At 41.2% G+C, this 245,911-nt stretch overlaps 11 protein-coding genes across 17 annotated transcripts; 4 read left to right on the top strand and 7 right to left on the bottom strand.

The window, feature by feature from the left end:
- The first annotated feature begins 6,210 nt into the window (after positions 1-6,210).
- fam89a (family with sequence similarity 89 member A) lies at positions 6,211-15,275 on the top strand. The gene is made up of 2 exons (XM_040125418.1): positions 6,211-6,629; positions 9,015-15,275. Exons 1-2 carry the CDS (start codon positions 6,381-6,383, stop codon positions 9,306-9,308), a joined length of 543 nt encoding a protein of 180 aa, XP_039981352.1. The 5' UTR covers positions 6,211-6,380; the 3' UTR covers positions 9,309-15,275.
- Positions 15,276-19,276: 4,001 nt separating this feature from the next.
- arv1 (ARV1 homolog, fatty acid homeostasis modulator) lies at positions 19,277-25,199 on the bottom strand. The gene is made up of 5 exons (XM_040126072.1): positions 25,039-25,199; positions 24,545-24,664; positions 23,953-24,106; positions 22,834-23,058; positions 19,277-21,402 (listed from the first exon to the last, which is right to left on the bottom strand). The coding sequence occupies exons 1-5, from the start codon at positions 25,132-25,134 to the stop codon at positions 21,275-21,277; spliced, it is 723 nt and encodes a 240-aa protein (XP_039982006.1). The 5' UTR covers positions 25,135-25,199; the 3' UTR covers positions 19,277-21,274.
- A 1,626-nt stretch (positions 25,200-26,825) lies between these two features.
- ttc13 (tetratricopeptide repeat domain 13) lies at positions 26,826-47,544 on the top strand. 2 transcript variants are annotated; one of them, XM_040125795.1, is made up of 23 exons: positions 26,826-27,072; positions 28,440-28,534; positions 29,308-29,383; positions 29,491-29,561; positions 29,748-29,813; positions 30,808-30,900; positions 32,471-32,587; positions 32,686-32,796; positions 34,847-34,929; positions 35,115-35,256; positions 35,469-35,643; positions 36,244-36,400; positions 37,030-37,160; positions 37,243-37,375; positions 38,155-38,247; positions 38,476-38,559; positions 38,964-39,048; positions 39,279-39,385; positions 39,747-39,882; positions 40,684-40,763; positions 41,819-41,897; positions 43,859-43,938; positions 44,025-47,544. In XM_040125795.1, exons 1-23 carry the CDS (start codon positions 26,904-26,906, stop codon positions 44,137-44,139), a joined length of 2,478 nt encoding a protein of 825 aa, XP_039981729.1. In that variant the 5' UTR covers positions 26,826-26,903; the 3' UTR covers positions 44,140-47,544. The 2 variants fall into 2 exon arrangements, with proteins under 2 accessions (XP_039981729.1, XP_039981728.1); XM_040125794.1 differs by having other exon boundaries at positions 39,276-39,385.
- Positions 47,545-49,029: 1,485 nt separating this feature from the next.
- Positions 49,030-55,884, top strand: selenol (selenoprotein L). Its single transcript, XM_040124486.1, has 9 exons — positions 49,030-49,237; positions 50,171-50,249; positions 50,345-50,398; positions 51,071-51,116; positions 51,476-51,603; positions 51,887-52,001; positions 52,789-52,911; positions 53,557-53,694; positions 55,032-55,884. The coding sequence occupies exons 1-9, from the start codon at positions 49,132-49,134 to the stop codon at positions 55,167-55,169; spliced, it is 927 nt and encodes a 308-aa protein (XP_039980420.1). The 5' UTR covers positions 49,030-49,131; the 3' UTR covers positions 55,170-55,884.
- Positions 55,885-56,302: 418 nt separating this feature from the next.
- Positions 56,303-61,285, bottom strand: clec11a (C-type lectin domain containing 11A). Its single transcript, XM_040126208.1, has 5 exons — positions 61,091-61,285; positions 59,825-59,939; positions 59,455-59,562; positions 58,880-58,963; positions 56,303-57,668 (listed from the first exon to the last, which is right to left on the bottom strand). Exons 1-5 carry the CDS (start codon positions 61,181-61,183, stop codon positions 57,256-57,258), a joined length of 813 nt encoding a protein of 270 aa, XP_039982142.1. The 5' UTR covers positions 61,184-61,285; the 3' UTR covers positions 56,303-57,255.
- A 6,411-nt stretch (positions 61,286-67,696) lies between these two features.
- Positions 67,697-74,456, bottom strand: c4h1orf198 (chromosome 4 C1orf198 homolog). Its single transcript, XM_040125447.1, has 6 exons — positions 74,085-74,456; positions 73,283-73,333; positions 72,976-73,086; positions 71,977-72,144; positions 70,997-71,362; positions 67,697-70,030 (listed from the first exon to the last, which is right to left on the bottom strand). Exons 1-6 carry the CDS (start codon positions 74,388-74,390, stop codon positions 69,974-69,976), a joined length of 1,059 nt encoding a protein of 352 aa, XP_039981381.1. The 5' UTR covers positions 74,391-74,456; the 3' UTR covers positions 67,697-69,973.
- An 878-nt stretch (positions 74,457-75,334) lies between these two features.
- LOC120789032 (gap junction Cx32.2 protein-like) lies at positions 75,335-79,016 on the bottom strand. Its single transcript, XM_040125451.1, has 3 exons — positions 78,947-79,016; positions 77,554-77,692; positions 75,335-76,910 (listed from the first exon to the last, which is right to left on the bottom strand). Exons 2-3 carry the CDS (start codon positions 77,680-77,682, stop codon positions 76,257-76,259), a joined length of 783 nt encoding a protein of 260 aa, XP_039981385.1. The 5' UTR covers positions 77,683-77,692; positions 78,947-79,016; the 3' UTR covers positions 75,335-76,256.
- A 1,807-nt stretch (positions 79,017-80,823) lies between these two features.
- On the bottom strand, positions 80,824-83,413 carry gja13.2 (gap junction protein alpha 13.2). The gene is made up of 2 exons (XM_040125450.1): positions 82,445-83,413; positions 80,824-81,727 (listed from the first exon to the last, which is right to left on the bottom strand). Exon 2 carries the CDS (start codon positions 81,698-81,700, stop codon positions 80,840-80,842), a length of 861 nt encoding a protein of 286 aa, XP_039981384.1. The 5' UTR covers positions 81,701-81,727; positions 82,445-83,413; the 3' UTR covers positions 80,824-80,839.
- A 251-nt stretch (positions 83,414-83,664) lies between these two features.
- gja11 (gap junction protein, alpha 11) lies at positions 83,665-87,423 on the bottom strand. 2 transcript variants are annotated; one of them, XM_040125449.1, is made up of 5 exons: positions 87,291-87,423; positions 86,147-86,299; positions 85,725-85,910; positions 84,505-84,688; positions 84,255-84,413 (listed from the first exon to the last, which is right to left on the bottom strand). In XM_040125449.1, exons 2-5 carry the CDS (start codon positions 86,273-86,275, stop codon positions 84,373-84,375), a joined length of 540 nt encoding a protein of 179 aa, XP_039981383.1. In that variant the 5' UTR covers positions 86,276-86,299; positions 87,291-87,423; the 3' UTR covers positions 84,255-84,372. The 2 variants fall into 2 exon arrangements, with proteins under 2 accessions (XP_039981382.1, XP_039981383.1); XM_040125448.1 differs by having other exon boundaries at positions 83,665-84,688.
- A 1,242-nt stretch (positions 87,424-88,665) lies between these two features.
- Positions 88,666-93,025, bottom strand: hsdl1 (hydroxysteroid dehydrogenase like 1). The gene is made up of 5 exons (XM_040124966.1): positions 92,508-93,025; positions 91,136-91,581; positions 90,720-90,803; positions 90,438-90,590; positions 88,666-90,252 (listed from the first exon to the last, which is right to left on the bottom strand). Exons 1-5 carry the CDS (start codon positions 92,725-92,727, stop codon positions 90,181-90,183), a joined length of 975 nt encoding a protein of 324 aa, XP_039980900.1. The 5' UTR covers positions 92,728-93,025; the 3' UTR covers positions 88,666-90,180.
- On the top strand, positions 92,982-171,601 carry tbc1d32 (TBC1 domain family, member 32). Of its 5 annotated transcripts, none has more exons than XM_040124962.1 (34): positions 92,982-93,797; positions 94,370-94,538; positions 94,696-94,860; positions 95,569-95,746; positions 95,929-96,000; positions 96,834-96,959; positions 97,378-97,456; positions 97,972-98,075; positions 98,159-98,220; positions 98,407-98,557; positions 98,753-98,812; positions 99,642-99,741; positions 101,131-101,262; positions 102,489-102,578; positions 103,536-103,678; positions 105,094-105,221; positions 106,036-106,237; positions 107,698-107,777; positions 108,845-108,983; positions 110,522-110,609; positions 111,381-111,499; positions 113,157-113,276; positions 113,525-113,613; positions 124,644-124,766; positions 126,494-126,602; positions 129,431-129,524; positions 129,608-129,733; positions 133,603-133,686; positions 144,937-145,006; positions 147,807-147,922; positions 152,118-152,272; positions 154,595-154,735; positions 160,301-160,489; positions 164,549-164,790. In XM_040124962.1, the coding sequence occupies exons 2-34, from the start codon at positions 94,384-94,386 to the stop codon at positions 164,759-164,761; spliced, it is 4,002 nt and encodes a 1,333-aa protein (XP_039980896.1). In that variant the 5' UTR covers positions 92,982-93,797; positions 94,370-94,383; the 3' UTR covers positions 164,762-164,790. The 5 variants fall into 5 exon arrangements, with proteins under 5 accessions (XP_039980896.1, XP_039980895.1, XP_039980894.1 ...); XM_040124961.1 differs by lacking the exon at positions 92,982-93,797 and adding an exon at positions 93,858-94,016; XM_040124960.1 differs by lacking the exon at positions 92,982-93,797 and adding an exon at positions 94,158-94,260.
- Positions 171,602-245,911: the final 74,310 nt, after the last annotated feature.

Genomic DNA, 245,911 nt, shown 5'->3' with positions numbered 1-245,911 from the left:
GTGGAGCAAGGCCAGGGGCAGTGACAAAGCATGTCAAGGCACACCCGTCCCATTTCAATTACCGCAGTCCGCCGCTCGTGATGCTGCTGCACATCTTGAATTACCATCTGGCTGCACACGTATCCCCCCGTGAAGCGATAAATAGGTCGGGGACAGAAAGCGTGGATTTCCTCTGGGGCTTGAGGTACTGAGATGTGAGGTTTAGAGAATCAGAAAAGGATCAAACTTTTCTTACAGGTGGTGTTTTGTTTCGCAAAAGCAAAAGGAAAAATAAAGAGATGAAAATTGTTAATTGCCACTATAAAAATAATTACAAATTTATATGCAAAAAATATACATTATAAATAGATATATATATATATATATTTAAAAATATATGCAGAAGTAAATGTGAAAATAAATGAAAATTCTTATTATTCTTTTGTATTTTGCTATTTGCTTTTATATTCCCACATTCACTTATTCTTTCATTAAACTTCTTCGAGTCAAGCCCACGAACCAAAGGTTGCTTGTGAGCGCAAGTGACCGACGGTGCGCAGGATTTTCTGCTTCCCTCTCGGTCAAGAGTTTTGGGTCCTACGCACACGTTCATATAACTTGATGGAGTGGAAGAATTATGCATTTACTTACACAAAAGTACCAACACAACAATGTGAGAATACTCCATTACGAGTCAAATCCTTACATTGTTACAGATTGTTAGTACTGATGCATCGGTGTGAAGAGGAATTTCACTGTTGCAGGCTGGATGAGGTGGAGCTAGTTCTAACTACTGTAGATACAGTCAGGTAGAGCTTAGTCCGGCGGTTCGCAATCTAGGGGTCGGGCCCCACCAACGGGTCTCAAGATAAATCTGAGGGTTCATGAGAGTTACCTCTTTGGGCCTGGGATATATATTTAAATGAAACCAACCTAAAAAGTTTAAAAGGGAAATCAGTCAGTTGCGGATCTGCCAACAAGTCATACGTGTCGGAAACATGACAAGAGGCCCCGAGGGCAAAAAATGTTGCAAGCCACTGGTTTAATCTTAAACTGAAAAGTATCTAGTAACTGCAACTGTCAAATAAATGTTGTGCAGTAAAAAGTACAAAATTCCCCCCTGAAATGAAGTGGAGGGGAAGTATAAAGTAACTTAAAATGTAAAGGCTCAAGTAAAGTAAAAGTACCCTAAAAATTGTACTGAAGTGCAGTAAATGAGTAAATGTACTTTTTTACTTTACACCACCGACTTCCACGCTCGGAAGTAGCTGTTTACAAGGAGCCATTGAAAGCAGCGTGCTGACTCTTGCACAAAATAGTCACATACCAGTGACAAACTACTCGTTGTTTCCTGTCCTCAACACAGGGAAGAAGCTGTTTTGTGCATCTAGTGGTGCGAGAGCAGGAGAATCTAAGCTAAATCTGGGTCACAATCGAGCCCGGACGCACCACTGACGCGTTGCTGTTGCATTTTTATCGTAGTCAAGGCTTCCACATATTTTTGGGGGGATTTTATACTCTGTAACATATCAGTAAACATCCGTTGCCCCGCCACAACTACCATAACCCATTCCCGTTTGACTCAGGGAGGAAGCCGTCATCCTCATCCCCTCCGGAGGCCCCTGGAGCAGCTGTTCTCGCTGGCCACCCCGCTTCCCTGACCTGGTGTACACTGACGCACTATAGGAAGCTGACCTCCTCCAAACGTCCGCATACACACAACCTCCCTCCTTCCTTTGAGACCTATTGTCCCTCTTTGACAAGGTATACGTCCGGGACAAGCTCCAGGTTCATTTGCAATGACGCTCTATCGGTTGTCGCAGCAGTTAGAAGCAAACTTTTGGGTCATTATTTCAGGTGACAGTTCTTTCCCTGCAAATATCATGTTTCAACGAATACCTTTTTTTTAAATACATATTTTAGTCTGCGTGATGTAAAATTTGTAAGGTCACTCAACCTCTAAATTAAAGGGAGTTCATGTCATTGCATTTCAATTCACCTGAGCATATAACACATTAAAAATGGCAGTACACGTTCATGTTTTTACGTATACTGTGTGTGTGTGTGTGTGTGTGTGTGTGTGTGTGTGTGTGTGTGGCCCTCAAATGGAGAAAACATATAGGATACAACACATTTGCATTAAAAATACAGTAAGAAGGAAATTTGAAAATAAATATACTAAAATAAAATGAAGACGGACAAATTAAAAGACAAAGAATGAGAGCATGTGTAATGGGAGAAGCGGCCTTTTTGCCTATACATGTATTTACTGTAATGTTTTTGGTCTTTAGAAAAGATATATCACATTTCATCAGCAGAGACATAAGCGGATATATCTTTGGGCAGTTATTGGCCAGCCTTCGCTAAGTGATGTAAACCCACTGTGCTTTTTAGCAAGGCAGATTAACACCACCCTGCCACATTTACATGCCTCCCCGGGGGTGGGGTGTGCCACCATACACCTAATCCTTTGATCGCAAGCGGCAGCGATGATGAGGATAATATCGGTGGTGATGAAAAAGCTCAGAGGGGCCCTTCTGCTCCGAAAACCCCCGGACAAAACAGCTTGTCCTTGATCGGTCTCTGTAAACCGCGCAGATGTGGCCTGTCAGCTGATGGCTAATTGTTGAGGCGCGGGAGGAGGGTGCACAGAGGGGATGCGATTGTTCTTCGGGGGCAAATATAACGTGATACTCTGTTGACATACAGCATGGGGTTAAAACAGTCGGAAGCAGTTAACAGGTTGAGACACGTAAAATGACAATGTTGGTTGATTATCCATCCTGGAAAAAAACCTAGATTTAGCAGCAAAAGGAGGTGTTTTATCTTGAAAGTCAACACTGAGCGTTCACTGGTTAATTTACGAAGGTGGATTCTAATACAGATTTGAACCTATGATAACTATGGAGCCTCGCAATTGATAAAATGTAGTAAAAGATGTGGAGGTGTAAGAAAAAAAGTGTGTTTCACATCAGCGGATGAAACGAGAGGATTGTGTGGCACTGAAACACAGCCTTTTCCGCTAGCTACCCAGTTGAACCTGACTTTCGTCATACGACTACATCAAAATCATCCAAAATCATGCGTTGACTGCACTGCTTACCGCCGTGGCATCGCCGTACAGGCTCTTAGCGGTAGCCAAAGCGCTCTAGCCAGCAGGCTAATGCTAACAAAATCAAACGCCGCCTGATAGTCCGGAAGACGCTGTGTTTGTATCTTCAAGTTCACGTCTCTCATCGTCATTGAAGACCACAGTGAAAATAAATCTTGGAATTTATTCTGTTGTACTTGACATTTTGATCTAATTTGTGTTTTCTCATAATGTCAAACAAACGTCTCTGCGTTCGCGACTAAGTAGCATTAGCGAGCTATCTTTTTTTTAAGCTAACATTGTAATAATTTAACTAGGATCCTGTTTGTTGATTCATTCAGTTATATTTCTGAGGGCTCCATAATTGACTGTATAAGAAGCTATGATTATTTTCATTATTTATTAAACTGCTACTTTTTTTTGGATTAATCGTTTGGTCGATAAAATGTCGGAAAACCGTAAAAAAATAAATTAAAAGATACTTTGCAGAATTCAAGTCAAATGTCTTGCTGTTGTGTGACCAAAAGTCCAAAACCAAAATTATTATTCCCTTGGACCATTAAGAAGCAAAGGGCAATCAAAATAATAATAAAATAATAATAATAATAATAATAATAATAACAAGGATTTTTATAAGAAGCCCAAGAATAACTAGTGTTTATATCTTAACTGTGAATATGAGTCAGATTTTATTCATTTAAGCAGAGCGATTAGGAATAGCAGGCTTCAGGCTTCATCCATCTGCCTGACTCTGTGTGTGTGAGTGTGTGTGTGTGTGTGTGTGTGTGTGTGTGTGTGTGTGTGTGTGTGTGTGTTTGTGCATGTGTGCGTGTGTGCTGTACAGCACATGCTCCTCTCTTTCTAAAGAGCGTGTGTGATGCTTTTGTGTGTCCATTTCAAGGTTATTGTTGTGTTATTGTTGTGCCGGGGCTGCAGGCTGGGGGGTGGGGGGGTGGGAAGTGAAGCCCACCATCTGTCCTTTATGCTCAAACTATTGTCACATACACACACTCCTGTCATGACCCGAAACCCTCTGACTACACTCTGGTGTCGTGGGGGGGGGGGAAATCTATCAATTTGTTTCAGTGTAGGGGCTCAGATGAACACAATCTTCCATTAAACCAACAGGCAGACAGTTCGTTTAATGCTAGAACGCGTCAGCTGCTCACGTTAGCGGGCAAGTATCAAGAGGAGCTGACTTGAGTTTCATTGTAAGGGCCAGATCAGGTCATCTGGGAACAAAGATTAATACGCTGAAAGGATCAGAAATTGAAATTCCCTTGCTCCTTCAACTAACTTTAAGGCGTTCTTATTAACAGCAACTCTTCATTCTTTGTATTGATGATATTTGTACAGTTTGTATTTATGAACACACTCATTTTCCATTTACGGTTTATTTTGAAGTGTAAAGAAGTAATTTTGATCTGGACTTAAATATGTCAAGTTTTTTTTTTTTTTTCAATTATTATGAATTTAATTCAAGACTGATTGTGTATCAATGATCAATTATCAAGTCCTATGTGTTTTATTCCAAATGGAATTTAAGTATCTTATTTCTCATTATAAACATTTGAAGTGATCTCGTCTCATCGTCTCTTGTCTCTGTTTAAAATCGATTACATTTCTTTGATATTATACATATATATGTATATGTGTGTGTGTGTGTGTGTAAGTGTAAAGGACAGTTTTCCTGCCTCTAAGTGTCGGCTGGGAGACGCCCAGCGTTAAAAGGACAGGAAGCGGATTTCACTGTTCAGCCTCGATCCAGAAGCGTCAGATGTGCAACAATCAATCCCAACAAGACAAAAGTTAAGCTTCAAAATAAAGGCTTTTTTTCTCCAGGTATTAGAGGCTGAACTGTAGGCTACACCGCAGACGGAGATTACTTAGGTTTGATCTGTACTGGTCTCGAAAGGCTAATGTCATCGGGGCCCACGTCGGGATCCATTGATTTTGTAATGTTTGAATAATAGGTGTGAAATAGTTAAGTAGTATTTTTTTGGCAGTAGCAGTAGCGGTGGCAGTACGTGGTCTGCCTGGACGTTGTCCACCGTGTAAAAGAACCCAGTTGAGTCACGTATTAACTGTAATCGTTTCGGTGTCCTGGTGCCCATACGATCCGCATCAGCACTATACAGGGTCCCAAAAATGATGTTATTTTTATCTTTTTGTTTTAATTTTTTATCATCATTGCCTGTATTCTTTTTATTTGATCGTTTCAGCCACTTTTCAAGCAAAATTGTCAAACATTTTCCGGTTTTAGCTTCTCAATTGTGAGAATTTGCTGCTTTTCTTTGTCATATATGATAGTTTATCTTTGAGTTTTGGACCGACAAACAAATCAAGCAATTTTAAGATATCAGTTTTGTGCTGTGGGAGGTTTGAATGGGGGTTTTCCACTTCTTGTTGACATTTCGTAGGTTAAACGAATAATCGATCAATCGAGAAAGTACTAGGGAGATTAATTGATAAGGAAAATAATTGTTTGTCGCAGCCGTAATAATCTTACTGCATAAACTGGGTTTTAATGGCTCGGAATATCTATTACGGTGAAAGGTGTGAATATCTTGTTTTCTTTTTTTTTATTATTGAGTTACAAGTTATATACAAAAGAAGTATCCCAACATACACACACGTGCATGGAAAAAACCTCATTATAGTGCAAATAATACATTCAAAATGTAAAATAATAAAAAATAGCAAATACAATTTTTACAAGACCTTAAATACCTGCACAAAAGTTGTCTGCTTGTGGTAAGTTTGACCTAATATCTTGTTTTCTCGAATGCATGTGTGGGAAATGCATGGCCCATATTAAACCAGTTAATTTGAATAAGTGTAATAGTCAGAAACAAATATGAAATGAGTCGAATGCACCGTACCATACTATGGGTGCAGACGGTCATTTCTCTGGGACAAGCCGATGCTGGGAGGTCACACAGCACACTGGCAGGCCAGTAACCTCACCGGGACTCAAACATCAAACATTCAGCCTTGCATCCAGATGTAGTCGTTGTGAAATGATAAGTCAAATAAACGTTTATTTTACCATCCGGGCAAAAGACACACACCACTTTCACCTCAGCTGCTTTTATTTTGGTTCTGGCACCGGAAGTCTAATGACATCACAAAGGGCTAGCTTGACGTGGCGTCGCTGGCCGCCCTGGGCACTGAAACCCGCGGCTGTTGCTCGGTTCGTCTGCTGCGGGAGACGCTTGTACGTCCACAGTGTCCCCGGTATCTTTGCGGACTAAACGGTCGCCCTCGGTGAAAAACACTAACCTCTCCTCGTCCGCCAACGCGCAAGACGATGAACGGTAAGTCGACGAACGGTACGGCGGGAGGGATGGCCTGCATCGAGGGTCTCCCCCCGCTGCCGAAGAGCCTGAGCGGCTTGCTGAACTCAAGCGGCGGCTCCTGGCGAGAAATGGAGAGGATGTACGTGAAGAAAACCATGATCCAGGACGACCTGAGCCGAGGCAGGAACAACGCCGACAACCTGCTGGCGAACAAGCCGGCAAACCTCGACGCTGCCCTGGCTCTCCTGCGGAAAGAGATGGTAACGTTTTAGGGAGTGTTCATGTCATTTGTCGACAAGAAAGTGCTCCGTTTTTCAAACCCCGGTGTCGTCGAGAGCCGTTTAATCTTGCGGCGCGCTGTATATTCGTATCCAGCCGGATTCGCTGCAGAAATTCTGGTAGTTTGATGTTGCCTGGCTCGTGGGCCAACCTGACCGCCTCTTAGTACACAACTTACGGCTTTTCGCAAATTATTAGAGTCCCCTGGTAGATTCGGCATACATACCGTTTAGCATGCAGCACGTTATATAAATAAAATATCAACTTTCAAACATGGATCTGGTCTTTTTTTTGCAAAAGACCACTAGAGTTTTTAATGGAAGGGGTTCATGCAATCGAACAAGCCCAAAAGTAAGAGTATTTTTGTGCAGTGTTATCAGTTCTGTTTAATGAATTGTATGTTTACCGAGGTTAAAGAAAAAAAAAAAAAGGCCCTTATCAGACTGTAACACTTTATATGCTACCCAGTAGAGAGAGTGGTTTGTAAGCATGGGAAGATAAAACGCGATTTTAAAAAATGGAGTCTGGCATGAAGAACACCCTATACAAGAGAAAAGAGGATCAGGCACAGCTTTGCATTTGATGAGGCAAATTAAGTCATTAGGCTTGTGCTGATTTATTTTTTATTATTTTAAGCTCTCAATTTAATACCTTTTTAACTTAAGTCTAAGTTTTTTTTTTCCCCCCCTTGACACATGAGCCAGCGTAAAATCCTGTAGTGAACTAATACATGTTATTACATTAATTGAGGTGTAACCGGAGTGAGACACTTGCATTCTCTCTCACACTCCTTTGCCAGCAGCAGGGATTTTTTTCTGTCAGAGGCAGAGCAGACTTCAGTATCTCGCTGGACTCCTTGATGGCTCGTAGTCAAAACATGACAAAAGCCTCTTTCCTCATATCCAGTAATTTAGTTGAAAAAGGTCAAACTGTTGCTGAAACCCAACCCCACTGCCATTTGGATTTTTTGTGACGGGCTTTGCTAAATCCTGTTTCTGCCTCATTTACTCTCCTTGCGGCGAGTCCTGAACTCGAGGCTTTTCGCTTTGTTGCCGTTGAGGTATTACTATTGAGTTTGTAGTTCACATCGTCACCTCCACCAAGGAGGTTATGTTTTCACCCGCGTCTGTCTTGTCGGTTTGTTTGTGTCTTTGTCGGGAGGACTGGAAGAAAAAAAAGAAAAAAGTACTGAACCGATTTGCCATGAACTTGTTGGTGGGATGTTGCATGGGCCAGGGAAGAAGACATCGGATTTTGGGGCAGATCCGGATCATTTACTAGGAAAATGTGTTCTTTTTTTCTGTCTGGTGTATGTTGTTTGACACTGGCCTCGGCGGGGTCGCCCTTCTAGTTTAATAAGTTGTCATTGTCCTATATTTTAGAAGCTCTGAGCTGCTCCCCAGTTTACACAGTCTCAGCTGTTCGAACCGACTCTGACTTGCATATCTGCCAACTGTAACTTGTTTGGAAGACAATGCAGTGACCCTTAGTTCGTACTGCATTATCAGCAGAGAGGTATGCAGCAGAAATGCCCTATTCAACCCCGCTTACCGTCATGTTAGAGGCTCAAGTTCGTCACTTTGTTAACGTCATAATGTCACCTAAGGCTACAACTGAAGATTATTTTCATTATTAATTTAATGGAAAGCTGGTTAAGTCTGTAGAATTTCAGAAAATAGTGAGGAATGCCCATCAAGCCCAACTTGTTTTGTCCAGTCAACTCAAAGATAATCACTTTACAAGGATTTTTTTTTAAAAAGGAGAAATGCATTAAATCCTCACATTTGAGAAGTTTGAACAATGACATCATTCTTTGGCATTTTCACTTGTTAATGTACTTAACAATTAATAATTATTGAAACTTAAGTTTTTTATTTTTCATATTTTTCTTAATTTTGGAATTGTTTATAGCACTGATGTTTGGTTATTATTTGCCTTGTTGTGGTCTGTAGAGCTGAAACGATTAGTTTATTAACGAATTGGTTTTTGTTGGGCAGAAAAATGAACCCCCAGTTATTTCGATAGTCCATGAATCGTTTAGTTATCTGTCAAGCAAAAATTCCAGCTTCTTCTGAGGATTTCCTGCATTTCTTTGTCTTATGCGATAATAAACAGAATGTCTGTGGGTCACTTTGGGAAATGGTGACGGACATTTTCACTATTTTCCGACAATTTATAGACCAAACAATTAATCAGTTAATGGACAGGTCAGTGTTTTTCCTCGGGGGACTTAATAGTAGCAGCAGTTTAGAACCAGCATACGCTTTTTATTCTAAAATCAACAAAGAAAAGGCTTTGAAAATGCTGAATGACTCCATCAGTAATGTATCATGCATTAATCAGCATCTTGCTTCTGCCCCCTCCAGGTGGGCTTGCGTCAGCAGGACATGTCCCTGCTGTGCCAGCTGTGGTCGCTCCACGAGTCGATCCAGGAGTACAAAGGCAGCTGCCAGGACCTGAGCGCCGCCTCCAGCCTCAGCATGATGGAGAACGGCTACTTCGACGAGGACGACGAGTATTACCCGGAGCCTGGCGCCACTCCCACCGGGGAACAGCCGGACGGGGAGGTCGGAGACGGGAGGGCCACGATGGCAGCGGCCAAGAACGGGGGCAGCAGCGGCAAAGACGACAGCTGGGACTCCTTTCACGTCACCATCTGAGCCCTCATTCTCGGCAGCTCTCTGCAGATGGAAAGACAATTTTGGGGGTAACAGACTGAGCTAAGCTGGAGCAAAAGTTGAGCGGCTCTGGAAACCTTCTGGCCTTCGAGAGGGAAGTGGATGGTTCATGGCGTCTCTTTTTTAGCACCAGCTCCAGCTTCACTTGTGCTCTTCCTCAGGTGAAACATATACCTGCTTGTGCTGCAGAATGTTTTTTTTTTTTTTTGCAGCGTGACCAGGACCTTCATCAGACTGTGGAGCTGAGCGGCCGGGTGTCCTGACAAGTTGCTTGCTAACACCCTCTGAAACACTCAGGAGTTGAGCTGGATTGTATTCAAAGACTCCGTATACTCAAAATTAGGCAATATATTCGATGAATTTCTTTTTATAATCAGCTCCGCTGCTGCTTCTGTATCAAGTGGTTTTGCTAGCCAGTCACCCTTTTTTGTCAGAACGTTTTTTTACATATTCAATATATATGAACAAAGTTTTATTATTTATTATATAATATAAATAACAAGATATTTGCTTTCCTGTTGTTCTCAACGGAAGTTTTGTACTGCAGCTCTACCCAGGTACAAGGGTACAGCTTTTACAGGCTGGAAATCCCAGAAAAACCGGGACTTGACACGTGAACACGGAGGATGGGATTTCTGAACTATGCGATCGATGATGGTGCAAGAGGGGATCGACTTCCTGGACATGTTGATGGAGACTGCGTGTGTTACTTTTAAGCGGTGAAATCATTCATTTATGATGTTTTATGTACAGGGGTGCGGTCTACGGTTTTTGGCCTTTCGGAAGGAGCATGTGTTTCTTCTGAAAATGTGAAATGTTCAGAATGCTGGAAACAGTTTTTAAACTGTTTGCACAGGTGAGAACCACGGAAGCCCAGTGCCCTGGGCTGCAGATACAGCAGTTCGCTTCTCCGAGCTTCAAAACTGTTGCTCGAACACATTATGGGCGACTGTGATGTGTTTCTGTTTCTGACTTGGTGATGTGGAAGGTCCAGATTGCATCCATGTAATAGAACGAAACAGTAGGACTTTGGATCTTGTAAATTATGATAATTCTCATACGTCAGAACTTTGGTCTTTTTTCATAGTTATGGCCATTGTTCCTATAATAACAACATTGTACTCACTGAGTTAATTGCCGAGAGCCGGGGACTTGGCAACAAAAAACAAGCATCTGTTCCCGGATCTCGGCAATTAGTATGTTGAGTGCAGTATTATCATAATCGATAGAAGTGACAGTAAAAACTATGAAAATAACACCTAATGTGTGCTAAACTATAATTATCCTTCAACATAGCCAGGTAGCAGGTGCTAACTAGTTAGCGACAATTGAAAACATTCAGGAAAAAAAAAAAACGGGATAAAATCCGTTTGGCTATGATCAACCTCACAAGCTTTGCACTTGCTAATTGTTACGTATTTTCATTAATAGCAGCGACACTGATGCGGAATCAGAAGTGCATGAATCTGGCCCTTTGGTGGTCAGTGAATCTGAAAAGTTCTGTTTCGGTCAAATTGTAAGTTGCTGTCGACCGGCCAGGTTTTTCTGTGGTCCCTCTGTGGCCTTCAAATATGGCCGCCGGCGCCAACACAGAGCTGTAGCTCCAAACCTGGTAGCAAATGTCTGGGCGCTTTGTAATACTTTGTACCCTAACATAAAGACCTTAAGCAGCCTCATCTTAGCAACACATGCTCCGCTGCCTCCGGCGGAAACGCCTGGAGCAGCTCCGTACGGGCTCAAGGTCAGGCTGGACATTATTTAAGACATGTCAGAGGGGATGTAATGCAAACCACCCAGTTTCTGTTCAACTATCTGAGCCTCGTCCTGAAACCGTGGTGGCGGGGAGTTTTCATTTCTACTCAATACTGGTCACTAACAAGTCAAGTTTTTCTTTTTATTTTGTGTCTATTTTGTAAAATGTATGCATGTGAACAAAATAGACAAAAACCTTCCAGTACATTGAGGTGATGCTCTCCCGACGGACTTCTGCTTGCATTCGGAGGAGTGTTTCAGTTTCGACATTTTGAACAAAAATACTCCACTAACGCAGCCTTACTTTAAACTATAAAAAGGTTTTTTTTTTTTTATGGTGTTGTCCTGCACCACGTATCCTACGACAGGCAAAGACGTAATTCTCACTTCTAATATGGCGCAGTTGTCTGCGCGGTCTTCCTTAACGTCTACACCTCCACAGCGAAGGACTCAGCCGAACCTGGAGCGCGAAACGCAACCTGCAATACTGTCAGTACCCACCATCACTATGAGACGCTGTAGGAAGTTAATATTTCCATTAATGCGTTGCTACCGTGTCTGTGTAGATCACACGGCGCCATCTGTTTGTAGACCGGCCCGCCCTCTGTGTGCTGATGGACCACGAAACCAAAGACAGTACAGCACTCAACGTGAGATGCATTTGGTTCGAGGTGCTGAAGAAGACCACCTGCTTTTCACGAATGGTTACAGTTTACTTAAAAAGGTACAGAACGTCTAGACGTCTGATGTCTTGAAGAATGTCTTTACGAGTCGTTTTCGCAGCTGATGAACGGAGTGCGACGCTTAACTCTAAACAGGTTGTCACGGTCCCTTGGGGCGTTCGTTGGTGGGGCGACAACTACGCCTTGAACCCGCTCAATGCAGCGCTAATGTTTTCAGTTGGATAAGACAAAGCGTTTGATTTCTAATTGCGTAGTTGGTGTGAAATTGATGTCGCCGACCGACATATGAAAGTCTAACAGATTCGTTCATCGTTGAACGCCGTCGCACCCACACGCGTTTTGGGTAAAGAGCTCAAAAGTCAAAGGTGTGGTAACGGTAACCGTACAAAACGGACAGTAGTTATCGTACATACATTACAGCAGTGTGATGTTAAAGGAATAGTTTGACATTTTGGGAAATGTACTTATTTGCTTCGTATGTCAGATTAGAATCAGAGTTCCCTAAGAAGATCGATCCCACCGTCCTGTCTCTGCGGTAAATATGAAGGTACGCTAGCAGCCGGTAGGCTTAGCTTAGCACAGTGACTGGAAACGTGGGGGGGGGGCAGTTAGCCTGGCTCTGTCTGACGGTGACAACACCCACCAGCAACTCTAAAGCTCACTAACATGTTACATCTCAGTGTTTTAATCTGCGCACAAACCACCGTTTCAAAGACGGCACATGGTTTATGCGCTGAACTAGAAGAAGGCAAGATGACAGGACAGCAAATCAGCATATTTCGCAAAAATGTCGAACCGTTCCCTCATCAGTTGGATCTTTTCAGTCAAAACTCTGAGGTTAAATGAATATCTCTCGAGGGTATTTGTCGTTTTCCTATGATCTGAGTTCGGGTTAACTGAGGTTTTTCTGCTTCTCACATATTTACCTACTCACCCTTAAACTTTACCTGTTCATATCCACAATGCATCTGCAAGTTTTTCTGAATACAACCGCAGAACTAATTACAGGCCTTTCATAGAATACAGGGGTTTAATTGTCTAATAAGTCGGATTGAATGTCTGTCCTCTGCGTTATTTGTTACGGATCTTTCCAGTCCGTGTAGGGCCACGGTTTCTGAAACGTAACATTTTGTCTGTACAGTAAACCTGGATCTGAATGCTACTAATACTTCCTGTCGAATTAACCATTCAGGGTCGGTTTAAATCACCTGTTTTATCGCTGAAACCTGTTGCTAATCTGAAGCTCAAAGCACCTTTTATCAAACAATCTAACCGATGCCATTTAAAACATTTCGGAAAAAAATCTCGACCCAGGCCTTTTATTGGATGTTGACACAATTAGTGCCTTTGGAAAACCTTCAGGACCCAGACCCTGTGGCTTGCTGTTCAAGGTTGAGATGCGAATTTACCACAAACTGTTTATTGTTTGACCTGCTTGACATGCACTTGGTTTTTTAAAGCTGCTATCTGTAGTATTTCAGATTTGATGACTCAAGCAGCCCCCTAAATCCTTCAGCGGTGATGTTGTACGTCACTGTTACAGAGATGACTCAGTGTCTGGGTGACCAAATGTTACCAATCTATGTATTATGCTCCAACTACAAATCCAGAAAATCCCAGAAAGAGCGGATTAAAAGGTGCGCTAGGAGATTTGGATGAATGTGTTTGTTCAGTAAAAAGAGTCAACTTGATCCCGAGGTTCACTCTGGTCTTTTCCAGGCTCTGCTGTTATTTTTGGTTTTTTTTCTTTACTCCTCCATCAACGGTTGCTTTCCAATTCTATTGATGAGGATGCAGCTGTTGGGAACGGCGTATTTTTGATGCTTCTTCCCTCTGAAGTCCGAGTTGCCTCGCACTCTTCGTTCAGAGCGAGGCAGTTCCCTTCCTGTCGGGGGGTTGACGCGTTGCCACATATTGTACACGTCAGACATGTGCCGTAACATGTACACAGGATAAGAGGTGATGGCATCAGCTTCCTACAACATTCATCCTGTAACAGCCTTAAAATCTGTCCCCTCATTTGCAAAATAAGCTACGTGGTTTCCCTCCTTCACTCGTTCAAACGTTTCAAGTGTTCAACTATGGCTTTGCACTTGTTTTGTTTGTGGCTGTTATGGGCTCAATCCCCCAAAACTACAACTACCTGATGCCCTTAGTCGGTCTTCAATACACAGGTGTGCGGTGCTCCCTGTACAGGAACACTACGGTAGCAGAGGAGAGTTTGAAAGGAGCTTCTAACACCAGCAAGTCGTACCCAGTATCGTACCTATAGCAAATGAATGGTGTTTGTTTTTCTACTTTTACGACCTCCCCTTTTCACGAGATTATTGGATGTGTCATGTGGTGTTGCCTTCTCAGGGTAAACTTCTGGCAAAATGTTGTTCGTGTTGTGGGCTCCTCAAGAGAAATGATCAAACATGTCTTCACCTTGGAGGGACAAAAAAAATTCTTATCGTAATGTGACACTTTGTTATTCGGTTGTTTTGTTTTTTTCTCATTCAGGATTAACAGGATCATTTTTACAGAATGTGGTGTCCCACCTCTATACCTAGAGCAACTACGATGGATTTATTCCTATGGAAATTGTAAATGTCATTTCATTCCCCCTCTAAATCAAAAAGCCAGGGCTTCTTTCTGGAGCCACCATTTTGCACCGAATTCGTACAATCACGTGGAGAATTTTTCTACTTAAAGTGGCCTCAATAGACCAGAATGCAATGCAACCGCCAAGACGTGAGGGGGCGGGCGCTGTGGTAGTCAGACATGCCTCCGTTTTGACACCCCTGCTTTGGCGGTTGTTAGGAAGGATTATGGGAAATAAGGGAAGGATGTGGAGGTGGAAATGCACCAAAAGGAGCAAACTGAGACTCTTCGACACAGAATAACTCGATCAAAGATGACGATATTCACTGAGTGGGTGTTGGAGGGGACATTTGTTCCTCTGACGTGTTGGTCTATAGTCAGAGGGGCCAGCTTTCAGCCGCCTGAAAACTTCTTCGCCTCCCCGAAAAAGCCTCAAAATGTATGAAAACACAAGTTCATGGAAACAGGCTTCTTCCACAGCTGACTACAGCTGACTTGTGTCGAGACACCACTTTAACTACAGCTCATAAATCAGCCAATAAAAAACCCAAGACACTCCAGCAGATCATTTTTGCAGCCAATCGTTAGCGTCGACGTACTGAATATACAGATTATAATCCACTTTTTGTATGTACCAGCTGTAGCCGTTGAACTGGTTTGAATCTGTCCTTGGTAACTTAATGAGAGACCAGAAACATGAAATGTCTGACTTCGTATTTATACCGTATATCATAATCCTTCATTAAATAACTATAGGGAAAAAAGGTTTTTATGTATTTTGTGTTGCATAGCGCTGTTACCATCCATCATTACTCCTGTTTTTTAATCCATGAATGACCATACTACTGTTTCTTTGGACAATAGTCTTAATGCTTTCCTCTCATAGTTATTATACTGATATTAATTTAATAAAGTGATTCCATACTTTTCAGGTTTGGAGTTTGCTTTTTTTTTTTTTTTTTAAATGCTTCTACATGAAACAGAGTACAAAACTAAACCAGTGTCGGTAGAACTGACATATAAATAAATATGTGTTATTGGGCTTTGAAAACCCTGGAACCGTTTTTAAAAAAAGAAATGTGACAAATGGACAAAATTTAAAGAATGTCAATGCTAAATTTCATGGGAATCCATCAGAAGCTTGTTGACATTTTTCAGTCTTGAAGTGGTGGAATGATTGAAAAAAAAAAAATGAACAAAAAAACAAGATCGACCATCATCAACCGCATTAAACGCTACAAGACACATCTCTCTCAGTCGTCTTCTCCCTCTCTCTGCTGCCCTACTTCTTTCTCTTTCCTGAATGCATCTCGCTCTGACCTGCATTTAAATTTCCAAGATCTGCATTTTGGCCCTGGGTAGCTGCCACTCTGCTGCAGCTCTGGTTGAGCCGACCCTCTCTGCGGCACGATGTGACGGGCTCTTTGATGCAGCAGCTCCTCGTGCTGTGGGGTTCAGATGAATTACTGATGATGGTAACACTGTTTGTATCTTTCACACTCGAGAGACTCTTATTTAAATTCTCACAAAACCTCCCTGAGAGACTGAGGAAATGGGCCACGCAACCATCGTTTCAGAGCCGCATGTGCGGCTCGTCCTCTGGTTTTGTTTTGTTTTTTTGGTCCACTGGGGCAATCAGCTTTGAAAACATCAGAGAGTCTGGCAGCGCAAAAGTCAGAAAGTTGTTTCTTAAAACGTGATAAACCAGTTCGGCAGCGAGCAGATGGCTGACGGCGACGGTGGACTCAGCCGTTCGCCCAGCAGAGGTGTGCACTGAGCGTCTTCACAGCCCGTTCTAATTAACCAGTGGTGTAAGTCCTTAAGTGCGGCACATTTACTCAAGTTAATGTGCTTACAGGTAACTTCATTGAATCCCTCACCGGGCCTATAAAAAGGCTGGAATCAGCTCCACCTCGGCCCATTCTGCCTGCACGATGTTCACTTCACTTCACATTTTGCTGTTAATACATCTTTATGTTTACTTAACCAAACTTTTAAACGAATGGCTTTTCACTTGTAATGGAGTATTTTCCCAGACTTTTACTTAGGTAAAGGGACCTGGATACTTCTTCCCACCACCAAAATAATACCATCCACCAGAGCAGCCCCTACAGATAATGCCGTATGTGGCAGTTGCACATTTGCGTAATGGCAATGGAGGAAATCCCATCATTAAGGATTGATAATGACGATGAAAATTCAATGAGTCAATCGAAAGGTCCAATTTTTTTTCCTTTTTTTCCCCCACTAGGTTGCCGTTGGGTTTCTTCTTTCTGGCCCTGTATCGCCAACCAGTCTGTTTTTGGGTTCAAGTTGTCTCCAGCCATTTCCCGCCCCCAACGCTACATTCATTCATGTTGAAATGTAAGCGTTGTAATGCCAAAAAAATGGCAAGTATTCACTGTTGTTGTCCCACCGTTTTGTTTTTAGGAGAGCAACAACACAGCACTGAGACCTTTAAATGGACATTAAAGCTTTCCATTCAAATTCAGGACACTAAAACTAGAACTGGAAGGCAAATCAGTGAAAGTGCCCCTGAGCTGGACCTACAGCTTGAAATTCAAGGACGGAATCAGCCCTATCCTGTAGATCGGAAAACAAGCACGGTTTTGATGTTCTCTTTGTACACAGGCCTTCTGCATACACGGCTCTTCGGTGTGCATCATTTGAAGCCCACGTTGTCTCTCTCTCTCTCTGCCCCTTGCTCTGGTCTCCTGCTGCCTGTCTGAGCGTCTGTTGGGAGATTAGAGCAGATTAACATAATCTTGACTGAGCGAGCAAATCCAAGGTGCGCATCACTCTCTCCGCGGGGCACAGATTTCCCCATCGGTGCTGGGCTGTGAAGACCGGCGGAAGGCTCGTCAGGCACAATAACATGTAAATGCACGAAAGCTGTTCTTTTTTTTTTTTTTAAAAACGAAAATGTCAACGGCCGGTGCATTTGGCGTTGTGCGGTGTCAGTTTAGTTTTTCTCTGTAACTCCGAGGCCCATGAGTTCCATCCTGTTTGCTTGCGCCCCTCTGTTTCCTTTCTGCTGCTCTTTTCATTCCATTGATACCAGTGAGGCCAGGTCATGACATGAAATACCTGTTTGTGTTTTCAGGCTCTGTGTGGCCGTTTTTAAATGACGGCAGCGTCGGCATTGTCATTGCCAGAAGATGGCCTCCTCTTAAAACGTGCTTTTATATTGGACTAAAACTGTTTCACTGTTCAGTTCCTATTGGTCAACTTTGTTTTTATTTGGGAATGGACAATGATGGTTTATTAGATGAAGAGTTACATCAACTGTGACGCCCAGTCAGTCCTTTTGGGGTCAAATGGCCATAAGTATAAACAAAAGTCGGATACATTTTTTAGCAAAGGCGGATTGTTTTATATCAGCCTAAGGTGCAGGGAGGACAAACTGACTTTGGTTGGTCTTATCCTCCACATTTAGTCCTTGGCTTGCACACTGATCCAGACCAGGTAAATGGCTGTGAGGTGATTGCCGTGTCAGTAATCTGATTAGTCAGACTCAGATTAAACCGCTGAACGCCAGAGTGATTGACCAACACTTTCCCGACTCCACATTTAGAAACTCTCTCAGACGCTTGTCCAGGAGAATCAAACACTGTGGGACCAAGCTCCACCGATCAAGGTAAATTGATGTCTACGTTCATTTACACTTTTGTGCATCAAATTACGGAATCTAAATATTGAAATAGACCCCCCACCACATCCACCACCACCACCACCACCACCACCGGCGTCTTTTCCACCATCATTCTGCTGTGGATCAATGAAAATACCAGTTTCTCTCTCGTGGAACGAGATGGAGATATGTTTATTGTGAGGTTTTTGCATGAGAAAACATTCCACAGAGACTGTGTAACAGGGTGAGGACACCTATCGAACATTCCACATTCGTGTGGAACTACTCCGAGACCTGTACTAACATGCGGCCCTGTGCAGAGGCGGCAGACACACATACATACGTGCACAAAATCAAATAATCACGTCCACATCTGAGCAACTACCTTAAAGTTCACACATTTTATTTTCTCTTTTTATACCTTTGTGTAAAAGACAGTTTTCTACAATAGGTTTCTCTGCAGCTTGTGGCAACGCGCTCTGGTTTGTTTTACATAATTCACCACAGAGGCATATTTTCCAAATGTTAAGGGCTGGTCTGTGACAAAGGCACAGCCATTTCGACATTATATCACCCTCAACATTTGGGAAAAAGAAAAGTAGAAAAATCATAAAATACTAGTGTTCTCTGTGATGAAACTTCATTTTTTTTAAAAAGGTGTAACATAAATATTATATTTTTGAGAAACCCATCAGCAAAGGTGCTCTTGACACCATCATCAAGAAGAAGACTGGCAGCCTAAACTGGTTTTTAAAGCGTATTTGTTGTAATTACGGTACAGTTTGCAAGTGCTACTCTATTAAAAAAAACACAAAAAAAAATACCCCAACAACAAGAGGGCGCTATTCCGCCAGCACAGAGTTCTGACTTTATGGTGATGGCAGACGGTGCAAGGAGTGAAACTCCTGTCTCTTCTTATAGCTTTAAGAAAAACAAAAGACACCACAGAAGGGACAGGAAGGGCAAGACTCGACTTTCAAACATAAACTTACAAACATCAGCAGCGACGGAACAGATCATTTGTTTACGGTAATGATACCAAGGTGACAGCATTAATTTGATATGTTGATGATAACATGCAGTAAACTTGAAACCGAGGCCCTGGAAGCACTGAACGGCCATTGCGTTTATCTCTGATAGTGTGAGGGAGAAAAATCCCCACATCTCGCAGGGTGGGTCCTCTGTCAGCAGCCACAGATGGTTTTGCTCAGAGAGAAATCTGCCTCACGCCTCGTGTCACATGCCTGGCTTTGCACCAGTTCATGGCAACACCACCATTCCTGCAAAGATTGCTTTTTGGGGGGGGGGGGGGCTGTCACTTTATACTGTCGGCGAGTGCAACGAATAAATTCCCCTCATTCCACGGACACTTGGTCTGCCCTGGATGTTTGTTTTACTGACTGAGCGTTGTTCTGTATACAGACACATAATCCACATTCCAGGGGCAGTAGCCCGGGGTTCTGTTAAGTTGACTCACTTGCAGCTAGTCGACATGTGTCATAATGATTACTGTAAATCAGATGACTGGTAAGATACTCGCTGCAGTTTAGGGTTCCATGATTTTACTCAACTAAATGCCTCTCAGCAACCTCAAACACTGTCCCCGGTTTCAAGGACGATGTTTTGGTGCCGTGCGATGGTGAAATGTTACTTTCAGTGGCTTCACCCCAACTTGGATATAGGAAGACAACATGGCAATAATTTGGGCTTTTTTTTTTTTTTTTTTTTTTTTTACTGGCTTGTCGTGAGAACAGTCAAATTTAATAATGTCTGGAGCTCAAACGATTAGTGGATCAATTGATTCCCTTTTCAATGCAAAATAAATCAGCAACAGTTTTGATAATCGAATAATCCTTTAACTCAATTGGTCTCATGTCATGTCATGTCATAATTACATGTTGTGGGGTTTTGGACAGTTGGTCAGACAAAACACCAATTTTGAAGATAGTCACCTTGGACTTTTTTGTGAGAAGCATTTAAAAAAAAAATATTTTCTCACATTTTATAGATTAAACGATTACCTGACTAAGTTAAGCAGAGTTAACTGGTAGTTCCGGCCCTAATAATGTTGAATATCCAAACTCAATCAAACTGGAACTCAGCTGCCCCCTCTCCTATTCCGCTGGCACACGTATGAACGTTTAGTATAACAACTCTGACGGCCCCTGCTCAGTCTGCCGGTGTGCGTGTGTACTAGTATGTGTGTGTGTGTGTTTTTTCCTACGCCGTCTTGACGGTGCCCGTTTGCAGTGGCCAACCTGATCTGCAGCACCTGGGCCCCGTGCTCCTGCAGACTATAAAAAAGCCCCGGCATTCGGCATGGCTCCCTGTCTTCCCTGGCTGCCTCCCTTTTTGCTTAATCTTAATTTCCTGGCATTTGCGTGTCCATTCCTGTTTTTGTCGTGGCCAACCGGCCGGGTTTCAACAGAAAAAAGTCGAAAGCCAATAATGTCTGCCTTACTGATCCTGTGTGTCAACATTTATCTAGTGTGTGTGTGTGTGAATAAAGGTATGCATTTCACCAATGAGCTAAAGAATATGAAGAGTCTTGGGTGCGTCCTGACCAAACAGAGAAGTGGTCATTGTCAAATTACAACCTGAGGGTCAGTGTTTGTGTCACTTCCAGAGAAAGGCCCTGGAACTAGAGCATGTTTTTACAGTAGTTGAGCTCACGGGATGTTCCCAGGTCGGAGCTCCTCTCCGAGGCTTCTTAAGAAAGCAATAAATAAAATAAAAATCTCACTGGAATCTTGACTATGAGCTCCTTGCCCACTTTGAAACCAAAAGGAAAAACAAGACTGCGCCACTACCACCTCTTCAGTATAAATCTGCAGACTGTTTGTACTGTATTGTTTTTTTTTTTCTTTGTGAAAGAATACAACCACTTCGTCTCTCCTTCCGTTTCATGTGCCTTGCGAGTTAAGCCGTCAACATTTTCTAAGTAATAAATCTCCCTTCCACTGAGCTCTGTCTCCGAATGAGCAGCACGGACACTGTCGCCAGTTCTGTAAGACACTCGCATTGGCTGTCTCTGCCACACAGGAGGCGACGCCTCTCATGTTTCTAGTTGGTTTGAAATGAGCTGATCCGGCTGGTTGGCATGAGCAGCAAACCAAACAACCCAAAACAATATAAAAAAAAAAAAAAAAAAGGGAACCTGAAGAACACCACTTCTTCTCCATCCCCGTGTGCAGAAGTTTCATTAAGAACTGCCTCACTCTGGCACGGGTTGGCATCCACGACCACTTGTCCGTCCCCTGAGATAAGCGACTCTTGTCTCAGTCCGACAGAGCAGACGTTCATTCGAAGGTCAACATGTCCTGGATGCTCCACGGAAGCTTTTTGCAGGCCTGAGCCACGCAGGTCTCTGACAGCAGGCCCAGACACACAGCCATCAGCGACAGGCGTCGACTGCTGTTCAGGATCACTGCGGAAAAGACGGAGGGGGGAGAGACGGAGAAGACCATTATAAATACACACGCGTTCTGAAAACGTAAGGAGAATGATGGAACCAAAAAAGTGCCGGCAACGCTTGTGAGAGGTTCCGTTGTGAATCTACAACTCTGTTAACAAAGCATCACCAAGCACCTTCCTGCCAACTGGTACGTACAGTGGGGAAAAAAACAAATGCAACAAAACATAACGTGGCAATATGGTATTAGAGACACACTTTTTATATAAAATTTAGAGGACTCAAACTAAAGCAGTCAAAAGGCTGAATTTGCTCCTTCATTGCACTCGGCCTCACTAATACTCTAACTTGTTCTTTATTAATATGCTGTACAGAGACACCTCATCAGAGCAGCAGACCATGAAATCACTCAACAACATCTCATTGTTTGTTGCTCACAGGCTGGCGGCCGAACAACAACGAGCGGATTTATGTTTCCAGAGCCGCTTCTGCCCAAGAAATAATTATAGAACGCGAGAGACACTGACAAATACCGCTCGGTTATGTAACACCTTTATCTTCAACGTCCGGGCCTGTGTGCAGTCAGGAGCACGGGGGCAGGGGGATTTTCAAACAAAGGGAGAGTGAGTTGCCACCTGCTGGTGCTTTAAAGCATGGTCTGAAGAGTGGAGTAGCGCGAGGTACAAGCTGTTCTGCGTCGGGACTCGCTAACTCATCAAATTAAAAAGTTACTCCTAATTTCTCCTGAAACGCGTTCCCCTCCCGTCGTTTGTGAAAATGTCTTGATTCTAAAAATAAAGACGACACCGAGGCTGACATAACAGCCGCGTGAACAGCGATGTGTCCGAACGACCACTGGTCACTCAGTATTGTCCATTATTACTTCGAAGCATTGCACTTTGGCGTTGGAGGATTATAATCAGCCGTGTGTAAAATAACACTACCTAAAATCTCATGTGCCTATTCTTCATTAGAGAGTTTAATTGAGCTGTAAAGGCTTCTCCATAATAATAAACAGTTTTGGAAAAGGACTAATATACAGTATCTTTAATATACTGAGTATTGGTACAACATATCTACTCTTTATCCAAAATTATTACTCGTATCCTTTTTGCAGGTACTTGCTCATAAACCGAAGTATCAGATAAACATCGATTTGACCTGACGATGGCACTAGAGGGATCAAGGTTTTCGCAATTCATCCTGTGGGATCCATAAAATGTGTCTACAAAACTTCCTGGCAATCCATCTCACAGTTTTCGAAATATTTCAGTCTGGACCAAAGGGGTGGACGGACCGACAGACTGACAAGTGTCATCCCTAGAGACATGAAATCTCAAACCTTGGACACATGAAACCAAAACTAAGTCGGAGGCAATGGTTTGTTTTGTTTTGTTTTTTTCTAAAATGTGTGAATCAGCCCTTGAAAGAGACGTGTTCTCCTACCTTTGATAGCCTGTGAGTTTGAAGTGAGCACAAACAGTTTGATGAGGCCCAGACAGAGCGGGGAGTAGTCATGCTCCCAGATGACAGCAGGGATGAGGAGGACCTTGCCGTAGCAGGAGAGCAGCAGGGCCCTGACGAGCAGGCGCAGCTCGAGGCTCCCGCCCTGCAGGTAACCCACCACCGCCCAGAGGAACCACAGCACGCTGCCGCAAAACGCCGACAGCTCTGCAGGACCGACGTAGAGAGATGTCAGGGACTCAGAAACCATATGAAACAGTAGAGACGGGCACATTTAATGGTAGATGTAAATGGTTTTACGGTACAAAAAAATAAAAGCATCAAACAATCATCAAACTGTCACCTCCTGTATGAATGTGTATCAACAAGATTCAGTCTGTGTCAGTGTGTTGGCCCTGTAGTTCCAACAAAAGCAACATGCAAGGGATTTATCGTTCCTATTCTCTAGCCTGAAGGCCACTTGACGTACTTGATGATTACTCAAATGAATTGATGAATCACCACAACTTGATAGTTGTTTCAGCCATTTATCTTGCAAACTTATCAAACATTCTCAGATTTCAGCTTTAAAAAACGTGAGAGACCCCTGCTTTTGTAAAAGTGAACGTCTCTTGTTTTTGGTCTGTTGGGCTTGAAAAACCAAGCAATCTGAAAATGTCAACCACCGGCTCTGCATAAATGCCATGGGCATTTTTCTTTGACCTGTGACATTTTACACACTGAACGAATGACCGGTTCATTTAAACATTAAAAAAAAAAAAGAATCAGCAGGATAATCGATAATGAGGAAATTGTTTTAGTTGCAACCCTACTGCAGGTTGAACAGAAGAGTATGGTAGTTTCAAAGAGACTATTGCTTCAAGGGCACTGTTTAAAAATGGGTCTTCTAAGAGACAATACCGGTGAAAATAAAGGACTACACAGATGTTTTCATTGCACAGTGACACCACAACCATTCGAGCTTTCCCAGTTGACTGGTGGCTCTGGTGGTCTATGCAAACACTCTAGAATAAACTACGGCTGCGATTCCGCATTGACACGAACGGCATCTATTGAACGGATACACGGCGGAGCTCGGGCTGCATTGGCATATTATCTTACCCAGGGCGGCCAATCCAAACATGCCGTAAAACTCCCACTCCTTGGTGTACCTGATAATGTCAGCGGGGTCGCTGCTCGGCTCAGAGCCGTGGAGCAGAGACCACCTGAGGTAGGCCTCGCACAGCAGGCAGAACACACACAACTTCCAGTGGATCTAGGGGGGGAGAAGATGCACAAACGCTGCCTGAGGACACGCATTCATGACAGCACACGGATGACAGCGCTGGACATGAGCCCAGTGAGCTGAACGTGATGAGATAGCTGACAGAACAAGACATTATATACATTTGGCAAGATGTTCTGTCAACCGAAATCCCTCCCACACAAACAACCAAGAGTTTGTTCAGTGTCGGTAGTTGCTGGCATGGGTGTCAAGGTGGGGTTTTTTTTCCCAGATGTCAGAGGGGTGCAATGGTTGCACCAAAGAATGGGGTTTGACTGTGGCTTGGAGCTAAGATGTTTGCTAATTTAAAAAAAAAAAAGGGACCAGCTATGCAGGCGCTTTTGACAACTCAAGACATGCACACATCCATGTACTACCACTGTCAGACAGGTACATTATCACAAGTGTAAAATAGTTCAGGTTACTTACATTCAAGCTTGTGTTGAACAAAATGTGCCTGAAAGCCTGCGTCTTGCACAAAATGGCATCAATCAAGATGATAACAGGGTCATATTCTATGTACTTGTCCACTGGCTTCTGGCAGGACTCCTGGAGAAAAACAAACACACGGGCAATGCCAGCCCCCTTTAATAACTTAATTCACCGAAAGCCGTTTGTTCGCAACGTTACATCCGTTCACAGGTAGTTTAAGTCTGTCGCTAGGTTCGACCAGATACAACCGGTGCACAGGTGCACCTGCGAGGAATGTCGCCGACACATGACACAATGCGGGAAAAAAAAAAACATATAGACGCTGACCTCCATTTATAGCTACCGCAATAATTTACTTTTAGAAAGGAGCAGTAAGACATCTTGAGAGGTCAACGTTACATCTCCGAGGCAAACCTCGTTAGCTAGCATCCTCCCGCAACGTCAAACACTCAAAAACTGCACCAAATCTAAGACGTTGATGGTTAACTTACACATATAGTTATCTTCAGGATCCCGTTGCTGTAATCCCGATGCAGCTCCGTTGCCCTTTCGTTACATTCAATACACCTAAAGACACTTTTGTCCATGTTTCCTCTGTAAACGGCTACGAAAACCCGCTAGCATGTGAGTCGACGCAACCGGAACTAATATGTCTCCATGCAGCCCCCCCCTTCAAAATAAAAGGGCAGATTTGTCGGCATCTGAAGGGTTGAAAAGAGCTTGTATGTTCTGTGATTGACATTGAAAAAAGTATTCCCTCTTGCTATGCAATTTATTTTAATAGTGGAACTTTATTATACTAGATGTTATACTATACCTCACTCGGTGGTGTAATGTGAATAAGTACATTTACTCAAACGCAGTACTTATGTACAATTTTGAGATACACCATTTATAACTTTATACATCTATTCCACTTTACTTCAAACATTTTAGCCTTTTTTTAAAACTCAATTACATTTATCTAACTGTTTCTTTGTAGATTCTTTTTAATACATAAATGGTGATCTTAAAATACAGTGCTTTGCTACAGATTACACAACCCAACAACATACTGTACTATTTAAAGTTAGTTCTCAGCAGGCTGCAACAGTAAAAGATTCTAGCACATCCATTCTGGAAGTGCTCAGCGAAGGCCACTGGACTTGCTTGAAATTTTTGAGGACGTTTCGCCTCATGAGGCGTCTTCAGTTCTAACGGACTAGTGGGGAGTTCCAGGTAAATATCCTCGGGGGAGATCAGCGCCACTTGTGAGTCGTTGAGGTCACACGAGGCGTTGACCCACCCCTGCCATCACGTGAGTGGTCACACGAGTCCTGGTGTGGATGGGTGTTCGGCCGTCTGGGGGAGTGAACCGCTTTTGTAGGTGGCTGACAGGTGGTGTCTCCGACCACCTCCTCCTGTGTAGTGATGGTCGTTCCAGATTGACAAAGATGGCTTCTTTCACTCCTCTTCCAAAATGCGTACACCCCGACTCACAAGTGTCGCCGATCTCCCCAGGGGATATTTACCTGGAACTCCCCACTAGTCCCTTAGAACTGAAAAAGCCTTTCGGATGAGAGGAGAAACGTCCTCAAGAACTTCAAGCAGGTCCAGTTGCCTTCGCTTAGCACTTACAGGATACCGTGACCTGGACGACTCAGAATCTTCACAGACATCTAGCACATCAGTGCATCAGTAAAAATAATATATGTCTAATCAAGTCAAATTTTATTCATATAGCCCAATATTACAAATCAAAAATTTGCCTCGAGGGTCTTAATCTGTACAGTATCAGTATCAACACCCTCTGTCCTTTGGTCCCCAGAAATACCCTGATGGAAGAAACCTCCGCAAGAGCAACTGAAGAAGGATCCCTCTTCCAGGACGGTGAGAGATGCTGAAGAGGTTAGGTGTACAGAATAGAGCAACGTAGTAGAGTTACACTATAGACAATCGGGATGATAATGAGTACTTACTCCTTCAACCACTGATTATACTGTATTATACTATAATAATTATTTTAGTAATATAGTGGTAAATGAAAAGGTTGGTAAAGGATGGAGTCCAGTGTGTGATCATTTTAGCACCAGAGGCTAATTAGACAAAAATATATACAGTATTTTAATAAATTACAATTGTTAAAGCTGACAGTTGTGTAGTTTGGTTTTAATTTGAAAGGTATAACGGAAAATGTTTTCGTTTATTTTGTCTAACTCGGGAGTCGACTTGACGCTGGAGGGACCGGTTTGACAGCCGCAGAGCATGTCGGGACTTGTAGTGTAGCCTCGTTCAGCTGGCTCCCGCAGACTCACGAATTTCGGGGGCAGCTTCGGCACCTTCCGCTCGCTCGCTGGCGTCACGCGTGTAGCGCAACATGGCCCCTGCTAGCCGGGCCGTTGCTCTGGTAGCGCTCTCGCTGCTCTGCCTGTGTCGGGCGGTGCTCTCCACCGAGTATTTCTCCACTCTGACTCTGTTCAACAATGAGCTCCACAAGCAGGGATGCAGCTCGCTGTCCGAGTGGGAAGAGTACGCGGCTGACTGCGGTAAAGTCTCCCTTTTTCGCTGTTGCTCTGCCACGTCCTCCCCCGGTGCAGCTGTCACTGTGTAACCCGGCTAGCTTAAGCGTGCGCAAGCTAACGTTAATGGGCTAATAACAACAAGATGTGACAGCCCAGCAGTGATTACTAAAAGAAGCTCTTGCTCTCGCTGCCGCGGAGGTTGAATTTGATTTGAAATCAAAGATCGAAGAAGAGAGCATAGTGACAGTGTATGAATGTGTACATAGCAGTAAGAAAACTCGGAATGTACTCACTTCACAAACTGTATATTTTATTTTAGAGGTCTTCACCAGACTCCAGTCAGAAAACACCCACATTTGTTGTTGCCTTGCCCGACGGCAAAATTTCACGTTTATCAGATCAAACCTGAACATTTTTTCTGATGGTAACGAGCTTCTGGAGAATTCCGCATATACACTCAGTTGACATTTTATTGGGAAGAACCAGCTAAAACAGATGCAGCAGTTTTTATTGAAGTTGTTTTGGAGAGGTGTTGATTCAGCTGCATGGTCATTTTGGAGGATGTAGTGCGAGGTGCTGTTGAACTGTATTGCATTATACACAGAGGTGTTTCTGTTGTTTGGGCTAGCCTCATTGATATACATGAGATGGACAGTTAGTTCTGCTTGGTTTAATCAATGTGTGCTAAACCGAAGAGAGATTCTTTTTGATTTGTAAAATATTTTAGAGCACCATAGCAGTGTTCTTGCATGTTCAACCCAAGGGTAACAATAGTTTGATTGTCAGTTAATTATTTTAGTCATTTTTAAAGCAAAATGCCAAAAATGATCTGGTCGCAGCATCTCAACTGTGACTGTTTGCTGATTTTTTTTGTCATATCTGATATTAAACCGAATGCGTTTGGGTTTTGGGACAGGTGGTGGAATAAAATAAGCAATTTGGATATATTACCTTGGGCGGTGGAAAATTATAGCCAGTATTTCTCACTATTTTCTGAGATTCACAGACAACGATTAATCAAGAAATAGTTGACAAATTAATTGGTAATGAAAATAATTGTTAGTCAAAGCCTTAATTCAGTTGAATCCATCTCAGTGAACACTGAGTCAGCTTTTTATCACTATCAGAGTTGTCTTTCTGTGATAATGCAGTGGAGACGTTACAAATTAGTCCATGTCCACGGTTTTAACCATTTAACCACAGAAAAGAGACATAATGTCAGTGGTTGCCACAAAAACTTTGGTGTATTGGGATTATTATTTTGCAAAATGAATGTGCCTTGCTTTAAATTGACTAAACATTTTTCCCCTTCAAAGTTATCGTTTTTTTTTCAATGAAAATGCAATTGTGTTGCTTCCCAGGACTAATTCTTTGAATGTTTGTCTTTTCAGAGTCCTCAATTTTACAGTTGGAAGACCCAGACTGTGAGGAGGGAAGCAACCCGCCCTGCGAGTCAGTCTTTTCTCTTAATGCGGAGAAGATCCTGGTGAGATGTCTAACACACACACACACACACACACACACACACACACACATATACACTAGTCAGATCTGGAACAGCCACTGTCTGTAACGGTCGCCTTTAGAAAAAAAAAATAGTGTGGGTTCTAGTCGAGTCTAAACACAGACATTGTGGAGTTTTGTGGTGTTTTTATCTAAACAGCTCCACAATGTCTGTGTGAAAAGCCATCCACTAACTCATTTTCTGAATCAACCAATAATGTTTATTGGCTGTTTATTTTCTCTATTGTTGAATAATGTTTGAAAAACACTATGTTATATTGATGTAGCGTCATACTATAGCTCAGTGCTTGGTTCAGGGTTTGATATTCTGATTTCGTGAGCTATACCTGAAAAGAAAAAAAAATAAAGCATTAGTGCAAAGCATGAACAAAGTGACTTTAGTTATGTTAAAAATAAATAAGCGTAGCAATGTAAAACCAAAAAAACCAAAATGCCCTTGATAAATGTTTTAATTTGCGGTTGTTGTGTTTTTTCTGTTGGTGTCCCTAGATTCTAACCATTTCAAAGGGAAAGAAAACACAAGTTTTTTGCTTTTCCACCTTTGACACTCACAGTGTTAAATTCTGTTTTTATCCTCTGTTTATTCGATTTTTTTTTTTTGCACTGGCTTGACACAGGAAATCATTATTTTGTTGTTTCCTCAGCTTTGCATGTCTGTGCTGTCTCCTGATGTATGACTCTGTTTACATGTAGTTTTATTGTTTTTTTTGTTTTTTTTCTCTCCATCTCTCACAGAACCAGGCCAAGTTGTTTATTGAACAGAAAAAAATCCCCTTCCCTGTAGATAACCACAACATAAATGAAGAGCTTGGTAAGTTGTGAAGTTGTTCTAAATACAAACCATATTTGTGCTGAACTGAATTATATGATGTTGCCAAGTGTGACAGTTATTTATCATCATTTGTTCTCTCATTGCAGCTATAGGCTACGTTCTGATAGGCAACGGCCTTTATGACGAAGCCATCAAACATTTCTCGCTCTTATTACAGGTGTGTTTTGCATCCATTTAAGCTGCTAAACCTGCCTCCTGCAAACATTCACTCTTAATGCACCTTTCAGGAATGAGTCACGTTGCTATTTTTCCACTGTCTCTCACAGCTAGAATTAAAACCCACCTTAAAGCCTTTGGGTTCAAACCGAGAACATTTTCTTGACGTGTTTTGTCTTTGATACAGGGTGACCCAGAGCTGGTCAGTGCCATTTATGGGAGGGGGATAGCTTATGGAAAGAAAAGTCTACAGGTGAGTGATATTGGAGAATACAACTGCACTGTATGGCCATAATAAAACACAACAGCATTTAAACTAATGTTTTTTCCAATGGTTTTTATGTTTTTTCTTTTTATATTTTCTTTTATTTCTCTATGTTTGGTCATTCCTTGAAAACGAGCAATAGAGATAAAGTTTATTTACTCACTTACCAGGCATTAAAACACAATATAAATGTTCCGTATTACTAAATTAAGGAGCCTTTCTTGACAATTAGTAAAGTGTCTGCAGGTCCATAGGAGCATTTACAGTATCATAAACTGAATAATTAAGTTATAATTAGCTATAACTTTTATAATTTTAAAAGTTAAGTTGGCATTCTTGCCCTTGAAGTGCATTTCCTCATAAAGATATAAAGGGTTTCTTTCCGATATAATGTATTTGTTTAGGAGAAAATGCTACTGCTTGATAATTTATCAGTGTTTCAGAAACAAACAAACATATATTGAAGGTCTTCAGATTATTAATGGCAGATGACTCAAATTTTAAATTCCAAGTTACATAGTACTGTCTGTGTTTTTATATTGATGGACTGCCTTTTTTTTGCATTAAAAGTTGAGCCTCCTATTCAGGTTTAGCTTTGTGCCAAATGGTCATTCCAGAATGACATTTAAAACAATACTATACATTATCTGAAACCCACAACGTTATTATGCAGCATAGGGAGTTTTTGTCTAAATGCACTTTGGGTTGTTTTTTTTTCTCAAAATAGAAGGAATCTTGAATTTCGGTGGCAGCAGCAGTTTCAGGTAAAACCAGAATGACTCAGTGCGACATTCGATGAGTGCAAATTCAATTTGCCTGGACTCTGCAGTTATGGACTTGTGCCCCCTAGGAAAAAAAAATTGGATGGCAGTTTGTTTGTTTTTTTGCTGTTTGTGGCTGTGTTCCTAGTTTTGCTCACAATATATTGAGCTTCATGTCCATAAAATGTAAGTGCCTCCCCCCTTCCGTGTCTCCTTGCCAGGATATAAAGAACGCTGACTTGGCGTTGTATGAGCTCAACCGAGTCATCACCCTCGAGCCAAACTGGCCAGAAGTCTACGAACAGAGAGCGGAGGTAAGGCCCGACCCTGTACAGGAGTGAGGGCAAAAGAGGCAGTGACTCGGTGCCAGACCCATCGATTCAGTGTAGTTTGCCCTCTGAAGCTCCTCCAATATCATATCAAGTATTTTAAATGCTCCAATAGAGGAGCTTTGAATTAACAAACCACCCCTTATGGTCTCCAGCTCTTGGCATCAATGGATCTAATTTAGCTGATAAAATTCATCAATTTGCCACATAGTTTCCTCCATTAGCTTGAGTTTCCAATTTCTGTTTATGACCTGAAACACACCATCAATCACCAGTGTGTCTGGTCAGTCATATGTTTAGATGTCTAATCAGCTGAGCATCGCTGGCCTCTTGATAACGTGACTTGCACAGAGTCTAATATTACGTCTGATGCGATTATACGTTGTAATGCGGTAATGACTAGAAAATATGTTCCGTCTTGTTTCTGGTTCGTGGGCAGCTGGAAAAAGAGAAGAGGAGGAGACCCTCGAGGTCCAAGACAATGTGCGAGATGTTTAGACAATTACAGATTTGGCTAAACAGTGCAGTTTCAAAAGTCGCAAGGCATAAAAAATTTCAGCATCAACGTTAATTCAGTCATGAGAATGAAATTACAAAACAACCAAAAAAGAGCCTGCTTCAAGGGCAAAATATACCTAATGTTATTGTTCTGAATATTAAATTAAAGCTGTAAGAAGTCATGTGAGTTTGTGGTTCATCACAGTGTCCATTGTTGTAGCAACACTGAAGGCTCAAACAATCACCGTCAGTTTGACAAAAATATCCTCAGCCCCTGATTTCACTCTGAGGCTTTTTTTTTTTTATAGCCTCTTTACGCTTTGTGACCCTCAGGCCACCTGATTAAGTCACTGGTGTACTCAATCTCACATGCAAGCTGCAGAAAAAATATGAAAAAAAAAATGCACAATGCTGTAATTACCCCTCAAAGACCATTGTCTTTCGGAGAAAATGAATGTTACTTAGTGTAGTTACCGTTCTTGTTCTGAAATATGAATCAGACAAATGTGGCAATACCGTGCAACCCAATGGCCAAGATTATGATCAGATTAGATTTTGAGTCCTTCCTTAAAACCTATTCTACCACATCCTACCTGGTATTTTTAAAACAAAAAAGTTTAGGTTAATTTTAAAAATGCTTCCTCCACCTTTTCCTGTAGAAGATTAGTCACCCTCTCTAAAAAGGAATACTGTACAGTTATGAATCAACCAGGAAAAAAATAATTATAAACCTGAAAAAATGTCGTACATGCACCATCCTATTACCTTTCTCTGTCTTTTCTCTCGTCTTTCTCAGGAAAGAGGAACATGAGTATGAAATTCCCCTAAAGGGGCCTTAAAGTTATTGTCTAGCTATAGTGAGCAAACCAGCTTTTCTGACTGTAGGTGAAGCAGTTTGATAAGAGAGAAATTCACAAGTTGAACAGTGGGTCCATATTTGTGTAAGAGTAAATAAAGCTGTGTGATTTTCAGAAAGGGTTTCTTAATGTGCACTTTACGTACTTTACCATTCTGTGTACTGATGTGTGTGTGTGTGTGTGTGTGTATGCGTCTTCAGATCCTGTCTCCTCTGGGTCGTATCAGCGAGGCTCTGGGCGACCTGACCAAAGCCATCCAGCTGCAGCCCTCGGCTCGACTCTACAGACACAGAGGAACGCTGCTTTTCATTTCAGAGGTTTGATGATCAGATGTTATGCACATATGTGCGTGTGTACCGTACATAGGCGCCTGTATGCACCAGTGTGATGGCCCCGTGTTACACCTTCCCGCCAGGACTATGTGACGGCGATGGAAGACTTCCAGCGGTCTTTAGAGCTGAAGAAGAATCAGCCTATCGCCATGCTTTATAAAGGCCTCACCTTCTTCCACAGAGGCATGCTCAAGGTAAGTTGTTCACCGGCTCATTATTTTTTTTTAAAAATGTCCAACCCATTTAATGGTTATTTATTTATTTATTTTTATTTTTTTGTGGCTTACTTAGTGGCTTACTCTAGTGCAGGTTCTTGGCCCAGTGAGTGGCCCAATCAGCACCTCATTGGAGCTTTCTGTGTCCATTTGTCCTTTGTTGACTGTTGACTGCTGTAGCCAGTGTCCCCATGTCGCTGGAAACGTAACAGCTTTTGGGTGAATAGGGGCGTGACAAAAAGACATTGATATACGATATAAGTTAGGACATGGACTAAGCAGAAGCTCATTGTGCTGCATAAATACTGTATGTTTAAGCTTATCTACTATTTGTAATTTGTATAGATTTAAGTCATATATGAGCAGTTGCAAGGAATGGCCTGGTTTGGAGAAATTCTGCGACCGCGTTAGTTTGTAAGGTTGGACCAAGTTTTCAGACACGACCATGTCACACCCAGGGCTGTTTTTTGTGATCTGGCCTCTCCGAAGGAAGAGGTTGCTGTTTCCCACACCAGAGCTTCCCGTAGCCGTTTGCTGTGGAGGTGGTCTGCCTCCTCAAATTTCATGAGAAACAGTAACAAAATTTGTGAGCTAAAATCTCAGAGACCCTTCGGGTTGTTATTTCACACACGATAAGGCCATACTTTACGTGTCCTGGGATATTTTTCAGTAAATTGAGAGGAGGCTCCTTTTTGCACCGGGGCTGCCAGCTAGAGCGTTAACCTCTCACCTCTTTCTGTACAGTTTCTTCCTTTGATAAAATCACAGACATGATACAAATACTTGTAGAGCAGCAGTTAAAATAAAACTAAAGCTGTTGCCCCATGAATCATGAGGAAAGTTAAAATTATAGCTGTCTTCAGTTCTGCCTTTGAAAAAGACACATTGAGATAAAATATTGCTTAACTGTTAATTATATCGTCGTTTTGTGCTCAGTCCAAGCCTGGTTCCACAGCACATTCACGGCCTTTCTCACGCGTTGATAAATTGACGTCAGATTAAGTGTCTGCAGCTGTTTAATCGGCAGTTTTTCAGCTGCGTGTATGGAGGTTTTTTTGGTTGTGTTCAACACCTCTGCTAACCAGTTTCCTGGGGGAAATCCCTGTAGAGCACCCTCGGGCAGCTGTTACAAGCAACAACAACCCACATTATCCAAAAGTACAGTTGATACTCGTTGTTACTCTGATTGAATGGAGTTGTATGATGTATTACCGAGTGAAAGTTGCACTTAAGTGATGTCATGATAGTTGAATCTGCTGCAGCAAGTCCTGATGGAAACAGAGTCAACATTGCAAAATCGTTTTTTTTTTTTTTTTTATCAGCACAAGCTGTGACTGAGGCAGTCGCTTTTCTTCGAGGAAGGAAAATATTGCGAATATGCCCTTTGTCCTCTGATTCAGTAGGTGCCCCTTGTTCACTTCATGAACACAAGGATCACACAGTCATACGTTATTTCACTTACAATGAACATTCCTTGTCTCTGCTGCTTGGACAGAGTTTACAGTCTGTAAATAAGCAAATATTGTAGTTTTTTTTTTTTGTGGCAGGCGAAAGTGTGCCCTGATTTCAAGTTGACATTTTGGTAGGTTTTGATGTTTTTTGGCCACGACTCTTAAGGATGGCAATGTCAGTCAGTCAGTCCACCTCTTCGGTCCAGACTGAAATATCTCGGCGACCACTGGAAGAGTCTTGTGAAATTTTGTGCAGACGTTCATGGTGCCCAGAGACGAAATTGTACTTGCGTTAGTGCTCCCCCGGCTTTTTTTCCTCTAGTGCCACCATGAGGTTGACATTTGTGGTTTATTGTGAAATATGTGATGGATTGCCATGAAATTTGATACAGATATTCAAGGGCACTTGAGGATTAAAAAAATTTTTATCCTAGCATTTTCTCTGTGTAGCAGTAGCTACAGTTTCTGAATGATCTGCTGTGTCAGAAGTTTAGGTCTATCCGCATTCTCTGTTGCAATTTCCTATTAACTCTGCGTTTTGTCACTGAGTGAAAGCTTGCTGTGTTTTCTCTCATCAGGAAGCCATTGAGACATTCAAAGAAGCACTAAAGTTGAAGTCTGACTTTATAGATGCATATAAGAGCCTAGGACAGGCCTACAGGTAAAGCAACCCTGTGGTATTGTTTCTTCGAGCTGAATTCACTGTTTATTTCACATTTGTACATCTCCGTGGATGAATACAGTATGTCCTTTTTTATTTAGAGAATTGAGAGTCCTACTTTCCCCCGCTGCTTGGCTAACAGTATGTCAGCTGTTGCTCTTTTGATATCCTCTTCCTCCATCCAGAGAGCTGGGTGATTTTGAGTCAGCAATGGAGAGTTTCCAGAAAGCCCTCATGTTGAACCAAAACCACATACAGTCTCTCCAGCTCCGAGGCATGATGCTTTACCACCACGGCTCACTGCAGGAGGCCATAGGCAACTTCAAGGTAGAGGAATCCACATTTGAATAAAATAGCTTGGCACTCCACTCCTCTGCCAAGCTGTGATAATCTCAGACAGTCCTATCTACAACAGATTTAGGCTGCACTTTAAGCTTGGTTAGTTAGTTAGTAACACAAATGAGCTGTAGCATCTATCAGTTCAACGACAACTAGTCGCTGCACTCCTCACGTCTTCCTCTTGTTCTGTTGCCCTCCAGAGGTGTCTTCAGTTGGAGCCCTATAATGAGGTTTGTCAGTACATGAAGGGGTTAAGTCACGTGGCCATGGGACAGTTCTACGAGGGCATCAAGGCTCAGACTAAAGTCATGTTGAACGATCCCCTGCTGGGACAGAAGGCCAGCTCTGAATACCTCAAAGTGAAATACCTCAGAGGTCGGTGTGCCTCCACACACGCACAAATGAGCGAACACATAATATTCCATAATAAACTTGCATACACTTAAATTTTATTGAATGCCTTTCCCTAATGCACTTGAAATGTTCTATGTTTATTTTTGGTACTAAATCTTGTGCATATAAACTATCAACAGCCTCCTATTCTATTAAAATGCTGTTTTACCAACTATTCAAGTTTAATTCAGTAGCGCGTTTGACCAGAGTTTATACTCTGGCCACTGAATATTTTTGATCCTGATTGACTGGTAGGTGTGGTTTAATTTTTAATAACCGGACAGTGTAACCAGGCACCTATGATGCAGATATTTGTTTACAGTTCTAAATTAATGCTCCAATATTATACTGTAGTTAATGACAGCAAGCGTTAGGCTTGGCTAAAGATCTCAGAGTTTGTGTTATATGTAGAACCAAAATAAAAGATACATAGCTTGTTGAATGAGACACAAATTCAGGGTCAGTGGGGATTAAATTTCTAACGACTGAAAAACTTAAACTTCTAAAATAAATCCATTCTGGTCGTTTTAGATTGCGTCTCATATTCTCTCCCTGCTTTGCCCCACGTTGTTTTTCTACTAGAGTACTCTCGCTACCTGCACTCGCACCTGGACATCCCAGTAGCCGAGTACAACGTGGATCAGGATTTACCAGGGAACTTCAAGAATCACTGGGCCAAGAACCTGCCTTTTCTAATAGAAGACTATGAAGAGCAGCCTGGCCTGCAGCCACATATCAAGTAGGTTCGATAGGGTCTGTTACATTTGATTCACACCTGAAACAATAACTGTGACCATAACTGTAAACTGTAATGATACAGTTTTTTTTTTTTTGTGCTTGTCCCTCCAAACCTTGTTCTGAGATCAAACTAAAAGTGTAGTTATTGTTACAGATGTGAATGGGCTTTAATATAATGATATCCTTTATTTATAGAACATCTAACCAATCAAAGGAGCTGGTTTTATTAGACTTAATATTGGGTGTTCTACACTTCAACTCAAGTGTGTCATCGTTAGGAAATCTGCAAAATCGGGATCCATTGCCGCCGTAATTTCCTGAGCTGCAGTTGGTAGCAATTTTTATGAGCTCAGAGCTCTGGCAGACAGTGTTTTGTGGCTGAAAGCTAACACCTGCCATCTTTTCCATATGCCATGAAACATCTCTTCATGAAAGTTTTTTTTCTGGGAGATGTTTTTATGCCTCTGTCAGCGGACTGAAACTTGTTTCTTCTGTTTTATAAAGAGGTTTCAGAAGTTTGACAGGTAGCCAGGGTATGGTCCAGAGAAAAATAAAAAACATTTTTAAAAAAATGAATGAATAAAAGTTCATCCTCTATGTCTTTCTCTTCTCTCTCTCTGTGGTTCACAGGGACGTGCTGCCGCAGAACTTTGACAGCTACAGCAGTGAGGTTCAGAAGCTGATATGTACAGCCGACCATCTGGGGGCACTAATGCAGTACGACACTCCTGGATTCTTACCTAACAGGAGAATACACAGAGGTACCGCTGACAAATGCCGTAGCTCGTAAAGATCATTTAAGCATTAATAACAGTAGTAAAGTAGCGCTTGTGCTTTTTTCAGCCATGGGCTTAGCAACCCTGGAGGTCATGCAGGCCATGCATCGAACATGGAGCAACTCCAAGGTGCGAGTCAACGGCAAGACCAGGCAAATGCAGTGGAGAGACATGTTCGACATAGCTGTCAAATGGAGGAGGTGAGGGCTTTCTTTTTTTTAAAAAAAGCAACTTAACGTTCTTATTTAGCTTGAACACACCACAAATTTCCCACATTCGGAAAAGGCATTCAAACCCCAGATTTATATGTCGGGTTTTGGAGGTGAACATGATGTTGTATTCAAAGCTGTGGTGTACCAGGCAATGTTATAGATTTTTCACAGATTTCTGGGAGGTCAAGAGGACACAATTAGAGGAATTTCCCCTGGAAAAAGTTGAGTTACTTTCAAAGCCAAGTGGAACTTTGGTTTGGCTAGATGGGGACAATGACCAAAACACATAAAAATTTGTGTCTCCGTCATATTTCCACGAGAAATTGCAGTTCAGGAGCAACTGTGGAATCCTAATCATCTCCAGGAAATAACCCTAAAACTCAAGGGATTAAGGGAATAAAAAGAAGACAGATGTTGATACATGATAGTTACCAGTTCCTTATGTTTCAACATAACAAAACAAAGTCTAGACTGGAGCTCATATTCAGCTATTTTTATTTAGTTTTACTGTGTGAAAACCGGAAAAGTTAAATTTCAGCATAGTCAACTGAGTCTCAAAACTTTCATTTCAGTCATTTTTGTTAACACGTCACGGTTTGTTTCAAGTGTGAAATGAAACAGACCAAATCGAGAAATATAACAAAGTAAACTTTTCCTCTGTCCCTTTGACCGAATCAGACAAATCACATTCCAATAAAGAGTCTTTGGCCCTTGGCTGATTGGATTTCAGTGTTGACAGACCAAAGAGGCTTTTTCTGTGCTCCTAGGATCGCAGATCCAGACCAACCGGTTCTGTGGTTAGACCAGATGCCTGCCAGGAGTCTTAGTCGAGGCTTCAACAATCACATCAATCTCATCAGGTAACAAGTTGGCCCCGAAGATGGTGGCAGACGCTCTAATGAGTCCCCTCGAGTGACTTGAATTTCCAAGTGACTTCACTTAGGCTTTATTTCAACTTTGTAGTGCAGACACATTTTTTTAAAATTCCTTGCAATAGTTCACTGTAGCCTTGGTTCTGACAAGCTCACTGAAAGCCCTCAATGCTAATATGTTGAAATCCTTCCTTCTTTCTTTCTTTCTTTCTTCAGGGGACAGATTATAAACATCAGATACCTGGCGTACTTTGATAACATCCTCGACTTCATCAAAGACAGAATACTGGTGTACCACGGGTAAACTACACCACAGCGTCACTGAGTTTCTTTTGTGCCGCATGAGTCTTCAAGTCTTTCTCGTCTTTCCATCACTAACACTCTGCATTCACTGAAAAACTAATTTGATTTCGACGACATCCAGATCACCTCAAACGCTACCACAAATCAGCCTAGCCTGAACCCAGTGGTAGCTGCATAATCGTCAGCATGTCTCACCTGAATGATTTGACAGCCGTTAAGTAAATATGCTTCCTACAGAGCTGAATTATGTCATTTATTTTTGTATACTGTATTGATTTTGCATGAGAGTGTTGAGGAAGTATCCTATGCAAACATATATGAATATTTTTTTCCTATTTGATGTTTCCTCAGTCTTCAGCTTTCTCGCCTCTTCTTTAATATGCTCTCGTTTTCTGTCTCAGTGCCTACAACCCCAGAGGCTTACTAGAAGTCCGTCAGGCTCTCGAAAATGTCAACAAAGTAGAAGACCTTCTTCCTATAATGAAGGTAAAAAGGGGGAAAAGAGAGGGACAAAAGAGACAGAATCAGTTAAGACAGGTTAATAGTAGGAGCAAGTCATCAACTGAATATATAATAGATTTTGTGTCAAATTTGAATTGAATCTGTATTTACGTGTAAAAGTGTAAATGATGCTTGAAAAAGCAAAACACCACTCAGCAGCGAAAACCCAGGAAAGTTGTTTGTGTGTGTGTTTGTGTCTTTATTTCCTGAAGCAGTTCAACAGTAAAACCAGAGATGGCTTCACAGTCAACTCCAAGGTGCCGAGCATGAAGGATCCTGGGAAAGAGTACGATGGTTTTACCATCACCATCACTGGAGACAGGTACTATTCTTTTTTTTTAAATCTCACTGTGAAATTTTACAGTAACACTTTCTTTAACACTAAAAACCATATTTTAACATTATACATAAGAAAAGAAGTAAGCTAGGCGCATGGAGCTGCTCGAAGGTAGAGAAGGTACAGGGGAGGACAAGGACACTGAAATATGTGGGTACGCACTTTGTTTAGACATTTTAAACGTAATTATCACGACAAACGGTGACAGTTTGACACTTTTTCCCTGCAGCCTGGTGTCAGACGTCTTCCCTTGTACAGAAGCTTTCCAGACAGTTCTGGATCAAAATGACCAAGGAAGGCTGAGTGACTACTAATTTTTACCTCGGAACTGTTTTCTGTACTTTAGGGTGGGCAACATGTTATTCTCAGTAGAGACCCAGACGACGGAAGAGCGGACGCAGCAGTACCAGTCCGAGATAGAGTCCATCTACAAAGACCTTACCGCCAAAGGAAAGGCATTAATGTTGTCCACTGAACTGGGGGTAAGATTATCTCTGCGGTTAACTTGAAGCTTTTTCTTATTACATTGTATGAACAACAAATCAGGAAGTAGGGAAAATAAAAGTTAGTCACGGCCCATTTTTCAGACACCTAACTTCCCCTCAGCATCTGACAACAATCGACACATTTTGCAACTGAAATCCCGTCCTCTCATTTCCCCTCCATTCCTCACTCCCCCCTCTGCGGGAATACCACAGAAGTCAGTGTTCTCGACAGGCAGACTCGGGGAATTTAACGAATTCTCTGGAGAATATCACAATAATTTTACAAATGGATGACTTTACAGTATTTAGCCGAACGTATTTTCCAGCTGGTTTTGCGCATTCGTGTCTGGAGATGGCCATCAGTCCGGAACCGGGGTGAAAAACAGTCTTTTAGACTTTAGAGAAATATTATCATATTCTGACTGCAAGGGTCTGTGCTACTTCTCCTGGTGTTCACCTCTGTTTTTTCTTTCTTTCTTTTTTTTTTTTAAATTTACCTGATTTATAGTGATAACCCAACAATGTCCCTGTTTTTGTAACTACTAGGCAACGTTATTCAGTCTCCTCTAAAACTGATACCTGAAACAAAATGAACATCCCAGTTGTGTTTTGACTCTTGGTTCCTTTTATTATGTCTGCAGCCCTCTCTGCTTTCACCCTGTCCCGAGAAACTCTTAATGAAGACAATACACAGCTAAGACCGTTTAAAAAGGGACAACGTGTCCGTAGAAACACTTGCCCCGCGCCAGTGAATGACTTTACAGTTGACTCTGTTGACTCTTCATTTTGTTCTTTCAGGATGCAGACGCCTTGTGTAACCTGATCCTCTCCTTGGTTTATTACTTCTGCAACCTCATGCCCCTCTCCAGAGGATCCAGGTAATTTTTCACGTCAAAACCGCCTGCAGGCTTAACGTCAAACACTTCCACAGTTGAACAACCAATGACTTCGTAATAAACCAAAGTATTTTGACTAGAATTTTGATGAGTACCCATGGGTATTCGCCTATGAATCCTAACAAGTGGCATGGCTATCCCTACTTGTTTATTTCACACACATAAATACTAAATACATGAAGGAAATTTAAAAGTAGATGTGCGGGTGGGGCAGAAACCGGTAAAGGCTGTTATGAAAACCACGCCCAAAAGAAGGGCAGTGTTAGGTTTGTTGTTACACTTCCATCGGTCAGCACCTTGCCCTTCTCCCAGTTAATTAATGTCAGTTATATCAAGAGGGACATCTTTTCTGTGTGAGACTATACCCTCATATCCCCGATTGGTGAATTCTGTCATCCGGTCGTAGTGAGGCCCTTAAAGGTGTTTTGGCATCCGCGTGTCAGTCGGCATCTCAGGACTGCTGTGCGGGGCATCGAATGACGGTTTGCATTGTAGGGGCAACAGACAACGATCCATCCTGCAGCAGCGGGAAGAGTGCCGTCCGCACAGGGAGACAGGGAGATTAAGAGCATTTCTGGGCCTCTTTCTGCCTGCAGTCGATGGGGCGGCAAGATACTAAACAAAGGTATGGCCTTTGTCCCTGTCCCGACCGAAGATGCAGATAGACTCAGATCTCCTTTTGGCAGAGATGTCTGAAACTCAACAGTTGACATCAAAAGACTGGCAGACCAAACAACTAAATAACATTGCATTATAGTAGCATTATGATAAATTCAGCATGTGTATTGGAGGTCTCTGATCATCACACCTTGTGGATGTCATCTAATATATGTCAAGTATGTTTCATAGTTATTGAAAAAGCCTTTCCGTCCTCCATACTGTGTTTCTGGCAAGGCCAGGCCTGCCAGGCCCTAGCTTGATTTATGCCGGAGGACTAGCATGTTCTACCTCAACTTTGCAATAGAGCTGTCGAGGTTTTAACTTTAATTATGATACTAGTATGTAACAGGGGGTCTCCCTAATCTGTTTCTCCTCAGTGTGGTGGCCTACTCAGTCGTGATGGGGGCACTGATGGCCAGTGGGAAAGAGGTCATCGGTAGGATCCCGAAAGGAAAGGTAAAGATAAAGGCCCCTTCAGACATGCACCTCTTTACATACATGGGATTTTTACATTTTGGTTTGGTGTCACTATAACGTAAAAATCCCAAAGGAAATGTCACGAGGTCGGACCTAGTTAACGTTTCTGTAACACGACCCAGCACAAGTCTGAATGGAATGCTGTTGTATTAATGTAAAGACCGCAGCAGCATGAGGCTATACCCACAGAGACAGATTAAATGCACGTCCTGCACGCCTGAATAAGATCAATCTAGTTATCATCTCCTATGCTCAAAGAAAACCACGTCGCTTTTAATTAACTACAAAACATTTTGAATTAGTTGATTTCACAGTTTTCACTAGCAGACATTTCTCCCTTCGCAGCGCAAAGCAGAGGACTTAAAAACATAAAAACAAACAAACAAACAGCCGCAGTCATAATCAGACCTGTCTCCCTCCTTACGTCCTCAACACGCATCCATGCCAACGGCATCTGTGAATAAATGAAAGAAAAACACTCATCTCAGTCCATATCAACATACTTTCCATCTCAACGCTGTCTTTGGTCCTGTCGGTATGAATGAAGCCGCAAGGAACATTTATGCAAACGCACCTATGGCTAAATGACAAAAAGCCATCGCTTTTGTTTTTTTTTAACAGCTTGATGCATCCAGCAATGTCTTCCATGTCTGAAAAGGGATATATTGTTTATTATTATTATTATTAGAGGTCTTTTGTATGTGTGTGTCCAAATTAAACTAAACACCTCGGAGGAGGTGAGAAGCTTGTGTAACCCCTCAGCGGGGAAAACACTTTTTTTAAGCAAGAGCTGGTCGGATAGTGTTGAGCTGTAAGTGACAAACGTTAGGAGTCAGCGTGTAACTCCACTGATGGATGCAAATATTTCCCAAACATTTTTGCTAACACACATTTATTCCGGACATCCAGAAGAAGAACCGGTCTCAGCTCGGCTGAAGCTCTCGGCTTTTTTTGCAGACACATTGTTCCTGAAACAAAATCCCACTGCACCACAACAAGGCAGCGCAGAAACCTGATCAGGCGCTTAGTTGGAAAGCTGGGGTCTATGAAAGGTTCAGCTGAGGTCTTTTCTATAGTGGTGTGATTCTTTTCTCAGCCAGGAAGCTTGTTGACGGTCCCTGTGCAGTATTATCCCTTTCTGTTTGCTTGACTTAAGAATATCTTATTAATCTTTTTGAATGTATAAAACCCTTGGATGAATCAGAGAACTTTCACAAAGACAACACACGCATTTCTCACAACACCGGCTCCCAACAATTTTTGACTTGTGACATCTAAAATAAAGTATATGTGAGCCCTCGTCATCGGCTGTGACGTGAGTTATGAGCTGTTCAACCAAAGAGAGCGATTCGTCCTCTCTTCTTGAAAAAAATGTATTTTAATGTGCCTAATATACACACGTATGTACATATGCATATTAAGGCATCGTTTTTATCATGTTCTACATTAATATGTGTAAGTGTTTTTTATCCTGGGTTTCAGTGACTGTATCTCCCAGGTCCAGACGCTGATTTTTCACCTTGCCAAGAATAAAACTGGGAAACAAAAGGCTACCCTGAATTTCCGGCAAGCGTATTTTTACATGTATAGAAAATGGCTAAGATCAAACTGATTTGGAGCTTGCAGCAACAGAGAGTTGCCTTCTTAACAGTTTTACTACGTAGCATCTCACCATGTCCGCAAAGCTGTAAGTCATTGCTCTGAAAACAAGCCTGTACTCGTCTGCACTACAGAGCAAGAGCAGGATTCCTGGATTTATTTGTTCTGAGGAGTGGTCTCCAAAGCGACTGTGGTGAGACGTGCACAGTGAGGAGAAGATAAAGAAGGAAATGTGTTGGCAAATGTATCTTTATTTATGGGGACGTGGCCTCAGGGGGGCGGTGAAATGGATCGACTGCATGTGCCCTCTAAACTACGTCTGTGCTAACGCTGTATTTCAGCTGGTGGATTTTGAAGCCATGACCACACCCAGTCCAGACAGCTTCAGTAAGACGGCAAAGAGCTGGATGACTCTTAAGAGGTAGGGGGACAAAACGTGTTTCTTTTTGCCTGTGATTCCTCCACTTTACAGACCCCCCTCACCTGCGACTTCCCCCCTCTCCCCAGTCTACCAAGCTGGTACCAGAGTCTTCCATCTGTAGCAGAGACCTTCCCGTCTAGCAGAACGATGATCGAGGTTCTCAATACAGACTCGTCTTCACGCTGCCCAAAGAAGTCCTAACGCGGCTTCTACGCGGGAGAGACGTCTGTTCAATAAAGTCTTAATAATAGAGCTGCTACACCGGGCAGAACAAAAGGGACCGTCTTCTTCCGCAACCCATAACAAAACTGGACCAAGTTCTCCAGAATCATCCAAGCTTTAATGTTTATTGTTTAAATTTTAAGAAAGAAAATCATAGAGCTGCTGGACACATTTGTGAAGGAGGTAAAGTCTGTCTACCTACATCCCCAACGAAACTGAGGTGATAGTGAGACAAATTCAAAAGATTATTTCAAAGAGGCTTTTCCTCTGAAGTGATGACCACTATTAGGTTTTTCCCCCAAAACTACAATTTCTTTTGTTTTTGTATCAAAACACTTCTCCAGATCCTGCTTTGTTCTCTGTCATCTCTCCCTAAATCCTTCTCCACTCTTGGCTCCTAGCACCGCATCTGTAAAAGCCTGAGTTCTCGGGTCCAATGTTGAACTTGGACTTTGATAGTAGTCCTGTTATTGTTACCTAGAAATGTATTTTCGTCAGTACCGCAGTGACCAGCAAAAAGAGCAGCCGTCCGTGAGACAATCGTGCATAATTAAATATTTTCCCCGCTTTTGCTTGAAAAATGGCTGAATCGTTGCGGCGGCTCTGATGCTGTCCGGGCAGTCGCCTCGTCCGTTCTGATCGATACCAGTATTTGGCTCCTGGTGCCACTTCGTTCACCAGTCATGTGAACCGGGATCCGGTTCAAAACGCGGCGGCCTGTTGAAGGCTGTCAGACGCGCCACCCTTCAACTGCGACAGCTGCCAACATCCAGGCTGACGTTTTTATTTTCCGGTTCTTAATTATTTGATGTTAAAATAGAATTTCAGGTCACACAACACATTAGGCCAAAGTATAAAGTATAATGTATAATGCTTAAAGGTTCAATATCGAATCGGTCCAGTAGCAGCAGAACAAAGTATTGACAATTTCGTGGCTGTGACAGGCCGTACCTTGAATTATTCTCCGTATTTCCACGCTATTTCCACACTCCAGCTGTTTTGGAAAAAAAAAATGGCAGAGAGCACTAAATGCGGGATATTTCAGTTAGTTTGGGATGCAGAAGGGATTCTGTCCACCCTCTCGCTTTCTCCGCTCCGCAGGCCCCGCGCTGAAGCACCCGAAGCACAAAATGCATCTCGCGAACCATCAGCACGAACAATCCTTCGCTGCGTCGACATGCCTGAATCCCTAGTCTTAGATGAGTGTTTGACCGACACTGTTATGTTGAGAAAAGTTTTTATGTAACGTTGAAGATTGTAATTGGCACTTTAAACTCTTTTTTTGTTTAACCTCTGCTGTGCTCACGCACAGTCCAGCCTATCAGCAGAGAGGGAGTTCAGGGATTTTAAAAGAAAACGAAACTAAAACCTTCAGGGCTGTTGAATTCAACTTAGGATACTTGAAGCAGTCTCTTTTTGTTTTGTTTCCTCAACACTTGCAGTGAGCGTCACCTCTCTCCTCGGGTATGGAACCCCCCGATTTCCTTTTTTACGTGACCGACGATGGCGCGGTGCGAAGATGGGTTGGCTGCCGAACTAAAATGAGAGGAACAGTCAGAGATTTGAGAGAACGATCTGAGACCCCAATAATGTTGTTGTTGTTTTGTTTTTTTACTGAAAACGTTAGTCAGTTAATCAGTATGTTGATTGACAGAGAGTTAAACAAGTTAGAAAAACGAGATTTCTATCATTTAATCGAGCAAAAATAACAAAAAGATTTCTGGCTCAAGCTTCTCAGGCGTGAACCAATGTGAGGTATTTCTGCTTTTCTCACTTTTATGTTAGTGTAAAATGAATTTATTTATATTGTCTTCTGGATTTAATGATTTGACATGTCAGAACAGGAGAAGAAGACAACCGATTATTTATGGAGAATCAGCGTTAATAGCAGACCATTTTAAACAGTTAGCTTAAGCAGTAAATAAATATCCCCGTAGAACTCGTGACTCACGAGTTCATGAGGAGAGAAAATGCAGCAACAAAAACCCAGAAAGGGACCAAATAAAAAAAAAAATTTGGGCCATGTACCGTGATGGAGGGACCACAGTGGATGGAAAGCAAAAGCAACCTGGTTATTGTATAGTGGTGTGATCCCAAAAGCGGTGAAACTGTACATTTTCCATTTTTAAAGTTTTTCAACTCAATTTGACCTCACCTTTGAAATACTTGAGCAACTCAAGCAGCAGCTACAAAATCCAAGCCCCTGCATGTTCTCCGATATCTCTGACCGACTGTTGGAGATCTCGGTGAAGGATTTAGTCATAGACGAGGAGAAGCACACCACACACTGTTATTTCCTTTGCTATCATTCCTCAAGCGTGCGTTGAATGAAATCTGTGTCTCTCGAATTTCTTTTCTTTGGTTCCCCTTAATATTTCACGGATTACATTTGCCTGTACAGGCTGTTCTTTTTATGACACCTCAGAGCAGTAGTTTGGGAGAAAAGAGCTCATGCCCCCCCCCCCCCTTTTTTTTTTTTTGTTTTTTCCCTGATTCCTACATATGTGACCGAGTCTTGTCAAGCTCACGGGTATCTGGAGAAGAAAATCGGAGATCCCCGCAAAGACACTTAAACTGGCTGTAGAATTTGAAAACGATGGCGTTAGGAAATGTCACTCGTGTAGCTTTCTCCTGTAGTGAGAGTTAAACGTTGTTAGTGAATTCCTCCAGAACTTTTCGAGCTTGACAAGATCGAATTCTGGCTGCGGGAACAGAATGACTGAGTAGATTTTCGGGAGCATTTTCGTGCACAGATACAAATCACGACGCCGGGGGTGTTGTAGGTTTTCCAGAAGGCGGGATAACATTGTTTTAAATCCGGCAGAGGGGAAGTCATGATGTGATGTTTACATGCCGCAACCTCATAAAAACAAGATACTTGAGTGTCAGACGTTGAAGCTACATCATGCAGCTGCTGTCTGTTTTTTTTTCTTTGGTTTTTTTTTAATGACTCATCGATGGGAGTTTAAGCACAAGGAGAGAAAGGGGGTCAGCAGGTAATTCACCTGGAATGATCTGAAGGTTTTTCAGTCGTTTGAACAAAATTTTAACAACTTTCTTTTTTTTTTTTTTTTAATTGCATTTTTTATCATTTGGAGGCCTTTAAAATGTCATCGCTGACTGTCCGGTTTGCTCATTTTTTTTTTTTTGTCGTTCAATCACTTCATTTCCTGCATTACTGACAGTGGATGGCCTACACTGGTTTTGCTTCGTGTCACCTTTTTCTTTTTCATATCGATGATTGTGCTTGACTGGTTGTCCTTGTACCTATTTATTTTTATTCTTATTTTTTATTTTTTTTGCACAGGATGACCCAGTCATTAAGTGCTCACGGTGCGCTTCGGAGCGAGGAGTGCACAACCTATCTTAAAATTAAAACTTGAAGGAGGGAATTTTTTTTTTTTTTTAAATAAATGAGTGAATGAATGTTCAGCAGTCAATAAAACTGGTTGACAATTTGACAGGTTCTATTGTTTTTGTCTTGTTTTTGGAAACCTTTACCAATTTCACCAAGAACAGAAAAACCTACATCAGGTTCAAGTTAGTTGTGATAAAATAAAATAGAAAAACAAACTAATGGTTAAATTTCTGAGATACTAAGCCAGCATTTTGTTTCACGAAACTGTGAGATACAGGGTAAAACCTGACTTAGTGAATAAAAATGATGAGATGCCTGGTGTCTTCTAGTCACTGAGGCTCCATCTGTAGGAGACGGACTTTACCGGAGGATGTAAGGCGTCGAAACACCCACGGGGCCGAGTACTTGAGCTCACCGGTCTGGGCGACGTTTGAAACATCATGAGATGACAGGGTGTGGTCTTTAATAGACAAGGACGAGATTCTGCTCTTGCTTCTGGGCCCAGCGAGAGACGCAGTGCGGCCTGAGCCCGGATCAACGTCCGGGGCTCCCCTCGTGGGACAGCTGGGACGATCTCGCGGTCAAGTATTCAAAACCTGCGCGCCACAGCCTCGACTGCACTTCCGGGCCACGCTCGAGGCCGAGACCTCACCCACTTACAGGCGTCTCCGGTAACCCGCCAACTGTCGCATGAACCTCGAGAAGTGACGAGATCAACTGTCCAGGGTCTGACCTGACCCTGGACTGAACTTAAAACCACTTCCACTTTTCCACCTCACACGAGCCGATATCAGGGTCCTCCGTACCGCATAGCCGACCCTTCCCACCCGCAGCGCCAGGACCGCCACCGGTCCTCACACGAACCCGACCTCCAACCGGGGCAGATGGAAATCTGCTGAACAAGAGTCGTCGTTTTCGTGCGAGTACGCGCCGTAAAGATTTATCCCCTCGATAATTTATTCCAAAAAAAATTGTTTTTTTATTGGGCGATGAAACAAACCACAGGCCAGACACGACATGGCAGAAAAAAAGGAGAAGAAGAAAACTGGCGGCGGCTGCCAATCTCCAAATTAAAAAGAAAAAAAAAAGAGAACAATACACTGACAAGAAATACAAATAAAATGAAGTCAGATTGTGGTTAGATCTGCTTAAGAAATGAAGCGCGGTCCCAGATTTGGAAAAGACGACATGGGGGTGGCGGTGCCATAAACAAATGCTTCAAATCAAATCAAACCATCAAGACTGTCTGCCAACACCGGCCACCATGTTTGAACTCTGCTTGCGTGCTTTTCCATTACACGCACTCTTCTACATTTAAACACTGGACTTTCTGCTCCACTTCCGCGGTCACTGTGCACTTTGTTCGTGGGTTATCACATGGAAAAGTCACCAAATCTTTATTTATGAACCCCCCCTCCCCTTCTGGATTCGTTTCCCAACCGCGTCCAGACTCGAATCTCTCTCCGCGGCTCCAGGCGCCGCATTCAAAACTGAAAACCGCACGAGGGGGCCGTGGGCGCCACGTGGTGTTGTCGTCACGTGGTCAGGGCTGCGTCTTGGCTCGCGCGCTCGCTCGCGAACCCGCGGACCAGAGGCGACCGGAGCCGGCGACCATGGCCGAGGACGCGACCGCGTCCGACGGGACGCTCACCAGCGGTCTGACTCTGCTGGTCAACCTGGGCAAGGTTCTTCTCCAGAAGGCCGAGGAGGATGCAGAAGGTAAGGACGGACGGGGGGGGGCGACCCGACCCGTGCGTCAGGTAGGTTCTGGTCCGGGGGGGGGGGGCACAGGCAAAACGCCACGGAGGAGAGTACGGGTTTAGCACGGTACGCGTACTGTGGCGAGCTTCCCGGCTTTACTACTGCCAGCTAACGTTGTGTAGGTACGTTAGCGGTGGGCGTAGAAAAAGACGGCGCGCCAATAATAAAAGGCAAGATTTTGCTTTTGTTAGATCATATGTTCGCCGAACTGAAAGATGGACTCCATCTTTCTTTATTTTTAATCTGGTTCGGTTTCTAGGAGTAATTCGGCGCCCAGAAGATACAACCTAGCACTTGACTCTATGACACCTCAGCCTTTGGTATTGCTTGATCGTGCCGTGTACGTTACGGATCAGTCCACGTGAACTTCGCGTTCCGGAACAGATTTACATCGATGCCGAATCGGAGGAGACACCGGATTCCCTCAGAGTGAACGTGGTTCTGGTTCCCGATAATCACACGAGTATCAGAACTGAGGGAGTTAGAAAAAGGGGAGTCTGATGTTCCATTTTCACTCTGTACGATTAAACTTTAGATCCGGTCCAAAAGTGTCGAGGGTCATTCTACTGAGATGTAGCTGCATGTGTGCCCCCCCTCTCCCCTCCGGTCACCCGCCCCACCCGGCTCGGTTCTGGAGTGAACCGTGTTCCTGTTCATGCAGTGCGCATGTGGCTCACTCGGCCCCCCTGTTGAAACATTTCACAACCCGGCTACAAGAGGAACCCCGCCGTGCCTCGCTGCGGCAGATCAGTGCGATCAAGTCGCGGGGTTTTACAAGGCCCGCTGGCAAGAAAGTGGCGCAACGTAATCCCCCTCACGCCCTATTGCCAACCTAAATCACATTGCACAAATCCGCTTGACCAGTAAAATGGACCTTTTGTTCTCACACAGCCTCCATGGAGAACTTTGTCCCATATAAGATCACCACCTTATTCGGCCTGATGACTGCCGGAGCAGACTTCTACAAAAGGTGGGTTTTTTTTTTTCAGATTTCATTTAACTGTGTCTTTTGGATAAAGTGTCATTAGGCCAAATGTTCATATATCTTTTTATGTCGTTGAGCAGCCTTGGAGTGAAGAAGAGGAGTGAAGCAGAGGCCATTTGGCAGAAGTCTTACCAGTAAGTACGGGCACCAAACACAGTGATGGTGAAGTATTGTGTTTGTGATAATAACGTCAGAGGGCTGAGGTCCCGAGTTCACCGAGGAGGGGAGAGCGAGAGGAAACGCATGAAGGAGCCGTCTGCATCGCACCATCACAAGGGACGAGGACGCAGGCGCTATGACCCCCCCCTCCGCTCTCCCCAGAGACCACGAACTTGTGCTCAGTCCTGCCCCCGCCAGTGGCCGAAAATTCCCAAATCCGGGACAGAAAGACCCTCAGCTGCTACAAAAAGCGTTTGAGCCTTTTTAAGTGAACGACATAACAAGTAGCAGCACAGGAACATTTTTTTTTATGCCGGTTTGCTGCGGGGGTTGTATTCACTGATTTCACTTCAAAAAACCAATCAATCAATCAATCAATCCGTCGCTTAGCTCGCAGTTGATCCAAAGCGCTTCGCCGTATGAAGACACTGATGGACGTGATGCCGCCATCAGCGTCAAATAGCTTTAAGAACACGCAGCCTACTCTGGGTTGACCCCTCAGGGCGAAGCCTGGCGCTGGGCCTCGGGCGCGTCCTCCCTGCTGTGGGGGAGCTGGTTCTGGTTACTGTGGTTTATTGCTGCCTCACTGGGGAAAAATTAAAACTCGGTGCCGACACCTCTGTCTGTTTTGTTTTTGTTTTTTCCAGCCGCGCAGAAGTCAGAGAGCAAGTGGAGGAGCTTCTGCAGCTGGAGGTCTGTATGTGTGAGAGATTTTTTAAAAATTTGCCTCTTTTATAAATGTCTTAAATTATTTTTTTTAATTGCTAATCAAGACCTGAAATTCAGCTCTGGCCAGATCAAACACTACACACAGTAAAGATCCAAGTCCACCCCGGTCCATTCTGTTTTTAAATTGAATGTAATGCGACGCACTGGTAATGACCTACATACCGTGTGTAAAATTTTAAGATTCACATTCTCCACCGGTTGCTACAGTTCAGCAACAAACAATTCATTGATTCATTGAGAAAATAATCAACAGTTTAATGTATAAAAAGAAAGTGTGTTGAGCAAAGAAACCAGTGTGTGTGTGTGTGTGTGTGTGTGTGCAGGGTGAGTGGGACGCCTTCCTGGAGAGCGTGGACAGCGGTCTGCAGACCACGGACGGACAGCTCTCGGGAGTGAAGACCGCAGACAGTCTGAGCCCCGATACCCCATTTACTGATGGACGGACTGGGAGGTGAGTTTGCACCCTGCTGGTCACACCGCTGACGGCTTTGGTCCGCCCGAGACCAGCCCTCGTACGCGGCCAAAACAAAAACCGGCTCAGACCGCCAGCTAGTTTTACGTGGTGGTTGTTGTGATTTTTGTGTGTGTGTTTTATTGTCAATTAAAAACCACAGTTTGGGTGAGATCAAATTTTTTACCACATAACAGTTAAGTGCTTCATTGAGTCGGGTTTTTCTCGTGCCCTTGTTGTTTCTGAGGCCGTCGTTGTGCTGTGTGTTTGTTTTTTTTTAAAGGAATGTGACCCTGGGGGAGTACCTGGGCCAGGGTCAGAAGCCGCTGCTGGTTCTCATCAGACATTTTGGATGACTGCCGTGACGAGACCACGTGGCCGAGCTGGAGGCCAGTCAGGTCGGTTTTCCCCTCGATTCGCGCATCTGCATCTCGTGTCCATTCTCGACAGCAGTTTGGGAGCCTTTGTTGCCCGGGGACCGAGGTTGCACGGGGTCGCGAGATAAAACTGAGAGGCCACAAAGTGATGAATGAAATACTGAAATACAGGTTTTGGAGTTTTTCCACACGCGGTGGTGTTTTCCACATGGGCGGCGTTCTATTTCAGCCTCTCCAAAACAAGAAAACACACGAGCAGAACTTCAGGAACGGATTCAAGTGTGTTTGTCCGCTCCAGTGTGCGGTGTGATGCGGTCGTTAGCAGGGCACTTCAGTAGCGGTGTGTCCTGCTCCCTGTCGTATCTGGGGAAGCCCGTACTCCCGAGCTCTGCACCGCAGTACAAGAACGATGCTGCTCGTTCATGTCCGTGACGTCTACGTGTAGCTTTGGCCTCGGTCCCTTTCACGCACGATATCGCGCGCGTGGTCGCCAAGTGCACATTCAAGACCTCATTGAAAACGTGTCGGCCAGCCCGTGAAGCTCACGCTAGTTCGATCGGCCGGCTAGCTACAGCCGTGCAACCAGCCACCAACGGTTGTCTTTTTTCCGGGCCGCAGCTGTTTCAAAAGGTCATTACAGATTTTGAGCGGTTTGAGCGGATTCCAAATGGTTCGACTGTCTTCACTTAGCCTTCCAGCCACTGCCCAATTACTTTTATATAAATAATATACTGGCATTTAAACCGAAAAAATGTGGAAAAGTAATTAGTGGTTATATTTCATATTCTTTCATTTCGTTTCTCCGCAGGCTGAACTGGAGGCTCGGTCACTGCGGGTCCTGGTGGTCTCTTACGGCAGTTTGGAGGGAGCTCAGCTGTGGCTGGAACAGACCGGATGTACCTTCGAGATGCTGCTGGATCCACAGAGGAAGGTCAGGGTGTCATTTTTTTTTTTTTTTTTTTTTCACCCTAATCGACCTTTTAAAACCTGTTAAGTTTGAGTAACATATAAAGAAATGAAGGGAATCCAAAACAAACGAAGAAGAAAGAATTAAAATAAAAAGAATGTATATTATATTGTCTGTATGTTTATATTCAGTGCGGTTGGGCAGGTGCATGAAAGTTAAAGAGGCGGCTGTAATCTATGGACACTAAAGCACAAGATAAAGCAACGGCGGAGGGAGCCAGAGGATTTAGCAGCTGTTTGATGATGTGTCATGGAAGCCCAGCGAACTGAGCCTCCACACCCTTTTATTTGGAAAAGTCAACCACCAGATGTTAGCAGATGTGAGATGGAAACAAGGGCGATCAACCAAATATGGAGACAGAGAAGAATTTTTCCACATGGCACAGGAGCAATCGTCAGCCGTGATTTGTGTGTGTGTGTGTGTGCGTGCGTGTGGGCGTGTGGTGAACCTGATTAGGTAGTCCGCCAAATATTTTTCATGTTGCTAAATACCAAGTAGATGTTTTCTTTTTCTCAAATGCGTGTTTTTAGTCTATAAAACCTGCCAAGACGTGTTTTCTGCAGAAAACTGTGCATTATTCTAAAACGGCAGACGTCCTCTCCGCCACAGACCTACAGGAGTTTTGGCCTCGGCTCGTCCTACGCCAAGGTGATGAAGTTCGACTGCCTGCTGCGCTACTCGGAGTACCGAGTTGAGGACAGAGACTTCCCTGACGTCCCCCCTCGCCTGCTGGAGGACATCTACCAGGTACAAATGGACAAGACAGAAAGAAACGCGCTGAAATGCAGGGCTGCTTTTACCTGCGGAGGAAAAGAATCAGCCGCTGGTTTCCTGTCAAACCCCGATACCTCCCCCTTGTCTGCACATTGTGTACGTCATCCTTCGATTAAACATATTTTTTTGGATATATATTCACCGTTTAAGCTCAGCACCAACTGAAAGACTGTTTTTTTTTTTTAAACTGAGAGAGAGGACTGTGGAAATATTCAAATACATACAACCTACCTCCCCATAAATTACCTCGGAAGAATTTTCTATCAAGTCACATTTGCCGTGATGCTGCCGCAGGGATCTGCCTTATTCAAGACAGAACTTTGTAGAAAGTTTAACACTAAGTCTCAAAACAAACCATCGGTGGTGGAAAGTAACTAAGTACATTTACTCAAGTACTTTTAGTGGACTTTGAGTAATTTTTTTATTTTTTATTTTTTTTTATTTTATTTTTTAATGCTACTTCGTACTTCAACTCCGCTACATTTCAGGGGGAAATATTGTACTTACTTACTTTACTTACTTACTGTAACTTCATTATATTTACTTGACGGCCGCTGTCACTAGTTACTTTTCAGATGAAGATTCGACATCAAAAAGATATTACGCATTTGTCAAAGATTAAACCAGTCGTTCCCAAAGTTCTCATGTCCTCCGCGTGCCCGCGTGGGTGTCGGGCGTGAACGCGAGCGTGACTGGTTGTTTGTCCCGAAGTGTCGGCCCCTGTGTCAGACGGGCGACCTGTCAAGGCCCCGCCTCTCGCCCAGTGTTGGCTAGGAATCGGCTCCAGCCCCTGCTGCTAACGGATGGACGGAATTAATCGATGGCAGGACAGTACTACTTGTTGCTATGACTTGTCTGTATTACTGTCCAGTTAAACATGCATCTCGACTCTATGACGATAAAATTGTTAATCCCGACAAGGCAAATTTAAATTACTTGACTGAAGTCGGACGGTCTTAAGTGGTCGCAACTAGACAATCCTTACTCTCAAATCCAAAACATTTAAGTAGCCAAATCCCTGGGTCCTCAGCAATAGACTTGCGAAGTTTTTAGTCGATCGGACGAGCGGTTGTCGCGAAAATCGAACAGACAGACTGACAGAGACTCTTCCATTTATAGTTGGATGTACTTTTACTTTAGCAAATTTGTGGGCTGTAAAACAAAGCAATGAGCTAAAAGAGACAAAAAAGGGTATTTGGAGTTGCAGTTTCTTTTTTTTTCTTTTGTTTTTCCCCTGATTTGATTCAGTGGTAAGATAAACAAAAAAATATTGCTGAATGCATCTTTAGGAGTGTTTTCATTTTTTTCAGATGGGAGGGGACTTCTTGCTGGATGATGCAGGGAAGGTGCTTCTCTCTCACCCGTCTAAAAGCCCCCTGGACAGGCCGACCGTGACGGACATCCTCCAGGCCGCGGACGCCGCAGGCCGCTCTGCCGAGTCTGCGTAGAAACGGCGGCGCGTGGCCCAAGCGAAGACGCGGGAACATTCGGGGACACAGAGCCTGGGGTTGACCTGAAAGCATCATCGACACCACAGAGGAAGAGCGGCTCTTTGACTCGCGTTAGTGACGCCACGCCTCGCACTCATGACACCATGAAGAGGTGTGGCCGAGGAAAAAACTGTAAGGCAAAGACGACTGCTCTTCTTTGTTGTGTCAATGTTGTGAGGGCAGCCTTTTGAAATGACAAGTACTACTTGATTATAATGTAATTCAATACAAACGTAATTTTATAACGTATAATTGTCATTTAACTTTAAAAAAGACACTGATTTGCTCTAGCACTTACCCAATATTAGAGAGCAAAGGATTTCTTCAACGCTGCATTCACCTGTTTTGGATTTTGGCGGCTCCAAGTGGCAGTGAGAGGTAACATTTTTTTTTTTTCATTTTGAAAGATACAAATAACTACAGTACCCAGAAATCACGCAATGTAACGTTAGCATTGTCTGCTTCATGGAGTCAGGTGGCTGGTCAGGTTAGAGATGATGAGAAGAAAAATCTTTTTCCTGCTTTTTCCTGCCATTTCACGTTTCATCTTTGAATGCAGACGCACATTTTTAGAGGAAACCTTTGTCTACCGCACTTTGATATAGATATAATTGCTGCTGTGCTACAAATCTGATCTTTTCGTATCTAAAATAAAAATAATCGTGAACTGTGAGCGGTTTGATGTTTAAAAATCTCTCAGGCTGACAACTCAGGATTTCCGAGTAGGGCCGGGTATCCAACCTTAATTTGACAAGATGTGTCCCTGGCACTAAGTGTCGGAGAATGGCGGGTACCAAAAACTGCCGATTTATACCTGGTCAGAACTGAATTCTCGTTTGCCTATTATTTGATCATATTGTTCCTGGTTTATTTGAAAATGTGGGCAGTTTTATTTAGATGAACTTACCGTGCGGTTGCACGCATCTAGACAACATTCAACATTTTAGAACTTTGGCTTCTTTTGTTTAAATTAAAAAAGGTTCTGTAAAAAAAAAAAATCTATATTTCTCAGAGTAAATATTGTGGCATTGGCACCAAAACTCAGATGCTGTATCAAAACATTTCAAACAATACCCATCCTCACTGATGACGCAAATCCGTCTTTTTCCTATTTAACACGACTGATCAGAAAATTAGGCCGTAAACCATGTCAACCCTTGGTAAAGATTTATTCCAAATATTTACATTCAGACTTTTATGTACAAGACAACTTTATCATTTTTGTAGGACTCAGGACACATTGAGATACGGCAACGTGTCATCGTTGGGGGGGCGAAAGGGGACTCAGACGCGAGACTACAGCTCTAAAAATGTCGGCCTGTTCTTGCCGATGATGTTGGGAGAACGAGCAGTTTAACAGGGCAGTCACGCCCCGTGCCAGACTTTGTTAAAAAATCTTCAAAGGTATGAAGTCGCAGAGTTGCGTTGCCTGATCCCGGCTAAACCCAAAAACACACCGGTTTATATCGTCAAGAGGTTCAGTAAGTGCTAACTCTGAAGTAAGTGCCTCCAGCTTTTCGTATTTTCTCCCCTTTTTTTTTTTTTTTTTGGAAGCTTAGAACAAATATTTAGAACTCCATGCATGAAATCGCAGCAGAGTCCTGACTGGTTTACATTCATATCACTGCAGCTGTATGAATAATAGGATATCTATATTAGTAACATAATCTGATTACGTCCTATTCTGTACTTTCAGAAGTTAAATAGCAATACATACATTTGTGCGCATTTGAGACATGTTTCACCTTTTTAAAAACCTAAAATACTGCGAAATATTTTCGTGACTGACACTACTTAAACAATGCTACACAAATTGTATACCAAAATGAAATTATACGTGCTATTTATATTAAAACACAATGGAGAATTGGAAAAACTTCCTCACCTTTGCAAGCAACCAATCCGGGCATGTCTAAAGAGTCTTTTAAAGGGAAATAAGTTATTTGAAAATATACTGGAGTGTCATTTATATTGATCAAAAACCGGAAGTTTAAAGTAGTAGTAAGGTGGTGGGAAAGTAAAGCTAGTTTGAAAAATGTTAATTTTAAAGTGCCACCCTCTCATCAAACTCGCAGAGATAGTTCATGGTCCGATCGCAGTAGTGGTCCCACCAGTCGCCGTCGTCTGACGATATCGCCACGCAGTTCTCCCGCCTCCCCCCGTCCGGCTGGCTCGACAGAAAGTGCTTGCGCCACTGGAAGTAAGAGACTCGCGTCCCGTCGTCGAAAAGGTACATGCCCTCGGATCGCAGGTCATTGATGCCCAGCCAGACGGGCCAGTTCCCCGGGTGGAAGAAGGACTTGACGTAGTCGGCCAGGGCCTCCTGCTCCCTGCGGTCGCGGGGCATCGCCATGCGGCCGCCACGTTCCAGACACTTTTTGGACGCTCCAGCGTAATCCTCGTAGCTGTTGTACACCAGATAACACTTGTATCCAATCCTGCGTCCCTTCTGGCAACCTAAAGACGCAGAGGAAGACAGGACTGATGATTTATCACAGGTTTAGAACATTTTTGTCTTTATTGGCCCCCAGCGGTAGCACAAAAAAAGGATGGCAGACGCAGAGCTAAACCATAAAATGTGCTCAGTAGAGCCCAGACCTGAAGGCCAGTGTCGAACCATGTACGCCAGACTTCAGAGGAAAAAGTTCCAAGTTTATGGTCAGTGAACCGGATCTGCCCCAGAATTTAATGGGCTCTTCCCTGGCCCGCGCCCCATCCCTCCAGCGAGTTCAGTGCAAATCGGTTCAGTTGTTATTGCGTAACCCTGCCGAAATATAAACAAAGCAACCAACCAACCAACCGCCCAACCAACAAACACGGACCCGGACGATCACAAAACCTCCCTGGCAGAGGTAATTGGCATTCTTTTGGAGTCGTGTTTGTGTTCACCTGATGAATGCAAGTCCGATATTCACGCTCTTCGTAGCGCTGTTTTGAACTCTACCAACTCCTGAGGGACATACCAGTCTCTTTAGCTGCTAATTGCTCCGCTATGTTCCCCAGCTGGGTTGCTGACTTTGTTTGTAAACCGGAGATGAGTCACTTAACAAAAACGCCTTTTTTCATACGAACATAAACTGAGACCCAGACTTTGCCCGAAGGTTTTTGGCTCTTATACTGCAGTACAACCGTCGAGGGTGTTTGCATAATGCTGAACACTGATACTTCAACTCATGCATGTTGCATCATGTGCCTTGTTTGCAACTCACCCAGTCGATTTCTGTACATGGGTCTGACCTTGTCAGGTTTGCAACACAGCATTTGCAACCCCACTTCAATCAAATACAAAGTGGATAAATGACCGATGACAAATCGCATACTATTTGGTATCGGTCTGGTAAATTAGTAAATATTAAGTGACCAGACCTAAACGTGTTATTTGCTTGCTCTTTTTATTGATAAGCCTCATATATCAAAATCAGACTTGCTTAGACATACACCTGCTGAATGCCACACCTCACCATCCCCGATGCCCCCAGTCTCGGGGGACTTGCATGTTTTCAGTCTTGGACATTTCAGTTATCGTTCCATCCAAAAATATGATAACTAAGACAGAGGGGAAATCACAACGAATGCCTGAAATCTCCTTTCAACCGAGTGTCTCCGTCGTCATGTTTTCGCGTGAGGCGCAAGAAAAGACGCCCTGAGGGAAAACGACCCAGTCGTACCTTCCAGTCTTCCAATCTCTTTGCGGTTGTCCTTGCTGTGCTGATGGACCTCCCGGATGCTGTCCTCCAGCTCCCCGACCTTGGCTGCCGCGTTCAGTGACGGGGAACAACGGGAACAAGGAGCATAAATGTTATGACAGGGCATCATTCGTATGAGTCTTCTTCAAGTTGAAGATCTGCGGTGACAAATAAAACTCCTGTCTCAACTTGATTGCCTCATCAGAGGACATTAACTGGGATTAAATGATGATTTAGAGGATTTAGTTTTTGTTTTTCATTCATCTCTTTTTGATTCATGCTTAATTAATCCCATACAAATACCTGTGACGATGCGAATCACAGTTTGACAAAATTTGGAAAAATTCGATGCATCTCACAGCTGCCTTTTCACTCTAAGGCTCAAGGGGGCGCCACATTAATTCTTAATTTGTCCATTTGAAAAATCACAATGATTGATGCAAGTGTGAAGTAGAAATATAGCTTGAAAAAAGGGCGTTTGGTACGAGGGGGAAACGGTCCGCGAGGAGAAATGCGGATGCCGTCAGCAGATCTGCGGGAGAACGTGAGCATCTCACCGTCCATCCTGGACAGACGGTCCATCAGCTGACTGACTTTAACATCCAGCGTGTAGTGACCAACATTCAGCTTGTGGATCGCCTGGTCCATACTGGCCAGTCTGGATACTGTGGGATAGAATACAATAAAGTGTGAGAGAGGAGGAAATATTAAAAAAAAAAATTTTTTAAATGGGAAAGGCGACAACATAAAAGAATGCAGAGGTGTTTGAATAATAAGATGAAATATTACTGTGCTACTTACTAGATAAGGCTCATGGTTATAACGTTAATATATGTTTGAGATATTTGCCTCTTATGACTAAAACCACACAGTGTTTGGCCATGCAAGGATTTTAAACATGCTTTGTATGTGTACAAAATGACCTACAGACGTAGTTGTATGAGTTTTCAAAGTCTGACAGTGGGCTGGTTGGCTCTGGTTCGGGCTCTGGATGAATGTCAGGGACATCCCCTCTGGGCCTCTTCACCTCCTGAAGAGTAGCCTTGAAAACAAGACACCGACACACACACACACACACACACACAGTCACAGTTTGTATCACACTGTTAATCCAAAAACCCAGCTTCATTAGAACTCGTCAAAAACGAGCTTCAGATGCTCAAAACAAGCTCATTAGGGATGTATCCAAAACACTCATTTCTATAATTATTCGTTAGGTTACTCGGTTTGATCAAAGACTGCTATAATTACGCTGCAAGAGGGAGTTTAACTAATGGTAATCATCTTAAATTGAGGAGCGTCACTGGCAAAAGAAACAAAATGTTTTCTGATACAGCTGCAAACCTCTGGGGCAGTGCTCCAGGATCTTTGAAGCAGCAGCAAACAGCCTTACTAATGAGATGGTTGGTTTCGTAAATGTGCTTGTTGTTAATCTGTCTTGCCCGACTTAAAGAACCGTCTCCTTACTTTTTTTTCCTCCGAGAGGGAACACAAGAGGAGTGGGTGGGTGGAGGGGGGGGGCTTTTTGGTTTAACGTGTTTTCACCCTCAACGTACCCTCGTGTGTCAGAGCCAGGCATCTGCAGCCAGCACAAAATTTACCTTCAGTGCTGTCAAAAAGAGTCAGTTCATCTGTCTGTCTGATCGGGGTCAGCAGCGCCGTTAGAATCAAACGTGTCGCCGAGCTCACATTCGCTCAGTGTCTCACGATGAGAGGGCTGAAGCCCGACATACGCGGAGTCCTCGCAGAGGAACGAAAACCCGCCAGATGGACCTGCTCCTCTGGGTGTGTCATCCTTGACACTGGTCCCGCCGCTGCCGTTGCACCACTATTACCCCGTCGCCCGTCCATGACGTCATCACTTACAATAGATAAGCCAGCCACATTCACATGATCCCGCGTTTCCCCGAAGCGGCTTTTGTTTGTACTCCACCACTTCCAGCACGGATTCTAGCCAAAACTATTCTCAATCTTACTTTTTTTTTTTTGGGTTGTTTGATTTATCTAGACCTGAGAGCGTCCGACACACACGTGAAGCGCAAACAATCGAGAAAATGCGAGACACACCAGTGACAGGAACGTCCCCGATGGGGGGAAAAAAAAAATGTAAGAAATGCAGTTTCAAGTCAATTGAGTCCACGTTTTAGTAAGAGAAAAGAGAAAGAACGCGTACTGTACACACATAGTCCTGACCTGTGTCGGTGCAGCGTCGGCCGTCCCTGAAGGAACACACACACCCAGAGAACATAAACACAGTAGAGCGAGCGAGGTGGCAGCCGGTCCCATTTTCTGCCTCCTGAATAACTCTGGCTTTTCCCTCAGCAGCAAAAACTCCCTCTGCACCTCTGACTCTCTCTCTCTCTCTCTCCCTCTCTCTCTCTCTCTCTCTCCCTCTCTCCACTGTCTGTTTCTCTCTCTCTCTGTTCTCTCTCTTAACACTTTTTGTCCCCCCCCCCCCCCGACCCGCGTGCCGCTTTCAGAGATGGGATCCAGAGCGCAGTGGAGCAGCAGCAGGCAAGCGGCAGGAATCTCCCATTGGAAATGTGAATGGGAGCTGGTGTACACTCCCCTTTTCCAAAAAAAAAAAAAAAGAAAAAAGAAGGAAAGAAAGAAAGAAAGGGAAAGAGAGAAAGAAAAAGGAAACAAATGTAAATAGCAGGTATAAAACAACACAAATCACAATGACATCCTTGTTGTCTGCCTGCTGTCTCTCTCTTCTCCCTGCCTTGTTGAGGACGTCTCTCCTTTCTTGCCAAACAACAGGAAAGCTCTTTGTTTCTGCTCCCATTTCCACTCTTTGTATGAGCGCTGCAGATTTACACGGGGGGGGGGCGACATCACAGGTCTCTGGCCCGTGGACACCATCTATCTCCAGACTGTCAGCTGTTCACGGACAAAGGAAATGAGCCTGGTTTCGAGATTTAGTAGAGTTTTTTTTTTTGTTTTTTTTTTCCCCTCTCCACCTTAGACGTAGAGGGATTTTCTCAACCCATAACGGATCATTTCTCTGTCCAAAGAAAACCAGGGATCTCCAAAATTTCATAAGTTTAGAGAAACGGCCCTGTTCTCAGGTTTGTGACCATGCGTTTTTCAGGTAACCCAATGGTCTTTTTTTAATGATTTAATTTGCTCGAGAAGTAGGAGAGTGTCATCGACCCATAAAGGAACACTTCATCCTTCAGTTTACCAACTGTGGAGATGAGTGGTTGTCTTTGGACAGCATTTTGCACCTTTGAGGTTAACTGAAAAAAAAAAATAAAATTAATCCGGAGATACGGGTTTTTAGAGCAACCATGAGCTCTAGTTGATGAACCTCTTCAGTTTAACAGTTTGTGTAAACTGAAGTAAGTTGTAACGTCGGCACAGCAAATCGTCTTCAGAACCTGAATCAGTTTCATGCTCGTAAGAGGGATGTTTAGTTTCGCAAATCAGTCCCAACTCAAAGTCTACTTACCGTTTTTTTTTTCCAGAGCTTTCAGCTGCGTTTGACGGTCTGCCCCAGCAGACGGAAATGTATAGCGACACGCTACTGACACGCACGCTCAGTAGCCGTTATAATTTGAGCTATAGCACTTTTGGGGCTTCTTGTCCGTGTTGGCGTAAGGCAGCCACTGGGGCCACGAGTGACGACAAAACATTAAGTAAACATGTAAGTAGCACAGGTAGAGAAGAGCAAGCAAGCACAGTCCTGCCAGTGGCGCGGCAGTATCCATCTTAAGTTTGCTAACTTTAGCTGCTTTCGGCTACTGGTCATACTCTGGCACACTCTGGTTTTGTTGCTACGACTTTACATGGTCTGCCAAGTAAAGTTGTAGCGACAAAACCCTCAAGTGTGTTGAATAAACCAAGGGTGTGTTTCAGTGCTTATGAATGTAGAGTTTCCCTTGTTAAAGGAGGAATGTTTTATTTGCTCTTTAAAAAAGTTTAATGGTCTCCCATTAAATGTAAAGTCTTGTCAAATGACTGTTCCAGAGGTCCAGATTGAACCGTTATGCTTTATGTATAGATTGCTTTATTCATTTATTTATTTTTAAAATCCCTGGCTCAAATGATGAATTCAGCTCACACACACACACACACACAGTTCAAATTCATATAGTCCATAAGTATGTGGACACTGACACAATTTTCACAATTTTGCCTCTTTACACCAGCAGAGGCAAAATTGGAAAGGAATTGAAAGGGATTGGAAACAAAGCCATCAAGATGTGATTGAAGCATAGACCTCCAGCTTTAATTGAAGGGGTTTAACAAAAATATTTTATAAACCGTTTAGGAATTAAAGCCATTTTTATACATTGGCTCAAAAGTAATTGGACAACTGACTGACTGATAAGTTTCATGGCCAGGTTTGGCCTGTTCCCTCACTATGACCAATTAAGCAGATGAAAGGTCTGGAGTTGATTTCAAGTGTTGAATTTGCATTTGGTAGCTGTTCATGGGAACTCTCAATGTGCAGTTCAAATAGGTGTCGACAGAAGTGAAGGAGACCGTCATTTGGCTGAAAAAACAGAACAGTCCTATCAGACAGACGCCGGAAACCGTAGGAGTGGCCAAATCAACAATTTGGTACATTCTTAAAAAGAAGGAATGCACTGGTGAGCTCAGCAACACCGAAAGGTCTGGAAGATCACGGAAGACAATTAAAGAGGATTATCACAGAATTCTTTCCGTGGTGAAGAAAAACCCCTTCACAACATCTAGCCAGGTCTAGAACACTCCCGAGCAGGCAGGCGTATCATTGACAAAGTCTACAATCAAGAGACGCCTTCAAGTATGTAAATACTGAGGGTTTACCACAAGGTGCAAACAACTGGCAACACTGGAGAACAGAGGCCAGATTAGACTTTGCCAGAAACCCTCTAAAAAAGAGTGCCCAGTACTGCACCAAGATTTTTTGGACAGATAAAACCAAGATTAACTTGCGCCAGAATGATGGGAAGAGTAAAGTATGGAGAAGGAAAGGAACGGCTCTCGATCCAAAGCACCGCATCATCCGTCAAACATGGTGGAGGTCGTGTTACGGCATGGGCATGTATGGCTGCCAATGGAACCGTGTCACTGGTGTTTATTGATGATGTGACGGCTGATAGAAGTGGCAGGATGAATTCTGAAGTGCATAGTTCTATACTATCTGCTCAGATGCAGCCAAATGCTGCAAAATGAATAGGACGGTGCTTCACAGTAGAGATGGATAATGACCCAAAACATACTGGGAAGGCAACCCAAGAGCTTCCCAAGGCAAATAAATGGAATATCCTTCAATGGCCAAGTCACTCACCTGACCTCAACCCAACTGAGCATGTGTTCCACTTACTGAAGACAAAACTGAGCGAAGAAAGACCCACAAACGAGCAGCAACTGAAGGGCGCTACAGTAAAAGCCTGGCATGGCATCTGAAGGGCGGAAACATTTGGTGCGTTTGGTTCCATTGGTTCCAGACTTCAGGCAGTCATTGACTACAAAGGATTTTCATCCAAGTATTAAAAATAATCCTTATAGTTGTAATTATGTTGGTTTGTCCAATTACTTTTGATTTAATGCGTTATTTTGTTAAACTCCTTGAATTAAAGCTGGAGTCTAAAAAATTGCGAAAATTGTTTCACTGTAAATAAATGTGTGTTTGTGTGTGTGTGTGTGTGTGTGTGTATGTAGCCCTTTAATTAATTTGGTTAAATATCAGGTCTGCCTGCCAAACTTTTCTTGTATAATTAAATAAAACAGTGGTAAGAGAAATATGACCTTGTGAGGCTGTTCCAGGGAAATGACGACATAAAAAGAAAGACCTTATGTAAATGCCTGTGCATGCACGCATGTGTGTGCGTCCATGTGTGTCCATGCGTGGCTGTAACAGGAGGTACGCCAGTTAAAATGCCACAAGAATCCAGCAGAGTTTTCCAGGGAAAGCGACTGAGGCGAGGCTCGGGGATCTGGAGACTGGGAGGAGCTCCGGCAGCGACTGGTACTGCTTTCAGCAAAGAGGGACAGATGTGTTTGAGTCCGCGGGATGGCTGCACACATGTAGCTGCTCCAGGAGCCGATGGATTCCAAAGCTTCAAACCTTTTTCCAGACTTCAGTTATGATTCATAGAAGGGACGGGGAAAAAAAACTGTGACCCTCGAAAGTATCTTCCTAATTTTGACCCTTTCATGCCAGGAAATTACATTGAAAACAGTCCATTTAAAGCAAGTGCATTCAAATTAAACTGATTATCAAAAACTATTTTATCAAGGTCCAGCCTCTCTAATCTGACGATTTGCTGCTTTTCTTTGTCTTATTTTCCTATTAAATTCAATATTTATTGATTTTGGACTATTCATCAAACAATAAAAGCAATTTGAAGAGATCACCTTGGGCTTAAGGAAATCGCAACGGGAAGTGTTTCAGCATTTTCTCACATTTTATAAACCAATTGATTAATTGATTCATCAAGAGAGTAGGTGATAACGAAAATCCTAAATCAAACACCTTAAAAGCTAAATTATTAGAATAGTAGAACTGTTTATTCAGTGCATGAACATGACATTTTAAAGCACCCTCTTGAATTTACACCGTATTTGTTTAGTTACCCACAAGATTGAAATGAATCTAATGAATCTAATGTGTCTGTACTTGTACAGTCAAAGGTATAATAGAGCTGAACTGCAGATTTTTTTTCCCACACTTTGCTCACTTATCCCGGGGTATCCCATCAGTACATAGGCATCCGAATGACTCAACAGCTCTCAGACACGAAGATTTCTTCAGAAATAGGAAAAAAATGTCAGTCTGGCACAGAACCAGGCCAGTATCTCTCAGACCAGCTGTTTTTGCTTTGAAAAGGAGACCACTGGTTTTTATCATCAGATTAATAAAGTGTCATGTCCGAGGGGCAGGCTGCCTTTCTAGCTTGCTAGACAGAAACTAACACACAGTTACATAATAACAATCGTTCTTCTGTTCCGTTGTACGTTCAATACCGTGCAATGCTTTTCATTCACCCAAACATTTGTCGACAAAAAAAAATAAAAAAAAAATACTGCTGCGAGGCAACACAAAGCGGCTATTCAGCGTCTGGAAGTGTCGGGTGGTGCTGCAGGGAGGCGGCTGGCCTGGACAGAGGTGCCTCAGTTCAGCATGACGGATGATGAACACAAACATACAGTACGTTTAAGACCAACACTGACAGATAATATATGTAGATATAAGCTATTTATGGCCTGAGTCTGACCAGTTGAAAGTCCTCAAGTTATTAATATTTACTGCCGCGGCCACACTGCAAAATGTCGAAATGCAGTGGAACTCAGAGGGGATCTCTGCCTGTTTACAGGTCTTGTCTGGGAAGTACTACTGCATGCACGCATCTTGGTACACGTTGTATGAAGCTTTTTTTTTTTTTTTTCTCCAGTGGGAGCTGTAATCTGACCATTTGCCTCAAGTGATGTCACTCGAGTCAGCGTCAGCTGGCGCTGAGGACTACAACCTTGAGAGAGAAAAAAAAAATCTGGGGGTGTGGATTCGGAAAGAACTGAGCTTACCAGACCTCTGTAGCCAGGCTCATCTCTGCTTGAAGCTAGAGGCTAAATACAAGCGGATCTCTGAACGAACTGTCGGCGGTCGAGCTGCATTGTGGGTAATGTAGGCGCCAGGTTTTGACAAGGAAGACGATATCTCTGGTTCTGCTGCGCCAATTTCAACCCTTTTTTTTTTTTTCCAATTGTCGATCATGAACCAAGTTTTATAGGAGTACAATGCTATATCAGTGGAGTACTCTTCTCCTGCTGCCTATGATGTATGACCAACTAAATTAAGGGATGGTTCCACATTTTGGTAAATCCGCTTATTTGCTTTCTTGTTGAGACGATCGTACATTAAATACATAGCTACAGGCAGCAGCCAGTCAGCTTAGCATAAGGACAGGAGACAGCGGTAAACACCTAGCCTGGCTCAGTCCAAAGAACCCGCTACCTGTGCCTCTAACGTTCCAAATGTTTCTCTCAGTTTGAAGAGTCATCTCTGAATTCATTTATGACATTTTACAGCACAGAAGTTTGTTTTGGCATTGATAAGCATCTGAACTGGGAGTCAACACAATCACGGGACACTAAAACAATAAAACCCTCGGCGATCATTGTGTGAATCGTGTAACGTCAATCGTATCACAGTGGTACATCGGATAATACCTGGCTTTCAATAACACACTACCCTCCGCTTCATTTGTGAGTCTCACCCAGGTAGCCATGGCCTCCCCAGCCCTATGTTAGCCTAACAACATAAATTATCTATGTACCACAGTAATGCTCTTGCTTCCTTAAATACATAATGCAGGACGGCTGCCTTGCTCCCAGGGGAGACAGTGGAACGAGATCTGATGATTCTGAACTGGGCCAATGTGTTGTTTAACCGAACAGCACAGAGTTTCCTCTGAGCACTGGACATCCTTCCCTCCTCCTTTCCTAAACGGCATTTTGGATCTGGTAGATTTTACAGCTGGAGGAATTGATGTCATGGAGTTGAGAGGTAGCTCAAGAAGAATGCAAACAAGCGGGAAAACAATCTTGACGAATTAAAAAAAAAAAAAAAAATTAGACCACCCTAAAGCAAATATTTCGGGTTAAGGGCACAACTTTTGGCTTATTGAATCAAATCCACTATCGACTGATGCTGCAATTGCAACCCTAACAGAAACCCCTGCAGTGACCTCCTCTTGCCCTCCCATAAGGAATTCGACAGAAAAAGCTGGAAAACACCGCTCGCTATTGCACAGGAATGGGGTTCGTGTCCAAAAAACCTTTAAAAGAACAGACGAAGAAAAGAAGCAGGTTTGACTTTCATTTATTTACTTCCTTTCAAATCTGTGACTTCAAAATGCATGAGTGCAATATATATGTATAGCAGAAGATACAATCAGCGGATAAATATAAAATCCAGTAAAATAGTACTCTAGTAATGTAAACTCTGTGACACAAGTGTTACAAATCACTACATACCTGCCCATTTACCTAAAACACAATGTCTGAAAGTGTCTTACTTTCTTTATAAATGCACATTAGCTTTGCTCAGCACTAGTTTGAGGTCTAGGGTGAAAGCTGGGAGGATTGAGTTGGTGAGGAAGTGTTGTCAAGGAGCTAAATCCATACAGGACATCTGTAACAGGTTCCCACGGCAGCCCGGACATACAGTCCATGAGTTTTCCATGACTAAGTTTGAGCACTTCCATGGCTCCTCTTCCCTCCTGCTTCTATTGTCTTAATGTCAAAGAAAACAACAGTTTTGTTCCCACTTCAGTCAGGACGAAAACCACCATCTAATTCAATGAACGTGTTAAAGCTGGGAATGAATTCCACACTATTCCTGTACAGTGGTGTGATGGTAAAATTCCATGATTTTCTCCATCCAAACGGCATCTTTCAAGCTTCCATGATATTCCAGGAATTCCGTAACCAGTAGGGAACATTGTAGTAATTGCACTGTACGGGCCAGGACTGCAGCACTGAGCACTACTTTAACTCTAAACGTCTTAGGTTTCTAGGAATATATAGGTATAAATAAAAGCACATCAGAGAGCAACATCTTCATGACACAAAATAAAAACGTAAAAATGGATTGAGGGTTTTAGTGTTTGCCCAGATTAAAATTTTACATGCTTGTGGTATAAAAATGGTTCTTGCTTGCTAGATTAGCGCCTAAAAGTTCCAAGTGAAGGCAGCTAACTGACACCATTACTGTGCATTCACACTGCAAGCAACATGATGAGCAGTATACCAGAGTCCAAATCATATGTGGCCACTGTGTACAATGGTTAGTGTACTGTACGTATAAAAAAAATTGAGGCCGCAGCTCAACTGTTTGCTGGGATTAGCCAATTAAGGCCATTGGATTTCCATAGTATTTTACTCCCCCGACAGTTAGAATGTGTTTTTCATGTACCTAAGTTATTAATAGCAAGTGTAAAATGGGTTAGCGGTTTGTAACAGGCCTTTAAGCCTTCCCATTTCTTGACAAACTTTTAGAAAGACTGCAGTGTAACAAAGATGACAAACACTATCCTTTAGGAACAGTTGTAGCCATAGCCGGGATTGGTGGTTAGTTTTTAAAGTAATGTTATTTAGGGTTTCCTGTTTTTTTTTCCTCTAGTTCTTCATTATTGTGGATATGTTAATAAAACACTGTGCCATTATGAAAGGCAAAACATAAGCAGGGAAAAGTTAGACAGCAGCATAGACCCCGTTTACACTTGACTTCCCTGCTAATATCTCATATCCGGTATACAAATCTGGATACAAATGAATATACTTTAAACTCAGGTACATGTACTGTATGCTTCTGATTGCGTCTGTCTTGGTTATTCCAGGCTACATTCAAATTTGGGCCAGCCCCACTCCGGTCCAAAAAGACGGTTTAATGAACCTGAAGCTTTTTGGAAACCTCAAAAAATGCCAGAGGAAGAATACGTTCCGTACCTCAGCATTTTGGTTACAACTGTAACAGCTTAGCCCGCTACCCAACAGCTATCTAGCTAACACACGCATGGGTACATTTACACCTTTTCGAGATCTGGCTAGAATTTCAGACAAAGTTCAATCAGTCTCAAATGATTTTGCTTGCATTTACGCTTAGCTTTTTGGATATTTAACAGCTATCTGATGTACCCAACGTGCATTAAGTGCTAAGTGTAACTGGGATGATAGTTAATAAATCATTGTTCCCCAATCTGTCTGAACTGTGCAGCCCCTTGAACCAAGTTAATCGCAGTGTGAATGCACAGTGAGGAACAGTGTGCATATTCTGTGAGGTTCAGTCCCTGCTTACTCCATATTTAGTTGGCAGGCGTCATTTGGCAAAACATTTAAGATTATTCGACCTTAGAGAGGAGAGGGAGCTCTTCTAGTTGGGGAAAAAACACCAGCGCACAGGCGGTGAGATAATGTCTTAACAAGCAACTGAAGATAATTACAAGAACATAACGTGGTCATTTTAAAGACTAGTGTTTTTTAAATCTAGATGTGGATGTCTGTAGTCATGGCAGTGTGGTCCTTCTTTAGAGTGATGAAGACGATGATTCACTCAAAGCGGCGACTGGTCTCAGCTGTGGTTTACCAGTTGTCTAGGAAGTCGAATCCGGTCTTCAGGATGCTGCTGCTTGTGTTGAACTGAGAAGAAGGAACAAGTGGGCAGTTTGGGAGAGACAGAGAGACTTGTGTTAAACTCTGTCAGAAGGGTGAGGACACTGTACAGTGCACTATGACTGGCCATAGCCCCTTTCACACTGGACAAAAAAAAACCCAGTAACACCCACTAACATTTAGCTTTTGTCTTCAGTGGGAAATGGTACAATCGGCATTCATTCCCGGGTCAAATGGCTCTGCAGTAGTCAGGGTTATTTATCAGCTCTAGCTCCGATCGGCAGTGATTTACATTTAGCTTTTTGAAAGGTTGGTTCGGATCCAATCAGACTGTAGTGCGGTTGGTTTTTGGTATGAAAGCAAAACAGGCCAACCAAGGATTCAAAAGCTAAACTACTATTAAATCCGCCTTCTGATGGAGAAGAAATGCCAAACAATTAGTATTAGTCATCAATATAATGGTGTAAGATCATTTGTTAACTATGGTAATGTATGGCTTTAGAACATAGTTAAAATAGAATTGCCGCCTTGCGGTTGTATGCCTCCGCGAAATAGTCAAGTATCCCTTTAAATCCATGTCTGTCCAGACTCATAATAGATGTAGTGGAGACTTTTGGTGTTGAATAATGGCCAGAAGTGCTTTGTAAAACATTATAAAGGTCACAGTGAAGCTGTGAAATTGTGACATCATTAGCATATGAATTCTTGAGTTATGGCCAAATGTGGACTCAGTCACGAACCACTGATACTGTGGACCAGTAAACACTGGGCTAAACAAATACACTGGACTTTATTTTAAAGCATGTTGCATTTCTGGCCACATCCTGATCAGTAGTTTTGCAGCAGGTGTTTGCCTTAAATTTTTCCCTGCAGACATATCAAATGGGATTTTAACTTTGAGTATCCTATAACATTCAATCCACAATATCCAAAGTAAATGTTGTACTTAGAAACGGTGCTTGTTTCTGTTTCTGTTTCTGTTTCAGAACTCACCTGGGAAAAGGTGGGGTTGTTGTCAAAGTTGGCTGAACCTTCCTCCTCCTTCTCCTTCTCCTTCTCCACACTGGGGGAGATGTTGGAGGGCTTTGACATCATGCTGGAGGAGAACATTTCATCCACGGTGTTGCTGACCGATGGCAAGGTGCTCTGAGAGCGCTCCCATCCCGCCACTGTCGAGGACACTTTGACAGGTGGGGCGGGGTTTGGCGAGATGGAGATGGATGCTGGTGTTGCACTAACAGCAGTGGGGACGGGAGGCTGTGGAGCAGGGGGTTTGGGTGCTCTCTGTTTTGTGGGCCTGGTAGGAGCTGGAGGGTGGGAATCCGTTGCCTCAGGCTCCTTGGAGGGGACAGATGTCTCCTGTAGAAAAATGATTATATTTTCTGCTGGCATTTTCAGATACAATTGATACAATGAACATCACATTTTTAAGCATTTTTGTAATATACACTTGTTAAAGATAACACAAGTTAAAAGTTACAAAAAACAACAAATGCTAATGTTTTGAAATTGTTCAGAAATGTCTCAAATAGAGGGGACGTATAGTTGTTGACATTTTATTTAGGCTTCTTGGATAGACATTGCAAGCAGTGTAGGTGGTTGATGAGACTGTGCACTGAAAAAAACAACAGGAACAATAAAAGTGCAGGAAAGTAGAAAAGAAAGAAGAGCAAAGTAGAAAAAGGAGAAACAAAGATCATTGTTCCTTTTTTACTGCTAACTGGCTGCATTCGCCATCTGCTTCTCTGACACTTGTGGAGGCTTCACAGATGCCATTTAGCTCAGCTTCAGGCTAGACTCTATTTCAGGATACACAGCCCAAGGGACAAGTGCTCGGGTGGGGACTTGCTTTCAATCTGTTGTTTTTTAGAAACTATTACAGACCAGAAATGGGGTGCTTGCCTCTCAGCATTTAAAAGCAGCCAAAATATAGCAGCAGATAGTAGGAAACAACAGTAGACGTCCGTGCTTGCCTGTCGGAGGTAGGAGGGGAGGGATTTCTCTCCTTTCTCAAGAGACTTGATCTGGCTTGGTGTCAGGGACTGGAAGTCAGCTTGCTCCCCTTCCAGCCTGGACCTCTCAGCGCTGATCTTCCAGAAAGACGACTCTTCCTCCGGCCTCCGGCCCTCGCTCACAGACACCTTCACAATCACACAATAGCACTTGATTTAACTGTTCTTAACATTGAAAGCTGTATTCATAAAAAGGTCCAATAGCATGGTCCTTCTGGTAGAATTCCTAGAAACGTTTCTGGTTAAAGATGCCATTTAAGTTAAGGTAAAAACGTTATTTGAAGAGCAATTCCTATTGGAAATGTGTACAACTCAAACAAGCCAACAAAGCACTAGTTATGGATACAGCAGACTGTTTTTAATGGGACAAACACTGTGATAATCATGCATAGAGCCCCATTTGTACAAAAACGTTACCACATCCATACAAATAAATGCAATATGTCCGTCAATGAGGTCGTTCAAATTTGTTACTTAATGGCAGGTTTAACAGAATAACAGTCAAATTTATCAAACTGAGATTTTTCCCAGTAATAAAGCAAATATAGACTGATATTAAACTGGCTCTATTCAACTTAATGTGTGGCATTAGGGACATTTTTATTTATCAACCAAAAGGCAGCATCTGAACAAGAACATGACATGAAACAACCAGGTGAGCCATACGTCCTCTCTGTGATTTCAGTTACTGTCTATCCCAAAGGCTCAAAGTTCCTTAGACAACTTGCACATATCACCCCAAAGCCCGTTTTCTCACCTGTGATTACTTACATACTTCCCATATAGTTGAATGCAATGATTTGATCCAGTCCCATACAACTATACAGTATGTATATATTCAAGTCAAGGCTTAGATTAAATCTCCTGTAACATATGATAAGGAAAGCATTTCCTTTCCAACCAAAATATATAACTTAGCACAAACACAGTCACTTCTGTCCATATGAGGGATAATCATACCTTGGTTCCGAGCTGGCTGGAATGAAGAGCCTTTGCGGACTTCGAGTCTGCCTGCGAGGCAGAGAGCCCCTGGTCTGCCGAGCCTGATGTCAAGTTGAAGTCCAACTGACTCTGAAACACGGAAAAGAAGCCATTTTTAGAAAATGATTCACCTGTGATCATATAATTCCAGATATTTCAAGGATAGCCAAAAAAGCCAAACTCAGCTGCCACCTTGTAACTGCGATATTTTTGATGGTAGCACGTGTCAAAATTCTGTCTGAAATCACTTGTGTTGAACTTGTGAATTAATAATTTTTTTCTTTACCTTGGTTTCCCATGAGAAGGGGGCAGAATGCTCATCTTGCCAGGTAATATCCTAAACAGAGACAGGCATGCTGTGGTTACAGTTTCAACTCACACACAGATTGTACTCAGGGCCTTCCTTTAAAGAGTGGTAGACTGGAACTCGTACTGATTCTAGTAGATAAACAAGTGAGTTATTTTGAGTGTAAAGATCATAGTGGGGGGCTCCACCTTGCGACCCACAGGACTTAAAGAGGACCCGCCGCTAATGTCTCGGTGCCAGATAACCCCAGGGCACCTTCAGAGGTCCCGTAGAGTCCATGACTCGGTGGTGCGGAGCCGTTTCGGCGACGTTTGGGGGACCGACAGCATGTAAGGCAAGGGTGGTCATAATGTTTTGGCTAATCCGTGTATGAAGAGAATGTGAGAGCGATGCACGAATGAGCACAAGGAAAAACACGATTAAGCCAGCTTATACGTATGTTATGCGTATACTTTGCTAATACTTTACAAAATAAGAGCACCAGGATTTCTGGGAGACGCCGGCATCGAACGAAGTAATACGGCGTTGCCCACAAATAATAGCCCGTTGTGAATTTATCATACAGAATTGCCTGTGTGACTGTTACTTCGACCTATCGATCTATCTATGGGTAAAGGCTAGGATTCATTTGTACTGAGGTCCATGTAGTCACTCTGACGTTTACCAACACACTGCAATGGTTACGTGGCTAGTTAGCAACAATGAAAAACAACTGGCTGTGCTGCCCTTTAGACGCACTCACCAGCCTATCTAATATCAATTCGAAATGTGGTTTAGATACCTCTTCCCCGAAATGAACTATCTTCTGACCCGTCTGCATGAGCAGTTTGGGGTAACAGACCACTTCTTCACGCTCAACTCGGTGCATAGCGTATCGGGCTCGGATGTGGGGATCCATCATCCAGTTGTCGATGGCGCTGTCCTGCTCCTGCGTCGTCATTTTCTCCCAGGACGAGCCGTGCTTGGCTTTGATTTTCTCCCTCTCCTGCATTATTTTATTTGCCATGGAGTTGATGGAGGAGAAGTATTCGAACTTCTTTTCCTCCATCCTGTGGGCATCGAGCCCCGCCACTGTCGCGGTGGCCATCTTTAGCCGCGGCCTCAGCTGTTGTTATTGTGAGGAAGAGGAAACTGGCGGTGACCGCGGTGCGGGCGGTGGGTGGGACGCACGCAATCCGTTTCGATGTGTGCGTTAGCGGCGCCATCTTGTGGTGCTTTTCAAATGCGCAAGGACTCAGGTTAGGCTCTTTTTTACGATGGGAATTTAATAACCCACAACCTTGAGCTTCCCCAGCCTTTATTGTCGCTCCTGCTTAGTAGTTTGGTGCTTGTTAAAAAAGACAACATGTTTATAAGTCGGGTTTCTCCGTGTTTTACCTCAGCTCTCTGTCCGTTACGCCGAGGCGCTCAAGTTAGCTTCCGATTCGGCAGTTGAGTTGAAAGTTAAAGGAATCAATTTTTACAATAGCGAGCGTGTGTTGTTTTCACAAACAGTATGGAAGTTTCACAAATCGGGCCCGGTGTTTTAAAGATTCTTTAGCGTGTCTGGGATAATCAAGATCAAATTTGACATGTGTGAGTAAAATTATTTTTATTGTTATTATTATTATTTTATCTAGACTTGATCCAATGTGGTCTGGGTGTGGGGAAAAAAAGGCAGTGAAATCTCCCTCTCTCGCTTTCATAAATAAAATACTTTTTTTTTAAATATTGTTGAAAGTGGATACCTACAATGTCTAACACCCTTTCACAGCAGTGAGGGGCTCAGAATGGTAAGTCAGATTTCCCCTCTCTCCTTCCCCTCAACCGCCGACTCGGACGCTAACTTCGGTTAACTAAGCTAACACTCACAGTTTCCGCTGTGTGCTTGCTCTCCACGAACTCTGGAGGTGGGCTGCGGATTCAGGTGATGATTCTCTGCGGGCTCAACACTGAGAGCAACCCCCTTCAGGTAGGTTGGATCCGTTGTATAAGTTACAATACGCTGAAATTTAGAGAGAATCCACAAAATACATCTGACTTTTGAGTTTATTTCTCCTCTTATGTGATTATTTGACCACTATACAAATAGAGTTTTTGAAAATTGTTTTTGATATTCCTCTGTATCTAAATCAGTGCTTTATAGCAGGTTAAATGTAATTTCCGTAATACTAGGCGAGAAATCAGGAACCATGCATGAGTATAATGACTGTGGTAATGAAACAAAAACATAGAACTAAGCTCCAGACATATTTTAATAAACCAGCAACAATTGTTTCCTCAATGAATTTATCAAATTTACAATCAGTTACAAACACAAGGCACATGTAATCATATTAAAATACAAAACATGAAAAAAACGAGATTTCTAATTAAAATATTTACAATTTTAAAAGTAATCTCCGAAAATATAACAATTTAGAAACTTAAAAATAACATTTAAAAAGAAAAGTAGCACTAAGAGCACTTAAACACTGCTCTAGATGAGTAGCGCTACTAAAGGGCTTTTAGCCAGTGCGAACTGGTACGGCGACAAAAGTACATGCAGCAAGTCAGGCCCACAAAGTCACAGGTCACAGCAGAATAACAACAGTCACATTTATTATCTACAACCTGGGGGCGGCAGGATTCAAAAGTCGCCCACAATGCAAGGAACAAAATAAAACCACAAAAACTCAACAAACTTTAAAAGTTTGCCTCAGTGACACTGTACCATGTCTTGTATTCTTCTTGTGCATTTTTAAATATTTGAATACTTGAGACCACTCGTAAATACTCTACACATGTCTCCAACTTTCATTTTAAGGAATTTTTGAGTCTCATGTAAATAAATAACTCTTTTAATAATTTTGCAAATGTAAAACACGTTCTCATGTGGATTTAGCCCAATCAGTCACATTTTTATTTACCCTCATGTTTTCTTGGTAACTATGCGACTGTTTACATTTTGCACACTGGATCTAAACGGTGTTCCTCAGGCTGTGTGGGCGTCGTGGAGGCTAAGCTTCTCATTTTTCATCAGACTTGCACTGTTAAGATGTGGGCGAATGGCAATAGCGGTAACTGGAACAGTTTTAGACCTTCGTCTGGATGAGTGAGAGCACGCCAGGTAGAAGATCTCTGCCACGTTGAACACGAGAGAGATGCAGGACACTACGAGCATGAAGATGATGAAGATGGTCTTCTCAGTGGGTCGAGACATGTAGCACTCTACAGTGAAGGGACATGGAGCTCGGGAGCAGACGATTCTTGGGTCCATGACGAACCCATAAAGATAATACTGCCCCACAATGAACGCTACCTCCAGAATGATTCTGAAAAATATGGAGGTCATGTAGCTTCCCAGCAGATTGCCTTTAATCTTGACATGGCCTTTTTCGTCGGAGTACTTCGGAACTTTGACGACTTCACTCTTAGAGTGGGTCTGCATATATTCTCTCAGTTTATTCTCTTTGTGGATGACATGGAGGACATGGCCGAGGTAGATCAGCGTTGGCGTTGAGACGAAGATAATTTGGAGGACCCAGAATCGAATGTGTGAGATTGGGAAGGCTTGGTCATAGCAGACGTTCTTACAACCCGGCTGTTTGGTATTACAAATCATATTGGACTGCTCATCACCCCAAACCTGTAATGTTCACATGAGAAATTATTATTATTACATGTATAAGCACAACAAATGGACTGGGAGCTAAGTTACTTTTATGAAGAGGTATTTTATTTATCTTAATACAATAGCACAACTCTTCCCTAATCCACTGCTGGCATCACTATAGAAGTTCACTGAAGTGTTGCTGTGTGCACCTAGTGGCTAAGTATCAAATAACAAGGTTACAAAACCACATTGTAGACGTAAAATGTTGTGGCTTTACGAACATTTAGTATTGATTAAATTTAAAAAAGATTTTTAAATAGGTAAAAGACTCCAGCCCCAAAGACACTTTACAAAATATGCCGATCGATGGATGAGCAACTCTCATTTTAAGATAAAGATGACAAACGTCTTTTAATTATGTGCAAACTTTGAAAATATAATCAAAAAGGCCTCGTCACAACTTAAAACCTGATGATTTTCTGTCAAGTTGAATGCAGTGCTATCCGAACACCACCTGCATTTCACAGCTAATGTTGCTGAGGAGCTGTGGACCTCCATGATGGTCACCAGAGGGTGTTATTTCATCTAAAAGTCCTAAACTCACAGAAGTAATTCAGCGATGCAACAGTTATGTATAATGCTACAAAAAATAAACTATGAAACAACAGAAGCAGACCTTCTCTGCTCCAGCTCCGAGGATCATGATCCTGAAGATAAAAAGCACGCTGAGCCAGACCTTTCCGATGATGGTGGAGTGGGACTGGACCTTGTCCAGCAGAGAAGACAGAAAACCCCATTCTCCCATGGTCTCTGATCTGATATGGAAAAGCAAATGAAAATGTCGATTGATTAACGATTTGGACCAAACATACACATGGTTTCATTAAAACCATGCAAAGTGAATTATGATATGAAGACAAGTTTTTTTTTTTTTTTTTTGTTTTCTCATTTTGCCATAATCGATAATATCAGTAATTACTAATACATGTAGACCACACAACTTAAAACAGTCTCATTCATGTAACCAACTATATCCAACTGAATCATATATCCAACTATTCATGTAACAAAAGATCCTATAGATGCTAAACCAACAGAATCTCAGTTATCCAATTGTTATTTGCAGTAGTTGTCAAGTTTGTTGGATGTACTTTTTGAAGTCTCAAGTTAAGTTGTAGTTACTTCTAAATAGTAAATGCTATTAAACTTTTATAAGGTTTTGTGAGAAAGGAAGTACAATTTTATGAAAATGTAATTAATCTTTTATCATATTGTTGTATCTATATATGTTTTCTCTAATTAATCAGTAATTCATTATTATTTTTTAAGTGACCGCTATGTTACTACGTATATATCACAAAAGGAGAGGATAAAGCGTTCTGTTATTTTTTAATAAATAGCAGTAGGTGCTGTAACTGATAATAATTGATTAACGTGAATGGCAAAACATCAAAAGCAGCCGATAGTCTTTAGAGACACAATCGCATGTTCTAAAATCCCTAATCTAGAGAATGTTCAGAACGTAAAGAAGGAGCTATAAAATCTATTACATAACAAAGACCTATCTCAAGATATGTTACTACATTTGTTTAGATGTTAGATAGGAGAGGAATTTTGTATTCAGCCGATGTTTGTATGTGCCTTTCAATAGCTGCATCTATAATCATAGTTTTTTTCATAAGAAGAAAAGCACCTTAGTGTGTTTACAGTGTATCCTAACTAATTGCCTTATCTAATCATAGAATCATAGAACATGTGGAAATACATGGATAATACAGATTTTTATCCTGACGGATTATGGACAGTGCTTCAATCTTTATGGTCAAATAGTCTAAAGAGTTTCTCTGTACTCGGGCTTTGCTTATACACACTTACACTGAGATTCTTACAACACTCTACCAAGGCAAGAAAATATAATAATAAATAACCATATCCATCCAAGATTATGTGGATTTAATCCCTAAAATGCATAAAATTTAAAATTTGAATTCCTTACATTTTATAATATCAAGTTTTGTGCATTAATAATTATCCAATAAAACTATTTTTAAAGTAAATGTACAACTTACCTTTGAATTTAATAGGTCCTCTTCCAGACAAACAGACCAGTCACCACCTGTGGAGCTGAGTTGAATGATAGAGAGGCCAGTACACCAAACTAAACCTTTCTATGGTATCTTGAACTTTAGATGAAGTTGTGCAACAATGTGAGCTGTCACGTTGTCATGACATCTGAAAATGATAAATCTCAAGTAGACTAATTTTTGGCTGAGCACTGACAGGATTGTACATGTTAATGATTGGCAGTGCTACAAACCAGAATCCACAGCTGTTTTATGTAATTGTTCTTTATTATCACTTTGAATTATTATTTATTTTATTTAAATCAAATGCATTTACATAGTAAATGGAAAGAATTCCCCAAACTAGCCCTTGATTTCTTTAGCATTCTACATTTAAATAGATTTGCCAGTTATATATCTACAAAGCCAGTAAATAAATGACATTTATTATAAATGAAGCACAAGAGTCAGGTACTAAAGGGTATAAGCAGAGTCTGCATACCTGTACAAACTAATCCAATCTAGTACAATAACCCTGCCATGAATACTATGTGGGGATTGAACAGTCACGTTCACTTTTTGTTGAAACTGAGTCAACAAAAAGGTTTTTTCTTTCATACATTGTGATTTACACGATGTCTCAACAAGCTGCGGAAATCTAATTTTATAAGCTTCACAGAGACCTTCTTGTTGTAGAGATTTTGTACTGAATCTGAAATACTGTATGTTGAATAGGTCCTCATGAGTTTTATGGATGTATTTGATCCCCTTGATATATCATTTTGTTTGGGTTCTGTCTTTGTATTGTCTAACTGATGTAAATGTCCTTAGCCTTATATTAAGTCATTCAAATTATCCTTGAATCAGCGTTGGTGGCTAATATGTCACTCCATCGACCACTCCCTATTCTGAAGTTACATGACTATCGCAGAGCTTTACGATTAATCAGATTAGTTGATGACCAGAAAATGAATCAGCAGCAATTTTGAGCATCAGTTAATCACTAATGTATTTTCTAGGCTTGACTGGCAAGCGAAATCACTGGTTTGTGCTTCTCAAATGTGAATATTTTCTGTTTTTCTTACTCTTTTATTATAGTAAAGTCAGTATCTTTGGATTTTTGATAGACTTTTGAAAATGTCACCTTGGGCACCTGACATTATCGACACTTTGCTGTCATTTTACAGAACAAACTTTTGAGTATTAAACTAGAAAATAATCAGTAGACTAATCAATAATAAAAACAATCATCAGTTACAGCCCTACAGAATTTGAAAATAAGTGTAAATCATATTAGCTAAAAGTAAGTTGTTTGACTAAGAATTGAAAAGTGTATACCTGTCATCTAAAAATTAATAGACTGATGAATCGATATTTTTTTATACAACTTTAATCATTTATTAAAAACAATTAAGCATACAAAAATGTATCTGCCATATTAGTAGAAACAGACTCTTCACAACAATCTTCAAAATCCTCATCATTGCTTAGTAAGCAAATCATTTCAAGTCCTAGATAAAGAACATGACCATAATTTAAGGACACATTCAATAACTGGGCATAGACACAATTCTGCTCACTTATAGATAAATACATTGACATATTGCAAACTTTCCATTATTAGATTTCCATTTAGAAATTAAAAAAATAAATGTAAAATTCCAACAATGTCGCCCCTTAATATTTATAATAATGTTAATTTATGCAGGCTTTTCTCTTCATATTATACCACAATATTACACAAATACAAAGCTCTTCCTTCATATTCTGTCATGACATGTACACCACATTGTGAGAAATCTTCACTTCAGTCTCTTAGATGTATTTGAACCAGGAACCATCAGGGACAAATGTAAAAAAAAGATACAAATACATTCTGCGTGTTTTTTTTTTTTTTTTTTAATGACCACTCAGCAGTCGTTTCTCCTCTTTGGCCCCGTCCAGGCTTCCTCCGATACTGTGACTGTTCTCGAGCTCCATGTTCAGCTTGTTCTGCTTTACTGCGTCTTCTGCACACGGCCACCTGGGAGCTGACAGGCTGGCAGGGTTTTCTGCTGAGGTAATCTTGTGATTGCGATGCCTGGACCCACATCTGGCCCTGGTACAAATCAGGTAGAACACCTCAATGACGTTGAGGAGCAGAGAGACGCAGGCCACTACCAGCATAAAGATAATGAAGATGGTCTTCTCTGTGGGTCGGGACATGTAGCACTCCACAGTGAAGGGACAGGGCTTTCTAGAGCAGGGGAACATGGGGACCATGACGAAGCCATACAGGTAGTACTGTCCCACTATGAAGGCAGCCTCAATGATGATCTTAAATACGAGCTGAGTCAGGTAGCTTCCCAGCAGGTTCCCCTTGATCTTCACCTGTCCCTTTTCATTTGTGTATTTGGGCACTTTAAGAAACTGGGACCCACCAGGGCTTGACAGCTGCTCCCTCAGCTTTTGCTCCTTGTGGATGACGTGCATGGCGTGGCCCAGGTAGACCAGCGTCGGCGTGGAGACAAAGATGATCTGGAGGACCCAGAAGCGTATGTGCGAGATGGGGAAGGTCCAATCATAGCAGACGTTCTCACAACCAGGTTGCTGAGTGTTACAGATGAAACCCGACTGCTCGTCGCCCCAGACGCTCTCGGCACCTGCACCCAAAACCATGATTCTGAACAGGAAGAGGATGCTCATCCAGATCTTCCCAATGACTGTGGAGTGGGACTGGACCTTGTCCAGCAAACTTGACAGGAATCCCCAGTCTCCCATCTTTATAAGTGATGTTCAGTTACTGATCTGTCATGAAAGAGAGGGAAAATGCAGTAAATACTCAGCTAATAAACAGGACAAATCCCTAGTTTTGTTTGCAATGACCCTAAACCAAAACTTTCTATTTAACCAATATGCCGCTGTTGGAAGAAAAGCGCTCATTGTTCTGTATAATTTAGATAAGTCATTTTTCTGTTCTTGAGCAGGGCTACACGAGAAGGAAGAAGACATCAAAGCTTCCTGAACCTCGAGCTAGTTAGTCGTTAATTTCCTATAGTAAACATCAATCACAATTTTGAATGAAAAAATGGAAGACTCAGTGGCATTATACTGATGAGACACAGTAGAAGTAGGCTGGCATGGAGATAAAGAAATAAAACTTTGCTTTGGTAAAGCTTACGTCTGTATTCTCTATAACACAGTTTAAATTATGTACACTTTACAGTAAACATAAAATGTGCTATCTGGGCAAAACAGAGTAGTATATTTAAAGCAATCTGAAGCCATTAATGTAGAGAGAAAGCAACGTAATGAACATTCAAAAGTAAATTACCAACCCATCACTTTCTTTCAAAAAATGTATACAATTTAAAAAAAAAAAAAAAAAAAAAAATCTTGATATTTTACTGGACATTTCATTCTGTATAGTATTCTTTACAGATATTGACATTCATTCACAATATTTTTTTAATTTGTCAAATGATCAGTCATCTTTAGCAGAGAACAGAAATTGCTGCATCTTACCCGCTGGCCCGGTCAGAGAGGACTGTCTGCGGTTGGGACAGATGACTAACTGAAGTTGGACCTTGGAGTTTTGAGCAGGGAGAGGACAGCAGGACTGATGAGGTTTCACAACACACATCTAGCTTTAATGTCACGCTGTACCCGTCAGCAGACGAGAGCAGAAAAAGTTGACGAAAGATGAGAACTGGAGGACGAGAGTGTAATAATTGACAGGTGTTCAGTATCACTTTCAGGGACCAAGATTTTGTTGGAACTTTTAAATTCAGATGAATAATTTGAGATCGGTGTAGCCATGCTGAAACACTATCATTCATTAACATTAATTCAATAAAATTTTCTGGAGAATGCAGTTAGCCTTCAACCAAATGTATTGTTATTAACTCTTCACGTACTTAATATCCAGCCAGTATTATCAGAATGGGAATCTCATCCAAAAATTAAAAAATAACCCATTTTGGCACAGTCTGAAAAAAATGCTATGGAGCCACAACCACCAAAGGTTTGAGACATTTAATTAGAGGGTGAGTTTTATGTTAAACACATATCTCACTACTTTGTCTCTTCACTAAAAGTAAAAGCAAACACCTAAAATACGCTTAAAAGAACAGTTAAACGTTTTGGGAATATACTTTTTTTTTTGCAGAGAGTTAGATGAGAACATAGTTACAGGTGTAATGTCTGTGTGCCTTATATAAGGCTTTATAGCCAGGACACACTTAGCTCAGTTTAGCAGGAAGATCCATCCCTCCTAAAACCAAAATTTGTTGTTTTTACACATGCAGTTTTTTTTTTACAGGCAAAACAGTTAAGATATAACCCGTCAATCCCTGAGCTTCAGAGGTGCAGAGAGTGCAGAGCTGGCCCCTTCCCCCATTTCCCGACTCCTGGCTGTAGCTTGATATTTACCATACTATCTAACTCTCAGCAAGAAAACAAACTATTTCGTTAAAAGTACTCAAAGTAATAGCAATACTTGAAATGTCAATTTGCTGTGACCTAATAATAGTTGCACAGCTTAAAACGGCATTAAACGTTCAGCACACAATTAATTAAATGCTTTGTATGCATTACAGAAACTGTAGCTCCCTATATATAGTGTGATTGATTAATGGCCAAATTGAAATAAAAAAAAATGAAGAGGTTCAGATGGATGAGGTTGTTCTTAATATGAAAACCCCTGGTCAATTAAATGCGCTGTAATTAAAGGAGGCAACAGAGGATGGACCTTGTTTATTAATGCAGGGCAACATTGCTTATTTATCATCTCAGAAAATGTACTGTGCAAACATGACAAAACGATAAGAAAAGGACAACTGTATTACAATCAGATTCTGAATACGACAGGTTTGTTGAATAAAAATTGCAACATTACATTATCTTAAATCATTCCAACAAAGTACCCTTAACAAAATCTATCAAAAAATCTTATCTACAGTATCTTAAATTGATGGGCAACTTTTGTACTTTTGTATTATGTCACAACAGTCCCTTTAAGTCATTTAAAGCAACATTTTGCATGTGAATGAGACCTGTTTACAGAAGCCGGCTAGCCCCCCTCACCCCCTTTCCTCTCTAAAGCCAAAGCACACAAATACGGGAACTTTACTGGAACAACCTACAACCTATCACTGCCCCCATGCCTCAGATCTGGACCTCCCCCACATTGTTTTCAGGTGATACATTCTTAACAGCCTTGTTCACCCCATCTTTGACCCCGTTCACCCCCAACTTTTGACCTTGCAGCTCCAGCTCGAGGTTGACACAATTCTGGATCATCTCGTCCCGGCTTTTAAAAGCTTTCCTTTCCAGAAATGGAGGTGTCACCGGGGTCACGGTGTAGTCCTGCCTCCTCGCCATGCACTCCTTCACAGCCTTCACACACAGATAGAACAGTTCAACCAGGCTGAGAACGAGGGAGACAAATGCTGTCACCAGCATGAACCAGATGATGACGGATTTCTCTGTAGGCCTGGAGAGGAAGCAGTCCACCTTGTGAGGGCAGGGAAAGCGGGTGCAGACGTAGCGAGTATGGAGAGTGAAACCGTAAAGAAAGTACTGACCCACAATGAACAAAACTTCCAGGACTATCTTGGCCACAAGATGGAGGACATAACTGCGAAGGAGGCGGCCACGGATGCTGATCTTGCCACTGCTCTTGGTGTACTTGGGAACTTTGTAGGCCTTACTAAGGAACAGACTGGCTTGGTCATCCAGCTCTGCCTGCTTTCTCATCCTCTCCTTCACCTTGGATTGGAAGAACAAGAAGACAGAGTCAGAGTTATTATCTAAAAGAAGCAAGAGATACAGGCTTGCTTAGTTCCAAAAAGTTTACCAAAATATGTTTGAACACTTCTTCCCTGTAAAATATCAGGGCAACGTGAGCATATGGATGAACAGCTGATAAGTTGATTAAACTGGAAGAGTAGTTAGATATTTATTTATTTATTTTTTTCATGTAAAATTCGTGTCATAGAAGTTCTTTATAAACAACTGACTTCAGGCCAGCCACAGAGCCACTGTCCACTATAAAATTTGTGTACTGAAAAGATAGGTTTCAGATGAGTAATGTTTTAAAGCTGAATTGATCGATCTTTAGCCACTAGGGGCCAGAAAAATGTCTATGCAAATTGACATTTACAGCCACCGCATCTCACCAGCTAACGAAGTTTTACATCTAATGTGTATTCGTTTGGCGTTCTGTTTCTGGCCCCCCTAAAGAAAGTGTCTAATAGTCGCTCTTTTTTTTAGCTTTGGCTTGGTTTCCATCAACTGCTGCATCTTTAGCTGCTAGTTGCTCCACAGTCTTCACCAGAGACAGTGGGTTTATCAGAACTTCTTTGCAGGATACAGCTACCTATGGCTGCAAAGTTGGTGATAATTCTCTGTGGGTTTACATTACAAAGTCATTTTATTCAATGTTGATTATATAAATATTGATTTATACAGTCCAAGTATGTGTAGAGCATTTTTTAGTTGTAGCATCAATCCAAAGCCAAATTCTACAACGTAATAATGTTGTATGAGGCTGCGGCAAACAACCAGGTTGGGGACAAAATGCGAATTCTGGATCTTTCTCTTTTTAATGAGAAAAACTAAAATCAAGCACAGTGCAATATGGTAGTAACAATACTGTTTTTAGATTCTAAAAAGATCAAAAGACCAAACAGGATGTTTGGAAACCGCGTGGCCCATGCCTTTGCCACTCTACAGGTGTGGCATCCCTGACAAATCAAGTATATACCAGTCATGCTTTCATACTACACCCACTGCAGTGACGCACCTTCTTCTCAATGTGGATCACATGAAGGACATGACCAAGATAAAGGAGCTTAGGCGTCGCTACAGCAATAATCTGAAGAACCCAGAAGCGAACGTGAGAGATGGGGAAGGCGAGGTCGTAGCAGACGTTCTCACAGCCGGGCTGCTGAGTGTTGCAGACAAAGTCCGATTGCTCATCGCCCCACACCTGGATGAGATGAGAGGAAAGAGATGATAGTAGAGATGATACGGAACTTCAGAAAGTTAAAGGTCTAGTGGGGATGGGTATAGTTTTGCGACATTCTCATTTCAGAGCCCTGCTGATATTGTTTCAGCTATTCTGCCCCTTTAATACTAACACATTTTTCCCCCTATTCCTCAATGGCTGCTCGTGGGCTCCCTGGGAAGTGTGCTTAAAATAATAAATATACTGTATGAGCAGACCTTCTCAGCGCCGGTGCGGAGGACCAGGATGCGGAAGACAAACAGCACGGTGAGCCAGACCTTGCCAATCACTGTGGAGTGGCTCTGTACTTTGTCCAGCAGGCGGCCCAGCAGATCCCATTCGCCCATTTCAGTCGCCAGTTGTCCTAATTTCTTTTCGGGGGGGATGTATGATAAAATAAACCATTATGACTCATAGACAGACAGTGCATTCTAATATACTAATCTCTGAAGGTACGCTTGCATTATTTGAGAAGTATATACTCAATGGTTGATTGACCAAAAGAGAATATTTTATAAACACAACTGTAGACTGGTCTCATTCATTCAGTTAGCAGTTGGCTTATATTTTCTGAAAAGTAACACCTCTTGATTGGACCTGTTATAGAAAGACGATACAAAAGTCATTTTGTAGTTGTTAAACTCAGAACAGACAGACTCTCTCACGAGGCCAAAACTTTGTTATTTCTTGCAGCCCTGACTTTGCTGATAAAAAACCATGGCTGCTGATTTCAAAAACTGTCTCCAAAACATGCTTATCTGCTGGAAACCAAGACCCTAACCTTGGCTAAAACCAACCATTGCAAATCTTAATTCAAAGAATGTGAGACATTGAGCTCTACCACCTGTGCAAATACAGACTGACCCGTCTGAGTAGATAAGGCTGCCAATTTTATTTTGTAATGGATTTAGCCTTTAAATCTGTAATAAAGTCCTATTTTACAGTTTCTTTTACATGGCTTTTATGCCTAAAATTGTATTGTTTTGTATTGTTGTAGTTTTTACAGGATTTATAAATATTTGATTGCTTGGTAGCTGTTAGAAAGTTTAATTTTTGATATCGTAAGGATCCAATCAAAGTTATAATATATTTGTGTTCAAGAAAACCATTTGTCACTATTCTCTGAGCTTTTTAGAATTGTATGCATTCGCACTGATGTGCACAAAGTACAAATGGCATGCACGTTTATCTTCAGGTAGTTCATGGTACAAAATTGAACTTACGTAACTTGGTATAACTAACAAATATCAACACAAATCCATAAATCTAAAAAATGCTCCAGTCCATATACATTATCAACATCATTTAAATTTTTTGAGAGAGAATAGATTATCAATATAATATTTTTTAAAATCCACTCACTGTTTGAACAAACCCACTGGGAAAAGAGTTGAATGAAGAGAGCGATGCCTCAAGAGGATGATGAAAAGGGAAAGTGAGGGAGAAGAAGAGGAAGCTGTCCTCCTTTCATTGTTCCTTCGGCGTCTTATCTGGAAGGACACCAACCTAACCACAACAAACCTCCAGTCATAACACTGAATATGAGTGGCTGGTTAAAGCAAAAACTATCAAATAAAATTGACCTACAATGCTTAGGTTTAACAAACCTCCCTTATATATTATTTCTGCGGCATTGCTGCTTCATTGGACAGTGAACAGACAACAGGACAGGAGGAAGCAAGACCAAGTAAACCCTCCATTGGCAGATACATGGACTGTACTCAGCTGAGTCATCTGGATGTTCGTGTTTCAATATACAGACGTTGAAAAGTTGAATGATGTGGATCAAATGAATCAAATGCCGTGGCCCTCACAGTCACAACCCTACAGGAAATTTTCTGAGGCAGCGCTCTTCACAATTACCAACCACACCAAATTCTTTCACCCTTCTTCTTCTTCAAAAAAGAAAGGGATTACAGCATACCAAAAAACTTCTTTTAATTAAACAAACAAATTTTCACCTATGCTCCCAATCTGTTGAATACTGCTCCCAGGGATATTAGGAAGGAAACCACAGTGAGCATTTTGAAGTGATGGTTTATAACATACTGAATTTAAGTAAGCTTTTTGCAGCATTTTCTTGTATCTCTACTAGTGTTAAATGTTTTCCTTCCTAATACTAATGTGTTTAATTCATTTTGTACTCCTTTTTTTTTTTTTTTAGCCGTCCTTAATTGTGTTCTTATTTTATAGCCCTTTGGCCTATTTTCTTTGTATGAAAAGAAGCTATATGAATGTTTATTGAATCTCTTTCATGCTTCCTTCATTTCAACACTACTTATTTCATGTAGAATTTTAGCCAATGCTTCTGAACCCCCAAAAAACTTGCCTATGTGTGTGGATGATCTTTAACTTGACAGTATGTTCACAGATCCTGGCTCCATGTTTAAATCCCACAAAAGCAGCCCAGGTTTGCTTAGCACCATGTGTGTTTACGGCAAACTGCACCTCACGTGTGCTCATGTGGTTGACAGGTCAGGTCTCTGACCCTGGCTGATCTAAGGGGGGGGGGGGTGTCACAGGATAAAGTCTGGCAGCCGGTATGGTATCTGTTCTTGGATGTAAATGATTTACACCATCCTGATGTTTTAAGAGAAAAAGTGTACGTGGCCTTCAGCATGTAGATATGCTGGAAACCAAACCCTTACCAGTCAGATAAAGGGCTCACCTGCAAAGACAGATACTTTGGCCATAATGAAAACATATGTAGTCACCATACATTCATAAAAAATAAAAGAAAGGACAATAATATGGGAATGAAAGAAGTGTTTATTGGTCTAGTTTTGTGCTATAATGATACATCCAGTATATTTAAGTCAACACTTACAGCTATGGTGAGTTCCACATCACTGAATTTTTATACTGCATATTGTACTGCATGATTGAACACAGTAAGCACAACTTATATGAGTCTGTTCCAATTTTAATATAAATACTTCAGCAACATCTACATGTACCGAATAGATTTCAACTATTGTTTCTCAACAAAACAAAACAAAATATCACAATCTAACTCTTCACTGCATTTTAAATTCACTCCTGCAGATGCTTGACTCTTCTACTCTGAGCAATGACACCGCATTCACCTAAAACTATCACTCTTCATTCAAGACCACACTTTTTTTTTTTGAGAATGTAAAATACCCTACAGGCACATCTTGGTTTTATCTGAACTCTAGCTTTAAACCGGGAAGCCAAATCCAAAGCTTAAGACATATTTACATTGCAATAATATGTTCCAGTTTTATACTTCCTTTTGGTCACAGTCCAGAGTGTATGTTAAAAATGTGTATTTTTGACTTTCAGTTAACAAGTGTCTCAGATTTCGGGTTATATTTAGCAAAAATACACTCAAATCTGATGGGAACATCAGAGCTCCTTTAAATGCTTCCAAAGCCCTTTCGGCTATAATCAGATCACCCAGGACTCAGGTTAGTAGCAGATGGAAAGAGGTCTCGGTGGTCAAAAGTGCGTGCCACTGAATGTCAGAATTCATTGCCTTAATTCATGTTGATGTGTTTGTGGATTAGATTCCTCATGTTTTTTTACTCATCTGTTATTTTTTTGTTTTATTACTGCTTTCTTCTGACTTTGTCTTTTTTATGTAACGTTTGACTTGGGGCTTTTGAGCTCCAATGCACTTCTATATTTTAATATTTTATAATTATAGAAGCGTCTCAATGTGCAACTTTTTGGAATACAAAGAAAAATAAAGTAATTGTACAATTAGATTTGGCATTTGAAATAATCTCTTATCCAACAGTCCAGTGGGTTCAAACTTAACGGAGGGTCATTCTATAAAGGTCCAGGCACCAAACCAAATTATGTCAGAGTATTATGCTCTTATATTAATCGGAGAATTGAATCAAAGTTCACAACCAGGACTAAAAGTCAAACCCAGTTTCCAGCCTCATGTGTGTGCACTGTGGAGACATTTATTATCAGGTTGTCTGGTTTCTATTGTAAATTTAGGAATTTGTCAGATTATAGTCCAGGACTAAAAGGAGTAATGTGTGTATATTCACTCATTACTTCCAAATTCCACTGCAGATATCCTAAAAAAATTGATACCACATCGATAGGCAAGAATCCTGATAACTACATTCCACAATAATGCCTGGGAGTTATCAAAACAGAACTAGTCTTTGCTAATTGCAGAAGAAACTAAAATAAACCTCTACTAATGACTCCAGTAACAAGAAGATAACCAGTAACCAGGTTAAGTCGTTGTGAAGAGAGGGAAAGTGAGCTCTTAGCTTGAACTGGTGAGCACATGTGATCTGAGAACCCAAATCCACTCTGGAATACACCTCATCAATCCATACTGTGAAGAAAAAGAACAAAAAACAGTGGCGAGAAACAGATCATCAAACAGAAATGTATTTTATGTTTTAGATCCTGTTTTCACAAAGGCGGAAAATGATACAGTGATGGTAGAACTGTGAGCCATACATTCCTGGTCACAAAAATTATTCCAAAACAAACTGACATGATTTAGTTTGCACCGACCTGCAGTGTATGAGGCCAGTAGCCGGTGGTCCTGTTAGAGACGCCCAGGGTGGAGATGGCGTGGCAAGCATACACGTCTGGTTTAGGCACGAACCAGCCTTCTCTTGATGATGCTGATGTGGATGTTGATGGTTGTTGCCCGCTTGAGGCTATCTAGATACACATACACACATACTGTACATCAAGAACTGACATACATGCAGTTACATTTTGTTCAGTGCCAAAAAATGTAATGAAGTTCGATATCCACCCGTTCTCAGTGGTGATATCATGGTATCTTACTTGGAAAGGAATCAGACTTTGAACAAAGATCCCTTTGCCGCTGTACTCAAGGTGAAGAGCTCTTGAGAACTGATCCAAATAGCCCTGAAATTTCAGGAGAAGAAGGGGATTATTGTCTGGACAGAAAAATGTGTCTGTGATCGTGTTTCTAATTGGTGGACAGAAGAAGAAAGAAAGGCTGCCAGCAAGATGCCGTTTCATGTTAGCCCGGATTTTACTTTGAAAAGTGGTTCACTCAGCTTATTTTGATGAGATACTTGCATTAAGCGATCATTTATAATATTTATTTAGAAATGGGCTCTTCATCCTATGACCAATCAAAATATCTGCTGTGAGAAGGTCTGTAGAGGCTATGAATATGCTCTTTGGTGTGTGTGCATGCACAAGAGGCTGATGTCAGCACTGTTTTTTCTCACAGTGGAGGCCGTGAGTGTCACTCTTCCAGGCAGAGGTCTGCAGCAGGCGGCCGATGATATATTGACCACAGCACCTCTGCTACGCTCTATCATCCCTGGCAGCACCAACCGGGCCATCAGAGTAGCGACCGCGACGTTCTTATTCACAGAGTCCAACAGGCTCTGCTCGGGCATTTCAATCAGGCTCTGGGGGCAAGTCAAAGACTCATCCACACAGTTCACCAGGAAGCCGATATCTTTACCCCTCAAGGCTTCTTTAATGGGCTTGCTGGCTGCCTGGTCCAGAGAGAAGTCGGCTGGGACAACAACAGTTTCCACTCCGTAGCTTTGGGAGAGAGATACGGCGGTGTCTCTAACAAAAGTGTGGTCCTGAGTGACAAAGATAATGCTGATGCCGTGCCTGGCCAGCTCCTCTGCATACGCTTTGGCCACAGGCTCCGATGCTCCTGAAGGGAGAGAGGAGAATATTTATCAAAGAAAGTCACATCGGGAAGAAATGAGGATTTAATATTACTGAGCTACTGCATGGTAACATCACATGACCTCGAAACATTAGACAAAGTTTACTTTAGTATGCAAATAGAAAGCTGATTAGTCGTTTAACAAAAAAATGAGGAAAAAAAAACCAAACCCAAATGACTGTAAATCAAATATCATTTATCAATAAGAAAATGCCAACTATTTGCTAATTCCAGCTTAGTAGATGTAAAGATGTGCTGCTTTTCTCTATTTTATATAATTGTTAAATGAATATCTTTGGGTTTTGGACTTTTGGTTAATTAAAAAGGGGCAAATCTGAAGATGTCAGCCTGATAATTTTTCACAATTTTCCCATATTGTAGAGACCAAATTAATAATTGATTAATCAAAAACACATTCGACAGATTAATCAATGGATCTGGCAGCACCACTTTAGGTGTGTTTTGGTCTGTGTCGGACTCAATCTTCACACAACTTTGACCTATTACACATTGTTTGAAAACTCTTAAGTCTCCTGATTCTATCTGTGCAAAGTATTCGAGGATCCCCGTTTCACTGCAACAGCTGTTGAAACAGAATTGGTTCAGACTTCTGACTCCAAAGCGTTTTCCACACAGAAGGTGCTACTACAGGCCTTGTATCCCCCCCAAAAAAATAATAGGCGAGGCAAAAGAAAAAGCTCCTCTGTAACTGGTTGTAAAATTTAAAGAGCTGCCTTTCAAGGGACCTGGCTATGACTGTAATCAAAAGGGTGGAAGAATTATTGATATAATTTATCATTATTTTGGTTACATGGTGGACCTGACTCTCCTCGGCCCTCTCGGACACAGACCTACAGCCTGATGCCTTCTCAGTGTGTTCTCGGTGCTGTGCTCGCCTGCTGCGTCCTTACCATAAATGACAGCCCAGTCACCATATCTTTGGCTCAGCTTCTTGCTCGGGATCATTCTGGGCAGGAAATGCACCCTGACCAGCGTGCAGCAGTCCCTCAGCAGGATCACTGCCCTGCTGGCCGTGTACAGCGCACCGACCAGGGCCAGGGTCTCAAAATAAGAACTGCATGACCGAGAAATTTCCCTGTACAAAAACTGAAAGCTGTCAACTGCCGCCATAGTCGACACTACAGTGATGCTGACTGCTAGTTTGCTAGCTAGGTCTTATTCAGTAGATTCAACGTTGTAATTTCTCAAATTAACCTTAACTGGAAAGTCAGACGCGTGAACGACTGATGTCGTTGTTCCTACATAGTCATTTTTCGGATAAAGCCGTGAGGTTTGACAAGACGCTTCGGCAGGCAGGGGTTTCGCTTCCACGAGCACCCGGCGAAAGGAGCAAAAATATTGAGTCACGTGACGCCGCGCGTCAGCCGCGCTGCATTCGTGATCTCGTGAGAAAGAGCGTCGGGACCGGTTCCGAACCTGGGACTAATGCTTCGGCTCGTATCTGAACTCCGCCACACAAAATATGAACTCGCTTTTCACTGCCACTCGTATTCTTGTCGTATTTAAATCTCTGGTTGTTTCTCACCACGGATATCTTACACGTGAAACCCACATTTCCAATGCCATTTAAGGCAGAGTGTAGCGTCTACGGACAATCCCACAATGCACAGCAGTTAAGGCTAAACAGGTCGTTTCCATAGAGACGCAGCTGTCGGTGGCAGGATGCTATCCGGATGAAAAGCGTTTGATAGTCCAAAAAAACAAAACAAAACAGGGAGACAAGGTGGTTTACAATGTTCTGCACACGGTATCTTTCTGTTTAGGTGGTTGGTTTGTGCTGCGGGCAGGTTTTTGGTTTTCCCTCTGCTGCGGTTTCAGCTAAATGTGGGCATTTTTTCGGTTAGCTAGCTTTGGTGCAACTCTGCATTTAGCAGCGTCAGGCTAACCAGAGAGCAGAAAGTCGCTGGTTTTGGCTCCAGTGTAAAAAAAACACGTAAAATGCCACATAATGCCCCGGAGTGTGAGCCTAGACCAGGTCATTCCAGCCTGCAGATTGTTAGTTGGGTGTTTCAGCGGATTCGGTTTTGTTGACTATTGCGCATGAAAGATATCATTTTCACAAATGTTGTGCAAAACTCCAAAATATAGTACAATAAATTTAATGTCGCTTGTGGAATTACAACCCCAATGGCATTTGTAACGAAAACAATATTAGGAGAAGAGGCCTTAGAAGAATTACGGTAAGTCAACTCTGAAGGCACCTGTCTTACGGTAGCCACTTGATTACTACTTGACACATCTGTAGGTGATTAAATTGACTGACTCATGGTTGGTGACAGGTTAAAAAGAGTCAATCCTTTATTGCACACTGAAGAACTTTATAGTTGAAACGTCTGAGCATTTTAATCCCCTGCGCTGAAAATAAGAAGAAACTGATAGTGCATATCAGATTAAAAGAGGTGTGTGTGTGTGTGTGTGTGTGTGTGTGTGTGTGTGTGTGTGTGTGTGTGTGTGTGTGTGTGTGTGTGTACTTGCTGGATCTTGATTGAGGATATGCAATGAATACAATGTTTTTTTTTTCTTCTACCTATTTTCAAAGAAAAAGAAACCCTCATTTCACAAGATGCTCCATATTATGTATAATTTAGTGATTTCTTGCAGGGTTCTTTGCTAATATTCAGATGGTTCTGAAGACAAACTCAAGTAACACATCGTCCTTCCTGAACTTTAGTTAACTGCGACCTGCACTGGACGGGGAGTTGCCCCCTCACTCGCCTAGAAAACCAATTACCCTCTTCTGTTCCATCTCCAGAACCAGCTGTAGCGATGTCTCAGCTGTCAGCCGAAGATGAGGTGGAGTTGCAGTCCCTGCTCAGACAGCTTCTGAGAAGCATCAACGACAGGATCTCTGGCGCTCCGTCGACTGAATGTGCTGAAGAGATCCTTCTTCACCTGGAGGAGACTGACAAGAATTTTCACAAGTAAGGCCACCAGACTCCAATAGGATGGCATTAATTTTAAAGCCTTGTTGTAAAAGGCTTTTAGACTTTCTTCTTTCTCTGTAGGTATGTTGTCTGTAGGTATGTTTTCAAATTTATATATACAGTAGTTCTAATTAAGTCACTGCGCTCCTTTCAGCTATGAGATTGTCAAGTACCTCCGTCAGTACGTGGAAAGCTATCTGGGGACCGTGGTGGAGGAGGAAACAAGGAACTTGACCAGAGGAGATGGACAACATGCAACTGGCTCAGGTCACGACTCCCTGATCCATGCCATCACCCGAAGGACCAGAGAGTCAGCTGAGTGAGTGTAGCACAGAAAAGTCTCTGAGCTTTGTCTGCTATGTTTTTTTCCAAACATTCATGACAATATTTATTTGGGGATAAATTCACATACAATCATTACACTTTGTATGAATTGTGCAGTTCTCTGAAATCTTCCAGGTATAGTTTTTGTCAAATTAGATGTCCGTTTATGTTTACTTTCTCCTCAATTTAAGGATATAGATAGTGATGGGCCTTTTTGATTTATATTCCACTTCCTTGTACTTTTCATACTGACTTCCAGAGATGTCGGAAAGGTGGAGAATCCTGCCTTCTTACTACAAAAATGCAATGGAATCTGAATTCCAAGTATAAAATTGCGCAGGATTTCTCAGCTCCATTGTTTTCTAAGATAGTTACATGTTAAGCTGCAGCATATTCTGCAATAAGAAACTAGCTAATGCCATTCAATGTCATTGACTTGGCTGTGGGACCAGTTTTTTTTTTAATACTGGGCACAGAAAATCTCATCAAATTCTACAGTATGTTTCTTGTTTTTTGTCCATGTTGGCAAACTGCAATGCCAACCAAGTAAAAAATACAACCTTTCAGTGCACAGTTTCTCACTTTCCCTTATAAATGTTGAGAAGTGGTTATCTTAAATTGTAGCAGGACTGGGGTTAGCTGAATGATTCTAAAACAAAATGGCATTAATAATACACCAATCTACTTTCTTTTTCTGTGGCAGGTACCAGCAGATGATGCAGATGTTGAAAAACACCATGATCATGGTTGTGGACTCTTTAATCAACAAATTTGAGGAGGACCAGATGAGGAAGGAGGAGATGCACAGAGAGAAGCAGCATAGTCAGTCAAACAGCCAGTACACTGACAACTGCTCTGATAGCGACTCCTCCTTTAACCAGGTCAGAGATACAGTAGATGGTCACAATTGCTGTTCTTTCCATTTAAGACTGAATGTAGGAGAAGGCCTACAGCAGATCCCAGCCAGTGACCTCTGAAACTGCTAGTGTCCTGCTAGCAAGCAATAGGAGCTCTTTTGAATTTGGTTGATCATAATTATTTCTGTTTCATCTCCCTGTTTCAGAGTTATGCATTCATTCGACAAGAGCAGCTACAAGTCTTGGCTGACAACCTTGACTCCAGCAGACCCAAAGAGGTAGAAAGGCTCACTTTCATATAAAAAGTTAGGATTTGTTCATTGTTGTTAATTTCAGCCACACAATATGATGTGCATTTTTTGTGTCTTTCCTCTTATCTTTTCCTTTTGTCTACATATAGTTTACCTCTTCAGGTGTCTAAAAATAAAATAAAGACAATGTCACTCATTGGTTGAACAGGTTACTACCACTAGACATTGGCCTGATAATCAGAATGAATTGCCATTTTCTTTCACTTTATTCGTTCAGCCTTACATTGTGTTCATGTTAGCCAATTTCTTTTGATAGGGGGTTATTTTCTTTTTTTTTTTTTTCCTAACCAATCAGTAGTGAGTATCATATCTGGTCTGTCATTTTTAGTTGACATAGAAGCTGCAGTAGCGTTTGCTCGAAGTAGTAGACTTACTGTTACTGTTTCATGAAGAAAAAAAGAAATATGTTGATCTAAGAGTCGTTGTCTATGTCATGCAGTCTTGTCGTCATTTTGAAGACATTCTTCTGTCAGTACTTTTTAAGGGTGTGTCTAGGTAACCAGATAACTATGAAGAAGATAGCACCACCATACTTAACCCTGCCTACAAACCTCTGATTAGTTGACTGTTTCACCAAAACAGCTGTCATGGGCACAACACCAGACCTAAATGAACTGCTGAACAAATCTAAGGTGTGGGCAAAGATTCAGATTCAGGCTAAGTGGACATGCAACCAATGATGAGGGGTTGCAAGTAGACATTACTTTTGTTTTAGAAGGGTCACAAGCTACAAAGGTTTGGAAGCACTGCCATACATGTTAATGTGAATAACAGGTGAAGTATTGTTATTTTGTGTGTAGGTACGTTGGGAGGCTCTTCAGGCCCTCTGCTGTGCCCCTCAGTCTGACGTGCTGAGCTGCGAGAGCTGGAGCAGCCTGCGCAGGAAGCTCTGTGCCGCTCTGGCTGAGCCAGACCCAGACCTCAGTGTGAGTCCTGAGCAGCCTCATCTACTCAGTGCACTGGCAATCAGTGTCCAACAAATTCCCATTTTATTCACTTATGAATGGATCAGTAATAATCATGTCAATTTTATGAACACTTTCGGGCTCTTATAATTGCTGATAGCAAGCTAAATGCAATCCTGCGGCACCAGTTTAATTGAGAAGAAAGCCAGATAACACTGTTGTCCCTAATGGTCGAGAGCTAATTGGTAGAAAATATGCTGGCCAGTCTATCAGTAGAGGCTGCAAATCTTTTTTGTGATAAGCTTGTTTAATTTCCTCATTTTTTTATAATCTGACATATAATTGTCATCTATTGTGTGTGTGTGTGTGTGTGTGTGTGTGTGTGTGTGTGTGTGTGTGTATTCTCATGACTTCTGCCTCTCCCCCTCACCACCCTCAGAATAATGTACTGCAGTTCTTTGCTAAAAGCTTCTCCTCCTCTCCTATGAATGTGACACGAGAGATCTACACCAGCTTAGGTAGGCCACTCTGAATTGACATTGCTCGGTTTAGATGTGCATGTAAAGCACCTTCATGTTTGAAATGAATAGTATTTTTTTATTACTAAAAAATTCCATGTTAAAGCGTCAGCCCCCCTTTTTTTTTTTTACAGTCCCGAAAGAAGAAAAAAATTTTTCCCGCTTACTGCTAGTACCTGGAGTATTTTGAGTTATCTAGCCAGGCAGACACCATAGTTTTGAGACATCCACCTTTCAACTTTCTGCTTCCACCCCAGTACAGTGGAGGTGAATCCACAGAACTCACTGATAGCAGAAATCAATGGAATTATTGTATACTGAATGAATAACTCATAGGCTTCAATGTAGATGGGGGACTATCTAGTTTTACAATTAAGGTTTTGACTGAATCTTTATAGTGTTAATTACTTTGAATTGTTAAATGAAAATTAAAAAAAGTGTGGATATATGATTTATTATGTATATGAACACCAATATTATCTTTGATTGTTATAAGTGTACTTTACCTTTTTCAGCTAAAAGTGTGGAGTCAAGTTTTCTGTCTCAAAAGCTGAGCTTCCCAACGGGCTCAGCTACCATCGACATTAACAGACCTGAGATCATTCGTCTTCTCAAACAGGTAGAGTTTCTGGTCTTTACAACATGTAAAACATCATCATACAAACACATTATACCTTTTTCTCTCTGTTTGTCTTGCCTCAGATTCGATTGATGAATGACTTTCAAAAGGAGGTGACAACCTTTTGGATCCGACATCCGGAGAAGTAAGTTGTTGTGCCCACAATGAATTCAGGATTGACTGGTTTCTCTCCACTTGTTTGTTCCCTATATCAGTCACTCTGTATTTCAGATGCCACTGATTGAATTATGACAAAATGTGATTCAGAATAAAAATGCCACAGTTTAGAGCAACATGGAATTTGTTTTGTTCTTTTTTTCCCTTGCTTTAGGTATATGGAGGAAGTTATAGAGAGCACCTTTTCCCTGTTGTCCTTCCAGCATGAACAGGGTTTAACCTCTCCCGGGACAGAAAAATCCCTGGAACCGATTCACTTACTGGCCTTACTGGATATTAAAGCTACCTGGTTTAAAAAGTGGATGGTGTGTATTGCTGCTGAACAGGTGTTTTTGATTTGTGCAGAATGAATTTTTGTATACACTATTGTGTTTATGTATTGCTTAATAAGGACTTTATCCCTCTCTCTTGTTCACATTGCTCTCTGTCTCATATTTTATTCTTTTGTCTCATATTTAATCTTTTCTCTTTCTTGATGGGCCTATCTCTCCCTGTCTCAGCATGGCTACTACAGTAGGACTGTGGTTCTAAGACTCCTGCAGAGAAAATACAAGTTTCTGGTGAGTGATTAACATAATAATCAATATCTCTCACTCACTCCTTTTGTACTTCTGAAAAACGTGGCACTGGAGAGAAACACCCGAGCAATGAACATCAGATGTGTTTTTGCGAAGGCATTCAAACCTGCATCCCCATTCAGGACCCAGAAATCAAGGCAAATGTGCATGTTAAAAAGATGGAACAGTACATGAACAAGGCAGATGTTGGAAACTGGAGTAAACTCAGTTATGCTTGCAGGCCAATGGAACTGCAAAAGTACAAATTCAGTTTTTGTTTGAGGTGGATGATAATTTATCTCCAGCTGGAAATGATCTTCCTTTCTGCATTTTCTGGTTTCAACCTTGGGCCTCTGACAGAAGCGGAACTTCCCCTTCTTGTTCCAACCTTTTAACTGTACCAAAATGTATGTGTTCAGAATAAAACTGTTGAGAAGGGAAAGGATTCTCCAAAACACTGGCTGCATTTAACTCACGCCCGCTATGAAATTCTTATTCATGCCCATGTATTTGTGGGATGTGTGTAATTCACTCAGCCAAACTGTTCAGATCAATGTAGGAGTCTTTGAGACAAGGGGGCATGATAGTTGACACAGTAGTTTGGCATTTGAGAATTGATTGTTTAATCCTAAACCTTCTAAACCTCAGAGGATTACCATGTAATCACCCCTGAAACTTTCTTTAAAGTAATCTTAAAACTCTTCATTAAGTCGTTCGATAAGAGGAGGTTGCATTGACATTCTGATTGAATTCTTCGGGAAGCCTGTTGTTTTTTGTCCTGTTCACTGCAGCATTTAAATTTGGCTCAGCAGATCCCTTTATTTTTTTTCAGATTGTTGCAGCCCTTCAGCAGTGCATCCATTACAGTGAATCCTGTGAACGCTTCACAAATGAGACAACTGATCTCCAGTCAGCAGAGCAGCAGAACACTGGTAAGTGAAACAGTCCATAAACTCACGACGTACTCAAGCGTATCTGAATGCCAGTCTTCACCCTGAGTCTCACTCTGTGTGGTAAACATCAGCACATTTACAGTAATGCTGATTTAATGTTACCTGTGAAACAAACCACAGAATAAGTCAGACTGAACCACTGTAAAAGCCTAATAAGAAAGTATTGCTTTATTTGAGGCCTGTGGATGTTAAATGTAGTTGTATCTAGACCTTGCAGTCATCACTTATTCAGTTTCCGTGATGTGCACTGGCTGTTCCTGCTGCTGAAAACAGAGGAATGCAGAGAAAACCAGAAGAAAGAAAAAATGAGAATGATAAGAGACACAAAAGATAATGCAGAAAAAACGTTGAGAGTAATGGAGAGAAAGGAATGCCTCATTCCACTTGTCTGGGACCTGGAAGTGGTATATCACAAGCTAAGCCACTGATATGTGTCCTGAATTTAGTTAAGTTATTACAGTTCTGAAATAGTTACAATAACAATGGGAAAACTGTGTCATTACTAAATTCACTGTAATACCGTGGCGCTTGTGCTTCTCAAAATTTAGACCACATTTCCCATAAACCCCTCTACTTTCTCTCAGCGACGGTTTCTTTGTTTACAGTATTTAATCTGATTTTGCAAAATTTACATTCAGAGTAATAATAAAACGTTGGTACACACCCAGTTGCACATTTTTAAGTGTGAAAATTCATTAAATGAGAGTGAATACAGTGGTCGATGGGGTGTAAGGGAATGTCATTCTCGGTGTGTTATCTCCTGTAAGCCAGCTGGCTCCTTTGAGACTGAACATTTTGACCTTGTCTGGGATGAGCAGAGATACGCCAAGTCCCTGCCACTGATACACTCTTCATAAAGGACGAGTTTCTTAAGCTATGCTCCTTGATTTTCTGCACCCCAGATGCAATGAAATGTTGCCACATACTTTTTCACTTAGCAATCTCATTCTGTTACAGAAGCTTTAGAGATGAAATGTCTGTAAACTGTCTCTCCATCACAACAAGGCCATTCATTGTAGTTTTATGAGTGGTAGTTAGCATAATAGAATATTAAACAGGTTTCACGAAATTCACAAATACTAACCAGTACTCAAGATTTCTGTTTTTCTCTTGGGTGTTTTGTGCACGCTGGCTGAGTCATAACACTTGAACCTTTCAAATTATGTTTGAAAACTTTGACAAAATCAGTTTGCCATTAGATACAAACATGCATTTCTTTTAATTTCCTCCCTCTGTTTTTTCTCAGCTTTGCTCCTTCTAGCATCTTCGAACAATATCTGGACATCATGGAAACTGGAAATGTGATAACAGCAAAAGTCTAGACAGTTCAAATTTTAAAATTTTTATTTTCTGTTGTTGATGCTTCAGACCGGAGGAGTGTTTACTCGGGAAAGGAGCTTGAGTATGCCTTCTTTGTCCACTCTCTGTGTGTCCTGGGAAAACTCCTCATCTACACCAATGGAAGAAAGCTCTTTCCCATCAAAGTGAGGGAGCGCAAAGGTGCAAAACCATTTCTTTAAACACTTTTTTAATATCCGTCACATGCATGCGTGGGATTATATCATTTAATTTTTCACGTAGTTGCTCCACTCAAAGAAGTATGAAGTTTGACTGTATATTGTGCATTGCTGTCAACTGCAGGCCTCAATAGGTATTCACAAGTGGTCTAAAGGAATGACTTGCAGTTAAAGGGACAGATAGATTTGTTGATAGTTTATTGCCCTGTGCTGATCGTAATCTCTCCCGTTGTGATTTCACAACAGAATAGTCCCTGCAATCTTTACAACAAATAATCTCATGCATAGTAAAAATGAGTTTAAGCATAGTACCACTCCTTCCAGTTCTCCTGTGCAGTGATTTTTGTCCCTTTTCACCGCATCTTAATCACTAAAGTTACATAACATGATTGCTACGTAGTCGAACCCTCTAACGTAGACTCACTGTCTGTGTCACTGCAGTTAACCCCTCTTTATGTAATCACTCCTTCCAAGTTAGTCTGGAGACAATTAAATCACTGACGTTACAAATTTGTAAATCAATCATTAGTCCATTTTAGGTGGAGGCCTACTGATGAGTGTCTGTACACCTTGAAGTAGCCACCAAAGTCCCTTCCCCATCCCTGTGTGTCATGTTAATGTAATGTCTCGGGTTCAAACAGTTCAGACATTACCATCTGTTTTCAGTCCACCATCCTACCAGAATGATAGAAGTTAGTGGGTAGTAGTTGTCCTTAACATTTCTTTTGCAGTGTTTTCTTTACAATATGGGAAGTGTTGCCTTTGCTGCTAGAAGAATGGAAAGATGACGACAATTCATCAACTATCCTTAGCAACATGTATCACAAAGATGTGTTTGTTGCTTCGCAGATTTACATTATATGATGTGGTATGGTCTTTGGAAGTAGGCTGCAAACAACAATTATTTTTATCTTCATTTATATTTCTGGTTTATCGATTTATCTATAAAATAACAGAAAATTGTGAAAAATGCTCATCACAGTTTCCTAGAGCCTAAAGAAATATATTGGCTGTTAATATAACCTGTCCCGGAATTATACAGTAATTAGGATTTTTCTTGGGAACTACACACCAAGATGACCCTCGTCTTCAAGGCTCCCAAAACTGCAGACAATTACCTTTTCAGCAGTAACACCTATTTTTAGTGTACCTGTCCAGGCACTGCATCGCCACACGCATTTACTCATTTACCCGTGTCTGTGTATTCAGATCCAATCAGCCTGACAGATCTGGTTGTCATCCTGATTTGCGTCATGCACCAACACCCCAAGCCTCCGCACAGTGATACCTTAAACACAGGTGGGTCCCACACGCTCACGCAAAGACATAAACCGCGTCGAAGAGTTTCGACATTCTCCCTGGCTTCTCTCCAGACTGAGGTATGAAATCAGGGACTGAGGAAGCATAGCGACTCTCCCTGTCAGGCGTCAAAGCATTCCTCACACCATATCTTTTATTTCTCAACTTTGTACTGAGTCATGCAGTACTATGGTTGTCTCCTTGCTTTATTGTCCCATCCATTCTCATGAATTAAACTGCAGCAACTTTTCTGCCAGCGATCAATAGCGTTCCCTACCTTGACTTTGTCAAAGGATCATCTCCTTTGGCTGCTGCAGGAAGTCATGCTGATAAAGTCGTAGATTAATATTAATATTTTACTCGTAGTTTGATCAAGATCGCACGTAGCATGTGAGAGTTTATTGTGAGCAGTATCAAGAATCAAGTAGACACAGAAGTAATGTACCGTATGTATGTGAGAGATCTATTATTGACAGGAGGATAAGATGTTCGAATTTCAAACTCAGATGACTTGTAATGTAATGTCGTAATAATAGTATTGTTCCTGGAACATATCCTCTTTTTCCCCAAATTTTTAACTGCACTCCAGTGATGATGAATATATCCAATATTTTATGGTTCTCATAGACACCTGTATAAATCTGTGTCCTTAATATTCAGATGTATTATTTGCATAGATCAAAAGTGTAAATCATGTAAATGTACATCTCCACTCCCCATAAAGTCTACAAAAATGGAAATTAACCTAAAATGCATAGATCCAATCGGAAAAAGCATTCAGCAGCTCTGCTAAAAGCCACTTTGCCAAGATTTGATTTCCAGGATACTGACAGACGGGGAACAAGCAAGAACAATGCTTTTACTGTCAGTCTTAAAGGATATTAAATATTATTGGATGAATACATATGCATGCCATTCAGTTGGAAAAAGGTTAATATTTATTGTTTGTGTGTTCAGAGACTCTGTCGCCCAGCAGTCTGGTGATGGAGCTGCTGTGGATGCTGTGTGAGAGGACAGAGTGTGCTGCAGAGTGTCTCTACCAGACTGCTGTCATAGAGACGCTGCTGGCTCCTGTTATAGCTCTGCTCAATGGACAGCAGGTCAAATACACCCCCCTACACCAGTACATAAACAGATAAATTACATCACCCTGCTTTATCATTGCACCCTTTATATCACAGATATGCTGGTATGGGAGTGCACCACAAAGCCTTATACAATCATTAACCCTAGATTTTCAATGTTTGGATTTAGGTTGTGAGCTTTCTAATGGTCTAAATTCTATTTCAGGGTCCTTTTCAACCAGCTAAGATTAAAACTCTGGGGAAGCCACTGAATACTTTTTTTACTAGGTGGTAGTGAAATGGTAAAATATACAGATTTTAAAGATTGACTGTGACTCAAAATACTAGAAACTGGTCATTTCAGTCATAATAAATGCCTCAGCCTTTTAGCCCTTATCCTACATTCAGTTAACAAGTTTTATTCCCTAAACAGTACCTCAAATTTTAACCCTCGCCAATAAAAACATAACATTTGCTTTTACCATATTTCTATAATCTACATCTAACTCTAATGTTGACTATAAATGTAAGGCCGATGGCCACAGTCTTACCCTAACCTCAACTATTACCTCAGAGATTTTAATCTTGATTCTCTTGAAGGAAACTGATGTTCATCTAATCAATATTTGGTCTGCTATGTATTCAATAATTATAGTTAGATTGAATCATAGGTTTGCACAGAGTGGTTGAAAGGGGAAAGAACATCTTGACCTGCAGAGGAAGCAAATCTGTTATCTTTCAAGGTTAGCTAGGGATAGTAGAGACAAGTACACTATAATACCAGCGTGCAGTGTTTTCCTAGCTACCACTGTAGTGGTGACTCGACAATATTTTGGATTTGGACTATAAGGAGAATCCTGTGTCACTGTGACTCAGCAATATTTTGCAATTAGACAAATCAGATAATCCTGTGTAACTTGCGTCCCGTAGGACGAGCATGGGGTGAGAGGGTTAAAAGAACATGTCAGAGAATAGATTTTGGATTCTGCAGACCCTTCGCGTGTCAGATTGGTACGTTTACTCTGTTATTTGAAGAATAAAATTGTGTGATGCAGTACTAAATTTGCTGTCCTCCTGTGTCTTTGGCTCCTACCAACCCAGAAGTGAATGTTTTCATACCATCTATTGACAAACTGAAGAAGACAGAAGAAAATCCACAAGAATTCCACATGTGTATCCTAAAGTGCTCGTTATAATCATGTTAGAAAGACACAGAGATGTAGCTGTTAACTGGTCAAAGCAGGATCATATTGTCATTGGTCAGCCATTCACACACTGCTTGAAATTGTGGAAGCATCGGTTATGAAAATATGATAGCTTTTTCTCAGTTCCATCATTGTCAGTGTTAATGATGTTATTTCAACTTTTGAACTGTTCATCCCTCCTGAGATTCCACTCGTTTCTGAAGCTCTTGTGTAATTCTAACCTTATTTAATCTTTTCGGTTTGCAGGCCAAATTAAAGTCTCCTGCAGCAACACTAACTCTCATCGCTGACATTCTGGCTCGCATCGCAAACACTGACAGAGGATTAGCTCTCTTCTTGTACGAGAAGAATCTCCTTGTGGCCCACAGTGAGCGGTGAGACAGTGTAATTGAATGGTCATTAAATGCACGTTGTCATTTTGTCTTTTTGATGGTAATGAATAAATTACATTTCCCTGACTAAGCTAGAAGACTTCAATAGAGATAGTTTGCATAACCAGTCCCCCTGGTTCGGCACCGAGCGCAGGTTAGACCCGAGGATGTTGCTGGTTTGTCAGTCGCTGCGATTACATCCTTGATCAACTCAAGTGTAGCTCCAGCATAAATGTGTTTGTTGGTCAGGGTCACTCAGTGGGTCCAGGTAAATTGGTATCCTGATTCAATTGGCCGACCATGGCAACGACCTCAGCTGGTTCAGTCTGTCCAGCATCCTGTTGTTGTGAATTGGCAATAATACTTTTCCAAGGCTACTATCAAATTTGAGTATTAAACTTAGTTTTGACTAATTCACTTCAGCGCACCCTTCCATTTTGCATGTATGTGAGCTCCTCCAATAATGTTGTGCTAATGAATGCACTAGGGATCCCAATCTGTGTTTTTTGTTACTCAGGGAATTAAGAAATTGAGTGCAGACTGGTAAAGCTTTGGATTTGTTAAATTCAAAATCAGAGAAAAATAAAAGTACTGTACTAGAATATCTTTTACATTTAGACAACATAAAAAACCAGGAAGGGAAAGCACTTAAGTGCCCCATAACTCCTCAAAGGTCGACACTGAAAATCACCGACGGGGATCATGACTGTATTGAACCGCCTTGATATACCTTGACCATTGCATTTTTTTGTAGCACAACTCATATTAAATGCCCAAAAATCTGTCTCTTTGTTCTTTCTCTCTCTCTTCTCTGCAGAACCTTTGCTGCTCTTGTCATTGTACAGTTTACCCTGAGGCTGCTGGATAAGGAGCTGTCATCACTAAGTGAATCTGACACATCCCATACATTATGTGGAGCTTTTATCTTTGTCTGTAGGCAGATGTACAACACCTGTGAGGGATTGCAGGTCCTCCGACCCTATGGCCTGCACAAGGCTATAGCTGCTGCGTGGAAAAAGGTACCTGCGTGTCCACACTCCATGAGTTGCATTTGTAGCTACTTTATTATTGTGTCAAAGAGGCACAAACTTAATAACTTTAATCTGTTTATTTTTTAACCTCAGATTGCGAGTGGTTAAAGAACAGTTTAACAAAAAGACCTCAGGGGATTTTGGATAAAAATCATGCTTGATATATGGGAAGCTCACTCAAAACAGTTTTAAAGTACTTTGCACTACCAAAAACAAATATGTTAAAAACAAGGTCATTAAACACATTGGAAAATTATTTAGCACATATAGAATATCTTCAAAAATACAGTCTGTACTCTAAGACAAAACTGAAAAAGCAGAACTTAAAACAAAATCACAGTTGACTGTGCACCCAAAACCAAAATCAACTCCCAACCACTACTGTTACAGTACAGTTAGAGAGGACTCCTATAGAAGACCTGTAGTGACACTGCTTGTACTAGGAAGAAGAAATCGTTAATGCCTCGGTGGTAGATCTTTGTCAGTCTAGCAAGAAGTCCTACCTCACGTCTCTACCTCTTTGTTATCCAAAACATCCATGTCAAAAATTAACCTCTTGGAATCAGTCTACAACATTTTCCCAGTCACTTCCTTCAGACTTTACTGACATCTGTGTTAAATATTAATTATCAGCCTGCGCCTAATGCACCGTTGCACTGCACAGTATATACTATGTGATGTCTCAGATCCAAGACCACATCCATTTTCCTTGTGTTAGATAGTGTAACTACAGCGCTGACCTCGGTCCACCCACTACAATCTGACACCAACATGGCCCCTAGACTTTGTGGGAGGGGTACTAAGGAAGCATGCGATTTTTAATAAGCTCACAGGGGGGAAAGACAGTTAGCAGTTAAACGTTTGATTGTCTAGAATGACTGACCCTGATTTCCACTACTGTCAGATGTTGCTAGATGGTTTATAAACTTTTAAAATTTCCTTAGTATTAATATACAGTCTGTTGGAGTAATGGAGATGAATTCAGTCTGCCTGAGTAGTTTTCTGTACACTTATTTAGTTTGTTAAAGATTCACCATGCTCTAACGTATAGTACAAATGTACAAACAGTGGGTTCTTTAAATTTCCTGAATATTGCATTATAATGTAGATATTAACAACATCAAGACAAAACATAAAGGCTAATGTAGACAGACATTTCAGCAATGTACAGGGAAAGTCCCACAAGGAATAGCAAATAACAAATTATGAAATCCAAATACAGCTGGTTTCCATAGTTTTCTATATACACTCAGAAACAGTTGAATATGAATCTTTAGGTTAATTTAATATTGAATAAAGAAAACAAAGGCAATTGCTTTAAAGTCTTAGCAACATGCTGTGAATAAGGCTGTGAATAATTCTGATGAAGACCTTCAGATGTATCCACACACTCATACACATGGATGGATAAAGAGCAATACTAATACATTTTCCTTCCTTATTTCTAGACCAGTTCTTCGTCAGAAAGGGTAGCTACCCCGATACCCGGGGCCACCGCTGGAGCATCCACCCAGGAACTGCAGAACATGTGAGGCTACACACATACACAGTCTGAGTACGTTACTAAAATCGCTGGAATTACAGTAGTGATTGGTCATAATGCAGGTATTACAGAGACTCAACGTGGACATTTAAAGACATAGATTTGTTTCTTTTTTTTTTTTAACCCATGGCCAAGTCACTTACTATCACAGAGGCAGAATTTTGATAATGTTTTGGACTAGTCTGGTTTTTTAATTTACAGCCTTCAACAGTTGGCTTGTTCCCTTTTCAGAGATAATTGTAAGGTATAAACCCACGTTTTACATGCAGAGAAGGACCATGCAAACTCCAAATATGAATATCTTTACTAAATTGTGCACTGATGGCTAACAATCAAAATATTGCATACAGAAACTACTAGTTCAGATATCGGTCTCAGTTTCACTCCAGACCAACACAGTCCAGTCCAGTCTAGCTGCATGCAAATCCTATGGTACACTTGTTCAACATATTCAAGATATTAATTTTTGGAAAGGTGTATATATTAAATATAACACTGTTTATCAACCTAAATAATAAAATTAGGTTAGAACAGTGAGGGATATTGTTGAGATGAACTGGACTGATGTTGTGTTGTGTTGTGTATGTACACGTCTCCATATGACAAATCAAAGTTCAAGAACAAAATACCTGATTGGCTTACAAACTAGATTTCTCAATGTTTCTTTTTTTTTTTTTTGCTGGGGGAAAAAAAAACTGGCATATTTGGTAAACATGGGGAGTTTAGTATTCAGTAAAGCATTTATGGGAACAAACAAACCTCACAATTAAAGAGATTCAGTGTAAGGAAGTCATTATTGAAATCCCAGGCTGAACTATTGTTAAACAAAGAAAATCATATCAGTAAAAAAGAAAGGAATCGGAGGAAGCTGGCCACCTAAATCAGTCACCATTTCTTAGTTAAGAAGCACATTTACCACCTGTACATTAACCAGCTTTCCCCGATTGCTCACCTGTTTAACGAGTTAACCAAATGTGACTTGAACGCTGTGTATCTCACAGTGTGAATACATTGTACCGTAGCTAACTCTTTTATTTCTGTCTTTGGAACAGGCTTATCTGGGAGGAAACGCTGTTGGACAGTCTACTGAACTTTGCTGCAACTCCTAAAGGCCTACTCCTGCTCCAGCAAACAGGGGCCATTAATGAATGTGTCTCCTACATGTTCTCTCGCTTTACTAAAAAACTACAGGTAATAACAAACACTGAACTTTACAATGGTACACAAGTATAACTCTGGCAATTTTCAATTTGGTCCGTATCTTTCTTGCCTTCTCCATCTTAAAAAAATAACATTTAAAATTTTGTCGTTACTCCTTCACTTTAATATAGTTATACCCAGTTTGCCAGGTGCACTGCTCTCACTGCACTGAGTTTTTTTTCCCTAACCTTTATTAATAGTCTGTACGTTTGCTGAGCCAAATGCTCTTTTAACAGCAACACGGTTACTCCTGGAAACTGCCCAAACCACAGTGACTACAGTAGTGTGCTTAGTCACTGAAAAGCCCCATTTGAGCAGTTGGGGGTTTAAGTGACTTTGCTCGAGGACACCTCAAGTGTGGTAATGAGGGAGCAGCACTACTCATATTATTCTCCACCTAGTTTCCAGTCCCCAATCCACAATGTGCTGACTTCGCAACAGCAGGTGTAAAATACTGCTACTAGGGAATTCCAAATGTTGCCAGAATCGTTTACTTTTAAAAGCACTGGTAGCCGATTTAAAGTTAAATTGTCAGCTAGCCAGATAAGTTTATCTTACCACCTTCACTTCTACAAAGCATAGGATTTTAGGGTAGAAGTGCTGATTATATATTTTCAAGGTACTATTTCATCACCCTCATGAAAGCCCCGGAAGAATTAGCTTTGGCATTGGCTCGATTAATCCTTCTTGATGCTATCAATATGCCAAAGTAACATAATGCTGTTCAAGTGATTTGGTTTATTTTATTTTATTTTTTGCCACATTGACTAGAGTTACTGTAGGTCATCACCACAGCCATAGCAGAGTTTGGAAAAAGTCATTCAGCGATTAAGATAAGATTCTGAAATTTTAATCACTGATGAACACAAATTTACATGATCACATCTTCAAATTCATATCTAAAATTACATCGGTTTTTGGTATGTACACACAGGAGCTTTAAAGCTTGTTTCCTGCACAAACAGAACATTAAAATATGCACGCATTCATGCATTCATTCAGTTGGCCTATGTCATCGGTATCCCTCATTCATTCTGCAGAAGATGCGGTAATTTTTCGCTCCTGCTCCTCCTCAGAGCCATAGTCACATTTCCCCAAGACTGTTTAGTGTTCACTAGTAGCCTGGAGGCTGTTACACGCTGCTACTTCCACACTGGGTTTGATTTATTCATCTCTGGACTCTACATATCCCTTACATACATAGTACACACACTCAGTCTTACTGCAACCCTTAGCTAATCCCCTGTGGGCTTAATTTAGTGAGTTTAATTAATTTAGTTTATTTTCAGCATTCGAGTAGTGTCATAGCAGAGTTTGCGTACTGGATCAAAACGCCAAATTTTCTCCCAAAATAGAGCTCGGTTTCCTTCAAATTCAAGCCCTTCTTTTTTCTACATTAATCCTTCATTTTTCCATCTTGTCCAAACCTCTCATTTATTTTTGGCTCATATATGCAAAAGCTACAAAGATACAACTTAAATATTTTGGGTTATTTTGGGTGATTTATAGGTTTTTTGTGTTTTCTGTAGGTGAGCCGCTGTGAGAAGTTTGGATATGGGGTGATGGTGACACAGGTGGCAGCAACTGCTCCAGGGGTGGTGGCTTTGCACTGTTCAGGTACTAATGCCTTTTTTTTCGCTAAAAAAAAAACACTTGCCACCTGTGATGCTCAAGGCTTTTATTCTAAGCAGTTGTTGTCAACATAAAGCAGGCATCGAGCAGCCCAGGGAGAAACATCATTGTCAAATTGTTTGTGTCAGGATAAATGGATGAAGAAAGAGCAAGAGAAGATATTGGGTGTCAATGTTTCTAAGACAGTTTTACAAGTAGCATAGTAAATCATATTTGAATGCATTCCAAATATCACATACATATTAATGCTAGGTTGAAAGGAGGTACACATAGGCAAAGGCATAGATATTGGCAAACAACTCATACAATTTGTAAGCCTGGAAGTGCAAAATTGAATTGTAAATTTTTAGATTTGTAATACTTGAGTTATCTGGGTGGCTGAGCGGTTAAGCAGTATACCAAATAATTGCAATTTCCACAGTTTGAATGTGGTTGGGGACATTTGTTCCATGTTAATCTCCGCTCTCTATCCATGTTTTCTGTCTCTGTCTACTGTCAAAAAACACTGAAAAAGTCAAAAAAGAACCTGTCATAGAATTTTAATTATGCTCATTTCTGATGTCTTTGAAAGTTTCTGTATTAAAACATGTAAACATTTTAAAGAATAGAAAGCAGATATCAGTTTTTTATGATGAAATACTAGATCCTTAATAGTTTAAAATCTCAATTGCATGTGGAATTTTATAATTCCAAGCTCATAAATTCAGAATTTCTCCATACAAATCCACATTGAAACCAACGGCTTTGAGGTTTCAGGTTTTGTCCGGGCATTGGTGATTGAGCTTTGGTCAACTCTGGAATGTGGAAGTGAAGATGTGAGGGTGGTCCGTCCCAAACCAACACCCATGGACCCCATCGACAGGAGCTGCCTCAAGGTACCGTGTGTGTGTGTGTGTGTGTGTGTGTGTGTGTGTGTGTGTGTGTGTGTGTGAGTTTGTGAGAGAGAGCGTAAACTACCGTTACACTTTTCAATCAAACAGGACTGTAGTCGTACTTTACTCTGTTTATCTGCAGAAAAACTATTTTAAACCTTGAGAATGATGAGGCTCAAAATTTAATTTGAAGCACGACTAGTGTGTGTGTGTGTGTGTGTGTGTGTGTGTGTGTGTGTGTGTGTGTGTGTGTGTGTGTGTGTGTGTGTGTGTGTGTGTGTGTGTGTGTGTGAGATGCTTGCGTCTGACAGGAGCCATGTCATCTCCCCCTCAATAAAACTAGCCAAGTGAATACGGACAACCAATGAAGTGTCAACTGTGCCCTGCAAGTAGTGACTTTAAAGCCTGCCTTATCAGCTGCCTTATCAGCTGCCTAAATGCAGTCACACCTCCTAGTCTATCCCCGCCAGCACATGCCAGTAGAGCCCTGGACCTGAGCCAGTGCTGAACACAGATAAAATGTGCAATTAAATGTGTGTGTGAAGTTTTATGCCTTGACCGCTGTAAGACAAAGCAAACTAAATATGTAGCGCAGACTTTTTACACCAGCATTTTTGGCAGATTAGTTGTATGCAAAGTTGTAGGATGGGGAGATGGGTGGCATTTTCACCTTTTGTGAGTTTATAATTTCGTTCAGTGTGTTGGATTCGTCTCTGGGTTGGAAACATTAAAAACACAAGCAGATGGTTAATAAAATGTGTAGAAGTCTGTAGTGCGCGTTTGAAACATCAGACAGGAGCATCCTCTAGCCTGCATGTCAAAGTGTCCTTGGGCAAGATACTGCGCCCCAAATTGCCCCTGCTGTATGTGCCATTACGGTGTGAGAGTGTATGCGGATGTGATGTATGGATGTGTGTGAATGGGTGAATGTGGCACGTAGTCTAAAGCGCTTTGAGTGGTTGATAAGACCAGAAAAGCGCAGTGAGTGCAGTCCATTTACCATTTACCATTCTTCTTGATGCCCATGTATATCCCAGTATTCCTTGAGCCCGTGATAAGAACAGGACTTCCGTTGTTTTATTATTCTTCAGAATACTGTTCTGTTCACATGTTCAGATGTAATTTCATGCTGTAGAAGTTCGATCTTCTTTCCATTTCCATTTTCATGTTTTCTTTGTTTTTGCATCAATTAAAATTTTATCATGGACAAAATACAATGGATTTGTGGATATTAAAATTAATTGTCTAATCAAGCTGTAATGTTTTCTTTTATCATACCACCTCTAGTATTTGTATTTTAAATATTTATTTTTATAGGGATGCGTATCATTGGACTAATGCCACATTCAGTGTCCATAGTCTCAGCTAGTTTTCAAAACAAATCCTTTGAAAAGTATTTCCAAAAAAAACGACAAAACACATTAACGGTAAATGGGTAAAATAAAAGTAGATTAAATTCTAATGAATCATCTGATCACCAATGACTACAGCTTGATCACTCTCCAACCGTTTCAGCTTGAATTCAACATGAGCCTAGTTTAAGATCAGTTTTGAGTTTAGTTCTGATTTAGGCCTTTTGTACCCATTTTTCTTTTTGCCCTTTTGCCACTTTCTATAACCCTCTCTTTGTCTTTCTGTCTGTTTCTTTCCGTCTTACCAGTCCTTCCTCTCCCTGGTCAATCTGCTTTCCTCTTCCCACTCAGTATGGGAGCTGCTGGGCCGACAGCCTTTAGCCAACAAGAGTGAATACGCCCTGAGAGAAATGCCAACCTCCATTCCTGTGAGTGTTTTTCACAGTGTAGTTCAGATTTCATGCAGTGCCTCTTCTTGCCATTTGAGGGCATGTTTGCCATTTTTATTTTACCACCATCCTCTCGTTGTTTTATATTGCAAAGGGCTCCTGCTAAGCCCCCAATATACTGAGGCTGATGTACATTTTCCATCTTACACACTGTAAACATCCACACTGTTTTCGTTTTGCACCAACCCGCTGTATTCTGTTTCACAGACTCTCATTTTACTCCACAGGATTTGATTGACAGGCTGATTGCTGTGAATTCAGATGCGAAGATTCATTCCCTGTTCCACTATGAGCAGTCTCATACATTCGGCCTGAGGTGAGATTTATTTTTTTACCCTGTTACTTAACATTAGTGGGGAAGCTCACAATATCAGATTAGCACCTGGTTACATGCACACACTTCAGCCTCTGGCAATAGCAGACTGGCATGGGCCTTTATACTCTGATTACCCAGCACTGAAAGGCTGATGAAAGGATTTCTCTGGACAAGAGAGGCATGAGCTCTGCTGTGTGGGTGTGTGTGTGTGTGTGTGTGTATTTCTATATTTAAGAAGAACAGACATCCTAACAGTGAGAAGGTTGGTGAAGGAGGTGAAGGAGGTGAAGGAATTCCTCTAAAATGAAGAGCTGCTTTTATTTTGATTCTAGTTTTGACTAGGTTCAGGTTGAATGGGCTGGACTTATATAGCGCTTTTCTGGTCTTATCCACTCAAAGCACTTTAAACTATGTGCCACATTCACCCATTCACACACAAATTCATACAGGCTCTTTTCTATACATACGGCGCTTTCTACCACACACTCGCACACTGAAGATACACCGGGGGAAATTTTTGGTTCAGTATCTTGCCCAAGGACACTCAGATAAGTCAACTGGAGGAGCCGGGGATCGAAGCACCGACCTTGGACGACCCGCTCTACCTCCTGAGCCACAGTCGGCCCAGGTTTAGTGTCAGGGTTAACGTGGTCCAGACTAAAAATGGCTAAAAATGTGTTCAAGAGCGATTCTAAATCAATCTGCCCTTGAAAAAGTACATGTGTGTCTTGGTTGTGTGTGCAAAACTCTGGTGGCTGCTGTGCATTCCTTTGCCTTTTTTAAAGGCGTTCTGAATCACAATAGCTTTGACTTGTTTGGAGCCATGCTGACTCACTCCGTCTGTGCCTGTCAGTCAGCCCACTCCTATTAAAATCCAGAAAACAAATGAAAGGAACAAGAGCCTCTATTCATTTGCCACCCAGACTGATGGATTAAATGACAGACTTACACTCTGTGCCTCTCTGTGGGTCGCTAAATGTGCTAAATGCAGCGATAAGTCAAGTCGTACCATGATAAATTTGAGGTATTGGTATAACAGCCTTAAAACAACATTTTCTGATTAAATATTAAAATGTGAAAATTAAATATTTTTTGGCCATAAACACAGCAAATTACAATTTTGAAGGTTAGACAGCTCATCTAACCCAAACGGCTTTAAAAGATATAACAAAGCCATGAGTTAGAGAAAAAAATAGTTACCCAAAGGGCATTAAAATTCATAAAAAAAATCTTGAATATAGTGAGTAAAGGTTGAATTCAATTTTCAGTTAATTTTATCCTGAGTTCATTTTCAAAGTTTTTGCCGTCATGACAATTGTGTTCAAAATCCCTTTACCGTAGAGTTTTACACACAAAATATGGCTACTGCATACTGCTGCGCTCCCGTGAGGCGCTTCTATTCAATACACATCCATGTGGCCAATGTGTACTCCACCGGTTGAACCCTAAAGATGCTTAAAACAGGTGCTTTTTGACTAAGCTTCACTCACAATGCAATGGTGTCTGTTTTGACTCGATTTTCTGGTTATCCTTTGCCATAAGGGATACGACAGCATGGTTTAGGGATTGTGCTTTATTGATCCTGGAGGGGAAAATTGTATCATTAAAGCAGCTGCTACAGACAAGGACATGGCCCTGATTATATGAGAATTAAAATATAAGAATTCAGTTATAAGACTTGAAAACTGGTGGTTAGTTATTAAACTTAAGTATTGGAAAGTAACTTTGGAAAAAAACTCCCTTTGGTAATATTTATTAACAGTTGCACTCTAAAACTCAGCTTTATCTGCTTTAATAGGGCTGTGTGGGTGTGGTTTGGTCAGATTTAATGTGTCCTGGCAACATAAGAAAACAACCCACAACTGTCAACCTATTTTGGTTCAAATTTTGCTAACGCTTGGTTGGTGCATGAAAGTATTTGATATCACCTCCCCAACTGAGCCCCGTCCAATTTTAAACCCGTGGAAGAGCATCGACAAAACAGACAAAAATAGACACAAATCTTGTGAAAATCATGTTAAATAAGCAAAATAAAGTAAATGAACACTGGTTTTGAGACTCAACAGAGGATGTCGCTACAGCAGTAGGGTTGGGTACCTCCTGTTGCAGTCACTGTTACAGCATGGAAAGAACAACCTTCTGTTGATGCATCAGGATGCTGTGGAGAGTATAGGGGGATGCTTCACTACAGACCAGTCAAACATGCGGCTGTTTCACACACACTTACGATACCTAAACCATCACACGACGTAGAGCTAGCCAAGGCCATTCATGTGCATGAAGTTTGAAACTTGTTCTGACACAACTTTATGGGATTATGAAGTTGCTGACACACTAAGTGTTCTGGTGCCACTTTCATGTTAAATGGATTTTCACTTATCAGCAGCATGACTTTTTTTTTCCTGTGCTGTAACGCTGTATTTAATTACTTAATGGGCGACACTGTTCTAGTTTGGTTTGGCCCAACTTGTATGTAGTGGAGAACAGCACCCCCTACAGTTGAGGGGCCAGTAAAGCTCTGGAGTAAAGTACAGTTGTATGAAAAAGTTTTGGCAGTCCTCTGCAAATTACACATTTTGCAGATTTTTGAAGTGAAAAGAAGTAAATACAACCCCTGCAGCAAACAGACATAAAAAACGAGCCTTTGTTCAAAAGAAATGAGCTGTTACTTTTTATTTTATGAACTTAAAAAATTAAACAGTCGTTGTGGCATGTACAGCTCGGGCACCATACTAAGTACTTTGTAACGACCCATTTGGCAGATTTCACAGCTTGCAAACACTTTTTGTAGCAACTATGAGTGTTTCTATTCTTGATATAGGTTTTTTTTCACCCTCTCTTCCTGCAGATCACTTCAAGGTCTGAGGAGATATTTTTACATATACCCACACATTTTCAATGATGTTCAGGTCAGAGGACTGTGAGGGCTGTTCCGAAAGATCAAGCTTGTTTCTTGAAGTAGTTCATGGTGGATTTTGAGGTCTGCTTTTGATCATTGTACTCTTATAGAAAGCAGCCTCTTTTCAGTCTCAACTTTCGTGAATTTCCAAACTTTTGCATACAACTGTAAGTGGAAAATATAAACACCATGCAATCATTGGAATAGTATAAACTAACCACACAGAACGACCGATCCTCACGACTGTCTGGTTTAACATTAATTCACAACCGGATTCATTTGAAATACTTATGTATATTATACAGTTTTCCAGGGCCTTCCTTTCTTACAGTGCTGAGTTTAGCTAGAGACATTTTATCACAGTGTTTAATTATAAAGTAACTACTTTTACCACCATACCTTATTTTTCTGTCCTTTTCTACAAGGAGGGGAACAGATTCTCTCCTGAAATTCGAGGAGGCTCTTTGCTAGTAGAAAAACCTACATATTGGGGGGGGGTACTAATTATTGTGGCGACATGATTGAAAACAAGACAATTCAAACCAACGCTGGGTCAAACAATAATACATGATATGCATTGGTCTCGTTTTTTAATAATGTGTGATGATAGGATTTTTAAAAGAACTTTTTGTAGTTAAACAAAGCAGCGTGCCTTCTGTGATTCTTTTTTTAATTCCCCCCCCCCTCTCTTTAGGGGATGTCTATTCCCTTCCCTGTAGATATTATTAGCCCATCCATGCATCAGGAGCACCTGCCTGTGTTTCATCACAGGCATATCCAAGTAGCTCTTCCTGCACTGTGCGCCATTATTTTTCTGCTTGTTTGTCTATTTATTTGACACTGGATCATTTGTATTAAACAGAATTGCAAGTAGCATTCAACATTTATTAAATTTGACTCTCTGAAATCTGCATATGCTCTTACCAGATGCTTGGCACTACAGATTGTGCATATATCTTTGTATTTTCCACTGAGACATGAAACTGGTTAGAAAAAAAAGAAGTCGTTACACCAACACAGACAACTGGGAAAACAAGTGCCTGTCTGATTAAGATATTCTACGTTCTTTGTGTATACGGTGCAATCAGAAAATATTCAGACCCCTTCACTTTTTTTCACATTTTAGGTTGCAGTCTTTTCTTTTGAACTTTCTAGAATTTTTTTCCCCTCAATCTACACTCAGTACCCCATAATGACAAAGCGAAAACAGAATTTTTGGTTTGTCGCTTTGTCCTGAGCGCTCTGAACCACGTTTTCATTAACCATCTCTCTGTACTTCGCTTCGTTCATCTTTCCCCTCAACCCTGTCCAGTTTCCCTCTTCCTGCTGCTGAAAAAAAACGCCACAGCATGATGCTGCCAACTCATGCTTCACTGCTGGGATGGTATTGGACGGGTGATGAGCGGTGCCTGGTTCCAATTTGATTCAATTCATCAGACTAGAGAGTCTTGTTTCTCAGTCTGAGAGTGTTTTTTTGCAAACTCCAAACAGGCTTTCATGTGTCTTTCACTGAGGAGAGGCTTCCGTCTTACCACTTCATAAGGCCCAGATCGTTGGAGTGAGGCAGTGATGGCTGTTCCTCTGGAAGTTTCTCCCATCTCCACACAGGCTCTCTGGAGCTCAGCTGGAGTGACCATTTTGATTCTTTGTCACCTCTCTTACCAAGGCCCTCCTCCCCTGATTGTTTAGTTTTGGCCAGGCAGCCAGCTCTAGGAGGAGTCCTGGTGGTTCCAAACTTTTCGTTGAAGAATTATGGAGGCCACTGTGCTCTTAGGAACCTTCAATGCAGCAAAAAGTCTTTTGCAGGCTTCCCCACATCTGTGCCTTAACAAGAGTCCTGTCTCTGAGCTCTGCAGGTAAATCCTTTGACCTCATGGCTTGGTTTTATCTCAGATATGCATTGTCAGCTGTGAGACTTTTTTATATAGGCAGATGTGTGCTATCCCAGATCATGTCCAATCAATTGAATTTACCACAGGTGGACTGCAATCAAGGTCCAGAAACATCTCAAAGATCAAGAGAAATGGGAGGCAACTGCACTAAATTTCAAGTGTCATAGCAAAGCGTCTGGATACTTAGGTCAATGTGATATTTCAGTTTCTCCTTTTCGATATATTTGCAAAAAATTCTAAAACTCTGTTTTCACTTTGTCAATATGGAATATTGAGTGTAGCTTGATGAGGGGGAAAAAAAGAATTTAAACAATTTTAGCATAAGGCTGCAAAATAACAATGTGAAAAGTGAAGGGGTCTGAATACTTTTTGAATGCACTGTATATCACTGATAAATAGATAGCACAACAATTACTGGTTTACCCCCCCCCAAAAAAGATATACTTTAGTTCTGGGCTCAGTATTAACAGCAAAAAATTCTATTATTTTTGACTGTACTCAGTCAGTTATTGTCAGCAGTGCCTGTTGTCTCAGGGCCCATGTATTCGTGAGATTCAAAACTTGAGCTTAAATATAAATCTCTTCATGGACAAACCCTCTGTTTGGCTCTGTGATAACCTTTAGACGAGAAACAGAAACTTGGCTTCACCTGAGGTCCGACAGCCACGCATAATGCCCCCTTGTGTGATACTTGTGACCACATTGGATGGGGGGAGTAAGGGGACTCAGCCTAGATAATTTGCTCAGGTGTCTATCACGTATGACACATAATGAATAATAGATAACAGCTCCATGTTGTTCTTCTGTTGGAATGTTTTTTTTTTGTTTTGTTGTTGTTGTTTTTTTTCTCTCTTGAATATCTGTTTCCTATTATGGAATGTAGGAAAAGTCTCAACACATTGTTTTCATGTGCATTGTTGTCTGATTTTCATATAAGAATATAAAGGTTAGGACTTGAACAAAGCACATGTTTAGAAAGATCCTTTAATTGTGAGACATTTGCTCATTTGCTCAACACTGGAGTCTTCTCCATTTTTAGTAGCTGCATATTTGTTCCCTGCCCACCAGTTTTATACTGTAGGTACTTGTATTCTGTGAGAGTTGGTGCTTGTTGAAAGGACAAGGCTGCCATTATTCTGTATTAGTCTGTATTTTGTGTGTTATATACATTTCAACTTTTCCACCCCGTTTGAAACACACAGTTCTAAGCCCATTGACTCCTACCAAAGACATAAATCTTTAAAAATGGATCACAAAGACATAGTGACAAAGGCCCAGTTGTTTCCTAAAACAGCTGGGTTCTCTAGCTCTCAGCAAACATTATTCTAATCAGGGGAATAGTGAATTTGATGGGCACTCTTTAGCTGCAGTTTTATATACTTTTAATGCACAGTAAGCGTTTATGGCAGCATGATGGTGTATCTGGAATTGACTGAAATAAACTACAGTGCTCATGTTCTCTGTAATGACCAGTATGTCGCCTGCAACAGTGTGGGTCAAGGATATTGTTAATTGTCTTTGGACAACAATGGAGCAGTATGGCTCTTGTTAGTAAGATAAATTCATTTTGGTATTAGTCTTTTCATGGGATTTGTTGACAAAAAATTAACAATATAAATATTGCTAAACTTATCCTTGAAGCAGCCATCAGAATAAAATCTCAGGAGATGGTTTGAACTATTACAGTTTTGATGAAATTGTACCAATTCTGCAATTGGCAATCTGAAATCAAGTTTGGACTTCACTCTAGCATTATGTCACATCATCTTTGACCCTTTCCCACCATATTCAACCCAAGTCTAATCACCAGCACCACTGTCAAGCAAACATGCACTGAGCATTCCTGAAGCACAGCCCCCTTGGGGAAAAAAAAAGATGTCACAATTTCCACCCCTCTTGATCTTCACAAGCTAATGAGCTTAAATCCCTCAGCCCTTTTCTTTGTTGCTAAAAGCCTCTTTGTTGTCATGGTAGCCAGCACTCTTCCCTGCATTGTTTTCCCCAGTCTGTCTAAATTGTTTGGATGCATCTACTCTATTCTCTCTGCTATTGATGGCCCTAAACACATCAAACGTGTGTGCTGCTACATAACTTCACACATTTCAACCTGATTTGATTAGATTTTTTTTTTTTTTTTAACTCTGCCAAGGAGGTTATGTGATCACCCATGTTTGTTTGTTCATTGGTTTATTTGTCAGAGGAATTACGCAAAAAGCACTAAACCAGGGAAGAATCCATTAAATTATGGTGCGGAGCCATTTAAAGTGCCGGATCCAGGAATTTTTTAAATCACTTTCCTTGACATTGCGAAATAGACCTTTTATGATATTTTTGTCAATATTTGGCCTCGGCGGAGGCATGTGCTCTACTGAGGGCCATTCTAGTTGTATCTGGAATTCAGAGAGGATGAAGATTATGCACAGACGATACAGCTCCGACAGGGACAGTTTTTATAGAACTAGGAAAAAATCTTTGGTAAGGACAAAATAATTCTGAACTGCCACAGAGTTCAGATGTGGTCATCTCACCCCCCCCAGACAAAGTAAACTAGATTAAAATGGATTAAGAATAAATAAAAGAAGATAAATATTTCAGTTTTATTCTCTGGCATCAAACAAGACAGATTTTTACCCTAAAATGGATGAAAAAGTGAGCGATTACTTTGTTTTGTCTCAGGCTCAGTAATGACAGATTAAAAAGTTAAGATTCCTCACGGTATAGTAAAGTTTTATGGTATTTTGGGATTTGCATGCACTGTTAAGGCCCAAATGAAGCTTCTAATTGAACTTTGGTGATGCAAAGCCTGTGGGCTTTCCATGCTGCAGATCATTTACATAAAGCACTTGCTTTCATTTGTACAGAGTGTTGTAGAAATGGTGGTGTACCAATTTTGTCGGTACTTGAACAGTTATTTTGGGGGATTTAGTACTTTTTGGCTTTTCCACAAACCTATGGAAAATGATTTCCATAGGTCTACATTTCCAGAGATTTTCTTTTCATTACTGCACCTTTTTAATGATTTTATGATTAATTATTATATTTTTCACAACTGCAACATTTAAATGATCACCAGCATATAAATATTGATACTTTTATATTGTTTGATTTAAACAGGTCTCCTGACTTCACGCTCTAAACCAACCGAATTGCTGACCATTTGCATCTCACCTCATGCATGACTAATCAATCAGCGGTATGATCATCAGTCATACTGGCCAGCAGATGGCTCTTAGGTTTTAATTGGTTTATGCATAACTCTTCTGATACGTGTGGGTACATAATTAAGGGAGTAGTTATCTGTCAACTTTAGATGGAGTGAACCATATCCCTGGTCAGCATGAATTAAAAACTATAGCAAGTTAGATTCTTAGATGAGATTAATCTTTGAGTTCAATTTGAATATAAATGTCAAATGTTACAAAATGGATTTTGCGTGTTAGAAATAATCTATAATCAATCCGACTGATTTTGCTCATTTTGTTATTCTCCCAATTTTACTTTTTCAAACTCATGTTTATGCCAATTTAGTAGTGCTGCCCCACTGTCCTATTTTGTGCTGTTCATTAGTGTTTGTACATTACCCACATCAGGGTGTTTGGCCTCCTAGGAAGCTAACTATGCATTTTATTGTGCCTAACTATGCAGTTTATTTTGCCTTGTCATTTGACCACTCAGTGTATTTACAGTAATTATTTGCTGAGAAACTATGTTAATGATGTGGCAAATTATAAACTTACTAACAATTTTTGAAAAAAAGTAGAGAAATTAATTCTGCATGTTAGTGTAGCTCAACAATTAAATGATATCTGTTTTCAGCAATTCTTCCTTAAAGTGTTGTACCTCAAATAATGGCTGTCAAAGGTTATGTTAGGCCACTCGAGTCCTGTCTATACCTGGGACCATCTTGGAAAGCAAAGTTTGGTAGTAGTCTTTCCATAACTGACAACCTTTTACAACCTTCAAAAATAAATTAATGAAATGAAGCTGAAACAGTCAATCAATCAATTTGTTGATAACAAAAATGAATTTGCTATAATTTTGATAACTGAAGAATCGTTTTTCATAGACCAAGTGATTAATCGAGAAAATAATCGGCCGTTAAACTGGTAATAAAGATAATCCCAAACCCAAGAATGAAAACTCCTTCAGGCAGCAAGGTTGGAGACAGGTGTGGTTCCCTATTTCTATGTTTCAATCAGAGAGGGGTCAGAAGGCCTGACAGTCGCAGCCTCCTACTGTGCTGCTGTCAGAATGAGTGAATAGAGTTGTCGGTCAAACAGGAGTCCAAGCAACTGCCCAGCACATCAGAAAAATGAAGCACCTACTTAAAGGGGGAGATTTTTTTTTTCCGCATGGACTAACACATTCAATAAACACACACAGAAGATGCCAAGACGTTTGGTGACATTGATATTCAATTGGTAATTCTAAACAGATTTTTAAATGTTAAAAAAAATCGCTCTGACATTTCTGTTCATTTCACTGTTCTTTTGATGTCTTATCTTAAAAACTGTGGTCCCCTATTAATAGTGATAATGGAGAAGGAAATGAACTTGCACCTACATAAAACTGTCCAAAAAGTACAGTAATGTACTACTAATGGTCAGAGTATTAGTAAAATAAACAGTTATTACTAATCTTTTAAAACATGAATGACCTTAAGCATCAGCCTATCTGCATAGAAAACCAAAAGAAGGTCAGAAACTATGCTATCGATTAAGCTCAAACAGAAGCGGTCGAATCGTCCTCACCGCGTTCCCCTGCTTTGCAGCCCGTATTAGTGCCCCGTTTTAGTCTGCTGCTGACTAATGGGCCCTTGCGGACTCAGTCAGCTAAGTAATTTCTTTTTACGGGTAATTGGCAATTAGTCATTAATGGAACAAGATAATCCCATTTGATAAAAATATCCCAAGCGTTTGTGTTTTTTGTGTTGACTGCTGTGAGTTTGGAGGATAAATAGAACCATTCCATGTTTTGACGTCTACATTTAAAAAAAAAAAAAAAAAATATGCTCAGTATTTTGCGAAATACGCTTATTCCCTTTCTTGCTGATAGATAAGATCAATACCGCTCTCATATCTGTGTGTTGTTTGAAGCATGAGCCAGGATGATTAGCTTAGCATACCATAAAGACTTTAAGCAGGGGGAAACAGCTAGCTTGCCCAAATAACTACCCAGTGTAGCATGTTAACTCACTCTACCTTACGCAAACAGAAATGTAAAAATTTCAACAATACACACCATTGGTATAGAATTGGGCAGACAGATATGTAAACTGTAAGTTCTTCAAGTCATTGTTACAGCATGCAACTCCCTTTTAAAACCACAGGTTGTTATTTTTACGTTTAGGTTTGCATAACGATTAAACAAATGAGATACAGTGTGCTAAGTAGTGAGTTTTAGAGGTGTTTTGTTGGTGTATTTTTGAACTTTGGAGAAAGCCACGCTAGCTGTTTAACCTTGCTTTCAGTCTTTATGCTATGTAAGGCTAATTGCTTCTAGTTTAGACTTCATACTTAATGCACAGACTTGAGAGTGGTATCAGTCTTCTCATTTACTGCTCGGCAAGACAGAGAATAAGAACATTTCCGAAAATGTGTAACTATACTGCAGCTTTAAGTTTGGTGGGTTTGTAGTAGATTAAAAACCTAAAATGTTATAAACTATTAAAGATTTCCAAAACAGACAGAGGAATGTTGACAAACATTCTCATACATAGACACTTCTTCTTTTCACTAGCTTAATCAAAAGTAGGAAGATCTGGGTTGAATGAGAAGAACATAGTCCACTTGGCATCATCTGACATGATGAGAAGACCAATTTGACAGAAACCTGATATGCAAAACCAATTTTGACATAATTAATGTCAGGGGTAGGCTGTGAAGGTTGTTGTGATTAATGTTGCACACCGGTGACACTCACATGGATATTCGACCATATAAGACAAAGAGCTGTCTCAGGCTCTTAGTTTTCTATGCCACTTTAAAGTCTCAAAATGCCACTGGAGCCAGATTGAGCCTGGTGTCATTACCAGCAACTGAAAATGGACCGTGAAGCTTTTCGCAAGGGCACCTACTTAACAAAGCTTACAATTGGCTACAGCAAGCTGGTGGAGAAAAATGGTGTTGACTGATCCTGCACTAGCAGACAGTGCTCTGTGCTTCTGTTTTGCTACAGTATCTCGCAATGCCAGTCCTTTCTGTATTTTAATTTCTCTGTTTTTGTTTGTGCTGCCAAAGACTGCTCAGTGTGCTCTGCTGTAATCTGGACTCATTTCTGCTCTTGGAGAGCCAGTACAACATCTGCTCCGTGCTGCTGCAGAATCAGAGGGAGAACGTCACTGAGCCAGACACCAGTGAGGGGTATGAACTAATAATCACATACTCTAAAATGTATTGTTTGTCCATTACGTAATTAATTCTTCTGTGTTCATCTTATCATTGATGCTTATTGGCAGAGATTAACTTAATAGCCCTTTTATAACTTGCAAAAATAAAGTAGTAGTTTGTAATTGAAATGACTTTAGTTCTGCCCTGAACAGGGATGAGCATACCAACCTTTCCAACCTCACTTTGACAAGTCTGTGATGCTGTGCGCGATGTCTAGCTGTTGTTAGCTTGGACATAGTTATAGCACCTAACTTCCCTCTCAAACCACAAAATGCCGTTGTTTCATTTGTTTGTAAATGGCTCAAACAAATGAGATTCAGTGTTTTAATTACTGAGCTTTAAAGGTGCTAGCTGGCATTTTTTTCACCTTGGACAGAACCAGGCTAGATGTTAAAGTGCAATGCTTAGCTGACCACATCATGAATCCAGCTATGTTCTTGACAGACAGACACGAGGGATATCGATTTTATAATCTGACTTTTGAAGAGAAAGCCAATAATTATATTTCCCAAAGCGTTGAACTATTCCTTTAATACTCTTCCTGTACTTTGAAATGTCTAGAAAATCCATAGGGGTCATGTCAAAGTGTGTTTTCTGGAAAGTTCAATTTACTTCTGCCAGAGCAAGTTGAACTGAAGGAGGTTATTTCAGACATTTAGACATTTCATTAGCTTTCACATCAAGCATGTTCAACTCTCACATAGTCATTCTCTCCCATACTCATTCAGAAAAGGCTTTTTACTCCGCTGTGCATCATCCTGACATGACAGAACACTCTCAAATTTAATCTTTGCTGACAATGAGAAATTGTTCGTTTGTATGCCTTGTCACAAATAAAGAAATGAAATAAAGCAGAAAGAAAGTTAAAAGGCCATTTCCGAACATGGGTGTTCAAGAGCCCTTCTCTCTTTTGTAATGGATGGCACAGCCCTGGCTATTGGTTAGGAATGGAAATGGCCCAGAAATGCCAACTCACAATGCATGTCGGAGTGCTGGCTCAATTTTGGAGAATGATGACTTGATAGTTTATCCTCCCATCTCCTTTTCCTGCCCTCTATTCCCCTCGCCCTCCCATTATCGTCATCTCTTCTTTCCTTTTACTCTCCTCTCTTCCCCTATCTATCTTTATTTCTTTTTTGCTCTGACCTTTTTAATATCAATGACACCCAAATTCACCAAAACTACTTTGTAAGGGCACATTTTATTTTACTTCAGCTGTTTGAGCCATGAGTGAAGTGACTTTTTTTTTCTTCCTGAAAAGTGTATGCAAATTTCATTTAGTGGCAAACAGGCTCTTGGAAAGAGCAAGGTATAAGAAGATAGTGCCTTTTTATTACCAATTCCAAGTCCAAATTGCCTCAGCTATAAGAACTATCGACCAAAGCTGACACCCTTCAACCTTAAAGTGCCTTTATAATTGGAGTATTCTCTGATCTGATCTGAAATTCAACATGGAAGCCTTCTCTCTCTCTTCTCTCTTTTTTTTCACTTATCTTTCAACAATGATATAGTTGCAGTCATTCAGAGGCTTCAAACTATATGCAAAAAGTTTTATATTACTTTTCAAAAAGACTAGTCTGAGCTTCACTAAATTGGGGAAGTTTAAGTGTTAGTGATGTGGTTGCAGTGTTATGGAAACGAAATCTCGGTTTTAATTCTGTTCCTTTTACACCTTGTCTAATCCCCCTCTGCCTTCGCAGGAAGTTCATCCTAGACAGTCTATCAGTGGAGAGAAATCATGTGCTGGTTCGTGTGAGCGTGGTGGGAGGTCCATCTGAAAGAAGGCTTCCTCCTCGAGCCCTGCAAGAGGTCAGCTTTGCTTAATTTTTCATTGTAACCTGGTTTTGAATTGTGGTGGTGCTTTTGTTTCTTTGTCAGCTGTGAACAGACTATTTTTATTAACCACTTCAATGGCATACAACCATGAAAACAGTTTCATTTGTGTGAGGCTGTACAGGACAGATATTTTATTGACATTTCAGTCTGCAAAGAATGCAACCAACTATCTTTTGGGGAAGACAAACACATTGAATCCTCTCAACTGTTGGTCCTTTTGAACAGCTCCACAGAACGATTCAACACCTGCAGCACCATTAATCGGGCCCATGCAGTTCCATTGCTTTTCATCACATTATTTCACAGTGTCCACTTGTTTTTTCTTTGGTCAGAACTGAGTGCAAAAACCTTTGTGAAATAATAGAAAATTAACATTTCCACTGTATGTAGTGACTAAATGGTCTGTTTCTTTTTAATCTTCCTTTTCACTATTCTTAATTAACTCTAACTCAGTCTTCACTGTGCTCATGATCCAAACCTCACACACACCCATCCATCCATTTCCAGTCTGACTTTGCTGTACTTGTATTTTTATTACAGATCAAAGGAGTCCTACTTATTACCAACTGGACTTCAGTCTTTGTTTGAAACCTGCAGCCTTATTTACTGAGCATGTTTTGGGATAGATATAAATTATTTATGTTTTTATACTGAGCGCAAAACAGGAACTCATTTTCACTGAGGTCAAGGGAAGGATATGAAAGCGATTTCTAAAAGGGAAAGTGTAAATTAGTTTAGTGTGCGTTTCCTTCATATTTCACAGGTCTCTTATTCATCTTGATACTTGTAGAGAATACAAGAAGCAGAAACCTGTTAAATAAGTACTTATTTTGTGTGAAGTTTACAAAACAAATGGAAATTGAATCCATTCTCTGTGAGAAATGGAGAGAAGCATCAGTGTTAAAACGATGGTTATTCCTGACATTTCAATGTGTCTGTCATAAGAAAACATTTTCAGTTATGTCTTGACTTTCACTGTATACTAATTCAAATATTTCATTTGCCAATAGTTAAACTGTTAGTTTTCTTGTACTTCTGCATGGGACAAGAGCACCCAAAGACTGCTCCATGGTCATGTTTTTATAAAAACTTAAGTATGCATAAAAGAACTAATTCACCAGGTGACGTTGTGACCAAAACTGTCAGTCACATTGTGCCCTGTGTGCAGGACTATAGCTGTAGCTGAGCACACTAAGATCATTTCCTTGGCCATATTTCTTAGAATTTGGGGGCTCACATGATGTCAAAAAGAGTTTATGTCCTGTGATACAAGATGTAATACTTTATTGCCACTTCAACTTAGCTAATAGGAATTTGGTTTGGCGATTCCTCAGTTACTGCACACAATGTTTTCTTAAGGCTGATTCTGATCTTTTTTTTTTTTTTGTCTGAATATCTTAAATTTTGACTCTTTCAAATCCAATTAAAATTGTGTTTTCAATGAAATTACATAGTAATAGAGAAACAACATTTAGACCATAATGCAGGGAAATAAACATATACATAAGATATAATTGAAAAGTTAATTGAAAAAATGTGGAATTGAGTTTCTTTTTGGAAATACTTTTGGTTGGGGATTGTAAGGGAATTTGGACTCATTACCTCATTATGTGTAAAATCCTGGATTATCGCCCTGCCTGTCTGTCCTGTTATCAGGCTTCCAACAACAGTGCAGGAGCGATGGAGAGGGATGAAAAATGATACCCCCACAGAGAACATTTTAATTGGAAAAAGTTAGGAAAAGGCTAAATAGTCAACAATCCGATAATAATAATTATGTGCATCGTGTATGCATTCGCAGTTATTCCCTACAACGGTAAGTCTCAAAGCTGTATAAGGATTGTTTGCAGTCTTCAGTGCCTACCCACAATACAGGACATACAGGTGCCTCTTTTTCTAAGATCGTCAGAGAAGCACATCACTTGAGTGGCAGACTGAAATACCAGCAGGGATTATCATGAGAGAAGGGCACAGACAACTGGATAAAGAGGCCTGCTATCTAAACCCCATCAACATTATTTTCACATGCTGAATTATGACTGAAAAGTTATGGTTCTTAAATAAGATATGACAGGTGTAATGAATGCCACGCTTAAGTACAAGGTTACAAAGAAGGGATTAAATGAAGGAAGAGTGGAAGAATAAAATAGATAGGAGGAAATAACTGATATCATACAAGTAATGGTACTCAGTAGAGCGCATACCTCTGCCAAGGCCAATGTCAAACAGCACACACCAGACTTCAGAGAAAAAAAGTCAAATTCCTAGTAAACGATCTGGATCTGTCCCAGCATTGAATGGGTTCTTCCCTGGCCCATGTCCCATCCCTCCACCAAGTCTGGTGCAAATGGGTTCGGTCCTTTTTACATAATCCTGCCGACAAATAAACAAACAAGCCAACAAATAAAAAGACATGGAAGAAAACATAACCTCCTTTGCGGAGGTAATAAACAAACACGCATTATGATGAACTGCTACCAGTTTGGTGCTTAATATTTACCCGGTAATGAATTCATCTACAAGTCAATATTTAACTGCACTACACTGTTCATAGTTTTCAGTGTTTTTAAAATGCTGTGATCAAACACATCAGTTTTTTTAGTAAAATAAATTACAAACAAATGTTAACAACTATCTAGTCAGAGCAGTGCAGAGATGAATCAAAGACGATAATGTAATTCTCATGAATCATGTGGGTTTGAAAAGGACTGGTAGTCTTATTCACCGCCACAGCATAATTCCACTAAAGTGTAATGAGATGGTCAAGTAATTAACTGAGTCTCTTTATCTGCTCACTCCAGGGTGAAGATCCTTACCCCTGGCCCATGTTTTCAAGCTACCCTCTACCCCACTGCTACACTTTGGACCCACCAAAGAACCCCCATAACTCACAGGGTAAGAGGAATGTTGCTGAAGTTGCTGATATTAACTGGTGCATCATCATGATCTTTCACCTTTGATTTGTCTTCCTCGTGCAGACTCTGAGATCAGTGCATTTCTGGCATCATCTAAAGACACAGAGAGTGAGGAGAGCTGGATGGTAATCTGCCGTGAGCAGTACTGCAGAGTCATGACCTCCAAACCGGACATCCTAACTGGAAAGGGTAAGCTACTAGTTCACTGGGTAGCTGTGGATTCGCCTTGTAGCCAGGATTTTCTAACTTCTAGTAGCATAATGATAATATAGCAGATAGATAGATATAACATGTCTCAAATCAATCTTAATTTATCACATACATCATTATACAAGTACAGTGTATATCCTGGGCAGAAGTGCAAGTTGTAAAGGCAAATGAGTCTTGGCGATGACTAAAGCATGGGAAGAATAACTAGCAATTTGCTTTCAAACATTTAAAAAAAATAAGTTTATGAGAAAAAGTTAAATAAATAAAGGCTTAGGATTAACTGAAATAAATGCTTCAATGAGCAAAGAAAAATTAATCAAATGGTCACGAAGAGTGCACTTTTTTTTTTTTTTTTTTTTTTTGTTTATTTTGTTTGCTCCACAAGCAATTCTGGGAAGTTGAGCTTTTGGTTACAAATCAGGGGAAAATTTCACCCCAACCCAGGTGGTGATGGTGATGGTAATGCACCTGACGCTGTTTAGACAATGCCACAAACACCAGAGGAATAAATTATGCACTTTAGCTCTTTAGTTGTAACAATTGATAGGTAGCATTAACAGCTAGCAAGCTAATGACTATGAATCTCATTTATAGACTACAAGCAAGACAAGTTAATCATCTTTTATTTACATATCCATACTCTCTCAACCACAAATAATTCAAACGCCGAACATATCAGAAGTTAGATAAACGCAGCTGGAGCTTTGTTCATCTTCTGTCTGACTATTTGTTGAATTTGCTGGAGCCATTTGTCTCTCTGCCTCAAGCAGCATGGAGAGTGACATCTAATTTCAGTATAATTCCAGTGTAAATTTAGCTGCCATTATCAGACCCTGTAGAGTGGAGGCTACCTTCACAGACCATTTACAGACGTATTTACACTTGAGAGGAGTAAGCATTATGTATGCGTCTTGGAGAGATGGGCGCATTTATACCTTTTCAACCACCTCCCAAGATGGTTTGTGCAATCTGATTTTAACATGAGTGCACTATTCTGAGCCTGGGGTTAAAACAACATATGGGTCCTAGAGACAAAAAAGTTTCACTGTCGCATCCTGGTGGGCTCATCAGCAGTTGTGTCCAGACTTTTTTTTTTACCAAGGGCCAGATATACAAGCGATACATATGTGTGCAATGGCAACAATGCAGTTTTCCACACACAAGTAGTATTTATTGTAAAGAGTATGCAGGAGGAATGTGTGCACCTTTTACGTGTTCATACTGCATGCACAAACTCAAATGAGTCAGTTGAGTGTGAAATAACAACACGTAACTTCAGTCTTTGATAACATCAGTTTCTTATTAGCTCCCTATAAAGCTACACGTGGAAATGTTTTAACAAATATAGGAATAATAATGGGAGGAACAAAAAATAATTCCATATGATACGATTTGACTACACGTCGCCATGGATTCTGTAATTAACCACTATCTGTTGGTGTCTTCTATTGGGCTGCATATGCACCATGCGCATCTCCTCAGAAAGATTACATTGATCTAATGTCCATGAACCTTTTTAAGAACTCATCATCGCTGCCACGTACAGTCTCTATGAAATGGCACTGGCGCCTACGTTTCCTACGTAGGAGTAAATAGGGGTGATTCAAGGAGGACAAAAGTACATTCAAATGAAGGATGGCTAACAATCTTGTCATAAATGGGTGTACTGTACAGTGATTGCTTCCTTTCATCAGTACAAGGTTGAACTCAGCCTGTGAAAGCATCCACTCTCTGCTGTCCAGTGCTCATTTAAGGCTTCTCACTGGAAGACTATGATCAAGATTTATCTGGGGAGCTTTTGTTGCAGAAGTGCTATTTTATTCGGCATGTCATTAATCACTCAAAACCTGGCATTCTACTTTTTTAAGAAACATTCAGTGAAGGAAATTGTACCATTTATAGGCTGACTACTAAACTAACCCAATGCCTGGGCAATTTATTGAACATTTACTTATGTCCAGCCCTGCGTATGACGATGCTGTGATTAGCACTTGTGTATTTGATAGGCCACTATTCAGCTGCAAAATGAAAATGATTAGCTATACTATCTCTTCATCAAACGCCCATGATTAGAACTGTTTGCATGTTCAATCCCTCACTATCTTGTCAGCCTATTGATTGCTTAATTGGTCTCCCTCAACAGCATGTCAATGAGATGCATTCACTAGAGCTCAGAGTCGGAGTTGCATTTTGAATCCTGCTAGCAGTTGTGATCAGCGCTCATTGTATTTTCTGAACTGGCAGCTTGTGAAATGATCGTAAGGCCACACTGGTTTGATTACAGAGGGATTCATCACTTTGTGTTACATGTTAAGCAGTTGCGTGTACATGACTTCACTAACATCCTATTTCACTTAACACTTTATGTGAGAGTTTTTAGAGAGTTGACTTGAAATGATGGAAATCCTTGATTGCCATCGTAGGATATCTGCTTTTTTTTTTTTTTTATGCATTTAGTATTTTGTGATATAACTAACCTTCTTAGGGTGACAATTGCAAAGTCTTTCCTCAAGTTATAGAGAAGATCCTTTGTAATTAGCTTTAACCGTGTCCAAGCCAAGGGCAATTGTTGAGTAGGCAGTGGCTATCAATGGTCATTGACTAGCAGTTACACATGAATGAAAAATTACATCCTAATACAATTTTTAAATATGTTAATTTAAAGCAATCTAGAGTTTCAAGTGGACCAGAAGTGGTGCTGTCACTCTACATATTTGCATTTTAGTACGTGCAAGGGCAAATTAAGGAGTATTTGGATATTTATATCACCGAAGGTCGACTGTATAATAGTGCTTTAACGGCACTGCAAACTACAGCGTCCAAAATGACCATAAAATTTAATCAACACCTCTCTAAAACAGATTAAACAAACAATGAACATTATAACCTTTCTGCAGTTGGGATTTATTGCAGGATTGTTATGTTGTATTGCATGAACCTCAGCTGGGTGTAATAAACTAGGCTTCGCTGATGTTCACAAACATCCTGTATATTTGTAATTAAAGAAACTGACAATAAGTGACAATAATTCTCTGAGATTTCAAATGAGGTATTGTATTTCTGTGCAAAAAAATAAATATCTTTAAGAAACACCATGTTGAAAACATCTTACATTTTAAATGTCACTCAATTAACACGTATTTATCTAACGGTAAAAAAAAAATTGAAATTGAGCACTGTGGCAGTAATTCTCAGTGGCTTCTCCTTGATGGGCTGTGGCTTGGATTGTACATCATTTGGTACAATGAGGTACAGTCGGTTTGGGGAAAATTGTAAACCAAATTAATAAATGTAAATCTAAAATCATAAATATGACGAGGCTTGGTGTAAGATTCAGTAGCATTTGTTGAACTGTCATAAGGAGGACACTGAATAATTTCACTAATAATTACAGGTAAATTTAAAGTAATGCAAAAACAACAGGTCCGTGCAATCTCAGCTTTGCTCCTGGGCCACTGTGCTGTGAGAAACTAGCACTGTTTTATCTGTATAACCTCTACAAGAAGCCTCCATCACCCAGGGTTTCCTTCTATTTCTGCAATTAGATCTACAGTGACTGTGGGTGGTTTCTTTGCATAGCAATGTGATATGACACTAGAAGCAACGCTCTCAGGGTTTTACTCGGGGACAGTCGGGGCCAGTGAAGCCATAAATTGAGCGGATTCATTATCTTCTGCATTTGAGACGTATCCATCCTAGATGTAATGCTGACACATTTCTAAACTGTCTATATGACAAGTGAATGTTTTACAAGTGAGTATTTTCTTATTTTTTTTTTTTTGAACATCGTTATTTATTGTAGCTGTTCCAGGATAGATTTAAGGTATGTGTCTGTTTTTTCTCTTCAGTGCTGGCTGACCTTCTGGAGAAAGTTGTGGCCCAACTATCCAACTCTGCCACAGAGTGCTTCTTCTCTCCGGCTCAGTACAAAGGTCAGTGCAGAAAAGCAACACATTCAGTTTTTTTCTTGACAATTTAGACAAAGGAAAATAACTGGGGGGGAACTCTGTGTATCACTGGTTCAAGCCAGATTCTTTGTAGTTTGGACATAAATCTAACTTCTGTCTTTTCCTCTGTTCCCGTTACTTTCTGGATTATGAAAATGACATTTAAATGTTTGGGGTTTTTTTTCGGAAAATGATTGAATAGTTCAATTGTTTTAACCATTACATAATTTACAAATTATAGTGGTGGGGTCCTCTTGAGCTCTCTTTCAGTCCAAATTGCATACATCTTGCCTGATTGTGGTGCCTATGTATGTATGTGTATGTATGTATGTGTATGTATGTACGCACACACACAGTAGACTTATCAACATCTTATTTTGCTGGAGCGTATTTCCACTGTGACTCTGGGGATGTGTTGTTTCGGTCTCTCAAGTCAAGCACTGAGGAATCACATGGTGGCCAGGCTTATGCCAGTGGGGCGTGCTCAGGCTCAACCCAAAAAATATGTGGGTCCACCACCCACCAGGTTAGGTGTGGCATGTCATGTGGCTGGTGAAGGCAAGGGTAATAGTGAACTGGACCTTGGCTATGAAACTGGAGGTGGAATTCAACTAGTGACACCCAGCGTTAGGTGTTGTTCTTCCTCTTGCACTAACGCCAAAGAAGCTTTATCATCAGATTTGTGCTGAAATGCCTCGGACACTTGGGTGTACCTGACAACATCACCACCAGGTGGTGCATTAGGTCATGTGGTGGTGGGGGGGCTGACCCAGTACACTCGGATGTACAGTGGGGGTGAACTAGGATCACCTTGTAGAGCAGTGATTCCCAACCAGGGGTATGTGGTATCGCTGGACGTACTTCTGCACTTGCTGGGGATATGTTGAAAGATTGTGGAGTAGCTCAGCAAATGTTTAATATAGAAATGATAATATGGTAATGTTTGTGTTAATCTTCCACCTAAAAACAATACAAAGATAAGATTATGGATTTGTGTGAGGCTGATGTTTAGTGTGTTTTATTGTCACAGTAACCAATTAGGTTCCAGCTATGAGGTTGGTTTATTAGGTGGTGTGGATGAAGGGGTACTTGAGCTCAGCTGGTAGGACTGTGGGGGGGGGGTACGCTGTTGTTGTAGAAGACCCGTATGGAGTGTCTAAGGATAGAGACTATAATACGTTGTACAGATTGTAAAGCCCCTCAGAGGAAAATTTTTGATTTTAGTCTAGAAAAATAGATTTGACTTGACATGACTTGACCCTGACTGCAAGGTCTTCAAACTCCCACCCTCAGAGGAAGTTCTCCTACATTGCAGGGATGGGTTAGTGAAGTCTTACTAGTTTGTCAGCTCAAGGGACTTGTACCAGGAGGTCTGAAGGACTTCAGCTTCTGGCAAGATGTCAGATGACTCAGGAAAGGAAGGTTTTTCAGCAGGGTAAGGAAACTCTTGCCCCTGACTGGCGATATTTCCATCGCTGGAGGTCACTGAGGCGCATTAGGGATGGATGAGAGTTGTCTTGAGATATTGAGGGTACTGAATACTGTTGGTCCACTTGTTAACAAACCTCTTCAGTGTTGTGTGGAGGTTGGGTATGGTCTCTGTGGACTGACAGACGGGGGGTAAAAACCGTGGAGAAATTCTTCCTAATTTTCGGAGCAGTTTTTCCCCCAGGATAGAATTTGTTATGTTTCCCAAATCAAACAAGTGAATGATTTCAGTAGGCTGGCTTGTTTGTTAGCCAGTGGGCTAAACAGGCCGATCATACTGATAGAAGCCAGAACGAGAAGCTATAATTAGTGAATACCCAATCTTGCAAAATGTTAATTTTCCTAAAGGTGATGAAATGCTAATAATTTACACATTTTTTTACAAAATGAAGTTAAGTCAGATCATGGCGTCATCACGCCCTTCACCTAGAAAACTTTTCACAAGTTGCCCTGACAATAGAAAGTGGCATTAATGCTAACATGCAACAACGAATCCCCTGCCAAATCCCATCAGTAAGAGATCACTCAGTAAAAGTGAATACTTTCTTTATGTTTAATGAATTTTACCATGACATTTTCTATATTACTTTAAATAATCACAGCCTCAGCAGTGATTGAGGCGTCTCAGTGCTGTGTGCTTGAAATCAATTCATCAGGGAAAACAATGAAAAACTACACTTGAGATTAATCAACGGTGCCATTTCCCCCTTTTCAAATAATGTTTTAATTTCTGAGAAATCATCTGCACAGATTAGTAACATTGTTATAATTATGAGACCGTCACTGCTTGAAGCGCTAGAAGCAATGAACCCAAAATGCAGGGATCAGACAAAGAGAGTCAAATACAATTTTAATGTATTTATGTAGAGCAAAAAGGCAAGAGGTGTACAGCAACAGAAACTACAGCGAGTAGCAAAAGGTGAGAAAAAAGGAGAACAATATGATAACAGGAGAGAAATTAAGCAAATAGATGTCATCTGGTCAGTTGCTTTTCCCAGACTGGGATTTAGAAATGAACACATTTATACACTGTAGGGACAGTTAGGATCGTGACTTATGTGTTGTCAATGAGAGACGCTATTTTCAATTGAGTGACTTTACAAGAACTACAAAATAGGAGGTGAGGTGCAGTAAAGGTTGTGTCAGGGAAGGTCATGTGGTAGAGTGCAGTTTTTATTATGGAGAATAAGCAGGCTTTTACCTGTGAGCAAGCAACGATTAGTATTACTGTGAGTACTGTCACCATAGCTAGTAGCACCTTGCTCAGCAGTAAAGACATTCCAGCAATTAATATGCCACTCAAACACGTTAAATTTGACTCACTTTTGCAGTTTAATTGATTTTTATGCAAATGAATTGCCTGCTGTAATGGCTTTTCTACATAATGACAATATAAACCCTTTGAACAGTATTTGTTTTATTGCACTGAGTGTCGAAAAAAAAAGTCTTTTTTCTTGCCAGATGTTAATAAATATTAAATATTTACTTGATCTGAAAAATGCAATCAAATATCAGCTGTGTCAAATCGCAACAAACGTGGATTCGGGCCATGTCGGTCTGGCATATTAAACAAAAGATGAGAGTTACTGTTACAGCTGTTACTCATGTCCCAGGTAAATAGCGCATGTAGTCCAATAATAGTGGTTTCACATTACATTTAAGCTTCAAACACTAAATATGACTCTATAATATTGCAGCCAGCAAGGGCACTTAAGCTATTAAAAAAAAGTTGGTGTGAAATACTGAAATAACATTAACAGTACATTAGCTACAACACTGCACCCTCTCCTGTAGAAAACTGTGTAGTTTTGATTCGACGGCTCTTTGCAAATCAAAAAGTCATCAAGTGAAAGGATAAACTGGACGCCTGACTGAGAGTGAGGGGAGGATAAAAAAAAATCAGCTGTCCTTAATGACATCTGCTGATTATGATGGGTAGTTGGCTCCCTAGGCTTTAAAGATATGACCAGTGTCCTGCCTAGCTTTTAGAACTCATAAAAATGGTCCGAATACCAAGTAGTTGAACAGTTGTGTTAAAAGTTTAAAGCTGTTGCTCTCATGGCGTCTTGTCTGAAAAGATTAATGCATCATCCTCAACCTTAAAGTGATAAATTGATGTTTATTCCTCTATAGATTATAGCCTTCAGTGGTATTCATGTATATTTTAATATCTTTGAAATCTTTTTATATCCCTCTTCTAAATGTAGAATTTTATTAACAATTTGTAAAGATTTTATCTCCTTGTTTCCCATCTTTTTATCTACACACAGAAATAATGCACAACGTATTCTAAGCTTTAGTTGATCTAATCACTTCAGTAGAATTCTAGGGTTGACAAATGAACTTTGTGCAATGCAGTGGACACATATTTAAGTTTTCTTTTTTAAAGTCTTTTGACCTCTTAAGTTTGATTCTACTGTATTATATATGTTAATGAGAGTTGAAGGTGAAGTCCTTTACATTGTGCCATTATTACAATGGCTGCTCAAAACTGAAAAACAAAGATTTGTTTCACTAGGTGGAGGTACAGATGGGATATTTGACAACATAGGCAAGGCGGGTTTTTTATTTATTCAAGGTGCTTTAGATAAGACATAACAAAGATATGAGGACAAGATGTAAAAAGGTGATTATAAAAGTATTTTAAAACTAAAATAGAAGATAAACATAAGGTCAATAAAATTAAAAGAATAAACAAAAGAATAAAGTTACAAGGCAGCGCAAGATGTGAGTAAATAGCTCCAGATTTAATCTGGAAAAGGCAGCTGCAAACAGAAAGCCTGAATTAAAAAGGACTGAGTTGAAGCAGACCACAAGTTTTCTGGATGCTTGTTCCAAATATGGGGTAAACATGAAACAATATAGGTTTGTCAGATGTCGATGATTTTTCTACATTGTTAGAAATAGTGGTATTTACAGTACTTCTTAAATATTTCTGATTGTGTTTGTTTTTGGATAATTTTGCAAATCAGTGAACAGGACTGAATTACTGCAATATTAAATTTCAAAATGATTTCTGCATCAATTTGATGAAGTTTTATTTATGATATATTTAGTTTCATTTATCAGGTACTTAATTTAATGGACGAGACTTCCCTGGGTAGATATTTCATCCATAAACAGTTTTTCTCGGTTGACTTTCTAGAAACTATACGATCTCATGATATATAATCAACATTTTAATATAACATTACATAAACCGTTCCCTGTAGGAGTTAGCTGCTATGTTGCACAAGACATAAGTGTTGCAGTGGTTGTCCTGTGGTTTAATACCTTGTGTCCACAACCTGCCAGCTTCATCAAAAAAGAGCCACTTCCATGGTCATGGTATATTAAGCATTTACAGTCGGAATCGAGGCCTGAGAAATGCAATTTTCTGAGATACTGTTTAGAATTTGACAGGCTTTGTAAGCATGTATGTTTATGTATTCAGGCGAATGTCCCTAAGCTATTGAAGTCGAGCAGGTCAGAGAATACGTGAGAGTGAAAGAATTTAGGGGGATCAGGTTTTATGAATTGGTAGATGGTCATTTGTGGCTAGAGGGCAGCTAATAAAAGCAGTGTCTGCCTGTTGTGTTTCTGAAAATGTGGCAGTAATTTTAAAAGATATGTGTTCAGTGGGCTTTTTATTTATTATGCATTTTTCAGAAAGGAGAGAGACTTGTCAGCTAGCTCTTTTTTCAACTGAAGACTGAAATGTTTCCCCACAGTGTATTGGACGTCTTTTATCATCGCTGTCTTTGTGAGTCAGTCAGTACAGAGGCATGTCTCCTCTGAGGCCACACTGATGAATCTTAATTCTGAGTGTTTGTATTAATGATTTATTTATCTAAGTTCACTCACTCACTTCAATGTTGTTGATTTTCTTTTCACTTTATGGCTTCATTTTTATATTTTCAACTTCATTTTTAGACATCAGCCGGACTCATTTACGTAATTTTATTAATGCAGGATATTTACGGGGAATAGTTCTCCCAGATTTCTACACACAAGATCGTTGCGGGTATTTTTGTTATACTTTGTTCTATAAATTGACCAGGACAAAAAAAATAGACCATAAAAATGATGCATAAAATTCCGTCAAATTGTATTAATTCACAGTGCAAGACATTATGTAACCGGGATACAGGGAATAAAGAATGGTTGCAAACAATTTGTTTTAGGCAGAAACCAAGACACCTAACTTAAAAGAAAAAATCAGCTATAAAGTAAAATCATAATAAATTTGTATAATTACAATCACAAAATGAGAACTGACGTCAAACCAAAACAGGGGGCTACTTTCATTGTTCACTTGTGTTTGGACTTGGAGACAAGCATTTGGAATGATTTATGTAAAATTGAAGTTTATTTGCAAACTTTAGCAGGTCTGTGCTGCTTTCCCCAATTTACTTGTTTTGCCAGAGTCTGTGATTCCAAAAATTCTACAGCTGAATTGGCGAGTGCAAAGTTAGTCAGACTGGCCGCAATTATGAGAGAGACCCAAGTTGAAAACTACCAGAATTTTTCTTTTGAAGATCTCCTTCAGACCTGAGAGACATGTAAAAATACTCTGCTTGAATAATGATTTTATGTCTGGTGTGACTTTTTTTTTTTTTTTTTTTTTTTTTCCTCTTTCCACAAAAAACTTCAATTACCTGGTTGAAATAAATTTAATTACTGGACATATGATGTCTCCTACTTCACTGAAAAGTCCATTCGTAATTTATGAGCACTGGAGGCTTCAAGTTTCCGCATCAAACTTGTGTAAGTTACATACTGGATTACAATTCTCTTCCAAAATAGATGTGATGTTATAAAGTCAGCCTTGTACACACAGGTGTTAAAGAGAAACTTTCTATCTTCAGCAGATGAAGGTGAAAACTGCCCTCTAGGGTCGAACTCTGGGCATTCTGCACTGTGAAGGTCAGACATCCCAATGAAGTAACAATAAGCCAAACACATTTTTCAGTGGAGGGCTATGTTAACTTGAAATTCTTGCAGGTCACATGTATCATGGCTATACATTGTTTTGGAAAAGACCCATAACAAAATAACTCAAGGTAAATAATAAATAATCTTAGACATGCAAGAACATCACTTGTTCTAAAAGCAAGCGATAAGTAGTCTCATATAACCGATTTGTTTTACTCAGACCTGTTAATAAAATCTTTAGTACAATTGCAAAGAAGTTGTGGTATAAAATGTGATCTGCCTAAAAATGGTCTTTCACTGCTCCAGCATCACACCAAGAATCTGTTTTGAAATTGTCATATTAGCCTACATCTCTTCATTGCTTTAAAATGAAGGTATCCTTTCTATTTCATATTCTTTCTGTCTGTCTCTCTCTCACACACAAACGCGCACACACACACACAGCTATTCCATTTGTTGTCTAATATTCCTCCCACCAAATAGTTTCTGAGGAGACCAGGGACTTGTCAGGGTTTTGTTGAATTCTGCAATCTGCAATCTGCCATTTGAGTTCTGCAATCTTCCAGCTACATGTAGTGTGTGTGTGTGTGTGTGTGTGTGTGTGTGTGTGTGTGTGTGTGTGTGTGTGTGTGTGTGTGTGTGTGTGTGTGTGTGTGTGTGTGTGTGTGTGTGTGTGTGTGTGTTTGATTGACGTCGGCTACAGCCTCAGCTACTCTGCCCTACTTGAGTGCTCCCATTGTCTGGAGAGAGCGGACTCATTTGCCAAGTATTAACCTCTGTCAGTTCAGTGTTCTGAGTTGTATCTCCTCACCCTTCATGGCCCTGACTCCAGAAGGCAGCTGTCCAGCAATCTCATTTATTTCACCTGCCTGCCGAAATTGGGTGACTGGAAACAAAGAGAGAGCACCTTTTATGCGACCGTTACATCTTAATAGCCTAGACGGCAATCTATGCTTTCTCAAATGAATCCTAATTTAAATAGATTTTTTCACCACATTCTACCTTTGGTTAAAGTGCCTTCTCCTCAGTATTTTAGTCAGTGCAAAATACCAGAAAAACACAAGATAAAAAAAATTACAACCTTACTGGCATTATATATGTATGATGGCAAGTTCCTGTTATTCCAAGGTTATGCAACTTGCTAAACAAAGAGAAAAACTGAAGATAACAGTTTGAGTCTGCACTGGAGCCCTCTTTTGGTTAAGGGCTGCAATAACACACAGCAGCCACTTCACAACAGATACTATCAGTTGATAATCAGTCTCTAAAAACTAGGACTTGTAACTATTACCTATTACAGCACCTAGTAAAAACAGAAAAATCAAAGTAAAGACCAGAATAGAAACCAGACATTAATAGAAAGGTACTAGATAGATGGAGTGCTTTATTGGTCCCAAAGGGAAATTAGTGTTACGGTTCAGAAATGCTTCACTGTCCTCACTGGCCAAAGGAAACCAAACAACCCCGTTACGTAGGCAATGACGCCACTCCAAAATGGAGGTTCACTAGCCAGATAGCTAGGTAGAAATTACGATAATAAGTTTGTTATATCAGTGGTTGTAACAACTTTTTTTAAATCACATTTTTGGCAAGGTGGTTTTTCTGGTTTTTGGCACTACCAGTGCCATAACACAGATGTTTCATGTCCCCTTTAAATATATTAAAATATATCCACTTCGCATCTGAGGGAGATCCTGGTTTTATAGTCCTCCACATTTATTTCACAGCTGCAGCTGCTACTTACATTTCAGATCGAGATTCTACACACTGTTTGATAAGTTTATAAAATACAGGGCATTGTTAAAGACTAAACCTATGATTCACAACTTTTTTTGGCTTGTGACCTTTTACAGAAAAGCAGTGTCAAGTTGGATAATGAGCAGTTTTCAACAACCTGCTGCAATGCTACCGGGCTTGTAGCTGAACAGTTACTGTACCATACTGTAATATAGTTTGTTAGGAGGCTGTCTTTCATGCTGTGGTAGAAGCTGAACAAGAGCTTAGGGGAAAATTGGGTCTTCTTCAAGAAGTAGAGATGTTCTGTGTCTTATTTAGCACAGAGGAGTTGTCAAGGGACTGGGTGAGGCTCTCCGAGATGTGAACACCCAGGAGCTGGAGACCTCCACCTGGATGACCTCAGCAGCTTTTAGACGTCCTTAAGTCCACAATAAACTCTTTAGTCTTGCCGATGTTGGGCGCAAGGTAGCCATCAGAGCTCTGAGGTCCTTAAACTCCTTCCTGTGGCGCGTCTGATCGTTGTTAGTGATCAAAACCTTGTATTGTGGGATCGTCCGCAAACTTTATGATGGTGTTTGATTTGTGAACAGACAGTTATGGATGAAGAGGTTGATAAAAGGGGATCAACCCACATCCTTTAGAGGCTCCCATACTCACTGTTAAGATGGAGGAAGTATTGTCTCCCACACTAACAGTCTGGGGTCTTTTGGTTTCATTTTTTTTTCTTTTTGGCAGAATTTTCCTCCTCTTTTCACTTCACAACATATTTGGAATGTTCAGTTCCATATTTATTGAAGTCTTTGTCGCAGCTATTTCTGCTGTGGCCTCTGTCCCGTTCTTTGCAGCGGTAGATGGGAACTTTACTTGTGCCACCCATACATCCATGTAAATTAAATTAGAAATAAATGTGTTTTGAAAGTTCACTCTTGACTTGGAGACAACAGCTGAATCCAATCAGAGCCCTAGATTCCTGATATTACTCTTCATTACTTTCACAGTCGCTTTGATTGGTAATTAAGAACATATTGTCACAACTAATGTCAGAGGTACGTTGCATGTGCCATCTTTCAGCAGTGACTCTTTTTAACAAAGTTAAACGGTTGTGGTTATAGTTATTACAAACTGTAAAATAGACTCTGATGGCACAATGCTGGAGAGACAGGAGGCGAGAGGAGTGGGGAGGGAGGGAATAAATACAACAAGAGAGATTTCATCTTCATTAGACAGTAATTGCCATCAGTAAGATGTTTTTAGAGATGCTAATATGTGAGGAAAGAAGGTTGAGAGAGGAAATACAGAGCTAGTTGTCCTGGCGCTGATTCATTCCTTCATCAAGAGCTATTTTCTTTCAATTAATTCAAGATTTGATGCCCTGTTATTAATCTACATTGCCCAACTCTGATTTTTCCAGGGTAACAATGCTGAATTATCACGTTGATATGTAGATTACAGCTACCATATGTTTTTTTTAAAACTTTATTTATAGGTTTTTCAGAAAATGTACACAAACATTTATGCACACACACCCACCCTCCCTGGCTATCCCAGAAAAAAAAAGAAAAAAAACCAAAACAATTTAGGGAAAAGAATAAGACTGCTGATAATAATAACAGTATTAATAAATACATAACAATATATAAGATAAAAAAAATAAATAAAATTATTAATTAAACGTGTGAGAGCAAAGGGTCTTTTTTTTGTTACAACTGGGGTTTACTGATGTCTTCAACCTCACTGGGAATTCCATAATAGCAGTAATTGGGTTGGGTTCAATTGTTTTAAGACAAATACAGTATATGAGAAGGCTTCAAAGGTACAAACCCATAACATAGTCAAAGATGGGCCTTCCCAAAACATGTGCCCCATTGTGCCTGGTTTCAGGTGGCAACTAATACACATAGGATCAACACTAGTATAAAATTTGGACATTCTCTCTCTCGTGAAATGCATATGATGTAAAACTTTAGATTGAATAAGGCAATGTCTGAGACAAAGGGAAGTGGAGTGGATGCGCTGTACGGAGTGGAGAATTTCAAAAGAGGCAAAAGTGCCATCTACGATTAGATGTGTATGTGTGTATGTATGTATCTATATATTAATGTGTGTGTGTGTGTGTGTGTGTGTGTATATATATATATAAACACACATACATATAACCACACATACACAACATTAAGAGTGGTAACTGGCTTTAATGTTGAGGCCGGATTGGTATATTTCTGCCCCATTAGTCTGTAAATTGGATTTGAAGTTTTCCCTGCCACTGATGTTGTCAGGATAATAATTCTCCTCATCATCTTACCACAAACTGTCCTAAGCCAGGGATCCATTAGCACAAATGCAATAATATTCTGTTTCCCCACAGTCAGGAGGCAGTGGAAACATCTCCCAAAACAAAATATCAATTCTGCAGTTATTGCTTCATTCATCGTTCTCTCCAAACAATTACAACTGTAACTTCAAAAACTAATATATTTTTATGATTCTACACACTTAATGGTCCTAAGTAAGAGCCCATGAGAGCAGCTGGAGAGTGATAGCTCAGCAGCCTTTACAAAGCTATGGCATGTGGCTCTAAAGCTGCCGTGCTACAGTATTTTCAGCTGCTGTATCATCTCGCTGTAGGACCCAACTCTACAGATTAAGTCCTGAGACAAGGAGCTTTCACACAAGGCTCAAAATTTCATAATGCAATTTTTTTTTTTTTCCCAAAACCTCCATCACATCCCCAAAATCATGAGTTATGACTCCGCTGGTCTAAAGCATCAAAAGGCTGCTGTGAAATTCCCCATGGCTGGCTGTTAGTGAAATTACCTTGGTACCACAGTACCTCGCAAACATCACAATTAAATGCCAAACGACTGCTGTAAAACTGCCAACTCCAAAATTACCTAGCACAACAGCACATCTGTAGTGCCTTGAAAGTAGCAAGTCGTGATCTTTTTTCATGTTTTTCCATTCGCCACTGTTGTAATGCACCCTGTTAGTGATGTCTGGGGAGTATTTCTCCCAAAAAACCTCCATCCTCATTCCCCCTGTGGGAATTGCCTTGCTGGATAATAACCACCTCTCCTCTTTAATTGCGTTATTTTACAGCGGAGGAGAAGAGTGTGAAGAGTGCTGTATTATCACCTTTGGAACAGCTGGGAATCAACACCTGTCTCAGGTATGTAAAGTATTTTTCTATAGCTCACACACCCTTATTTGGTAAGATGGTCTTCTTACAGCAGCAGCCTAGGATGATGAACCCGCTGTGTACAAACTCTTTCACTCAGCTCTTTTACTCATTGAACAGCAGGTATCTTTTAAGTAATTGAAGTATCTACTACTTTTCCCCAGAAGAGTTTTTTTGTTTTTGTTTTTTTTGTTTTTTTTTGACTGGAAAAGATGAACGGCAAAAGGGGTCAAATTATAAACGGTATATGTAGAAAGTAGAAATATGCACAAACACTCTTTCTGTCAGATTTATACGGTGTAGCTGTGCATATTTATGGTTCAGATTCATAAACCTCACCCATTATGGAATTGTGCTTGCAGATTTCTACTTCATAATTAGGCATGGATCATAGTAGACACAGCCTTAATCACTAGCTTGTATACGATTACCTCTGTCTCCTCCACCCGTCTCCAAATTAAAACAAGAGTCACAGAAGCGGCTCTGTGACGCTGTACTTTGGCACAGTGGTATGCCACATGTATTTGCTCTTATAACTTGCCCAAAACAAGACTTGCATTACATGGATTTTTTTTTTTTTTTTTTAATTTAAAGTCACATTTAAAATTTGATTTTGTTAATGTAAATTGAATTATTTTTGTTTAAATTCATAAAATTTCCATACATGCCTTTTTTTGCGACCTCACCTGGAAGTCTGTAACTATTTTAGTCTCTTGATTTGATTTGAATTTCTCGACGCTAATAATGCATTCATGAGAGAGGCACAGATGTTCTCCACCATTAACCTGTATTTAAACTTCCACTTCCATTTTCCGATCAGCTCATTCACTCACAGCCAGAAATTTCACTATGACATCAGAGCTGCCCTGTGAGCCTCATCATGTAGTGCTGCTACTCCTCAATACATTGTCATATCACACTGAGCTCTGTAGAAACGTGGTATGTATGTTCGTAGTATGTGAGAGGGTATACACATTCCGGTGACAACGTATTCGCATGTTTTTTGTGTGTATGGCGCACACCATTCATACACATGGCCCCATATATTGGTTTCAGTTCCTCAGAATTTTTTTTTTTTTTTTTTTTTTTTTTTTTTTCAACAAATGTGCATCAAAGATGAAAAGGGAAAAGGCCATAGTTGAAGAAATAGAGAAAATAGTTCCTCCAGACGGTTAGGAGATTGAAAAGCAGTGCATCCACAAGAAGAGATTTTCTGTTTCCCAATTCAGCAGCGGGATCCTCTGAAGGACACAACCCACAAAGATGTGTTTTTCAGTGGACTTGAAAGCCGAGATAAGGTTGTCTTACCACACCATGTTTTTACCTTTAAGCCACTATGACATGCTGCCATATTCACATATATATATTATAATATATAATATTATATATATAATATTCCCTTCTGCTCCTAGTACTGAACCCCTGCACCTGCCAAAGGTGTGTAACTGTTCTCTTACTGGTTTTTTTTCAGTCTAATTAAGCCATTGTGCATAATACTTGGTCTGTAATTTATTTTCCATAAGTAGGTCCTCTGACTGGTGTGACTGTTCTCACACTGCCCATTTCTGTCACACCCCGCTGCTACATTACGTACTGGATATAACTTTTTCTCGACACCTTCCCTGAAGGGAGCTTTGCAGCGCAAGTTTCAGAAAATGGCTCAGATGTTCAGAAAATAATAGTGTCATGTTTGCATTTCTGCCATCAACAGAACACAGGGTGTGAGCGTTACCCACAGAGCACCATGTCTTATAGGATTAAAAGTTGTTGGACATGAATGTATAATTAATCCTTGACTTTACAAGTGTCAGCCTTGCTGGGCTAAATCTGACTATGTTGTACTTGTTGAATACAGCTTTGATGAGTCCTTCTGGGTATTAAAACAGCCGCAGTTCTTTGTGTCATGGAATCCACAAATGATGGAAACTTAACTTTGTGATTCTTGTCCATGTTGACATGACTGCATCATATAATTTCTGCATATTATTCACGCTGTGAATCTCCCGTTTTACCACAGATATACCTCAGAAAAGTTGTTCTGTTGGATTCAGATCTGGTGACTGGGGAGGCCACTGGAGTTCACTTAACTCGCTGTCAAGTTCATGGAACCAGTTTGAGATGACCTTGTGACTTTTTTTCTTTGTGACATGGTGCATTATCATTCTGGAAGTGGCCATTAGAAGATGGTAAATTGTGGCCACGAAGGGATGCACATGGTCAGCAACAATACTCAGACGGGCTGTGGCATTCAAACGATGAGCGATTGGTATTAAGGGGCCCAAAGTGTGTCTAGAAAAAACGGCATGAAGGAAAGGCATTTTGGGTCCATAGATTCAGGCTGTTAACGTCAAATTCAGTCCGTACCATCTGCTGCCTCAGCAGAGATCGAGATTCATCAGACCAGGCAAAGTTTTTCCAGTCTTCAACTGTTCAGTTTTGGTGACACTGTGCCAACTGGCAGCCTCTGTTAGCTTAGCTGACAGGAGTGGGACCCAACATGGTCTTCTGCTGTCGTAGCTGTAGCATTTCTATCAGCTCCAACCAGTCTGACCATTCCCATCAGACCTCTCTCATCAACAAGGCATTTCCATGCGCAGACCTGCTGCTCATAGGAGGTTTTTTTTTTTTTTTTTTTTTTTTCTTTTTTTCTTATTGGCACCCTGCTGAGTAAACTCTAGAGACTGTTGTATGTGAAAATCCCAGGGAAATCCCAAACAAACCCATGAAGGACTGGTATATGCAAGTGAAGTGAGATCTAAAGTACTTTGTCTGTTTTGTCTTATATCCACAGGTACGGCAGCTACCTCAAGCTACTCAAAGATGATGCTGTGCACGACTTAACGCTGCTAATGAAGCACATAAAGTTCTTCTTGTCCTCACTGAGAGTTAAAACTTCTTCAGAGCTCAGTATCCTTTCTAGAGACCACAAATGCATCAATGTACAGTAGGTAGAAATACTGTAACTGTAAAATGTATTCACTCATTTGACATTGTGCACATTTTCTCCGACTACCCTGGTTGTTTAAACACATTAGTTTGGAGTTTGTGTTATAACGTTTATGGTAGGGGTCCCACCATAACCTTAAAATTAAATGCATCACATTCCATGACCACATCAAGTCCATGAATTAAAAACGTTTGGAAACTTGTATGTAAAGTGACCAACAAAGTGACCACATTTCTGGTACACACAGTGTTTGAAACTAGTTAGAATATGTGTCACTTTAGTCTTCAATCTTGCAATGCAAACTAAATATAATGTATATTCATATATTTTTTTTTTCAGTTCCTTCAATATCAAGTTTTAAATAATTCTAGTAAGTGACACTAAAAATTAGTTTACAACAATTGGAATACTTAGCAATGTGTAATGTCAATTTTCATTTTCACTCTTTTTGTAGAACAGAGAAATAAGATGAGCAATCCAAAATAAATGTCCTTTTTATGGTATTCTCTTAAAAAGAGCAAAAAGTAAAGAGGTTGATGGAAGGGAAAGTAATGCTTTATACACTTGCTGTACATACATTCAAATACAAACTTACGCACAAGGAAAGGCATGCAGACTTTACCCCACAGCGATGCATTCACATACTGTATGTTAACCATGCTTTTCTTTACATAGAAATACGGCATAGTTTTGTCACGCTGATAACTCCACGAGTGTCACTCTGAGAGAGACGTGGAGGGACAGATAGCGTCCGTCTCTGTCTGATCAGCACAATACAGATGATCTCACTTCATCTGTGTCTAACTGAACACTTCAGAATTCTTTTATCCCAAAAAGCAACTGATAGACGTCCTCTCTTGTTTAGAAAGTCTCCTTTGTATTTGGACATTTTAACATGAAAACCCATAGGAGAGATAACATTTCTTCACAAATTCAAAACAGACTGACATTTTCCTCGTAAAGGAGCAATAATACAGAGACCACACGTACATTTGAGCTAATATGAGGAAGTTGGTTCTGAAGATCTTTTATGCTGGGTGATTAAATGGTACCTTAGTTACATGCATGTCCCACATCTCTGCAACTAAAATCTGTCTGTTAGTGATATGCAAGTGGTGAAAAGATCGATGAAACCTCGCCAGGTATAAACTGTAGTGCACGGTATACAACATACTGATTTTAAAAAAGACATTTGAATACACTTTTTGAATAAACTTTTCAATAAAGTCTACATAGTTTTAAATGTATAGATCTGATTTCAGCGGACTGAAGATATCCTTACAGATATAACTTAGTAGTTCACTTAAAGTAAGGAAATCCAAAACAAAGCACTGATTTTTAGAGGGAGACGGTTGTTCAATCGTCGGTATTTGAAGTGTGAGCTTTTCCAGTTTCATTCATGTTATTGAGTGATGGTAGATGAAAATGCTTTCATTTCCATGGGGCTTTGCTTTATTTATAATTCTTTATCATTCAAAGAGATGACCTAACAGAGTGTATTACAAATAGATGAGGCTCGTCTGTCAATCAGTTTCCCTGGATTAATTTGTTATTTAGGTTTGAGCCAGTGGTCAAACCAACAAGCTCATATTGTACAATTGATTACATTTCTGTATTCATACTATTTATACTGTACTTTAACATTCATCTATTTTTCACAGAAAATCTCTACTGAAGGTCCCTCTGCTATTTTTTTTTTTTTCCCCAGAGCTTTCAATTGAAGTCAGTTATTTTGGCTTATGAAGATAACAGTTGGTCAAAATAGGAAATAAATTAATCAGGTAAAGCTGAGAGCATGAAGAATCCTGTCATATTCAGTGAATCCAAGCAACTCATTTTTCTGAAAAAGATTGACGCTACATACTGTATGATGAGCAAAAGTCGTGACACTTTTACTTCAGTTTTGTTTATAGTTTCTGTAAATAATGATTAGTTGGATAAAACCTTCTTAAAGGATCTCTCTGATTTTGTTGGTCAGAAAATACATGTGAGGTAATAACCAAACCCTGTCCCAACAAATGCTATAAATAAAATTGGACCCACAGGATACGTTGTAGTTATTGATTGTTCGAAAATTTGAAAGAATACCTTAAATTTGATCCTTTGGTGCCATAAAAAACAAGCTTTATATGCATAATGCTGAATAAACTCAGAATAGTTCTTGTGCTCACCATCACATCTCGTGGATGGAGTTTGCTCTGCTGCCGTGGAGATAGCTCAATTATTAACTTGAACATAACTATCCATTTTTTGAGCAATTTTAGGACTAAGGACATGTCTGTTGTGTCTTAAAAGCTGAGTTTGACAGTTGACTCTTGACCTTGGAAATAGTTGTTTGACAAAAAAAACCAACAAAACAAAAACTGACACTCAGGGTCCACTTAAGACAGAATGGTTTCCCGACTTAAATCAGGACACCACCCTAATGAGAAATGCCAAATGCAGAAAACAGGATCTGAAGTGATGGGTCATAACAACCCTTCAACCAAGATGTGTCCTCAATTATCTGCCTGCATTTGTAACTGGCCGACAAAACACCTGACACTACCAGTGCGCTCAGAGGGAGTCGAGAATTAATTTAAATGTGCTGAGTTTTAACAGTCAGCACGTTTTGATTTTCCGTGGATTTGGTCTCCATTAGTGACACTTTCTGAACAATGATTCATAGGTACGGATCATACGGCCAGCACCCATCCTCCTCTTTTACTGTGTGTTCAATTAACATTTCTATGTGGGGTACAAGATCTCTTCAGTGGGTGTCCAGAAAAAGGACAGTTTCCCATTATGTTGCATTCTGTGATCTCTGCCGTAGATCATAAAAAAAAAAAAGGCATCAGAGTGTAGAAAAACAAATACTCGTGGTAGGGATGCAAATTCAAAGGAATTTCCTTAATTTATTGTTGGATATCTTAAAAAAAGACACAATACAAAATGCAAATTTCAAAGGCAGCACCTCAGCGTCGGGCCAGATTGTGTTCTCGCTCTTGATTAACTACTCCACAGTTCTCCTGGACCAGGACTGAGACCTTCATATCAGTGCAGTTATTTGCTTCCAGCAGGGTCTGAATAAAATGATTAAATGTCTAAATGAAACTGAACTTAAAAAAAAAAGAAAAAAAAGAAAAGAAAACTAGCATGATACAAACATCAGGGTCACAGCACAATCAGACACCAAAATTTCTGTTCTAAAGCTTTCTCTTGTCAAGTACATCTTGAGGAATTTTCTCTGGCTCTGGAACATTTACTTTAAAAAAAAAAAAAAAAGAATTCTCTCCATTGCCGGTGTAATGTGATGTTCACAATGCAGAGCTGCCACCGGCAAGACCTTGTAATAAATGAATCCTATTGACTGAATTTCTTACAGGATTCATGCTTAACTCCTGAAAAATATTTTCCTGCTTACCAGTAGTCATGCAGATATACATAACATTGGTCTGCTTTTATGCTTTTTTTTTTCAAATTCACAAAATTATACTGCCGACAAAGAATTGGATCTTGCCAGTCTTGTAGCAGGCTATTTTTCTGCTATGAATTAATGGTCTGGTGTATTGGGGTTAATTGACTATCAAAGAATTACTCGCTCTGCGGTTGACACTCGCTGGCATCAGGATCATTTGACTGTACTGTGGTATTAGCTAAACGCTTCATTTAACACACGACTCAGTTTCCTCTGACACCTAAAGAGGATCTTTACAAATCGTTTAAAATCAAGGCACAATCGATGTAGTGCAACTTTGCCATATAATATTTATATAACTAATTCTGTTTGAATTAATATCAAACCACCAGCTGTTGCCAAAAATGATCTGTTTAGTCATATTAGTCTTAGTTGTTTTATGCCACATTGATATACGGCTCTGTACATCATTAAGTAGAAATAAAATTTTACTTCAACCAGTGCAAACGGAACAATATTTATTTTTAAGGTGGTGCTTTTTCTCTTGATTAAAGCTGTTACTGTATAAATGTGTGTTACAGTAGGCTCATTTGAAAGTAAGATGAACATTGAATGGGTTTACGGTCGCTATGGTTCTGTTCCATTACTTGCCAATGAACAACTTTCATGTAGGAGCTGTTTAACATCGCTGCGAGTCTGAATCATTGATTTTTGTATCCTTTCCACCAGTCCTTTGGCTCTTTAACTCTGTCCACCAGTCACTCAGCAGGATGGTTATCCAGGCTACGACTGGCTGGCCTCCACAGTTTTCCTCATCATGGCTGGAGACCTGGATCGATCTCTAAATTTGCTACTCAGCCTCCCTTCTCTGCTTACCTCCGCATTCATCTGGCCTGCAAGGATACAGGCATCTGTGAGTATAGTGCCATGCAAATACACCTACAGTACAATGAGTTTATACATAGATACAAAAGATCTACAGCTAGGATTTAAATGGGCAATCATTTTGCACCTTAGAAGCCCCAGAATGGTAGCAAAATTGAGTTTTGAAAGACCTTAAAGACCTATTACTCTTACCTCGTCATACAAAACATCCCTCATCTTTAATGTGTTTTTTTTTTTTTTTTTTTTGGTTTGGTTCAGTTAGGATGGAGAATTCAACTTTTTTGTATAGAATAGTCACTGTTGCTTCTCAGGAGAAAGTTCTGGATTGAAATCTAAATATTCAATTGAAAATAGAGCTGTAACGGTAAGTCAATCAATTAATCGATCGACAGAAAATTATTTAACTATTTTGATAATCAGTGAATTTACTTATTCCAGCCCATTAAATGTGAAGATTTGCTTGATTTCTTCTTCTTCTATGATAGTAAACTAAATTATATGAATGAATATTTGAATATTTAGGTTTTGGGAAATTGCCATGGGAAGATATATATGTGTATATATATATATTATAATTTTTAACGTTAGAGAATGAATGTGATCGTTAGTTGAAGCCCCAATGGTAAATTTGGAATGAATAATGTGGGGTTCAGCATTCAAAACCACCATCTGACAAGAATTTGGATCAATCAGTCAGCTTGTTTGATGCACGTGGTCGCACAATGTTGTGGGGATGTTTGCGGTATGCATGTGAGCTCCTGTCCAAGCCTTTACGAACATCAGTTACCCATAACACCCTTATCTGCATAGATCTGTAGAAACATTTATAGTCATTACACTATATCTCTGCAATCAAATCTCTATAATTCAGACAACCTGTCACTGTTACTTTGGGCTTAAACTGACTAGAATTTTACCACTACTTTTTAATGCATGGTTTGGTTTGGAATATACTTGCCTTATTTTTTAACTTACTAATATGTAAAGATGGATTATGAGAGTTGTGTGTTGAGGTGTTCCACTTATGTGCACTCAAGTGTCCTAATGCCAGTGGAGATGGTTAATAGTGAAGATAATATGAAGTAAGTGGGGGAAAAAAAGGGCTCAATCCATTTTCTCTCCACTGCAGACCTGCTCACACCGACCTCCACTCTATAACAGCGAATGAAATGCTGTAAATGTGACAACTGCACGAAAAAGTCTCCTATTCAGTAATGAAACAAGGTGGACCGCCGCACTGTCTACCTATCACAAAGTAAATGGAAGAATCTAAACACAGTTACCGCGGGGATTGTAATTAAAGCATGATACAACTTGATCATGAACATCCATCTAGTGCTATCAGCTGGTCAAATCCAAGGCTGAACAATCCATCAAAACCTACACTGTAGGTATCTATGGAGGGACTCCTGTTAAACTCCTCCTTCAAGTAAAAATGTACATATGTGACATGCACCATCGAATGTAAACAGCTTTGCCGTCTTTCTTTGCTTTGTCCTCATTCAGTCCCACCTTTTTCATACTCAGAATTTCAACTATCACATTAATTGTACAGCGAAAAAAACCCAAAACAAGATATTAACAAATGATGATGAATCCTGAAAATCTTTTCTCACATAATGACTGTGTCTTCAGCATAGTAAAAAACAAACAAGATGTTTTTTACTGAACTGAGAATGGAAGAGTAGTACAAGAGAGAAGATGACTAAAAGAGATGACTGAGGGGAGAAATAAGAGTAAAAGGAATAGTTCAACTGAGGGGAAGAAGTCTCTAGAATGAAGTCTAGTTCCAATCTATCTAAATTGCAGGGGAGAACTGAGGTGCTGAGATTAAGTTTTGCTATCATTATACCTGCCTCTGTCATCTTGTCGTCGCTCGTCTAGGTCAATTACGGCTCAATTGGACTCGTCTGAACGCGTGTTACATGCTCTCAGTATGTTTGATGCCGAGGCAGCTGGTGAATTTCCTCACAGTGCAGTCGATTTAGTCAGTATCACAGAAAACAGAGAAGGCACGAATAATTACGAGGCAGAGGCAAAATTAGGGGGGAATGTGGGCATTGTTGACACACACATACAAACACCTGCATGTACACACACATCTGCCTGCTGTTTCTATTTCTATTACTCAGAATGAAGGTTGTCAAGTATTCAGGACTGTTTTTATCTTTATATAATCACTGAACACAAAACATGGAGCTTGTAATTGACATTTCTATTTTTTATGCACTTAAAAATCCCCAGGTAGTGCAAATAATATCAAACATGATTTGAAGATATTTAGCACTACAATAAATCCAAAATTTTTCCAAGATGAAGAGAGATAAATAACTTGTGTTTGTTGTGACAGGTCCATGTTCCTGTGGAAGTAGCCAAATCAGGAATCCCTCCCGTCTACTGGTGTACGGCTCACTATGTGGAAATGCTGCTCAAAGCTGAGGTTCCTCTGGTCCACTCTGCTTTCAGGATTTCTGGTTTCACCCCATCACAGGTATCTTCTGTAAAAAGAATTCGACAGACAGACAGCTCACTTAAAGCTAAGTGATGTGCGATGCAGTCTAGGGCTCTAATAATTAGTGACATTTTCTTACAGGTGAACTGATATGTTACCAAAATCACAGAATAATACGGCACAGCAGTAGTTCAGGATATACTCAGTCACTCTTTTTGCAATACTTTTGCAAGACAGACAGACAGACAGGCATCATTCCATTTTGTTTCTTCACTGTTGTTTAAATACTTAATTAATGACATCAGTAGGAGACACAAAACAGGTTAAAAACCTTCATAACCACACTTTTGGCTGCCCTGTAAATGACTTCCCTTTTAATTCTGCTTTCACTTAAGTCGACTTTAAAATACCGAAATACGGCTTTGACATTAAATCTTTTGTCATTTTTTTTTTTTTTTAAAATAACACCAATTGAAAAGTCAGATCTTTTCTCTGCTCTTTGGCACTTTTCTCTCACCAACTACAAGGTAGAGAAAAGGCTTTTCACCTTGAATACTCTTATGTTTGATCTTGTCTTCTGTGTGTCGACATTTGACGGTTCAGGCTCACATGATGTATGGCAGCAGGAATGCTTGTAAGACTCGCCGCATTTGCATCAAAGATCTGAACTTGCCGTCTCCAGGGTGTAGTAATAAGTTAACATTCAGCTCATCTCTTTGCTCTTCAAGCCGATAATGGGCATCTGTTCTTCAGTCAGAAATGGAAATATCTATTCCGAAAGTTTCAGCTTTGAAAGCCTGACAAAGCAGCACTGTCAAATGAACCATTATACACCTCTGACATTCTTACAGTAGAGGTTGTGTGAAAATGCATGTGTGAACGCAGGCCTCAGTCAAAATCCATCTGCAGAATGTTTAAACATCAGGTGGGTGCGTGACAGGAAGAGACTTTTAAACAGAATTTGCTTTAAGTGTGAACAGCGACTGGTTGGTAAGGAAAGAATGCACAAGCTGAATCATGGTAAGAAACTTGAGGTGTGCGACTCGTGTGTCCTGAATAAGAAACCAGAAATAGTAAGAAATCAGGTGCAGTAACATGTTTGTGGTCGTCCTTCTCCTCACTGTACTAAGAGCCTAATGGCTTTAAATGTCCTTAATATAACTTTAGTTATTACAGCTCTGAAAGTAGTTTTCATCCACCGATATGAAGTTAGTTAAAATTTACCAACTGAATTAGTTGAGGGCTGCAATTTAAGATTTTCATCATTGATTAACCTGCTGTTTGTTTTCTCGAGGAATCCATCAATGGTTGATGCAATAGAATTTCAGATAATAGTGATATAAATGTCAATCAGTCAAGTCAAAGATAATGTCTTCAGATGTCTTGTTTTGTCCAACCAACAGTGCAAAACCCAACAATATTCAATTTATAATGATATAAAATCACGAAAAGCAGAAAATCTTTATATTTCAGAAACTGAAAACGGCCTTTTTTGGGGGGGGGGCATTTGTGCCTGAAAAATTACTTAGTCAATTATGAAATTAGTTGCCAATTATTTTTATCGATAGACTAACCAATTAACTGGAAGGTGAGAACCCTTATTTTTGAATTACATACATAATTACCATTAAAGTTGCTCACCGTCAAACCAAAACGCTCTGTGGAGCTGAAAGGAAGTGCAGAATTGTTCGAGGTTTTCTGTGTGTCTGTCACTATTAATGTAAAAATAAAGTGCAGCTTTACGTGATGGAGTCAGTAGCCGCAAAATAGGGCTTGGGGATATGGCAAGGTCAGGACATGAAAACGTTTTTCCAGTATCAATGTATGTTGCAATAAAGTACATCAAATGTATGAAAACTACATATTAAATTAAAAAATGTAATGTTCAGTGCAAAGGAATGTGTTCTTCTGTTATTCTCAACATCCAAAAAAAACACACAAATGCAAAACAAAAACTTCAATAACTAATTTTTTTAGTTGTATGGAGTCTTAAACGAAATTTTAAAAGAGAAATCATGATCATATCACAATACGACTGAACCGAAAGCCGATGAACAATAACATCGAATTACCTCTCAGAAGTTTCACATTTTCACACACAGAGGCAGGTTCTGATATCTCGGTGAGCTGGCCGCTGTGGCCTGACCCGCTCAGATTAGCAAAAGCTCTGAAAGCATGTTTATGGCAGAGAACATATATGAAGTAAAGACTACTGAGAGAATGAGGTCACACTCACCTTTGGCCCCTTAGTTTAAGCGTTAACAGGAACACCAACAAAAGAGAAAAAGCACAAAGAACATTTTGCCACTCTCGGAAAAAGAGCTGCTTTTGGAAAGATCTTGGAGGGATTTACAGTCACAGAAAGTACAGTGTGTGTACTTGTTTTTCTGCCTGAGGCTTTAAAAACGAAGGGCAGCACGGATGTAGTCGTTCCTTGTTTTTATTACAAATCATTTAGGATGTCGGTATTTTCATTATAGTTTAGTTGAGGAGGGGGCGGAAATAATCTGTTTACGGGGCATAAGTGGTGCTTGTTTGTGTGCTTGAGCAGACTTGTCATTAGTCAACGCAGTGGCTAATTATTGACATGACAATTAGTTAAAACCCAGTGTGTGCACAGTTTGATGTCTGTTGAGTGTTTTGGGAAACTGATTATGAGGTTGTGAGGCTCAGTCAGATTCAAAGCTACTGATTGTAGTCAAATCATAAACAGGAAAAGCAGAGTTCGGCCGAAAAGAGAGTGGATTCTACTGACCATGACACAACTAAACCTTGGAGGCTATGCACTCAGAGTACTTATTCAATTTTCAGCATAATGTCTTTTTATGAGACATTCTAGCAGCATGGCTTTAGGGATGGCAATTCCAGTCTTTTTGTCAGTCGGTTTGTTGGTCCACTAGACTGAACTATCATAAAAGCTATTTGATGGATTGCCTTGAAAATTTGTACAGACATTCATGTTCCCAAAGGATGAAGCCCACCGACTTTGGTGATCCCCTGACTTTTCCTGTAGTTTCATGTAGCTTTAATTAAACTGGCTGTGTGAAGCATTATTCAAAAACTAACCCTGGCATTTTTCTGGCGGCACTGTTGGCGCTGCTCACTCCATTTTTTTTCAGTTGTGATATACTTCAGACTAATTCAAATGGTGCTGTTTCAACACATCAAAACATTGGTAGCAGCGAGCTAGCAGTAACAGCTTCAAGCTTAAACAGCACTTAAACGACGTGGCTATTGGCAAAATTCACCCCAAGACTTAATAATTCTTGTCTTCAGTAACAACCCCTTCTTCAATATGTCCGGAATTACGGTAGTTAAATAGACTTTGAACTATGTACAAAATGAAAATTCAGGTTACAGAGGGACTGCGGAGTGATTGATTTGGGTTTGTTTATCTAGTGACCTAGGTTTATGATCCGTTGGACGAATCACTATGACAGAGTGCAGAATAACATTGTTAACGGTCAGAGGACTGTAAGAAGCAGTAATGCTGTCGTGATTTTAATTCCATCTTTGTCTTTAGTGGGTGAAAAGAACCCTTTTCTCCTCTTTTCACTGAGAACAGTTGGCAATCCCCGTTGAGCCGCTGCAATAATATCACAGGTCTAAACTCAGTCATCAGCCGGAGAAATAAACACATTAGGATGCATCTGCTGGTCTCTTTGTCCCCTAATCCCACCCCAATATTCAAGACTGCTGTGAGTTATCATTTCATTTTTCAGTCTGAGTAAACATGTTTCCAGAAAGATTCTTTGAGAAAAGCTGAGCCTGCAAATGAAGTACATATAGACTTCAAACATATTCTGTACAAAAGAGTGGTCCATAATCTTAAATGAGTACATTTGTAGATAAGTAAAACTTTACATGAAAACCATTTAAGAATAAAAACTTTATTGTAATTATGTTTCCATGTGAACAAAGCTTCTGAGCAGTACTGTATAAATGATGCATAAAAGTTTTCTTTTTAAAGCCAAAATCTAATTGGTCCACTGTGGAATGTAAAATTAAAAAACTGACATCCTGCTGCATTGCCTTCCATCTGTCACTGGTGTCAAAGACGATCCACAGCCATTCCAGCCTCTCTCTCTCTCTCTCTCTCTCTCTCTCTCTCTCTCTCTCTCTACCTCTCTCTCTCTCTCTCTCTCTATCTCTCTCTCTCTCTCTACCTCTCTCTCTCTCTCTCTACCTCTCTCTCTCTCTGTGTGTGCGTGCGTGCCTGCTCGGCTATCTTTCTGCCCCAGGTCTATTTTTGCCGGTCCGACTTGTCTCTGAAGTGTGAAATTCACTTGTGAATGTATTAAAATGACTCTATTTATTGCCAATTGAATTAAATGAATTTTTAATGATGCAATTCATTTGTTTCTGAATACACAGAAATAAGAAATTGCTGAGCTGCAGATAAAAACATCATTTTATGAACACAACTTCGTCAGGCAAAACAAAAATGCGCAGGTGAAACTTTTCCAGTGGACACTGAAACCGCAAAGGCAGAGCTTCTGAAGGAGCACTCAAGATAGAGGGGTGTATTTGTTTGGCCGTTGACTTCAAATACCAACAATCTTTCTCCAGAATTGCTTACTCCTCCTTTTAAATGTCATCTAAACACCTGTTGATGTCTGTATTACTCTGGGGTGTTAAGTCTCTCTGTAATTTTTTTTTTTATTGAGTTATGAAACATTTTGTGACTCCCAAACCAGAAAGGTTGCGCTCACATAAACATTGCTTAACGTTTTTAATTTGCACCACCGCGTCTTTTAAAGGGCCAGTGTGTAGAATTTATTGTGCTCTATTTGCAGAAATGAAATATAAAAATTATGTCTTATAAGGAATTACGTTTCCATGAGTGTATAATCACCTGAGACTAACAAGCCCTTCAAATATACATAGGGAGCCGGTCCTCTTCCACGGAGCCCGCCATGTTGCAGCGTCATGTTTCTACAGTAGACCAGGACAGACAAACCAAATGCTAGGTCTAGAGAGGGCCTTCCATGTTTTTACGTTACCTGAAAGCCACCGTAGGTTCTCCCTACTTGCTTGAAAAGGGAGGGGTAAGGGGAGGGGTATTCAGTTGGTTGCAGTCAGCAACCTCACCACTAGATGCCACTGAACCCCACATACTGGTTCTTTAAATACTTCTGTGTTTGTACTTTTGGTCTTTGTTGGCTCATAATTTACTGGTTAGACGCTCTTAGTTCTGCTACCTCCTGGTTATGTTTACCTGTAATTATTTGGGGACTTACAGCAAACTCAAGCATGGTTATTAAACATAGTTATTTCTAACTTTTTTAAATATATATTTTTTCTAATTGATAGATAAAGCAAAAGGAAGAGCTACTTGAAGACTGATATGAGAGAGAGAGAGAGAGAGGGGAGAGAGACATGTTATTGTGACAGATATGATTTATTATAGGGGAGAAGAAGGATCACCTGAAACATGATTCATTATTTGTCAGACGCATCAAATATTTCTTTCAGATTATAACTGGGGTCATCACTACTTTCAACCTGTATTAGATGTGACCTTCTGAGACTTGGCCACAGACGGGTTCGTAATATTGTGTTGACAGGTATATTCTCAATAACCTTTTCGTCATCTTTCCACAGATGTGCCTCCACTGGCTGACCCAGTGTTTCTGGAACTATCTGGACTGGACAGAAATCTGTCACTACGTTTCCACTTGTGTGGTGATGGGTCCTGACTACCAGGTTTACATGTGTGTGGCCATATTCAAACACCTGCAGCCAGACATCCTGCAGCGTACACAGTCCGAGGAGCTGCAGGTCTTTCTCAAGGTGAGCTGGTGCATCAGTACCACAGTTTATTTTATTCACAGAACATCCTGTCAAACTCTACTTAAAACTCAGTTTGAAGGTGGTCTTGTGTATCAGTAAGTGTACATTCTTTGTGTGGTTTTGTGCTCTCGGAAATGGCAGTTGACAAAACTATCTCACCACAAGGTCAATTTAGAAGCAGTTTGACCTTTCAATCTACTGTGTGAGGTCAAGAATGAAATCTCAAAAATGTGTTTGAGATTTGGCCACTGATTTGTTCCCACTTAAGGTAAATTTCACCTCCACAGGAAATCTTTAAATATTTGTAGTTCTTAATGGGGACAACCTGCAAATTCATAAAAATATTTTGACTACAGTGTGTTTATGCGCCTAACAGCAGTTCGGAGTACCTGGCCTTCTTGGAGTCTGTGGGTTGGGATTTGGAAGGGGTACCACCTGGGAACTCTCTAGTTCTTCTGGGGGACTTCAGTAGTTTTGTGTTTTTGGAATGCTGCTATCTCAGTTAATACCTTAAGGTAACATCAGTAAACTGCACACAGAACACTTACATTTGTGCTATAATGCCTTATGAAAAAGGCCGTCTTTGGAAGGAGCACTCCCTCACTGCAGTTTAATAAATTAGGAACACAACTTATCGTTACAGTAAAATGATCTTAAAAGCTGTAGATATGAGTATGCAAGACACAAGACTTCATGTTTGTGGAGTTGTTCTCCAGTATGTCTGTTCCAGTGCAGCCCTATATTGTTGTTTTGGGCTCATACATCTGCATTTTTATATGGAGTCATATGCAGTTGCTGCTTTAAGACTTCTACTGAATTGTAAAGCTCCCCTTTTAAATTCAGCAGTCATCCATGATTCACTTTCATAACGAATAAAAAAAAAAATCGCATTTGTTCACAAAACCTCCCACAATGGTGTTTTTTACGAAAAATATATTGTGAAAAGAAGCCTATTCTAAAAGTTTGTCTAATTGAAATAAGTTCTGCTTGGCATTTTGCATGAATGCTGAATTGAAGAGTGGCCCCAACGATTTCACATAAGGTCTACAGTCACGGTCCCCAAGATTTCTACCCTTATTAATATCCAAAGCAACATTAAACATCAGTGTTGTGACTGAGACATGGCTTGGCATGAGGCGTTTGTCGTCATCACTCATTAAGCGTTTCAATCTGTCTTGTCTCTGGCTGATAGCTCTGGTGTTAACATCCCCATGCCACTGACAATTTTTGTGAATAAAAGATCAGTTATGGGGGCTTTATCTGAGGAAGTTCCTCTAATGAGCCATAGCATCAGATACTGTTGCATAGGACAGCTTTGAGACAGAGTGTGTGTTCGTGTTTCTGCCCGTGTTTCTGCCCGTGTGTGTGTGCGTGCGTGCGTGCGTGCGTGCGTGCGTGCGTCGCGTGTGCGTGCGTGCGTGCGTGCGTGCGTGCGTGCGTGCGTGCGTGCGTGCGTGCGTGCGTGCGTGCGTGCGTGCGTGCGTGCGTGCGTGCGTGCGTGCGTGCGTGCGTGCGTGCGTGCGTGCGTGCGTGCGTGCGTGCGTGCGTGCGTGCGTGCGTGCGTGCGTGCGTGCGTGCGTGCGTGCGTGCGTGCGTGCGTGCGTGCGTGCGTGCGTGCGTGCGTGCGTGCGTGCGTGCGTGCGTGCGTGCGTGCGTGCGTGCGTGCGTGCGTGCGTGCGTGCGTGCGTGCGTGCGTGCGTGCGTGCGTGCGTGCGTGCGTGCGTGCGTGCGTGCGTGCGTGCGTGCGTGCGTGCGTGCGTGCGTGCGTGCGTGCGTGCGTGCGTGCGTGCGTGCGTGCGTGCGTGCGTGCGTGCGTGCGTGCGTGCGTGCGTGCGTGCGTGCGTGCGTGCGTGCGTGCGTGCGTGCGTGCGTGCGTGCGTGCGTGCGTGCGTGCGTGCGTGCGTGCGTGCGTGCGTGCGTGCGTGCGTGCGTGCGTGCGTGCGTGCGTGCGTGCGTGCGTGCGTGCGTGCGTGCGTGCGTGCGTGCGTGCGTGCGTGCGTGCGTGCGTGCGTGCGTGCGTGCGTGCGTGCGTGCGTGCGTGCGTGCGTGCGTGCGTGCGTGCGTGCGTGCGTGCGTGCGTGCGTGCGTGCGTGCGTGCGTGCGTGCGTGCGTGCGTGCGTGCGTGCGTGCGTGCGTGCGTGCGTGCGTGCGTGCGTGCGTGCGTGCGTGCGTGCGTGCGTGCGTGCGTGCGTGCGTGCGTGCGTGCGTGCGTGCGTGCGTGCGTGCGTGCGTGCGTGCGTGCGTGCGTGCGTGCGTGCGTGCGTGCGTGCGTGCGTGCGTGCGTGCGTGCGTGCGTGCGTGCGTGCGTGCGTGCGTGCGTGCGTGCGTGCGTGCGTGCGTGCGTGCGTGCGTGCGTGCGTGCGTGCGTGCGTGCGTGCGTGCGTGCGTGCGTGCGTGCGTGCGTGCGTGCGTGCGTGCGTGCGTGCGTGCGTGCGTGCGTGCGTGCGTGCGTGCGTGCGTGCGTGCGTGCGTGCGTGCGTGCGTGCGTGCGTGCGTGCGTGCGTGCGTGCGTGCGTGCGTGCGTGCGTGCGTGCGTGCGTGCGTGCGTGCGTGCGTGCGTGCGTGCGTGCGTGCGTGCGTGCGTGCGTGCGTGCGTGCGTGCGTGCGTGCGTGCGTGCGTGCGTGCGTGCGTGCGTGCGTGCGTGCGTGCGTGCGTGCGTGCGTGCGTGCGTGCGTGCGTGCGTGCGTGCGTGCGTGCGTGCGTGCGTGCGTGCGTGCGTGCGTGCGTGCGTGCGTGCGTGCGTGCGTGCGTGCGTGCGTGCGTGCGTGCGTGCGTGCGTGCGTGCGTGCGTGCGTGCGTGCGTGCGTGCGTGCGTGCGTGCGTGCGTGCGTGCGTGCGTGCGTGCGTGCGTGCGTGCGTGCGTGCGTGCGTGCGTGCGTGCGTGCGTGCGTGCGTGCGTGCGTGCGTGCGTGCGTGCGTGCGTGCGTGCGTGCGTGCGTGCGTGCGTGCGTGCGTGCGTGCGTGCGTGCGTGCGTGCGTGCGTGCGTGCGTGCGTGCGTGCGTGCGTGCGTGCGTGCGTGCGTGCGTGCGTGCGTGCGTGCGTGCGTGCGTGCGTGCGTGCGTGCGTGCGTGCGTGCGTGCGTGCGTGCGTGCGTGCGTGCGTGCGTGCGTGCGTGCGTGCGTGCGTGCGTGCGTGCGTGCGTGCGTGCGTGCGTGCGTGCGTGCGTGCGTGCGTGCGTGCGTGCGTGCGTGCGTGCGTGCGTGCGTGCGTGCGTGCGTGCGTGCGTGCGTGCGTGCGTGCGTGCGTGCGTGCGTGCGTGCGTGCGTGCGTGCGTGCGTGCGTGCGTGCGTGCGTGCGTGCGTGCGTGCGTGCGTGCGTGCGTGCGTGCGTGCGTGCGTGCGTGCGTGCGTGCGTGCGTGCGTGCGTGCGTGCGTGCGTGCGTGCGTGCGTGCGTGCGTGCGTGCGTGCGTGCGTGCGTGCGTGCGTGCGTGCGTGCGTGCGTGCGTGCGTGCGTGCGTACCTCAAAAATTTAATTACAAGTTGGGGCTATAGAGTTTTTAGAGATACCATATAGAGACAGCAAGAACTGTGATTGATCTGTATTTCTCTTACAAGTTTCTGATGCCATTGGAGATTACTGACATTATAGGAAACATAAAACCAGTGGATGGAAGACTCGTCGTATTTTCATTATATGCGTTTTTAGATTGTGTGACAACAATGGTGTAAATTTACTGCATGTCACACTGTGCCAGATGGGTATAATAAAATCCTGGTTCACAATCTGACTGTAAAAGATCAATTTGAGCCATGTCACATCTGTCTGGTCTCTGGTTGGCTTTGCCATGGATCCTGAAACGATAAACAAGGTTTGGCCATAACGATGAAACTTCTATGCAACAGAAACCACGAAAGAGGAGGAGGAGGAGTGTGGACCCCGTTGTAGCTAGTGAAAAGCGCAACGGTTTTTTTGTCTCTCCTAAACTTATACAGTTCTTACAAAGTTGGCCGGTGTTTCATGTCATGTTGTGAAAGGTTGGTTTGTAGACGTCATAGCAGAAGTCACACTTTGAGAATGTGATCCTAAATTTCTGACAGTGTCTTAATTTTGCCGCAGGCTGTCTATGGTCTACAAAACTACAGATCGGTTGGACAAAAATCACAGGATGATTTAGGACAACCATTTCGGATTGACAAGCACAGATTTTACTACGTTTCTCTCACGACTGTCAACTTCTTAGATGGCCCCAAATCACGGTGTAAAGGGGTCTTAAAAAACACTGTGATGACCAGGAAAGCATCTCAGAATGCACAACATGTTGAACCTTGAGGTGCATGGACTACAACAGCAGAAGACACGTCGGGTCCACCCTTGTCAGCCAAGAACAGAAATCTGAGGCTGCAGTGGGCACAAACTCACCAAAACTGGACCGCTGAAGACTGGAAAAACGTAGCCTGGTCTGATGAATCTGGATTTCTGCTGAGGCAGCAGATGGCAGGGTCAGAATTTGGCATCAAGAGCATGAATCCGTGGACCCAACCTGCCTGTGTCAACAGTCCAGACTGCTGGTGGTGAAATGGCGTGGGGAATTCTCTTGGCACACTTTGATCCCCTTAATACCAATTTGATTGCCACAGCCTATCCGAGTGTTGCTGCTGACCATGTGCATCCCTTCATGGCCACAATTTACCATCTTCTAATGGCTACTTCTAGCAGGATAATGCACCACCATCTCAAACTGGTTTCATGAACATGACAGTGAGTTCAGTCAAATTAAGTGGCCTCCCCAGTCACCAGATCTGAATCCAATAGAACAACTTTGGGATATGGTAGAGCAGGAGATTGACACAATTAATGTGCAGTTGACAAATCTGCAGAAATGATGCAATGATGTCAACAGGAATGTTTTCAATATCTTGCGGAATTTGTGACACAAAGAGCTGCAGCTTTTTTGAGAGCAAAAGCCCTACCGCGTATTAGTAATGTTCCTAATAAAGTGCTTGGTGAGTGTATATTCCTATTAATTTCACCTTTTGTGCAAATCCAGACTCGCACTGAATATTAATACCACTAATTTATCATGTGAGGACAAGGCTAAGAAAACGTCGAAATGTTCGGTAATTAATGCATTAATTAGCTTACCTAATGATCTCCTCACAGCCAACGGTTAATGTATTGTGAAGATTATGTGGGACATTAATCAGCTTGCGTCACCTGTTCAGTATGAAAATATTCAATCTCAACATCGGCACAAGGTATATTTTGTGTTAAAGTTAGGGTCTTACTAATGTGGATTCCTTAATTTCCATACACTCGTGTCCCTGCATCTTCTATTTTCACCCTCCATAACTCTCCCAGCGAAAATGGAAAAAGGACTAAAAATTCTCTCCGAAGTGATTTATATTGCTTATCTCTACTCTCCTTCACGGTTTTAACTGTGTCAGCAGCTCTTTACCGTTGCGATAAATGAATGGGCAAACTAACTTTAGTTTTGACGATTCTTCAGGATTAATCTTCACTGAAATAAAGAATCTGACACTCCAACTACCATCCAGTGGGAGACTTTTTATACTTTGCGTAGGGCTCTTACATTTTGACAATAAGAATAGTGATACCATCTGGCTATGTACTTCCACACCAACAAAATATGGATGTAATAGCTTTAAAGTTATGTAGCTGGTGCTGCTGACAATAAACCCACACTTTATTAACTTCAGTAGATCAACGAAGTGTAGTTGGTGACCTCTAATTCATAACATCTTATAATTAAAACATGATTTTTCTCTTATTGAGTGTGTTTTATGCATTGCTTCCTCGAATAATCACAGCAGAGTTCTCCATCAGACTGAAAACTAATTTCTTCCTGACATTACTTACTCCCCTCTGAATGATCACCCCTCCTTAGTCACTCTTTTTGCTCCCTTTAAATAATAAAAAAACCCATCGCTCCATTTGTTCTTAATCTATTTCTTCTCTGTGCACTTCACTCTTCTGCGGGCTTTCTACAATCACGAAAACATAACCTTATAAATGATACCAAGATCCAGAACACTACACCATTTTTAGTTGATGATTATCTTTGGTGATCTAAGGCAGGACTGGAACCCCACAAAAGGTCATGAGTTGAATTTAAAGTGTAGTGAAATGATTTCCAGGGTAGTAGATAAGAATAAAAAAATTTGGGTACAAAAAATTATGCATAATGTCCTGACTTTTCTCTAAGTGTTTTTTTCGGTGATTTACTGTATAGTAAAAACAATTCAAACGAAAGTCTCAACAGGAAAAATCACTCTTCGATTGAACTGAGAGTAGACATGAATGTAACGTCCGTACGAAATTTTATGGCAATCTATTCAGGAGATCACCAAAGTCAGCAGGATTCATCATTTGGGGACCATGAATGTCAGCGCCACATTTCATGGCCATCCATCAAACAGTTGTGATATTTCAGTCTGGACCAAAGTAGTGGCCAAATTTTTATCTTTGCACTGTGTGTGTAAAAATCTTCAGTCTTATTAGACGGGGAAATAAATTATCAGGATGAGTCTCCAACCTGAAATTGTACTCACAGTACTCACTGTGTCCTTATGAGTGTTAATTGCCCGCTAAAATATGCCTGTAATTAGATTCTCCTAAAACACATTCTGCAGAGTGATGAAAGAAAATCAGGAGAGTGCTGACAAGTTGCATAAGTCCTTAAACTGTGTTTTTTTTGTTTTTTTTGTTTTTTTGTTTTGTTTAAGACCTCAGCCTGGATAATGAGAGTGGTTGAAATTATTGTGTTTGCTGTGTGTATTGTTGTTCTGCATGTGGAGTGTACTCTGGGTGCAGCGTTTCTCAGGGCTGCTAATTGATGATGCCACTTGCAACATAATGCACACCAGTCACAGTTATTTGCTCTATTGCAGTGTTTGCGCTGCCCACGAGGTTGGGTGTTGTCATGACAGATGCATACTGATATTCGGGCAGCAATTATGGCAGCCAAAATTAAAGTCCTGACCGAACAAATGAGCCAAATAAAATCCTCTTTTTGTCTGGACTGATGAGTGCCTCTTAGACAGTTAAGATATTCCTGCATAATGAGATATGTCTTGTTATGTGTGTACCTGTGTGCTGGAGAGGCTAGTATGCATTAAGATATCTATGCGACCTGGTTTGTTTTTGCTTTTCCTTCTTGTAACACCCTATTAACGGAACACTAAGCAACAATGTTATTTACTGGCAAGGTGCTGCATTCGATCCAAGAGATGAAATTTGATTTCCTGTGACTTTGAAATAGATTGAATGTAAAATATTTAAATGATAGGGTTATACTGAATTATTCACAAATCACCCCCCTAACAACGTGAATGATAATAAAGGAAGACCCCTTCTGCCTCAATACCCAGCTGTAATAACTGCAGCTTTTTACTAGAACTAATGAACTGATTAGACTGCAGGTCAGTATGGACAACAATCTGTTCTTTAAAAAGTACTTTGAGAACTTTTAAATACTACTTTTAAAGAGCAGTACTTTTAAAGTGGTACACCAGCGATTTAATATTACAGTCCCATAAAGTACAGGGACAGAGACTGAGACTGTCTGAAATCACTCTTTCACTTATTCACTATTCCCCATACAACAGATCAATAGAGCAAAAATTTCACATTCAGAATTCAGATAGAAAGTATGGTACACATATATAGAAAATATATAAATCGGTGGAATTCCCCTTTAATATGGTACAACGTTGATAACTACAATAATGTTTCTGTTTCACCTACAGGAGGAGCCAATCCAGGGTTTCAAGGTCAGCAAGTACCTGGAGTTCATGGAGGGACTGGAACGAAGCTACAGAGACATTGTTCTCACTGACATGAAAACTATCCGAAACCCTGTTGGGTAGGAACATGTTGAAAAAGTTTTTAAAATATGTGTTGGAAAACTTCACCGAGGCTTGGTCTATTTAGTAAGTATCTTGAAGTATCTTAAGTGGCCCTGAATGCCGTGGTTCACCGCTTACAAGAAATTCAAACATAGCATTTCTACGACAAACCTTCAGTGTGGACTGTGACTCAGTGAACACGTACAGTACGTGTACCATGTTTTCATGCGGATCAAACCATTCAGTGAACTCATACCGGGCAGATGGGGATGTATCATGGATGACAACCTTGCATGCAGTATTAAGATGCTTAGCGTTTAGGGCACGGTTGTACAATATCTCCAAATTACTAGCATGCGTTCTGCTATTGACAAAGCACCAGAGAGAAATACCCCGTGGAGACATTAGCTAAGACATAATTAGCCTATGGAGCATAAACAAGAAGTCCAAAAAGTGTCTCGTTATCACCATATCATAACTATGCAACAAAAATCAGGAGAGAACAGAACTCCATAACTCATGTTTGCTCTATGAAATTAAAGGATAAGCCTGGTGATATTCTATATTTTCTTACCATCAATAAATCCCATGAAACAACCAAAACCAACAATGAATTGATCCTACTGACAAGTACTGTCAGTAGGATCAATTCCTGTATCCAAAGTATCTGCAAAAGTTACGTCCTTTTTATAAAATTCTTTGTGTTTCCCAGACAGTGTTTCGCTGTTGAGCTACAGTAGAAGAAAAGTAACAAAAGCAGGAAATTTTGTACTACAAATACTGTAACTTTGGAAGATATCCACTTGACTAAACTTGGGAATATTTTTTTGCACAGAACAAGGATGGTGGATTTTGTCCACTTACACTGTCCACTTATCAGTCACACTGGAAGCACATTACTGAACCAACCTATCCATTGAGCCAATCTGTTGCACTGACTGAATTTTTTTTTTCATCTTGCTGAGTCTACAGCATATTAATCATAACATAGTCTGAACACACATCGCTCGTTTAGCAAATGACTTCTGTTTTGAGGAGCAGTTGCTTAAAACTACACAGGACAGCTGTTTTGAGAAAGTGCTGAGCCTTTTTCTTAAAATGAGACGTCATACCTGTTTTTAAAGAGTTAAATCCTTGATAGGATCAAATGGGCTTGGGGCTGCAGGATGAGGCTTTGGGAGTAGGAAAGTATTGCGAGACCCTCTAACACATTGTCGGCTTTGGTCCTTTTGTAGGATTTGCTGACGCTAACAAAAATACAGAAAAGCCCCTGCCGTATCCTTTAATGGAGTCTCAGGTTGAAGATTACATGATGTCTTGCTTGCTTTGTAGTACCTGTAAGAAGTTGTACATTACATTACTGTACATAATGAGGGATGTGAGTAAATGGTCCACTATACGACTAAACGTTGCTGCCCTCGTTAGTCGACACCAAAAATACTAGTAGCTTAAATGAATTATTAATATTTTCTCAATGTTTAACCTCAGTTAACTGTTGCATCCAAGATGTTAAGCAGGCCCCCTCCCCCCCAAGCTAGTGCCTCGATGTTGTAAACCAGCAAGGTGGAAAGCGGGACAGAAGACATCTCGTAAAACCAGCGCAGTTTGGCAGTGTTTTGATCTCGAAAATGAAAATAAGGTTGTGTGTATGCCGTGTCGGAATAAACTGGCATATAACCACGCGACGGGAGCAATGCGTGACCACATTCAGCACAGGCATGTGGACGTTACCCTGCAAGGAGAGAAGGCTGCTGGTGCTAGCACTGCTAACGTTAGCCACGCTAGGCTATAACCAATATGACATGCAGTGTTTCCAATTAATTACCTAGACTAATTTCTCCCTCCAGTTTCACAATGAACTGAAAATATTTCTACACTTTTCATAATAACAAAAAAGATAACGTAATGTTTTGCGCCATTGCGTCCACGGCACGTTGATTCGCGCAGCCCATCCCTCCCTGCCCTACTCTCCGTCTCCTGCTCTCATAGACATTGACAACGGACCATGTGGTATATTTCCGTTTAAATGACAGGGAAATTAGTCTTTATTTAAATGCCGCATGAGACAATTATGAACAGCTGTTTAGAAGATTTAATAATCAAATTTTATAAATTTTTTAAATTCTGTATTTTTTTCTTAAAATGTAAATATCTAAATATCTTCTAAGATCTTTTCTATGTGTTCATTAAGAGATTCTAGTATTAAAAGGAGCTTTCAGGTACGGAATGTGAATAGATTTTGTTATAACATGAAACGGTATGTTAGACTTTTTGTGATGTAAAGCATTTGTCCAGACAAATAACAACCCTTTGAACGTTCTGTTGCCATTGTCTTCCCACAGTAATCAGAGCCTTTATTGGCCTGAAAAGACTCACCATCTCATGGCTATGTTACACATCATTAATGTCAGTACACGCAACAATGCGCCACAAAGCCTGTTCTATTTTTGCACTTATTCAGGTCTGTGATTGAAAGATGCACGAGAAAGGTTGTATCATTGTGATAAACTCTCATTAGTAACCACAACCATTTCTCTCTCCCTGCACTGTTGTCCTGCTGTCCCTCTTCAGGCACAGTGAGGCTTGAATAATAAATAAATTCATCACATCATCCATCCATCTCTCTCCCACAACAACTGCATTTATCAGGGGAACCAGCAGGGCACAACACAGGGGGTGCATTACAGTGAGGGGAACTGATCAAATGTTTACCCTGTAAGACACAGGACTTCCCGCAGAGTATTACACCACTGAGGGTAGTTAACATTTTAACAGGGTATTGAACCTAAAATTGAACTTTGAAACTGCATTAATCAGTGTTTCTGTCCACATCACAAACATGTTTTACAAATTATGGCCTTTATAGTTGATGAAGTGAAAGTGTTAGCAAAGATTTTCCTTATTACACATTCAGTGGACATGGAGCAACATTATCACAGAAACGTAACGTGGGTTTATCAGAGCTTTTTTGCCGGAAACGAGGCTGTAAAGAGTGGTGAGACTTAACCAAAACAGTAAAGTTGCGGGCTGTAAAACCAAAACAGTAAGCTGAAAGCTGCTAAAACGTACTGTAAAGGTCAAGGGAATTGCAGAGTTGGTTGATAATCTGTGTTCGTCACTGCAAGCCACACCTCTCATGTAGCACCAAGTCATTTGACATATTGTTCATTCCACGTTTTCATGTATAAAGACCATTGAAATGATCATGATATAAAAGATTAAATCAAATGACAAAACAGAAACCAGCTTCTAGATTTTTGTAGTATAAAGCAGCTAAAAGCAAAGTTCTTTTTTAGTTTTGTATACTGGCTTTGTGTATTAAAGTTTTTATGAAACAGCAAATTGGAGACTGTTGTTTACATTTTTTGTTGAATCCACATAACATTTTTCGATTCTTGGCGAATGACCTTAAAATTAAAGTTTAAGATTTTTTTTAATTATAGCTAATGGAGATTAAGTCTTTTTTTATTTAAACTGAAACAGGAGGAGGAGACGAAAACTAGGCTGAAGTAAGCTGTGAAGCTGTTAAAGGATCGAATGGTAATGAGGTGGACTGGGAGCCCTGTTGATGAGCTATGAAGCTACTGTTGGTTCGGAAATACAGGAGTTACCCCGCTGTCTCTAAGTTTAGGAGTTAAAACTGCAACCAACACATATTGATAGTGCCAAATGCCCAAGAAAGTTTAATTAGAATTTTATTGAATTTATTAGAAATTAGGTTTTGTGATTCTAACTTTTTTCTGGATATAGCATAGCACATTCTTGCAGACGTTTAGAATTTAAGGTCATTGTAACATCTCAGTTGAGAGGAGAAGGTATTCTAGCATAACACCAGAATTTAATTGAATTTTAATTCAATAATCCCTTTTTAATTGGTGTGGTTGGAGATGTTTCGCTTTTTGGATGACCAATGATTAAAAAAAAAAAAAAAAGATTTTTACATCAAAATCCTATCTGTTGTGGCTTTAAAGGCCCCCTGACAGAAGGCACTTGAGCCTTAAGTCTACTGATCCGCTGCAAAAGTACAATTATTAGGAAAAACCTTGTAAAAATCATACAACAAAGAAGCACACACAAAAAAAAACAGTATAATTTAGTGAGGATTCTGTCCCAGAGGCTGAAAGTCTCCTCAGCTGTTTTTATTTTTGCTGTAGGTAAACTAAAATGTCTCTCATGGAACAGGCATATCAGATAAACATGCAGACGTCAGGCTGGTAACAGATGTGAAAACCAATAAAGAGTTCCAGATTTGATTCTTGAACTGACTGGGAATCGGTAACAATGATTTTAGTTCATTTGTGCCGTAACTGAAACAGACGGAGAAACTAAAACCCTTGAGGACACGAGGGTGGCCTGTCAATTTACATAAAATATTGTACGTTTCTGTTTCATGTGTTTTCCTTGGCTTTTTTCCTCAAATTTAAGTGACTTGTAGGCCTACAATAAAACCATTTTATGTCTATGTATTTTCCTCACCCTCCATGCGGTAAACTGTTGAGCCGGCCGGTGGTTTTAAGCTAAAGTCTGAGTTCATGTTGATTTGACCACTTGTACTAGTAATCAGGGAGTCAAAGCTGAGATAAGTTTTGTCATTCAGACTATCCATCATTATCTACGTAGCGCATCTCATTTCATCAGCACTCTTGTCAGTCTGCTTTATGGAAAATTTTATGTCAAGCTGTTACCAGATGTCACTGTGTGCTCTAGTTTTTCATAGTTTGCGTGAAGTGGAGATACAAGAAGAGGGGGAATAAATCTGTGTCAGTGGTGGGACTCTGCTGTGATATTGCTCATATTAGACACGTCTGTCAGCGGTGCACATTGTTTTCATCAGCTGAATCCATGTGGACGCTGCTTCTGTTGAGCAGAGCGGCGTGTAGAGTATAAGAAAGCAGAAGATTGATTTAGTGGGGAGAGACAGTTGTGGGCTGTAATCTGTCACAGCTGCAGAGGACCTAGGAGTTCTTTTTTTCTTCAGGACGCCGAGAGAGAACTCGACTTTGCTGAGAGAAAATAATGTTCCCAGCTGCTGGATGGATGGCACTTCGAGCTCGAAACAACACGCCTCACAGTTCACATACCAAACTGTACAAAGTTCTGTGGAGTGAGGGGACAGCTGACCCCTTTTCATAACACAGGAATAGCCCGCCAGTGCAACAGCTAATGTGGCAAAAGACAGACAAACAGAGAGAATTTTGGCTTTTATTTAAGAGAGACAGAAGTTGTATAGCCCATGAAGTAAATGGAAGGATTCATCCAAGAGAAATATGAAGGATCACGTACAAGGAAACTCAAGGCCCTTGCTCTAATATGGATTTGCAAAACCTCAACTCTAACAGTGAGTTTAGATTTAACGTGTTTCGTTTAACTCAATTGAACCCCGGTTTAAGTGCCTCATTGTTATGGTTTTGTTGAAAAGGTGTTAACGGTGCAAATTTTACGTGGCTGTGGGTCACACAAAGCCAGCTAGACTGGTCAACTTCAGCTCAGGCTGGAGCTAAGTTACTATACAGTGGAGGTCCATGTGGAGGTCAAAAGTGACAATGTTTAAATAAAACTACAGTTTATTACAAATAGCTTTTTGTTTTCGTAGCTCCGGCCATTGGTTCGTTAGGTTACAATAACATTGTACTTGCAAATGTAATTGCTGAGATTAAAGAACATGGCAACATCAGGAGTAGTTACAAGCAGTCAGATTAAATATAATTGTGTTACATTATTTAAACTCTCAAAGCCTTTGTCATTCCTGCTTTCACTGTCAGTGAAACCGTGTTCAGTTCTGCTATACCATGGAAGTACAGTGGGTGTCTCTAGTGTTGGCTGACAGTGTAGTGTATCTTTTGTGCAGTAACGTGCAATGTGACTTGGCGTAACCTCACTTTTGATTTTCCTCTGGGGCTCTGTGTATTGCTGATGACATAGGATGATAGCAAGTTTTGGCTGTGGCTGCTGTTTCTACTTTGAATCCAGTTCGAGGTTGATAATATAAATGGATTTGCTCCTCTCCGAGGCTAACAAATCCCCTGTCAAGACATTTCTTCCTATTAGCAATTTACAAAGCATTGAGGTAACAGGCTTCTCAGATTCTATAAAATGGTATCAAACCCCATCCCCTAACTACAGCTCATTGAAACTGCAGAGAAAATTATTTACCTCTCTGTCCATGTGACCTTATATTAACTTGAAAAATATTGCTTTGATTGTAACCGGAACTAAAATGCAGCAATGCATTATTTTTCTGCTTTGGTCAGATCAAGGAAAACAAACAAATGTGAACATGCTCTTGCTCAGCTGTAAACTGCATCTATTGACGTTTTGCGAGCCATCTTCAGAGCTGAACTAGACTCTCCATTGACTTTTGATGAACTCTACTCAGCGCTGCTTCTTAAGTGGCCCCTGGCCGTGCCTCAGAGAGTTAAATCGTGCCCTCTGGGACTGAAGTCTGGTGCCCACTGAGGCATGGGGAGTTTAATGCTGGACTGTAATTTTTCCATTAAACTTCACTTCAGAAATGGACCGGATGGAATCCAAGAGATCAAGGCTTATAGATGGCGTATAGATGGGTGGGCACGTACAAGTAGTTTCCCTCCACAGGATATTTGATACATCGAAGATGGTGCTGCAACAGAAAAGGGAAACCTGAACATACACATGAATGAATTAAAGCCTGAAAATTAAGTATTTGCCGTTTCTTGTGGAGTATTTCTTTGTTTCTTCAGTGGGTAATATCCCGGTCAATGATCCTTTTGGACTTTTCATACAGGTAGTCACAAGACAGTTCAAATGTAGGAATATCACTGCATAATCGTTGACTGATGATAACGATGTTGTAAATTTGGGTGTCGGTGTTTGTGTTTTGCACATGTTAGCCCATTATTACACAATATGTGTACAGTATATTGGGTCACAGCTAACTACTGTAGATCCCATGCTACCGATTTTAATCTACCCAGTCTACCGTTCCAAGCATTAAAAGGTTTCCATTATGGTGTAAAGCAGTTAAAACTGAAACTCAAACATGTTTTATGAGTCTGCTAAAACATGCTAGCCACACTAGCAGCTCGGCTCTAGTGATGGCAGTGTTAGTTGTTCCAGACTGAAATATATGGAAAAATATTGAATGGACTGGCATGACATTTCATTCATGGTCCACAGAGGATGAATGCCAATGACGCTGGTGACTTTTCCTCTAGCGTGACCTGCAGGCTCACAGTTTTTTGTTAAGATTTAAATATCTTGACAACTATGAAGTGGACTGCTGTGAAATTTGGTACAGACATTCATGTTCCCCACAGGATGAATTGTAATAGCTCTGGAGATCCATCAACTTTGTATCTAGTGCCTATCAGCAAATACCTGCAAAACTGACTACATTCCCATCAGCCTCAGCTGTACTTTGTTGTTTAGTGCTTATTAACAGGTATAACATGCTAATGTTTTCATTTTGCGGTGGTAACCGCTCACTGTCTGAAAGCGAGGCTTGTTATACTGTATCGACATGAATGCATACATTAAAGAAATATGTATACATTCCTGCTGCCCGGACCTGTAGGAAAAGTACATCAAAACATCTAAAGCTGTGCAGCATGTTCTTTCAAAAATGATCAGCTTGTTGTTAAAGAGCTAAAACCTTGCAAGCAGAGCAGTAAGTCAAAGCCTCTCTGTCCCTGTTCTCCTATGGCGGCTTTGATTGTTTGACCATCAGTTGCTGTCGAGTTTGACCTGCACATTTATTATACAGAACCAACCCACTCGTTAACTTTCACATAATGGGCTGTTTATTTCAATTAGCTGTGAAAACCTCATTATCAGCGCAGGAGCTGACTCTACCTCAATAAGGGATACAGTATAGGGATGAGGACCATAATGGCAACCTTTACAGTATAAGCTGTTGTGCTGTTGATCTTGATAATGGACTTTTCAAACTGACAGCAAGCAATCTGAAGCAGATAATTGGTGGTAATTAGGTTGATTAGGCTGACGAGAACACACCTTGCTCTGCTCAGGGCCTGAAGATGTCTGCAAACCTTTTCTCTTTTATCAACTCCATCCTGTTATCTTTATTGGCTTTTATCTTGCAGATGTTCATTCTGAAGTCATTTGTAAGTGTCACTGATTTTTTTGATTATACTAAACTATTTCCATCCTTTTTTCTCTGATATTAATCTTCAGCTCTAACATTTGCTGCGGGAGTTTGCTTCTTTTTCTCTTATCAATTTCTTATCTAAATTTTTTATCTTCCATTCCCGACTCGGTTTTGGCTACTGTAGCGGCTGCTTCTTGTTTTCAGTGTCTGTAATGCTTTTGTTTGCAAATTCTCTGCAGCAACCCAATTTTAGCGGCCAGAGATGTCGTATTTTGATCATTGTGTATGCACATGCTGCTGTATAGGAAGAGCTCTGTGCTTATGGGAGTTTTGTATTAGCATTTCCATTTGCTATGGTCAATATTTTCCACAATGGAGTACATTGTCCATTGTGTGCATGTGAATCAGATGACTTTGGGGATTGGGAGCTCAGTTATACAGACTGTTGTGCAAGGATTATTGATAAGTATGCAGAAAAGGTCACTGGCATGTCTAATGAAGACGCCGTAAGAACTTTTTAATGAGGACAAAAACTTCCATCCCAAAACTGCAGAGTGTTGATAGAAGCCCCCCCCCCCCCCCATTTTGTTCTGACTCTCATAGCGCTGGATCTTTCTTTAATTTAAAGTGTGGTCCAGTCTTGTTTGGAATGCATCCTACAGGCTTTCCCCAAGTCGTTCTGCCCAAACCCTGCTGCCATCGACTCTGCTGCCTGTCAGGCAGTCTGAGAGAGACAGTGGAGAGACACACAGAATTATAAATCCCACTCGCACTCCTCGTTGCATAGACAGAAAGCCCTGCACAGACTCGAGTTCAGCTTCTCCCCTCATTGCAACTGTTCGACGGATTTGTGGAGCAGAATCAAGAGTTCGTTTCCAAATCCCCATAAGTCCCCAAATATATGGTGTCTACTGGTAGATGAATTTGCCTCCTGGCAACAAACAAGGGACTGGCTCACTGTGGAAATGACTGTGGCTTGGATAGGTTTTGAGTCTCTGCATTACCGAGAAAATTAGCCTTGAAAATTGACTTTGCCTTAGCCTTGAAGGTAATCAGTACATTCAAGACGTTACTTCCAAAACTAATGGGCAGATCATTTAATTTAAGACCAGTATGGCTGCATCCATTTAGTTTTCGTCCATAACTTCAACACAGATTTGGCCCATGCCCAAGGCTTGATGCTTACTTTTTTCTCAAGGAGCACATATTCTCCTAATTGGCATGAAAAACTATAGGGGTGCACTGAAAATTTATCAAATAATTTCTTTTTCCTTAATAAAGGGATACGAAGAGACATTTACAAGCAAAATTATTAAATTTTTTGGTATATAAAAAGTATGCAAGGTTTTTATTATTTAGGCTTCAAAATATATTTATTTAATAATGTAATTATTTATACTTTAAACTTCTCTAAACTGTGTAAACAGTATAAATGGTATGAACATGGGAATACCATTCATACTATGTTGTCTCATTCATGGGAATGGAATGGGAAAATTGTATTTCCTACTGGCAGTGGAGGATGGACTGGTATCGCCGCCGAGGGCTTCAGTTAACGTTACTTCGTCGTCTTCCTCGTCCATCTCCTCCTCAACGTCAACTGTGCCAATCGAAACCTCCAAATCGAACGTTTATGTCGCACTCTCTTTTGAAATAATGCCTAATACGCTTCATACTTTGCTAGCTAACTTTAGCTATGTATTTGAGTCACTGTGTTCAACCTAGACATTTTTTTTTGAAGAAAACGTGGTGTATAGAGGGCCCTTTGTGCTGACAAGTGGATCACGTGATTTTTTTTTTAATTTTTTTTTTCAACGGACAAAATTCATTCAGCACAGTGACCATGTCATCGTCATTATTGTTGTTATCAAACTTTTTGCCGAAAAAGAATAGACGCTGCTTGAATTTTGTTATACTTTTTTATTCACACATGTGCTACTAAATACATTTTACAGCCCTGCCCATGCCTCATTAGGACAGACACTTTCCCAATAATAAATACCAGGGTAATTGTTATATAATTCTGTGATTTAATAAACATTCTTTTTTCTAATAAAATCCTAAATTATGCCCACTGCTGCTCCTCTTAGTCACGTGTCTGCTAACTGTGAAACAGCTCTCTTTGAGGGAAAGCTGATGGAACATTTTGAATCCAGTCTGATAAGGTCAGAAAACCGATTTGGTCCAAGTTATAAACAAATATCTCACGCAAACATTTGGACAATAGATGGAGATACGAAGATCAAACACAGAGTCCTTTCCAACGATGCCGAAATTCATTAACGAACACTGGGGAAACACATGCTGCGACAGCACAGCTGCCATTTTAACACAGCTTAAGCCACACAAGTCAACATGAAACTGGAGGTACACACCTCCGGGATTTAGGTAGTAACAGTGCTGGAGCTTCCAAAGATGTGTTTTGAGGTCTCCTATAATGTGTGTTCAGACAGAAGGCAAAGTAGCTAGACGAAGCGCAAATGTATACAGTTGAAGGAAAGACACGAGTGGGTGCGAAGAGATGCGTAGTATTTGCTCTAGGTGGCGTTAATTGAGGCCTTGGTTTTATTCAAGGTTAATTCACACTGTTAACAGGAGTTTGTCCACTATATCTACAGTACAGCATATACCGAAAATGCATCACCACCAAATAAACACAGTTTTCAAAATCAGGTGTATAATGTTTAAGCAATAGGCTACCGTCTGCAAATATAGGGACAAAAGAACGATATAAAAAAATTGGTTATGCCAAACACCGATGTCCTTGCTTGATGAAGACAGGGCAAAATAAGACGAGAAATGAGGAGAGAAAAACGGGGCAAATCAAGATGTGATCAAATCTTTTACAAATGTCTCAACATTATGAAACCCCCATTAATCTGTCACAGTGTGTTTTGGTCACTTGTGGCAAGAACTCCACAGCAAGATGAAAACCACTCACATTTGACATCATGCCCTGTGAAGGTAGGTCCAAGATTCACTCTCCTTTTAGCTCTAGTTTGGTCCTTACCAACTCCACTGTGTTCACTAGCTAGTTCATAACTTTGTCTGTTCTTCCTGCGGGGCATGTGGTGGACAGTGGGAACAGCAAAGCTTTTTTTTTTTTTTTTTCTTTCTTTTCTTTTCCCCCCTACTGAAGCAGATGGATACTTTTTTGCACAAATGACTCATTTTGGGGAAGAGAATACTGAGGGATTTTTTAAATTATTATTAAAAATACCCTACAGAGGTTTTGACCACAGAAAATCAGTGTTTTACCGATGTTTTTTTTAGACAGAAGACTTAAACTATAAATTATCTATGAAGCCTACTATCAACAGCCTAGACTAAACAGATTAGATTGAATGAAATCAATGTTACTGACAGCCATTTATGACTTCCAGTATGTAATGAATGATGAATGTGAAATTAGCATTGAGTATATAAATGACTGAAAAAGAGGCTCTGCTCAATCTTCACCTTTTTAGAGGCCTATCAACCTACTGTCACAGGTATTATAACTAATCACAGTTAATCCTCTTTACGGCGAAATTGCCATTTAGAGGGCCAACGACCAGTCATTTAGTCAGGCAGCTCCGGAGTGCTCGGTATTTTCACTACTTAATTACTGGCTTAACAAGATTTACTTACGGGATGTCCAAAATGATATTCATCTTATACTCGGTAGACATTAGAAGCCTTTTAAAAGTACAACTGGTTGGATAAGTGATTTGATGATCAATCTCACCTCCTTTTTTGCAATATAGTCCATTCCAACATCTAATGACCATTGATTTAATCCAACATCTCTCTTAAAAAAAGTGTCAAACTACTATAATGGGAACATTTTTGCACTTTTTTATCACGCTTTTCCCTGTAGTAATATTCTTTACATGACTGCTGTCATGGGCTGCATTATAATGTAAAGGTTTTTGAAATTAAAGGGTTGCCCAGTTTTTTGATGTATTGTATTAGGCATCATGAATTCATCACCTCTAATCTTTCACAAACTTGTGCCATGCAACATGTTGTCATGTTTGTTTTTCTAATTTTTACTTTTACACAGTCAGTTTTGTGAAATGGTGAGTGCCTAGTGGCATTTAAATAACTGATGAAAACAAATAGTTACATTAGAGACCCAGTCGACATTGACTAAGGCGTGACTTTATCAGAAAGAGTGGCGGCCATTATAGGCTAACGACAAACAAGTATATTCTAAACTAATTCTAAACTAAGCCTTTGATTGAAGAGTCCCACTAATTATATATAAAAAAAAAACATCTGGTGTACATCACCCTGTCCACACTCAACCATTCAGATTCTGTCATCACATGTAATGACGGGAAGACAATTTCTTTTCTTTTAAACCACAGGAGATAAGAATCAAATGTCATCCATTAGTGACACAGGTACTGAACTGCAGCATGCTGATTAAAAAAAAAATCCCATTAAGATATATTAAATGGAACTCGGATACAACATCCTGCTGATGGTAGGGAAGTGATTTTTTTTTTAACCAAAAATGGTTCAATCTGAAAAAATAACTTTATTAAGACCAGAAGCTAAAAGAGAAGAATATGTCGTGTGTATATCATGTTTTTGTCTGTGGGATTATATAGCCAAGTTGTTAAATCAGGGGTTATGTTTTCAATCATCTATTTTCTGCTACTACAATTTAATACTAAAACAAATGTGTTGGGTTTTCTTTACATTTTGGCAGTAAGGAATACAGTGCTACTTCAGGCCATGGGCCAATGGAGATCGGTTTTACTGGGCCTACCTCCACTGTAGCATCAGGTCAGTTGAGTCACTGTTGCATATTAAAAATTGTCTGTTTTAATAAGCATTTCTTAAAAAGACTCTGAGACTGAAGCCATGCTAGTGGCTTTGTGAAGTTTTACTTAGGCACAGTGGAGCTCTGAGCTATATGCTAACATCATCATGGAAGATATAATGCTGACCATGTTCACCGTCGGAGTTTAGCGTATTAGCGTGCCACCGTTCGCTAATTAAAACTAAGTACAAACTACGGCTGAGGCTGATGGGAATGTCATTAGTTTTGCAGGTATTTGATCGTAAACCACAATAATGGTGCTAGATGAAAAGTTAAGGGATCACCAAATTACAGTGCATCCTGAAGGGAACACAAATGTCTCCGCTACATTTCACAAAAATCCATCCAATAGCTGTTGAGATATGTCACTCAAAACAAGAAATAAGAATATCATGGTGGCGTAAAAGGAGAAGTAAGGGGATCACCATACACATTCAAATTCGTTCTCTGGTGACCATGAATGTCATGAATGACCAAATTTAAGGGCTTTCCCCTGAATAGAGATTTCAGTGCAAAGACAAAACAACTGACATTGCCTTCCCTTTAGCTCAGTGGCTAAAAAGAGACTTTACCCACTTAAATAAATGTGCACCAAATGCGCAAATGTTGCACCAAAATCCTACATGAGTACAATCCCAACTATTTTCTCACAAAAGAAGACCTGCAAATCATCTAGTGGTTAAACACATTTTCCAGCAGCAGCATTGTTTTGAGACGGTGTCATGTCTGGGGACAAAGTTGCGATCATCCCTGACGATTCTCCCTGGTGGCCTTCCAGCCTCCATGTCTCAGCCCACTGGAGGAGGGAAATGAAAAGCTGGAGAGGTAAGACGACACACACAGCAGCAGCTCAACCAGCACTTCACACACTCTCAAACTGAGGTTCGATATGGGGTTTTTGAGGGCTGATGTAAAAATCGGTCTCAAAAAGTCAAGACTATCTTTACTGTAGTTTTCGAGCATTCGGGAGGGGAGTGATTTGATTGATTGAAAATAAAATAGATTTCAAAGACAAAGAGACCAAACCCAGTTTTGTGATTCTCTCCACACTTTCCTCTCTCTGCTGGGCCAAGCCAGAAAACCCATTTTGTTAATAGAGAGCAACAGCTGTTTACAGCTGAACGTCTGTTGATGTTTTCAGAGAGACTGAGCAAAATGCTAAGCAGATCCAAGTGCAATTACTGTTTGACTACAGCCCCATTAATTAAAACTACCCAAGTAACATCATGCACTACAAGTAGATCTATGTGGAATAACTCTGAAAGCATTTAGGTGACGGTAGTTGGTCCATCACAGTACTGTTGTGACAAACTATCATGCCGGCAATATGTTTCCATGCCTTAAGAACAAATAAGATTGTTTGTCAATGCCTTCAGTAATGATCCAAGTTAACTTTTCCTGATCTGTTGCCACCATGTTAAGTTATGGTTTAAAGTTGGGCAGCCACTAGCCCCGTTTGCGACTGCATGAGAGGTTCTTCCCATACAGAAGCTTAGAGAAGTGGCCGTGCGTTGACACGCATTCGCCAAAGAAGTCGGTCAGTCCACATGCTTGCAGCTTTCTCTCTTGTAAAACCATAGAGCTTAAAAACGGTTCCTACAAAGCATGAATTCCACGTTCAAATTTGTTTGGGGGTGTGTCTGAAACGTGTTCACTGCTGCACTGGGGAAAAAACATGGACCTTAGCTGTAGTGGGTGTTTTCCGCCCTCTGACCTCAGTTGGGAGTAATGAGCCCACTCTGGTTCGGTGCACCGGAATGCGACAAAGAAGACTCTGCATTGACAGCTTACGCAAGCTACACAAAAGTGAAATTTATGCTTTATTAGACTCAAACGTGAGGACTCAGGTTCGGGTTATGTTTCTCCAAAGATACATGTAAACATCTCTGCAAACCTACACAGAAAAAATGGGGCACGGAGGCTTGCAGAGGAGCCGGTGCTCACACCCCCCAAATCCAAATTACGTGTTTTGCAGACCTGTGTGTCAAGCAAGTTAATAGGTTGATTCCCAACCAATGACACAGAGCAGACCAGACAATGCAAAGGGAGCCAGTGGTTTAGCAACTGCAACTATTGTTTTGATATACTTTAAGGAAAAGACTACCATCATGGCGAATAAACTAGAAGGTCAGATTAAGGCTCATTGTTTTCACTTATGACTGATTTTCACTTAAATAAATAATAAATAATAAATAAAAGGTGAGGATTTTCTGCTTTTCTTCGTTTAACATCGTAAATGTTGGCCTCTGCAAAAACCGTAAATGGGCAAATAATCACAAATTGCAGTTCAAAGTCAAAGGTTAGGTTTCCTCAAAAGTGCTTGGTTAAGGTTAGGGAAATAAGGTTAGGCCATCGTGCCTTTTTGTCTTCGAGAAGCCTTTATCTCGGTGGCTTGGATATGCCAGTCTGCACTTTTGTCCGGCGTTTATTCTCCAAAAATGGACTGCGTTGCTCTGTTGGTCAACCGCCCACATAGGTATGTTGTGTTGTATTGCACCGTGAGTCAGTAACAATCATTGTGTGTTTGATATCATCTGATATAATTGTACAGAAATTGAACCAATGACCTCTGACCAGGTTGAAATCCTCAGTGAAGTGCCAGGTCATCCTGCTGCTTACAACTCTCTGACCTCTCCATCTATACAACACTGTGTGTGTGTGTGTGTGTGTGTGTGTGTGTGTGTGTGTGTGTGTGTGTGTGTGTGTGTGTGTGTGTGTGTGTGTGTGGCTAACAGGCACTACAGAGAAGCGCTGCAGAAGCTGATATGCCACCACAGCTCTGCTCACACGTCACCTGGTCCTTCATTCTGCAGCGACAAAGGTCAGTGAGAGGAGAAGCATCATTAGCTGAGCATCGACTTCACCTACAATACTGAGTTGAATAAACTCAGAGGTAATGACAGAGGGATGGTTGGTCAATGATGGATAGAGGAAGACAAGAATATAATAAGCACGGTATGACATTAGAGCCAATCTCTGGGCCTTTTCATTGACTTTGGCTCTTATGTGTTAACAGTCTCTTTTGTTTGTATCGATCTACTTTTTTGAGAATGGCTATTTTGGCACGGAGAAGTTATCATTACCCTCGCCCGAAAATCATTGCCTTCGTGCTATCGCTTTAGCATCCACTGTGTCGAGTGAGTGTAGACTATAATATCACTGTTCCTAATTGCAGATAAGCCCCCTACTCTAAATCCTTTTTGCATAACAAATACTAATTTTAGCTGTTTTGAGTAGTTCAATAGTGCATTCATGCTGGGAAAAAGAGAACAAAGTGCACCTCAAATTGCCGGCATGGATAAAATAAAATAAAACCACTTGAGTTTTAAGAGTGGTGTCGATGGAGACTATTGTTTCACAGACCAAAACAGTACAAAATGGAACTGAAACAGGAACTCAAAGTTGAAAAAGATTGAAATAAATATTAGATAAATAAAAGAGAACAACACAAATACAGCGATGGATCCTGTGAAAAAATTTTAATACTGTAGCTTTTTTATATCATTTTCAAATAGTAATTTGTGAATAATTACACAGTTTAACTGTCACTGAAACAAAGTTTTTAGGATAAGACTTCACTGATCCCCAGAGGGGAAATTCAATTAATACAGCACAAGAAATAGTCTGAACAGGTAGGACACAGATAGAGTATTGTAATGTATACAACGTATAGATGTATACGTTGTATACATTACAATACTCAGCCCATATACATGAAATAACTTGAGTATTGTTTAGGAAGCTGCTGCATTCACCAGGAAGCTAAAAACACAACTCCAGATACTGCTGCTCCGTGTCTGCAGCGTGTGTAAAAAAAGAAAACTGTTTGCACGCTCACCAAAACACATTGTCAAAGTTTGCTGTTTACAGTTCTTTCTGCACCCCCAAGAGGCCACAAAACGTATTGATATATCATTAAGCATCGTGCAAGAATGATGATGATAATATGAGAAGATAAAGGGGGACCGGATAAAAGTAGCAGAAGGCCTTCAGATAAAACTGAAATTATTTAGAAGCTGATTCTGTTTTTACCAGGATGAAAAAGCCGTTTCAATCCTGTTAATCGAGAACAACCATGAGACCCCACCTGTGGTTTTTATTAAACAATATTCCTGTGTCTTTACATAAAAGGCCCGCAGCTTCCACCAAGAAGAATTAATAACATACATTACTAATCTAATTATTAAAAAAGTGACAGTAAATGCAGGTCAGTTTAAGGAAACGCCTTGCCTCGTTAATTTTTAAATTCAGACTTATCTCGCTTTATGTCTTAGCATGCACGGTACTACGGTGGTAGCTGGCTAACAGCAACCCATTTCATTTCGAGCTGCACAACTAAACCACCTTCTAATCTCATCTCAGCACTGATAAAACTGACATTTACATACACTGCTATTTAAATACGCCACCAGTGGAAGGATTTCCACTTAATTAATGTCACAATTAGCAACACTGAGCTAATGGGCTGGCTGACCTTGATGGCCTAAGGCAAGAAAAGGTCCTTGACGTTCACTGAAGCTCACAACTGGAACATTTGTTGAACACACAATGTTCTGAGCTGGCGTGGAATGATTAAAAAAAAAAAAAAGGAAAATAAATAAAATGTTTGTAATTTCCAGCTCTAGACAGTGTGCGAGACTGCTTCCGTCGGTCTCAAGAGTGTTTTTCAAACAAAACTTTTACAAAAAGTCTACAGCAGAACAACTGTTTATGACCTTGAGGTCTTGAAACTACAAACTCAAGGCTATAAGAGCAAACAACATACTTCCTAGATTAAGAAAAAAAAAAAAAATCAGAAACAAAGTCAGTAACCAGTATCAGCAACCAGTACATGCCAGAGATGATCCCAGCACATAAAAGTATCGGAGCCATCAGACATTTCTGGAAGATCGGTATTCACTCTCTGCATGGTTAAAGTTTCAAACTAACCCTCTCAACGCCAGTGTGAGGCCTTGTCCAGGTATGAAGTCTCCTGGAGTCCCCCACCGCAACACCATAAATGTACTCGTGCATAATTTACACTGGAGAGGTATAAATAAATCACCCCTATGAATTCTTGCAAAGCAAAGTCATTCGAGGTAGAGCGAGCGAGGCACGATGTGAGCAGGCTGACGATCAACGGACACCGTCAGAGTCGATACAGTAAAAGCTAATTACGTTTCTCTTCCGGCTCGTATGGGAGTGTAAGGTGAGGTAAAAGCAAAGTTTTAACTGACTGTGGACTTAAAGAGTAACTGCACCCGGCGTAATAATCCTGCCTGTACTGACAACTAGCAGTGACAACATGTTTTCTGCACACCCTGTGCAGCTTCGATGTAGTGTGGCTACAGGTTTAAGCTACGCAAATTCAAAAAGATTCAGCCTGTGTAAAAATGATACTCCGAGGTTGGATTGGATGACTTCGAATCAAAAACACAATCAAAATAGTAGTAAAATATAATATAAAGAAATATAAACATTCAGTAGTCTAACTTCTCTAATATTCCATTCAAAGTGATGGCTGATTTGAATGTTAAACTCCACTCACTGTTCTACCAGTTTCCAGTCACAGCCACAGGCTGACCTCATGTCCTGCTGTAATCCATGAACTCAGATCCCAATTTCCTGAGTAAACTACTCCCTGATGTGCTTGGAAACCCACAGCGCCCATCTTGTTCTTAGGGCTTACCACGACCCTCCAACCTTGGCTGCCAGCTCAGCGTATCTAAGCTTCTCCCTTCCATCTACCGCCACATCTCCCGATGGCACAAAGACTTCTGCGAGGTGTAACGGTCCACGGAGTGCGGGACCACCCAGTCGGCTCCTCAGACGGGACGGAGCCGAGCATCTCTGGAAGACTGCCGGCCGTGAGTACTCTCAGTCCTCAGTCCCTAATGTCAATCCCCACAGCTGCTCCAGCGGCGTGGACTTTGGGAAGGGGCCTACTTTGCTTCATGGCAAAAGATTTAGAGCAGCTGCAGTGCGTCAGAACAAGTGTCAGGCCGCTGATAGAATTTATGTCGGATTTGATGTTGAGTCAGGAATCAGTCCTGGCACTGTGAATGTGTGCCACCTTTTTCCACATGAATGTATAAATGTTGATAGGATTTTAGTAGCTACAGTTAGCTCCATAAGTATTTGGACAGTCACACAATTTTCATATTTTTGCCTCTGTGCACAGTGGATTTAAAACAAAGCCATCAAGATGTGAGTGAAGTGTAGACTTTCAGCTTTAATTCAAGGGGTTTAACAAAAATATTGCATGAACCGTTTAGGAATTAAAGCCATTTTTATACATAAACCTTCATATTGCATTAACTCAAAAGTAATTGGACAAACCAACATAATTATAACTATAAGGATTATCTTTAATACTTGGATGAAAATCCTTTGCAGTCAATGACTCCCTGAAGTCTGAAACCCATGCACATCATCATTGCCCTCAGTTTTGTCTTCAGTAAGTGGAACACATGCTCAGTTGGGTTGAGGTCAGGTGAGTGACTTGGCCATTGAAGGATATTCCATTTATTTGCCTTGGGAAGCTCTTGGGTTGCCTTCCCAGTATGTTTTGGGTCATTATCCATCTCTACTGTGAGGCACCGTCCTATTCGTTTTGCAGCATTTGGCTGAATCTGAGCAGATAGTATAGAACTATATACTTCAGAATTCATCCTGCCACTTCTATCAGCCGTCACATCATCAATAAACACCAGTGACACGGTTCCATTGGCAGCCATACATGCCCATGCCGTAACACGGCCTCCACCATGTTTGACGGATGATGCGGTGCTTTGGATCGAGAGCCGTTCCTTTCCTTCGCCATACTTTACTCTTCCCATCATTCTGGCGCAAGTTAATCTTGGATTTATCTGTCCAAAGAATCTTGGTGCAGAACTGGGAAGGGCTTTTGTAGAGGGTTTCTGGCAAAGTCTAATCTGGCCTCTGTTCTCCAGTGTTGCCAGTGGTTTGCACCTTGTGGTAAACCCTCAGTATTTACATACTTGAAGGCGTCTCTTGATTGTAGACTTTGTCAATGATACGCCTGCCTGCTCGGGAGTGTTCTTGACCTGGCTAGATGTTGTGAAGGGGTTTTTCTTCACCACGGAAAGAATTCTGTGATAATCCTCTTTAATTGTCTTCCGTGATCTTCCAGACCTTTCGGTGTTGCTTTCTAGGAAAGAACCAATTTGTTGATTTGGCCACTCCTACAGTTTCTGCCGTCTGTCTGATAGGACTGTTCTGCTTTTTCAGCCAAATGATGGTCTCCTTTATATGCATCGACACCTATTTGAACTGCACATTGAGAGTTCCCATGAACAGCTTCCAAATGCAAATTCAGCACTTGAAATCAACTCCAGACCTTTTATCTGCTTAATTTTTCATAATGAGGGAACAGGCCAAACCTGGCCATGAAACTGATTGTGAGTCAATTATCCAATTACTTTGAGCCTCTGAAAATGAGGGACTATGTATAAAAACGGCTGTAATTTCTTCATGGTTAATGTGATATTTTTGTTAATCCCCTTGAGTAAAAGATGAAAGTCTACACTTCAATCAAAGCCTTGTGGCTTCGTTTCAAATTCAATGAGGTGGTGTACAGAGGCGAAATCTCTAAAATTGTGTCACTGTCCAAATACTTACATACCTAACTGCATTTAGCCAGTAGTTAAGCTAATTACCCATAAATCATTCATTTAGCAATTTGCGTAATAAAAGCTGTATAGATATCCAGGTTATAACGTGGACCGAATCTGATTAAAAAGTTTAGTCAGATATCTACAGTACAGTACAGTACATGGGTTTCAGGGACTCTTGAGCAGCATTTCATGGTGCATACTGTAGTTCAGTGTGAAGCAACTCTTATGAATCGAATGACAACAACATCCCACAAAAACTATTCATTATATTAAAAAAATACACATATATATAAATATATATATATATATATATATATATATATATATATGTATATATATATATATATATATATCTATCTCTCATACAGTTGAAATTAGTTCAGCAAAGAGGCCTAAGGAGGCTAAAGGAGAGATTTTATACCTACACATTTTTAGTGGGTCATTCATGTTTATCGTGCCACCCAAGAGGTCAAAGTACAGGTGTAAAAGAATCCTCCAACCTCAAGGACACTGTTTGTATTTTCCTTCCAACATGATCCGTAAGAGTTCCCCCCCGAATCAGTTGAATGACAGTGACAAAGATGATTCATGTGACCATTTTCTGACCAACAGCCACTGTTGTTAAGCTTTGATTATGTATAATCAAATGAAATTGCTCGGTAAAGCTCATGGTCACGGTCAAAAGTAATCAATGCTGTGTGCTGACACAAAAATGCGAACAAACAACAGATGCCGTTGTCTCTGTTGTGAGAACTGACTGATCATTTTGCATGTGATCACAAGGAAACAGGCGCTCCCAGGTGTGGGGGGACAATGTTACGACTGAATCCTGCTGCTGTTAATGGCTAGAAAACTGAGCCCATTAAATTCATTTCCTTGCTAAAACGATTAAAAAACAATAAACGACTATAGCAGTAAGCAACTAAATGGCACTACACATATTGCTTATCCGAATACATGAACCTGAACCCATTCAAACGAGGCATTTTGATGAAATCTCACACAAGCAGGGCAGGTTCAGGGCTTTATTTTCACCATGAGAGTGAATAGTGGTAACATCCTTTGAAAGCCACATCAGTTATATATGTATATGTCCGTAAAAATATGAGGTTTGTGTCATTTTAAGCACTTTCCCGTTCATCTTTGAAAACTGTAAAGAAAAAACCAGCCACTGCAGCTGGAGAAAACCTCAGCATTCAGTGTGCAGCTTCCAGAGTTTCTAAAAATGATCCATCAGTTTTAATTCAAAAGCAATCATAACCAAAATTGTGTTTTCTCTGTGCCGTTCACCTGGAAGGAAATGTGTGGAAAAACACTGAAATGTGTTTCAAAAGCCGCCCGGAGTTCAAGTGACGATGAGTTTAGCAACCACATTTAAGTCTCATTATCACTGTTGTGTTTTCTGCACTGCGCCCTGTAGATAAGATGTTGCTATATGATGCACACACACACACACACACACACACACACACTACTGTATACATATACTGTGTACATACTGTATATACACACACACTCCTACAGCAGTGAATGAGTTTATGCACTTCTTGTCCAGACCCAAAGCCATTAGTGCACCGCTGAGCCTTTTTCTCTGAATCTGGGAGTCTGACAGCGAGTTTGAAATCTCACATACACGCACGCGCGCACACAAACACACACACACACACACACACACACACACACACACACACACACACACAGAGGCTAAGCAGGCAGGCGAGTAGGAGCCAGCGGGAGGGAAATGTCAGGACAATGTCAGGGTGTTAGCTTGGCATGGCCTGGCTGGCTCGCCTTTGAATGTCTCTGAATGTCACCACTCTGGAGACCAGAGGAGTGCTCGCTGTCTCTCTCTCTCACTTTTTCTCACACACACACACACACACACACACACACACACACACACACACACACACACATTCAGATCTTGAACAGTGAGGAAAGAGAAGGGAGGGATCTGTGTTGCCCCCCGGCAGCGGTCGCGTCGAGACAGAATGGCCAACAATGAGTCAGCTCTCCCTCCATTTGTAAGGGTCATATCTGAATGTCACTCACTGATTATTAAGAATAACGCCAAAGCTCGGGTCACTTGAGCACGTGCCCTGTGTGCATGTGAGCTGCATAAAAAGCACGATGAAGGCTTGGGTAACTTTCAGTGGGGTTTGAGCATTTTAACCAATCGGGCTCTGGTATCAGAATTCTTCCAAAGCCCTAACTGAATGTAATGTGGTGAAGTGCACTTTACTGGAAAGTGTCAGAAACAGTTTCGGGTAACAAAAATTAAAGAGAATCCTGTATTACTCTACATATACCATGCGTTAGTTGAGCTTAACACATACTTATCTAGTAGGTTGTCACTATTGTTCAATCCTTTCTGTCCCTGCTCTGGTTCGTGGTCACCAAAAAAAAAAGGACTGCACTAGAATTACCGCGGACTTAAATCAAACAATGACTGGACAGAAATTCAAAACTTAGGTCACATGATTACAGCTGCACCGCCTCCGTGGCAACTGAGCCGGACTCCATTCGCTGGTGAAGGCCATGAAATGGGGCTATGGAAGGTCTGGAGAAATTTCAAGTAAATGGACCTTTCACCTGTATTTCATCCAACGACAGTTTCCAAGTTAATAGTCTTTATTCCTTACAAAGCATGTTTTAGTCTTTGGTTGTTATAAGTCCCATATGAATAAATCATTATTATTATTATTATTGTTGTTCTTATTCTGAATCTGAAACTGAATTTAACAATTAAGATGCAAACTCTGTCTCCATGCAAGAGCCTTTAAGTCACCGAATTAAAAAAAAAAAAAAAAAAGAGAGAAAGAAACCAGAGATGTTTCAAGGCTTTCTTACGACCAGCAGATACTGAGACGTACACAGCCTAAACCATCGAACCTGCAGTCTGTGTGATTCACAACCAGTCCCCTCGAAATATTAGCAGTGGATGGAAAACAAAGCTTTTGCATCCTCCCATCAATCTCTGCAGTGTTTCTTCAAGATGGAAGTGTGGAACAGAGAACATAAAGTATTGAAGAGGTACTCGGTCGGACTCTTGTGACGCCGCCGCTGCTGGTAGTAGTTTATTAGTTTCTCAGTCAGCTGAATCATTCATGAAAACAAAGAAAAAGTCACAGTGACTTATGGCTTATATATCTCACGGCGAAGTAAAATATAAATACCGTCCTCTGCTCAGACGCTCACACAAGACACACACACACACACACACACACTGCTGGGGGCAGCTGAGACAGCTGCTGTATACACACGCGCGCGCGCACATACACAAAATGGTGATAAAAGATAATAACTGCATCTACAGTCATACGGCAAACAGCGAAAGATGATAATCTCCCACACAAGTCTACACCCGTACCTGTTCTTCTAGCCTTGTGAGGACCCCCACTGACATGATGCATTACCTCAACCTGTAACGCTACCTATTCTGTCCGAGTCTTAACCCCCAAAACAGCCCTTTGAAGAAACAAGGACCAGACAAAGTGTCCTCGGTCTCGAAATCCACCTTGGGTCCTCAGATAGGGTTGAATACCAGGGACTGAGATCTCTGCATTTCCGCGAAATTTCCCGTTTCCCGGGGGAAAATACCTCCAGGACCCTGGGATCTGTAGCATGTATGCGCTTGCGGGTCTGTGTGTGCCTACGTGTACGCATATTGAAGACTATCATGTGTCCCGAAACAAAGACGCCTTCTCCAAACCTCATTAAATTATCAATTATTATATTAATATAACTGGATCGGCCTTCCGGCTGCGGCATTTTTCCCATATACTTGTTGATGCTAAAACGGCAGTTCATAGTTCCACTATGGTGCAAGGTATTTTTCGGATTAAGTGAACAGAGTGCCGTGTAAAATTTTTGTACACTGTGTAGAAAGTTCCATGTGTTTGTGGTAAGAAATCAAGGTGCGCGTGGGCCGGGTGCCAGGGTCAGTACAACGATCATGTGAAATGATGAAGAGCTGTGGGATCATTTAATCGCAACGGCAGAGGATAGAATAAATAAGGTGTTTGGCATAAATCACTCACTGCTCCGTGGGGCAGCTTTACTCGGTGGACATGCTAAATATCTACAGGAATAATTTGTGTTGTAATGTTAACTTTATTAAAAGTAAGCTTTTATCGAAGTTTGAGTAAAAATGGTTTGAAAATATCTTGTCAAAGAAAAAAAAATCTTGTTTGTCTAGAAGCCAAAAGATCTTTTAGTTGCACGACTGAGAAAATGGTTTTCTGGCCTTTTGAGGTTGGTAGTTAAAATAATATTCAAGAGGAGACGCACATCGTGCGAGCTCTGAGACTTGGACGACGCGGAAAGCGCCGGACAGATTGTGAGGAATTTGTCATTGACTCCATGAGATGGCTCAACAAAACCTCGAAAAATATTTTAGTATACGGATGATCAAAAATTGGAAATGGCAAAGTTTGTTTCAGAAGCCTGGAGAAGAAACTGATTTCTACAGTATTATATAGTAAAAAAAAATGTCAGTGATTTGTGAATTGTGTTGTAGACAGTGAAGGTTTGAAGATTTGATTGCGAGAGCTGTTTAAGCTGTTTCACTATATTGGGAATACATATCTTTTTAAAGAATAACACACTACAGAGACCCTGCACACACACTGATTCAGTTGTAAATGTTGCTCCGGCAGCTCTCAAGCAGGAGCCGCATGCTCACATGAAGTGAAATATCTGTCATGTCAGAAACAGAGTGCGCGCAAATCGAGCGTTGTAAAGAGTGGCCATTGATGCAAGTCTTCCACGGAGATTGATCAGATAATGGAGCGAGGGTGTTAAATCTGAGGATGAGATGATGATTGCCAGGCAGCCCCAAAAAACAAATTAAAGCATTAAAGCCCCAGGCTCATTTTTACATTAAAGCAGCTATGATGAGTTTCTACATTAACAGAAGCAGCATGATTATCCACTCCAGGGTTTCTTAAAGTTCAACCAAACCTGACCGGAATAGAGATTTCAAGGTTTGTCAGAAATGAAAACGTATTCCAAAATATGGTTCGACACATTGAAGTGAGCTGGATTTAATTTTTCAGACGCCAAATTAATACGACCGACCGCACGGGCTGCACAATGATGAGCGGGTTACCGAGAGTGAGGTTAGAGTGACCGCCGACTTATCAGCTAATACTGATCAATAATGGATAGTCTCCTCGGGTTGTTCCTTCCTGAACACACACACACACACACACACACAAGACTATCCTGCAGTTCCAGTGAAGTTTTCTTTGAGTTTTATTCAAACTTTCTTACAGCAGTTTACAGCTGCCACGCCAGAGAAACAAAAACGGGTCGGTGTCACCTCATAACGTGAAAAGTTTGTTACATTTTCTCACCATTAAAACATTCAATCTTATCTCGCTACAACACGGAGACAAGTTGGTGTCGGGGACTCCCCGTGATTATGTACTGACGTCGTGAACTGGCACAATATAGTCCACCTGACCCTCAGTAACAGCAGAATCTCGCCACATCTCCACCCAAGCACGAGGTAGAGCTTAAATGAATCGTATAAACGGGCCGTATTCCTCAATTTATCCATTCCCCTGACACCGTTTCCTCATTCAAACATGAGTAATAAGTTATAATGTTACAAGGTGAAACATTTCACTTATAAATATTTCTTGTTCTAAGTTTATATGTCATGATAGTGTGAAAATATCTTGTTACGTAAAAAACATCTCATTTAATGATAAACTTTTCCCGTCAACTTTTTCTGTAGTAAACCAGCCCGCCATCTTTCTCTAACCTTCACTAAGTGCTGTGAGTGGCTGAACATAACCGTGGAACAGTTTAACAAGACAAAGTATTTACAACAACTTGCCAAATATGTAAATTAACAAAATGTCCTCTTTACGTTAATGGGGAACATAATCCGGATATGGATATGAATGTAATTTCTAGGAGGCAGGGTTATGGCAGAAACATCTGCCACTCTAGGTTCCGTTTTCAAAGCCACTCACTTGTTTGTCTGCCTGAAATTTGATCAAAAGCTTGGACAGAACGTGCACAACAAAGTCACATATGTCCAGCTTTTAATCAAATTTCATGATGGTCGGAGGAAATCCCAAGATTATGATCAGACGGCCGCTGCTCCGAATCCAGACGGCCGACGTGATCCGGTGGCGGTATTAAGAAATCACGACGGGATGCCAGGTGTAAACGGGGTCCTAGTCGGTGTACGTATAATACGCTGTTCTGCCTGTGTTTGCAAATTGATGCTGCACACGCTGCGATCGTGTATTTTTGTGTCGGTTCCCTAAACCCCGAGCGGCAACAGTGGCCTTGCATTTAATGCATGTCGTCATCATCATCACCAGAACCTCCAGTCGTGCTTATGCAGAATATATTTACTGAAATGACCACAGTCATCACACCACCAGCTTAGAGGTAAGTGATTTGCTTGCGACTGCTACTTCACATATGCAGACTATTTCAATCGCTGGCCTTAACCTAGACAGGAACTACCTTTATAGCGTGTTTGCAGTGTTGATCTAGATCAGAGTTAATGTTCTTTTCTTTTCTTTTTTTAAATGGGGGTTTTACATGATTGATCTACCCGCGGACTGTCTGCTGGTCTCTGCCTCTATTTGGTTGTTAATATTAGGGTAGGTCAGTTCATTTAGTGATGGGGAATATTCGGGAATGTCGGCATAACGAAGCGTCTGTGAATGTGTTTCTACATTCACGTGCTTGTGTACTGCTAAGGTGCGAAATTCACATGTCGACGGTTTGTACGAAGGTACGACATTCGAGTGAAAGAATTAAGAGAAGCGCTACCTGTAGCGGCATATACTGGGCTGTATAGGGTACATTATTCAGATGAGATTTTTACACACTCTTTTCTCTCCCTCCCTCCATTTCCATTTCCTCTTGATTTCCATTCACAGTCTCCTCTCCAATTAACCACCTCTGGAAAGTTCACCCTCCTCTTGCTACTATTGATCGAACAGTCAAGGGAGGAGGGAGGAAGAAAGGGAGGTGGGGGGGGGGGGGTTCATATATATGTGTGTGTGTGTGTGTGTGTGTGTGTAAGCATCTCGGAAGAAAGCGAGTAATTGTATGCAGCACTCATTAGTCGTGCAGGCTGAGAATAAATGCTACAGTGGCGTCCATTGTACTTCATCTTAGACAATGACCTCTTTTGGCGTCTGCGTGTGAGTCATGTTGTTTTTCTCAGAATCTAAACGTGAGTTAGGTGACGATAACAACACAGTCAAAAACAAAAACTAAATGACTACCTGACCTTGGAATTCGAAAACCGAACTCAAATTCAAATTAATTCAAAATTAACAGCAACATAATATGTGAAGTCTCAAATGTATTTTTGTTTACGATGACAAAAGACGGCGATTTTGGCCTTGTTGTACTTAATGTCTATTGAAAAAAAATATACACACTACCTGTTTTGAACAAGAACAAGTGTCTACTGGAAACACCTCCCCGTCTTACCAAAAGAGTTAGGCCCTACGAACTGCCTGAAACCTAAAGTAGTAAAGATGGAGTAGATTCGAGTTTTATTTCAATGTTAATGTATGATTTAATGAAATGAGGATATCAGGTCTACACAAGGAATAGCTAAACACGTGCTGCCTGGGGTTTATGGGATCTGGGCATCACACGTCCAAGTAAAGCAAAGCTGACTAACCCACAGTATACTCGCCTGCAGGATGCCAGCTAACACGTTCAGTCTCCCACCCACATGTTATGCTGCACGTTATGCTCCAAGAGGTTTGAAGCCACTAAGATGCAATGACCGGAGCTATCTGGAGACTTTGGCGACCCCCCCCCGCCCCGCCCCGCCCCGCGATCAGCAGCTTACTTCAGCCAGAAACAACGCTGACGTGATTTGACTTGTCAGTACGTTTTTTTGTTTTTTCCCCCCCGAGGGTCGCTTCGCTGCTGCAGCGTTACAACACAGGCGGCATGCGGCGCGCTAAGGAAATGAACCCTGGAAATAAAGCCCCTCCAGCATGCATACAACCGAGCTGAGCGGAGCGCAGGTGAAGGCTGGGGTGGAGAGGATTGTTGGAAATGTCTGAGCCAGTTACAGTAGCGAGTACAAGTCAGCGTATGGGGTCAATATGATCATGAGGGCCTTTATCAGGCCAACAAGTCAGTGCAGGATGTGATGGCAATGTTGAGCCCCCCTGTCAGCGAGCACAGCGGAGCCTGGTTTAAGAGATCCTGCCGGGGCTCCAGTTCATTTTTGGTGAAGCACAGTCATATCATGTCAGCTAAAAACAACTCCATAGTTATTAACTTAAAAAAGCAACGCTGCCAGATCCTCCCTGAGAAGGCCGACATGTCTTTTCTCTTGAACAAAAGCCATTGATGTATTTTTAATAATGCAGGAGGGGATGGCACATTCCTGGCATCTCTGCCGTTGTTTTACATTGTTTTGTTTACATACAGTGTATTTGCTCTTTTTTTGGCGGGGTGTTTGTATTAGTTATTTTTCTATTTTTGTTGCCTTTTGTGAAGCTGAGGCTCTTCTACTACTCTCAGTCTTATCCGAAGTATAAGGCTGGTGATATCCCTCATTTTTCCTGCTGTCGAGAAATGCGATGGAAAGACCAAAAAACCAACAATGCATTGCTACTTCTAACAAGTCTTGTCCGTGTATCCAAGGCCTTGACATAGATTCTTGCTCTGTGCCACAGGGCTCCATGTTGTCCAGAAACTTTTGAAAACACATCAGTGAACACACTCTCACGATGTAGCTCATTTTGACATAATTTGTCAAAAAATGAACCTATATATCTGTGACCCATTTTCCGAGACTGGCGTCCTGCGAAGGAACGAATAAGTTTGGGGCCGAGAGCCGCAGAGAGGGCAGGGAAATCTCAAATTATCGAGCGATATTGTTGGATTTTGTCTTTTAATGAGGTTTGCTGAAATTAAGAAAAAAAAAATTCACTAGAGAATATCAATAGAATATTACCAGCATCATCCTTTAACTTTGATTTACTTGTAGTAAAACTAAAATAATCCATTTTATTCTGTCATACAAAAATAACAACAGCAAATATTTGCACTCTCACGTCCCTTTTTTTACTGTTTCGACAAAATCCTAATGATGGGTTCTGCTCTTTATGGAAAAGCATCGAAAGTAATCCTCAAAAACAAAATTCAACACGAGAGACGCGCGCTGGCAGCGACTGTGATGCACAATGGGAATTGGCAAAGACTACAACAGGGAGGAATCAAAGATAAACTCCACGCCGTTTAACAACTCTGCGTGAATTTGAATTTATTCTTGTTGCACCTCATGCTGATGTACACTTGGCATGAGAGATCTCCGCATTAGTATTGAAGGTGCAGTTTTTATGCAGTGTCTTCTACCCACTTTTGGAAACTAAGACTCTTTGAATATTCAACAGCAGCTCCGAAGTAGAAAGCCCCTCATTTTGCACTCCAAGATATGGACACAACTAGTAATTTGGCAGCATTAATTAGACACAGAGAGGAAGAACAACTGTCTCTGTGTGTGTGTGTGTGTGTGTGTGTGTGTGTGTGCGTGCGCCTAATTGTTTGAGAGAGAGACAGAAAGAAAGAGAGCACAGCAGCTGCAGAGGCTGAAAGTTTAGTATGAGTCATAGATTAGTCTGGCTTTAATTAATGATATGGGCCTGGAGCTGTCACAGCCAGACATCACACGGCCAAAGCACAAGACACTAAAAATGAGACAAGCATCAAGGAGACGCACAAGAATCAAGGATACTAAACAGTTTTTAAAGCTGGAGTGTGGGACTTTTACATCTAAGTGAGCCTCGGCTGCATCGCCAAAGGAGTTCACACGATGCTGATTTATGCCAGGTAGATCTCTCTGCATTTGGTACGCCGCGGTTTTGAAATCCGGTGTCTGTGGCGACATTCCCGCTCCGGAAGAGATGATTGGGTTCGTCGGCTGAGCTGAAGGAGGGGAGCAACCGTGGCGACGAAGTCGGAGTAGGCCGCAGTACCTGGGAGAATGTCGGCGCCTCTGGCGGGAAAAAAAGTTTCCGATGCTCCAGATAGAAAAGAAGCTTGGCATTCAGAGGAGGCGTTACGGCCTAAAAAAAGAAAGCGATCGGTGGCGGGGACAAGCGCGGGTTACCACCGGCGTGGCTCTTCCTCCCTGCAGAGCGCTGAAAGAGGAGAAGGGACTGAGGTCAGACACGGGTGTCGCCTTACTGCTCTTGGCAAAATATTTGGTGCAGGCAATGTCGCCGTTACGTTTACTCTACCCGAATAATGAATTATTACCTCGGAACTGTTGAAATTCCCCTTTACCGACAGTGTTTGTGTAATTACTCCCGCTGCCAGGAGGGGGGGACAAAAGTTCCGCACTGCGGGTTTAATCTTTATTTATACTCCACCTCCGTCTTCTCTTTCAATCATGCATAATAATTCATGCAAAAATATTTCCCTGTAAAGTCTGAAATTACCAACTGGGGATAAACTTATTTTTGTACGATAAATAATAATAGACACGTTTTCTGGAAAGTGCAGTGCCGACACACTACTCTGATTAAAGACTACACGCAGACAACTGTTGTGTAGGTTTTTCTTGCATCTTTTCAATCAGGGGCCTGCTCTTTTCTAGAGTTGGAAAACATTTGAGAACCGAAACATCCAAATATGTTTTCCCTCCTCTCTCCGTCTCATCCTCTGTCTCCCGTGACTCTGAGCGTAACAGAGGTCGGGTTTTCCGAGGGGTTTGTTCCTCCACCCGCATCGAAATCGACTGCGACACGTTTTTTTTTCCTCCTCCTCTTTCCTCATAACCTCTTTTGTAAAGAGGGGAGACAGGTCGCAAATGAATCACTCAGCATGTCAAGGACTACGCACACCAACTCGCAAACTCTATCTGATTACCCATTCTTCAGTCTCTCTCTGATTGGCATCCAGCACAATATCAGTAATTACTGTTGGGGAGTCGAAACACATAGGGGGATATCAGCGAAGAGAGGAAGAGAGGCTTCAAGGCAGCGATCCTTGAGTGAGGAGAAGTCGGCTTGTTAAGAGCTAGAACAGATGGGGGAGACGAGTGACAATTATCGCTGTGACATTCTCAGACACTTTGGTCACATGTGAATGATTTTTTTTTTTTTTTTCACTTGCTAGTTTATTTCCATATCTTAGTGCACAGGAAATGTCTGAAACTGGTTATTTCGCTTTTATTTCAAAATCCTATCAGATTGTGCCCTTTCACAGTCAGTAATTTAAGTTTCACTGTATAATATTAAAGGGATAGAGGAGGTCAATGTCCTTGACAAATCAATGCAGGCTTGCGTCCAGTTCTTTTTAGTAATTTTCCATGTTTTTCCGCAGCCAGTTTGCTGACTTTTAAACTGTTCTTTCCAGGGCCATGTCCTACCCCAACAACATCGTGTTCCAGCCAAAATGATGTTGAATCGTGGATGAATCATGAATCAAGACATCATCAAAAAGCCATTGCCTCATTCCTTCAAAATTCTTAGTTCCCTGATCCTGGTACCAGAACAGATGGGCAGCAACAATGGGGGGGATAAAAATCAAAAACAGAGACTGGAACTCATGTTGCAAAACCAGATACATTTGCCAGCTGATCGAAGACTAATTATTGTTATAACTGCTCAATGGTTTACTGTGATAAGGACTGCTTTGAAACTAATCCAAATTCCTAAAAATCAATTCTGAAATGAAAAAGGAGCCAATATGAAATCAGTGAAATTGGAGTTATGTGACATTTTGGATTAACATCAGGCCAGAGGAGTTTGCAGAGACTACGCAAGAGGATAGAAATGACCTGATCCTAGATATCTCAGAGCTGATGGAAGTAAGACTTGAACTTAAACCCAGACTTGTTTCTCATTTCAGAGCAGAATAAATGTGACGGCTCCGGTAAGTGTGGTGTTGGCGTGGAAGGTACGCAGATAAGGCCAAAAGGAGACAGACTTGGTCTCTGCGAGCAAAGGCAAACAAGTAGAAGCAGAGCAAGCAGGTAGGCAAGAACCAAAACTATGCAGAGATGGTAAGCAAGGGTCCGAAAGACGGGACGTGCCGTCACTGGCGGGCACGGACAACAAGCTGAAAAGTGTAAAGATACGTGGACAGGAGGATGTTGAACACTGGCTAAATCTTCATGATGCAGTGGTGCAAAAAGTGCCTAAGCATCGTACTCTAGCAGAAGTACGGTTTTCCCGATCGATTACTCGCTGGTAAAAGTAGTATATCTGGCATTAGTGATTACTTTTGACTAATTGCTTAGCAGTGCAGAAGCAAAATTGATAGATCATTTTATAATATAATTTTGACTCCGCTGACATTCAGCACTCGAGCTGGTAACGTATACATTTTAACCATTGGGCTACCAGGACCCCTTCAGCCTCATTTTTACTCTTTCCAACTATTTAATCGTTTGTCTCCTTCCATACTACTGTTTCCCCGTATAATGCGACATATACAGCTATCGATGCAGGGACATTTTCTACTCTGTCACATTCACGTCGTACCCGTCCGTCTCGCACGTTCTCGCTGTTGTTTCAAGGGAGTTTGGAATGATCTCATTTTTCAGTGTTAAGAGCGTACAGAGTCTCCACAGCCATTTGTTTTACTGTAGTCGTGGACCCAGACACACTCCCGCAGAGTTTTATTAGCAGCGCAGGAGAGGATCTCCATTACGAACATTTATCTAAGTGACAGTAATGCACCATTAATAAAAGACAGGAAAAGAGCATAAAGCACCAGATGACCACTACACACACACACACACACACACACACACACACACACGAATATAATCAACTTATGACGTTCGCTGCATTCCTGGAAATATTTTGTGATGAAATTTTGGGTTGTGAGAAACTCTTTTTCTACACCCACTTTCCCGGTACTTGTGATTGAGTTAGCGGTTTCTTACATTTCCCAGAATGCTCATGTCAAACCCCAGGGAGGGGTTGTGAACTTCTGCCTAACACTGGAGTGTGCAGAAGATCCCGAGTTCCCCCATATTTAAACAAGACGGACACTCGGTCGGAGGTGCTTGTTGGACGGTGGTACCAACCCCCTGCGACTTTCCAAAAGCAAAAAATAGGACACGCAGCCACGTGTGCGGATGTGAGGACGTTAGCTGGGTTTGGGCGTCTCTCTCTCTCAACCTCTCTTTTTCATCCGAACAACCAAGGGAAAAACTTTGAATGTCTTTCAGGAGAAACCGTCTGAAAATGTGCATCGTTATCCCCGTGCTGAAATGATACTGTTTCCCCTCCCTCCCCCCCTACGAAGGCCGGCATTTCACTCCGCCTTTCGCTAACATGCAGTTGCTTATGTCAGGTATAACGTTTAACATGTTCACCACTTAGTTTAGCTTGTTAGCATGCGAAGATTTTTGCTGATCAAAAGCCGAGGCAGATTGGTAGCAGCAGTATTGGACAAATTGAAAATTTGGACCTGATGAACGTCTGAACCAAATTTCATAGCGGTCAATCCAATAACTACAGAGACATTTCACTCTAAACCAAAAATATCAACCTCATGGCAGCACTAGAGGAAAAGTGTGGGATTCGTGCTCTGGGGACCATACATTTCACGGTAAGCCATCTAATAGTTATTGAGATATTTCAGTCTGGACCAGAGTGGTGGACCGGCTCACCTTGCCAACCATAAAGCCATGATTGCGTGGCTAAAAAAACCGTCTCTTCGACTGCGGATTCCGACTTACATGAGTGTTGAATTTTTTCCAAAATGTCAGCTGTTGAAACAAGCCTTTTGCTGTGTGCTTCTGAAGGACTGACACCGAAACTGGACGTTTATTGTTTGTGAGTCCCGGCAGGGCCCTGCATGCCGGAAGCATATTTCACTGTTGTCTCATTAAATATGTCTGTTCTTACACTGTGCTTCAAACACACACAGTGTCTGACCTTGCAGCAGCAGTGCTGCTGGCAATATTACTGCCAGTATGTCTTCCCACTTCAGGGATTAACTTTATATCCCATGTCTGTCTTTTCTATCTCTTTCAGGTATGACTGTCTTTTTGGGGATTATCTTTTATGGAAGCTTATTGATGGAAAACTGTTGAGTGAGCACAACAACAAACTCGAGCTGTAATCAATCTGAGTCAGGATTTTAAAGGGATAGAAATGTAAGTTTCGAGCACAGGATCCTGAATTTGCATTTGTTTTTAGCTGTTATTTTGCATGAAAGAGATACAAACAACAATAACTGAAAATACAAAAATGTGAAGATGCTTGCTTTGAGCTACTGACAAAGAGACAGAACAATTACCTTTTACAGAGGTTGCAACTTGGTCAAACTTTTAGAGACTCCCCGGCCTTTTTGACCATAATCTGAAATGATCAACACTCTGATCAGATTGAAGGACAGAGACAGAGAAGAGTCCCCCAACACAGCCAGTGGCAAGTGATAAAGTTATAATATATAACTTTTTTTTGAATCCAAATGTCTAAAAACTGTTTGACCTATTTTATATATTTTGTTGAACTGTGTACGTACATTATCCCAAATGTTTCCAGTAAAGTTCATACCTAGAGAAACCCGTAATTTTAATAACGTTAATGGTCCGTTTCATTTGGTCGCCTGCCAATGGTGTCATATCAGCTTTGTGCGTGTGTCAGCATTGTGGTTGCCTGCCAAAAGCTGTCAAAATGGACTTTTTTTAATCCAGTTTTAAGCCACATTTTTACGATACACTTAGCCCTTGGTCGGATGAAGGGTTTTAGTCATCAGACGTCTGGACAGTAAGTTATCGTAGAAAGAAGCTGACCAAACATTCAGTGTTTTTACTGGTTTTAACCACCTGTTCTGTGCGTTTTGCAGACGAGGAGACCTCTGCGGATAATTCTGCTCCCCCTGAAAAAACTCCTCAACCGTGGACACTGAAGGAATCCTAACCGGGAGAAGCTAACTGCAATGACGGCGTTGTTGGTGAAAGCTTCCATGATCCCACGGTACCTCACGACGTCACCAAACACCCTCATTTGTTATTATTTTGATTGAGAGACTCCTAGCAACAGCAAATTACATACTGTGCGTTTAAGTGCTAAATGGAAATAGCTGTTGTTTGATAGATGATGTGGTTTCAACAGCAGCCGCCATTACAGCTTCATTTATCATGGTGGACTGGGGTGCTCTTGTAAGGTCCATTACATGCTATGAGACACACACACAGACACACACACACACACACACACACACACACACACACACACACACACAAAATGGTTGAAAGCTTAGGAAATGCTCAGCACTCTAGAGAGGAGAGGACGGGCCGTCTTATGACTTAATGGCATGAAACACTTTATTCTGAAAGATTGAACAAGAAGGAGCGATACTTTAATGTGATGTGCGCGTGTGTTTGTGTGTGTGTGTGTACGTGTGTGTGTTCGTGTTAGTGCAATGTGCCACCCCCTACCCCCTCACTACCACCACGCACCCCTTCTTGGAACATTTCCTTCCCCCTGCTCACCCGAGAAGATGAAATTCAGACATCCCAGAGTGCATAGCTAAAACAAACGTCAAGCGTCGCCAGCCGGCAGTAAAAGCCAGAGCATCACTGTTGTCTGCTGTTTATGTGTGTGTGTGTGTGTTTGCAATGCATAGATGTGTGTATGCTGCAGCCCGACTGTCGCTTCCATGGCTCAGCAGCTTCTTGTTTAGTTGGATTTTCTCTGCTACACTTGTCACACAACAGTTTGCAACAAGCAGAAGACAGGCGGGATGAAGCTACGCTGGCAACATGACACAGAAATACACACATCAACTAGGAAACTGTCCTTTCACAAGTACAACTTACTCTTACAAGGAAATAAACCAACAGAATTGACCTCATTCATATTCTTCGGGTTTCATAATGTCAAACAGGCTCCGATCAATGGTCGGAGTTTGATCAATGAATACACGCTCTCTGTCAAAGAATTCAGCCCTTGTGTCCTACAAATTAGATCCATATGCAAATATTCTGCAATACAGATTTACATTCTGTGTCAAAGATCAGTACTAATGCAGGAAGTAGTGTGAAGTTCAGCAAAAAAGTAAGACTGTTGTTGTGGAGGTTTCGGACGTCTGTGTAAGAGTTTGTCTTTGATGCTGCTGTTGCACCAAGGATGAAATACCTGCCAAAAAAAAAAATAGTTAATCTATGTAAATTGCCTTTGGTAGACAATCTGAATGCCAAGGTCAAACAATTTCAAGACGGGATTCATTAGTGGCTGCTCTGGAGCTTTTAGTTTTATCAAGCTGGATTTAAAAAGCCACATGATGACGAAAACACTCAAAAAAATGGAAATTAAGTTCCAAGACAACTGGGCACAGTGCGGAGGAAGGCGGTTGTGAACAGCTACTAATGGACGTTGTGGTGAGACTGTTTTGCCAGCCATTATTTGGGCTGTTGTGGTCCTCACCCAGAGCTGGCATCACAGCCATTTTGCACACAAGCTGTCCAAACTCTAATGAGCAGGTTAGCCCAAACAGCCCCAATTCTGAGGACGATTTCGTCAAAGTTCTAATCCTCAAGATATCAGTCCCGTTTGATTCGGTGGCGCCCGCAGTAACTAGTGGGTATGGTAACTACTTTGATAATACAGGTCCCCGAGTCCCATTTGAAATTACGCGACTCTATTAACCACCGGGAACAGCAAGAACATCTTGAGCGGCTGTAAAATGCAATATAGGAAGAGCCTTGTGGATTTGTCCATAACACAGCAAAAAGCGGGCTGTGAAAATCCATTGCAACAGTGATACATGTATCATCATCAGTGTCGTGCAGCAGCAATACTGAAGTTATGATCAAACTATTTTTTTTTTTTTCCCATATTACTTCAAATGCTCTCATGCTCATGCTTTTGTCTGGTATTTGCAGACATCTTTTCCCGGGAATCCAAAGTGTGAGTTTCCGCAGTTTGAATCCTGGGTGCAATCCATTCGGGGGCTAATGATGAAAAACTGGGATATAAGGGAAAATCTCACGGATCAACTTTAACTGTAAACATTCAGAAAACTGAACAGTAACAGTTAGCCTATGGTGTATAGTTTTGTTGCTCTGCTTTTTTATGTGCCTTCGAAAGGATTGTTGGTGTAAACGAAGGCGCAACATACAGTAATTAATAGGGTTTATTTATTTATTTATTTAAATTTGATTATATGCACTATAATTTGAACTGTTATGGACCTCTATTAAACTCTTATGTTCCTAAAAATAAATGCTCTTACCTGGGCTGTTTTCAGATTTTAGCAGGACAACAGCAGCATTAACCTTTTACATATTTAATGGAAATCTCTTCCTAACCCTCACCAGCTGGATTTTGGGTGCCTAATGGTAGTTTTACTGTACCTTCAGCGTGCGTTGATCGTCATGCATGGCTGTGAAGATGTATCAAACTGAGCATACTCTTAAATACTTGATGTTCTTGTTGAACGTCATCTCTGATACCTGTGTATTTTCCGTGAAGTGGCTCTCTTTAAAAACAACCCCATGCCATCGCTGCATGACAACGTTCCAGCTGTGAGGAGAAAATGTGGAACTGCCGAATGCAAATGAGAGGCTGATAAAACCGCGAGTGTTCTACAACATTATGGAGGACACAATGTGGAAATATCAGAGAGCGGTGTAATGATGCAAGTTTCTGTAATTTTATCTCCAAGAAAACACTGTAACTCTAGGGTGCTTTTCAGTTGTTATCCATCCTCTAGTCGCTGTATTTAAGCATCCTGTGAACACAGTTGTTTTAATATTATTTACAAAGAATGTTCAAGCATAAAAGAATCATCCTGAGGATAAAAACACAAGGATAAAGGTCCCCTTTTGCCTCATGGTTGAATCCACTGGGAAGAGCTGTTTTTGAAGCCATTTCTTTCTTGTCCTGTCCCTGGAGGAAACTGAGTCTCACGTCGTGTCCTCCACCTGTCGCTTAAATATTGTTTCTTAATGAGGTATTCGGTCCAGTCGGTGGCAGCGTTTTTATGAGCTCCTTGACCACTGGCATCTTCTCATTGAGTTTGAAATGTGATCTCGCTTCTCCTGAAAACTAGGTGCCTTTAACTGGCAGAACTCCTGTCTTTTTTAATGTTTTTATTTTAGGGGTGTCACAACCCAGTTAATATCTTTTATGAGTCAATATAATATGGTAGAAATTCCAATCTGGTTTTCGGAGTCCTCAGAGCACAGCGCCTGTTCTCTTCAGATAGACCGATGACCTTCATTTAGCGGCCGATGCTGGGGAAACTTCCATTTTAAATCTCACTGTAGACCAAATAATTTTATTGGAGCGCTTCCCATGTTGGGAAGACTTTAAAATTCAGTTTGTGCTCTTGGAATGACACCTTGAAAGTTCAAGAAGTTAAACACAAGGTTTTTTGTCTGCATTTCCACTTTTGGTGGGTAAGTCCTATCTGTGTAAAACAGCCCATTCATTGGCTGCATGTATGATTATCTTCACTGTGTGATGACCACTTTATGTATGAATAATTTTTTTTTTACATTGGACAGATAGAACCATAATAATGCAAACATGGTAACACATGCATGGACTTGTGAATTTAAAATGATAATTTAATAAATCAATGAATTACTAATCATGTGCCAGTGGTTGGACAAAGGAATTGCTATGCAAGTCACAAGCGAGTCTCAAGTCTTGGCTATGAAGGCCTGAGTCAAGCGCCAAGTCAAGACAAGCCCTAAATGTTGTTTTGGAGTAATTATGGAGTGAGGAAAAGCACGAACGTGATTTCAGAAGACAACATTTTGCTACCAACTGAACCAACCGGTTAATTCCTTTAATGTGACAAAGGAGTGTTGGTGGAAACGAATGTAGTTGCACAGAGTTAAAATGAATCTTTTTTCAAATATTTAAATATGGACCTGTATGGTGCTGTTACGTCCATAAAAGTTGGAGCTGTATTGCACTGCCCAAATCCTGTTACTTGCGCTAATCAATAAACAATCCGCAATGTCTAACACCGATCTGTCCCTGATAGGTGGCAATATTTTCACGTATGTATATAATCGCAACTACTTATTGCTCGCTTCAACTATCTACTATCTGCGCAGAAACAAATGTGGAATGTAGGTGGCAGCTGTTGGGTCTCCACCTGTGATTTTTGGACCAAGTATTTTGCATGTTGCTGTCCAATTTATGTTGACTACATCGTAATGTTTACATCTGAATTTGATAATCCGGGCTATCATCTGTTGCATGTCTTCTGGTCTCCACTGGTATATCCACGAAGAGTTGATGTACTGCATTCCGTCTCATGAAAACATAATATAGTAACGTAATTTTAATCATTGGGTCGGGGGGGGGGTATTAAGTCATTCCGAGTCATAAGGCTAGAGCCCAAGTAAAGTCATGGGGCATGGGTGTTATAGCCAAAGTTGACGTGCAGATTTTGTGGTTTTATCAAGATGAGTCAAGTCATGTGTCTTCAATCCGAAACCTCGATCATATCCCTGCACAGTGAAGTGCATCCACACCGGTGATGGAGAACTGCGGTTACCAACCTTAATATTAGTCACTGTCTACTTGTGATCCCATATCACAGGTTATGGCCATAGTTTGGACAAGCTGTAAAGAGTTCAACTGAAGAGTGATTTTTTTTTATTTTTTCCATCTAAGATTGTTTTATCTGAAAAATTAAACCACTCATTCTTTCCTCTTTGTTATTCTCTTCCTCATCTTGTGACCCTTCAGTTTTATCTTGGGACCCCCTTTGCGAGTTCCCGAACTCAAGGTTGAGAACCACTGCTGTGGAATATTGCTTTTGTTTCTTTACTGATTTTGTTTTGTTCTGTGGTTGGAATTGAAAAATGGGATGGGATGTCAAGTTGTACAGGATTACATGAAATTAGTTTTGACAGCAAAACCTACTGTTTTAGGGTTTGGGGGTATATCTGTCTAGTGTGACAGTACATGTGCCCATAAATCTGATACACCTGTACATTTTCCTGTAAATGTGGACCCAACGCACAATGTATTTGTAACTCATCTGTTGCTTTCATTCCTCTAGAGCTACACATAAACACTCACTCACTAATACTGGCTTCAAATCTGATCTCTGATGAGCACGAATAACTGATCCCTGATCAGTGGAGGCTGACATCCTGTCTGAGTGGGCGCATTACAATTCTTTTTACTGTAAAAGTCGTCCCCGAGGGGTTTATAATGGTCTAATCTGTAATCCCTCCCTCCATCTCTTTCCCTCATTCCCTCATTTTCCTTATCTCATAAAATGGAATACGAATCCACGAAGTCATATGAATGCTGAATTCTCCCAATGGCAGGTGAGTGAACAAATATAGTTGAACATTTGCATGCAAATGCATGCAAAAAGCACATGCGTCACACATTCTTGCCACCCACCATTTTGAGCAGTTGCTAGGAGCAACAAGTGCACTCATATTTTCCCCGGGTAGGTGTGATTATTAGGCATTTGTCAAGGGCCCTCTGTCATTAAAGGGGGGGCAGTGCCTGCAGGAAAAAAGCTCCTGATGAACTCTTTATTGAAATGGAAAATTACACTGGTAATGGTTTCTGATTTACCAGCACATCTCAGTAAGAGGCAGGCTGATCTGCTGTTGACTGCCACACTAGTTTGTTCATATGCGCTCACGTGCTCCCACCCACTCACACACTCTATGGTTGAGCGGAGTGGTAGACCTTAGTTCCCGCAGACTGGAAACTCTCAGAGCAAATTGACTGACTGAGAAGCTGAGTGAGTTATAAGATGACAGTATCTTTTTAGCCGGACGTATTTATAAGCTGCATTAAGCAATACTGACTCCAGGGTAACATGTAAAGGCTGCCAGTGCAGCAGACAGTCCCACTGGCAGCTCAGTGCAGCCTTGAATTCATAATTTGGGGTTCCCTGAGCAACAAAACCAAACCAATACCAGGCTAACAGGGGTTGCAACTGACGATTATTATTATTATTTTTTTTTTTTTAATTAATTGATTTGCTCTATAAAATGTCAAAAAATATCAGAAAATATTGACCAATGTCTGTCACAGTTTCCTAGAGCCCAAGGGGATGTCTTTAAATTGGTCATTTTGTTTGACCGTCAGGCCAAAACCCAAAGTGATTCCACTCCAACGAAGTAAAGTAGAAAATCACCACAACAAAAAAAGTTGGAACCAGCTAATGTTTTGCATTCATTCCTAAAAATTACTTATATGATTAATTATAAAAATAGTTGGTAGTTGAGGCTTAAAATAAACAAATAATTTAAGGAGGTCGGACTTAGCAAGTCAAAGAGGCCCAGTTATTTTTCATTGGGCCCTGCTGGATAAAATCAGGAAATGAAAAACACCAGTCAACATGGGACTTAATGTTACAGGTGGCCATAAGGATGAGCCCCATGGAAAGTTTCACCTATACTGATTACCGTCTGACGGAAACACATGCACACATAACGGAACAAGTTCACTGAATAATAACTTGGTGTGATAAGGACATTTTGAATAATTGTCTACCTGCTCACACGTATACTTAAGGCTTAATTTGGCTTAATTTAATACGTCTATTAGTTGTAATGATTCTAATAATCCCCAGATGTAGACATGTGATTGAATGATATAAAAAGATTTAGCAGACATTTAGCAGCTGAGTGAACATCAGCGTCAGCTCCGTGTCGAAAGTTATTCCTTTCTCACACAACCAACGACACACAGAGAGACTAATTAATAAGAAGCAGCAGGGCCTAGTAGCTAATAAGGGAATGAGCCACAGGCGTGATGGGAACACACCGAGGGCACCTGGTGGACAGGTAAGGAATGGCTAGATCTAAATAAAGATCTTAGACGGAAATAAAAGACTTTATTTTTAAAGATTTTAAATGCTTAATCGTGACGTAGTATCTTATCGCCAGCCAAGTCCAGGCTAGTTTGTGAAAAGTCTGGCTAAATTTAAACTTACCAAAAAATTCTCAGCAGCCAGCTCCACTGACTAACTAGTAAAAGAGTAGCAATGGCTAAAGTGAAGCCTTATGAGGAGGTTTCCTCGGCAGAGATGGGAAAGATTTCCATGCAGTACATGTGAGCACGCAACTCACTGGGCAAGATGGTTGTGTAATTGCAGAGTTGGATTTTAAAGCATTAAAAATACTTTACATTATAGCACAATATAGCACTATATTTGCATTTAATTTGTCTTTAATTGCCCTGAATGAGGTAAGACGTCCATACTTGTCTGCTTTTTCATGCATCTTTGGATCATCAAGTGCCAAGTCAGATATAGCCGAGCTTTAACAAAAATCTGAGTTTCCCAGTCATGATTTCGTCTTGGATGTTGCTGTGAATGCGGTTTTTCCCCATTTATTTTTTTTAACATAACTTTTTACCTTAACCAGGTAGGTCCTACTGAGGATGGAGACACCTTTTGTAAGATGACCTGGCCAAGATGGCCGCATACTGTAAGAAACCGACAACAGGTAAAACAATATAATTCAATAATTATAAAATAATTAAAAACAGATAATGAGACTAAACTAAGGCTAAAAATAGGCTAAGAACAGACACAATTTAGAATGGAGATTTCTTTTACAACGTTCTTTTAAACTCAAGTGTGAAACTGGTAATTACGATACCGCTAATATGACAAGAATGCAACATCAGTCCCGGCCACTGTCCCTGCTCTGTTTTGCTTATTCTGAACCAGTACACACCTCCGTAGCATTCAAAACACCCCGTCTTCCCCACCAGCTGGGTTATGTTTCGTAAATGCTGCTGTGTCCCTGTCAAGCAGGTGAAATAATTTCTCCTCCTGTGAAGACCAAAGGCTCGGAGTGGTTTTTCGACGCCCAATACCCACAACGCTGGGAGGAAAAAGTGTCTTGATCTTTTTCGTGAAGAAAGTTCTCTCTTTTCTCAGAGCTTCAAGCCATTGAGTCAGTATCCCTCCGGCCGTCGGCATAGCCCGGGGTGATGGTAGGAAGACGGGGGGCCTGAAAAGCATCAGACGGCAGCCCTGTGGAATTAATCAATATGAGGGAGCGAGAGAGAGGCCATGTCAGGAAAAGGAAGAAAGGGAGATCAGAGGAAGAGAGAAGAAGTGTCAGAGAGCAGATGAGAGGGAAGGGAAGAGGAAGTGTGTGTCTGGCATTACGGCAGATTGTGTGTGTTTCATTAGCAATTTGGTCAGATATTGTCGATACCTTCCCACATCGATATGATGTAGTTTAATTGAATACATTTATACTGTGAAACTAATAAATATTAGTTGGGTGTCTTTGGAGAGCACTTAACTTGAATTGATTCCAAAGAGACATTTTTTTTGTACACACTAATTTGTGTTACAGAAATATTTTTAAAAATTTTCCCACTTAATTGCCTGATGTCTTATTTATCTTATAAATACAGTCGGGACTGTAGTATAAGGTCTAATGTCTTTAATGCAAAGCAGCTGGATGACTTTTACAGACTTTATCTTTATTTATTATTATTTGAGATGGATAAATTGATAAAAATTCATTTTTCCATTACCGTGGCTTTTAGAGACGCATTCACACATGGACAGTAACGGAACCTGGAAATAAAATTAAAATCAAGAATTACAAAATTTAAAAAGGCAAATAAACTATTATAACATGTACAGAGGATAATTTTGATAATTAAAAAAGAATGGGGAAACTGAAAAAGGAAGAATTTAAATTCCTGAAATGGCAAAATGGAAAAGCTTTAATGTAGGCTAAATGCTCAAATTGAAATGTGTAATTGAAAAAGTTATTAGGAAAATAAAAACATACATAAGAAAACCGAGTTTTCTTGAGTAAAAAAAAAAAAAAAAAAACCACTGAAAAATTCCGAAAAATGTCATCGTAAAAATCATTTAATAACACAACAGTTTATCTAAACACATAACACAACACCCACGACCCTCAAAGGATAAGCTAATAGCTAATGGATGGATGGAGGGATAACACAACACACAATTATGAAATGAAAAATCAGAGAAATACGTATAAATAAGATATAAACATGGTGTAGTAGTTTGTGTCTTGATATATGCACATTAGTACAAAAATGACCCAAATTAAGGAAACATCAGATCATGATATTTTTGCAGAAAAAGGCAACATCGCATTGACCTTTGAGTTTATACTCTTCTCAGGCTTGGCGCATGAAACAACAGGTCCAAAATGTCAAGTTCTTCTATTTAAGTTTTGGAAATCTCCTCAGTTTGTGGTTCATTGCCTTCGTTCCTATCTCAGCTCGCTAATGTTGCCGTCCTGCAGGTTTTTGTGCCGCGCTGATAGCTGAGGAGCCACACCTGGTTTTAGATTAGGTTTGGCTCATTAACCGCCAGAGAGGGGACAGTCACATCTGGCCCGGCAGTAGAGGAGTGGAAGTAACAGGGTGAACTTTCAGCAAACATCACGGTTATTTCAGATTTCAGACGATAATGCAAGACATTCGATGTAACGCAGCTACAACATAAAAGGCAATATAGTCAGGCCAGACACTAGTTTGCATTCCCAACACTCCACATCTATCGGATTGGGCAGTTATCGTGTACTCCGATCCTGAAATCATGAAGTATGTAGTCCGGTATGTATATCCTGTAGAATCTAAGTAAAACAAAACAAAATGAATCTACAGAGACTGTACAATACCTGTGTGCAGTGATGTGGTTGACTGTATCAGGCAAGTCTACTGACCAGCGTCAAGCTCTACATGATATCACTCAAGTCTTATTCGAGAGGTGGTGGGAACAAATGCCTTTCACAGAAAGGAGAGCTGGACCTGCGGACTGCACACGGAGGAGACCGCCGTGGGGGAGTATGGGAGCTTTGCAGGACATGAGGGCTGCAGGGGCTGTTAATTTACCTTTGCAGTGTACAGTGGGAAGTGTGGTGCACACACAAAAAGGCAAAGGCAAAAAGATGCACAGACACAGGAAAAACGCACCATGTTTAGGGAAGGAATTAAAGAAAAGGGGAAAAAAAGACAACATTTTACTGCTTTTTATTGTTTGCTGAGAAGAATCTGCGGCGTGTTGGAAGACCTGACGCTGGAAAGTACAAAAGACACACACAGAGAGAAACCCTGTGCAACAGTTACAGCCTTCTGGCTCACTAGGTATGTCCAACTGCGGGTGTCAGTGGTAGTAAAAGGTCGAGTCGTTCAAATAAATATGTACCACTGAACCGACAGCACGTAGGAAACGAGGGGAGAGCAGTGGTTGCTTTGATTCACGCTTCTTTTTACTTGCTTTTGGATTAGAGCTCCCAGAAGGAGAGAGAGCAAGGAGAGTTAAAGCATCAGGCTGTTATTATGTGATACGTCATTTCACAGGCCTTTCTCACTGCCATATACTGCTACTGTACTGTCCTTGGTTTGTACCCGCCAATAAACCCTTTTTTTTATTGGTCCAATGATTAGATACACAAACAAATCCCACACAGTCACACAAGAAATAAAACATAACTTCCAGGGAAGTACAGAAAAAAAGGCTCTTTTTCTTCTTCATATACGGAAGCCAAGATACAGGGTCGGTAATAAAGTTGTGCTGCGTTAGACAGAGAGAAAACCTCCAAAGGACTGGACATATCGTATATACCGAGGAACCTATGAAGGTGTCCCAGGAGGCCGCTGATTATTTTTGCCATGTCATGTGTAGCAAGAATGAGCAACTGGAAAGAAGAGTATGTTTGAAGAAGAAATTACACAAAGAAAAGTGATTTGGCTCGTGGCTAAAGGTTTGCTAGACGCATTAAGTTTGAGTAAAATACACTGAAATCAATAATGACCGGGGAGCATTAGGAAAACAGAATCCTGGCTTGCTGTATTTGTTTGGACTTTTCCTTTAGGGGGCTCAGTGGGTGCCAAGACAGTCAAGAGCCTGTTACGTCCAAAGCTAAAAGGCAATCTGACTCGTTTTCTTTTTAGCGGACATTCGATTGCCTCTTGTACAGGCCATTACAGTACATTAAAATGATCGTGGACAACCTTGGAATCATTTCTCTGGTCAGACGTGCTTTTCAGGCTTTTTAAATACATATTCATGCGTGGATTCTAATCAAAATCAGACTAAAAGCTGTCATCATTGCTGGAGTAAGGCTTGGCTCACCCTGTCTAAATTCTGCTTTTCAAAGAAATAAGTGAAAATCCATTTTAACATTTACCGTTGTAATAAAACCATTTAAAAAAAAATGTACCTTTTTCTTTTGCAGAGTCAGAATGATTCATCAATTTTAGGATTGAACCTCATCAACTAAGCTTTCGAGAAATAAGGAGGAATAACTCGTTCTTTTATTGCAAAAGTGCCCCCCTATTGTTCATTCATTTCACATAGACCATAATTATGAGCAATTTTTTTCACATCAGCATCTGACTTGTAATTTCAACGCTTAAAATACATATTTACATACAACCAATCAAACTGTTTCACTTTAAACTTGCGTAAAGCTGTAAGGTCACTGTGCGATCACAGTCTTAGTGACTAACAACCGGACAGCAACCCCTGAAACAGAGTCACAGACTTTGAAACGAGAACGCACTTCAGCTTTAAAGCCTCCGTCTTACCTGACTTACGAAGACACGTCTTGTCCTGAACCTTAGCTTGTCGAACAGCCAACAAACACACGCCCGCCGGGAAACGTGCTTACGTCAGTCGGCGGGCTAAGTTGGCCAGATAGCTAGCAGTGGTGCCAGAAGTACTCATTTCATTTACTTAAGTAAAGGTAACAATACCACTCTGTAATAGTACTCTAAGTACAAAAATATTAACAGCAAAACAAACTTTAAGTATCAACAGTAAAAGTACTTGTTGCACAGAATGATCCTTTTCACAGAGTGACATTATTGTATATATCATATTATTGGAATATTATTACTTTAACAAGTAATTTTAAGCATTTTAATGTTACAGCCGGTGGAGGTGGAGCTCATTTGAACTGCTTTACATGCTGTTGGGCAGTTTAATCTATAGCACTGCAACGTGTCTCACAAATGAATCGTGTGTTTTGCTTGTAAAATCTGCAAAGTAACTAGCTGCTGTCGGATATATGTAGGGGAGTAAAAAAAAAAGCACAATATTTATGTCTGGAAATGTAGTGGAGAAGAAGTACCAAGTACCTCAAAACTGCAAACGCAGCGGGTTAATTTCCACCAGTGATAGCTTGCAAGCTGCAGCAAGAAAAACATCTAAAATACCTTCCAGCAAATGTCACTCTGGTCAGTTTAGATACCTAAGTGATCCCTACTCTCCAGAACAATGTCTGCCCATGGTTTGTAGACCGCAGTCTCCATCCCACGCCGGGGCTCAGCCTCAGACACGTCGATCCCGAGGCTTTGCGGAAAAGAAACAAACTTGATCATTTGCCAAGAACCTCTCTTCTGCCTGTTAATAAAAAAAGCTCTTAAGAATAAATTTAAAAAACATGTTGACATTAAATAAACCTATTTTCAACTGCAAAAAGGGGATGACTAAATGTGTTTTTTTTCCCAAAATCCCTGTTTCTTTTGGGAATGTAAAAACTATTGAAATTTTTAGAGGTTCTCCACGAACTGGAAGCTTGTGTTGTGGTTACTACAGAGGATCCAGCAGTCTGGAACAGATTGATAGAAAGACTCAAGCACACTACCTGCGGCGAGCCGTAGCCACTGTGAATTTGCTCCTCTGCATGATACTGGTACCTAGCAACTACCCAAAGGACCTCAACAGTGTGGCCAGTTTCAACGCTGTACAGCCTTTTCTATAAAGTCTATGCTTGTACGCTGCGTGAGTACAGCATTCACAGCACATCAGAGAAGTGTTTCTGACCTTTCTGTCCGTGTAGGCGTTTTGGTAACAGCGAAGTATGGAAGAACTACGGAGGTAGTTTGTCTCTGTCGAAAAACCGTCGTCCGAAAAAACCACAAAAGAAAAGCCAAAAAAGAAAAAGGATAACCCCCGGTTAGTGCCTTGATTAAAATGTCCCAACTGCCTCTGAAATTAAAACCGCGTCTTTGCTTCATTACAGCTGTTATATGCTGCTACAATTAATCATGTAGGGAGGGAGACCAACAGCGGAGAAATCCCATTCTGAAGAGAATATTCACCTTGGTCTACATGGAGGAGGAGGAGGAGAGCAGTTTGTGGTTTGGAGATAGCAAGAAGCACAAGAACTTTTCTTTCAGTAACTTCCTTAGGTTTTTCTTTGATAGCAACTGATACATGGGTACATTTTGATTAATATGAGGAATTACTTTAAGTACTCTACCCACGCTGTTCTTTTGGGTCACAACGAATACTCATCCAATTGGCGTCCTGCGACTGAGGGACTTGTTACAGTGAAAGCATCAACTTGGGCACGAGTATTCGTGTTCACGGTTATTGTTTTCTGCGGCTGCGAAGATCATATCTTGGTTCCAGAAAAACGGATACGTCCTCATCCCGGTACTGTGAAACCCGAAAGCCCTACTCCAATGATACTCTAATAGACCCCAGATACTGTTGCACGTAAACACCTTATTCAGGTTTATAATCGCAGGTGCTTCCTCAACTTGAACTGTGTTTTGCTGATAACAGAGCAAAACAAATTATGATGAGCAGCAAACCAGTGATGATCCGCACGCTAAGATCAAAATGAAAATCTGACATTGAGGTAACAGATTCATTACCACTGGAGCTTAACGCGTTTTGCCGGCCTGGGTATCAGAGCAGCATCAATCACCAGTGCAACCAAATAATTTTCACCCGCATATGGAGCGAAATGCGCCGACGATAGAGCCCAGCCGTGGTGCACAAAACACTGAGGAAAGGATTGGATTTTCCTCGGCTTTATTTTGACCAATAGCGATCAGAAAATTACTTAATTCATGCAAACGTGACATGTAACATTATACAAGTGAGGAAAATACAGAAAAAATAAAAACAGACTTACTGAGAACTTTTTGTTTACCAATAGCGGTTGCTAGAAAAACAAAAGCATTTCTTCACAGACAACCATCAAATAATAAACTGTAATATAAGCAGTGATCAATACCAGTCAAATTACATCGCATCCATCACAGAGAGCACGAAGGGAGCCTGCTGGCATCCAGTGTTGAAACGCGGCATGAAGAAAGTTGTTTTTCTCACGCGTCTGCGGGAGACAAAACTCTAGTCTCAGTGGGTTGCCTCAGTAAATCCCCGGGTTTACCACGCTGGTGTCGACCTTTTACCCGCTTTCTAACTGATGGCTCCTTGGACATGTCTGAGACAACAAAGCCACAGTTATTTTTTTTTCTATTTATTGATGGGGCAAACAAGTTGATCATCCAACAGAGAGCAGCCTGCTAATTGGTTAAAAGTACAGTTTATTATATGAGGTGGGAGCGAGGGCCAAGGGGGAGCTCGTTGTGTATGCAGGGCCAGCGGTGTCTAATATGTGCTCTACCCATTCAAATTCAGTGTTTTACATTCTGCTTTGCTAATGGAGTCCCACTTCGCTGATTAATTACAGCAAACACGGGCCTACACTCTGACTGGTGTGTGTGTGTGTGTGTGTGTGTGTGTGTGTGTGTGTGTGTGTGTGTGTGTGTGTGTGCGCGTTTAGAGAATTTGAAAAAATATAGTGCAACTCTGCAACATCTCTAAGTTAATTAGTGGTGGGATTCAGATTAGAAATGCTGACCGCAGCAGGCAAACACTTGTTTATGAGACCTACTTTTTTTTTTTTCTTCTTTTTTTTTTTACTGTAAATGCGAAGCATTACTGTCTATATCCCTATGCAGCCGGTACAGCGTTGATCTGGATCATACAGCACACCATCTTGAGTGCTATACCACGGTGCTCTGATTAAAAACTCAGAAAGGCCAAATCTTGGGCCTTTTGTTCACAGCTCAGGGGTGAAACTGGGCGGGAGCCGGTCAGAGCGGAATAACACGTACTGCTCTTTTTTAGCCACAATAATAACCAACAACTATTGGATGTTTTTGAATTTTTGGTACAGACATTCGTGTTCCCCAGGGGATGAAAACTAATGACTTTGGTGACCCTGTGACTTTTCCTCTACCACCGCCACCAGCAAGTCCAAAATTTTCACTACTTGTCAAAAATGATGAATTTAATTTCCTCCAAACCCATTTCCCTTTTTCCTTGTCACACTGATGGAGACATTAAGCCCGAGGAGAAGGGTAGTTACATTTTTCGCTCACGTTGAAACATTCTTAACTCGCACGACTTCCAACTGCGTTTTTGCCTTGAGCGTGTATGAAATCGTAATGTTTCTAAAATTAGCTTTGCATTCAGTCTGAACAGACCATCAAACTAATGTCCAAAGCCTCAGCCCCATTTGTACTATGATTTTAATGCTACTAGATATGCACGGAAGTAAGATTTTTAATCATACTAAACATTAGCATAATAATGGCACGTGTAACATGCAAACATAACGACTCACTCAAGTTCACATGCATAAAGTCAGCGTTTTGACACTCAATAGTTGTTCACGTGCCTAGCAGTTAGCATGGCACTAAGCTAAAGTGCTAAAATTGTCATAATTCGTCTAAAAAAAAAAGAGCTTTGTATATGGAGGGTGGCTAAATCCCAGCAGGTTGACTAACTTCTGTGACCTCAAAAGGTTTTCATTTAAATATGTGGGTTTTCCTTGTGTATTCTACAACCATACTGGACAGTAAAATATGAGGACCTCATCATTACAACAACAGTAGATAATGCTTTTCATGGTTACCAGCTCTTAAATACAGGATTTTAATATTATGGAAAAAATTGACTGCATGAAATACTAAAGAAGACATGAAAGCCCAATAAGTAGCACTTTGGTCCAGTCAGGTAGGAAAGGGCAACTTCTCCGTCATCTCTTACAAAGTCCCTCGCTAATAAATGCCAACCGATTCTTTGCACAAATCTGTGAGCGGGTTTTGTGAGGCTAGTAAATATGCCAAACCACTAACCCATGTGCCAGGACCCCATTTCAAAGATATATTAGAAATCGTTGAAACCCGTGATCCCACTCAGAGTTTCAGTCCAGCGAAGTCTTTGAATTCAGCAAAGGAATACATCTCAATTTTAAATGGGAGTGACACCGTGCCATGAGAATTTTTATGCCATATGAGTCTGCATGTGCTTCTAAAAGGATTACTGTAACACATACTACAGCTTCCAGGGATGGGAAAGCAAAGCGCGTGGTTTGTGCCTGTTCATACACCCACACAGGCAAAACATCTTTAAATTAAAAAAAAAAGCTTTTTCATGCATCATGGTCCTAATCCCAAAATTTCATTCACGGCTGTTTCTATAAAAACATAAAGCAGGAAAACACACCAAAAAGGAGTAAGGAACAGGTCATCTCCCCCCAATGATGTGCAGTGAGGGGTGATGATCTCTGCCTCTGATGAAAACGTACACATGCCCGTACCACATTGCTGGATATTTTTTTTTTTTTTTTTAAATTAAATTAACACCACCTTCCTTTTATCAGCCGAGCTTTCATTCCTCTGGGAATTCCTCTACAAAAAGCTCACACAGAGTTGTTAGCGTCTAAATATTAAGGCACACAGTCCGAAACTATTTAACCGAAACCGCAAAATGAGAGAGCGAGAGTGAGAGGTAGAGAACGAGGCAAATTCTATTCACATTCATGCTGTGTCCTTGACTTTTGAGATCACTCACTCTGTAGACTTTTCAGTCTCCAGAAAAAATTGGCTCCACATTTTGAAGACCTTATCATTAAGGACACGGAGACCGAGGCCTGCCAATCATCGCTCGGTTTCCTGCCGGCTGACACATGGACACAAGGTTGCTTCCGAAATGCATATCTTTTTCATACCGCATGCCGGTTGTGGCACAAGACTGTCGATGAAAGAATGCTGCTGAACAAATGTAGTGGAAAGGCCTCGCCGCGCATATCAGCTGCGCGTGAGAAAGAGGGGGAGACGCAAAGTTTGAGGGGAAGAAAAATGAGAAAGACCTTTTAAACTGCGCTGTCATACACCGCGCCGACAGATTTTAAACACAGATGAACTTTTTATATAAAATCTAACTTTTTCTGTGCCGGTTCGACATTACGTATGCAACCCCTTTGGGTGTTTGGCAGAGAATGTTTATTACGTCACACACACACTATCATAGTCTGCTCATAATGACGTCTGAGTAATAACTTCAGTAACCAGATCTGACCTTACACATTGAGGGACAACAACTCCGCTGCCCTCATGCTCTTTGTAGCACCGGCTTCTGGTACCGTTTTCAGGACGGCACAGTTTGTAGTGTTTGTCCGCACAACTTTTCTTTTCAAGCATTATCCAAGTGAGCTGGCGATTCAATCGTGATGTACGTACGAGTGGCGTACGAATTGTCTGCGTTTTCCATTTTCTGTTGGACATGCGCGGTGTCTGTGATGACAGACCCAGACGTCCACCCTCTAACCTTTTGATTTGTCTCTAGCCTGCCATCATCTTTGGGCCTACTGCTGAAACGAGAAATACGCCCACTTTCTAGCGCTCATATTTTTCCAGACTTTTTTCAGGAAAAATTTTGCTCGCTTGTGCTGAGAACTGCTCCTGCAAACACTGGAAAAGGTTAATGTATTACAAGGTTCCTGTTGCGATGTAATTTAAGGCACTGAAACAGTTTGAAGCTGATGTGTAAGCACTGAAAAGAGCCGAGGTGTCAGTTAAAACGTTTGAGCTGGAAACTGTGTAATTGGTGAGAGCATGTGGAGTTTCAATTGAAGGCTCAAAGGAAGTTGACGGTTAACGCCGGAAGTAGCTGAATTAACAACACTGAAGCCATGGAGGCAACAGTTGGCGTGTGAGAGATGAGAGCAGCTGAAGTGTCATTTCGGGCTGTAACTACTGACTGATTTATTATCGATTTATCTCTCTGTTATTTTCACAACTAATCAATAATTATTTGGTCCATAAAATGTCAGAAAATAGGGAAAAATCCAACACGGTGTCCTAAAAAGGTGATGACATTAAACGTCTTGTTTTATTTGACCAACAATCTAAATCCCAACTTTACTATAATGCAGGACAAGCAGAAGCGGCAGATACTCACCTAGACAAGGCGGAGCCCTCAAATGTTTGGCACTTTTTCTTTTAAACTAATTTACTCTATCGAACAAAAGGTACTCCCCTACCTGAGATACCTGAAACTGATCCGTGGAAATTATTCCTCCTACCTGGCTCATCTCAAAGGGGGGGGGGGGATCTCATTGATCAGACTCCGCATCATGTAGCTACTCATTTCAGCATCAGCATGGCTACCAAGTGGGGCGAGAGACAGACTGGAAAGTGTGTGCATCTGTGCCCCTGTGTGGGTCTGAGGCGTCAGACTCGTGGCACAATGGAGAACAGCTCTATTTTGTAATTGAATAGTGATTCAATCCTCAGACTCAGCGATCTGAAGTATGAAGCAATTAGACGATTGATGGTGACCAGTCTGGGTGGCGCGGAGGAAAAAGGGAAGGGATGGTGTGTGTGAGTGTGTGTTTTCTCTCATCAAACAGCCACATCAATCACCATCAATCTTCTAATTGCTCTCCCAGTATAGACACGTACACACAAACATTACATTCAGTGGGACCCCTGGTGTGTGTTAGTGTGAAATTCTCTTGGCAGCAAATAACTCAGAGTATAGGCATGGATTCGCAGTGTGAAATCCCAGTGGTGTGTGGTGGATTACTGCTACTCAATTCTCACTGCCCCTTTGAGAGACAAGCAGAGAGCCTGTCAGTCAGCCTGCTTTGTTCACTCCACGTAATTGTGAGACACACAGACTCTGCCTTGCTGTGGGGCGCGCACACACACACACACACACACACACACACACGCATGAATAAGAAATGCACGAGAGCACAACAGAAATCAAATCAAAAGGACGACAAACAGAAACACGGGCAGACATTGGTGTGGAAAGGCTGATTATCGTAGAATTTATTACGACATCCATCTCCAGATAAAATAACAGTTCGGTGTTGACGAGTCGTGCTTTGTGTCGCAGAGAGAGAAGACTAAAAAATATACAGTATAGCCTCCGACCTTCATCAAGGCAGAAACTATGAATCATTTTCCTGACCAATTATTCCACTGACTATCATCAGATAATCTGATAAGAATGTTCATTTTTTTACGTTACCATACAATAGTTGCCTGGGTGCTGACATTAACACTAACTGCTGGAGGTTCGCTTTTGATTTTCTCGCTCTTTTAAAAGCACAGAATAAACGAGAGAAAGTGAGTAGGCCAGGTCTTTTTAAAAATTCAACATTAAAATTTTCATCTCTACACAACCCAAAACTTTGCGACTGTACAGATCTACATGCCAACTAACGTAAAAACGTTTGTGCATGCAGACGGCTACTGTAGTACAGACGGGAACTAAGTAAGCATCCAGTCCCATTATACCGAGCCCTAGGTTTCTCGTACAAAAATGTCTTATAATATTTTCAAAATACATTTCAGATTAAAATTTTGATGAAACACTGTAAAGGTTTTAAAAAAAAAAAAAAGTACCATAAAATCAAAGAATTTCAAGAGTATAGCTCAAGCCTTCTAAAATTGCTGGGAAATATTCGACTGCTGTTTTAGTGGCAGATGTCATTACTGCTGTAGTGCCATGACATTTTTGCCATTTTTAAACTGCACGGCCAATCAATGGGATCACGGGATCAATTCGCAGCAGCATCTCTCGGTGCAACAGTGATTACGGCTTGTGCGTCTGCGCGCTGCGTAATAGTTCCGGCGGTAAGTCGGAGAATTTGAAAAAAGGACTTTAATTACTCAAGTCGCGAGTAATTTGTTCCAGCCCTAGTCAGTGCCCCGTTTCCTGAAAGGTTCTTGCCGTGAAAAGAAAACTCGACTGTGTGTTAAAAGGGTTCCAGCAGCGTGAGTCACTTCGGCATTTTTCACTCACGATAACAACTCACTTATTATCTGGTGACACCATCATATTTGTCAGCGCGGGGACTCCTCTGTGGTATGCTGCCTCAGTGAATCCTGTGGAATTCTTTAGATCCGGCTGTCAACAGAGCTGCACCCAGCAGACACATCTATCTGTCTGAGACCTGGGACACACGTTTACGCAGAAAGCCAAGAGAAGCCAACACAAGGGTATTAATCAGTGATCGCCCATTCGAGGGAACACGTTTTTAGCTGAGAACATTCTCGGACATAATGATTATTTTATTATTTTTTGTCTGTTTTAAAATGATTACTTCCTAGATACCTAGATTTGCATTTCTGTCTTTAGGGGTGGACATTTCTCTTAACTTGCTGGACTGTACTCATTTTTAATTTGCAGGTGCGGTGACCCGATGAGTATTCACAGATATTAAACACCTGATTCTCAGAAATAGACTATACACAAGATATTGCTTTTGTCCCACCTACCCGACTCACAATCTGCATGCTACATATATTGTAGATACCCTATAGATGCTCAGTAAATTCACTTGTCCTGGCATATGTTTCAAGGCTTCTACAAAGAGTATTATCCCGCTTGAATAAAGTGCTCGGGTGAATGGCTGAATCCTCAAACTCCAGCTTGGATCTTAAAATGAAATCTCCTGGGTAGAATCCCTGCTGCATATTCTCGTTCTTTCCGTAATTTACTTTTTCATTTGGGTAAAATCCAGTCACCTTCTGGGAAAAAGTGTCTAACCACTTCAAATACAACAGTGAGGAGCGACACAGGCAAAGACAATACACGAAAACAAGCGACGAAGAACAAGAGGGGTCTGTCTTGCACAATATACAAGGCGGCTTTCTGAGTTCCCTGCATAAAAATCCATCAATTATGAATGTATACTGAGGGTGAAGCATATCCACACAATGATGCGGAACAGGGAACGGTTGAATTGGGAAGCCAAGGGCAGCAGGCAGACATTAGGATTTCTCACTCATCTTGGTAACACTCAGCTTATTTTGCGTGGAGCCACAGAAAGAGACAGAGGCTCAAAGGCCGACTTTCAGCTTGGTGGGAACGCTGCAGCCAATCAAGGGGAAAAGAAAGGAGGAAGAGAAAGGAGACGGAGCCGATGAGGGAGGAGAGAGAGAGAGGATGAGTGAAAGAGACTGGGACGGGAAAGTTGAAAGCCAGAAAGCGACAGGGGTGAGAGATGGAGGGATGTGTGTGCAGTGGAAATGAAGTGTGAGAAAAAAGTGGGAGGCAGCAGAAAAACAGCTTTAATATTACCATCCATTTATTAGCCAGTTGTCCTCATTAATTTAGGTCAAGCTCTTTAATGATTGTGTGAAAGTGCTTTACTCAAATCCCATGTGTCTCCGGCTGTAAAATGAGGTGGAAAAGAGTTTTGCACGCGTGTAATTATATATGTGCTGAGGCTTCTTGAGCCATGAGTTATCTGAAGAGCCGCAATTGTGTGTGAATGGACTTATCCTTAGTCAATGCGAATTAAGGTTAGACTGATTCACTGAGGCACTAGGGTTGGAGTAAGGGCTTTTCTTAAAGGGAAACTGCAGCTTCGTGCAACCGAGCTCTTATTTTTTGTTGTTTTGGTCATAATTCGTCCTGTTACAAAAACACTGTACTCATCAAGTTCAAGCTCAGTCATAGCTTAGCAAACGCAGCGCGACACAGCAGGTCGAGCTTTTGATTTCTCCACGAGTGGCGGCGGCGTGCACGTGGCTCTAGAAAGAGCATTTGGTGTCTTCGTTGAGCCTCTCCAAAAGCCAAAGACATCAGCAAAAGTTTAAGCAGTGAATCGGTGTGTTTGTCCGCTCAAATGTAACCTGCAAACATTAGCATGACCAGCTAACAAGCTTGCCAGCTACAAAGAGCATATAACTACATTATTTTGTAGGATTAAAAATTGGGTTTCCAAAAAATCCCTGTTCAGGTCTGGAGCATTCGCCGCATGGGAGAAAAAACTTTAAGGTGCAGTGCTAAAAAAAGGCCTCCTCAAAACAGCATGCTCATATATTGATGCAAAGTATCAGTTCACACTGAAAATACAGTGCATAGCAATTTTTAGCATCATTGTCAGCCTTCAAAAACCACTAGCAGGCAAACCCTAATGTGAAAGCTGCAAACGTTTATAGTCCGTCCTCACCTGATAAGCATGTAACACTGAGATAAACAGACATGTTTACTAGGTGACAGTTTTACTGCCACCAACTTTGGGGTTATTTACGCACTTACCGCGCAGAGACTTTGCTTCACGGCCAAACAGCCCGCCTGGCTTACGCCGCTCCTAGCTAAATGTTCATTGTAAACAGCGGACTCAGCAGTGAAATTCAATCTTGGTCAAATTTGGTGGTAAGGGAAGGAGAAGAGGATTTGCAGAGGCCAAAGGGGGAGGTATTAGGGCTGGAAGGAAGTGTTGTTACATGAGGAGGAGATGATTTTTAGGTGTAAATCATCCATTTTCCTACTTAACTGGTCGGTTAGTGTGAGCTGACTATGACTAAAGTCGGAGGTGGGATTGAACCATGTCAATTCATCTTCCTTTGTTGCTTTGTAATGTCTTTTTTCCTGCACGTGAAGTGTGTTTGTTGATGCTGTTGCCATCTTAAAAGCCCTGTTTCATTTAACCTCAGTGTTTTATGCTTCGTTTTAATGCATGGAAATGGATGGGGGAAAAAAACAAAAAAAACACAACACACAAAAAGTCCATTACTGACAATGGAAAAGTCCATTACTGATAAGTCAACTATTAGATAAGAAATGTTCACAAAGCTTTATTTGTCCTTTTACTGCTTGCATGTGATCCATCTAACCTGCACTGCTGTTCGGTGCTGTATTCTTGTACTTTTTCTTTCATCCATGGTGGTGTATCTTCAGTGTACAAGACAGATTTCCCTTCAAGTTAAATAAAACGTATCTTAATCCCAAACCGCACTGACCCGGGTTTGTACATAGAGACTCCTCCATCAGAGTGAGTGAATGAAGCGTTATCGCAGGGAGTTCACACGCCGCGAGAAACGGATTGCTGAGAAGTGCAGGTACACAGATAGCACTGAAATATGCGGCAGACATGGCTGATAAATCACAGGGCTATCTCGGGTTCCAGCATCCATGCAGTTAAGAGGAAGCACCACTGGCTGTTGCAACTTTATGGTGGGCTTTCAGGAGGCTAAATGCTCTTGGCAGCCATACTGGAGGTTGTCATGTCTTGGCAACAACATGCTGCGATATCACTTTGAATATTCTCAGTCAAAATAGCAGACGTATTGACCGTACACACTGCCACCTACAGCAGCGTAAGTGGCAAATTCAGTGGTAAATATTGGTATGCCGTTGCTGTGTGCCACCTTAAAACGAAATGCCACTTGTTTTCCACTAGGTGCCGTCTTTCAGCTGCGCGTACCACGTGAAAACTCGAAACCCACGCCATAACGCCCTAATGGAAGATAACCACACCCTCGCAGGCAGCTGTCACTGACGACGGCTGCACTTTTCTGGTCGCTAAGATAGCTGGAATAGTCGTAGCTACACACCAGCCCTGTGCAGCTGTGGGCATAGCCTGTTGGAAACACGAGTGACATACGGTTTGTTATTGCAATATGCCAGTAGAAAAGCAGCATTACACTAATAGTCAATGGTGACATATCATTAAAAAAAGAATGGCATTCCATCAACCACTTTTTGATCTTGGAGTCAAGTTCCAGATTAAAACCTAAATTAGAGAAATTTTAAGAATCAAATCTACATTGTCAGCTTACAGTATTCACTTTTACTTTGACTTGGATTCCGACTTTCTACTACCCCTTTAACTGAGAGAATACACTGACTTTTTTTACACCAATACTTAACATTTGTATCAGTTTTCTCTGTTGGCATTCTTTGGATTTTACTTGTACGGTATTTTTTTAAACAGCTGAATCTCCATTCGATCCACCTGATAGAGCCTAGCTTTGGATGGTGGACGTCAAAGCCTTTTTACACGGATCAACGTGTGCCACAGTTTCTAGCCAGCCAGCGAAGGAAATTTCCTGTTGTGTTTGATTTCAGGGACCGTGATCTGCCAGTCACTGACATTAAGTGACAGGCGCGATCCTATCGGTTTGACTTTGGGATGTCCATTGCTTGTTCCCCATTTCCATACTTCAAGAACTTGTGCAGAGGCCTGACTTGGCTGCATCTGAGGTTACCCGGGGATCCTATAATCTCTATCACAAGCTCTTGTCTCTAACGTCTCTTGTGTGTGGGAGAATGCTAGGCGGGCTCTCAGGGCCTCAGCATGTAATCTGTTTTAACACGCTACTATTTTGGCACCCTCTCTGCCACTCCAAATACATTTGTAAATGAAAATGCTTAGTCTGATCTTTTAAGGCATCATCTTTTAGTCAGATTTTGACAAATACACAAAACTATATAGATGTTGTGGATGGCACGCTCTTTTAAAAGTGGAATGTTTAGTTTGCTTCATCATTTCAGGTTTCACAGCGTTCACAGTTGCCTCGCGCTCAGTGAACATCAGGCAACTTAAGATTCCAGACAATCGCTGCAGTGCAGACTCAATGACGCTGTCTGTGTCGGTGCGAAATGTTGGCAGTGGCCGCTGGTAGCGACTGCTGTGAATACACTGTGTGATGCAAAGTCTGCAAAAAGGCACAGATCCACAATAGTACAACTGAAATTAGTGAAATACCAAATATAGTACTGTCCTTATCTGCCTATTTATAACACAATAGCTGTGTTAACTTTTTAAAAGGTTGTTTTTGACAGATGGTTTCTCTATTTCAGTCGTTAAATAGGTCTCTAATCTAATATCGACGAGGCCGCTGTTCCTCGGCTTCAAAAGAGGCAGCTGAGGTGGTTCAAGTACTTGACTTGGATGTCCCCCTGGAAGTTTACCCTTCAGAGGTGTATCAGACAGGAAAGACTGGATGGAAGGCGGTGTTTGTGGTGTAAAATAGTTGGCCAGGACCCAAGGATGTCCTGTGGGAAGCTGCGAGGGAAAAGAACGTTTTGTCTGCTCTGCCCTGTTCAGACCTGAACAGAGAAACTGACTAGAAAACGCACTGATGGATGGGAGAAAAAGTTTAAGTTTCACTTAATGAAACATCCAGATTTACGACAGAAGTGACCTTAACAGTCACCTCTGCTCGGGATCTGGCCTTTCTTCTGCCTCCTTATGTCTTAACAGTTTCGCTTACTGAAGTTGAATCCAACTCCACATGGACACGTCTGTGTCGTTTTCATCCATGTAGCAAAGTTGCTTATGTTTGTGGCAGATGGCCTGAAAGTTTCAGTTCCATTTGAACTCGGAGATGAATGCAACTTGTTTTTCCATTTCGGTTTCTTTTTTCCCTCCTTACTCCTTCATCTGTCACAACTTATCTCCGTCAGGTTGCCGATGAGTCTAAGCAGCAGCACCCGGAGCAATGAGATAACTGTCACTGCTCTTTCTACACCCACATGCAGTGTGTATGTGTGCTTGTGTGCTGGGGATCCGCAGGCCTTTTGGCAGTCTCGTTTTCATTGTTTCATCTGCCATAATTAGCAGAATTCTCTGAAAAATGGACCAACATTAAAAAAAAAAAAATGCCACAAAGAACCACTAAAAGCCTGCGTGCTCCAAGATTTGATACCTTGGAAACACTTTTATTCTCAGGTGTAAAATATTGTTAAAAACCGAAAATTCGCTTTAGACTCCCCCGTTCCCTCCCCCCCTGCAGGTCATTAGTAACAGTAGAAACCCACACATGGGAGAACATGAAAGGGTTTCTCTTGTTGAGCAATCGACTCATTCCTCCCGGATCTCAGAGCAACCCCCTGATCAATAAGGAGGTATCAGTTGGCATGATAAACCATGGAGAGGAAGCCCACTGTTTGTATGTGTGTCCGTTCAGCAAGATGTTTATCTTATAGCACAACACAGCACAGATGGCATCCGTCGCTGTATCACTTCTCGATTCAATATCTATATATATCACTGCATCCAGTTTTTGTTGAAGGGGCACTGCACTGCTGTTTCTATTTCTAAACCTCCAACCCAAAGGTTCAGGACTGGTCACGGGGTTGTTTTCAGGGCTGCAACTATTATTTTTATTATTGATTATTCTGGCCATTATTTTCACAAAAAAAAAAGTTTATATAATGTATAAATTGTCAGAAAATAAAAGAAAAAAAGCCAATAATCATCTCCTTCCTCGTCAAATGTACTATCATTAAATGTCTTGTCTTGTCTGACCTACAGTCAGAAACCTAAATATATCCATTCTGATATCACATAAGATAAAGAAAAGCAACAACAGAGAGGCTGGAGCCATTTATGCATGAAAAATCACTAAAACAATTATTTGATCATTAAAACAGTTGTCGATTACTTTTGTGTCAACCAACTAACTGTTTGATTGGCTAGTCGTCTCAGCTCTAGCTGTTTGGTGCTAAATTCTCCAGAATATCTGTGATAGGATGCTATGCAATCCTGACAAAAAATCCATTATACAGAGAAACATCTAAACTTCAAATCAAGGCTTTAAAGCAAGCCCGCAGTACGCCGAACAGTGGTCCCTGTGATAACAAGAAGTAATCATGGGATAATGGTGGTTGCCCACATGCAGAGTAACCATAACTTTGACATGTAGACAGGAGGAGCTGAGGACTGAACCACCAACTTCAAGAATGAACCCCAGTCCCCGAGTGTAATCTTACCCCTACTCCGTCAGAGTGCTAAAACGACAATATTTAAAATCCTCAGAAGCTAAACACTTAAATTTAGCTGATCATCTTACGATGCTACTTATTCAAGTTTTTTCTCAGTCGAGTTGCAGAAAAACAACAGTGCTACTCTCAGTGAGCATAAATCTATACAAATCCAATGTAATACTCTGTATTGCTATTGCAAGAACCTTATTTAAAATCCTTTTTAGTTTTATTTATGGATACCTGATCTTTCTGATAACTAATGGGCTATTTGCATCTTTATTACAAAGAATAGTGCGCCTTACAGTCTTACATTTCGCTGATATTTAATTAGTGTCTTTAAAAAGAGAATATTAACTTAAAGGCCAGAAAACAACAGTCAGCATTAGCTTACATCTTTCCAGCCTTGAAAATTGTATGCAGGTATTTCTTTTTTTGGGCTGCATATGGCCCCAACAACCATCCCCTATGGGATAGGACAACCTGTGTAGCCTGTGAGGCGAAACCCAGTCGGTGCTGCTTAAGCTTAATAATATGTGAAGGTGTCAACATCTTGATCAACTCTGATCTTCTCTCATCAGTACTGCTGGCTAGGCCGATGTTCAGAGAGACTTCCTTAAGAAAATCAAGCACATCGTGGGTTTTGCTCTGTTCGACCTTTTTCGCCATCAAAGCACCTGCGCACGCGCTGCAGCCGCCTCTATGTGCCACTTTTCCCCCTCGTGTTTTTTTTCTGGCTACTATTGCGACACGGTCTCAACGCCCACATCGCAGCGGTGATTGGGTACTATATAATCAATCCCTCCAAACTGATAACATACTGGCAGCAGCGATGATGAATCATACTTAAAACCTGCCTTTTTTTTTTAAAAAACTTGTGGCACTCACCTCCTACAGTACTGTAGATGCTGGAAAAGGACACCAAAGGCAATCAGCTTTCTCAAAATGAAAATTGAGAAAGCTGTTGTTCTGACATCAAATTTGACAAACACTACCAGTAGCAAGTATCAGCAATTATAAGTGTCAGCAAGCTAATCGAGAACAAGCTAAAATAAATTGCTTGGAATTGTCTTTTTTTCTTTTTTTTTTTTTTGGTTCATTAGGAAATGAATTTATTGATTTTTAATACAGAAAGGGGTTGCATGAGAAAGCACTGCTTGATGCAGTGGTGCCGAACTGCAGCACAGCGGAAAAACACATTCAGTAATTCTCTATTCAAATCGAGTCCCGCCTGTGCGGATCGACTGTGATCTGAAAAGGTTAACACTGACCCAGTGATGAATCATCTCTCCAGATTAATGTGAAGAACATTGTACAGCAGGTGGGTGGAATTAAAAAAAAACAACAACAAAAAAAGTTAGTTTTGTTCTACAGTAGTGTCCTTTAGAAATGGAGCATTAAGTATACATAGCCCTCAGTCTCCACCGACACCAATAAAGGCAACAGTGCGGACTGTAAATTTGTAAACTTTTTTTGTTTTTGTTTTAACACTTTTGTAATTAAAATGTTTTATAACTAACAAAAATAACAGGAAAACAATGGCGTAACATATTGTCTCAGGGGTGTCATCTATACAGTCTATATCACGTTGACCCAAAATGAAAATAAAGAAATAAAGAAATATGAAGAAATAAATAGTGATACACACTGCACAAACACATAGAGTAAAGAAAACTATATTTCCCCTGGCAAAGAAGATGAAATAATTTCTCTCTGTCTGGCTGCCATTTGATCCCCCTCCCCCAACAACCCACCCCCACCCTCTTCTCCTCTGTCCAAAAAATATGAAAGGAGAGAAAAATAAGAGAAAAAATGCTTTTATGTAAATGGACCCTTAACTTGCTTAAGACATCAGCCCTAATCTGGTCTGTCTCCTTTTCTTCAAGCGCGTGCTTTGCTTATTGCATATGCTTGTGTGTTGTCTCCATTAATCTCCCTCTTTGCCTCTGGCTCTTGAGGCCACAGGCATTGTTCAGTGGAGTGTATCTGGGTTCAGAGCTATTGATTGATCTGAAGTTTGAATGGCCGAAGGGCGTGGGGTTGGGGGGGGGGGGGGGCTTGTGACAGAAAACTATCTACTGCGTGAAAACCTACAGAACTACAACTGCTCCAACTAAAGTGACACTAACCAAGATTTTTATGTGCAAATAAAAATGGATTACCAGCCTAAATCACAAAGTGGGGTTGCAACAGTGCACGGCGTTTCATTTTCCCTGTGCTGAAATGCCCGGGTTTGTCTCAAATTAAATTCTGGAGATGGGTATGATCCATTCCCCCGCCTACAGGAAGTGATGGATCCCAAATTAAGAGCAAAATAAAAACAAATTATCGAGAGAAGCTCATTATTTTTCCCTCTCTCACCCCTTCAGCAACCTCTCTATAAAGAATCTATCACAGGTTGGTAAACACAGCCAGCGTGAATATTTAACTTGACTTCTGGATATTGAAATTCATCTCTTTTTTTTTTTTTTTTTCCATTTTCTCTTTGTTGGCATTTTCAAGCCTTCAGCACATAAAGCTCCATGGTAGCTTTAACAGTGACATCAGAGTCATTCTAACTGCTCGGCGTGTAGCCTGTGGTTCTGTTCCTTCGCTCCTCCTCTCTCTTTCTGCATGGTAACCCGCTTTCAGAGACTCTACCTCAGAATTGCCCTTGCTGGAACTTTCCTTTGTTTCAGCCACCAAGAATTTTTTCTTTTCACTCTTTGTTTTCCTGTTACGTCTTCTCTCCGCACTACAGTGACGACGCAGACGGCGGCATTCAGTAATTAGAAGAGATAAGATGCAGCCCCTCAGATGGTGAACATTCACGAAGCCCGGGATGAGAAAACACAGACAAAAGCTTCTGCAGTGGTCAGCAAAAAGGAAGAAAAAAAATAGAAAGAGGCATCTTGGATCAAAGGAAGGTTGGAGGAAGAGACACGTGAATATGGGCGGATAGAGGGAAGAGGAGAGGGAGACAAGGATGGCACAATACAGTTAAAAAGATTTCCTGCATCAAAGAGAGGTTGGAGGAGGAGGGAAAGAAGCAAGAAGGTTAGGGACTTGAGGATAAGGGAAGACAAAGAGAAGAAACTCAGCAAAATTGTTTCAAGGCTCTTTTGTCACGAAAAGGTGAAAGGAGGGGGATCAGAGGGGGAAAAATATAAAAAAACAATCTCTTTTACTCTCGAGAGGTAGAGGTACACAGCAGTTTACTGTGCATGTATATTGTTCTGAGTTGAGTATCACTGAATCCTCCATTTACCACTCAGATCTGTTGGTTTTTTTACCAGAATCCTCTGCCAGCGTAGCACCCAGATGCACTCTCTGTAAGGTCTAGTGCGCTCTCTGACATTATACATTAGTTCTTATAGATCTCTTGAAAGACTCCAATCCTCGCTGACTGCCTGAGCCATTTCTTTCTTGTCCACTTTCTCTTTTCTTATACTCTGCTTCTGTCATTACCTCCCTGCCCTCCATTTCTTTCCCCCTCTCCCGCTCTCTCCTCCACTTTCATCAGCTCAAGTGACAAAAAGCATCACTCGCTGTCCAACATTTCACGGGGCGGCAATCAGAGTCGTCTCAAAGGACCCGACTGTGGCTAATGATTCTCCGACATGAAAGCAAACTTGGGGAGGAGAAAGGTAAGGTGCTAACTCGCTTCACAGGGCCTGATGTGCAAATTATTCATACCACTCTTAACTATTTGGAACATCGATACATGCACTGTATGAGCCCTGACAGCAACCCACTGAGAATATGTATTCAGGCTATGGCCAGAACAAGGTCATCACGTTTAATCTCTCTCAAGACATTAGATAACTCCTTGAATTTCAGTTTGTTTTTGTTTTTTTAAACATCACGTAACTGTAGTGCTTCCAAAAAATAAATAATTATGAGGAGGGTTCTTTGCTTCATGACACATCAGCTCGTAAAATTAAATATCCATCTCTGTCTCCCATAAGCATCATTGATGGAAAAACGAAACTAGTCCTAGAGATGAACAGCTCATTAGTTGGAACAGTGATTGGGATAAGAGCTCGGAAGGATTTTCAAGGCCTAAGAGTGCATCTTGTTTTCTCAAAATTCATACATCACCACTTTCTTCATCTTTCATAAAAGGGAGTTTTAATGTTTATGTTGAACAGTTAAGCCCTGCTCACACCAGAAAGTGGTACAGTGACGTTCATCCACCTGTCCTTGGAGAACGAGGTAGCGCAAGAAACTCGGTGATGTACGGTGTAGTGATTCCTTATATATCGGGCTAGTTGATGAGCTATTAGCTGGTGTGTTAAGCATTAATTGGTGCGTTCAGACCAAAAACACAAGGAGCTGCACTGGTGGGGACATGTTTCACATATCGGTGACACGATGAAATACCGTGTGATCCGGAAAGTCCAAGCGGAGTTATGGATCCGTACGTTTGAAGGTGCACAGCGGCTGATAATACTATAATATACACGAGCAAGTGTAAATGAAAGTGTATGAAATCTCATCTGGACTTTTTGACATTTTGCCTTTATTGGACAGTCAAAAGCAAAGAGAGAGACAGGATATGTGGGGTCAGAGATGGGGGTATGGCAATGGTAGCACAGTGCCTTGGCCAGAATCGAACAGGCAACGTTGTGGTTACGTGGCATTTGGTGCTGCTGCGCTGCTGACCTGGACTTTACGAATGACAAATAGAAATGGGTCCAAAATGATCTAAAGTTAAAACATCACAGTTTTAATTGCCGATGTGAATGAAACTTAACACGGGATCGTCGGTGTTAGTATTCCATTCGTTGATGGTCAATCATCTAACGATGGTGCCTTGATAAACTATTAGAGCTTTAGGTCTCGGTTGTCTTGTTTCTGACTTACAGCACAGATCATTTTATTTTCACAAATGAGGACTTAGAGTCTAGTAAGATAAATGTACCGAAATTATTATTATTTTTTTTGAAAATGGCAGGACATTTTAAGAACACAAAATGATAAAAGAATATAAAATAACCCGAGTCTTCAGTTGACAAAATGCAAATGCAAATTTTAAACCTTGAGGGACAAACACGAGCTAAAGATAGAAGCAAAAGGGAAGCGCATGGCTCTGAAAAAGGCAAGTCAATCTTTTCAACCTTCTTCCTTCTACCCCTCCCCCACATGCAAGGGTATGGACCTCAGACACTAATGCTTTAATTTTCTCATGATCCATCACCATCTGACGTTAAGACACTGATGTTGTGAGTTTGTGCAGCGTGTATATTCATGAGTGTGCTGTGGCAGCAGTGGAAATTACCTTCCAATTAGATTTAATTTAAGGCTGCAGTTATCTCCTCAGGCAAGGATTGCCCTGGGTTTAGAAAATTAATTAGAGACTGTAGAGAGAAATGTACATATCCGACAAGATGGCATTTATTACACTCAGCAGTCGTTTTTTTTTTTTTAATCAGTCACGACTGACGAAAACAGAAAAATGAAGTGGAGAACAATCTCCCATTACCAAAGGGACAAAATGATAAAACAAGATCACCGAGATTTGAAGCTTTAATAGTGTAGTGATGCACAGTGAGATGCTGATCCTTGAAGGATGTGGATCAGCTGATCCATGATCGTTCCACAAAATGAACTGTGTGTTCGTTATTGTGACCATGACAACGAAGGCATGGCTGGGCGGCAGATCGACTTTTTAAGGTATATCGATATATTTTCAAACGAGACATAGGATGAGCCCGTACCCTTTATATTGATATAGTTTCATGTTGCGTTACATAACCCGTTTTGTCTGCAAAGCCGGGCCCGTTGTTTGCGTCACTCCTCTCGCGCACTCTCCACGCAACCCCCGGCCCCCGCTGTCCCCTCTGCGTCTGTGGGCAAACCCGGCCCCACTCGCTCACAAGTTCTCCGGCGACATGGAGGGAGACACAGCGCCGGTCCACGCCGAAGATAATTGTAATTGTACTGCGTCTCAATCAGTCCGTTATTGTTGATGAGAACAACTGGAGGAGCATTCTCAGAGATAGCAGCGTTTCCCGTACATAGGCTGTACTTGGGCGGCCCACCCAGGTAAAATCCCTTGGTTTCAACCTAGGTTAATCTTACATCAGAACGCCTTATTTCGCTCTTTTCAAACCAACTAATCTTTGGCCGCACATCACGTCTGTCGGAGTTGTTTGTGCTGCAGTAGCTGAGCGGGGGCTAGAGGCTTCCCTGTGTACAGCCGCCCAGCCAGTGTCTACATATGGCCTGCGTGTGAGCCGTTTCGGGAACATCGCCCACCGATTAGTCAGCATGTGAGGCGTTTTATGGGGCAACTATAAATTGTAGCTACAGAAAAGAACCGGGGTTACTCTCCCCCACTCAAAACTGCGTGAGTCTACGCAAGCATATTTTTCACAAATAACACAAGACTCAACCTGTGGGAAACACTGGATGACCTATTTATTATTTAATATATTACTATTTATTTTATATGATTTTCATTTACATGTTCTGTAGCTGTATATTTTCAAACAGGGAAGTAAACCCCGTCTTTGCGTTCTATTTTGACGCAGTCTGTTTTAATTAAAAGTGCTTGTGGCATCTCACATGTGGCTTTGACCTTCAATCAAACATTTAGCTCAATTTGTACAAAAAAATACAGAGATATGCATATCGATTGTCGCCATTCAGCTTAAAAATACCGAGATATGATTTTTGGTCTATGTCGCCCAGCCCTAGACAAAGGTTGTCTAACCTCAAAGAAGTACTTATTTTGACCGGAACCACGAAACCAAGTGGTTTTTGTGCGTAAACCTAACCAAACCGCGACCGTTCCATCCGCGTAGTCATGCGTCTACTGCAACCATGGCGATGGAGGCCCGGTAACCCTGCCGTCATAGGGGGGGCAGGGTTACGAGCTACGGTCGTTCAGGTTGGAGGACTTCTTGTTATATTAACGGGGCAAAAGAAGTTAGAAGGTTTTTTTTTTTTTTTTTAAAGAAGTGAATAACTGACCCTCACTTTTGCTTCAACACGAGTCAGAAGTCGTTCAAGCAGAAATGAAAGTAATGTTTGAAAATGGAAGTAATACTCTCACTGCGGTGCGACTCAATTGAGTGTCTGCTAAAGCCTCAAAGACTGTTTAGGGCTGCGTGGACTACCTTGAGTTGAATGCAATTACCGAGTTCAATGCCTATCTGACTTGCGGGGTCAATGAGGAGTGGTTAGCAATGGGTTCTTTTTATGTAACACTGGTTTTAACAAATATAGATTTCCCACCAGAATGAATTGGCAAAAAAGCTTTCTCCATGCTGTACGGAACAGGTGTGGAACAGGTTAATAGTGTCAATGAGTCGCTGAAATGTGGCGAATATTGACGACGGACCTTTGAGTGTGTCTGTATATTAGATATGTAATGTTACAATCACTAAACTCTTCTCCTAACTGCTATTGATTCTCCAGACCGATAAGTCAAACACAAGGCTTGGTGGATTTCAGAAAATGGGAAGTGTGGACTGTCTGGTGTCGTTTGCAGTATAAAGACTGGGCCTGAACAGTGGAAAATGATCTCCCCCAACCATTATTTGCCTGCCGATGCTGCGATATGACTTCACCTATAAGAATTACTCGGAATTTCTGAGCAGTGCTGCGGTTTATAGTGGTGTCTATTTTTTATGACTCTGCTTGAATTCACTGAGAAAATGAACATTTGCACTTGACTGAACAATGTAGTTAGATCAAACAACCCAGCTCAGATTTCAAAATTTTTCCCCTGTTCCTTCTCTAAAAATTTTTCTCCAAGACAGCTTATGTTAGATATCCATCTATTCTTCCAGGAACTAGTTTGATGATAATTCAGGTAATTAATCAGGTGTCACAACCTTAAAGATGGACTTAATCGGCTATCAATCACAGCTATTAACTCAGCATTTTTTAATTTAATGTGACTGAATAGTTTTATGGTATAATTATGTTTCTCAGTAGTGTTTAGCTGCATGTGTTATTCTTTCTTGTTATTCAAAGAGATTCTTTTTTTTTAAAGAGTCTCTGTAAGTAATTCAACAGAAATTTTTAGCTGTACTTTGGGAAGAGTAAAGTATGGAGAAGGAAAGGAACGGCTCTTGATCCAAAGCACCGCATCATCCGTCAAACATGGTGGAGGCCGTGTTACGGCATGGGCATGTATGGCTGCCAATGGAACCTTGTCACTGGTGTTTATTGATGATGTGACGGCTGATAGAAGTGGCAGGATGAATTCTGAAGTGCATAGTTCTATACTATCTGCTCAGATTCAGCCAAATGCTGCAAAACGAATACGACGGTGCTTCACAGTAAAGGGGGTTAATGACCCAAAGCATACTGGGAATGCAACCCAAGAGCTTCCCAAGGCAAACAAATAGAATATTCTTCAATGGCCAAGTCACTCACCTGACTTCAACCCAACTTAGCATGCTTTTCACTTTTCACAAGACAAAACTGAGGGCCATGATGATGACCTTGGGTTTCAGATTTCAGGCAGTCATTGACTGCAAAGGATTTTCATCCAAGTAATAAAAATAATCCTTATATTTATCATTATTTGTGTTTTCCCAATTACTTTTGAGTGACTACATATAAAAACGGCTGTAATTCCTAAACGGTTCATTGGATAGTTTTGTTAAACCGCTTGAATTAAAAGCTGAAAGTCTACACTTCAATTACATGTTGAGGCAAAATTGTGAAAATTGTGTCAATGTCCAAATACTTGTGTATTGTACCATATCTGACTCTGTCACCAGTGCATTATCGTGTATACAGTGTACAGTGCATAATGTACCTAACGAATACAGTACAATACACATGCTTATTTAGTAACAGCACGTTATCAGCAGAATGGGGTCCTCCTCCACATGTCTGGGCATTAGAAAACCACGTCATGTCATGCATTATCAAATGTGACGTCCATCGTTCAATTGCATTGTTCTCAAACCTACGCTCCTTTTCCTCAATCCGCAATGTAGTCCTCACATACACACACTTCCACACACACACACACACACACACACACAGTCTACAACAGCTATCCTGGTCCTCTGACTGCACAATCATCCGTGGCCTTCCCTGTTTGAGACATAAGAGGGCCAAATGCGAAGGCACAAGCCTGGAAACTGCACTTGACATCAAGATAAAAAAAATCTTCCATTAGACTACGACTTTTCAAAAAAGTGGCTAGTGAGTGGCGAGGTGCTGCAGAGAACACCTCAGATCCCAACATTATAGTAATGGACTTCTTGACACAGGCACTACACCAGTGGGCCTTACATTATGTATTATTTGAGGCCATCTGCACAGCTTTCAACTCTGATGCACGGTGAGACGCAGCAGTAGGGCTCCTGCTGGACACTTCCAACTGTGTGTGTGTGTGTGTGTGTGTGTGTGTGTGTGTGTGCGGCCGAGGCTCGCTGGCTGGTGAGAGGACTGATCTAATTTTTGTGAACCAGAACATTACTAACCCCCTTAGGAAGTCTGTCCACATACTAAATGTGGCCTCGGTGCATGGTTGGCCACGGCCGCCAAGATGACTATAGAGTTTGGAAGAAATGATAAAAAGCAATTCTGATGTAAAGCACAAAACTCTGTTTTACAGAGGACGGAGTAGCACATTACAATATTTCTGTCAGAAATATTTAAACGTATATAGCTTCATAAGGGCACGAGGATTCAAGATTTTACCTCTGGTGATGGCATTCAGAAAGTCTGTCGACTCCTGTTCAGTGTAAATTGCTCTGTGGCACACTTGTATTGTGCATTCAGAAAATATTCAGACCCCTTCACTTTTTTCACACCTTATTATTTTGCAGCCTTATGCTAAAACCCGATACCCCATGACGCCAAAGTGAAAACAGAATTTAAGAGCTGTGAGACCTTACACAGACGTGTGTGCCTTCCCGGGTCATGGCCAATCAGTTGAAATTGCCACAGGTGGTGGAGGCCTGCGCCTTGATTGGAGTAATCAAGGTGCAGAAACTTCTCAAAGATGATCAGGAGAAATGGGAGGCACCTGCGCTAGATTTCGAGTCTCGTAGCAAAGCGTCGCAGTACTTATGTCAGTTTGATATTTCAGTTTCTCCTTTTTCAAAAATTCTGTTTCTGCCTTATCATTATGAGGTATTGAGTGCAAATCTATTTTTTAGCATAATGCTGCAACATAACAAGATGTGAAAAGAATGAAATGGTCTGAATACTTTCCAAATGCACTGTGCCTAATTAATCTTTAGAAAGGACTGAGCAGCCCTACCTGTTTAAAAAGAAAATGTATGATCACGTTTCTTTTTCGTCATAGATTTGGGAACTTCCCTGGAGGGTCCCGCCTGAGCACCCTTAGTCTCAGCAGGAGATTTGAGATACTGTAATGCTGCCTATAAAGCCAGGGTCAGATTTAAAAGATAGAAACAAGTATAATGTACTTCAGATTTCGATGTAATGCATTTTAAGCCTCTCAGTGATAAGATGATTAAAACAAATCTATTCCTGGCAATGTCTGTAAGTTGGTAAAAACAGGTTCAAGGCAGCATTTCTATGGAGTGCTTCAAGCCTGCCTGTCTTACTTATTTAATGTGTATTTATACAGGATAGGTCGTCTCATTTACACCGACATCTTGCTTATAGTTACACTAAAAAAATAAATGTTTTGATGTAACAAACACAGAACAGAACAATAGACAAATACTACTCACAGTTTCCTCGATTTGGGATTAGTGTGTGCACTATCGGCACTAAGAGACAAGCGGCTCAACATTCGCTCATTTCTACAAAAGTCAACTGTACAAAATACTCTACAACGTGCACATGCTATTGATACTTTGAAGAAAAGTAGAAGGGGCAGAATTAATGTCCCACTGGGACTCCAGAGAATGATTCTAATGCCTTCAATTAGACAGATAAAATCAGAGTTTGAATTTGACATATTCTTTATTGCCCACTGTGAAACAGTAAACCGATGACTCCGCATTAAACTCTACATTAAATTAAAAATATCTGTTATGACCTGCAAACATCTGCAGTGCAACACTTTCAGTTTTTTTGTTTGTTCGTCTTTTTCTTAAATTTAATCAAATCTCACTTTCCGACTTCATATAAACATTTGCATTTTGGCGGTAATGTACATGTTTGAACAGATTTCGGTACATTTATGTGTCCGTCTGGTACATTTTCCTATTTATTGTGCCTTTGGATTCAGTCAGGCAGGAATTAAATCTAATCCTTGTGCTACTACTACTAAAGAGAGACTGCGGAAGCAGTCTTCAACTAAATTAAACTGGCACGTAACTTTTAGCTGTGCTCATTTGCAGCCAAGGAAATGTTTTAAGTTAAACGACAAGCATTTACCATCTAGACCTTTTTAACATCAGGATGTGAAAATCAAATCAAAGATACGTTACCTTTAAACTGTGATCATCATGACTTCAAGGATTTGTGGTAAATTAGTTAAAACCCAACACTGATTATGTAATAACACAGAAAATCACAACTATGTGACAGGTGAGGATATTACCATCATACAAATTACACTGTTAAAATATTTATGCTCCGCTATTCAGTAGCATAAATATTTTAAAAGGTGTTTGCATATTTTGCCTGTTTTCCTGTTTTACTCTCACGGTATTTACTTTGCAAGAACTGTTCTGACAAGTGCTACACAATGGGATTTATCATTATCAATAGGGAGGTCTGCTCTATGTCCTGCCCTCTCGTCCCATGGAGAAATAAAGCTGCGGGCGGGAGACGCCGCAGTCTAAATAGGAAGTCTGGTCTTGTCCCGTTATGGCAATAAAAACCCGTGGCAACGGAGCCAGGCTGCGTCCGTACAAATTACCAGGGATGGAGAGCATGGGGAAATATACTCAGACACAGGGAGTTGTCTGTGTCTGTGTGTGTGTGTGTGTGTGTGTGTGTGTGTGTGTGTGTGTGTGTGTACTGTATGTCATTCCATCATACATATAGCTGAAGTGCTCTGAGCTTTAGGTGGCGTTCCTGAGTCATCTCAGCGCTCATGGACTTGTACAGCTGACACGCTGTAGCTTCTGCTGTTATCGCTCAACATCCTGTTGCGCCCCCACCGCTGCAGCATTTCACCGGCTCCGCCCGCACACCTGTAGGCCGTGTCTCCCGTGGGGAACGCCCTACTTATCTCCGCTCAGTGCTCTCATCGCTTGGCTGCTATTCCTCAAATTTAAAGTCTGTGCTTTTAAAGAAGTGACAAGGTCAGAGACTAGACTGCAGATTTCCTTCTCACACGGACTTGGGGATGCAGTCGATGTGAACAAATGCTGGTCCCTAATAAAACCCTGGAAAGAAGGGGAGAAGTAAATTAACTTTAAAATGATGGGTAAGATGTAATTTTATCATTGTGTAAATTTCCGCTACGTTGTTTAAAATCAGCTATTTCATATTCACCACTCAGTTGCAATGAGTTTCTTTTTTTTTCTTTCTTCTTTTCTTTTAATGGAAATATTGCTTGAAGTGACTGAATTCAACCAGTTCCAACTGATTCTACCTTGCTGTTTTCCCTCTCAATGTTAGGTTTGCCGACAATGAAACGCTTCCTGCAGATGCGGCACATAAAAAGCCTTCCAGGAAAGACAAGGGAATTACGTCCGGCAAACAGCGGGAAGACTGCGACAGCTAAATTCCGAGACAAACATTTTAAGCCAAACCACAAACCTTAAACATGGCGTCGTCCCACCGTAAAACATTTATGTTTCAACAGTGATTTGGAACAGTTTTGGAACTGAGGTCGTCCTGCCAATTAGGCCTGTCAGTTCAGAAAACACTCTCACGTTTCCTCCTATGTTAACTTCACCTTCTGACATATTCCAAGATTGCAAAAATACTATAGGAGAAGATGTACAACTTTACACTTGTTGTACCTCATTTTGCGATGAAATCTTTCACTTATTTTTAGTTGCCATAAATAATAGATTCAGCTCAGTAACTTGAAGGAATGATTTTCAGATATCTTTTTATCTGCTCGCAGAATCCAAAGGCTGACTGCGGGGTCAGGCCTACGAGCAGATTAACAGCGCAGCCTCCACGGACACAAATGAACTAACTAATGAATTCCATTAGTACGTAGCAAATGGCCTCTGTGAAGGAACAGCGACCAAGGAATCCGTGTGAGCGCGAGTTTGTATGTGAGAGTGCATGTGTGCAGGCGTTTAATCACTTGGCAACTTTTTAATTAGAGGCCATGGAATTATTTCAAGCAAACAGAGTAAAAATCTGAAACACTTAAGGCCTTATTTGGTATCAAGGTATGCTTTAATGGGCACTGGGGCACTGTAGCTGAGGAATACAATGAATTAGTCCACTGCTTTTCAAGCTCTGCCTTAAATCCGGTCACACTCCGCTGGCAAGAGAACAACAGCCCTCGCAGAGCAGAGTCATGTATTTCAATTCAAAGCACCTTGGCCGGTTTAAATTACGCTCTCTCTCACTAGTCCAACCTGTTTCAGAAACCTGTAGTACTGCAAGACCTTAAGACTGTCGGGGGTGGACTATGGGATGTTGAGAGAAAAACAGGTCTGGGGCCCTGCTTTCAGGGTTTGCAAAAGTATGGACATGCTTTGTGTCACCAGCTGTATGTATGTGAAATAAGTGTTTATGGACACACTGCAGCATAAACCCACTTTAAGATATACAACAAATATATATAAAAAAAAACAAAAAAAGCTCAATATTCCTTTAAGCGAGTCAACGTCCACCCTAGAATTAGAAAAATGAGTAGTAAAAACAGCAAGTCATCTGACCGGTTGGAGGGTAACATAACCAACTATGATGCCAAAGATTTCGCACGTGTTCTGTACGACATGAGTAAATGAAACTGACTTAGACGCTGCGCGAAGGGGAAACATCTCCAGAAAGTATCGTGATGGAGAGAGAACCACTGCCGGTGACAAGCGTCTATAAATCTGACGCTCCGCATTGAGAGGTTGTTTTTTTGCTTCGCCGTGGTTTGTCCCCTGAGCTTTTTCCTTTGCAACCTGCTATCACCGGGAGTTTTTATTAAATAATCTATTGACTTTAAAGAAAAAACCAACTGCAGTGCTGTTCTTCTCATCTCTTCAATGCCCCTTGAGGAACCGCTTCGTAGCATATAATGGAGTCACTGTGCTGAAGAGAAGAATAATAGTTTTTTAGCTTATTCATTAAAGGGTAATTCTGTTCATTTGAAACCTGCGCCCTATTTTCCCATCTTTTTGGGTCTAAATGATTATGCTCAGATTGATATCATAAGTGTCTGATCCCTACATGTATAGAACTTTTGTTTACATTTTTCGTCTTTCTCTGATGTATACGAAAGGGGAAGTCACGCCGAATCTTACCAGTAGTAAAAATCAGAATTACTAGTAATAACTGCAAGTTGTCATTCGTCACTAGCAACATGCTTATGGCTTATTTAGTGATTGTTTTTGCTGTTATCCTGCCTTGCTTCAGTGTGTCAACAAAATGACTTTAGCTAGTAACGTTACCTCCGCTCTGTGTGCAACGGCTCTTTCCGCTCTTGGAGCAGGATTTTTCTGACTGGCATGAGTCATCCTGGTCAAAATGGTCACTGCAAAAACGACGGTCTGCAAGGGGCAGTGTACGGACCGGGAGGTTCTCATCCATTTGTGGCACAACTAGCCACAACTTGTCCCTGTCCCCCAAAACAGTAAGCTACGCTTTCTGTACTCTCCGTAACTCTGTAACGTTACTCCACTCGGGCGGCGCTCTCACTCTGTGCAACGACTCACCTCCCGTGAGCTTTCAGAGCGAGACTCCTCCCTGAGCGACACTTATGTCACATGTTAGACATGTTGGCATTGAATGGCAAATGGTAAACGGACTCGACTTATACAGCGCTTCTCCGGTCTTGTCGACCACTCAGAGCGCTTTACAGCCCCATGCCACATTCACCCATTCACACACACATTCCTGTATGGCCTTCGCATACACACAAACACGTAGATGGCACAGCCATCGGGGGCAGTTTGGGGTTCAGAATATTGCCCAAGGACACTTCGACATGTAGACTTCCGACACGCGGACTTGAGGAGACCGGGATCAAACCACCGACCCTCCCGCTCTTCCTCCTGTGCCACAGCCATCCAAGGTTGCAAGGTTGCATCTGTCTCTGTACGAATCTTATCCATAATGTGGTCAGACACTGTTAATAACAGTCTGAGCCTGTCAGTGGCAAAACCAAACACTTTTAGTGGACGTACTTTCACTTGGACAAATGTCCTGTTTGATGACATTGTAGCCGTTTCGCTGTTGCTGGTTATCATGTTTTTGCTCAGTATCGGTCCGATTTCAACGTTTTTGTCCCGTTTACTCATTTAGACCCAAAAGGATGGGAAAATAGGGCCCAGGTTTAGAATTACCGGAATGAACCTTTAAGTCTGGATGTTCCTTTCTGTTGCAGCCTGCCGTCTGTCTCTCGCCCCCCCCCCCCCTTTTTTTTGTTTCTGTCTCACTCCTCGCTGTGTGGATGCTGCGATTTGATGTCACTTTTTCTGTGTTTTTTTTTTTTAGGTAATCCTGCGACAGCACCGATTCAAATTCCCACATTGTGTGTTGGTTACAGTACACTTTGAA

Source organism: Xiphias gladius, chromosome 4 (assembly GCF_016859285.1).
Source record: "Xiphias gladius isolate SHS-SW01 ecotype Sanya breed wild chromosome 4, ASM1685928v1, whole genome shotgun sequence".
NCBI lineage: Eukaryota > Metazoa > Chordata > Actinopteri > Istiophoriformes > Xiphiidae > Xiphias > Xiphias gladius.
The sequence above is the reverse complement of the archived record's forward strand: the minus strand, read 5'-3'. Positions and strand labels throughout refer to the sequence as shown.

Excerpts from the sequence above, each read along its gene's own strand:
- fam89a (XM_040125418.1), top strand. The coding sequence starts at position 6,381 with ATGAACGGTAAGTCGACGAACGGTACGGCGGGAGGGATGGCCTGCATC. Across the intron at positions 6,630-9,014 it reads CTCTCCTGCGGAAAGAGATG|GTGGGCTTGCGTCAGCAGGA; the intron begins GTAACGTTTTAG and ends TGCCCCCTCCAG.
- arv1 (XM_040126072.1), bottom strand. The coding sequence starts at position 25,134 with ATGGACAAAAGTGTCTTTAGGTGTATTGAATGTAACGAAAGGGCAACG. Across the intron at positions 24,107-24,544 it reads TGTTCAACACAAGCTTGAAT|ATCCACTGGAAGTTGTGTGT; the intron begins GTAAGTAACCTG and ends CTCCCCCCCTAG. Across the intron at positions 23,059-23,952 it reads GTTTGGATTGGCCGCCCTGG|AGCTGTCGGCGTTTTGCGGC; the intron begins GTAAGATAATAT and ends TCGGTCCTGCAG.
- ttc13 (XM_040125794.1), top strand. The coding sequence starts at position 26,904 with ATGGCCCCTGCTAGCCGGGCCGTTGCTCTGGTAGCGCTCTCGCTGCTC. Across the intron at positions 27,073-28,439 it reads AGAGTACGCGGCTGACTGCG|AGTCCTCAATTTTACAGTTG; the intron begins GTAAAGTCTCCC and ends TTGTCTTTTCAG. Across the intron at positions 30,901-32,470 it reads TCTACGAACAGAGAGCGGAG|ATCCTGTCTCCTCTGGGTCG; the intron begins GTAAGGCCCGAC and ends ATGCGTCTTCAG.
- clec11a (XM_040126208.1), bottom strand. The coding sequence starts at position 61,183 with ATGGGACCGGCTGCCACCTCGCTCGCTCTACTGTGTTTATGTTCTCTG. Across the intron at positions 59,940-61,090 it reads CCGACGCTGCACCGACACAG|GCTACTCTTCAGGAGGTGAA; the intron begins GTCAGGACTATG and ends CTTGTTTTCAAG. Across the intron at positions 59,563-59,824 it reads AAACTCATACAACTACGTCT|TATCCAGACTGGCCAGTATG; the intron begins GTAGGTCATTTT and ends TCTATCCCACAG.
- c4h1orf198 (XM_040125447.1), bottom strand. The coding sequence starts at position 74,390 with ATGGCCACCGCGACAGTGGCGGGGCTCGATGCCCACAGGATGGAGGAA. Across the intron at positions 73,087-73,282 it reads CCTTCTCATGGGAAACCAAG|AGTCAGTTGGACTTCAACTT; the intron begins GTAAAGAAAAAA and ends TCCGTGTTTCAG. Across the intron at positions 70,031-70,996 it reads ACAACCCCACCTTTTCCCAG|TTCAACACAAGCAGCAGCAT; the intron begins GTGAGTTCTGAA and ends CCTTCTTCTCAG.
- LOC120789032 (XM_040125451.1), bottom strand. The coding sequence starts at position 77,682 with ATGGGAGAATGGGGTTTTCTGTCTTCTCTGCTGGACAAGGTCCAGTCC. Across the intron at positions 76,911-77,553 it reads TCGGAGCTGGAGCAGAGAAG|GTTTGGGGTGATGAGCAGTC; the intron begins GTCTGCTTCTGT and ends TGAACATTACAG.
- gja13.2 (XM_040125450.1), bottom strand. The coding sequence starts at position 81,700 with ATGGGAGACTGGGGATTCCTGTCAAGTTTGCTGGACAAGGTCCAGTCC.
- gja11 (XM_040125448.1), bottom strand. The coding sequence starts at position 86,275 with ATGGGCGAATGGGATCTGCTGGGCCGCCTGCTGGACAAAGTACAGAGC. Across the intron at positions 85,911-86,146 it reads TCCGCACCGGCGCTGAGAAG|GTGTGGGGCGATGAGCAATC; the intron begins GTCTGCTCATAC and ends CATCTCATCCAG. Across the intron at positions 84,689-85,724 it reads TGATCCACATTGAGAAGAAG|GTGAAGGAGAGGATGAGAAA; the intron begins GTGCGTCACTGC and ends TTCCAATCCAAG.
- hsdl1 (XM_040124966.1), bottom strand. The coding sequence starts at position 92,727 with ATGGCGGCAGTTGACAGCTTTCAGTTTTTGTACAGGGAAATTTCTCGG. Across the intron at positions 91,582-92,507 it reads TGACTGGGCTGTCATTTATG|GAGCATCGGAGCCTGTGGCC; the intron begins GTAAGGACGCAG and ends CTCTCCCTTCAG. Across the intron at positions 90,804-91,135 it reads TGACACTCACGGCCTCCACT|GGCTATTTGGATCAGTTCTC; the intron begins GTGAGAAAAAAC and ends CTGAAATTTCAG.
- tbc1d32 (XM_040124960.1), top strand. The coding sequence starts at position 94,239 with ATGGTTCTGAAGACAAACTCAA. Across the intron at positions 94,861-95,568 it reads AGGACCAGAGAGTCAGCTGA|GTACCAGCAGATGATGCAGA; the intron begins GTGAGTGTAGCA and ends TTTCTGTGGCAG. Across the intron at positions 103,679-105,093 it reads CTCTGCTCAATGGACAGCAG|GCCAAATTAAAGTCTCCTGC; the intron begins GTCAAATACACC and ends TTCGGTTTGCAG.